General features: G+C 42.9%; 2 protein-coding genes and 1 pseudogene across 2 annotated transcripts; all 3 read right to left on the bottom strand.

Annotated features, from left to right (window-relative positions):
• Nucleotides 1–53,658: 53,658 nt before the first annotated feature.
• Nucleotides 53,659–54,129, bottom strand: SCP2D1 (SCP2 sterol binding domain containing 1). Its single transcript, XM_045810476.1, has one exon. The coding sequence runs from the start codon at nt 54,127–54,129 to the stop codon at nt 53,659–53,661; it is 471 nt and encodes a 156-aa protein (XP_045666432.1).
• A 43,646-nt stretch (nt 54,130–97,775) lies between these two features.
• On the bottom strand, nt 97,776–286,520 carry DTD1 (D-aminoacyl-tRNA deacylase 1). The gene is made up of 6 exons (XM_045809758.2): nt 286,357–286,520; nt 280,350–280,440; nt 278,681–278,916; nt 260,114–260,220; nt 118,282–118,453; nt 97,776–98,416 (listed from the first exon to the last, which is right to left on the bottom strand). The coding sequence occupies exons 1-5, from the start codon at nt 286,397–286,399 to the stop codon at nt 118,301–118,303; spliced, it is 630 nt and encodes a 209-aa protein (XP_045665714.1). The 5' UTR covers nt 286,400–286,520; the 3' UTR covers nt 97,776–98,416; nt 118,282–118,300.
• Nucleotides 226,242–253,898, bottom strand: LOC148108073 (large ribosomal subunit protein uL11 pseudogene; annotated as a pseudogene).
• Nucleotides 286,521–288,358: the final 1,838 nt, after the last annotated feature.

Below are 288,358 nucleotides of genomic sequence, written 5' to 3'. Positions count from 1 at the left end.
CATATCATTGTTATTCATTTCACTTATATAATCATTGGCTGTGAACTTTATAAGTGTTTCTCTGTTTTTCCCCCACCTCTTTACATGGTATAAGATGGCCAACAGAGCCTGGAGTTGGGTATTTTGCTTCCTCTAGGTTGCTTAGGTTCTGATAAAACCCCAATAGATTAAGCTCTGGTAAAATGGCTTCTGCTCAGTACAAACCTTGTTGAGAAGAACAGAATGGTCTTGGGGTTTCAAAATGGCTCCTCCAGTGGGAAGCTTGAGGGGGGTTTTTCTCCATCTTCACTGTGAGAACCTTGTAGAGCTCCTGGAGGTAAAACTTGCAAAAGCATGGGGGTCCCCAAATTCCTGGGTCTCCCTAAAGTTTTTACCTCTCAGACTTGTCCACACCAAGCCACCAGCAAATCATCAGTTATTTTTTTATTTTTTTATTTTTTTGTTTTATTTATTTTTTATAATAATATTTTTTATTATATTATGTTAGTCACCATACATCCAGTACATCCCTGGTTTTTGATGTAAAGTTCAATGATTCATTAGTTGCGTTTAACACCCAGTGCACCATACAATACATACCCTCCTTACTACCCATCACCAGCCTATCCCATTCCCCCACCCCTCTCCCCTCTGAAGCCCTCAGTTTGTTTCTCAGAGTCCACAGTCTCTCATGCTTCATTCCCCCTTTCTTATTACCCCCCCCCCCCTTTCTTTATCCTTTTCTTCTCCTACCCAAGTTTTCCTACCATGGAACTGGTATCCATGGAGGTTTTTGCTTGAGGTTTCTGAACCAGGAAGTTGTGATTCTCTGTATCCACTGGTCCATCTCTCCAATTTGGGGGTTACCAGTATGCCCTTTGACCCCACTTCTCTGACAAACCTAAGAAGAGTTTTGATTTTTCATCTTGCTCAGATTTTTACTGGTTGTTTAGAAGGAGTGAAGACTTCTAAGTTCCTTACATACAGACCAGAAATCAGAAGTCAAAGATAATTTTTTCAAAGGTAAAACTATGATTCTCATGCAGTTATAAAAATGAATACAGATCAAAAATTTACTTACTCAACAATTAATGAGGGAAGCAGTAAGATGCTGTAATCAGCTCAAAAAACACCCACATATATAGATAATCAAAAATGTCAAAATTAATCTATAAACAGATGCAAAACTGGCCAGTACCCACTGGGCAAGAATTAATTGCAAAGACAATTGCATGAATTGCAATTAATTGACATTATTTATATTTCTATGGACAAGAATCATTTTTAATTACTATAGTTTTGCTATAATGTATAGAGCTGTAAGATAGCTCTAAGGCAATGAAAGGCTAAGATAGCCTGGAAGGGTGCCCTAGACAGGAGACCCAGTGATTTTTTTCACCAATTCCAAAGTCTTCCACAAATTCTCCTGGCACAAGTGAGCCAGACAACTGTTGCTATTTTCCTATCACTAGCTTTAATTTCTATTTTAAGTCCCCATTCAGCCTAGATAGCAGAAACTTTATCTGTTAACCTGTGGTTACTTTCCAGGGATGGCATCTTAGTTTTGGGGGAGCTAAGCTTGGTGCCATTACTGGGGAAGGACCATCTGATCTTCAGTGTCATCCCTCCATCCTGAAGAGTCCTAAGGTAGTCATCGGTTCATATACATTGCCATGGAGACATCCCTTGTTCCTATCTGTGGCTCTTTCATGTCTAGAAGTTCTTGATCCTATTTCAGTGCACATTTGGGGTACATAAAAGTTCACTGTCTGGGACTGTGCCATGTTGAAGTGTATGAAACTCCATAAGAGCATCCAAAGCCTTGCCTGCCCAGATAATGGCATTGCCATTTCTACCCTGGGACTTGCCATCTTTCTGAGCCCCACTCTTGCAGTATGGTTCAAGGCCACCCTCTTCATGTAGTCCATACAAACATCAGTGGAGTGGGGGATTGTCTCAGGAAACAGGACCAAGAACCCTCACTTCCTGCGAGCCATCTCTCTTTGTCTTCTATCCTGCAAATCCCTTTCTAGTCTAAGATGGGAAAGACTTGCTCTCCTCATGAAGTGTTCTCCTAAATATTTTACCCATTTGGGGAGTCCTTCCCATTCTCCAAAGTATTAAACTTCCAAAATTCAAAAGCAAAGAAGAGAGGTTCCTTTCTTCTGTGTTTTCCACTGCCCAGTCCTTGCAAGATTGCAAAGACCTGGCTCCAGAAGGGAGGACAAATATACAGGGGGAGAGAAATTGGGTACTATTTCAAACATATTGCCCCATCACCCATGTATGACTCTCAAGAGTACAGGGACCGTATCTAAGGTACTTCTGATCCCCATAGCACCTAGCACAGTGCCTGCGCATAGTAGGGGCCTGATATGGGCCAATGAATGTGGTGTTTAGCACAGTGGCTTTTAACTAATATTAATTTCCCAAGAGGAAAGCAATGGACGTTAAGGTTTAGAGCTAGCTGTGGAGTTAGACAAATGGAGGTTCAAGAATTTCATTTCCTAGTTGTGAGAATGTAAGCAAGTTATATACCCTTGCTAAAACTCAACTTCCTTATCTCAAAATGACGAAAATAGTCCTGAATTAACAGGGATATTATGAAGACTAATAATCCCTGTGATGTTATATGTTATGCACTTAGTACAACACGTGGCATATCGGAGATGCTCAATAAATGCTGGTTACTGTTAGTTATCACCATTACTCAGACTCTAGTTATTTTGCCCTGGACCTACCCTGCTCAGATACTCTGTAATACTGTGTTCCTATGTGAAGCAGTAGGTGCTGCTGTGAAAAGAAGCCTAGGGATGGCATCACTATATTAACTGTCACATTATTCAGATGAGACAAGCCTTTAGTAGGCTCACAGAGGTTAAAAAAAAAGAAAGAAAAAAAAGTACAACAGCTACTGTGGCATGGCAACAATGGAGACAAAGAAGTCTGTACCTCAATCTTGCCATTGGTCACAGACACAAGACAACCTTGCCACCTGTCTGGTCAGAGGTCCCATAAGATAGCAAACTGCAATGGGGGAAGCCACCAAAACCCAGGAAAGGTGCTCCCTGAAGCATCCACCTAGAGAAAGTCAATTCTTGAGACTACAATCGAGGCCCTGCCCAACATGAGTTACAAAGGGGCCTAGATAATGAATTATTCCAATTTGAGGAGGAAAAAATGGGCTTAGCTCTCAGATATTTCTTGCTCATAAAATGTTGGCTAATTGAACATAACAATAAAAATTTAATTAATTAATTAATTTTTAAAAATCCAAGCACTGAGATATGACTACAGTAAAATGAATCATTTCCTTGATCAACTAGGTAGGATAGAAAGCTGATACCAGAGCAATGGTCCTTAAGCTTTAGCATACATACAAATCACTGGGGAGGTTCCTCGAAATACATTTTGCTGAGCCCCACCCCCAGAGTTTTGGATTCCATAGGTCTGGGATGTCGTATTTGCTAACAAAAATACATGACTCCCAGTTATATTTGAATTTCAGTTAAACAGTCCCAAATATTATAAATACTCAATCCCAAATATTGCTTGGAACATACTTACACTAAAAAAAAAATTGTTTTTATCTGAACAAATCATTGTTATTTATCTGACATTCTCATTTAACTGGGCATCCTGTGTTATCTGGCAACCCTACTGGGATGGGGCCTGAACATTTTCATGTCTAAGTTCCAGGTGATACTGTTGTGGTGGTCTGGGAACCACACTTTGAGAATTGCTAGACAACTCAGACAGGCCTCCAGCAATTTCCAATTCAACCCTGAGTGCTAATGGTTGGGGCTTCCCACCCTGGAGGCAAATATATAGATACCTTCAGGTAGTGCCTGAAGGCGAGGTAAAGAAAGTGCCGTAAACAGCTCTTGGTTGTTTTGGTAAATGAGGAGTGGATCTTACAATCTCACCATCTAACCCAAGTGGTTATAATTATTTCAAAAACAGAGCTAATCCTCTTGGGATAGTGGAAGTTTGATTTTTTTCAGCTAAGTTTGTGAAGACTTCAGTGGAAATTGGCGCTGCTGGCTTTGACAGGAGATATTGATTTCCTAATAACACAGAGCTGTTCTTTCGCACTTGGAAATCAATCCTCGCCTTGGCTTCCTATTGCAGCAAATTTCTGATTGCTACATGACTTCCCTGTTCTCCCTTTGCTCAAGACTACAGGTGCAGAGAGATGCACGTGTGCCTTGGTAGGAAATTCTTTATTTCTGTTGGCCAAGAGATTGTTTGCTCTTTATAATCAAGCCCAGGCCTGTGAGTTAGAGTTGCACCTTGCTATGGGGATAGTTCTTGTCATTTATCTTCCAGGTGAGCAACTTTTTTCCCATTGATTATATGTTTTTAATGCACAAACCATACAGAAAGAGTGAAACACTTAATAAAAAGAACCAGGGGCACCTGAGTGGCTCAGTCATTGAGCGTCTGCCTTCGGCTCAGGTCATGATCCCAGGGTCCTGGGATCGAGCCCCATGTCAGGAATCCTGCTCAGTGGGGATCCTGCTTCTCCCTCTCCTGCTTCCCCTGCTTGTGTTCTCTCTCTCGCTGTCTCTCTCCGTCAAATAAATAAATAAATAAAATCTTTAAAAAAAGAACCAAAAAGATTAAATGCAAGTGAAAGCAACAACTATTCATTTAGTAACAGCTATGTATGTAGATAGTGTTGCCTCTTGTGACCGCCCTGTCTTCTCTTCTTGTATTTCTATCAGTGACAATCACTAGCTTTAAGACGACTGTCTCTGGGACCCCCAACCAGAGACGCTAATTTAATTGGTCTGGGTCTGGCTTGACCAAGGGGACTTTTAAAATCTCCTCAGATGATATAATCACTTTAGCAAATTATTGAACAGTATTTATTAAAGTTGAACATACAGTCACTTCTCATTGTTTGTGGCAGTTATATCCTATAATGTCATGATGAATGCTGAGTTCGTAAATACTGAACTGCTGTTCTTGGGGAAAATACAGGTTTAGGTTTCCATGAGCCTCTGCTCATAACATTTTCATCAGCCAATCAATACATAACCTTTTTTTTAATGTGTGTTTCTGTTTAAAGACATCTTATCTTATATATATTGTTGATTCATTAGCATTGAACTCATGGCCAACGGCACTATCAGTCATGCCTGAACGAAACTTATCTAACACATGAATTTTCTCCATAAGGCACATCACAGTCTCTTGATCTTAGGAACATAGACAGTATTTCAACATTTGGCTTGGGGCCATTTTAAACATTGAAGTTACCAACAAAAAGTACAGAAATGAAAAAAAAAAACCATGGCACTAAATATATAGTGAAAATGACAGTTGCTTTCAGAACGAGAGCTGAAACAAGAAGGCAGTTTCCTTGTTTGACCTCAGCTGGAAAGAGCAACTCAAATTTTCTGCCACTTTGCACATGGCCACAAATGACTGCCAAAGTGCATGGGTATCAACTTTTGGGGCTACAAATGTATTTTAGCAAATAGGCAAATTCGCAATACAGAATCTACAAATAATGAAGATTAGCTGTACCTGTGCCCTCAGACCCAGCAAGCCACTTCACTCCTAGAGAAATGAGACCATATGTCCACCAGAACGTAAGTATGGAAGGCTCAGAGCAGCTCTCCTCACAACAGTGCAAGACTGGAAATAGTCCAAACACCCATCAACGGGAAAATGGATAATGCATGATATATTCATGCAATGAAATACTAAGTGGCAACATAACTAAGCTAGCTACCAATGCACTCAACAACATTGCTGAATCTCAAAATCATTCAGATGAGCAAAAGAAACTAGACACAAAGGACTACACACTTTATATAAAATTCAAGATCAGGAGAAATTAATCTGTGGAGAAGAAAACAATAGTGGTTATCCCTGGGGTATTAATGAAAAGGGATAGAAGGTCTCCTTCTGGGTTGCAAGAAATGTTCTGTCTTGATTAGGACAGTGGTTACACAGATATGTATGCATGTAAAAATTCATCAAGCTGCACACCTAAGATGTATGCACTTTACGATATGTATGATAGAACTCTACCTCAATTTTTTAAAAAAGCGGCCAAGATGCTTCTAATGTTCAACCAAACCTGGGAAATGCTGCTTTGAAGAAATTGCTGAGCATCATCAATGCACCGGCCATCCCAAGTTATGCTGCCAGTTCCACCCTTAGGATCATAACAGCTTGCAGGATGCTCTCCTCACAGTCCCGACTTTTTAAAACCAGAGAACAAAGGATAGCTGGAAGGGAATTCAGAAACCATCCACTGCCAGAATGGCTAATTGGTTTCATCCTCAATGCTAACTCAGTTCATTTGTAATGGCTGCTTGGCAGTCTGGATTCAGAGGATTCCGAGCCTGCATCCAAACACGGTGGGCGAAAAGTTGTACAATCAATTAGCAGTGTCTGGCTTGTGCCTGGGTGAGGAGAGATGCATATACTTGCCTTGATTTGCCACCAATCTAGTCCAGCTCTTCCCTTTTTCACATGCAGATACTGAAACCCAGAGAAATGATTTGCCCAACCTCATGCTGGCAGTCAAGAGGCAGAAGCATGATTAAACCTAAGAGTTTTCTGAGCAGCCAGTTAGGATGTAGGTTTAACACTCCATGAGATGCTACAGGATGGATGCTGGGAAGAATGGGCATTAAGAATGAAGAATCACGGGCGCCTGGGTGGCTCAGCTATTAAGTGTCTGTCTTCAGCTCAGGTCATGACCCCAGGGTTCTGGGATCGAGCCCCACATCAGGATCCATGCTCTTCTGGGAGCCTGCTTCTTCCTCTCCCACTCCCCTTGCTTGTGTTCCCTCTCTCACTGGCTGCCTCTCTCTCTCTCTGTGTCAAATAAATAAATAAAATCTTTAAAAAAAAAAAAGAATGAAGAATCAAGGCATGAATTTAACTGGACTAGAGATGCAGGTCATCCACGGGCAAGGATCATGAAATTGCCCTCCTGAATATTCAGGGAGTTTGAAAAGATGCTGGTACAAACATCTAACTTCTGTTTCAAACTTTGTGACCATTCACTTATTCATAAATCCTCAGCGAGCATTTTAATAGAAAGAGGATGGATATGAATGTTCTTTGCAATCCATAAGATGCTTTACAAATGTTGGCCATTTTTTTTTATAAAAATGCTTTTTAACAGTTATAATAAATATCCACCATGTGCCCAGTCTTGTGCTAGAAGTTGTGGAAAATGTGACAGAAGTTGGAGACACAAGTAGTTGAGTAACAAACTGTAGTAGCAGGATCTAGATTAGGACATGACACTATTCAGCAATTAATGCTGTTAAGTGGTTCACCGTCACCCAAGTCTGTTTTTCCAGTTGTTAACTGGGTTTTACATGAGTCCCCCCACCTCACAGGATCATGAGAGGGATTGAATGAATTGTGAAATCACTTTGCACTGTTGAATCTTACTTTTATAGATGGAAGATTCCCGATTCAATCCATCAGGCCAATTCATGTAGGGTCAAAACTGGCTAAAGGCTGATAAATGTTAGTTACTGTTTTTGCAATGTCCTTGCAAAATGTTTTGCAATGCCCTTACGGGGATGTCTCACTTCTCTACCATGCTAGTCCCTTGGTTAACCAGATGGTCCAACTGCAGCTGGACTTGAGGGAGGTCCAAGTCCATGTGGGGCAGATTGTCTCTGAGTCCCCACTGCCTTAAAATTCTGGCTTGGAGAAAAATTTAGTCTAGAGTAGTAATCCTCCATCTGTCATCACTGAAATGGCTTTAGAAAGATTCTTGTCTGGGTTCTACCCAATGTTTTTTTAGTTCCCCAGGTGATAGCCAATGTGCATTCAAGGCTGAGAACAACTGATAAAATGATCTGTAAAAAACATTCTGAGAACAACTGATAAAATGATCTGTGAGGAAGCCTAACAGTATCAATTACACAGATGAAAGGAGGGGTCTGTTCCACCCCAGAGGCAGCAGAATGGCCAAACCAGTTTCAGAGGTAGGGATCTGCAGGGCCCAAGGCCCCACTGTGATCTAGCAGTCACCCATATAGTGAATGAGTTTACACAGGCACAATGCCACAGTAAGCAGCTAGCGAGCGAAATGGTGTCCCAAGGGCCATTTTGGCGCCAAACTTAGGGAGAGTCAGGACTCAGGGGAGGGACAAGGCAGGATTTTCAGTGGTTTCACTGAGGGGCTTTAGAACCAACAATCATTTCCAGCCCCATTGCTATCACACAGCCCAGCCCCTCCTCATGGGTGTTGAGCCTAGACTCGTGTAGAAGAGAGGATGCCAGGGTCTACACATGTTTACCTAGTTTTTCACTGGATAACTGGCTTTCACACACAGTGGCCCACTTCATTCTTCCAATAGCCCAGTGAGGTAGCCAGGAAAGGTATGATTATCCTCAGTTTACAGATGAGGAAATCAAGGCTCAGAGGCTAGGAGTCATGTAAGGTCACAAAGTCAGGAAGAGGTTGAACTAGGATTCAACCCAGATTCCCTAACTCCCAGTGTGGGCTGTTTTTAGTTATCATCATTAGCAATAATAGATAGTATTTATTGGGCATTTACATGTTCCAGATGCATGCTGCATCTATATCAATTATATCATCTTAACTTCATTACTCTAGAAAGTATGTATTAGGATTACCATACAGATTAAGAAAGTGAAATTCAAGAGTTTAAGTGACTTGTCCAAACTCACATGATATTCTGCTATGTGCATTAGAAAACCACAAATACAGAGATATAGCAGCAGGAATGCCTGGTCTGTACTCAAAGAAGCAAAACCTACATGGAGAGGCATATTTCCAATCAGATTTGTGAGCCTGATATGGCTAGACCAGAGCTGGGTGGAACAGAAAGTGCCTGAGGGACATAGCATTACTGTCTCTACCCCATCACCTCATTCCCCACCTACTTCTGAATTCAAGAGGCTGGGGAGGACAGCAGAATTCTTATCCTACACAATTCCTGAGGCCAGAGCTCAGGCCTAGTATGCAGGCATATCCATCACCTTCCATGTGCATAGACCTGCCCTCAAGGTACAAAAAATCTGCATGCTATGCGTGAAAGAATGTCTGAAGGAAATCTGATTCCACCAGGCTATCGCACATGAATCCTCACTCAAAAGAAAAGAGAGGTCCTACTGACTTCCTCTTAAGTTCCTACTCTATAAAACAATCAGTTTTAACAATACCGATTATGGAACTAATGGACATCGTTTCCCTCTTGAGAGGATGCACTGGGAAGGACACACATCATTTCTTGGGTCCCATCAACTGAATCTAATCATGAGGAATATCAGACAAACCCAAATCGAGGGACATTCTACAAAATAACTGGCATAGGCTCTTAAAAAGTTCAGAAAGAAAAAAAGAGATAGAGAGAGAGGGAAAGAAGAAAGAAAGAAAGAAAGAAAGAAAGAAAGAAAGAAAGAAAGAAAGAAGAAAGAAAGGAAGGAAGGAGGGAGGGAGGGAGGAAGGAAGGAAGGAAAATGAAAGAAGCAAGAAAGGAGGGGGGGAGAGAGGGAGGGAGGGAGGTGGGGAGGGAGGAGGGGAGGGAGGAAAGAGAAAGAAAGAAAGAAAGAAAGAAAGAAAGAAAGAAAGAAAGAAAGAAAGAGAGAAAGAAAAGAAGAAGAAGAAAGAAAGAAAGAAAGAAAGAAGAAAGAAAGAAAGAAAAAAGAAGAAGAAGAAAGAAAGAAAGAAAGAAAGAAAGAAAGAAAGAAAGAAAGAAAGAAAAAAGAAAGAGGGAGGAGGAAAAGATGGTGGAGGAGTAGGGGATCCCTTTTTCAGCTGGTCCCCTGAGTCGAGCTGGATATCTACCAGACCATCCTGAAAACCCACGAAATCAGCCTGAGACGCAGGAAGATACATCGGGATCTCTACAAATGAACATCTCCAGTGCTGAGTATTGAGGTAGAAGTGGGAAGCCGTGAATCCTCGCACAGATATCGGAAGATAAACAGAAGGGGGAGGGAGATGCCGAGCTCGGGCACCGGGAAGCAGTAGCCACTTGCACTGGGGAGCGGGTTGGACTTGCGGACTGGCACCCTCGAGAAAGCACACTGACACTGTGAGTCCAGGAATGCGCGTGTGACCAGACTGAAAACGAGAGCTCCAGAGCAGACACTGGAACTGGACTAAAAGAGAGCTTGGGAGCGCGCGCATCCAAACTAAAAACTGGAGCTCCGGAGTGCACCCTCAAAGTAGACTGAAACCGGGAGCTCAGGAGCATGTGAGCAACCAGACTGAAAACCGGAGCACCGGAACGCGTGCAAACCACACTGAAATAGGGAGCTCGGGAGCGCGCAGGAACCAGGGGCTGCTGGCGGTGTTAGAAGCTAAGGACAGAGATGAGATGGCCCTGGAGTGAGGGTGGGTGAGCGCCTGGGGGGCGCACAACCCAGGACGCTGTGGGGCTTTTGGCAGCACCAACAGAAACAGAGTTAAAGTGGCTGAGAGAGCTCAGTGGAGAGCGGATTGCGATCTCTCTGTTCTGAGACAGAGGCTAGGATATGGTCACTGCTGCTCTGACTCTCAGAAGAGTCACAGAAAACCACCAGGGAAAGCTGCCAGAGAACAAAAGCCCGGAAATACTAGCTCACATTGTGCCCATCCCCATCGCCCCTGGCAGGGACAGGGAGACTCTACCCAAACAGGGTTGCCTGAGTATTGGCGTGGCAGACCCCTCCCACAGAAGGCAGTCTGAAAAATCAAGGAGCCCACATCCTTACGGTCCCTATAAAACAAATTCACACTGACTGGATCCTGGTCAATAATTTGGGCTCTCTGCATCCCCGCAACCTCTCCTCATCAGAATGACAGGGGGAGAAATCTTCAGCAAAGAAAGGAGACAGAGACTGTGGCCTCTGCCACAGAAATGATGGATATATATATAACCAAATTGTCAGAAATGGAGATCAGAGTAACAATGGTCAAGATGATCTGTAGGCTTGAAAAATTTTTAACGAAATATTAATGAGAATATAGAATATCTAAGGGCAGAAATGAGAGCGAAGCTGGCAGAAATTAAAAATACTATGAATCAATTGCAGTCTAAACTAGACGCTCTGACAGCCAGGGTAAATGAGGCACAAGAACGAATTAGTGAATTAGATGAAAGAGAAAGTTAAAACAGAAACGTGGCTCAAAAAAACAACCAGTGGAAAAAAGACAGTATCTTCAATAAATGGTGCTGGGAAAATTGGACAGCTACATGCAAAAGAATGAAACTTGACCACTATCTCACACCATACACAAAGATAAACTCCAAATGGATGAAAGACCTCGATGTGAGACAGGAATCCATCAAAATCATAGAGGAGAACATAGGCAACACCCTCTACGACATTGCCAAAGCAACCTTTTTCATGACACATCTCCAAAGGCAAGAGAAACAAAAGAAAAAATGAATGTGTGGGACTTCATCAAGATCAAAAGCTTCTGCACAGCCAAGGAAACAGTCAAAAAAACTAAGAGGCAGCCCACGGAATGGGAGAAGATATTTGCAAATGATGCTACAGATAAAAGACTGGTATCCAAGATCTACAAAGAACTTCTCAACCTCAATACACATGAAACAAATAAACAAATCATCAAAAAATGGGCAGAAGATATGAACAGACACTTTTCCAATGAAGACATACAAATGGCTAACAGACACATGAAAAAATGTTCAAAATCATTAGCCATCAGGGAAATTCAATTCAAACCCACACTGAGATACCACCTTACGACAGTTAGAATGGCAAAAATTGACAAGGCAAGAAACAACAATTGCTGGAGAGGATGTGGAGAAAGGGGATCCCTCTTACACTGTTGGTGGGAATGCAGGTTGGTACAGCCACTTTGGAAAACAGTGTGGAGGTCCCTTAAAAAGTTAAAAATTGAGCTATCCTATGACCCAGCCATTGCACTACTGGGTATTTACCCCAAAGATACAGATGTAGTGAAGAGAAGGGCCATATGCACCCCAATGTTCATAGCAGCATTGTCCACAATAGCTAAATCGTGGAAGGAGCCGAGATGCCCTTCAACAGATGACTGGATTAAGAAGATGCGGTCCAGGGGCGCCTGGGTGGCACAGCAGTTAAGCGTCTGCCTTCGGCTCAGGGCGTGATCCCGGCATTATGGGATCGAGCCCCACATTAGGCTCCTCTGCTATGAGCCTGCTTCTTCCTCTCCCACTCCCCCTGCTTGTGTTCCCTCTCTCGCTGGCTGTCTCTATCTCTGTTGAATAAATAAATTAAAAAAAAAAAAAGAAGATGTGGTCCATATATACAATCGAATATTACTCAGCCATCAGAAAGAACGATTACACAACATTTGCAGCAACACGGACGGGACTGGAGGAGATTATGCTAAGTGAAATAAGTCAAGCAGAGAAAGACAATTATCATATGGTTTCACTCATTTATGGAACATAAGAACTAGGAAGATGGGTAGGAGAAGGAAGGGAAGAATGAAGGGGGGAACAGAAGGGGGAATGAAGCATGAGAGACTGTGGGCTCTGGGAAACAAACTGAGGGCTTCAGACGGGAGGGAGGTGGGGGATTGAGATAGGCTGGTGATGGGTATTAAGGAGGGCACATATTGCATGCTGCACTGGGTGTTATATGCAAGTAATGAATCGTGGAACATTGCATCAAAAACTGGGGATGTACTGTATGGTGACTAATATTACAAAATAAAAAATTATTATAAAAAAGAGAAAGAAAGAAAGGAAAAATGGGGAAGGAAGGAAGGAAGGAAAGGAGGGATGGAGGAAGAAAAAGAAAGAAAGAAAGAAAGAAAGAAAGAAAGAAAGAAAGAAAGAAAGAAAGAAAGAAAGAAAGAAAGAAAGAAGAAAGAGAAGAGAAAAGAAAGAAAGAAAGAAAGAAAGAAAGAAAGAAAGAAAGAAAGAAAGAAAGAAAGAAGAAAGAAAGGAAGAAACGGAAGAAAAAAATATCAAGCTCATCTGTGAAAGCCAAAGAAAGATTGAAGAACTTTCAGATTAAAGGAGACTAAAGAGATACAGCAGTTACACACAATGCATTATCCTGGATGGAACCTAAATCAGAACATGTTTCTTTTTATATAAAGCATACTATTGAAAATTGAGAAATTTGAATAAGATCTGCAGATTATCTAACAGTATTATATCCACATTAATTGCCTGATTTGGAGAATTTTACTGTGGTTATGTAAAAGGATTTTCTTGTTTTTTAGGAAATGTGTACCGATGTATTGGGGCAGAGGGAAAGAGAGAGGAACTCGGAAAGAGAGAATGATAAAGCAAATAAGACAAATGTTAACATTTGGGATAAAAGGATTTTTTTGTACTATTCGTGGGGCATTGGGCCTTTAAGAGTGAACATGGCAGGATCCTCAGTCCTGCTGGGGAACCTCCGAGAGTCTGTGAAGAACATGCCTCAAACTTGTTTCACTGACAGGGAAGAAGCAGGGGTATTAATCCACTAACATTTGCTCTTTGGTTGAGGGTTGCTTCTGGGCATTAACTCCCCAACACTTTCAGTCTGCCCTGTTCATGGACAGACTACACACCTACAGCCAGAAGCCCTAAGGCAGAGAGACACAAGAAGCCACAATATGTATAAGAACTGCCTGCAAGTGGCCTCTGGGATGGGCTGAGAAGATATGGACAAGATACCTACAGTGTCCCATTACAGTAACCCAACATAACTCCCACCCAGCCTTTTATCACCTAAAGGGCTATTAGGCACAGAACCCAAAAAACACACATAAGCATGAGTTCGAGTTGAGAATATGATATCCATGTTCTACTGGAAAACAAAGAAGCAGGTGGTATGGAATGAAGAATCAAAGATCCCTGGATGAATGCAGAGGAAGTGTTTCCAGTGTGGGTTTTCCCAGGCATAGTTTGGGACTTTCCAGCCAGGGTAATTGGAACAAAAGTGTTCAGAGACCAATACCAGGTTCATGGCTTGAAGCCAGGAGCTGGGATGGGGCTTCCAAGCTGACTACCCTAAATAAAATAGTCTATTGCTGCCTGGGATTATGGCTTTTAGGGCTGAAGAAGTTAGAAAAGTTTGAATCCACCTTGATTCCAGGAGTCAAATCAAGTCACTTGCTTTCTTAAAAGCAGACAGTTCACCAAAGAGCCTACACAGGTGAAAGAAAGCACACATTGAAAAGCACATGATGAAAAGATATTCAACATCATTAGCTATCACAGAAACATAAATCAAAACCACAATGAGATATCACTGCAAACCTAACAGAATGACTAAAATAAAAAAAGAGTGACAACATCAAATGTTGGCAATGACATGGAGAAACTGGATCACGTTGCTGTGGGAACGTGAAATGGCACATCCATTCCGGAAAGCAGTTTGATAGCTTCTTATAAAACTAAATATGCAATTACCGATACGATCCAGAAACTGTGCCCTTGGGCATTTATCCCAGAGAAATGAAAATTTATGTTCATAAAAAAATCTGCACATGAATGTTCACAGCAGCTTTATTCATAAGAGCCAAAAGCTGGAAATAGCCCAAATGTCCTTCAACATGAACAGTTAAACTGTGGTACATCCATACCATGGAATGTACCCACAGTGAAGAAGAATGAACTATTGATACACACTTCAACTTGTTTAAGTCTCCAGGAAATTACACCAAGTGAAAAGAGTCTGTCCTAAAGGTTACATACTGTATAATCCCATTATAGAAACAGAGAACAGACTAGTGTTTGCCAGGAGGTAAAGATGGAGGGGTGGGGCCACAGAATGGAAGGAAAATGGGTATTGCTGTAAAAGACAACACGAAGAGTCTTCATGGGGATGGAAATGTTCCATATCATTACAGCAATGGTGAATACACAAACTTACACATGTAAGTAAGTAAGAACTAAATACACACATACAAATAAGTACAAGTAAAACTGGGAAAATCTAAACAAGATGGATGAGTAGGTAGGTTGTATCAATATCAAAATCCTTATTGTAATATTGTACCATAATTTTGTAAGGCATTATCATTGCAGGGAACTGGATAAAGGGCCAGGGCTCCTGGGTGGCTCAGCTGTTAAGCATCTGCCTTCAGCTCAAGTCATGATCCCAGGGTCCTGGGATTGAGCCCCGCATCGGGCTCCCTGCTCGGCGGGAAGCCTGCTTCTCCCCCTCACACTCCCCTTGCTTGTGTTCCCTCTCTCGCTGTCTCTCTCTGTCAAATAGATAAATAAAATCTTAAAAAAAAAAAAAAGGAAACTGGATAAAGGGTACACAAACTTTCTCCATATTATTTCTTACAATGGCATGTGAATCTATAATTATCTCAAAATTTTAATTTTAATTTAAAAAAGATATGAAAAAAGAACAGATGCACATAAAAAGACTGATTCAAAAGCTTGGAAATAAGAAAGATAAGCCCATGGGGAAAAGCATAAAGATGGGATAACCTCAACTGGACAGAGTCAAGGGAATAAGGGACTTTGAACCAGCAGGGACCATGAAGATGACCATGTCGAGGATGTGCAGACTCAGATGTCTGTGGGAGTAGGAAGTCTCATAAATGAGGGAAGTGGAATGACCAAGGGACTATAGAATGAGAGGGGACACAACCTTTCTAAAGAGGCATTCACTACTCTCCTCCAAGACATTTTTGCCAAACAAGGAGGCAAGCCCAGGGTCACCAGATTTTTCCATTTTTCTAGAAAAGGTAAAATCTGAATTTTAATAAGATCTACAAAGAACTTCTCAAACTCAATACATGAGAAACAAATAAACAAATCATAAAATGGGCAGAAGATATGAACAGACACTTTTCCAATGAAGACATACAAATGGCTAACAGACACATGAAAAAATGTTCAAAATCATTAGCCATCAGGGAAATTCAATTCAAAACCACACTGAGATACCACCTTACGACAGTTAGAATGGCAAAAATTGACAAGGCAAGAAACAACAATTGCTGGAGAGGATGTGGAGAAAGGGGATCCCTCCTACATTGTTGGTGGGAATGCAAGTTGGTACAGCCACTCTGGAAAACAGTGTGGAGGTCCCTTAAAAAGTTAAAAATTGAGCTATCCTATGACCCAGCCATTGCACTACTGGGTATTTATCCCAAAGATACAGACGCAGTGAAGAGAAGGGCCGTATGCACCCCAACGTTCATAGCAACAATGTCCACAATAGCCAAATCGTGGAAAGAACCGAGATGCCCTTCAACAGATGACTGGATTAAGAAGCTGTGGTCCATATATACAATGGAATATTACTCAGCTATCAGAAAGAACAAGTTCTCAACATTTGCTGCAACATGGACGGCACTGGAGGAGATAATGCTAAGTGAAATAAGTCAAGCAGAGAAAGACAATTATCATATGATTTCTCTCATCTATGGAACATAAGAACTAGGAAGATCGGTAGGGGAAGAAAGGGATAAAGAAAGGGGAGGGTAATCAGAAGGGGGAATGAAGCATGAGAGGCTATGGACTCTGAGAAACAAACTGAGGGCTTCAGAGGGGAGGGGTGTGGGGGAATGGGATGGACTGGTGACAGGTAGTGAAGAGGGCACGTGTTGCATGGTGCACTGGGTGTTATACGCAACTAATGAAGCATCGAGCTTTACACTGGAAACCAGGGATGCACTGCATGGTGACTAACATAATATAATTAAAATAATAATAATAATAATAATAATAATAATAATAATAATAAATCTTCCCATTTTTTAAATGTTGGCAACAAATTTAAAAATTCCAAACTTCTGTGCAGGTCAAATAAAATATAACTGAACTGTATTCACACTTAAAGCAACCAGTTTTTTATCTTTAGTCCAGCTCCCCTTCCCTCCACTTCATCTAAGTTCTTCTCACTATCCAGGACTAAGTAAAGGCTGTATCTTTTCCTCCGACCTTCTTGAGTCCCATTTAGGACTCACTGCCCCTCTGTATCTATGTAGCCCACCTCCACCTCCTCACCATTTTATTTCCCTCTATCAGAGAACTATCCCACTGTACGGACATGTCTGATGGCCCAAGAGCTCTGTACAGCTAGCTATGGCCACCAACAGGTAACCAATAGGTCAGCTAGGAATGTGCTGATCTGGGCTGAGGGGCTCTGCTGATCCTGGCTTGGCTTGCTTCTGTGTCTATGAATTAACTGACAGTCAGCTGATCAGGTTGGCCTCAGCTGGCATGGCTCTACTCCATGTGTCTCTCATCCTCCTCCTGGAACCAGTGGGCTAGCCTGGGCATGTACTTCTCATGGCAACAGCAGAGGCAAGAAGGAAACACGCCAAGGTCTCTTTAGGCCTAGGCTCAGAATTGGCACACTATTATTTCTACCACATTCTGTGATCTCAAGCAAGTCCCATGATCTAGCCGAAGTCAACAGTTGAGGAAATAGACTCCACCTCTTTAGTGGGAGGGGCTAAAAATCAAATATGAAGGGGATAGATTAGATACAGGGTGGGATGAAGAATTAGGGCATTAATGCAATTTACCCAGGTTCCTGTGGTTAGGAGCCCTACCTTACTCATTTTGTATCCCCACAGCTTATCATGTGCCAGGTACATAGCATGTGCTTAACCATTGTCTTTTTTATTTTATTTTATTTTTATTATGTTATGTTAGTCATCATACAATACATCATTAGTTTTTGATGTAGTGTTCCATTGTCTTTTGAATTCAGGAGAGGAAGAAAGAATGAGTAAATAAATAACCCTTTCTTTTATAGAAGAGGAAACACTTCCAGTGAAGCAGAATGACTTGCCCAAAGTCACACAGTTAATGGCAGATTCACTACAAGAATTCACATCTTCTCTTTCCACTACCACAAGATGCCTGGTGATGAAACCATCATGGCATGGCACTGACCCCTCTGTACACTGGGTCTGCTGAGGGCTGGTGTTTGGGGTGGACACCCACAGGCCAGCTCAGAGCCCGTAAGCATCAGGGTCCTGTCGGTGCAGCTGCCATGATGTGAATCCATCCAAGGTGTGAGTCTGACTAGCTCCTGCTAACCTCTTGCATACAACGGGAAGAAGAGACACTTGCTCCAACAATAGATAGAACACAGAGCCAGATGTCTCCCATGTCACTGTCATCTCCTCCTTACACACTAATCTCCCCAGCAGGGGGTTGGAGGAGGCTGCTATTTCTGGGCAGTTTCCTGCAGTTTGATGCTTGTGTTTCTAATCACTATTCCCACTTGCTGGCATCCCCTTTGGTATATTAACAGTTTATTCCATGTGAATTTCATGTGACCTTGCATCCTGAAGCTGCTTAAAGGGAAAGGTGGTTTTATTTCTCGGAAAACTAAAGCACTTTTCTCCCTTCAGAGGAACTGGAGGCAATGGCTTCATCAGCTGGGGGAGCAGATCTAAAACATAACAAAACTCTCTGTGGGAAAGAAAAGAGCATTCAGTGAAATCTCTCACTGCTTGTATTTGAGGAATAAGGAGGAGTGACCAGGGTACAGGGAGTGACCCAGCTCTGCAGAAGTTTATTTTTCTCTGCTGGTTAGAAAATTAGGTCTAGTAATTGGCTCTTTCATTAGATGGCTGTGTGACCTTAGAGAAGTTACCTGACCTCACTACAGGTGAAGTGTAATCTGTAAAACAAAGGAGGTGGCTAGTTGTATTGTCAAGAACAGGTTTAAATCCCCAGAGTACACCTCAGAGCATCTGGCTGGGAATGTAGCTCCAATACTTTCACTTAAAAAAAAAATACAGATACACCCTGGAGTAGAACTCAAGTTTCCATGAACCTTTAGAATAAACCATGAGACTCACTGGTGCTCGGTGAGCTGGTGCAGGCCTCTCTCCATTTCCAAACTATGACTTTCTCCTCTTCTAACGTTAGAGGGGCTTGATAGAAAAGTATGAGAAACAACAAGATCACCATTTGTTACGACATTGAATCAAGTCTATGAATCAAAAGACAATCAAATAGCCAAATTCTCACTCTGGGAAGGGTAAATAAATACAACCACTTTCAAATACTGTTCAGCAGTTTCTTATAAAGTCAACCATGCATTTGCCTATAACCCACCAATTCCTCTCCTTGTTACCCAAAGGAAATGAAAACATATGCCCACACAAACACTTGTACATGAATGTTTAAATAGCCAAAGCCTAGAAACAACCGAAATGTCCATCAGCAGGAAAATGGATAGGCTACAGTATATCCCAACAATGAATATTCCTCAGCAATAAAAGCATGACACTAATAATGTATGCAACAACTTGAATGCTATGGACTGAATGTTGGTGTCCCCTAAAAGTTCTTATGTTGAAATCCTAGTACCCAATGTGATGGTACTTGGAAATGGGACATGTGAGAGATAACTAGGTCCCGAGGGTGAAGCCCTCACAATAGAATTAGTGCCCTTGCTGGGAGAGACATCAGAAAGAGCATTGCTTCCCCTCTCTCTGCCATATGAGGACACACAGCAAGAAGATGGCCAGCTACAAGGTAGGAAGAGGGCTCTCACCAGAACTCACCATGCTGGCACCTTGATCTCAGGCTTTCAGCTTCCAGAACTGTGAGAAATAAATGTCTGTTGTTTAGGCATCCAGTCTATGGTATTTTTGCATAGCAGCCCAAACTGACTGAGACAATGGGTGAATCTCGGAATCATTATGTTAAGTGAAAGAAACAAAATACAAAAGAGTATCTTTCCATTCATGTGAAATTGCAAAAGGGCCCATACAAAGCTATGGTGATAGAAATCAGAATGGGGTTGCCCGACGTGAAGTTATTGACTGGAAAAGGGGCACGAGTAAACTTTGGGGGGTAAAGGAGATGTTTTCTATCATGACGGGGGTATTGGTTACACAGGCACAAACATTTGTCAAAACTCATTAAACTATGCATTTAAAATCTGTATTTTACTATATATAATTTATACCTCAGTTTAAAAGAAAACAAACTCTTCCCTAGCTACAGAACAGATGTGTCACTGGGAACTGTGCACTGGCCCTCTCCCTGAAATCTTAAGAAGAGCAGTGTTCTAAACATGAGGCTTCTTGAAATTTCCACTAAAAAAAGGCTGTTGAACAGAAAAGTCTGACCCTAGGACAAACCCAATTTGCAAGATGCAACTGAGGGCTTCCCTAGCAGAGAGTTGCTATTAACACAGATGTCACGGATAATGTCACTGTTAAGGGTTGGGTTTCCTTGAAAGCAGACTCTGGAATGAATATTATAGGGAGGGCTCTTGGGGTCAATATTTGTAGAAAGGAAGGGATGCAAGCAGGATGGGGCAGAGGGAAAAGCTGAGCTGTGATACAGTCTCAACACTCAGCCAATCTCATGGGGAGCTCTGGTGCTCAAGTGGCCTCCAGTGCTTACTCCTCAGGGACCAGAGGGCCAGGCCTTCGTACCCCACATTGACCAATCACTGGATGCAGGCCGGCTCTGGCAGGAGGACTGACCTGGAACCAGCCAGTCCCCGCAATGGCTGACAGCTAAGGGCTATCTGCCAGCAGCACTCCCAGAAGCTGGGAGAATTAGGCTTTCAAAAGGTGAATCTGGACAGCTTATCAGAGATCTCACCACAGTATCCAAAATTCACTTATAACAATAATTCCCTCATTTCTTTAGCATGAACCCAGCCCCACTCTCCTTGACCTATATTCTTATATGAATAGTAATATTCACCCTGACATGAACGATCAATGTATACACACACACTGAAAATAAAAAAAACCCAGGGCAATTACCATGGAAATGCAAATTAGAACCATAGCGAGATATTATCTCACACTTTTAGAATGGCTGCCATTAAAAAGACAAGGTAACAAATGTTAGTTAAGGATGTAAAAAAAAAAAGGGAACCCTTGTGCACCATTAGTAGGAATATAAATTGGTGCAGCCACTATGGAAAACAGTATGTAGGTTCCTCAAAAAATTAAAAATAGAACTACTCTATGGCCCCGCAATTCCACTTCTGGGACTATATCCAAAGGAAACAAAGGAAACAAAATCACTATCTTGAAGAGGTATCTGCGTCCTCATGTTCATTTGCAGCGTTTCTACAATAACCAAGACACAGAAATAACCTAAATGTCCATTGATGGATGAATGGATAAAGAAAATGCGGTACACACACACACACACACACACACACACACACACACACACACACTGGCGTATTATTTGGCCGTAAAAAAGAAGGAACTCCTGCTGTTTGTCACAATATGGATGGACCTTGAGGGCATTATGCTAAGTGAAATCAGTCAGACAGAGAAGGACAAATACTGTATGATCTCACTTAAATGTACAATCTTAAAAAAAGGAATTCATAGAAACAAACAACAGATTAGTGTTTGCCAGAGGTGGGGGGTGGACAAAATAGGTGAAGGTAGTCTAAAATTACCAACCTCTACTTATAAGGTAAATAAGTTCTGGGGATGTCATGTAGAGCATGCGACTATAGGTAACACTATGTATTATATATTGTAAAGCTATTAAGAAAGTGGATCTTAAAAGTTCTCATCATGGGGCGGCTGGGTGGCTTAGTCAGTTAAGCATGTCTTCGGCTCAGGTCATGATCCCAGGGTCCTGGGATCGAGTCCCGCATCGGGCTCCTTGCTCAGCGGGGGGCCTGCTTCTGCCTCTACCTGCCGCTCCCCGGCTTGTGTGCGCTCTCTCTCTGACAAATAAATAAATAAAATTTTTTAAAAAAGAGTCTAACACTTGATTTTGGCTCAGGTCACGATCTCAGGGTTGTGGGACGGAATCCCACGTCAAGCTCTGAGCCAGGTGTGGAGCCTGCTTGGGACTCTCTCTCCCTCTCCCTCTGCCCCTCCCCCCTCTTAAAAAAAAGTTCTCATCACAAGAAACAAATTTGTAATCATGTGAGCTGAGGGATGTTAACTAGACATACAGTGCCTTTCTGCAATATACACATATATCAAATCATTATGTGATACACCTAAAACTAATATAATGTTATATGTCAACTGTATTTCAATAAGCTTAAGGGAAAAATTAATCCAGGGTAGCCCTAAATTTAACAACTCTTTGGAAATACCCTCCTTCATTCTGCAAATTACTCAAGATCTTTACTGGAAAAGACCCATTTCGATTTCCATTCTTTAGAGAGAATGTTATTAGTCCATTACAAAGAGGGGATAGTCAATACTTGGCAATAAAGCTTCAATCCAACGTTGTCCCAGGGTCTCAAGGATGACTAGCCATGAGAATGTGGGTCTCTGACTGAGAAGGCAGGTGAGATCCTCACGGTAGCCAAAACAAATGATGGCCTCATTTCTCCCAGCAATGGGTGTCTTCTATTTATTAATCAAAAGTTACTTCTCTTAGTTTCTTCCTCCACGTATTTGAGAAAACATCACTTATTCTGTGAATAACATCAGCTTCTTCCTTCTCTAGCTGTGTTCAGCCAGAGAAACCAATTCCTGAGGGAGTCCTGAATGAGGGCATATATTTTTAGAGCCAGAGACAAGGACTTGGGTGCAAGGAGTTTATCTGGGAGGTGATCTTAGGACACCAAGGTGAAGGAGTAGACAGAGTAGGACATGGAAGAAGGGAAAGCCCATAAAATGCATTTTATTGACTTGAATATTGCTATCGACAACTGCAGCCCAATCTTGCTGGGATCCCTCTGAGGAACCACCCAGAACATACCACAGAAATGTCCCTTCACAGATTGAGGGCTGCCTTTGTAGTGTAATGGGTGGCACCCAGGGACAGGCTGAGTTACCTCTCCTGAGTTTACAGAAAGTCCTGCTCTGCAGCAAAGTGGGGGTGCCCTGCTCTTCAAGGTAGGACATGCTATGCAGGTGCAAGCAGCATGGTCAGCTACAGCCAGAGCTGGCTTCATGGGTGTGTGACCCTTGTAGTTGCACAGGACCCCATAGTTAGAAGGGTTCCACCCTTGGCTTAATGCCATGCTGCCACCATCTTGACATTCTTAGTAGTTTTTTAACAGAGGGCCCCCATTTCATTTTATACTAGGCCCTGCAAATTATATCCCTGGTCCTACTAGCAGCCTCCTGCTTTAACTCCTCGAGGTCCACCTTGACTCTCCAGCCAAACTCACATTCTTCTTGGGAGAGTGCCCAGCCTGACTTAAGGCAGTGAAACAAGGAAGGGTCTAGACATTTTCATCCAATATAGGACTCCTCTGATGGGCAGTCTTGGTTGGTACAGACTGCCAGGTCTGCACTGGGGTCTAATGGCTCCCCTATTCAATCCTGTTTCCTTCCTTTTCCTTCCTCAGCTGTTACTCTGTAGTAAACCTTCCACATTCCTAACTTGGACCCAGTATCTGCTTCCCAGGAAAGGCAAACTGCCGCCCCAGCAGAAGACAAAGGTTGGCTTGGGGTTGTGATGTGAGGCCACAAGAACACTGCATGGGTCACTTCTGCTAATGTGCAGCCCCTGGGAAACTCCTGCCCCACCATCCATCAAGGAGGTGGGCAATTAGCTATGGAACTATGAGCCTGGAATGTGTCCTACTGGGGGAGCCATGCACATTTCAATGTCCACCAACCTTCTTCTAATCTTTACCACACGGCTCGGACCAGACAACTGGGTTTTGCCTCAGCTTCTCTTTTAGTGACTCAGTTCTAACTGAAATAATTACTTTGCCTTGTATACCAGTTCTCTGACCTGGCACCCTGCCTAATTCTTGTTAACTTCCCTCCCTGTGCTAGATAGGGAGAATCAATGAGAACCATTAAGGACACAGCACAGCAGATTTTGACGCTTGGAAAAGCCACAGTCCAACACCTTTCTGCACCAACACCCCAAATAATACACAGATGACACCATTACCTATCATTTCTTGAAAGTATTTCTCTTGTCTAGCTAAGAATTTTCACCTTCTCTCCACCTGCATGACCAACGTTAGCTGATGACTTCTTCTTGAGCTATTTTTCACAAAAAAAAAAAGAAAGAAAAAGAAAAAGAAAATTTATGTCTCTCCACACAAATGACAGCATGGGTGATGAAGCAAAATGATGTTATTACAAAACACGAGACTGGTAAATCCATGGAATGGGTACGTTCTATAAGGATTTCAATAAGCAAGGAACATAAGTATCCTTTCCACATCTAACTAGGCCCTTACCATGAATCTAATGAATATATGTATACACACACTATCTGCACCTCTATTTGCAAATATGTATAATGCCACTGAATTCTCAGTATGTGGGGCAGACTCTATTGCTGTCCCACCCCAGAGCCCCTTAGAAAACCTCTTGAGTTTACCTGCAGCCGTGGTGGAGAGTTCCTGTGTACACTTGCAGCATCCATCTGAAGCACCTGTATTTTGCAAATTCTGTACCTGGGAGCTGGAGAAAGCACCAAGGAACCTCGCTCAGGCCACTCAAAGAGCAAACCAGAGTGGTAAGGGACCCAGATCACCAAGCAACTTCAACCAGTAAGAGCAGAGAGTTGGTGGATGATCACTCCAGCTTCCCCACCCCTCAACCTCTCCATGGGACAGTTCTGTGGCATGTCCTCTCCTGGTGGTTCTCAAGCTTCAGTGTACATCAGAATCACCTGGAAGTCTTCATAACATGGATTGCTGAGTCCTACCACAGGGACTGATCAGTAGGTCTAGGGTGGGTACTTGAGAATTTGCATTTCTAACAAGCTCCCAGGGGATGCCCATGCTGCTGGTCCAGGGCTCACATTGTGAGAAGCAGTTCTTCAGGGGTCTCCAGTGGCATGGAGCCCCTGTCTGACACAGAGTCATCCCTACTGGTTAGCACACATTTTTGTGGCTTTTCTCTCCTTTCAGTCTTATTTTCCCCCACTCTCTTATTTGGACTTCCTTGGACTCACCTCCCATATAAACCCCCAGCACTCAAGTCCTTGTCTTGGAGTGTCTGCTTTTGGTGGGACACAAGCAGGACATGTGGTTTTATATGTCTTTCTATTGAAAAGTGCAGCTACGAGCATGGGATTCCCGAGGAGGTCCTGACACCCAAAAATATCAAAACACTTTGATTTAGATAAAACTTTCATTTCACAGATGGTCTATAAAGGTTTGGGGTCTTTTTTAAAAAAGATTTTATTTATTTGTCAGAGAAAGAGAGAGAGAGCACAAGCAGGGGGAGGGGGAGGCAGAGGCAGAGGGAGAAGCAGTCTCCCTGCTGAGCAAGGAGCCCAATGTAGGACTGGATCCCAAGGCCCTGGGATCATGACCTGAGCCAACGGCAGACGCTTAACGACTGAGCCACCCAAGTGTCCCAAAGGTTTGGAGTCTTAATAAGGAGATTCAGACCAGAAACAGTGTCTCCTAGACCTTCACTCTCTCACACTGCCTACTTAGAAAGTAATATTTTCCTGATGCCACCTGTTGACTCATGGCCATGCGTTCACCTGCATAATCAAAAGGGTTGTGTGTGTGTGCATGTGTGTGATTTTGGTGGGTGCACGGAACAAGACAGAAGGAGATCACCCACTTGGTCAGTTCGCCCAGGATTTTCTTCTTTATGCCCCAAATGGAGGCTTGGGAGCTTCCCTTCCCACCCAAAGCATTTTTTTTAATTGAGATACAATTGACATTCAACATTTTATCAGTTTCAAGTTACAACATAATGATTTGATACATGTATATATTGCAAAATGATCACCACAATAAGTTTTGTTAACATCCATCACCACACAGTTACAAGTTTTTTTTTTCTTGTAATGAGAACTTTTAAGATAAGCTCTCTTAGCAACTTTCAAATACACAGTATGGTACTGTTAACTATAGTCACCATGCTACACATGCTATCCCCAGGCCTTACTTATTTTATAACTGGAAGTTTGTACCTTTGATCACTTTCATCCATTTTGCCCACCCTCCACCTCCCACCTCTGACAACCACTAATCTGTTCTCCATACCTATAAAGGTGTTTTTTTTTTTAAAGATCCCACATCAAAGTGAGATCATACTATTTGTCTTTCTTTGTCTGACTGATTTCACTTATCATAATGTCCTTAAGGTCCATCCACATTGTCATAAATAGCAGGATGTCCTTCTTTTTTATGGCTGGATAATATTCCATTGTATATATACCACATTTGCTTTATACATTCATCCATCAATGGACACTTAGGTTGTTTCCATGTGTTGACTACTGTGAACAATGCTGCAGTGAACACAGGAGTGCAGGTATCTCTTCAAGATAGTGATTTCATTTCCTTTGGATATATCCAGGGGTGGAATTGCATCATATGGTAGCTCTATTTTTCTTATTGATGTGTAGTTGATATACAATGTTACATTAGTTTCAGGGGTCCAACATAGTGATCCAAGTCTATGTGTTACTCTATGCTTACCACAAATGTAGTTACCATCTGTCACCATGCAACACTACTACAATATCATTGCCTGTATTCCCTATGCTAAAACTTTTATCCCCAAGATTTACTCATTCCATGACTGGAAGCCTGTACTTCCCACTCCCCTTCACCCATTGTGCCCATCCGCCACCTCCCCCCCTTCTCACAACCACCAGGTTGTTCTCCATATTTATGGGTCTGTTTCTGCAATAGCTCTATTTTTAATCTTTGAGGAACCTCCATACTGTTTTCCATAGTGGTTGCATTTTCTATTTTTAATCTATCTGGGTAGGCTCTGGGCTTTCTCTGCCCCACCCTGAAACAGCAGGTCCTCCAGGTCTTCCCCATGAAGGAAACAGATGTTCCTTGGTCATCTGCTAAGTCTGTTTCTATGCACATGAAAGCACTGGTAGGATGGAAGGAGCCAGTTTTGCCATCCTTGTCCAGTCTGCTGGCTGTCGACTCAGCATAGACAGCTGTGAAATTCCTTCTGACGTGGCTGATACAAAACCTCCTGCATATTTACATACAGTGGAGCAAGTGGAGAAATACCAAAAAGAAAAACTAATGTTCTAAAGCAGGGAGAGAAAACCAATCAGTCTGGACCTCTGAAAACCCCACCAGCTGTGTTCAGGGAGAAGCAGCAAGTCTCGCCCGGTAGCTCTGACAGCCCCCACCCAGCTGCTCACCTTGGGCTACTCACCATGACACTGTGCCCTGTTTTCCACTGTTCTCTCTGTGACCTGTGACTGATCTGACATTTGGGAACTTGTTTTTCCTTCTGCACATGCTACCCCATGGTGCCATCCATGTGCATGACCTCTACCTCCACCAATATGTCCACTGGCTTTTAAAATGCTCAGCCTTGAGACTATGGACTATGAGAAACAAACTGAGGGCCTCAGAGGGGAGGGGGTGGGGGAATGGGATAGGCCGGTGATGGGTAGTAAGGAGGGCACGTATTGCATGGTGCACTGGGTGTTATACACAACTAATGAATCATCGAGCCTTACATCGGAAACCGGGGATGTACTGTATGATGACTAACATAATATAATAAAAAATCATTATAAAAAATAATAATAAAATAAAATGCTCAGCCTTTTAGGAGCTGCCAAGAGGCATTGTTTTGGGGCCTTGCTGACTCCAATTTCTCCCTCATGAATCAGGAAATGCATTGTCAAACTCAAAGACATCACCACTGTCCTGAGAGAAATGGTCTCCTGGGGACCATTGGCCTTAACGGAATGTAGATTCATTTTCCAGAAGGCTGATCGAGTGACCCTGTGGTCGGCTGAACAATTCCTCCCTAATGTGTCCACATCCTAATCCCTGGAATGCGTGAGTGTCACCTTCCATGACAAAGGGGATTTAGCAAATGTATGAAATGGGGAGACTATCCTAGACTGTCTGCATGGATCCAGATGTAATCACAATGGTCCTTATAAGAGGGAGGCAGGAGGGTCGGGGCCCAAGAAGGTGATATGATGACAAAAGCAGAGACTGGAGTGATTTGTTTTGAAGATGGAAGAGGGAGCTGCAAGCCAAGGAAGACGGGCAGCCCCTAGAAGCTGAAAAGGTGAGGAGGCAGATTCACCCCTCAGAGCCTCCAGAAGGAACCTACTGACACCCTGACGTTAGCCTAGAGAGACTGATTTCAGACTTCTGACCTCCAGAAATATAACAGAATCACTTTGTGCTGTTTTCAGCCACTCTGGTTGTAATGATTTATCACAGCAGCCAGAGAAAACCAACAAGACTCTGTTCTTTGTGGAGCCATTACCTCTTTATATGGCGCTTACTTTCTAATTACACCCTTTGAAGCAATAAGTAAACCCTGAATAGTGTATCATAGGGCAGCAAAGCTAACTTCTATATCCACTTCCACTGCCTGGTCAACTGACTAAAGAACATTGTCCTACTTATTCTGACTCAATCAGAAAAGTATTTTTTAACTCCCCACAATGCAGTGATCGCCTCTCAAAACAGGAAATCCTGAACTCAATGGCTCCTCAGAGTTGTAGGGAAATTCCTTACAAGGCAGTTTCTCATGTGCTGATAGTAGTTTTGAGGTGAGGCCTGGATTCTTGGGGATCTCTGACCAGAGGTGATCATCGAGTTCAGGACTCCCCAAATACAGAAACTTGCCAAAGAGAGAACTCCTCACTATCTGCCCCAATCCCACTTCTTTCTGTGCAACGATGGCTGCAGACTGCCTCATTCTACCCTCTCCCTTCCTCTCGGGGTTGAGTCTGCTCGTTTGCTACTTCACCAACCTCACAGACAACACGGGCACACCAACCTTGCATCCATACTAATGACACTTGTGGACACAGATGGTGGATTTCAAGAGCAGTCAAGTCCTCTGCAGGAAGAAGTGGGGGCCAGTGGGCAATCAGACCTGGTTTGCACGATCCTTTTACTGAGGATCGTGGACCTGGGCTGCCTAGAGCCCAGGGGGACTGATGCCCCTGCAAGCTTACCCAGTCCCGTAGCTGAGAGTCTGGTGCAAGGAAGCCAGTAGCAAGTATTTGATAAACAAAATCAGCTTGGAAGCCTGGAGAACAGGAATCTGTGGGGGATGGACCAGCAAGACTGGGCTTTGGGCACCACCAGGGGGTTCTCATTTCCCTCCATTCATTGCCTGCCATTGTTCCTGATTACAGTTTTTGCTCCCGTCCCTCTCATATCCTTAGCGTTAATCCTCCCAATTTAAGCCAATTTTATCATATTGTGTTTGCTAATTTCCCATTTAGAGCACTATGGAGGCAGGTTCCCACTACTTCCTGGATGGCTCAGAAGCCAGCTGAACAGTCAAGACATGGAAAGTCTTTGCTTCTAGAGTCTGCCTTTTGTACACTAGCTCAGCACTAGCTTTGAAAGGCAGACATACCACAAGCATGGGAGCAGCTGCTTCCGTAGAAAAAGCAACAGAGCAGTCAGGACAGAGGAAGCAGGTGGAATATTCTGCAGCCCCAGAAAAGAAGTGGTGCTAATGCTACACAGCCAAGGAGAAGAGCCTCTACACAAGTCCCTTGGGCAGCTAGCTACATGTCTGCTGTGTGCAGTAGGCCAGTCCCACCTGCTCCCTCCACCTCAACTTTGAGGTCTCACATGGACAGTGGAGCCTGGGATAATGGCTCCTTGGTCAAGCCCATCTGCAGACACCCACTTCCTTACCATCTGTAAGTCACTCAGGTGCACTGGTGGGAGTGGGGCTGCAGGCACACCAGGAGGGAGGTGTGGTCCTTCAAAGGAAACACAAATGGTCTCTTGATAGGAAAGCTAAGGAAATGAAAGTAATTATGCAACACTCTGCTAGGGTGACACTGCCCATAGAAAACCAGAACACGTTCATCTTTTGCCCGATGTGGATATTCAGGAAGCTGCTGCTTCTGGATATTCAGGAAGCTGCTGCTTCTGTCGACCAAATCCTGGCATGACAACTCGCCTCCTGCTGCCTGTCAGCTGTGTTCAGTGCTCATTACAACTTCCCCAATGTGAGCCATGTGTCCCCTGTCTCATCCTGACACACAGCACCAGCAATGAGGGCTGACTTTGAGGGATGGGGAGGACTAATTTAGAATCTGCATTTCACCCCCTTTAGTCTGACCTGGAATAAATGGTTTTCAGCATTTGCCTAACCAGGATGCCCTATGAATCTGACCCTGACCTACTGCTCCACTGCAAATATAATAGCTGGTAAGTACTGAGTGCTAACTATGTGCCCAAGACCTGCTTAAGTTTTTACCTGTCTAACCACATTTAGCTTTCACACCGACTCTGTGTAATGAATACTACCATTATTTTCCTTTTACAGGTAATAAATGGAGGCTCAAAGGGGCTAAGGACTTATCCAAGGTCATACAGCTGGGTTCAAACCCAGGCAGAGCACAAGCTTCTGACTAATAGACTCTACTTCCCATGCAAATGGTAGTCCCAACAGTGTCCTGGGGTATTGCAGGATTCTGAAGTGGTTTATATGTCACTTCATTTGCTTCAGTTACATTTACCTGGAGCTAGTCTATTTTGAAAAGTGATCATTTCTATGTGGTAGTATGGAAAACTTAGCCAGAATTTTTTTCCGGAGGAAAATACTTACTGTTTATCAGAGGAATGTTTGTTATTTATTAACTGGATCACTATCTGTGTAGAATTTAAACATCCACTACATTAATTAAGCATTTATCTCCCTAGCCCTCCACCCCCCACCTGACGTGCTGAGGTAAGAACCTTAGAGTTGTCACCTCGATGAATCCTCATAACACAAGCATAAGGATGATGTTGATGACAATGATGATGATATCCTGAGGATGATATCCAGGCTGAAATAGCCTAATCTAAATCCCAAGGTTATGGTCCCTGCTAGGAGCACCCCAAAGTCTCTTTGGTGGTGATAAAGAACAAGGAACACTTCTTCCTGTTACCTTTCAGGAAAATGCCCATCTGACAATTTGATGAATTCAGACATAGGGATGCTAAGAAGTTCTGATACTTTTTCTAAGCTACAGATAGAATCAGAAATCAGGTTCAAATTAATCTTTAATCATCTAAGCTGATCAAGGTAAAAAATCAACATGTACAACAGATAAGTTGCCCTCCTAGCAAGGAGCTGTGGCTGGAAGTGATATTCAAAGGACTATGCTGGACCACGTCTAACATGCACATTCGTTAAACATTTCATCACCCCTGAAATCAAGGCCACCATCTGGGGCATCTTCAACAATTGTTACTGGCTAGATGGCAACAATGATGTAGTTGCCATTGCCTGGGCCTGTATGATCTTGGTCATGGCTCCCATTGTCATCACTTCAATTGTGCATTGTGGGTTTGATGCCAGCTGGGTATAATTTTCATTTATTTTTTTATTGTTTAGATTTTATTTTTAGGTAATGTCTACACCCTACATGGAGCTTAAACTTACAACCCCAAGATCAAAAGTTGCATGCTCTACTGACTGAGCCAGCCAGGCGCCCCTGGTATAATTTTCATTTAAAATGAACACTAAGGGGCACACAGAAGAGCAACTTAGCCCTATCCTACCTTCATTGGGATCTTTCTCAACTAATCTGCTTTACAGAGCAGGGCCTGTGATGTGTGGTTCAGGAATCTTCTTTTTTTTATATAATAATTTTTTATTATGTTATGTTAGTCATTATCCAGTACATCCTTAGTTTTTGATGTAGTGTTCCATGATTCATTATTTGCATATAACACCCAGTGCTCCATGCAATACGTGCCCTCCTTAATACCCAGCACTGGCCTATCCCAATCCCTTAATCATGAAACACCTACAGGTAACTTCCTTGGACTGTGGCAATGACCGTTTCCAAAGATGAGACCATATTTTGATTTTGTGTGTCTTTACAGATATGTTAAAGGGAAGGCAAAGGGGGATCATCAGAAAGGGCTATTCCAAGGTCATGCTACACTGGGAAGCTCCCATTCTGCAAATTGATGCTATTAAAGTTTATGTTCCTTGTAAGTCTACTGGGCCCTGAGGTTTCAGAGTGAATAAATCAGTCTTAACCTAGAGCCTTTCTAATGATGACAAGGACACCTCCGATATGACTTCCCTCCCTACACTGGATCAACCTTCAGGTCAGTCCTTAAACAAGCCTGGAAAATTGTTTTTAACATTTTGTTCAGAAAAAGTACTAGTAAACTTCTTGGCAGAAGATAAAGATACTCTAGGACACAACAATTCCAACTCCGGGTACATACCCAACAGAAATACATACTTATGTTTACCAAAAGACATGTATTAGAATGTTTGGCTTTTATTAATAGTGCCAAAACTAGAAATAACTCATGCTGGCAACAGCACAATGAATATGTACATTGTATTGTATTCATATAATATTATACTATAAAGCAATAGTAATGAACAATCTACAACTACATACAACAACATGGAAGAATCTCATGTTGAATGTAAGTATTCATACTAGATGATGCCATCTGCATAAATCGTGTTGTAGTTACGCCTTGCTGTGTAACAAATGATACCATAGTTAGTGGCTTTAAACAACATTTGTTTGCTCATGAATCTGAATTTGGGCTGGGCTCCATAAGGCAGCTCATCTCTGCTCCACTCTGAGGCAGAAGGGAACACTGGAAGCTGAAACCTACATCATCTGAGGGCTCCTTGCTCATGTGTGTGGTAGTTGATGCTATCAGCAGGAACCCAACTAGGGCTGTGGTTGGAACATATACACATAGCCTTGTGAGTGGCTGGGTTCCCAGGGTGAGAATCCCAAAAGAATCAGGGAGTAGTCATATTGCCTTTTATAATTTAGCCCCAGAAGCCACATGGTGTCACTTCCACCATAGTTACAAGTCCACACATACTCAAAGGGAGGGAATAGAGACTCTATCTCTCAATAGAGGAAGGTCAGCATCACATTTTCAGAAGAGGTAAGATGGGATACATTAGTACAAACATCTTTGAAAAATACACCTGCCATAAAGTATAAAACAGGCAAAAACTAATCTGTGGTTTTAGAAGAAAAAGTAGCTGTTACCCTTAGGAAGAGGGTAGTGACTAGAAAGGAACATGAGAGGGGGTAATGGGGTGCTCATAACGTTCTATTTCTTGATCCAGTGCTGGTTCACTTTGTGAAAATTCATTAAGCTACACTGATTCGTGCACTTTGTGGATGTATATTATAATTCAGTAAGACATATTTTTAAGAATGTTAGGAATGATGTTTTGACAAAGCTTCATGAATTTAGTGGGTCCAACCCAAAATTTCCTCAACAATAGCCCCAATCACTTCCATTGGGATATACGATCACAAGGTGAATAAAAGCACTGTGGTTGGATGCTGGCCCTGTTATTGCTAACTTTCAACTTGTTGGCATGGCACCAATAGGTTTATTTTCCTCAGGGCCAGAGAAAGATGAAAGCCCACTGTGATGGTTAATTTTCTGTATCACCTTGGCTGGGCCACAGTGCCCAGACATGCGATCAAACATTATTTTGGTTGCTTCTGTGAGAGTGTTGTTGGATAAGATTAACATTTAATCAAACCAACATTTAAAGTGGTGCACTTTGAGTAAAGCAGATTGGTCTCTATGGGTGGACCTCATCCAATCAGTTGAAGGCCTGAAGAGAACAAAAGACTGACATCCCCCAAACAAGAGGGAACATCATGAGCAGAAGGCCTTTGGACATGAACTACAGCATTAGCTCTTCCATGAGTCTCCAGCCTGCTGGCCCACCCTGCAGTTTTGGGACTCACTGGCCTCCATAATCATGTGAGCCAATTCCTTAATACTCTCTCTCTCTCTCTCTCTCTCTCTCTCTCTGTGTCACCATATACACGTCTTGTTCATTTTGTTTGTCAGAAGAACCCTAACTAATACACCCATATTTTTGGTCCTTAGCTTGTGTTCTTTCTTATTTAAACTGGATGTCAGCTGGGTGGTCTATGCCTCTCAGGGAGCTGGTAAAACTTTGCTCAACCCCAATTTCCATGCCCATGTGAGGTTCCAAAGCTCTCCCTAGGGCCTCTCTTCATCTAGAGCTTTCTCCAAAATGTTTCTTTCTCCCTCAATATTGTCATGCAATTCATACATAAGCCCAACCCCCCACTGGTTTCCATTTAAAAAAATAATTTGTCTCAAGCGTGTCATGAGTTTATTGACTTTATTGAAGTTTTGAGAGGACAAAAAACAGATTTCTGTGTTAGTCAGCTATTGACACAACATGCTGTGTAACAAACAATCCCAAAACACAGTGGCATACAACAATAAGAATTTATTCCCTGATCACATATCAGTGGATTGGCTGAGGTATGGCTGATTTAGTGTAGACTTTGGGTGGGCATGACACACATTGTGGATTGGGTCCAGGTCTGTTCCACGTGTTCCTCATTGCCCTTGGTCTTGCAGATATCTGAGGCATGTTTTTACCATGGTGAACAGGAAAAATGCAACAGAGCAAAATTCTCTTAAAAAGAGCATTTTAAGGCTCCATTCATGTCATATCTGCTAACATCTCATCAACCAAATAAAGTTAAGTGGGCAAAACTAAAGTCAAGGGGTAGGGCAAATACTCAGCACCACCCCCACCACCACCACCCCACCCTCCCGCCAATCCATGAGGCAACGGCAAGGGTGTGGCAAGGGTGTGGATACATAATACTAGAGAGGAGAGGAGAACTGAGATCAGTTATTCACACTCCCGCTGTGGGGTCTCCTGCCATCCCCCAGCCTTGCACCACCTCCTTTTCCTTTCCTCTCTTTTCTTCACATCTCTGCAGGGATCCAGGAAAAGCCTTCTCTTCATCTCTGCAGGATGATTTCCCTTTCATTCAGACCAGAAGCATTGTTTTCCTCTCTAAAGCTCAGCATATCTCCTCAATGAAAGTGGACCTCTCCCACACATTTCCAGGAAGCTTGCTAAGAAACTAAATTTACCTAAAATGTACACATAGCATAGGCAGAGCCCTCAATCTGTGGCTGTGATGCTGCCGAGCCATCAACTACGAAACTCTACAAAGAAAAATAAGCCATCACCTTTCCACCCTCCAGCCTCTTTCTCTGGCAAGCTCTGAAGTCAGGGAGATGAATATGAAATTCCCAGGCTCCCAAGCCATTCAAAATAAAGAGTCGAGTTCCCCTGGGGAGCTGCCTCAGTCTGTTCCTGAATGAACCTCTGTCCAAAAAAACAAACAGCACGAACTGTTTTCATAGGAGTCTCATGGGCAACGCTTTAATGGAGCAGCACTGAAGAACAGAACATCCATCTGCCAGTCCTAAAGCATATCACCGGGCAAACTGGGAAAATCAAGCAGAAAATTCAGACTGTGTTCCGGCTCCTCTCCCAGGCTCAGTCCCTCATCAGTGCACACTGCGGCTCACCCTACAAGGAGGGTCAGGGTGTTGAAGACTAGGAGTGGGAAGCAGGAGCAGCACCACCCCTGACCCTCCAGGGGCTGCTCTGATGCTGACTTGTTTCACAACTAGATAATTTACACACCCACAGCCCCCCTGGGTCTGAAGGCTGGCAGTGCCTTTCCATTTTGCTCCAGAAAAATCACCGAGCTGTGTTACTAGGCTTACTTTTGGAAGAGTATAGGGAGTGGAGTGACATAATCTTTCTACAGACAATATTTTCAGAAGATGGAGAAAAGTCAAGTGTGCAGACACAGGCTGTGATGGTGACGAGGCAGCACACTTGTAGGAAGTCTCAGATTTGGGGGCCTGGGAGCCAGCCTGCAGGCAGCCGTGCGGCTATAGTGAAGCACTGATTCTAAGACACACTTGTTTTCCCAACCTAACAGCTCTGAGGTTGGGATAGATTGAGATTCATCTCCAAAGTTTCCTGGAAACCACTTCCTCTAGGAAGTTCATATAGTAACTGTGGTCTGCACATGCTTGAATATCAAAAGCACCAACATCAAAACTGGCAGAGTGGTGGCAGCTGAGAGCAGAGCACTGATTGGGGTGGAGATGGGAAGAAGGTGAAATATGAGTTTAGCAGCCCCTGCAAAGCAGGAACTGAAAGCAGGTTAGCCTTGCATAATGGCAAAACCAGCTTATAAGTCCAAAGCAAAGGGCTTTCAGTTCTTGTATGGATTTTACACCTGGTACTACTACACCAACCTAGCTCTTGAGGACACTGAGGACATTACTGCTAGGCAGTGAGAGGGAACTACAGGAATCAACTTGTAGTCAAAAGCAAATCAGAATAATCGGACTCTAAATGTTGAGAAATCTAGAATATGTTAACCAATTTGTTTTGCTTGTATTTTTTTATGTTCACCCAAGAGGAATAGATGATAAAATCTTGATGTAATTAAATCTGAAAGAACTCTTTCAGTAAGTTAAAGATAAATTCCAAATGATAAGAAAGCAGGATGACACAGTTTTAATTGCAGTGCTTTTTCCTCCTTGGTGAGACAGCAATAAAAGTACACTTTAAGACCAGGTGGGACTAAAGACAGTTTTTGTACTGGGCTTTACCAGATCCCAGATCTAATCTCTCACTTCAATCACAGTGCCCAAAAGTGGGCCAGACACAGGCAGAATCACGAGCCACACTGAGTTTGTAGTCCACAACCTCACCCTCACTTTATGGTACTTTCCCTCTCCCTTCTTTCTTAAATGAAAGACCTCTTCCTTCAGATATCAAGTGCCACTGGATCCCCCATCTGGGTCAACTCTCAGGAAAAGCTCTGTTTCTTTCTTCTCCCCAGGGGACAGATGACACAGAAGGCTCAAGAGAACATGCCTTCTCTATAGCATACTTGCATTTTTGCAGTGGGAAAGGAAAGAGCCTCTAAGAATGGGATTCAGGCACTGGCAGGCAGAAGGGAGGGTTGGGGGGAGTGAAGGAATGAATTCTTACACACCACTCCTTGATATCTGGCCAAGTGAGTGAGCCAATGAAGACACATGGGCAGCGTGGGCAACAGGACAGGATGGATTTGAATTTACAAAAGCACTTTCCTTCTTACCCTCAGGTTCCAAGTAAATGTTGTAGGTTTGGGAAACGTTAAATAATCTGCATGCTGGGGAGATAGGTAGATGGGAAGCAAATCTGGAAACTACCCACTAACAGTAGACTGGATAAACAGATTGCAGTATTATTCATAAAATGAAATATGGTGCCATAAACAGGACGGGGGAGCCAAAGGATGTACAAGAAACTCATGAACTGCGCAGAGCTCATTGAGCCGAAGAATCCAGATACAAAAGCATAAAGAGTACATGATTCTATCTATAAAGAACTTCTCAAACCCAAAAAACAAATAATCAAGTAAAAAATGGACAGAAGACATGAACAGACACTTCTCCAATGAAGACATACAAATGGCTAACGGACACATGAAAAAGTGTTCAACATCATTAGCCATCAGGGAAATTCAAATCAAAACTACATTGAGATACCACCTTACACCAGTTAGAATGGCAAAAATTGACAAGGCAAGAAACAACAAATGTTGGAGAGGATGTGGAGAAAGGGGAATCCTTTTACACTGTTGATGGGAATGCAAGCTGGTACAGCCACTTTGGAAAACAGTATGGAGTTTCCTCAAAAAGTTAAAAATGAAGCTACCCTATGACCCAGCAATTGCACTACTGGGTATTTACCCCAAAGATACAGATGGAGTGAAAAGAAGGGGCACATGCACCCCAATGTTCATAGAAGCAATGTCCACAATCGCCAAACTGTGGAAGGAGCCAAGATGCCCTTCAACAGATGAATGGATAAAGAAGATGTGGTTCATATATACAATGGAATATTACTCAGCCAACAGAAAGGATGAATACCCACCATTTGCATCGACATGGATGGAACTGGAGGAGATTATGCTAAGTGAAATAAGTCAAACAGAGAAAGACAACTATCATATGGTTTCACTTATATGTAGAACATAAGGAATAGCATGGAGGACATTAGGAGAAGGAAGGGAAAAATGAAGGGCGGAAATCAGAGGGGGAGACAAATCATGAAAGACTATGGGCTCTGGTAAACAAACTGAGGGTTTCAGAGGGGAGGGGGATGAGGGGATGGTCTAGCTTGGTGAAAGGTATTAAGGAGGGCATGTTTTGCAAGGAGCACAGGGTGTTATACACAAGTAATGAATCATGGAACTTTACATCAAAAGCTAATGAAGTACTGTATGGTGACTAACATAACATAATTTTTTTAAAAAGAGTGCATGATTCTGTTTATATAAAAAGAAAAAACTAGAGAGAACAAACAATGTTATTTTAAGTTGATATTTTGGTTTCTCTTGGTGGGGAATCAGGTAGGGACTGGGAGGGGGCATAAGCAGGACATGCAGGATGCTGCCCGTAGTCTGTTTCTTGACCTGGATGGATGTGTTCAGTTTATGAAAATTCATTGAGCTATACATTTTGGATGTACGCACCTTCTGCATGCATGTATGTTTAAAGGTGGGGTTTATTTTTAAGTTTTAAATAAAAAAGGTTTTTAAAGGGGAAGATTCCTTTGGTTGCTGAGACCAGAGAGAAACCCAGTCAGGCTGGCTATAGGATCTGGAGAAAGGAGACAACCTTGACTCATTGGCTTCCACTTTCATCAGCCTGCCTGAAACTAAAGCTTCACCCCAAACAAATTATATACTGTATGCCACTACACCTTAATGAAAACAAGCCTTGGCAAAAAAAACAAAAAACAAAAAAACACTCCCTTGACAGCCCGGGGGAAACACATTTCACATGTATCAATCAAGGCTTTGAAAAGCACCAGCCTCCTTACCCCCTATCCCAGTTGTATTGAGCTGTAATTGATATATAACATTGTATTAGTTTCAGGTGTTCGACATGACAATTTGATGTCCGTATATTTTGCAAAACGATTACCACAATATGTTCAGTTAACATCCATCACCAAAAAGCATGGTTACAAAGTTTTTTCTTGTGGTGAGAACTTTTAAGATCTACTCTTTTATTAGCTTCCTTTTTAAAGGAAGACTTGGAAGCATATGCACGCACACATGTGTATACACATAATGCACTCAAAATCTCTGATAGCCACAATTTGCAGCCTAGCCTAAAGCATAGCTCTGTTACAGTCATTCTATTTGTCCATTTTGTGGTCCCCAGTCTCATTCCAGCCAGGTTTTACTGCCCCTCCCTTCCTCCAACACTCTATGAGCCAGATTTAACAGCAAGTGATTATTCGATCAACTTAACTGACACCTGCTATGACAGAGGCCAGTACTAGGTGTTTGATGTAATCTGACAGCAAGCATATGAGGCTGGAAACATGACCATTTTACAGATGGAGAAACTGAGGGCTCATAGGGCTTATCCAAGCATAGACTGGGTGGCAAGTGGTGGAGTTGTGACTCCCCCAGGGTCCCAGTCCTTGTTGGAAATGATAACCATTGGTTATCTAATACTACATAATGAGCCACCACAAAACACCAGCTAAAACAGGAATAATCACTTGTTTTGCTCAGAGTCTGGAGGCTAACTGGCTTGGCCAGACAGTCTTCACTCCTGGTCTCGCATGACCTTACAGACAGATGCAGTGTGACTGCATTCATCTTCCAGGACTCCTCGCTGGGGGCCTAGGGTCCTCAGGCAGGTCTCCTGGTCTCCCCACATAGTATCTCCATTCAGCAACCTACATGGAACGGCAGAACCTCTCACACAGGCTGAGTGTGTGTCCACAAGACACTGGCAAAAGCCTAGGAAGTCATGCAGCATCACTTCTGCTACTTTCTATCCACTGAGGCTGTCACAGGGGCCCTCCCCCAGCCCAGGTTCAAGGGCAGGGACCTAGATTCCACCTCTTAGATGGGAAGAATGTTGAAGAATTTGTAAGCATGTTTTAAAACCACAATCTGTACATTATAACAGTGGATATTGATGACAATTATTGTCCCAATATTTCACTCTCTTCCCCCACTTATAATATGGGAATGCACTTCCCTACCTTCTGATTCTGGGCACGGCCATGCAAATTGCTCTGGCCTGTGCGATGTTAACGCAGTGATGTGCACATGAAATTGGAACAGGCTTGGACAAGCAGGCTTGCTCTCCTTGCCAACACCACGGGAGAGACACACCTGGTGGGACCAGCTCCCAGTCAGAGGACGGAGTAGGGATAAGGACCAAAGGAGCAGAGTCAAGTCACCCCAGCCACACCCAGCCTACATTAGAGGACCCACAGCCAACCTGCAGATTCAGCAAAATAACTCAGCATCTGTCAAGCGACAGAATGTTGAGATATCTTGTAACACAGTTTTTTTGTGGCTATAAGTAAATGGTGCACCACCACGCAAAAACAACACTGGACCCATTTCAGAAAGAATATTTAGGAGATGTGAGAAAGCCTTATGATGAATTGTATATGATAGCACTGCTCAAGATGAAGAAAACATAAATAGAAGATAAATTAATATGTCGGCCAAGCTGGTCAGTGACATTTTAGAATGTTTTCCAAGGTCTTGTGCCCATGAATCCATGGGATGGATTTGTCCAGAGATTCCCATCAAAGCCACTGCCTGAGTCCTGCTCAGAACTGGCTGCCTTGAACCAGCTCACTGATGCCCGCTAATCCGTGATGCCTGAGTCTCACAGGGTGTGGGACACATAGTATGTGCAAATGCATTTTGGGTTCTGCATGCTGAGTATGAAAATGGGACAGCATCTTTGGGTGATTCTTTGTAATGAGGAACAATTAAAACTCATCAGTCACTAGTCCATTGTCTTGAGCTCTGACACTGGCAATTTCTTTAAATAAAAGGATAAAAAGAAAGAAATTTTATTTGATCTTTCCTAAATAAATTTCCCTTAAAAAATGATCACCTCTGCATTACTGATTCACCTACACCACCCCATCACTTATGGGGCCTGCCCCTTCCCACCACCTCAATTTCCTTCCCAAGAGACACAGGAAGGAGCTCAATGAGAAGCAGCTGGAATCAGAGTTAAAGAACACTGAAGTTGGCAGGGAAGTGGGAGACCACCTAATCCAGCTCATCTGATTGCCTGAGAAAGGCAAGACTAGAGCCCAGAGAGGGCAAATTTCCTCCCAATGGTCACACAGTGAGGCTGGGAATCAGCCTTAAATAGAGCTCAGGTCCCCCTTCAGTAGGTTCCCTGGAAGACTGGTAAAGACCCTAGAATTACAACAACCATGGCCCTGCATCCTTCAGTTCTCTGGATTTCAGTTTATTCCATTCTGAAAGGTAAGCTACCTAGACTAAGTGAACTTCAAAGTGCTATCAAGCTCTTTGATTTTTGTTTTTTAAACAAGTCTATTTTTTTAAGATTTTATTTATTTATTTGAGAGAGAGAGAGCAAGCATATGTGAGCATGGGGAGGAGCAGAGGGGGAGGAGTAGAGGGAGAGGGAGGAGGGGGAAAGAATCTCAAGCAGACTCCTTAAGGATGCAGGGCTCAATCTCATGACCCTAAGATCATGACCTGAGTGGAAACCAAGAATCAGAGACTTAACCAACTGAGCCACCCAGGTGCCCCTATATTTTAAACGATTCTATGGGAGGAGGTCAAGAACACTATAAACCTCTCTTGACAAGGCATTTGGAATCAAAGAGCCTTGTTTTCACATCCTGGCCCCATCCTGATCTTGCACCCTTGTACATGCCTCTCGGTTTCTCTTCCCCTAGATGACCCAGTAGGCAGCGTGAGTTCCTAGCATGGCCACATGCAATTCAAAGGCACTCGGGGGTTCTTTTTTTCCCAAAAAATAATTTGCTACATGGCATTTGTATTTATTAGAAAGATGCTTTCTGAAGATCTTGTGTAAATCCCAGCTCACATAAGGCAAGACCCTCACAAAGGACCCATCCTTTGGTGGGTTTTCCCTTTACCAGCTCCAACAGCCCCCTGCCATGGGCAGTATCTTAAACACAGTTCACAAACCATCCTATCTTGACAGATTTCAAATTTTGCAATTCCCAACCAACTTTAATTTTTTACATTTTTTTTTTAATTCAATGAGCAGGGGCGCCTGGGTGGCGCAGTCGTTAAGTGTCTGCCTTCGGCTCAGGGCGTGATCCTGGCGTTATGGGATTGAGCCCCACATCAGGCTCCTCCACTGGGAGCCTGCTTCTTCCTCTCCCACTCCCCCTGCTTGTGTTCCCTCTCTCTCTGGCTGTCTATCTCTGTCAAATAAATAAATAAAATCTTTAAAAAATAAATAAATAAATTCAATTAGCCAATTATACTACATCATTAGTTTTTGATATAATGTTCAATGATTCATTAGTTGCATGTAACACCCAGTGCTCATCATATCATGTGCCCTTTTTAATGCCCATCACCCAGTTACCCCATCCCCCCACCCACCACCCTTTCTGCAACCCTCAGTTTGTTTCCCAGAGTCAAGAGTCTGATGTAGTTTGTCTCCCTCTCTGACTTCTTCCCATTCAGTTTTCACTCCCTTCCCCCATTGTCCTCTGCACGATTCCTTATGTTCCACATATGAATGAAACCATATGATAATTGTCTTTCTCTGTTTGACTTATGTCACTTAACATAATCCCCCCAAGTTCCATCCATGTCGATGCAAATGGTGGGTATTCCTCTTTTCTGATGGCTGAATAATATTCCATTGTATATATTAATCAACTTCAGAATCACATCACTCAAGCTCACATAAAAAAATTAATTAGGGGTGCCTGGGTGGCTCAGTCAGTTAAGTGGCCAACTCTTGATTTCAGCTCAGGTCATGATCTCAGGGTTGTGGGACTGAGCCCCACATCAGGCTCCACACTCAGTGGGGGTCTGCTTGAGGATTCTCTCTCTCCCTCTGCCCTTCACCCTGCTCATGTGCACACTCTCCCTCTTTCCCTCTAAAATAAATACATCAAGTATGGTGACTAACATAATATAATAAAAAATCATTATTAAAAAAAATAATAATAAATAAAAAAAATAAAAAAAATAAATACATCAAAAACTAGTGATGTACTGTATGGTGACTAACATAACATAATAAAAAATTTTTAAATAAATAAAATTAAAAAATAAAATAAAAATAAAAATGTTATTGTAAAAAGAAAATAAATAAAATATTTCTTTAAAAATATAACTAAAATTATATATAATAACATTTCAAAAGACATCAAACTAGTCATGGAGAAAAACCCAGAACCTGGTCAGTCTATCTTGCACTTGATTTATGGTTTAGCACATTTTTTATTTTTAGTCATATGTGTTGGAAGTCGAAGGGAAGCACCATCATGTCTCTGAGGCCTAGACCTTGTCAGGTCTTCACCCTCTGAGTAGAAATGGGAATAATTTCAGGACCTCTCCCAGTGGAGGTGACAAGGAGCTAAGGTGGTACACGTTGAGCACTTAATGCAGTTCCTGGCACCGAGACAAATGTGCCCAAGATGCCACCTCACTCTTATCACTGAGCCGACCTCCCCTTTTCCAGTTAACTTTCAAATGTTGACTCTTTTTTTTTTAAGAACAATAAATATCCAAGGCAAATGGGGATCTGTTGGATTTGTCTCTCCAACTTGAAAAGAAGCCCACTGGAGAAGAAAGGGTGACATCACACATCTGGTTAGCCATAGAACCGGGAATCTTCGGCATTCTCCGAGCCTCCAACATCTTCCCACTGCCCCACATCCACAGCCTGCCCACTGCACACAATTGCCTGGCCACATATTCATATTCCTTTAGACTTAGGAGAAAAGATGGTGCCCTGGGAATACAAGTGGGTGGTCTTCCTTCTTCCCTAGGCTGTTTCTCCTCTTGAATCTATTTACTGACTCATTAGGCTGTAGCCTGGACAGACACTGATACAAAACCCTCCATTTCGTGAGCAGAGTCTTATATTTATGTCTTTGGTTACTTCCCTTCAGTAATGTCACAGAACCACCTCCATCATGAGGGTCACCAACAGAGCCTGGAAGAGTCTGGGGTCACAGATCTTAAGACAGGAGGAGAAACTAAATCCTCCGAAAATCCCAGCTTTATGAGTCTTTGGACTTGATTTGGAGAGTGTCCTTCCCCACCTAAACATACTCTTCCATTAGATAGGGCCAACCAACATGGGTAGGCATTTCTCAGACTCAGATTATGTGAGGAGGACAAGAAAAGTCCTGTCCCCAGACTAGAAGGCCATGCTATGGCTAGCTCCTGTGCCTGACCAGCCTTCTCACAATATCCATCACTGACCACCATGCTCTGGCCCCATGGCCCTGGTCTTCTGTTCCTGGAACTTATCCTGCTCTGCAAGCCACAGGGCATTTGCACATGTTGTTTCCTCTGCCTGGAATGGTCTCATCTCTGTCCCATCTCAAGTTGCCTCCTACTCACTCCTCTGATCTCATTTCTCAGGAATCCTGTCCTGACCCCCATTCAGTCCACAAAAACACCTCAGCTTTTCCTTATGAGCCCTCATCACCATGTGTAGCCAGGGGCTGCACTGAAAGTTCCCTGAGGACAGGAGTTGTCCATGCAGTGCTCACAACTGCATCCTTTACACTCAGTACAAGACCAAGCAGACACATTACATAGTAGATGCTCAGTAATGACCACTGAATGAATGAATGGATGAATGCTTAGGCGCTGGTAATATCAGCAATATCCCTTTTCCTCTTGCAAAGAGCAGGATTCCAAAGGAGGAAGGTGGTCAAAGGGAGACGTGCAATCACTGGACTGTCTTCCTAACTCCAGACTTCTCCTCAAATTCCCCTAAAGGCCCTTCTGAATCCCATGCCCCAAACCAGGTTGTACTTTGAAGGCACTTCTGAAGATACCCACGTTTGAATGGAGTCTCAAGGCTTCAGAGGAGTTTTGAGATTGCTTGCCCATAACAGGTTCCAATTCTGCTTTACAAGCCACCAGGTTCTCAAACAAACTTGAAAAGCTGGGAGTTTCCTTTGTCTGAAAACTTTCTTCAGCCATGTTCTTTCCTTTATCAGTGAGAGGAGAAAGAGAACACACACAGCTCCACCCCCTTATTGGCTAAAATTCTGATTAATATATGTAGTTTCCTGGAAAAAGCATGAACATCTCCAGAAAAACCTACTAGTACCCCACTTAATCTGCTCAAGCTACAAAACAACAACAAAAAAGGTACTTTGGGGGGGTGCCTGGGTGGCACAGCGGTTGAGCGTCTGCTCTCGGCTCAGGGCGTGATCCCGGCGTTGTGGGATCAAGCCCCACATCAGGCTCTTCCGCTATGAGCCTGCTTCTTCCTCTCCCACTCCCCCTGCTTGTGTTCCCGCTCTCACTGGCTGTCTCTATCTCTGTTGAATGAAAGAATAAATAAAATATTTAAAAAAAAAAAAGGTACTTTGGGATGAGGCACTCGCTAATTAGTTCTTTAAGGGAAAACCTTCCTCAGCAGGAAATGTTCCAGAGGCTGCCAGATGGAGACATGGAAATAACCATTATTCAACTGCCCCAGTGAGCCAAGCAGCTCATACCTCCATCGTGGTATTTTCTGTGACTCTTCACCCTGCCCCCATCTCCGGGGCCACTCCAGATTCCTCCCGCACCAAAGCTGTGGGAGCATCCCCAGGGGCCTCCTTCCCAGCCAGTTTCACGGGCCACCTGCAAATCTCGTCCTGGGCTTCAGGAGCTCCCAGCTGTTTTCAAGAGTTGACTAGACATCAACTTAATGATACTACTGGGCTATATAAATATTGTGCTCCACAAAATGGTACAAAGCAGATATTTTTAGGAGGTCACAGATGTTTCTTGTGATTAGCCAAGTCACAGGTCTGGAAGAATTTTTTTTCCCCAAAGAAAAGTAAGAAAGAAGATCTTCAACAGCTGTTTGTGGGTACTTCATGAGATGGGCCAGCATGGACACTGGGCAGAATTCCTTCCAGCCGTTAAGAGTTTCCCTCTGAAATGCAGCAAGTAGGGCCAAAGTCCATGACCATGGAGCTGGTCAGACACAAAGTGAATCACACACCCAACCCCAGAATGGCTGTTTTTGTACCTCTGGACTTGTCCTGCCTCCTGATTCATGCCCCAAACATTCAGGAAGCACCTACTGGGTGCAAGATGCTATGCCATGGTTGTCACTGCAAGCTCAGATACCAAGGGACAGAAATGAACTTCAGGTTACACAGACCTACAAGAAGGCTCAGAGCAGCACTGTTGGAAGTAGCCCCCAAATGGAAAATACCTGAATACAATGAAACATCACTCAATGGTAAAATGAAACCATAACTTCACAGGACAGTATGCATGAGTCTCAGACACAGAACGCTGGGTGGAAGAAGCCATTTATATAAGCACGAAAATAGGCAACACTAAAATTTATGATGTTAGAAGTCAGATGGTAGGTACCCTCAAGGAGGGAGGAGGTGGCATGACAGGGGGTTCCTGGTGCTGGTCATGTCTTATTTCCCAAGCCAGGTGCTGATTACCTATAATCAGTGTTCCATTTGGGAACATTTGTTGAGCTGCACACCTAGGGTTTGTAGGCTTTCCTCCATAAAAAGTGTATTTTAAAAAATAAATGAATAAAAGTAACATGCCCGAGTTCCCACAGTTAGGAAGTGGCTGGGACAAGACCCAGCCTCAGGCAGTCTGGTCCCAGAGTCTGGCCTCTTACCCCCAACAAATCAGAGCCCCCTGGGTGGCCAGACTCAGCTATCACTGTCTACTCCAGCTGACTTCCAACTGCCTGAGAGCTTTCTTGGGTGCCTGGAACTCACTCTGCCTGGGAGCCAACAGCCCCTAGTCCAGGAGCAGCTCTCCACCAAAGGCTGATGGGAGTTGGTTTAAAAATTCCATAGCCTATCTTTGGTGGGATGACTCTAAGGTGTGTTCTACTGCATCTCTCTGAACATCCCCATGGGTTCATTTACAAAGAGGAATCTCCGGCCTTCCTATCTGGTCTCACATCCCCACTCCCTGATAGGTGTTTTCTGGGACTAACTCCCAGGTAAACTGCTGCCACTTGAATCTTTGCCCATGGTCTGCTTCCAAATTATCAAATTCATGCAGCCCCTTCTCAGAGAGAACTTCTCTGGCCACCCAGCTACCCTTGGCCACATTACCCACTTTTCTCCGTTTTGGTTGTATAGTCAACCTTTCAACAACATGGGGGTTGGGGGCACTGACTCCTCCCTCACACAGTCAAAAATCTACATATAACTTTTCACTTTCTCCAAAACTTAACTACCACTAGCCTGCTACTGACCAGAAGCCTTCCCCATAACATAAAGAGTTAATGAACACATATTTTGTAGATTACATATAATATCCTTATTCTTAATGAAATAAGCTAGAGAAAAGAAAATGTTATTAAGAAAATTATAAGTAAAGAAAATACATTCACAGTACTGTGCTGCATTTGTTGAAAAAAATCCATGCATTAGTGGTCCTGTGCAGTTCAAACCTGTATTGATCAAGGGTCAACTGTACTCACTTTCTGAAATCATTTTGCTTGGTTATTTGTTTACTGTTTATTGTTTGTCTCCCCACCACCCACATATGTCCCCCATCTGAAAAATGAAAGCCTGGGAGAAGAGAAACCTCAGCTTGTCACTGTTCCCCCACAGCACCTAGAAGCAGCAGTGATTTTCAGAATGTTTAGTAACAAGCGTGGTAAAGAAGAAACCCATCAGGGCACTTACATGGCGCAGTTGGTTAGGCATCTGACTCTTGGTTTTGGCTCAGGGTCATGAGATAGAGCCCCCCCAGGTGGAACCCCATATTGGGCTCTGTGCTTGGCACAGAATCTGCTTGGGATTCTCTCTCCCTCTCCCTCTGCCCCTCCTGTTCATGCTCTCTCTCTCTCTCTCTCTCTCTCAAATAAATAAATCTTAAAGAAGGAGGAGGCAGAGGAAGAGAAACCCATTGACCAATGGGAATGAATCCTGGTCTCATAAATAACTGGTGTATTACTAGCTTAATATCATTAGTGTCTAAATGCTCAAACAAATATTTATGAGATTAATGAATTAGTCAGTCTATGAACAATGAAACCTGGCAGCTCATTGCTAAAAATCCAAAATCTGCCCTAACTTAAACTCTCCAGAACAGAAACCTCGCCCTCATTGCTGGTGCTCTCCTGGATCTCATGCCTAAACACAGGCAAACAGACCTATCTTTGGGAGCTGAGACTGCCATTTGCCCTCTGGGGAGTGAGGAAATCAGCTGCAAAACAATGGGGGCCCTAACAGTTGCTCCAGGTTCCAGAATCAGTCTGGTCTACACCCCAGCATGGGTAATCAGAGAAACCTCCACAGGGGTCATAAGCCATTTGCCCCATCCCTTCTAGACCTGGTACACCGCCAAGCTTTTTCCAAGCTGAAGAGGTGGCTTCCCCAGGGAACCTCTTTTTTTTCTTTTATGATATGTTAGTCACCATACAGTACATCATTAGCTTTTGATGTAGTGCTACCCTATGACCCAGTAACTGCACTACTGGGTATTTACCCCAAAGATACAGATGTAGTGAAAAGAAGGGCCATATGCACGCCAATGTTCATAGCAGCATTGTCCACAATAGCTAAATTGTGGAAGGAGCCGAGATGCCCTTCAACAGACTAATGGATAAAGAAGATGTGGTTCATATATACAATGGAATATTACTCAGCCTTCAGAAAGGAAGAATACCGGGGAAGCTCTTTTAGCCCAAGCCCTGAACTAACTCCTTACACAAGCCTAGCCTCGGCATATTTTTAGCTTCTCTGAGCCCCAGGTTCCTCCCCTGAGGATTGTTTTCCAATGCGGTGTTGTCTGCTTGGGTCAAGAGGAAGTGCTTCATCCACCATTGTGTCTCAATGCTGAGCATAAAGGCCCCTCATAGCAGACGCACCATAAATGTGTGCTGAATGAATGAGCTGCTCAATCAATGAAATGATAGCATTTCAATACAAGATTATCTTAAGTCACAGCTCACAGGCCTTGCACTCAACACTTCCCCTGTACTACCTGTTGACTCAGAGAGATGCAAATCCCCTGAAGAGTATAAAGCAGGCTATGCCCAGCAGATGAAGAGTCATTTTCTGAGGATGCCCAGTATATGAGCTGACACCCACACCACTGAGCTGTCCCCTGGAAGGAGTTCCTCATTTCAGCTCTAGGTGTCCCATTGTCGTCATTTGGGCCTGGTTTCCCTCCTCCCACCCCTAGGCAGGAAAACAGAAAAACTGGCCAAGTGTGGGGTTTCATTAACACCCACATAAAACTGGGGGTAGAGTTGGGGAGGAGAGGAGAGGCAGTCTCCCAGGAGAGACATTCCTGTGTCTCTAACAGAAATGTGATAAAAGTTCTTCATCAGAATAGGTTCTGTCTCCTTTTGAACTTCAGGCAAATGAATGGAATAGTTCCAGCTACGGGGAAACTCAGGATTCCCATTTGTGGACCTAGGACCGCCTGAGTGCCTCACTCTCTCCTACCCCAATCTCTACCTATTGCAGAAGTACCGGATTCTGTAGCTCTATCTATTGATTCCTACTTTAAAGCTAGGGCTCCCTCTCACAGATCAGACAACCCTTTGGGTCCTAGAAGGAAAAGGTCCAGCAGGGTCTTCAGCATCCCCTATCAGGAGCCCATCACACCTGGCACTCTCTGTGTGCCCTTGAGCAGACAGGAGGCCAGAAGGATGGGAGGATCAGGAGAAGCCATTGGCAAGGGCAGCCTCCAGCCCCATCCACGGATCCTGGGGCACTGAGGAATGGCAGGACTTCTTCAACAATGAGGGTAAATAAATCCACTTCCAATGGACAGGGGTCCATTTTGCAACCTTCACCAGTAAAGCTGCCCATTGTGAGCTTTTTCCTCAAGAACACAGGGAAATGTGTGAAGAGTTTCAGTGGGGTAAGTGAAGTCAAACCTTTAACCCTGCAGGAGGGCACTCTCTGAAAAGGAGATTTATGTGTAACCTTTTAAAATGCAAGGTGGAGAATGGCATTTGTAGTCAGCTACCATTGCTATAAAAACAAAAAAGTGGAAGGTGGAACATGTACATTACAGGGATGTGTACATATATGGGAGATTATCCTGGATTATGGGGGTGGGCCCAAAACAATCCCTCAAGTCCTTTAAAAGGAGGCGGAAGATGAAGGCAGAAGAGTTCAGAGAGGCTTGATGCCTAAAACGGACCGCACGCAACACTGCTGGCTTTGCAGACGGAGGAGCCACGTGAGCAGGAATGTGGGTGACCTTTGGGAGCTGAGAGAGCGTCAACCAACAAGGTTACACGGGCCTCAGTCCTACAACCACACAGGACTGAATAAGGCCACCATCAAATGAACTTGGAGCCAATTCTTCCCCCAAGTCCCCAGGTGAGAGTCCAGCCTGGCCAACACTGTGATTTCAGCCCTTGTGAGATTAAGACCGGAGCAGAGCACCCAGCTGAGCCCACCCAGACCTCAGACCTGCAGAAGCTATGAGATCATAAATGGGTGTTGTTTTAAGCTGCTCAACTGTGGTGATCTCTCACACAGCAACAGAAAACAAACACAGGGTACTTCCGTCAGAGAGAAGAATAAGACCATGTATGGGGGGGGTGGGGTGCAGTCATGAAAGCTAACACCTGCAGGGGCTCCAGCCACGCAGGCACAGCTGGAGAAACAACAGGGCAGGCTCAAGGAGACAGAGCCACCAAGTTCAGCTTGGGAGTCAAGGAGGCAGCATGGAGGGGGGGGGACCCAGACCCATCCGTAGAGTCCACCCCCTTCTCTGTTTCCTGAGCTGTTGCCTAGCAAGAGTACAGGCTTAGTGTGACCAAACCATCCAATTTTTCAAGAGAATCCAGAAATCCAATTTTTATATAAAATAACTTCACTCAAACTCTATAAACACTGTACTGGCCTAACTTGTGCAGACCGAGCAACATGCAGATGTGTGTTTTGAGCCAGATGTGACCTTCTAGGGCATCAACTGAGTGTAAGTGAAAAGGCAGAAAGAAGGTCCCCAGAGCACAGCACAAAAGCCCTAAGTGTGGACTTTCTTGGGAGGCAGTGGGGAGCCAGGGAAAGTCGCCCCCTTCCCCCTCATCCAGAAAAGAAAAGGAACTCACTCATATGTATGGAAAACCCACCTGGGCCAGTGACTACACTGGGCATGACCTACTAGGAGCTACCCAACAACCTGATGTCATAAGGGCCACTGGCTTTATTTCCGGGTGAGGCAGCTGAGAGGCAGAGTTGTTCAGTAATTCCCTGTGCTTATAACCTGGGGCTCAAAACTACATTTCTGATTCCAAAATCTGCGTCCTTCCATCTGTTCCACATGGCATCCCAGCACTGAGCAATTTTGTTCCTTTTCAAAAGGGGTTTGCTGTTGTGTTTCCTAAGGTCTGGAGTCTTCTCTCAGATGTGAACCAGATCCCTCTCCTTTTCGAGGCTTTGGCTCTTCCAACTCCACCTCCTACCAGGGCGTCTGCCCACCCCCCACAGCACCTCCCTCACCCACGCCCCACACGCCACATCCCAGCCTTTCAGGCGGATTCCATTCCCACTGCTCACTTGTAGCTCAGTCTCTCTACCTCCCAGTTCTAAATTCCTGAGAAAGGGTTCTCATTGGCATGGGTTCTGTTTTTGTTCCAAGTCATAACGGGTCATAAGTCACTGGCCAACCTATAGGATGGGCCTCCCTTTGGTCAGATGGCAGCCAGGACGTGACCCTCTGCAACCCCTCCCTGCTTCACAGCCCTCTCTACCTCCAACCCATCTCTGAGCAACCCCCAACTCAAGGCCGGTCCTCAGAGGTAGGGCCAACTCAGGGAATGAGATTGGGCAAGCCATTTCCCTAAACACAGCATCTCAAACACCTGCCTGGTTATGCCTGACACTTGTAAATATGGCTCTAATGGAGGTGCCTGGATCATTTGGTAGGCAAGGTAAGTGATCACAACAGTACTCAAACTCAGTCTGAAGCCTCTGAGATGCCCACCGCTCCACTGGGCAGGGGCATTGGCAGGAGCACCACACATCACCTACCTAATGACTGGGAAAGGAAAGAAACCAGGGAGTGCTCCATGTCCCCGCTCATAAATCCTCAGTAAGGGGCCCTTGGTCCCTGCCCTCGGACTTGAACATGGACTAAACAAAAGGCCTCTTTGTTTCCCACTGAGAGAAGGAGATTTTGTTAGCAACAAGCCCTCACTCTGTCTTTTTCTGACAGGGGAAACTCAGGAAGGCCTCTGCAGAGCCATCTAAATCAGTAACAGCTGGGGCAGGTAGGCACATGATAAGGTCAGAGGACTTGTGCTGAGAGACAGGTAGAGCTTTAAATCCTCTTTATAAAGCCTGCACTTCGGATGAGGGCGGCAGGTTTTCCAGTGTTACTGAGTTTATACTGACACAGAATAAGCTGCCCATGGGCATACAAAGTATACAATGGGATGTTTTTCCTATATATACACCTGTGAAATCATCACCACAATCAAGATAATGAATCTGTCCATCACCCCCAAGCTTCCTCGTAGCCATTAATAATCCCCCTTCCCCACCCTCCCCACCCTTCATCCCTATCTCTTGGCAACCACTGATCTTCTTTCTATCCCCACAGTGTGCATTTCCTAGTATGTTACATAAATAGAACCCCATAGTCTGTACTTGGTTTTCTCTGGTTTCTGCCACTCAGCATAATCTGACATTCGTCCATGCCATTGTATGTACATCAATAATTCATTCCTTTTTATTGACGAGGAGTATTGCAGGGTACGACAGAGCACCATTGGTTATCCACTCACCTATTGATGAACATTTGGCTTATTTACAGTCTGGAACTATCACAAATACAACTGCTGTGAACACTCACAAACACATTTCTGTACTTGTACATATGCTTTCTTCCCTCCTGGGACAATACCCAGAATGGAATAGCTGGATCATTTGGTAGGCATGTGTTTTGAGCATGGCTATTTTAAGGAACCTTCCATGTGCGTTTCAGAGTATAAAGGTATACAAGGTAAAGGTATACACAGATCACATGGGAATAGGTGTCACACACACTCACCCATAGAAGTCACATCGGGCTGCAGCTGGCTTCACTCCCGGTCCTCCCAATGTAGGGACAGGGCTCCCAGAAAGGAAAATCTCCCAGGATGACCTTTGGTTTTGTAAAATGCCCAGTGCACAAACTCCTGACACTTCAGAAATGGCCCATGGGATGGGGGAATTCCACGAGATCCTTTAAGTAATGGTAACATCTCATTTAAATAATGGCAACATTTCATTGGTCTAGAACAGAATAGTTTTGACCAATATTGAAAGCTGCAGCATGAACTAGGGCGGGGGTTCTCCAGGGGTGGTCCCATCAGCATCACCTGGGCACTTGTTAGAAATGCACATTCTCCCCAGCCCAGACCTATGGCATTGAAATTCCGATGTAGGGCCCAGCGATCTGAGCTTTTACCAGTCTTACAGGTGGTGTGATGCATGCTATAGTTTAAGATCCAGGGTCCTAGAAGATCTTCCAAGCCCCTGGATTCTCTTGGAATTAAATCCATCCAAAGTCATAATACACCAAGAGCTCATTCCCTCTATGCCTTGTTCCACCCACAGAGCTGTGGAGCCCACCATTTTAAAGCTCTGCAAACTTAAAATCTCAAAGAACCAAGTTACCATCTAGAATGCAATCTGACACAGTGATGGTTGGCACTTCTTTCCCCAAACCACAAACAAACAAACAAAATTCTCAGGAACTCAATCATGAAAGCATTTAAATCCAAATATCAAAACCACCCATTTCTCTATGTGTGGCTTTCAACCTAAGCATATTATAGCATACATGAATCTAAAAAAAGAAAAAGACAAAGATTTTAGGTGATACACTCCAACACTCTTTACTGCTCTAGGACCCTCACTGAAAATTAACACATCAGCAGGAAAATTAATCAAACTTGAACAGGAAGAATTTGAGTAAAAATATTGGATATTTTTTGTTTTAATCTTCAGTTTAAGCATGATTTCCGCTCAACATTATAACCGGAGAGAAGTTCTGATCATTTCCTTGGTATTTTACATGCTTAAAATTTAGCCCAGTCTTTGAAAACCCTCTCCAGCTTCTGGCCAAGCAGAACTTTGCCGCTCACTTTGAACTTGCCGGCAAGGAAAGCCTTCTGAGGGTTCAATTTGCCCAAAACCAACTCCATAAAGACAGGTTCTGGGATAGTGAAGACGGTGTCTGCTGGGAGCCTAGCAGATCCTGGATACATGTCCCCAGAACCATTCTTCAGATCAATGGTCCACTGCAGAATGGTCTTCCCATCTTTGGTGATGTCCAGCTGAAAGATGGCATTGACTTTCTTTACCAGTTGGGCCCCCACCTCTTTAATGTGATGGCTAATGTCCTCAAACACAGGGAAGCTCTGGAATTCTGACAGCTCTAGAGGGTGTGGCATGGCAGGTTCCCGAGCTGCACCCAGTTCCTTGAACTGGCCTGCCTGAGGTCCATCCACTGCTTTGATCTTGGGTTGATGGTCGATTCTCTTCCACATCTTACTGTGCTGGTCCTCTTGACCTTGTCGTCTGGTTTGTGAGCAACTGTGGCCAGATTAATATCCACAAGCCAGATTGTGACATCAAAGGTAAGGCCCAAGCAGGGAATGAGGCTGGTGCGTGTGCTGCAGTCTTATTGGCCAAACAGATACTAAAAGGTGACATGGGGTGAGGCCTCAGATAGGTAATTATGAGGCAGAGCCACACCACCACCATCCCAAACCAATCAGGGCTGTTGCTCTCACAGGCCCAGAAAGTTCTGGACCCCATGTTGGGAATAAGAGAAAGTGGCCCCAGAAGGTTCTTTGGTGATATAAGCTCTGTCTTTCCAATGCAGTCCTCTCCCAGTAACAATCCTAATTCAGAGCAGTTATTCTGTTTCCTTTGAAGGCATTTAATCCTTAACGCACAGATCCTGATGCTAGATTTGGCATTACCTACCTGCTGGTGGAAGGGGAAATGCTTTTAGAGAAAAATGGCTGGTTGGAGAAAGAATCAGTACCAGGACTTGCATCAGAAAGCTTCAGAGGCACAGTGGGGGTGGGGGGAGGAATATCCCTAAGATCAATAGAAGATGCTGCTGGCCTCACATGGTCAGTGCATATAATGACGTAGCCCTCACTCTGAGCCAAGGCACTGTTGTAGGTATTGCACATGTATTAACACTTTTAATCTTCATTACAACCCTCTGAGATAGGTACTCTTTTATTCCCATTTTACAGATGGGGAAACTGAGGCAAGGAGAAACAAAGTGATTTAGCCAAAGTCACACAGCTAGTAAGTAGGGTAGCCAGGTTTAAACAGAGGTAGAATGACTCTAGAACATATATATGTATAATTCCTTTTATTTTTAAATGTCAGATTTACAAAAAGGTTGTAAAAACAGTAGAGTTCCTATATCACCTGCCCCCTACTTCCCCAAATGTTAATATTTTACATGGCACAGTACAGTGATCTACACCAGGAAAGAAATATGGGTACAATACTATTAACTAATCTACAGACCACACTCAAATTTTGCCAATTGTCCCACTAATGTCCCTTTTCTGGTCCAGAATCCCCCTTCTCGCCCAGAGTCCTGCACTGAATTTAGTTTTTATGTCTCCCTAGTGCCCTCCAGTCTGGGAGTTCTTCAGTCTTTGTCTATCATGACCTTGACACTTGAAGACTGGCTAGTTCCTCTGTAAAATGCCCCTCATTGGGGTGAGTTTGATGATTTTCATGATTAGGCTGAGGTTATGCATTTTGGGCCGAAATACCACAAAGATGATCTTATGCCCTTCTCAGTGCATCATATCAGGGGCTACATGGTATCGATGTGTCCCATTACTGGCAATGTTGACCTTAATCACTTGGTCAAAGTGGTGTCCACCAGCTTTCTCCACTGCAGTTACTATTTCTCCCTCTGTAATTAGTAACTTATAAGGAGATACTGAGACTTTGTCAATATTCTGTTTTATATCATACTTCAGCCCTCCCTTTGCATCCATCAGAGGTCCATCAGTGTGATGTGTGCCAAATGGCCATTTTCCATCCGCATCACTCCCTTTAGGTTTAACTATTGGAATTTGTTGCAAGAAGAGCTGCTCCTTCTCCCCCATTTCTTTATTTGTTCAATTATGTCTTTATCCCAGTAGGGACTTACGGATATTTATTTTATTCTGTGGGTCATAATCTATTACTATCATTAGGTATTTTCTTGCTCAAACTGTCCCAGGTTTGGCCACTGGGGGCTCCATCAAGCGAGTGCCTATGGCCTTTCCTAACCACGCTGCTCTTATACGCAAGCGAAGCTACATTAAATGGAGTTGCTGGTAGCTTTGTTCTCTCAAGGAGGAATGCAGAAAATAAAAAATAAAAGATTTGGCATATTTTCTTTGGTACGTGATGGATAAGCTGGTATGATCAACATGGAGCAGTTAAACAAAACCCAGTGGCTTCCAAACCAAGACTTTACCCTGGGCCACCTGGTACAGACATTTTTCTCCATAGAGAATTTTAAATGAAGAAGTGAACAATCTGCAGTAAGATTGTTGTGAGCCACCAACAGTGAACTGAGCCCCATCACCACCCATCACCCATATCTGCTTTTCCTCAGGGCAGGGTTGATCCTTCTGAATTATTCAGACAGGTCCCCAACTAGGCTGCCACTCCTGCCTCAGCAAGTCAGAGGGGAACACAATTCCAAGCCTATATTTGTCCCTTTCATGAGTTCCTATCTTTTATAAGTATTTCTACCATTAAAGGAATTCCAGTATGCAGAGCCAATATGCACCTGGAAAGGTGCTCAACATCATAAGTCCCCAAGGACATGTAAATTAAAACTATAATGAGATACTTCTTCCCACCCAGTAAAATCACTAATATTGGAAAGACTGACATTGGCAAGTGTTGGCAAGGCTGTGGAGCACCTGTGCAGGGTTGGTGGGAGTACAAAGTGCATGCAAAATGGTGCTGTGGAAGACTGCTTGGAAGTGGTAAAAGTCAAACATACACTGAGCACACAACCCATAGGTTCTCCTCTTGGGTAGTTATGCAAGAGAAATGAAAACATGTCTACAGAAGGACATATAATGACTGTTCCCAGAAGCACTGTCCATTAAAGCAAAACACAGGAGACAATCCAAATCTTTTCTTGTCTTTCATCTTCTGTTCATCAAGAGAAGATCAGATAAGCAAAATGGCATAATTCTATAATGGAATACTGCTTGGCAACAAAAAGGAACGATCCCTTGGCTCACTCCACAACACAGATGAACCTCAGATGCATTATGCTGACAGAAAGAAGTCAGATTCAAAGGATGACATATTATATGATTCTATTCACACAGCATTCTAAAAATGGCAAAACTGCAAAAAGAAAAAAAAAAACGGCCAGTGGATTAGGGGAAGAAAGTAAGTTTGTCTAGAAAGGGACACAAAGAATTTCCTTTTGATGAGGGTGGGGGACAGTGATGAACTTTTCTTGATTGTGGTGGTCGTTACACAATTGTATATATTTGTCAAAATCCAGACCTGTATATTAAAAGGGGTGAATTTAAGTATATGTAAATTATACCTCAATAAACCTGACTTTAAAAACAAAAAGAGGTATGGGCAGATCCGCATTGCCACTGGTATGAGCTTTGTCTAAAGCAGAGGGCACAAGCCAAACCTGGAATACTGGATCCTTATTATTATTATTATTATTATTATTATTATTATTATTATTATTATTATTTCCTATACCTACCAGTTGCTATTATTGCACTATGATGCATAATTTTAACTTTTTAATTAATTCTTCTATCAGTTAACTCTTACTATATTATGTGGCAAAACAAACAACCTCAAAATTTTAGCAGCATTACACGGTTATTTTTCACATGTCTTTTGGGTGGCTGGGGTCTACTGCCCTGGGCTCAGATAGGCTAGGCTGCTCTTCTAGACACATGTGTCTCTCACCTTCTGTCTGCAACCAATAGTCCAGCTACACATGTCCCTCCTATGATAACGGCAGAAGTCCAACGGCAGTGAGTAGAAAGGCCCAGGCTCAGCCCTGGCTCAATGCCCATGGACCAGAAGCAACTCTCAGAGCCAGGAGCAAAGTTGAAGGCCCATGAAGGGGCCATGACAGAGCAAGAGGCAGGGAGAAGAGAAAAACTAGGACCGACAATGCAGTCTGCCACAGCTACTGACATGCAAAAGGAGAGATTTCACATTTTAAGATCCAGATTTGTGGCTTTTCTTATTCATGGAAGGATCCATAACCTTGGACCCACATCTTTACCTGGCAACAATTAGCCAGCATTGAAGAAGGAGAGGCAGCTCACTTCAGGCAGGAAGGGCTCCCCACAACTCACCATCATCATTGTCATCAGGATGACCCCTTTCTAAAAGTCAGGTGTTCTGAGGAAATTTTCCAGAATTTCTGAGATCTTTTCCTCACTAATTTCATCAAAAGTTCTACAAGAATTTAGAGAATGTGAGTATTCAAGGATCCTCAAGTTTGCCATCATATCTATCCCCTCAACATATTTTATGAGCATTGACTGTGGAAAGCCCTGGGCTGGCACTGTTAAGAATACACACAGATGGAAAACGGATGCTGGCAAGGACGTGGACAGATCTGAATCCTTGTGCACTGCTGGCAGGAATGGAGAATGGCGCAGCACTATGGGAAACAGTATGGCGGCTCCTCAGAAAATTAACCACAGAATTACTATATGATCCAACAGTTCCACTTCTGGGTACATACCCAAAATAAGTGAAAGCAGGCACTTGTACAGATATTAGTTCATGTTCATAGCAACATTCTTCACGAGAGTCAAGAGGTGGAAACAACTCAAGTGACCATCGATGTATAAATGGATAAACAAAATATGGTATAAAATGAGCAAAAGAAAAGAGACAGAGACAAATCAAGAAACAGACACTTAACCATACAGAACAAACTGATGGTTACCAGAGGGGAGGTGGTTGGGGAGATGGTGGAAATAGGCGATGGGGACTAAGGAGTGCTCTTGTCATTGTGAGTACTGGGTGATGCACAGACTTGCTGAATTACTATATTGTACACCTGAAACTAATATAACACTGTATGTTAACTATCCTGGAATTAAATTCCTTAAAATAAGAAAAAATAATAAAAAACACATATCTCTTCAAAAATGTGATAGACACTCAATGGAATATTATTTAGTCTTAGAAAGGAATGAAATTCCTACACATGCTCCAACTTGGAAGAAGCTTGAAGACACTAGGCTAAGTGAAATCAGCTAGACAGAAAAGACAAATAATGTGTGATTCCACTTTAATATTAAGTACCTAGAATAGTCAAATCCGAGAAACAGAAAAAAAGAACAGTGGTTGCCAGGGGCTGAAAGGAGGAAAGAAATGGAGAATTCCTGTTTAATGTGCATATAGTTTCAGTATAGGAAGATAAAAAACTTCTCTCTCTCTTTTTTTAAAGATTTATTTATTTATTTATTTATTTATTTATTTATTTATTTATTTATTTTAGAAAGAGGGAGTGTGCAAGAGGGGCAGGGGCAGAGGAAGAGAATCTTCAAGCAGACTCCCCGTTGAGCACAGAGCCCAATGCAGGGTTTGATCCCATGACACATGAGATCACAATCCATGAGATCACAACCTGAGCCAAAACCAAGAGTCGGACGCTTAACTGACTGAGCCACCCACGCACCCCAGAAGATAAAAAGTTCTAAAGATAAATGGTGGTGGTGGTTGCAGAACAATGTGAATGTACTTAATGCCACCTAACTGCACACTTAAAGATGGCTAAAATGGTGAATTTTATGTCATGTATTTTTTACCACAATAAAAAAGAATACACAAAGAAAAATAAATATGTCCAAAAAGCATTTTAGCTTAGGAGAGAAAAACATAAACATAAATATGTAATATATAATGCAAACTATTACAAGTGCCACAAGAAAGAAACATGTGGTGGTCTTACAACATGTTCACATGGTCTAATGGTGTTGTGGCTTCCTATCTGCTCTCCCTGGAACTGCTCACTCTAGGTGAAATCACCTGCCATGTTGTGAGGACACCCTAGTAGCCCTATGGACAGGTCTGCATGCTGAGGAAAATTCCTACACATGCTACAATTTGGAGGCCTCCAGCCCACAGCCACATAAGTGAGCCCTGTAAGCAGGTCCTCCAGACCCACTCAAACCTTCAGATGACTGAACCTTGACCAACATCTCAATTGCAATCTGAAAACAGACTCCAAGATGGAATGGAAGGAGGAGGAATGGTTGAAACCGGCTGAAGCTTCAGAACAGCTGCAAAAGTGGGAATAGAGACAAAAGCCATTAATGAGTGTCACACCTTCCAGGAGCAAAGTGGCAGTGATGATGGCGAAGCAATTTGGCCTTAAGCAGACCCCTCAAAAGGTCTGGCTGGAAAGGCAGGGAGAGAGACAGGAGGGAAGGCTGAGGAGACAGGACAATGGAGAGAAGAGTTTCTTAGGAGAATAGAGATATAAACACATTTATATGCAGAAGGGAAGTAGAAAATAAGCAGAAAATACAAGGGAAATGGGAGGGAGCTATAGGGCAGTTAGGAGCTTCACTCCATCCTGGGTTTTGATCCCGGCAGCAGGACCCTGGGCAAGCTGCCCATCTACGTGGTGTTCCCATTTCTCCACCACAAAGTGAGGATAACAGCATACACAAGTGCAAAAGCTTTTGCTGTAAGGATGAAATGAGATAATCTTCAGAAAGTGTCTGGCACAGATAAATGCTCTGTAAAGTTAGCTCTTCTCATAAGATGGGATACAAAAGGAGGTGGTGGGGAAGAGGAGGGTGGGTCTCAAAGGCGCAGGGAGGATCCCTGTTCCTGTCCAACACAGAGCAAGCAAAGGAAGATGAGCAAAGATGCTGGTGACTTTGAGGTGAAGAGAACTACCACTAGTCGATGATCCCTGTCTATCTCTCCAGACTATCTCTCATCATGTACCTACAGGAGCCCTGCAGACCAGATGGTTTTACACTTCCCTCCTGAACATTGCTTGAACTTCCTGCCTCTAGGTTTGTGCATCCTGCCCTCTGTTTCCATCCAAACTCGTCCTTCCTTCACACTTCAGTTTAAACCACATTGGCCTCTATCAAGCCCCACCCCCTCATGCAGTAAAATCTGCACAAACAACTAGCTGGATATACTTCAGGCTTTGGGGGTCAGACACATGCTAAACTGGAGGCAGGTGCACAGGTGTAGCCCAAATCAAGCATGGGCAGAACACACTTTACCAAGACTATGGGTTAGTGGGAACATCCAATAAACAGCATTACTCTTCCCCACCTATTCTAAAGAAATTGAGAACTAAGATAAGGAATGGCAGATGGAAACCAAAATTTTACCTTTAAGTGATAACTGAGGGAGCGGGGCACCTGGTTGGCTCAGTTGAAAGAGCATCTGATTCGATCTTGGGGTTATGAGTTCGAGCCCAATGTTGGGTGTAGAGATTACTTAAATAAATAAAACTTAAGTGATAACTGAGGGAAGCATAGTTAAAGGAAAGTACTTAATATGAGGCCCTAGTGGACTTGCCAACTACATCCCATAATGCAAAGCAGAGCTATCCAACTACCTATCGGCCCCCATCCTGGGACACCTCTGCCTGTGAAGCTAGTAGTAAGGGGCCCACCAAGGGAAAGTTCTGTACATGGAGGAGCTCAGTTTATACTTCCCAGATCAACCACCCAAAAAAGTCATCACAAACATCATACAAAGTAGGTTAAGAGGGAACATACTTCAGGGGTGCCTGGGTGGCTCAGTCGTTAAGCGTCTGCCTTCGGCTCAGGGCGTGATCCTGGCATTCTGGGATTGAGCCCCACATCAGGCTCCTCCGCTGGGAGCCTGCTTCTTCCTGTCTCCCACTCCCCCTGCTTGTATTCCCTCTCTCGCTGGCTGTCTCTCTCTGTCAAATAAATAAACAAAATCTTAAAAAAAAAAAAAAAAGAGGGAACATACTTCAACATAATAAAGGCCTTACATGAAAAACCCACAGTGAACATCTACTCAATGGGAAAAAACTGAAAGCTTTCTCCCTTTGTTTAAGGTCAGGAACAAGGATGCCGACTCTCACTATTTCTATTTAACATAGTACTAGAAGTCCTAGCCATAGTAGTCAGACAACAAAAAGAAATAAAAGGCAGACAAATCGCTAAGGGAAGAGTAAAACTTTCATTATTTGCAGATGACATGATACTATACAGAGAAAAACCTTAAAGACTCCACCAAAAGCTGCTAGAACTGATCAATGAATTCAGTAGTTGCAGGATACAAAATCAATGTACAGAAATCTATTGCATTTCTATACATTAATACTGAAGCAGCAGAAAGAGAAATTAAGAAAACAATCCCATTTACAATTGCACCAAAAATAATAAAATACCTAGGAATAAAATTAATCAAAGAGATGAAAGACTTGTACTCTGAAAACTATAAAACATCAATGAAATAAATTGAAGATGATACAAAGAAATGGAAAGACATTTCATGCCCATGAATTGGAAGAACAAGTATTGTTAAAATATCTATACTACCCAAAGCAACTACACATTTAATGCAATCGCTGTCAAAAATACCAACAGCATTTTTCACAGAACTAGAACAAACAATCCTAAAATCTGTATGGAGCCACAAAGACCTCAAATAGCCAAAGCAGTCTTTGAAAAGTATTGTGGAGGTATCACAATTCCAAACTTCAAGTTACATTACAAAGATGTAGTAATCAAAACAGTATGGTACCAGCAAAAACAAAGACACATAAATCAATAGAAAAGAATAGAAAACCCAGAAATAAACCCACAATTATATGGTCAATTAATCTTCAATAAAACAGGTAAGAATACTGAATGGGAAAAAGACAGTCTCTTCAACAAATGGTGTTGGGAAAACTGGACAACTACATGCAAAAGAATAAAAACTGGACCACTTTCTTACACCAAACACAAAAATAAACTCAAAATGGTTTAAAGACCTAAATGTGAGACCTGAAACCACAAAAATCCTAGAAGAGAGCATAGGCAGTAATTTCTCTAACATTGGCTGTAATATCATCTTTCTAGATATGTCTCCTAAGGCAAGGGAAATAAAAGCAAAAATAAACTATTGGGACTTTTATCAAAACAAGAAGCTTCTGCATAGCAAAGGAAACAATCAACAAAACTAAAAGGCAACCTACTCAATGGGAGAAGATATTTGCAAATGACATATCTGATAAAGGGTTAGTATCTAAAATATATAAAGAATTGATACAACACCCAAAAAATGAATAATCCAATTAAAAAATGGGCAGAAGACATGAACAGACATTTTTCCACAGAATATATCCAGATGGCCAATAGACACATGAAAAGATGCTCCATATCACTCATCATCAAGGAAATGCAAATCAAAACCACAATGAGACACCACCTCACACCTGTCAAAATGGCTAAAGTCAAAAACACAAGAAACAACGGGATTGGTGAGGATGTGGAAAAAAAGGAACCCTCATGCACTGCTGGTGGGAACGCAAACTGGTACAGCCACTGTGGAAAAAAATATGGAAGTTCCTCAAAAAGTTAAAAATAAAACTACCCTATGATCCAGTAATCCCTCTACTTGGCATTTACTCAAAAAATACAAAAACACTAATTCAAAGGGATTCATGCACCACTATGTTTATAGCAGCATTATTTAAAATAACCAAATTATGGAAGCAGCTCAAATGTCCATCGATTGATGAATGGATAAAGAAGTTGTGGTATACATATACAATGGAATGTTATTCACCCATAAAAAATGAAATCTTGCCATTTTGCAACAACCTGGATGGAGCTAGAGAATATAATGCTAAGTGAAATAAATCAGTCAGAGAAAGACAAATACCATATGGTTTCATCCTTTGTTAAGGAACAAAACAGATGAGCAAAGGAAAGGTAGACAGAGAGACAAACCAAGAAACAGACACTTAACTATAGAGAAAAACAGATGGTTACCATTGGGGATGGGGGGGTAGATGGGTGAAATAAGTGAAGGAGATGAAGAGAACACTTATCATAATGAGCACCAGGTGATGTATGGAAGTGTTGAATCACTATACTGTACAACTAAAACTAATATAACACTGTATGATAGCTACACTGGAATTACAATTTTAAAAAATCTTTTAAAATTATTCAGGAAATTAGAGTACTTGCAAATTTTCTGTAATTGAGATTGTTTCAAAATAAACATAAAATCAAAACAAGTAAAACAAACAAACAAACAAAAAGTCATCCCACCCATGTGAGTAAAGGGATGAGGAAAGGCCAGGAGTGATCTGGGAAGAAGCTGCTCTGGGGGAAAATCTCTCCTTGAGAAAAGCAGAGAATGGAGACAAGCTGTGAGCTCTGTCCTCTAGTAAATGCTAGCTCAGCTGGGGTGGGTGAGGAGAGGACAAGTTCATAGGCCGCTAATCAGTGGAGCACAATTTTGCCCAATAGTTTTTCTTTGTGGTTCATTTTCTTCTCTGTCCCCCTCAAGTTTTGTTGGACAACTCACGTTTACAACTCAAACTGGGGGATTCTCTCAGCTGCCCTCACTCCTCCCCAAGCTTCCCTGCTCTGGCTGCATGGATACTCCCTCTGTCAGTTAGCTTTGTGACCTGTAAACGACGAGAACATTGAATGTTGTAAATGTCAAAACACGCTAGCTTGAGTTTTATTAAATAATCTAGAAAACAATAATTCATTTTTCCCAAAGGTACAGATTGAGGGGCTGTCAGAATCAACTGGTCGGCAGAAACTAGAGGTTTAGACAGAAAAGAAGTTGTAAATAAGAAATGTGAACATAAGCACTGAGTCCAGCACTGCCCAATAAAATTTTCTGAGATAATGAAAATGTTGTGTGTCTGTGCTGTCCAAAGCAGTAGCCGCTAGCGATCTGTGGCCGTGGAACTATTGACTTATGGCCGGCAGGAGTGAAGAACTGGATTGATTTTATTTAGTTACAATGAATTTAGATATTTTTAAAGGTATTACTTATTCATTTATGAGAAAGAGAGAGAGAGAGAGAAGGGGCAGAAGAAAAGGGAGAGAGAATCTCAAGCTGACTCCATGCTGATCACATGGAGCCCACTAGAGGCTCGATCTCACCACCCTGAGCCAAAACCAAGAGTCAGATGCTTAACTGACTGGGCCACCCAGGTGCCCCTACAATGAATTTAAATTTAGATAATCACATATGATTTCGCATCAGCATCCTGGAAAACCACTTCAATATTGTCCTAACCACCATAAGGAAGTTACAAGGGCATCTAGTGGTTGCTGTCCCTGAATTTAATTGCTGAATTACACCAGACTCATATAAAAACCCCCAATAACTCACTCGAGGCTATCATACATGTGGAAAAGAGACTAGCTCCTATTGGTGGGATCTGGTCCATGGGAAGGCACCCCATCTTTGGACAAAACTAAAGGCCTAAAGACACACATATATACTTAAAATGGTACTGCTATATTTACCTTTGAATAGGACATAAGCATGCCCAAGTGAGTGATTATAGGGCAACTTCTGAGTTAAATTCTATCAGGTATGACTGTCTACAAAGCCAACATATTTAGCTCCTTCTTACAGCCCATCTAAACTGTCCCTGATGAATAACAGATGTCTTAGTTATCCATTGCTGCCATAATGCTGTGTAAAAAACCACCCCCAAATTCCCTGAAATAAAGCACTAAGCATTTATTTAGCTCGTGAGTTAATGCACCAGCAATTTGGGCTGGGTTCAGTTGAGTGATTCTTCTGTCTCCTCTGGGCTCCCTCACATCTGGCAGTTTGTCTAGCAACTGGTGTGCTTGTGCCATGTGACACTCACTCTCCAATGGGCTGACCTAGGCACATAGTCATAGGGGAGGCAGAGCATGAACAATCCCAAATATGTGACTACTTTTCCAGCCTCTGCTTGCACCTATTGGCCAAAGAACAACACATGGGCAAACCCAGAGTCATAGTGGGAGGGCACATGCTACCTGGCAAAGGGTGTTGTGATGGACTCAATGTTTGTGTACCCCCAGAATTCATATGGTGAAACTTTACACCCATAATGTGATAGTATTAAGAAGTGGTGGGCGATAATGAGGATTAGATGAGGTCATGAAGGTGGAGCCCTCATAAATGGGATTAGTGCCCTTATAATTAGAGTCACAAGACAGCTTGCTTCCCCTCTCTGCTCTCCACTGTATGAGGCTAAAATGAGAAGCTGGCAGTCTGCAACCCAGAAGAGGGCTCCTACCAGAGCCGGCACCATGCTGCCATCCTGGCCTTGGGACCTCTGGCTTCCAGAACAGTGAAAAATAATTCTTTTATTTGTTAAGTATAAGCCATCCAGGCTGGTATTTTTGTTACAGCAGCCCAAGCTAGGACAGGTGTAGACACAGGAAAGGGTAAAGACCAGTAACACAATTCATCTACCACACCGATAAGAGGATAGTGTCAAGCCCTGGAAGCCTTTCTTTCTGGGGGAAAAAAATCAACTAAATGACACCAAACTTATCTACAAATATATTTGTAGAGTCCCAGGAACTTATTTAAGACTTTTAAACATAAAGAACAGAGATCACCCCCTCCTCCATCCCCCTCCCTCCACAGCCATCACTTTAAGGTACTCCTATTTTAAGAGGAAGCTAAATAAAGGCCCAAGGATATGCAAAGACCTAAAATAGAATATTTATCTTTTAATATATAATATGCATGCCCAAGTGGTAACTTTTTTTTAATTAGGTAAAATGTATTAAGTTATACCTGCCCATAGATTAGTGAAACTGATTTCAAACAAACAAAATTGACACACAGTTTCTGAGATAAGTGACACACTTTTCCAATGATGTTGGCATTACACAGAATATTTGTTAGAGTACCTCTTTTACAACTGCTGTCAGAAACAAGAGGCACATTCTTGTATTGCCTGGGACCATTCAGAATCCTTTCAGCTACACGCACCCAAAACAGTCACAACTCACAGGGCTTAAAAAGTAAAGGGAATTATCATCTCACATTAAAGTCCTGAGGCAGGGCAAGAGGGACCACCCATTGGGCATGCTCAGGACTGAGGGCCTTCCCAGGACACTGGACCTTCAGTGCTTAAAACTCAGAAAGTCCCAGGCAACGAGGGATACGCTGGCTATTCCAGGGCTGGTTCTTTAAGCAGCTCAATGAGCCTTAAGGGGCCAAGGTCCCTCCTTCCATCTTCCTGCAACATGCGGAAGCATTAGTCTTGGGCAACATCTAGTAGAACAACAAAAAGCCATTTCCTCCCATATTTATCTCTTTTTTCAAAGGGCCTATTCTTTAGAAGTCCTTCAGTGACTTCTCCATCTCACGGCCCAGGACTGGGTCCATTACCCTTAGCAGTGCTGACTTAGGTTCATCAAGTCACCCCTGGGTACGGGCTTAGCCAGCTCTCCCTCAATCTCCTAGCTGCGGGGAGGACTGTGAATCTTGGAACCAAACCCGGGTGTTAGGGGGCAAAAGAGAGAAGAACCAGCAGTGAATGCTGCACATCCTCTCTGTGGTGGGAAACCCCCTCAGGATTCAGTCGGAGAACCAGGAGCGTCAAGAATCACATGGAATATGGGATGTGTGATACAACCGTGGGAGGGAGCTGGTTGCACAGCTGTTGCTTCTGTGTCTGGTGTCCAGAGGGTGGGCAGCGCGGCTTGCAGCCTGGCCCAGAAATCAGGGAAGCCGACGGCCGTCCGAGGGAGCTGACGTTGCTGCAGGCCCACTGCCTTGCCCAGCCGTCAGAAGGGCTACAGCCTGCTGCCCCCTGTTCACCGGTGAGCCAAGTGTCGGCGCCAGTCCCAAGACCTGAGATAGCACGTAGGCCCCCAGATTGGCCTTTCAAGGGTGGAAGGACTACAGTGTTGCGTCACTTCCGTCTTCCCAGGCGTGCGAGGTCAGCGGTCCGCGCTAACCCCGGAAGTCTTCAGGGAAGGGAATTCTGGGAAGTGTAGCTCCAGCTTAGCTAAATTGGCACGGAACAAAGCCAGGAGCCAGCCACACTAAGTGTGGCTTTAATTCTTAGTTAAATTAGTGAAATCCTCAAGCTAAAACTAAGGGATAAAGTGGTGGAATAGACTGAGCACTGGCTTTTAGCTACTGTGGAGGAAAATTGTCACTTTATTCTCATATTCTTTCATTATTTTTCCCATTCACTTCTCTGGAACCAGAGTAGAGCAAAGTAAGAAGGACAACTCTCCAAGTCTTTCAATCATTCCCACTAACCCACAGTTTGGACATACTGTTGTGAGTCCTGCGAAGGATAAACTGCTGACGACCCCTTGGGGAAAAGTCAGATGCCAATTAATCCTAAGAGCTCAGTCAGCCCCTACATTTTACTCAACTCAGTAAATCAAAAGCACTGTGCCCATGGGACAAATCTCAATAAATTCCCTCAGCAGTTTTGAAAGATTTATCAACTTTAAAGAGAGGGGGAGGGGGAGGGAGTGAATACCAAAGGACCAGATCTCTGACAGACAGCAGGAGAGATGCCTGTTTCAGAAGGATGTTTGGTTCAAGTGTATTACTTAACAGTGGTTACTATAACTGTATACATGTCACAGAAGCCCCAGACCTTAAGGTAAAGAGAGTCTGCAAATATCTTGTCTAAGTATTCATTTTAAAATGAGGACCCTTATTGATACAACAACATGTGTGAATATCAAAAATATTTTGCCAAATAGAAGCTGGACACAGAAGATTACACGTGCATAATTCCATTTATATACTGACCCAAACAAAACTAATCTATAGTAGGAAAAGAAACAAAATAGTCTTTATCCTGCGGCGTGAGGGTGGGATTAACTGGGAAGGAACATGAAGAAACTTTCGTGTGTGATGGGTACATGCCTTTGTCAAAATTCAGCATCAGGGTGATGTGTACTGATGTCTGCAACTAATTTCAAAATTCATCCAAAAAATAAGATGGACTGATGGATGCAAAGAAGGAGGAATAGACAGGCACGCAATAAAAAAATACAGCAAAATGTTAATTATAGAATCCAGGCAGTGGTTATATGGGTATTCATGGTTCAGCCCAGGATTGAGTCATAAAGAGATGTCAACATACTGACTAGGGAAGAGATGGGAATGAAGCCAGTAGAAAAGGATTCATAAAAGTTACAATTAGGGATTGGGATAGGCCAGTGATGGGTATTAAGGAGGGCCCATATTGCATGGTGCACTGGGTGTTATACGCAAATAATGAATCATGGCACATTACATCAAAAACTAAGGACATACTGTATGGTGACTAACATAACATAATAAAAAATTATTATAAAAAAAAAGTTACAGTTAGGAGGCAGATATCAACAGGCAGGCCAGACATTCAGAACGCATAGTGTGGTTCATTCTATTCTTTTTCAGATAAATGAAATATAATCACTCCACTGAAGTCAGCTCCTCTCACAGTTACAAGATGCTTGCTATATGACGACCCCAAGCTGAGCACTTTTGCAAATTTTGTCACTGAGAATCTCTCTCTACCTTTCAATGGGCCTGCATCAGTCAGCTATAACATAATGTGCTACATAACAAACCACCACAAAATTCCATGGCTCACAACAATAAGCAATGGTGTCTTGCTTACATGTTTCCTGAAAGGCTAGAGATTGGGTGGTCTAGCCTGGGCTCAGTTGGGCTAGGCTCCAGCTTCTCATCCATGTGTCTCATCCTCCTTGACCAGCAGGCTCCCTGAAGCGTGTTTTCTCATGATGATGACTGAAATACAAGAACGCAAGACCTCCTGCACGAGTACATTTTAAGACTTTGCTCACATGATCTCTGTTAAAATTCCATTAAGCTAAGGCAAGTAACACAATTAATCTAAATAATCATAGGCCCCCATACACCCAGATCTGGAAATAAAGGTTCACGTCTATCTCTTTACTTATCACTGCAAGAGATTCCAGGGCTTCTTTGATACCACGGTCTAGTGACATGAGCTAGAACCCTCTTCCTGAAACCTCTCTCTTCTTGGATACCACCACGCAGTAAAAACAAATCTTGAGTGTGTAACCATACTAATTCCCGTGAACTGTTCTATTTTGCCTCTTCAGCTTCCCTCAAGGTAGAATCCCAGGGGAACAATTACAAACATCTGGCCAAGAGAAGGAATACAGGGCGCTTGTTTTTCTGTTTTAAGAGAAGTCAATTAGAGTTTCAATTTCCACTGTTAAATGTCACCTTTTTACAACATCCTGGAGGGAGAGTTGGCAGCCCTGTCGTTAGGGGAATAAAAACTCTTTCAAGGAAAGGCTTATTGTCTAAAAAGACACGGAAGGGTCCAGAGATTAAAGGACCCTCTCAGGCTGTCTGAATTTCCCAGAGCTCTCAGTTTCTATTTTGAGCTGAACATTTGGCTTCCCTTGTAGCCTCGAGTGAGCCTTTTTAGCCTCTCTGCACCACTTTTCTACAGTTTGCAAAAAGGGATAATAAGACTTGCTGCTGGGTAATGCATATAAAGTGCGCTGAGGAGCTCAGAGGGAAGGTAGGCTTCTTGAGGGGGAAGCTGTCAGCCTGTTTTCTCCTGATCTCTGGATATTTTCAGTGTCTGGTACCCCTCATTAGAGCATCTGGTCCTTTCTAAGAGAAGTTAGACGAAAGCCAGAATAAGTGGAGCAGAGAGGATTCCTTCTCTTGCCTCTGCTGCAAAGGAGATATGTCAAGTTGAGTGATGAACGATTACTATTCTTCACTTGCTAACACTTTGTACCCTATTTTCAAATTAAGGAGCACATTGTTGGCACGCCTGAAAGGTTAAACACTCCCACTTCGTTGCTGCAGTCACTAATTGGTGTTTTATCACAATTTCTGTGGAAGGAACATTTTGTCTGCAAACCCTTCCTCCACAGAGCTGGGTGAGACTTTGAGAGCATCTCCACTTTCTAAAGTTAGATTGTAAATCACTCTCCTGCTTGTAGGGTAGTGCTTTGTGCCTAAAAAGACCCCGTCTGTTAATTGTCTGCAACTTGGTTTGAAATGCATCAAAAAATAAGGTGGATTGACACATTTTTTAAAATTCTTTTTAAAAAATTCTTTGTAAAATTCATCCCTTTTCATTCTTCATTTATAGAGGAATTCATTTTCTCCCTCTCCTGGTATTTCACCCTCATCTATAGAACAGGAACTTGTGTGCCTTCCAAAGCATTAAGAGGCAAGGAAGTAGGCAACTGGAACTCTCATAATGCTGCCAGCAGGGTGCCAAACAGTTCCTTTTTGGAAAACAGTTTTAGTATCAAAATCGCTAGGCATTTTTGTTGGATATAACTCTAGAAGTGGAATTACTGGGCCCCAGGGGATATTTCTAGGGATATATCAATCAGAAATAACTGCATATTTTCACAAAAGGCATATATTAGAATGTTTCAAATCAGCCAAATCTGGCAACTACACATATGCCCATCATGGGCATACAATGGAAGTAAATTACACGATATTCACAGAGTAGGATATTACAGCAATGAAAATTAACAATATAAATCTATACACAACACGGTGAACCTTACAGTCATTATTGTGAGCAAAAGAAGCCAGACCAAAAAAGATTCCACAGAGCTTCTAGGGAGCTGGATTTTCTAATTCTTGATCCAGATGCTGATTACATGAATGTTTTCAATTTGTGAAAATGTATTGAGCCACACACTTAAATGATGTGCACTCTTTCTATATGTACATTATGCTTCAAAATGAAGTTTAAGAAATATATGCATAAAGGAAAATTGTAAAAAAGTCAGAATGGAAAGTACTGTGGAAAGCTTCCACCTAATCTTCTGTCCACTCCCTCCTCACTCCTCACTGACTGCTGGTGGGGAGGGAGGAGTCATAGCCACCCTCAGCCTGGGTGGCCGTTCATCCCCTGTTCCCAAGCCCTGCTCTGATCCCTCTGTCTTGACTGCCATGACCTGAAAGTAAGAGGCAACAATTCTCCTTTTGTCTGGCCAGGCCAGTCGACCACTCTGCAGACCCATGGGCAACCCAGGTCTGTCCTGAAGGGAAGAAGCATGAAGCCCTGCCTGGCCATATTCCAAACCACGTTCTCTGGTCTAGGGCTGCCAGTGAAGAGGTGCTCTTTTGACCTCCAATTCCCATGCTTGCATCTATTTCTCAACTGATTCCAAAGATGGAAGGGGAAGAGGCATGATTAATTATCAGCCCTTAAACCTCAACAACCTCTTTCCCAGAAGTTAAGAAATGAAGCCAGGAATAAATGTGTTGCTTTTCTTGTATGGGACACTAAGACCAGAGGCTGTGAGTTCCTGATGCTGGGGTCTGAGGAAACGATAACTGCCCCTTTGGAATAATACCAACTGGGTAATTAGAAAAGAAGAATGAGAGTACCTAATCTCTTTTCCATAATGTTTCCCTGCATAACTGAAGAAACTGCTTTTCTGAGTGCCACCTGGGGTGGGGATTTAGAGTGGTTTAAAGAAATGATTCCTTTGCTGAGTTAGACATCACAGTCACCAACTGCTATGGATGGGAAAATGTGGTCATGATAAGTTTCCTCCTCCCAGCTCCTCCCAGCAAGAAGTGGGGGTCATTTCTCCATCCCTACAATCTGGGACTGGCCATGTGACCTGCTTTAGACAATGGGATGTACCAAACATAAGAAAGCAGAGGCTTCAAAAGTGCTTCACAATTGGACATGCCCTCTCTTGCTGTTAGAACCCTTCCACCACCATGTGAGGAAGGCTGGACTAGCCTGCTGGAGGATGAGAGACCACATGGAGTGAGGTCTCCCACATTTCCAGCCAAGGCCCCAGAAATAAAAGTAAGAACACCCTATTCAGCCCCAGCAGCCCCAGCTGAGTTGCCCATGTGAGAAGAGCCACCTAGACAACCCACAGAATCTCAAGAAATTAAAAACATGTGTCACCACCACACACCTAATACAATGACCAAAATCCCAAATACTGACAATACCAAATGCTGGCAACGATGTGGAGCAACAGGAACTCTCATTCATTAAAGGTGGAAATGCAAAATAGTATAGCTGCTTTGGATGACAGTTTGGCAGTTTCTTTCAAAACTAAAATATTCTTACCACATGATCCAGCAATTGTGCTCCTTGGTATTTACCCAAATGAGCTGAAAACTTACGTCCACACAAAAACCTACATATGGATGTTTATAGCAGCTTTATTCATAATTGTCATAACTTGGAAGCAACCAAGATGTCCTTCAGTGGGTGAGTGGACAAGTGAACTGTGGTGCTAGGCAGTAAAATACTACTCAGGGATAAAAAGAAATGAGCTATCAAGCCATGAAAAGAAATGGAGGAAACTTAAATAAATATTACTAAGTGAAAGAAGCCAAACTGAAAAGGTGAAATACTGTACAATCCCAACTATATGCATTCTGGGAATGGTAAAACTATGGATACAGTGAAAAGAACAGTGGTTGTCAGGGGTTGGGGGTGGGAGGGAGGGATAAATAACTGGAACATGGAATGTTAGGGCAGTGAAACTACTCTGCATGATACTATAATGGCAGACACATGTCATTATACATTTTCCCAAACTCTCAGAATGTACAACACCAAGAGTGAACCCTAAGGTAAACTATGACTTTGGAGGGTAATGATGTCTCAATGTAGGTTTATTAATTGCAACAAATGTACCACTTTGGGGGAGGATATTGACAGTGGGGGAGGTTGTGCATGAGGTAGGGGTACATGGGAAGTCCTTGTACCTTCCATGTAATTTTTCTGTGAACCTAAAACTGCTCTGAAAAATAAAGTCTATTAAAAATAATATGTGTTATTCGATGCCACTAAGTTTTGGGGGTGGTTCGCTATACAGCAAAAGCTAACTGATACACTGGGTCAAATCTTGGGTGGGGAGGGGAATCAAAGGGAAATCAAATCAGTCACCTCAGAATCACATACAAAAATGAAACAATAAACAATAATATGCAGTCATAGAATTCAGGAGTAAGTTATAGAGTTATACCTATAGTTACACCTTATAGTTCGGCACATTAGTTAAAACCAGACAACAGGCTGGGTCTGATATTTCACAACAACAATATACTTATAGGCCCCACTGTGTGCTGTTTACGTTTTTTCCTTATTGTTAAGGGAAGGGATTCCCTGCACTGAGGCCTGATAGCAAAATTCCTATTTCTGGAAGGCTCAAAAGTGGAGCACAAGATAATGAACGCAATTCCTGTATCTACTTATCTTCCCCCCCAACACACACACCAATAAACACAACAAAACATTGGGCCCTCGTCTCTCTATAAAGAGACGCTGATAACCAAGGATTTCTGTGGATGTCAGGGATCATGTGTCATGAACATTGCCTTAAAAGGTGAAATAAGAAAATTTCCTGCAGGCGCAAAACTGAAGTTGGGGTCCTGAGGTCAGATTCTGACCTCAGCAAGACTTAGGTCGTGGCTGGCATGCAAGTGGAAATCTTCACCCAGCTCTGCTACAGACTTTAGGAATCAGGGAGGATGCTTGGAGAAGAGGTCGGGGGAACAGAGCACAGCTTATGAACAGAGGAAGCCGGCAATGGTTTCAACTTAGCACAGCTCCTGAATTGATAAGAATTCCATCAAGCCCATTAATTACCTGCTAACTATAGGCCCCTTGTCTTTGAATGTACCTCCTCATTCAACATAAAGATAACAACCAAATTACAGACGACTGGTCCTGAGACTGAACTTTGGTACGTGAGCCATTTTATTCATAGTCTCCTCCCCTATTCAAAGGACAATTCAGGGTGTGAAGACAACTGTCCTGGGTTGATGAGGAAACAGCTCTGTCCCCAGTCCATTCACCTACCCGGGGAGAAGACAGGAACAATTAGGGAAGCTATGTTTATAAATCTGGAGAGGTGTTTCTAGTTTAAATCAAACAATACCTTGAAGACTTGCCTTAATTTTTCATCTGCGACAACGTAAGTCAATAAAAGAAAGAAGCCATACTCTAAAGACCTAGCCTGTGTTAATAAGAAACATGCATTTTTTTTTACTGCAAGGTAAGGGGGGGTCTCTGTGTGTGCCTCTGTGTGTGTGTTATCTTACCTCCTATTGAGAGACATATTATGATATTGGAACGTTTTTTAAAATTATATTGTTTCTTTTACTAACATCAATCAAGTGCTGACAAAAGCAGGTGCTGGCAAGAAGAAAGAGCAGCTGAGACTCACACTGCTGGTGGGAGTACAAAATGGTTCAGCACTTTTTTTTTAAGGATTTTATTTATTTATTTATTTATTTATTTATTTATTTATTTACTTACTTACTTACTTACTTACTTACTTTAGAGAGAGAATACAAGCAAGGGGAGGGGCAGAGGGAGAGGCAAAGAATTTCAAGCAGACTCTGTACAGAGCCCAACGTGCCAAGGCTTGGTCTCACAACAGTGAGACATGACCTGAGCCACAACCAAGAGTTGGACACTCAACCGATTGAGCCACCAGGCTCCCCAGTTCAGGGCTTCCCCCCCCCCCCCAAAGAGCCTGTTGTTCAATATCTATACTACAGCACTGGTGGAGATAGGGAGTGTTTATATCAGGCAGGGTTCTTAGTTGCAGTCAACAGAATCCACTTTAACAAGCAGGAAAAGGTTTATTCCATTAGGTATTGCACAAAATGTCCAATTCCAAGAACCACACTTGGGTGCTACATGGCCAGGAGCAATGTAGCCAGAAGATATGTACAAACTTCCCCAGAGGAATATTCCAGCAGAAACCCTACTGCTGCCACCACCCACAGCCTGTGACTCTAGAGGACTGGACTGAAGCCGTTCCCATGCTGCCCTTGAAGAACCACATGCCTCTGACACAAGATACGGCACCCACATGGCCATCCATGCGGCTTTCACAGAGCCCCATCACTCACATCACCCACTTCTGCCTCCCACGGCTCATGAGGACAGGCCTGCTTGGTGCAAGTTAATCAATTGGGGCTCCCCAGCGGCACAGGAGTTTGAGAAATGTCATTGTTATCTTTCCAGACTCTACAGTACAGGGGAGACATGCATAAGGGGATTGAAGCAGATGCTGAGCAAGCCATGATGTGGTACCTGCCATAGCATATTTTGGGAGGAAGAGCAGGCTAAGGCCAGTGGATTTGGGTGGAGGATTCCCACAGGAAATTGAAAATGGGCAATAGTGAAGGCTTAGATCAAGGAGTCACCTGCAGGGAGATGGGAACTAAAATGGTTCAGAGAGGATGCTGAGAACAAAGGAGAGTGAATGGTAGAACCTTGGGGAACACTTGCATTTAAGAAGTTAGGTCCAGTGGGACAAAAATTCATCTAAGATTACATTTTGCATGAAGGAGGAAAAAAGGTTTTTTTAACTACTGTTTTCCTTCTTGGGGGCAGGATGGGGAGGGAGGAGCAGAGGCACCGGCATAGAATGATGTCATTCATACAGAAGTCACTGTCAGGCCCAACAGATCCAAATAAGCACCCACAGGGAATGGTCAGGAATCAGCAGATGGCTGACACTTCCGCCTGCCTAGGTCGTCTCGCCCTTTTCACATAGTTCCTCCAAATGACACAAAGACCAGGGGAAAACAATCAGCTGGAATTAAGTTATTCCAGTGGTGGTCCCCGACAAAGGCTGTCCATCAATTCCTGCTTCAGAGGCCCTCCCCCCACCCCACAGAGGTGCTCTCTTCCTATTACTTTTGAGGTCTCATTGTAAAATTCTTCCATTGAGTCGGTGAGGTTACTGATGCCCTCCTACCATATGACTGTTCTGTTTAAGTTAACTAGACCTGTTTCTGTTTGCTACCAACGAATACTAGTTGCTGATATGCAAATACTGTAGTAGAAAGAAGCTTGCTTTTTTCCTATTGGGACATGTTTTGGTTAATTCTCATTCAGCAGATCATGGAGTGTGGTAGATCATTATAATAATGGCCCCCAATTAGTCCGTGCCCCTTTGCAATGGGACACTGCTACCCCTCCATCCCTGGAGTCTATTTCTCTATCTCTCTTGAATTGAGTCTGGTTTTATGACTTATTTTGACCAAGAGAATATGGTGGATGTGAAGTTGTGTGGTTTCATGAGTCTAAGCCTTACAGGGCCTTGCAGCTTCCACCTTCAACTTCTTGGAACCCTGACACCAGCATGCTGTGAGGAAGCCCAGACTAGCCTACTGAAGGATTACAGGCCACTTGGAGGAAAACCAAGGAGTCTTGCCAACATCCAGAGAATGAAGGCATCTTGGGCTTTTCAGGCCTAGCTTAGTCATCAGATGATCTCTGCCACATACATGAGCCCAAGTGAGACCAGCAGAAAAATTGCCTGGACTAATGACCCATAGAAATATGAGACATAATAAATGGTACTGTTTTAAGCCACTAGGGTTTGGAGTCGCTTATAACACAGCAGAGATAACTGTTCAATGGGGAAGGAAAAGGAGCACAGGACTCTGCAGCCTTTGAAACACTCTGACACCTGTAAAAGCAACATCATGTGCAGGGCTCAAAGTGGGTGTATATGCATATAGGGAAGGAAGACCGAAGTTGAGATGGACTCCAGCTACAAGAGGCAGCCAAACATTACTGCTCACATCTGCCTCTGGAAGAGGCCAGCTGACAGTACAACTGAACTCCTGGCCCAGTGTGGGAGGTGGCATGGCAGAGGCCAGAGGCCCTGGCAATACCAGGAGGCATGATACTTGGATTCTAGTTCTGGCCCTGCTGCTGCCTGGCTTGGAGAAGCCACTTAACCTTCCGGTTTCTTCATCCCCCAAATGGGCATGATATTACTTTCCCTGCCTACGCCACAAGCTTATAAGTGTAAATGAAATAATGAATGTAAAAGCCCTAAATAAACTTAAGAGCCAACTTGCTATAGCCAACTAGTCGTGCAATATCCAGAAATCACTGGATCCTAATTTATTCTCAGAATATCAGCGGACATTCAAACAATCACGAACCACATCATTAGCAGGGCTTCTGCCAGTAGGCAGGAGGCCAATTCTATCTCTTGGGGATGCTCCATGACAAAAGTATGACCTCGTTGATATATATTTATAACCAGCTTCCTCCCTTAGAGTACCTGGAAAATGTCTAATGTCCATGCTGGTCACATGGTCAGCCTTGAAATTTCTTCTATTTTGCTTCCCCAAAACCAAGAGCAACACTCTAGCTCCATTGTTCATGGGGATATACTGAGGATCTCTAAATTTCTTCCTCATTTAACTGTTAGCCATGGCCTCCATTAAATTAATTCCTTTCCCTTCCTGCCCCCAAAACCATAGTTTCCCTTTATGACCTCTTGTTAGCTATTGATAGATCTGATTTTCTCTTTCAATCCATTCTAAGTTCTCTTCAGTCTCCTTTGAACGTTGTCTTTTCCTGCTCCTGGCTTCATGGTTTGCTCAGACTGATGGCAGCCCCATCTCCTTTAGGAACCAGCAAATGACCACACCTTATTCAGAACCTTATCCTTAAAAAAAAAAAAGAGAGAGAGAGAACCTTATCCTTCTTCCTCAGCTCTTCCATCTACCCTACCCCAATAGGATGCCATTATATGATCTCCTAAGTTTCTCCTGTCAGGGTTGCATAGACATTTTAACAATATTTGTTCTTCCAATCCATGAGCATGGAAGGTTTTTCCGTTTCTTTGTGTCTTCCTCAATTTCTTTCATAAGCTTTCTTCAGTTTGCAGAGTATAGATATTTACCTCTTTGGTTAGGTTTATTCCTAGGTATCTTACGGTTTTTGGTGCAATTGTGAATGGGATCAATTATTTGATTTCTCTTTCTGCTGCTTCATTGTTGATGTATGGAAATGCAACAGACTTCTGGGCATCGATTTTCTATCCAGCACCTTTGCTGAGTTTCCGTATCAGTTCTAGCAATTTTGTTGGTTGAGTCTTTTGGGTTTTCTACATAGAGTATCATGTCACCTGCAAAGAGTGAAAGTTTGACTTCTTCTTTGTTAATTTGGATGCCTTTTATTTTTTGTTGTTGTTGTCTGATTGCTGAGGCTAGGATTTCCTCTACTATGTTGAACAACAGCGGTAAGAGTGGACATCCCTGTCATGTTCTTGACCTTAGGGAAAAACCTCTCAGTTTTTCCCCATTGAGGATATTAGATGTGGGTCTTTTGTACGTGGTCTTTATGATGTTGAGGTATGTTCCCTCTGCTTTGTTGAGGGTTTTTATCAAGAAAGGATGCTATGTTTTGTCAAATGCTTTTCTACATCTATTGAAAGGATCATATGGTTCTTTTTTTTTTTTTAAAGATTTTATTTATTTATGTGACAGAGAGACAGCCAGCGAGAGAGGGAACACAGCAGGGGGAGAGGGAGAGGAAGAAGCAGGCTCATAGCAGAGGAGCCCGATGTGGGACTCGATCCCGGTACGCCGAGATCACGCCCTGAGCCGAAGGCAGACGCTTTAACGACTGCGCTACCCAGGCGCCCCGGATCATATAGTTCTTATCCTTTCTTTTATTAATGCAACCTACAGTTCTTTAATAACACTCCACCACACCACCACCATCACTGCCATGCATCCATTATTGGGAGTTTAAAGTTCTGGCCTCTGCAGTCCAGTTAAAAATTTCATTCAGCCTGGCCTGTGCATGTATCTGGGTGGGGTTCCCCCAACCTCCAGATGAGATAATGCTACATTTAACTTTATGTCACTTTCTACCAGGCAAATGAAACTGCTCTTCCGTTTGCAAGTGTGGTAGTTTTAAAACATGGCTCTAAAATTCTTTGATACTCCCTTCATGGAGAGTGGGTGGGAGAGTATTTCTTCTTTCTTTGAATCTAAGTGGGCTCGTGACTGCTTAGAGCAATTAAAAAAAAAACAAAACAGAAATGATGCTGTGTGACTTCCAAGACTGGATCGCAAAAAGGCCATGCAGCTTCTACCCTGTTCACTGGAACACGAGCAGTTGGAGCCTGAGCTGCCATGTAAGAAGCTCAACCATGGCAAGCTGCCATGTTGTAAGGAAGCCCAGCCACATGGAGAAGCTGTGGGGAAGGCGCTAATCCTGGACTTCAAGTTCTTCCTCTCAGGCAGTAGACATGAGAGCAACAGAGCCTTTGGATGATTCCAACCCCCAAATGTTGAGTCACCACCAGCACTGAAATCTTCCCAGGTAAGACCTTAGAAATCCCAGAGCAGAGAGAAGTCATCCCTGGCATTCTCTGCCTGAATACTTGACCAACTGAATCCATTAAGTATAATAAAATGGCTGTTTTAAGCAGCTAAGTTTGTGGGTTATTTGTTAAACAGCAATCATAACTGGCATGGCAAGTTACAGTACAAACAAGCATGTATACAGCAGAGTGGTATTTTGAAGTTCCTCTTGTTTTTTTTGTTTTGTTTTGTTTTGTTTTTATAAAATTTTTTTATTATGTTATGTTAGTCACCATACAGTACATCCCAAGTTTTTGATGTAAAGCTCCATGATTCATTACTTGCATATAACATCCAGTCCACCATGCAATACGTGCCCACCTTAATACCCATCACCAGCCTATCCCTATCCCCCACCCCCCTCCCCTCTAAAGCCCTCAGTTTGTTTCCCAGAGTCCATAGTCTCTCATGGTTCATTCCCCCTTCTTTTTACCCCCCTCCTTCCCTTTCTTCTCCTACTGATCTTCCTACTTCTTATGTCCCATAAATGAGTGAAACCATATGATAATTGTCTTTCTCTGCTTGACTTATTTCACTTAGCATTATCTCTTCCAGTCCTGTCCATGTTGTTACAAATGTTGTGAAATCATTCCTTTTGATGGCTGAGTAATATTCCATTGTATATATGGACCACATCTTCTTAATCCAGTCATCTGTTGAAGGGCATCTCAGCTCCTTCCACAATTTGGCTATTGTGGACAATGCTGCTATGAACATTGGGGTGCATATGGCCCTTCTGTTCACTATGTCTGTATCTTTGGGGTAAATACCCAGTAGTGCAATGGCTGGGTCATAGGGTATCTCAATTTTTAACTTTTTAAGGGACCTCCACACTGTTTTCCAAAGTGGCTGTACCAACTTGCATTCCCACCAACAGTGTAAGAGGGATCCTCTTTCTCCACATCCTCTCCAAAATTTGTTGCTTCCTGCCTTGTCAATTTTTGCCATTCTAACTGGCGTAAGGTGGTATCTCAATGTGGTTTTGATTAGAATTTCCCTGATGGCTAATGATTTTGAACATTTTTTCATGTGTCTGTCAGCCATTTGTATGTCTTCATTGGAAAAGTGTCTGTTCATATCTTCTGCCCATTTTTTGATTTGATTATTTGTTTCATGTGTATTGAGTTTGAGAAGTTCTTTGTTGATCTTGGATACTAATCTTTTATCTGTAGTGTCATTTGCGAATATCTTCTCCCATTCCATGGGCTGCCTCCTAGTTTTTTTGACGGTTTCCTTGGCTTTGCAGAAGCTTCTTATCTTGATGAAGTCCCACAAGTTCACATCACGTTGCCAGATTTCAAGCTATACTACAAAGCTGCGATCACAAAGACAGCATGGTACTGGCACAAAAACAGACACATAGACCAATGGAACTGAATAGAGAACCCAGAAATGGACCCTCGGCTCTTTGGGAAACTAATCTTTGACAAAGCAGGAAAAGACATCCAGTGGGAAAAAAGACAGTCTTTTCAATAAATGGTGCTGGAAAAATTGGACAGCTACATGCAAAAGAATGAAACTTGACCACTCTCTCACACCATACACAAAGATAAACTCCAAATGGATGAAAGACCTCGATGTGAGACAGGAATCCATCAAAATCATAAAGGAGAACATAGGCTGCAACCTCTTTGACATCAGCCACAGCAACTTTTTTCATGACACATCTCCAAAGGCTAGAGAAACAAAAGAAAAAATGAATTTCCTCTTGTAATGCAGGCAGAGTCCTTGGGGGCACCTTAGGGGAAGGAATCTATGGTCCCTCTTCTGAAACATCTGAACTGTGGTGGGGGTTGGGCTTGTGATTTAGCACCTAAAAAGGAAGATGGCTGTCCTACTCTAGCATGTACTGCCCGGTAAGACCATTTATACATCCAAAAAAGAATCAGCATGGCAATGTTTTCAAATCACGAGATGAGATCACTTTGAGGGTTTGGCTCTGACCCACTTGGGAAGGCAATGAGAGAAGACCCTGTCTGGTTCTGTTTTTCAAGGCCTCTTTTATTCTGACCCATCAAACAAAATTCAAAAATCTCTAGAGAAGAGACTATTTTGTACTTTGGAGAGAATCTGAACATTCTGAGCCTCTCTTGAGGTGAAAAATGCCACAAGAACTCACAGATTCCCCTTTAATTATAGATAATATTCATGGCTAAAAAAAAATCTGGTAAAAAATGACAACTTTAAAAAATGACAAAATATGGTTTGGGCATTTGTGGTAAGACAGAAAAATCAGCTTATCAATGAAAGTCAAGTAAAGAACAATAATTGTACAGACTAATGAGGACACAAGATACTCTGCACAATTACTCAGATGGTAGACTTACAGTAAAGAGGGATCCCAGAGGCTGCCTCTTCTGGGTAATTGTTCTAGCACCCAATTTCGTTTTGACATAGCTGGCTCAAACTGGCTCTGAATTCTTAAGAGTAGTTTGAACCATAATCATTACTTAATTCTAACGTATCAATGGGATTCAAGGGTACCCAAGGGGCTCTGATAAAACCATTTCCTCCCTCTTCCCCTAGAGGTCTGCAGGAGGCAATGGCTTCCCACTGTCAATGGGTTCTGGGTACCCTGATGTCCTGTGTTTCTCCCTTGACCCTCCCTCACCTCTGTAATAAATCCTTTCATTAAAGTTTAAATCAGTTAAGATGGATTCCAATTCCTGACTGATACTATTGAACTAAACCCTTGGTCAATGTAGAGCTTAGAAAGCCAGATAGTCTTTCTGACAAGATTCTCCAGGAGCTCCCACATCATTAAAGTCACCTAGTTATTCAAGAACAAATGTCCTGTGGACTGGACATGATATAGGTATTATGTTCAGCTGCTGGTAGGCTTAAAGGGCCAAAAAATAGTAAATATTTCAGGCTATGGGACACACAGTCTCTGTCACTACTCATCTCTGTCACTGTAATGTGAAAGCAGCCATAGACAATACATTTTAAAAAAGTACGCGGCTATGTTCCAATAAAACTTTATTTACAGAATCAGGCAACCAGCCCATGGGGTGTAGTTTGCCAACCCTTGGCTTAGACAAATTAGTGGTTTATTTATTTTTTTCATGTAATAAGAAGGCCTGAGCTGTGTGGTTCTGGTGCAGCACGTTACTAGCTGATGCTGCAGTCATCTGAAAGCACAACTGGGAGTGGAAGGATTTATGTCCAAGGTGGTTCATTCACATGCCTGGCAAATTAGTGCTATAATCAGTTCCTATCTTTGTGGGAATCTCCATGGGCTGCTTGAGTATCCGCATAACACGGTGTGGTGTCTTGTTTCCCCTTAAAGCAAGCAATCTAAGAAAATGAGGTTGGAGCTGCAAGGTCTTTTCTGACCTACTCCTACAGCCCCACATCATTAATTTTTTAATGGTTTTTTTTAAAAGATTTTATTTATTTATTTGGCAGAGGGATAGCGAGAGCAAGCACAAGCAGGAGGAGTGGCAGGCAGAGGGGGAAGCAGACTCCACATTGAGCAAAGAGCCCGATATGGAACTCGATCCCAGGACCCGAGGATCATGACCTGAGCCAAAGGCAGATGCTTAACTGACTAAGCCACCCAGGCATCCCCCACATCATTAATTTTGCTGTGTTCTACTGCTCACATAGGTCAACCCTGATTCAATGAAAGAGGGGACTATGTAAGAGGCTGAATACCAGGAGGTGATGATACTGGAGAGCCATCACTGAAGCTCATGACCACACCACTTGAAAAGGCTGCATTGCTACAGTGCATGCCTCACACCTAGACAGCAAACGAAAGGAAAGACAGACGGGGCTCCAAGGGGAGGACCTCCTGTGTGCCAGGCTCCCCTTGAGATACTTTCTAATCACACTTGTGCCCCAAGCCTACAGTCTCTTGACATCTATGATGAAAGCTGGGAAAACCCAGAACTAAGGAAGGGCCCTCTGGTTTGTGGAGTTGACTAAGGTTAAGAGTGCTTTGAAAGCCCAACACTGAAGTGAAGTAACAGCTCTGTGTGGCCTCCAGCCTCTGCCATGAACCAGGCTGACCCTGAAAGGCTTGGCTCCTCATATTTCCCCGACTTTGATGTGCAGATCCACCTTGACTTCTTTTCTGGAACAACTATTAGGCAACTAACAACTATTAGACCTGTGAAACCAGTAGTTCTCAAACCCACTGCCATTCCAAACACCTCGAGAAATTTTAAACATTCTCAGTACAGACCTATCGAGTCAGCATCTCTGGGAGTAGAGCCCAAGCATCTGAAATTTTTAGATGATTCTGATATGTGGTCCAGCTTAAGAGACTCCAGCACAAACACCGCATCCCTTTCAGTGCAGCTAGAGACAGAACCAGATGTTTGGGCAGCTACATCACACTTCCAACTCATTTGTAGCTTGTGGTTTGCTAAACCCCAGATTCATTTTCACAGAAACTCCTTTTCACCTAGGTCCTGCCTAGTCCATATTCTGCAAGTTTTGCTTTACCCAAATATCATTTAATTGTATTGAATTCAAAGTGGACTCTAGATGCTGGTATCACTGCATCACTTAAGTCTCTCTCCTTTCAACTCTGGAATCTGCCACTTGATGAGCTTGACTTCACCCAAGACATTGATAAATGTGCTGTTTGGAGCACAGCCCTGTGGCATTCCCCAGACAAATTCCTGTGGAGAATTTATCTGCCACAAACCTCCCAGCAGCATTCCTATCCTCTGTGAGTTCTCAAACATTAATAAGTTTTCCTAGGGTCATAACTGCATCTGTATTTCTTGCCCCATGATAGCATCTTAGGTCTCCCTTTCTAAACTTTACATATTCCCAGTCTACATAAATTGTTCTAGAAGACTAGTCCTTGTTCTTATGGAGAAGATAGACACAGAACAGGAACTGGGTGGTTCTGCCTCTTCTGGAGCCAGGTTGCCTCATTCAAATCCTGCCTCCTCCCCTCAATACCTGTGCGTCCTTGGGCAAGTTACCTACTGGCTCTGTGGCTCAGAGTCTCATCTGTGAAATGGGGATTCTAATAGTACTTTCCTCTAGGGTTACCATAAGTAATAAATGTGTGAGTACATGAGAACTGCTTAGAAGAGCAGCTGGTACATAAAGGGCACTGTGCCCTATTACCCATCATCAATTGTTGATGTCATTATTACTATTAATAATTAATAATTATATTGTATATATTACTATTAATAATTATAACAATTATTCTAAGCAGTGGAGCTACCTCTATCTAATATCTTTTCATGTGGGGACATGGGATACTAAATATATTTTTAATTTCTTTTCTACTACTTGCCTTAGGTTTTAATTAGTCTTCCTTCTTTACTTTCCTAAGATGGAAGCTTATGTCATTAATTTTAGCTCTTTTATCTGTTCTATTTTATGCATTTAATGCTACAAATTTCCCTCTAAGCACTGCTTTTGCTTCATCCCACAAATATTAATAAGCTGTATATTCATTTTCATTTAATTAAAAATATTTTAAGATTTCTGTTAAGACTCTTTTTGACCAATGAATTCTTTAGAAGTGTGTCGTTTAATCTCCAGATATTTAGGGATTTCCTAAATATTTTTCTGTTACTTCATTCTAGTTTAATGCCATTGTGGTCTGACAAATGATTGTGTATGATTGCTAAACCTTTAAAATTGTAGCGTGTGTTCCATGACCCAGATGTAATGTATCTTGGTGTGTTCGTATAAGCTTGAGAAAAACATGTCCTCTGCTGCTGGTAGATGGAGTGTTCTGTAAATGTCAATTAGATCAAGTTGATTGATAGTGCTGCTCAAGTCAACTCTACCTTTATTGATTTTCTGCCTGCTTGATCTATCAATTACTGACAGGGGGATAGTGAAGTCCCCAACTACAATAGTGGGTTTGTCTAGTTCTCTTTTTAGCTCTATCAATTTTTGCCTGACATATTTTGACAATCTGTTGTTAGGCACATACATTGTTTTGTCTTCCAGGAAAACTGACCCATTTATTATGATGTAGTGCCCCTCTTTATCCTTGTTAGTAATCTTCCTTGTTCTGATGTCTTCTCTGTCTGAAATTAATACAGCTGCCCCAGCTTTCTCTTGATTACTCTTAGAATGGTACATCCTTCTCTATCTCTTTACTTCTAACCTATCAATCTTTATTTTTAAAATAGGTTTCTTATGGCTGAGTAATATTCCATTGTGTATATGGACCACATCGTCTTTATCCATTCATCTGTTGAAAGGCATCTTGGCTCCTTCCACAGTTTGGCTATTGTGGACATTGCTGCTATGGACATTGGGGTGCATGTGCCCCTTCTTTTCACATCAAAAACTAATGATGTACTGTATAGTGACTAACATAACATAATAAAAAATAATAATAATAAAATAAAATAAGGGTCGCCTGGCTGGCTCAGTCGTTAAGCATCTGCCTTTGGCTCAGGGTGTGATCCCAGGGTCCTGGGATTGAGCCCTGCATCGGGCTCCCTGCTCTGCTGGGAGCCTGCTTCTTCCTCTCCCACTCCCCCTGCTTGTGTTCCCTCTCTCACTGGCTGTCTCTCTCTCTGTCAAATAAATAAATAAAATCTTTTAAAAAAATAAAATAAAGTAAGGTTTCTTGTAGTGGTGTGTGAGTGGCTCAGTCAGTTAAGTGTCTGACTCTTGATTTCAGCTCTGGTCATGATCTCGGGGTTGTGAGATCGAGCCCTACATCAGACTCTGCACTGGGCATGAAGGCTGCTTGGGATTCTCTCCCTCTGCCCCTCCCCCACTCATGTTTGTTCTCTCTCTCTCTCTCTCTCAAAAAGAAAAAGAAAAAAAATAGGTTTCTTGTAGAAAACATATAGTAGTTGCCCTAGAGTTTAAAAAATATATTTTAGAGCTTCCTGGTTTGTGAAATTGTGGCAGTGTGGGGGACGGGGGGCATGGAAGCTCTGTCCTTTCTCCATACCTGCCCTATGCATCTCTGCCATTCAGCTGTTCCTAAGTTATATCCTTTTATAACAAACCAACAATCTAGTTAAGTAAACAAGTAAGCAAATAAGTAATAAAATATACATTTTAACGAATCCAAGTCCACCTTCAAAATACACTATTTCACTTCACATGTAGTTCAGGTACATTGTAACAGTATTTTCCCACCCATTCCTCGTGACACTGCTGTTTTTCACTTCACTTATCCATATACATATACTACAATCACCAAATACATTGTTACCATTATTACTTTTAATATTATTTTTGTGATCTTTCAGAGACCAGGACAGAGATTTTAGATTTGTTTCCAGTGTTGTTTTAGAGAGGGAGGGGAGGAAAATCTTCCTCAAATAGAAAGGTAGTCCCAGTCCTTCTGGAAAGCAGGACTTCCATTAAACATCTAAAGGACACCTATCATATAAAGCACTGTGTTCAGCACCCCAGCCCATCAAATAATCACAGAATGCAGATGTCAGCCACTCTGGCCCCCGTATCCTTCAGAAGAGGAAACTATGGCCCACTGTGGGGGAAGTGCTCTGCTTGTGAGCTGCTCTGGAGGAAAAAGAAGCTACAGAAAGGCAGCCTGATTCTAGACTCAATCTATTACTAAAAGACAAAGTGTAGCAACAAAGGACATTATTGGGCCATTCAACAAATTTAGAATAAGGACAATAAATCAGAGAAAAGAGCATTAAACTGAGGAGATATATATCTATATATCTATATCTATATCGATATCGATATAGTGTGTCAATACAAGTGCCTATTCAGAGGCAAATGGTTGCTGGAGTTGGAGGATCACAATTATGCCTGAGGCCTTGCTCTCAAGCAAAGTACAGCTTGGTTTGGCTCTTTCTGGGACTCCCCCACTGGGCAGGGAGGGCCTCCTCTTTCCCTGTCCTTATTTGGAAGCATCCCTTCTTCAGAAAGTAGTGAGAAATACAGAGAGAACATTCTTTGCTGTCAGTTATCCATGTGGAATTTGTTTTCCTGTTGAGCACCAACACTTGCATCAATGTGTGCCAAAAAGTAACCCCAAAACTGAAGTTAGCAGGATGCCCGTGGAGACCCAGCAGGCCTCTCTTATGCCCTCTCATTCCCTGATCTGATCCCAGCCCACAACTTTTAGAACCCAAGTCTGGGGCCCAGGGTTTGCAAGGAAAGCAGGTATAAGGATCAGTCCCCGACTCCCAACCCCATCCTCCCCCTTTGCTGCTGACCCAGCTTTGGCTGAACAGCTGCCATCTCGCCGTACCCGTCTTCAGGTATAAAAGCCTTGAGTCTCACACACAGGAGGCACAGCCAATGTTCACACAAGAAAGAGACTCAGAGGTCAAGCTGGACTCCTAAGAACTTGCATAGGATGAGAAGTCAGGGGCTTCTGGGCAGATGCCATTGCTCTTTCCGTTCTGTTCACTTCAAATGCCAAGCCCTGAGCCACCATTGGCTTTTCCCACCTCCCACTTACAGCCTCCGGAGGTAGGGGGGGCGGTGGAGAGAGCACCCTTCTTTATACCACAAAGAAGGCAGAGCCTGCCTCTGTGCCTGGCTCAGATGACAGACAAGACCCCTGAGACCAAAGCCCATTTCCTCTGAATACCACTCCAAATGGTCCAAAACTTGGGAGTATTGGTGTTGCCCTCAGGATACTACCCATTTTACTGAATAACCTGCCAATGGACAACAAGAAGACTCAGATGGAAAAGACTTGTGGGGTCTTGAATGGGCACTATGCACAGATATTAAATCTTTCTTGAGGTTCCCAGAAATATTCCATGTTCCTCCACGTTTGTTCTTTAGATGCACTGTTATATAAGCTGTCTACTATTGCCTTGGAATCCCCTACATGTTCCAGACCACTGACCAAACTGCCCTGGAAATCCCCCTCCAATGTCATTTCCCAGGATGCTCTGAATACTCGCTCAGCCATTCTGTAAGGGCACCGTTGTTGTGCCCTGTACTGAAGCACTCACCACTGTGCTCTGTCTCCATCTGCCTGTCTGTCTGTCTTCTCAGCAGACTGTGCATGATGGAGTCAGGGCTCAGTTACATTTGTCTGTGTGTGCCCAGCAACTAGCACACTAGTCGACATAGACTGCTGAATGAATGAATGAATGAATGAATGAATGAATGAATGAATGAATGAACGAATGAACAAACTAACTTAATAAGGCCCAAGAGTCATGGGCCTTAGCTTTAAGCTGTGGCCCTGTCACTATTTCTTTGCTCGCAAGCAAGTCAGTTTCCTCTCAGTGACCTCATCTACACAATGGTGATGATTCTTCTCTGGTTATAGCACAGACTTGTTCCAGCACAAGGGTCATATCTGCAGAAACATCAAAGAGATGTGGATCCTACTAACTGCTTCACCCACAGGCCACTAAAGATGCCTCACCTGCAGATCCCCCAAACTGGCCCAGGAGCACCCCAATGCTCTGCACATCTCATTCACGTACCCCCTCCTCCGTGGCCAGCTCCCTGTGTGTGTTACCAAGAGCAAAAAGTGCAGGGCTCTGCAGGCAGCCAGGGATCATGCACAGAAGGCTGGCCAACTCTGTGGGATGGGGAGAAATCACCCAAACTCAGTGTTCAGCACTGCCCTCGGAAAGCAGCTGGGAGGCTCTCAGCACCTGGTCTGGTTATCTAGTTTGTTGGGCTACAATTGTTCATAGATGTCTTTTATCATCCTTTGTATTTCAGTGGTATCAGTTGCAAGGTCTCCTCTTTCATTTCTGATTTTATTTATTTGAGTCTTTTTTTTTAAAGTTTAACTGAAGATTTGTCAATATTGTTTATCTTTCAGAAAAACAGCTCTTAGTTTCATTGATCTTTTCTGTTGTTTTTCTGGTCTCTATTTCATTTATTTCTGTTCTGATCTTTGTTATTTCCTTTTTTTCTGCTAACTTTGGGCTTAGTTTCTTCTTTTTCTACCAAGACTGAATCATGAAGAAATAGAAAATCTGAATAGACCAATTACTTAGTAAGGAGATTGAATCGGTAATCAAAAACCTCCCCAAAAAGAAAGGCCCAGGGCCTCATGGTATTACTGGTGAATTCTACCAAACATTTATTTTTTTTCTCTTTAATCTTATTTTTTTATTATAATAATATTTTTTATTATATTATGTTAGTCACCATACAGTACATCCCTGGTTTTTGATGTAAAGTTCCATGATTCATTAGTTGCATATAACACCCAGTACACCATGCAATACGTGCCCTCCTTACTACCCATCACCAGCCTATCCCATTCCCCCACTCTCCTCCCCTCTGAAGCCCTCAGTTTGTTTCTCAGAGTCCATAGTCTCTCATGCTTCATTCCCCCTTCTGATTACCCCCCTTTCTTTATCCTTTTCTTCTCCTACTGATCTTCCTAGTTTTTATGTTCCATAGATGAGAGAAATCATATGATAATTGTCTTTCTCTGCTTGACTTATTTCACTTAGCATTATCTCCTCCAGTGCCGTCCATGTTGCAGCAAATGTTGAGAAATCGTTCTTTTTGATAGCTGAGTAATATTCCATTGTATATATGGACCACATCTTCTACCAAATATTTAAAGAAGAATTCATAACAATCCTTCTCATACTCTTCCAAAAACTGAAGAGTAGAGAGCTCATACTATGAGGCCAGCATTACCCTGATACCAAAGCCAAACAAGGACACTACAAGAAAAGCAAATTACAGGCCAATGTCCCTGATGAATATAGGGGAACCTAGCTGGCTCAGTCGGTTGGGCGTCCAACTCTTGATTTTGGTTCAGGTCATAATCTCAGGATTGTAGGATTGAGCTCCTCTTTGGGCTTGCTCTGCACTCAGCAAAGAGTCTGCTAGAGATTCTCTCTCTCCCACTCCCTCTGCCCCTCCCCGCCATGCTCCCTCGCTCTCTCTCAAATAAATAAATAAATCTTTAAAAGAAAGAAAGAAAGAAAGAAAGAAAGAAAGAAAGAAAGAAAGAAAGAAAGAAAGAAAGGTGCTAACATCACTAGTCATCAGGGAAATGCAAATCAAAACCACAGTGAGATGTCACCTCACACCTGTTGGTGTGGCTGTTATCAAAAAGACAAGATATAGCAAGTGTTGGTGAGGATGTGGAGGAAAGGGAACCCTTGTGCACTGTTCGCCATTACAGAAAACAGTATTTTTTTCCTCAAAACATTAAAAATAGAACTACCATGTGAGCCACCAGTCGTACTTCTGGATATATAACGAGTATCTTAAGGAGATACCAGCACTCCCATATTCACTGCAGCATAATTCACAATAGCCAAGATATGGAAACTACCTAGGTGTCTGTTGGTGGACAAATGGATAAATAAAATGTGGTATTTTAAATTTATTTAATTTTAATTAATTGAGTCACATGTGATTAGGTGGCTTCTGTACTGGACAGTGTAAGTCTAAAAGTTCTGATATTCTGGATAGAAACCGAGAAACTTGAGGACACATGGCATGTCATCACCACTTCCTTTAAGGTGAGCTTTAGAAGAGGAAGAGGGTCCAGGCCTTCTCTGGCCTGCAGCACCATGACAGTGAGCATTTGAAATGCAGGACCTCACTGGGGACTTCAAAGTAAAAGGGGAGAAGGGTGTGCAGTTTAAACTGTTAAATAACAAAAATGACATAGGAAGGACTAGGAGAGAAAAGGCCCCACGATTTTCCAAAGAAATTAACTCCGAGCTGGCAACAGCCCCCATGACTTCAATCTCAGCACACAGGGGCCATTGAGGGGGCTGCACATTTCACTGAGACGGGTGGCTCAGCCATGGCAGCGGGCCCTGGGGGCTGCCACGGGGGGAGGCTGGAAAACTTAGAAACAACTGTGGAGAAGGCCTCCTGGAGGGGCTGCAGCCTTTGCTTTCGGGGAGGGAAGGAGCTAGGGAACCCACATCCAGCCCTCATTCTCTCAGTCCTCAGAGCACCTGCAGATGCCTCCCCTGCTCCAAACCTGACAAGAAGCCGGAAGCAAGCACACATGGGTCAGCTGTGAGGAAGAGCAGAGAAGGGCAAAGGCGGGGGTCTGGACAAGCTAATGGAAGTCACGCATCAGAGATGGAATGAGTGGTAAGAAAAGGGAGATGACAGCAATCTGAGAGACCCAGTGTGTGAGGAGGGCACCTTTACGTTGTCATGGCAGCAGCAGTCCAGTGGGGCCTGCCAGCCTGGCTCTGAACCCTGACTCCACTACCTGCTGAAAGACTGATCTGGGTTAAGTTCCTGTGGGGTGACAATTCTCAGGGTCTCCAGTGTTTCTGTACATCTTGTGAGCACAGGTGTTGACTGCCTCTGCTTGGGGACTATAGTTCTGAGGATGTTTAAGTAGCAAATAGCCCCGGAAGAGACAGAGTGTGTCTCTCTCCTGAGACATTATAAAAGATTGGGGTTTTCCGGATCCTTTTGTAGCATGACCCGCTGTGTGTGAGGCATCCCCTGGCCCCTGTGTCGTCTGTGCAAGCTGGGGCCCAGGGGCTGGCACAAATGCTGACACCAGCTCCCACTAGTGCTGTGAGCAACAGAGCTTAGCCCGGGCTCAGACGGGTCTCCTGCCTGCTGCTGGCACCCACGAGAATTTGTGTGGCAGGCAAGCTTGGTCACTCTGTAAATGGGGCAAGATCTGAAACTCTTCACAGCTCTTGACAGCTCACTTTTCCGAGTCTCAATTTCCTCAACTGTAAAATGGGAACAACAAAGGGCTGTGGGGATGACGAGCATTGATACACATAAAGGGCTTAGAATAGCTTTCAGCCCTGGATATGTGCTCAAATTAAGATAGTTATTTTAGGGGCGCCTGGGGGGCTCAGTCGGTTAAGTGTCTGCCTTCGGTTCAGGTCATGATCCCAGGGTCCTGGGATCGAGCCCCACATCGGGCTCCCTGCTCGGTGGGGAGCCTACTTCTCCCTCTCCATCTGCCTGCTGCTCCCCCTGCTTGTGCTCTCTCTCTCTCTTTCTTTCTTTCTCTGTCAAATAAATAAAATCTTTTTTAAAAAAAGATAGTTATTTTACCTACTCCTGTAAGGCAAATGTTTCAAACTTCAAAAAAGCAAAAGAAACATCATAAAGGGGACTTGAAGCCCATGGTGGGTGAAGAGACAGACTTACTAGGGTCTCTGAATGAAGTTTCAAAAGTCCTGAAATAACTTACAGATGGGATTATAGAACAGAGTTACTACCCATATCTCCAAAAACTAATCTTCTGAAAAGAGGAGAGAGAAGACCAAAAATGCCAAAAATCCCAGTTTCAAGAGATGTATTCTGGACACAGCAGACAGGCCAGTGAGATGCGGATTCCTGAAAACATTCTAGCCTCGATGATATACAGATGGTCTGTAAGCCTGTGGTAAAGAACACAGCGAACCAGAAGCCTGCACGAGCTCACAAGTATCACGCTGTGCTGTACTAGTAATTTTTTCTGACAGGATTATCGGGTTCATCACCAGAATACCGTGAATATAGTATAGCATGATTTCCACAAGAACGGGTGACGTGGGAGGAACGGGGTTTGAGCGAGAATAGAAAGAAGGCAGCTAGTGACCTGAAAGATTTCTAATGGAGTGCCAACTCTATCCTGTGCATTGGGGTTAGCCCAGACTTGAGCAAAGGTACAGAAAACATGCCTGGAGATGGCACGAAGCTAGGAGGACCAGCCAGCGTCCGTTTGAAGTATTTCCATAGTCCAGAAGCACGGCCGAGCCCAACGGAATCAGAATTCCGCTCTTCGTTTGGGTTCTTCGCAGGCCAGACAGTGGCCATGGGAAGTAAACCTGGGGTTTCAGTTGTCTGGAGGCCTGGGGAGTGCCAGGCCAGGGCTGGGGTGCAGCTCCTGAAAGAAAGCAGCATCGGCCACACCGAGTCACATCCACCCAGGGACGTGGCCCGGCACCCCGAGCAGACACCACCACGAGCCACTGTGCCCAGAGCCTTGTGTCAGCTCCCGTTTCACCCTCACCACCCAGGTGTAGAGACGGAGAACGAAGTTCAGAGAGCTGAAGGAACACACACACTGTGCGGAAATCACGGTGCAACCCCCTCGCACAGCCAGGACGCAACCCCAAGTCTGGGCCACCCCAAGGCCTGTTGAGACCTCCACAGCACTGCCCAGTGGCCTCGGTCACCCCACACCAGCAGAGCTGCACCCGGTCCTCCAGGTCACTCTCAAGGCCAGGTCACGTGAGAAACTGCAGAACTAGAAGAGATCGAGCTGGAGAAGGAGGGAGACGTGATGAAGCCTAAATGCATGATCACACCTAACCAAACTCCTGCAGGCCCGTCCCTGGTCCTCACTTCCCACTTGTGTCATCCATGCTCTTCGCGTGCCCCCCGTCTCCCTGAATCCGGCCCCACCGGCCTGCTGGCAGGTGTCTGAACCCCACTCCGCTCACACCTTGAGGTGCTGCACCTCAAGGCTTGCCCTCTCCATGGCACATCACTGTCCACTGGCCAACTCTGGCTCGTCCTTGGACTGGGGCCTGGGCTGAGCCCACCCCCTGCTGCAGGGTGACTGTCTGCTGAATGTCCTTCAACAGACACCCCAGTACATTTCCTGCTTGACAGAGCCTCTCATGTACCAACCCTCGGGGAAGTTTAAAAAACAAGCAAAGTTATTTTAAGGGCCCCTATGAATATGAATTATCTTATCAAAAATTAACAAATCTAAAATACCATCACTAATAGATACTTTCACGATAGGACTTTAAGGTTTTGGTTTCCAGGCCTCTACAAATTTAATGCACAACTGTCTGTCCCCAGAAGGGAACAAGGCATTAGCAGCAACGGTGAGAGGCAGCCTCATCTCAAAACCCGGATTTCCCACCTTCTTCTCGAATATGATCATTGGGAGGCTCTACCTTTGATATCCATGTCTTTTGAAATGAAGTTAACTCTACTCCTAAAAGATCCAAATCGGTAATGAATTGCAAATTAAGAATTCTGACAGTGCCTGGCTGAAAAGGGGCAGGAAATCCGATAAACCAGTTTGACAGAAAAGATCACCTCTCTGGTTTTGGAGTGACGAAAAGGACAACATGTCAGAGGAAACAGTGTTTTTGTGGAACCATTTGTTCCCCACGATCAAATCAATGAACTACTACTTTATCTGGCGGCGTGCACCCATCCCTTCAGAATGCAGCTTGGTAGAGAAAATGCCTTCCCGAGGACCACCAACCACGACATGATGCTATGCCCAGCCCCAGAAGGTGCCTTTCTTTGGTCTATGTTTTGTGTCTCCCAAGAGCTTGGTCTCCTATAAAGTAAACTACGGGAGGCAAATGAAACAGACCCTGCTACCCAGTGTTAAACATTGCTCTGTTTAAAGTACCGGCCTGCAGTCCGCCAAGCCTTCTCAGAGAAGCCATACATGGGACGATTCTCCTCTCCCATTCCCATTCAATGATGTTTTAATGGATGGTAAAGAGCAAGCTTAAAAATAAGCGGCAAGAAGGAGCTGGAGATGTTAGGAGGGTGTAAAGACTAAGTTTTATACTCTGCATGTAGAACTGCACCTCAAATCTTTTAGCCATGAGTCCCACAGTAAGGGTTAGAAATGACCTTCAGAAAGGGAACAAAGGGGTAGGAGAAGGCAGACTTAACTACTTTTTGGATGCAGCTGTGAATGTTATGGGGTTTCTTCTTGAGCTTTCATTTTTATTTCACAACCTTGCCCTGTGGTTAGATCTGACCCTGTTGAGCCAGTCTTTCGTGTACCTACTGCTTCTTCTGTTTCTAGGAGTTGAAAGTGGCCTTCAGGATGATGGAAAAGCTTCCTTCAATCCAAAAGTACAAAAGTAGCAACCATATTCTGACATTTACCAGGTTTACTGCAAACTGGGTGGGAGGATTTTTAAATTAATTAAATAATTTTTCTGCACATGTAAGTAAGCTCAGAACTTCTGCCCAAACACTAAATACTAACATCACCATCCAGTTTTGAATCACATTGGAAAGCTTTACTTTGTATCAAGCAAGTATCTGTGTTAATGCAACTTATGCCCATGGCTCCTCTTTTGTTCCTGACCCAAGTGTCCTGTCCATATCTTTCAAACATTCAGAGCTCTGTTTCTCCCCTTCAGTCCTTCATGATTTTCAAATCCTTCTGCCACCTGCCCACATGACTCCGCTCATGCCCCAATTTGTCTATGTCCCTTTAAAGTGGGATCCCGGAACTGGATTGTGGGCTACAAGGGTCTTTATCATTTTACCACTATACAGACATCAAGCACATTAGCTCTTCTCTTTATGCCATCCTTGTGACCAATTAGCACAAGGGCAGGCTGCGGCTGTTCAGCATTAATTGGTGGTGATAAAATGTTGTGGCAGAGAGACGTCTGACAAATGTGTTCCTCAAGTCCATGACCCTACAGCCAATATTACAAAACTGTAGTTTAGAGTAACTTTACAATGAATTTTAATTCATCCTGTAAAAGCCTACACAGATAATTCAAACAGGAGAGCCTCTTGGCCCTCACTGTCCATACAGCTGGGGAAGCTGACTGGGGATTTGCACCTGGAATGTAATGATTTCAAATCCAGAGGTTCATGCTGTAATGGATTATCCCAAACCATCTGCATTTGTTCAGAGAAAGCCAGTCTGGCAAACCCCTTTCCAATTCCATATTCCAAGTACTTGAATGTACACTGGAAGTATAATTTGAGCTTCTTCTCCTTGTCTCACATTTTCTGGTTTTCTTTTTTTATTATGAACAGTTAGCCGCTGTACAGTACATCATTAGTTTTTGATGTAGTGTTCAATGATTCATTAGTTACATATGTCACCCAGTGCTCATCACAACACGTGCCCTCCTTAATACCCATCACCCTGTTACCCCCTCCCTCTCCCTCCCCTCTGAAACCCTCAGTTTGTTTCCTGGGGTCCATAGTCTCTCATGGTTCATCTCCATCTCTGATTTCTCCCCCTTTGGATCTCCCTCCCTTCCGCTACGATCCTCCCTGCTATTGCTTATGTTCCACATATGAATGAAACCTCTGATAGTTGTCTTTCTCTGCTTGACTTATGTCGCTTAGCGTAATTCCCTCCAGTTCCATCCATGTCGATGCAAATGGTGGGTATTCATCCTTTCTGATGGCTGAGTAATATTCCATTGTATACATGGACCACATCTTCTTTATCCATTCGTCTGCTGAAGGGCATCTCGGCTCCTTCCACAGTTTGGCTATTGTGGACATTGCTGCTACGAACACTGGGGTGCATGTGCCTCTTCTTTTCACTATATCTGTATCATCTGCACTACCTAGTAGTGCAATTGCTGGATCATAGCATAGCTCTATTTTTAACATCTTGAGGAACCTCCATACTGTTTTCCAGAGTGGCTGTACCAGGTTGCATTCCCACCAACAGTATAAGAGGATTCCCCTTTCTCTACATCCTCTCCAACATTTGTTGTTTCCTGTTTTGTTATTAATTTGAAGTAGACAACTGGGTCAGATGAGATAGACTCAGAAGTTATTATAAAGGTCACAGATAGAGTTTCAGCATTACAAAAATGCCAAATAAAGATGTCTCCTTTACAGTTAGGCAAGAAGCATTTCAAGAGAGAATAACTATTTGCATAAGCATTAAAATATTATAGCTGTTATATAAATATATAATATGTATAGTAACACATATATAACTACTAACATCATATAATGTCTAAAAATGACTATAGTTGTGCCACTAATAGATTAAAATTAACTAAGAAACTCTTTGGCGGAATGTGGTTCCTTCTTCACGTAACTGTGTGGATATTGGTTGGATATATGGACAACCATTCAGCTCCCGGAAAAGGGGCATCTGTATGGTCCAACATGCTGAGACCTTTCTTGACCTCCCAAAGGTGAATAAATCAGAGATGGCAGCCACACTTGGTCTCAGTCATTGGGCCAATCCAAAACTGGATTACCTACCCATGTACACTCCCCCTTCCTGCCACTTCATATCCAACTAAAATGTCATCAGCTACAAATTACCAGTGATAGGCTCTCACGGAATCAGAGATCTGTGTAGGCCACTGAGAGAAGGCCACTTGCAAGACGGTTATTTGAAAAGAAGTATAGATTATACAAAGAGTGGGGTCAGACACATTGTATTTCTACAGACAAAATTATTAAGCAGAAACACAGCAGGATTTGTTTAATAATAAAGTGGTTTGTTGGGGTTTAGGATTTTATTATTTCTTTTTAGAAAAATGAGAAAATTTACAAGATGCAAAGGTCTTACACAATACATTATCACCAATGTTTGTTCTCTTTACACCTAAACCAGGCCCTGGCTTAGCCAGTGTTGGGAAGAACATGGACAGCGTGAATGCAGTTGAGACCCATCATGAACACATGTGAAAGGAGGACCGGTGACAAATGATGTTGGGCCAGCCTGTTTTAAAAGCAAGCCAAGAAATCACAGGAACCAGCAAAGTCTTTGCATGGGGGAAGCATGGGTGTATGCCCTGCTGCCATGTGCATGGGGTGCACACCCCTGCACTGCCAGTACCCACTTTCGCTATTAGACCACAGCAACAACAGAAAATGGTATCATTCCTTTGGTGTTGTTGTTTTGTTTTGTTCTGCTTTGTTTCTGCAGGGCTACTCAGCATCCCAATTTCTTATTTCTGTCTTCCTTTTCATGATTCAGTCCCAAATTCTTAAAGCAGTGTAGGTACTCAACATCTTTCATGAATTTTTCGGGATCCAGTTCCGCCCAATGATAATGCACTAAAAAGAACAAAGATAAGACACATTACAGGAGAAGGTCCCAAAATATGCCTTCAAATCCTATTTAAAAAATATAACCAAGCCTAAAGAAACAGCTGTAGGATACCCTTTCAGTTCATACAATGACAACAGCATGACAGTGTTTCACTATACTATGAACAATCTGCCAGGTTGTCATGTATAATTCCAAACACCTTCTCACCAAAGTTTCCAACTTATTAGAACCTCATTCTTATAGCTCAAAGAGACATTAGATATCTGGGAACTAACTCACTTCTTAATGGCCTTTGGAACAAAAAGAATGAGAAAATATTTTAAAGTATTCACTTTAAATGAAAAGGCAACATATCACCATCTGTGATATGCACCTAAGGCAGTATGTAGAGGGAAATTCATAGCACTCAAAGCTTATATTAGAAAAGAAAAAAGCTATCACAGCAATAATCTGAGTTTCCACATTAAGAAACTAAAAGAATAAAAGCAGAGTAAAACCCAAAGCAAGCAGAAGAAGAAAAATAAAGACTAGAACAGAAACTAATGAAATTTCAAACAAAAACAAAAAATAAATGCAAAGATCAGTAAACTTGATAAACCTCTTGCTAGACATCAAGAAAAAAGAAGACATAAGTTATGAATATGAGGAATCAAAAAGGCAACATGAGTATGTTTTATATACATTAAAAGAATAAAAAAGGATAGGTCACAACTTTATTCCCACAAATTAGACAACACAGATGAAACAGACAAATTCCTTGAAAAAAGATTAAAAAGTCTCATTTCCAAGTCCTTTCAATCATGAGGGAGGCAGAGGGGAACCTAAATAAAGCACAGGAACAGGGAATAAACCAAACACTAGATTTTGAGGTATTTTTAATACTGCTCAAAGGATGGTAGGTTCTTCAGTATAAAGTGTCTCAAGTTTGCCTCTGCAATTCTGAGGCTACCTTGCCAAGATTTGTGAGGCAGGCAACTGACATCCAAGAATTTAAACTAAACCTCAAACATAACACAGAGTTTCTATTCCCTCAGATCTAAATTCTAATCTAATCTAAAAGATTCTGATAATAGTAGGTTGCATAGTGATACCACATCTGTGAATATGCTTTGGGATGCCCCCAGCACAGGTCACATTCTTAGAAAAGGGTTGTATTATCAGCAGATGTCTCAATAGAATTAACAGCCTTCCATTCCTGCACCCAGCTTGATATGGAGGCCCATGGGGCCACACTAGAAAGGCTAATTATAACTACAGCTATGTTCTTCGGTCCTATATGGACCCACACAAGGGACTGAAATTTATCCCAAGGCCTACCCTCATGCTCTAAAACCCACCAGTCACAGTCCTGCACTACTTCCTAAGACAGATCTCAAAGACCACAAGGGGATAGGAATTATACAACATAATTCCTGGGGACCATATTACTTCCATTTTTAAGTCAGGAAAAGCAGCCATACATTCCTGTATTTTAATCAAGATGTTGACCCAAATCTAGGCAATGGGGTGTACTAATGCCTCTTTCCCCATCTGCAATACTAATAACTAAAATCCTGAAATTGGATCTCACATTGACCTTTGGGGAACTTCATTTTCTTGGTGCAGATTAAAACCTTTGTTTTTGAACTTAAAATGAGCTTTGGGATCCTGCTTTAATATATTATTCTTTTACATTTACTTCAAATAAATATTCTACGTGTTTCAAACCTTTGAGATAATAATGCTTCCAATATTTGATTGCATATGGAAATGATAAGGTTTACTGAAGAACAACAAATGATCTGGAAAATGTTCACAATATTCCATTATATGATAGAAGCAGTGACATTATATATACAGTCTGTCTTTATGTAAAACTAGAGAAAGAGATATAAAATTATCTGATTAGAGAAAGTGCTATAAAAGCATTATGTTAATAATGATTATCTTTTTTTTTTTTTAAAGATTTTATTTATTTATTCGACAGAGATAGAGACAGCCAGCGAGAGAGGGAACACAAACAGGGGGAGTGGGAGAGGAAGAAGCAGGCTCATAGCGGAAGAGCCTGATGTGGGGCTCGATCCCGGATCGCCGGGATCACGCCCTGAGCCGAAGGCAGACGCTTAACCGCTGTGCCACCCAGGCGCCCCAATAATGATTATCTTTGATGAAACGGCAGGCAACTTATTTTCTTTGAGCATTCTGGCATTTTAAAAAATTTTCTGTGATGAATGAGCATTAATTCTGTAAAACAAAATGGCTTTCAAAAGAAATTTTATGAGAAAGACAATCCAGAAATTCCAATTCCCTACCAGAGAATCACAGAACTAGAAGGGATCCTGAAAGGTTATATCCCAGGGGTTCTCAAAGTTTACAGTAAACCACTCAGGCCTAGGGACTTCATAAAGCACTTAACCTGAAAGATTTAAACTAAGAATTCCTTCAGAATTAACTGTTCTAATACTGGGATACCCAACAGGGACACCTCATCATAATATCAACAGTAATAACATCAGTGATGAGCTCCCAAACCACATGCAAGAGCCTTCTGGCCAACAGTAGCCACTGTTGCACCTGAAAGCCACTGCCTGACCACATGGATTGGTCAAATAGATGCTGCTTTTTATTTCCAATCTCACTTTTAAACAATGTTCCTTCTCATTTTCTTTTTTTTTTTTTTGTAACAATTTTTTATTATGTTAGTCACCATACAGTGTATCATTAGTTTTTGATTTAATGTTCCATGATTCATTATTTGCATATAACACCCAGTGCACCATGCAATACGTGCCCTCCTTAATACCCATCACCGGCCTATCCCAGTCCCCCACCCCTCTCCCCTCTGAAGCCCTCAGTTTGTTTCCCAGAGTCCATAGTCTCTCATGCTTCATTCCCCCTTCTGTTTACCCACCCTTCATTCTTCCCTTCCTTCTCCTACCCATCTTCTTAGTTCTTATGTTCCATAAATGAGTGAAACCATATGATAATTGTCTTTCTCTGCTTGACTTATTTCACTTAGCATAATCTCCTCCAGTCCCGTCCATGTTGCTGCAAATGTTGTGTAATCGTTCTTTCTGATGGCTGAGTAATATTCCATCGTATATATGGACCACATCTTCTTAATCCAGTCATCTGTTGAAGGGCATCTCGGCTCCTTCCAGAATTTAGCTATTGTGGACAATGCTGCTATGAACATTGGGGTGCATATGGCCCTTCTCTTCACTATGTCTGTATCTTTGAGGTAGATACCCAGTAGTGCAATTGCTGGATCACAGGGTAGCTCGATTTTTAACTTTTTAAGGGACCTCCACACTGTTTTCCAAAGTGGCTGTACCAACTTGCATTCCCACCAACAATGTAAGAGGGATTCCCCTTCTCCACATCCTCTCCAACATTTGTTGTTTCTTGCCTTGTCAATTTTTGCCATTCTAACTGGCGTAAGGTGATATCTCAAAGTGGCTTTGATTTGAATTTCCCTGATGGCTAATAATAATCAGTTGCATTTCTATACATGAACGAGACTGAAGAAATAGAAATTAGGGAATCCGTTCCATTTACAATAGCACGAAAAATCATACATTATCTCGGAATTAACTTAACCAGAGACGTAAAGGATCTATATTCTAGAAACTACGAATCACTCTTTTTTTTTTTTTTTAAAGATTTTATTTATTTATTTGACAGAGATAGAGACAGCCAGCGAGAGAGGGAACACAAGCAGGGGAAGTGGGAAAGGAAGAAGCAGGCTCATAGAGGAGGAGCCTGATGTGGGGCTCGATCCCAGAACACCGGGATCACGCCCTGAGCCGAAGGCAGACGCTTAACCGCTGTGCCACCCAGGCGCCCCCTACGAATCACTCTTGAAAGACACTGAAGAAGACACAAAAAGATGGAAAAATATTCCATGCTCATGGATCAGAAGAATAAACATAGTTAAAATGTCTATGCTACCCAGAGCAATCTACACTTTCAATGCCATCCCAATCAAAATACCAATGACATTTTTCAAAAAAAACTGGAACAAATAGCACTTAAATTTGTGTGAAACCAGAAAAGGCCCCAAATCACCAAGGAATTGTTGAAAAGGAAAAACAAAGCTGGGGGCATCACGTTGCTAGATTTCAAGCTATACTACAAAGCTGCAATCACAAAGACTGCATGGTACTGGCACAAAAACAGACACGGAGACTAATGGAACAGAATAGAGAACCCAGAAATGGACCCTCGGCTCTTTGGGAAACTAATCTTTGACAAAGCAGGAAAAAACATCCAGTGGAAAAAGGACAGTCTCTTCAATAAATGGTTCTGGGAATATTGGACAGCTACATGCAAAAGAATGAAACTTGACCACTATCTCACACCATACACAAAGATAAACTCCAAATGGATGAAAGACCTCGATGTGAGACAGGAATCCATCAAAATCCTAGAGGAGAACATAGGCAGCAACCTCTTTGACATCGGCCACAGCAATTTTTTTCATGACACATCTCCAAAGGCAAGAGAAACAAAAGAAAAAATGAACTTGTGGGACTTCATCAAGATCAAAAGCTTTTGCACAGCCAAGGAAACAGTCAAAAAAACTAAGAGGCAGCCCAGGGAATGGGAGAAGATATTTGCAAATGATGCTACAGATAAAGGACTGGTATCCAAGATCTACAAAGAACTTCTCAAACTCAATACACAAGAAACAAATAATCAAATCAAAAAATGGGCAGAAGATATGAACAGACACTTTTCCAGTGAAGACATACAAATGGCTAACAGACACATGAAAAAATGTTCCTTCTCATTTTCTTGAACATAACCATGGAAAAACCTAGGGGCCAGGGTGCTGGCTGTTAGGTGGGTGTGGCTGGAAGCATGAAAGGCAAGGGGGGAGGGAACTATCTGTGGGGTCCACCTGCCAGATCATAAGCACTGAGCAGAACTTATGTGCAAGCTGACAAACACATGATTCTGCACAAAAGGCTGTCAATATTTAGAAACCCTGGAGGAAGGGTACTGTGCCTCCCTGTGAGAGCCATTGGCATCTACTTCCAAGTGTATTTTTCCAAAGTCCCTGAGAGTCAGATGAGCTATCTGGCGGCAGACATGACCAGCAGGCTGGAGGTACCTGACAGGCAGCAGTAAGTGCCTGAGATAACGGAGCATCACAATTTTAGAGCCTTATGGAAAGAAGCTTCTGGAGTGGTTCTCTTTTATTGCCTGCAAACATCACGGGCAGTAGGGAATAGTCCAGCACCTGAAGAAAGGAATTCCTCAATAGCCTGTTTGAGTCTCTCAAAGACGCTGATTTCCAGCTGATCTGCTTCTGGCTTCAGGCCATTCGAGCAACCACAAGATGTAAGTGCTCGAGTTAAGATACACAGACCACAGACCTGCTCTCCAAACCACTGTCAAAAGAACCCAGCTTTTACGTATTTATTTCAGGCCACAGCTAGGAATCTAATCTGAATTCACTTACATAGAAAAGAAAGCCTGTTCTATGAGAAAACATGAGTCTCTGAGAAGTCCACATATTAGAGAAGGATTCACTCTGACTTAGCATTTGTAGAGATTCCAGTGAGCCCTCCACTGAACCGTCAAACTGAAGAATCTCTGCTTTTACACGAGGGCTGATGGTCCTGACTTGGTGATGAGAACATGGGGACAGTGATTCAATTTCCTGATTAAGACAAAAATCTTAGGCACCTGGGTGGCTCAGTTGGTTAAGCAACGAAATCTTGATTTCAGCTCAGGTCTCGATCTTAGGACTGTGAGTTCAAGCCCTACACTGGGCTCCATGCTGGGTGTGGAGCCTACTTAAAAAGAGAAGAGAAGATGAGAGGAGAGAAAAGAGGAAGGGAGGGAGGAAGGAGGGAAAAGACAGAAGGAAGGAAAGAAAAGAAGGTAGAAAAGGGAAGGGAGGGCAGAGGGAGGGGAGGGGGGAGAAGAGGGGAAAGAAAAATAAGACAGGAAAGCTTGGTGTGGTGTACTAAAGGAAGAAATTTCGACAGCAATTAGTTTTTATTTTGCCTTAACTTCTATGCTATCTATTGCTCACGTATATTTGTACATATTTAATCAAGCCAGTCTTACAGAACTGACAGTGGTTCATAATCTTCACTTGTCCAACTGAACTTTCTGCAATGACAGGCTTGTTGGTCTTTTTCTTTCTTTCTTTTTCTTCCTTCCTTCCTTTCTCTTTTCTTTCATTTTTCTTTCTCTTTCCTTTTATTCTTTCTTTCTTTTTCTTCTTTCCTTCCTTCCCTCCCTCCTTACTCTTTTTTTCTTTCTTTCTCTTTCTTTCTTTCTTTCTTTCTTTCTTTCTTTCTTTCTTTCTTTCTATCTTTCTGTCTGTCTGTCTGTCTGTCTGTCTGTCTTTTGGTGCAAAACGGTGGTTTATTAAAGCACAGGGGACAGGACCCATGGGCAGAAAGAGCTGCTGCCCCGGGGTTATGAGAGGTGGCTGATTATATACTCGGGAGTTGGAGAAGTAAAGAAAAGAGAGGTTTCAAAAGAACTTTCATATGCACTGGAGAAGATGGGGAATTTCCCTGAAATGAACGGAGTTTCGGCAGCTGCTTGGGAATATTCCTTTTAGTCCCCATCCTGAGGTAGACTAACCATAGAAGACTCCAGTTATAGCCATTAACCCAGGAAATGAGTGAGGGAGAAGTCACCACATCTATTAGGAAGAACAGTGAGAGAGAGAGAGAAAGTGTGTGTCTCAAGAGTCCCCTTTGTCTGGGATAGCCTGTGTTTCCTCCAGCAACCCAGGTTTACTCGAAGGAGGCCTATTTAGATAATTATCATCCAATGTCAGGAGGGAGTTTACTACCTGACACATTCAGGCAAAAGGGCCTTAGGCTGGGGTCCTGGTGTTGAGCAATGAAGGCCTAGGTATGAGCAGTGAAGGTACCCTAGGTCCATTTGCCCTATTTCCTACAGAGGAGATCTGACAGATACAACTGCATCCATGCAGTGTGACAGGAGATCAGTCCTTTCCTAAATTTTGCAATCCGAATTGTTTCCAGTGGGTCAAAAGGCATCCCAAGGGAGAGCCCTCGTGGAGTCAAAAAGCTTACTGAGGCCATGCTAGTAGAGAAGGTCCATTACCAAAGAAAATCCCTCCTGACTCCCAGATGCCGTGCCATGCACAGGATATGTCAGAGGTTCCTGGTGTCAAAGTGACCCAAGGCGTCCCACGAACAACATTGCTATGATCATCACTGCCATCAAAGGCCCCTGTAGGATGGAGGCCTGCCCTCCTCCTGCTTCCCCATTGCATCCTAGGCTACAGATGGGTGCCTGGCATATGGACCAAAATACCATGCCTTGAAGGACCTGCCATTTTTAATGCATGGAGAACACTAGAAAAGTTTTACAAGGGAAATTACCCAATTTTGTAACTTAAGTAGTGATAGAGGACATTGACAGAAAACATTAAAGATGGAAATCCATCATGGCCTAAGTGACATTCCAACACATGTAGTTCTTACAGCCAACTCCCCTAGGAAACGGTCCCCAGTTGGGTTTTAATTCCATCGGGTCGTGGTTTTGGCCAACTCCCAGGGGAGGTCCTGTGGCCAGAAGCAGCTAGACCAGGGATATGGAGGGGATCACATTAGATCAATCAGGAGGAAACCTCACACGGGAGTCTTAAGATTGCCAGCTGTCCTGGTGACTTAGGTCGCTATCCTGTACCCAAGATAGACAACGTTGTATAAGGACAGGACTAAAGAGACGGCATCAGGTTTCTGGGTCTTATTACCATCCCAGCCGGGGTACTAACTTCCAGCCAAAAGGCAGGCTTTCTCCTCCCTGTAGAGTAGCCACAGCTAGAGGATTACTATGTCAGCATCATCCAATATGGCAATCATTAGCCAAATGTGGCTACTGTGACTAAGGAAATGAATTTTAAATTTTGTTTAATTTTAATTTATTTATGCTTAAATATACACACACAGGTAGCACCTACTATATTAAATGGCACACTTCTAGGTTATCTGTAAGCTTAGCTCAATACTTCAGGAACAGACAGAATTACTAACTATGACAAGCTTCTTGCCAATTTATTTCTAATAAATGAAACAGAGGTGGAAGCCTAGGTGCAGAGAAAATCCAGCCCTACTGCTGGCAAAGTAACATAATGTACCTCCTCTGTAGCAGCGAGGAAGCAGTTCAGCCCCCTTTATAATAAAAAAGCCCAGAACAACATTAAGGTCTGGGAACAGTAACCTCCTCTAGGTTAGAAGAGAGAGAATGGGACAGAATAAATTGAAGAAATACCGCTTAAAATTTCCCAAATGTATTCAAAGACAAACATTTACAGGTTCAAGAAGCTCAGAAAACCCAAAGCAGTCATCAGAGTGAAACTGAAGATGTGATACAGATGTTGGAATGATCAGACAAGGGAAAATAACTGTGATTAATATGTTAAGGGCTCTAATGGGTAAAGTAGACAATACATAAGAACAGATGGGTAACGCAGCAGAGAGACGGAAACTCCAAGAAAGAATCAAAAGGAAATGCTAGAAAGAAAAAACACCATAACAGAAAGAAAGAATACCTCTGATGGGCCCATCAGTAGACTGGACACAGCCAAAGAATCAGCGGGCTTGAAAACTGGTTAGTGCAGACCTCCAAACGGAAATGCAAAGAGAGAAAAGAATGGGGAGAAAAGGAATGTGGGGCAACTGCAGAAGGTATAACATACGCATAATGGGATACCAGGGAGAGAGAGAACAGAGCAGAAGTATTTGAGGTAATAACAGCCAAGAACGTTCTAAACTGAAAAAAAAAAAAAAAAAAAAAAAAAGAAGATTTTGAAAGAAGCTGAAGGGGAGGGGAGGACAAGAGGAAGGGGTAAGAATGGGAGATGGCTGTGAACCCGCCTTACCCACAGAGGAGCAAGGATGAAAACTGCAAAGGGCTTCTCAGAAGAAACTATGCAAGCAAGAAGAGAGTGCAATAAAATTGTTAAACTATGGAAAGAAAAAACCACCAATCTAAAATTCTGTACCACCAAAATTATCCTCCAAAAGTGAGGGAAATAGACTTCCTTAGATCTGCATTGAAAGAAATGTTACAAGTTCTTCAGGCAGAAGAAACATGATATAGGTCAGAAACTTGGATTTGCAGGGTGCCTGGGTGGCTCAGTCAGTTAAGCATCTGACTCTTGATCTCAGCTCAGGTCTTCATCTGAGGGTCATGAGTTCAAGTCCCATGTTGGGCTCTGTGCTCAGCAGGGAGTCTGCTTGAGGATTCTCTCTCTCCCTCTCCCTCTGCCCCTCCTCCCACTTGCTGGCAAGCTCTTTCAAATAAATAAATATTTTTTTAAATGTGTACTGCAACATCTAGGGCAATCACTAAAAAAATGTTTAAGTTAAAAAAAATAAAAACAGCACCTAAGAAGCGCAGTTTTATACAAGAAGCACTAGCACCTGAACTGGGAATGAATGTTGACACAGGGAAGCAAAATGAAAGCTGTGGAAATGAAAGAGATTCTACTTTCTACAGGGGGGAAAAACCAATGAAAACACGACTATCCTTGAATACACATAACACAACTGCTCTAGCTCATTAGGAAGAAATGTGCTCAGCCAGATACGTCTTATTATTCAGACAAAGGTCAAGTTGAAAAAGCAAACAGATGGCAGCTTCCAAAACACTCTCCTTGCTTGGTTTCAAGTGTGTTGACATTTGAGGACAGAAATGTGGGGTGCTGCTCAGGAATATGCTCCTCTCACACCCTAATGATGGCAGCGAAGTAAATAATCAAATGAGGCAATACCTGACCTTGCAGTCAAAGGCAGAGAGGACCTCATGCACCTTTGGCTGTGGCCAGAAAGCGGGGGGGGGAGGGGAGTTGCAGCCTCAGAGGAAACCTTGAACCCTCCCAGCAAGGTGAGTGTGCCTGAAGGAATGAGACAGAGGACAAAAACAGAAATGCATTTTAGCACTTCCATGTCCGTTTGATAAAATAAGAAACACTGCAACGTGATAGAGAAATGTCAGCACCCTGGGAGTGTCCTCTGAAGGTTTCTGACTCCCTTTCAAAGAAAACTATTGCCCGAGCTCATGCAGTTTCTCACTCCATTTTCTTTTGCCTTTCCTTTCTCTCTCATGCCTTGGAAACTCAAAGCTGTCCCCTTAGGTCCTGTGAGGCTCCCTAGGGCTCTTTCTGTTTGTAAAGAAAAGCAAATGAAAACTGCAGCTCCCCTCACTGAGGCAGAGGTGAGGCTGCTGTTTTTCTCTGCAGCACAGTCAATGCCAAGGTCACCTTCTGTCGCTACTTAATTCAGTTCTTAGAGATATCTGAATATTTGGGGGTGATTTTGTGGGTCTACTGGGATGACAGATTTCAGCAGATGGGGCAACAAAAGCCTGTGGGCAATAAAAAACCCAAATACATAATTGGAGGACCAGCTGTCACTTATTCCTGGCCTCCTTTAGGGTCTTCAAATCTGAGAACACATCTATAATCCCAGAGGTAGGGGTACCTCAGCTCCTCCCTGGCCCTTGGCTGGCCGCGGGAGTGGGGTCTCCAAGGACCCCTCACGTCTGTCTATGCCTGGATGTCAGCACCAGCCAATGGGCCTCCGCTGCCATCTCTGGTTTGAATTCCAACTGGACACCCACCTTAAAATAAGCAAATGGTTTTCCTCATGCACTCAGTCAAAAAGCCAGACAGTGCTCCATAAATATGCAAAGAAAATGTGGCTTCTGCATTTTCATGTGCCCATCCAAACATCCTCACAAGCCTCCATCCCTCTGAGTCGCTGCAGGGGCAATCTTGAACCCACAGTAATTCTGCTCTCCTGGGTGTTAGAACAGCTGAGTCCTCAAATGACCTCTATACCTGGGTGGCTGGTGTGGCTCCGCACCTGGTGCTGAGCCCCGGGGACACCACTGAGCAGCAATTGATAGCTCAGGGGCCAGAGCCCTGACCCCTGTCTGACCTGAGCTCATTTTTGCCCTCACTAGCACTACAGACCCCTCAGGCCCCACGCTGGGAGCCACATGGAGATGGTGGTTGAGACCTGTAGGGTCCCATAGCAGCAGTGCTATGAGGTCATGACCCTCCTGGCTTCTGAGATGCAATGGCCTCTCTTAGCCTCTGGGGCAGGCTCACCTCACTCCTTCCACCAGGACCCATGGTCAGCCCAATTGACCCCCCACACCTCTCTTCGACACCCCTCACGGGGCAGGGGAGACCCTCTACTGACTCCTGCTGCATCTTGTTGCCTACCCACATCTTGCTGCCCCTTCTACTCAGCTGCAGCAGCCTCGCAGACACCTACAGCCATCCCACACAGCAGTCTCCTGCCAGGACTCCCACCAGGGAGCACAGCACAGGCCCCCAGGTCTCCAGCTTTCCTATCAACCTACCCACCAGCCGAGGACTCTAGCCTGGAGCCACACCACCAGGTGTGGCCTTGGGCTCCTCCTCCCTCTGTCCCTCCTCTTTCTCCCACTGCCTCTCCTAACCTGAAGCTTTTCTTCAGCTTCCCTCCTGTCAGACAGGGGCTCCCCTCTACAGCATTCCTGCTCTTTCACCTTCTCCCCACCTCCTCCCCAGGGCCATAATGATGACAGGGCTGCAGTGCCTTTGATTTACAGGGAAAAGGAAAACACATCTACTGTTTTCAAAACACTGTGCCCTTGAACTTGCTTCCACCACTACTGTGTCCCTTCTCTGGCTAGTTTTTGTTGGGTTTTTTTGTTGTTGGTTTTTTTGTTTTTGTTTTTGTTTTTTTTTTTTGACTCTTGACTAACATGAAGGTTAGGGACACCGACCCCTACACAGTTGAAAATCCACAGAACTTCTGACTACCCGAAAACTTAACTACTAATAGCTTACGACTAACCAAAGCCTTACTGATGAACTAAACAACACATTTTCTATATGCCATACATATTATGCACTGTGTTCTTACAGTAAAGTAAATGAGAGAAAAGACAGTGTTAAGAAAATCATGAGGAGGAAATACATTCACAGTCCCATCCTGTATCTATCAACACCAGAAGCTTTCATCTGTTCCCAAGATGAATTGTCTATCAGTACCTACGTCGTCATCCTATAGGACACAAAACACTGTATGCATTATCCATATAACTAACCCCCGACACCAAAAATGAAAAGATGTGAAGAAGAAATTCATATTTATTTACAGGTGTAATGCTAAGTGCATTGATAACAAAGAGGCAGCAATAGGATTGCTTTACAGTATAGCCTAGCCTATAGGCTAATGAATGAATCATTACACAGTTTTTCTGGCATATGGTATCACAGTCGTACTCTTAACACAGTACTGTAAACACTGTTAACATTGTTTTAAGCACCACTTACCTGTGATGATAGGCCAATATGCACTTTGTCCAGTTATAAGACAGAGAGGTATACTGAATAGTAATTCTTTGAAACCAAGGTTATAAAACAGCAAAAGAACAAACACATCATCAACTTTATGAACTTGTGGGACTACATCAAGATCAAAAGCTTCTGCACAGCAAAGGTAACAGTCAAAAAAACTAAGAGGCAGCCCACGGAATGGGAGAAGATATTTGCAAATAACACTACAGATAAAAGATTAGTATCCAAGATCTACAAAGAACTTCTCAAATTCAATACACATGAAACAAATAATCAAATCAAAAAATGGACAGAAGATATGAACAGACACTTTTCCAATGAAGACATACAAATGGCTAACAGACACATGAAAAAATGTTCAAAATCATTAGCCATCAGGGAAATTCAAATCAAAACCACATTGAGATACCACCTTACACCAGTTAGAACGGCAAAAATTGACAAGGCAGGAAGCAACAAATGTTGGAGAGGATGTGGAGAAAGGGAATCCCTCTTACATTGTTGGTGGGAATGCAAGTTGGTACAGCCACTTTGGAAAACAGTGTGGAGGTCCCTTAAAAAGTTAAAAATCGAGCTACCCTATGATCCAGCTATTGCACTACTAGGTATCTACCCCAAAGATACAGACGTAGTGAAGAGAAGGGCCACCCCAATGTTCATAGCAGCATTGTCCACAATAGCTAAATTGTGGAAGGAGCCGAGATGCCCTTCAACAGATGACTGGATTAAGAAGATGTGGTCCATATATACAATGGAATATTACTCAGCCATCAGAAAGAACGATTACACAACATTTGCAGCAACATGGACGGGACTGGAGGAGATTATACTAAGTGAAATAAGTCAAGCAGAGAAAGACAATTATCATATGGTTTCACTCATTTATGGAACATAAGAAATAGGAAGATGGGTAGGAGAAGGAAGGGAAGAATGAAGGGCGGGTAAACAGTAGAGGGAATGAAGCATGAGAGATTGTGAACTCTGGGAAACAAACTGAGGGCTTCAGAGGGGAGGGGGGTGGGGGACTGGGATAGGCCGGTGATGGGTATTAAGGAGGGCACGTATTGCATGGAGCACTGGGTGTTATAAGTGAATAATGAATCATGGGACACTACATCAAAAACTTGGGATGTACTGTATGGTGACTAACATAATAAAAAATTATTATAAAAATAATAATAATAATAATATCACTCACCTTCCGCCTGTCTAAGGATAGGCTCTCCGCTTCCACATGTGTCTTGCCATGATGAATACGTGGACAATGATGACAATGACACAAAATGTCAGTCCTTTCTGTACAGCTGCTAGGTTTTCACACGAGGACACACACATACACAACCCATCAGTTTACTAACTGTACAGCACAGTGATTATTTACTATTCAGGAAGTAGAAGTGGATCATCATAAAGGTCTCCATCCTCGCTGTCATCAGGATGAGCAGGCGGGGCAGGAAGGGGAGAGGCTGGTCTTGCTGTCCCAGGGCGGTGGAGCAGAGGACATGCAGGAGGGGGAAGGGGAAGCAGGAGAGGCAGGCACACTCCGTGTCACTTTATGGAAACACCAAATCTCATCATTTATGACATTTTTGCTTTTTCTTTTCTCTAAAAATGTTTCTATATGGCACCAATCCTTCCTCTACCTCTGCTTTAGTTTCAGCGTCCATGTCATAAAAGCAGCCAAAAGCAGTCAGGAATACCTGGAACACTTTTGCCAGACTAACAGTTTGTTTTCTGCCACCGCTGCTTCTAGGTCTTCCTCCATCACCTGACATTCGTTTGGAAGCACTCGTCTCCCTCAAGTCGTCTTTTTTTTTTATAAAAATTTTTTTATAATGTTATGTTAATCACCATACAGTACATCCCAAGTTTATGATGTAAAGTTCCATGATTCATTACTTGCGTATAACACCCAGTACACCATGCGATATGTGCCCTCCTTACTACCCATCACTGGCCTATCCCAATCCCCATCCCCCTCCCCTCTGAAGCCCTCAGTTTGTTTCCCAGAGTCCATAGTCTCTCATGAAGTCGTCTTCTGTTAATTCCTCTGTGGTGTCTATTAGCTCTTAAATTTCTCCAAGATCCATATCATGAAACCCTTCACCCCCTCAACTCACTTTTTTTTTTTTAAACCATATCCACAATCTCTTTCATGATTTCCGTGACTGGCTCTGTTTTATACACTGTGAAGTCATGCACAACATCTGGACACAGTTTTCTCCAGCAGGGATTTATTGTCTCAGGCCTGATGGCTTTCATAGCATTTTCTATACTAACAGTGGCATCTTCAATGGGGTAATCCTTCCAGAGCTTCTTGATGTTCTATCGGGGTTCTCTTCTAGAGCACAGACAATGCTTTCCGTACAGTCCCGTGTGTGATGAGCCTTCAGGGTCCTCATGATCCCCTGATCTACAGCCTGGATTAGAGACCAGGTGTTTGGAGACCACAGACCACTTTGACACCTTCAGTGTTGAACTCACCGGGTTCTGTAGCCAGGGGCATTGTCCAATATCAAAAGAACTTTAAAAGGCAGTCCCTTCCTGGCAAGGTACTCCCGGACTTCAGGAACAAAGCATCAATGGAACCAATCCAGCAAAAGGGTTCTCACTGTCCAGGCCTTCTTGTTATGCAACCAAAAAGCAGCTGGTGTTTATCTTTTCCCTTCAAGGCTCGGGGGTTAGCAGCTTTGTAGATAAGGGCAGTCCTGATCATAAACCCAATTGCATTTGCTCAAAACAGCAGTTAGCCTCTCCCTTCCTGCCTTAAATCCTGACACTTGCTTCTCTTCCTTACTAATAAATGTCCTCTGGGACATTTTCTTCCAGAATAGGGCATTTTGTCTGCATTAAAAATCTGTTCAGTCAGATATCCTTTCTCCTCAATGATCTCAATGGTGTCTGGGAACTCATCTGCTGCCTCTTGGTCAGCAAAAGCTGCTTCTCCTGTTACCTTGATATTTGTGAAGCCAAACTTCTTTCTAAAATTATCAAACCATCCTTTACTGGCATGCAATTCAACAGTTTTAGATCCTTCACCTTCCTTTTGCTTAAGTTGTCACATAATGACTTCACCTTTTCTTTTCTTGAGTAATCTTTGAGTCCACAGGTATGCTTTTCTTCTAGCAATCTTGCACCCACATGAAAGCTGCATTTCTAATGAGATTAAAGGGTATTTTGCAAAAAGTGCAAGGTTTCTGTGCCTACTGGCATAGTTGCAGCAAAGGCTTCATGAATTTCCTTTCCCTTTCCCTTTCCTTCTTTCCTTCTTTCCTTCTTCTTTCCTTCTTTCCTTCTTTCCTTCTTTCCTTCTTTCCTTCTTTCCTTCTTTCTTTCTTTCTTTCTTTCTTTCTTAACAGTGTTCCTTACGCTGGATTCATTTATCCTGAGATGGTGGGCATTGCAAGCTTCAGACCTTAATCTATGGTACACATCAAGCAATCCAACTTTTTTGTGGCATCATGACTTTTCTCTGCTTCTTGTGAGCACTTCCAGCATCACTACGGGCACTCCGGATGGGTCCCACGATGTTACTCAAGGTTTAGGATATTGCATTAAACATGATGAAAAATATGTAAGAACTGCGAGAGATCACTTTTTACTACGATCCGCAATTTACTGCAGAGACAAACTGCTCACGCAGAGATGATTAGCGTCACACATTTTAAGCAGATACTCACAACACCTGCGCTCACTGCAATAGCAACAGGAGGTGGCTAGGAAATTACTATGGTCGTGTACAGCCTGTGCTATAGTTAATTTTATGCAGCTACCATTTAATACTGCATCTTCACACTTATTTACATTTTTCTCCACTGTAAATGGTACCACATATGGTCTGTTAAGTACTTCTGTGTATACGTTTGGATAAATTTTAACTTTTTATAATAGATTTATGTATATTTTATGGTAGTAACTGATAAAATAGATTGGTACCTACATATATTTTACGCATTCATGACATGCTAACTTTTTTTTCTTTCTTTTTTTTTTTTTTTGTATTTCTAGGTTACAGAGTTTGAGGACTTTCTCAAGTTGTTGCAAATCTTCAAAAAATCTTCCAATATATTTACTGAAAAAATCCATAATAAGGGGATCCATAGAGTTCAAACCCATGTTGTTCAACAGTCAACCACAGCATGATTTACCCCAAGTTCTATACTATCCAATCTGCAATACCTTGAGAATAAATATGATTATAGGTTTTTAACTTTTCCACCAATTTTAGAAAAGCAAAAAATAAATATCTACACATCTATGAGAAATTTTGTCTCTTAAACCTTGGGAGATGTTGGAAAGAAACACCCACCTTCACCTCTTCCCCGTTTTACTGTGTGCTGTTTTCTACTGTGAACATGTCCTCCAGAATGTTCTGTGATACAGTTACTGTCTCTTCCTCTATGCATGGGGCTTTCCGGTGTTTTTCTTGCCCACAGAAATAACAAAATCACTCCCAAACTGCCCACTGGCCACAGGATACTAATGCCCAGGATACCTTTCTACTGGAATTATTCTAACTAACTAAACTAACTAATCTACTGGAATTACTCTGAGGCCAAAATCTAACACAAATAGAAAGTTATGTTTTGCACTGATATAAAAAGTAGAATCCATACCCGTCAATAAATAAAACAAAGATTCAGAGTATTGAACAGAAACAGTTACATCAAAAATCAGAACTTAAGTTTATAAAATAGATGAGCAGGTAGTTAATATAATCAAGAAGGAAATCAACTAGGTGGCATAAGAATTTTTTAAAGCCATTTTGAAAATACAAGGTCCAAGACACGTTTGAATGTGTGTGTTTGTGTGTTTATGTTGTTAAGCTGGGTTTGGTTACTGGGAGATGAGTGATTATATATTTATTCCTTATCTATTCATTGAGTTCATCATAGGAGTCTGAAAATTCAATTTTTTAAAATTTATTGTAAAGTCCCAACACTCACTGGGGAAGAAGCTATTATTTATATAATCTTAAAACTGAAGGAAAAACACAGGGTGCTGTGTCAGAGTAGGGCCAAGAGAGCAAAACACCGTGCAGGCTGGGCAACTGCCCTTGGTCCAAGGAGGAGAAATAGAAAATGTCGAGTCTGGATTTTGCTTCTGAACCAAGGAACCACCCGCTATAATGAATGTCATTCCCTGGCCATCAGATTGGCCAGTCCTTCATCCTTCGTCCAGGGGGCAGGAGTGGGTACCAGGGCGTTCTCTCCAACACGATTCCTAGGGGGTAGGGGAGGCTTAAGAAGAAGCACCACAGAAACATGGGGGGAGCCCCCTTTGACCTTCCCCTCTCACCCCAGCCTGCTAGGACGGTCACCTGGCATTATGGCTCTACCTACCTGCCTTTCACAACATCACTGGTAAAGGGGGATGAGTTCTACTCTTTTAGTTGATGAAGAAAAAGCAAGGAAGCAAAAATGACACAACTTATTGCCACACAGAAATTGGCAGGATGGAAATAAGAACTCAGTGAGTTTCTGAGTTATTGCTGGACCGGCATAATGAGCATACTTGTAAAAGGAACTTCAAGAGCCACTTCCTGCTTTACTCTGCAGATTAACGGTTTCTGTTCAGGCTGCAAGTCAGAAGCAGTAGCAATATTTGTGATGACAAAACTGACCACTGATATGAGCAAATCATCACAAAGTTTTGAAGGGGTGGGAATGGAAGTTTTATGTGACGTAAATGCCACAAATTACACATGTAAATGTTACTGTGAGTTCATGAACATTTAACATTATTTAGACACCACGTAGCACTTTTCAGAAGTCTCTCCCTGACACCAACTGTTTCAGTTCATGAATAAAAACCCATATCTTAAGGTCCAGACCAAGAAAAGGGGATGGGGGGAGGCTTGTGACTGTGACAAATGAGGCTGAGTGTGAAAAAACCTCCCTCTGATTCCTGCTTCACTTTCACGTGAGCGTGAGAAAAATCAGCCAAGACCAGTGACCATGGCTCTGTCATCACCCAAAGAACAGGGAAGGAAACAGAGTCATTAGGGGAAAAGCCAAGGGGACATTACAGGATTTATTAACCAGTGCCTCCCTCCCCTTAAAACTATCAGTGAGTCAACAATGCAACCTTTCTGAGTGCTCTGTTCTGTTCCTTTGGTCTGTCCGTGTTTGTAAACCGGTTCCACCTATGCCCAATTATCACTGCGGACTCTGTAATATAGCTCAGTGTCTGGTAGTGTGCATCCTAAATTAAAGGTCATTTCACAGAGGGACTTCCCTTTTGGAAGGGAAAGAGAAGACAGAAACCACCTTATGAATGTTCTCCTCTCTCATCATCGTTCAACACCTCCACAATGAACCTGTATGCTGACTTGGTCTGAACCACAGACTATATAAAAGCTGAAGGCTCCGAAACGTATGACAAGACCTTGTTCCTCTCTTGATTTCTGCTACTCCCTCCTAACTTACCTATTGGTTCCAGCCTCACTCTCCTTGGCTGCTAGCATTAGCTCCTTAAACTCTGGACCTGATTATGTCACTTGTACATTCAAACCATTTGAGGTTTCTCACCATCCCAGAATGAAACCCAAATTTCCCAGTTGCACACCAGACCCTTATGACCCAGAACCTTCCTACTTCTCTAATTTTACAGAGGCTCCCCAGACAACCCCACTCCGAAATATACCCAGTGCTTCAGCCATTCTTTTCCACCTCGGTTCCAAAACTCTGTCCTTGTCCCACACCCAACAGTGTTTGCATCTGCTCTTCTCCTGACTTAGGCAGCTCCCATCCTCACCCCTCATCTGCCCATTTCCATATGTCCTCTGAGGTCTGGTTCTGGGGTCCTCCCCTCTGCGGAGTCTCCCCGACTTCCCTCTCCACCCCCTTACATTCCCACCACCTCCACAACAAACCACACTGCTGTCTATTTCTATGCCTCTCCCTAAACTTGTGAGCTCTAACAAGTAAGAGGCTCTCAAAAACGTGCTCACTGGGGGATGAACTTGAGCAAAGGCCATCAGATGCCTGGATCAAGTTTTAGACGCCTCCAACCTTCAGGCAGGGAGGTGGACTGAAGATGCATTCCTGGGTATGGAAGTGATGAGAATGAAGTCCGATTTTAGGAAAGGGAAACTGGGAGTGCAGTCGGTGCCAGGCAGGACAAATTGAAGTATGGAAGAACATGAGGCGGGCAGCTACGAGAGGCGCAGGCTGCAGGTGACCGTGGTCCCTGCTGGAGCTGCTGAAAGCAGGAATGGAGAGGAGGGAGCAGTGGTGAGGAAGGGCTCGGGTGAGGCTCCCAGTCTGGATCACACATCTGCGAACACTCTGGATATACAGTAGCAGCAGTTGTCTGCCAACACAGGCAAGTGAGGAAGGAGAACACCCCACGCCCATGGGCTCCCCACCCACACCTACACTTTTCTCTCCATCCGGGAAGGAGACAGATTCCAGGAAGCTATGGATGAATGCCCATAAAATGAATTCTGCCTCAAAAGCCATTCTGCTCTCCATTTGTTACCATTTGCCCAAAATGTGAGAAGACAGAGCAGGGAGGGGAGGCTCCTACCTGAGTTCCATCCCTAAGTCTACGGCTCCCGCTCAGAAGACACGTCGCCCTCCGCCCCACTGCTGGCACTGCGGTCTTCTTTTCGGGGGGCATTTCTTTCTTTGCTTGATTCAGAAGGCCCCTTGGCTCTGGTCTTTTCTTTCCTCTGCTGCTGTTTTTCAAGCTTTGACAGCTGATTATAAAAAAAAGACTTGTTTTACAAATGTAAACATGTGCCCATATATCCAAAACACTGATTACTTCACACACAGCAACCACTGAACATGCTTCTGTCTGATAACCCAGTGTGCCACAGTGTTTCACATGTGCCAAATGGTCTGCAAAATGTTCGTCAGGCACCTGAATTGTTAACACAGATTAGTCACACATGTGATCTCACTGGACTTTTCCCTACCCATAACTCATCTTGCCATGTGTTCTTTGAAAATGGTCAACAAACAGGCTTCATTGACAGGCTGAAAAGAGCCCCGTAAGTGAAAAAGGTTTTATTCTGTTTTAGTTTTTTTTTTTCCGCTGATTTCTCTGTAACTTTTTCTAACCAAGTTGTCTTCCCACTTACTGTTTTCTAAAGAGTGATCAACACACTCCTCTATTTGCTGAAGGTAAGAGAGAAGGCTCTGAATAAAGGACATTAAGCAATTTTAGATCGTCTCAGTTCTGTTTGTTCTTTGAGACTGAACTTACCCACAGCCAAAACCCTAAATGCTCCTGGTAGGCCGCATGGTGGCTACACAGGGATGCTGGCCCCAGGAGCCCTATCAGACCTCCTCTGGGCCAGATGGAGGACATGCCTCTGGCATCCGACTCCAGAGGAACCTGGGTCCGCTTCTCCCCTGGATAATCTCCCCAACTTGTTCAAGGAAACCACAGACTAGACAGTCGAAAGAAACAGATCATCTGACACTCTGAGCAACAGCAAGGACACTCCAGAAAGGCCTGCTGAGAAACTTGTCAGAGCACATTGGCCGAGTTTGGGCCCAGACGATTTTCTTAGACCAAAAAAGCCATCTGTAACGAGAGACAGCAACACCCAGTTTCATCTGCCTCCCAGACCAGGACTACAAACATTTTATGGTTCACATGGAAAGACAGAAACTTAATGAAGAGCTGGCTTCTCCCTGCCAATCACTGTCCCATTTCCAAGCACACAAAGAAAACACTATAACCAACCTGCTATGTCATCTCTTGATTATAGACAGACTTTGAACTGAATCTTTAGATAGATCAACAATCAGCAGCTCTCAATTTGGTCCAGAAAACCACATTTATTAACGGTTGACTTACAACATTATCTTTCCCACTCCCCATTTACCTGAAAAGTTGTAGTAAACAATGAGGTTGGTTAACACGCTAATTAGACTTTGTGAATGAAGACATCACTTCATCTTTGACCCATCAACTCTCCTCTCAAATAACTCCCCTGGAGAAATTCCCATTTATGTGCATAGGAAGGGCTCACAGGGATGAGTACAAACTGCACTATTGTTTCTATCAGCAAAAACCCAGAAACAACCTAAATATCCACTGACAGAAGGACAGATAAATGTAATGTGGTATATAGTCAAATAAAGCAATACTGCCAAGCAGATCTACATATATCAAAATGGATGTTATGTGAGCCAAATTAAGTTTCAAAATGCTATACGCGGCAGGATTCCACTTACACAAAACAGCACTATACGTTGCTCACGGGCTTATGCCGATATGGTATGACTAGAAGAACACAAACCAACTTCAGTAGAGTAGTTAAGTTTGAGATGACAGAGAAGAAAATGGGATCATGGTGGAATCAATATATACAGGCTTCTACCATAACTGCCAACATTTACTTTTATAAAAACACAACCATGTATAGAACAGGTCTGCTGACCAGTGCCAGTATGTGAACTGCTTGCTACTGGCACTTGGACCACTAACAATAAAATGCTTGCACCAGGATGTAAACCAACACATAGCTTCCTTCATCAACAAAGTCTTGTGAAAGTATCAGCTACTGAACTGTGTACTTGGTGCATTTTTCTCTGTACTATTCTGCCACAGATAAGAGGAATTTCTTGCATCTAAGACAAAAGCCTTCCATCCTCATTCCCCTTTTGGTGTTAAAATGCTCCTTTTTTTATGAAATGAGGAGGATAGTATATGGGGGTCCTTCTGTCTTGCTCTTTCCCCCCGCAAAAACGATCTTGGATTGCACAACGTGAATATACTTAACATTACTGAACTGCACACTTAAAAATGCTTAGGATGGTAAATTTCATGTGTATTTTAGTACAATTTTTAAAAACTTCATTGAGCTATATATAATAATCATATATTATAGGAGTTTCAGGTCTACACATGATGATTTGATATTTGTATATATTGCAAACTGATCACCATGATAAGTTTAGCTAACAGCCATCACTAAAGAAATTTGTTAATGATCTTAGAAAACACAGAGTTGGCACTCCATGCTGGACACCCCCCTCAATTACTTTTTTATTTTTTTATATTCCTAGTTCATGAATCCAAACATCTGGAAATCAGTGTTCTGCAGTGAACTGTGCTAAGTTGCATTCTGCTGCCAGCAGCTTACATTTACATCAGTGTCTGTGTATGTGTTTATACATATATGTATAATAAATATGTGTGTATCTATAGACAAATTATACACACACACACATAAAATCATGAACATGTTCCAAGTTAGGCACTAAGAAAGCATGATTTTTATTTTAAAAAGAACCCTCTCTGTTTTGTGTCCTCTCTTAAGAGGTAAATGTAGAAAATGTGAGTATCACCAGTGACTTAGCCTAACTAAGCCTCTCCTTCCTGCTAAAATTCAATCTCATGCAAAGGCCTGTTTGTCAACAACCTGTTCTTTACTTTCTACTCTTAAATGCTGGTGAGAAGCCAGACCCTGGGAGGGTGACAGGGAATAATTCCCAATGAAAGCAGGCTTCTCAGAGGTTCCTCCGGTGCCCACAGTGCCCATCTGATTCTGCACTGACTCGGAGATGCCATCAACAGAGTGTGAAACTGTGGAAACATCGATTTGACCTTTCACTCCAATCCTGTCCCCTCCCACCATGGACCACACTTGTAAATCATGTGTGATAATTATTGAAGCAACAGGCATAGCCTGAGTTTCCATGAACGATGTAATGCTGATTCTCTTACATTATTTATCTTAATACAACCCCAACCACATATGGTTCCATGCCTCGAAGTTCTCTGTGAGAACATTGTGAACTAACCTAATAAATTTAAGCCTTTTCTCAGAAAACTTGGAATCCAAGGCAGCCAAAACTTGGAATTTACATCTCAAGGCAAGAAAGCAGTTGGATTTTTTTTTTTTAAGGAAACAAATGACAAAGAAAGAAAAAGAAGAAAAGAAATTGGTAATGCATATGGAATCATGTAGGATGTCAACAGCTTTCAAATTAACAGGGAGATGCATGTCAAGGATAATGTAAACCACTACAGGTCCTGTGAACACATGATCTACAAACACTGAAATGGAGTACTTTTGGTTTTTTCTCTGTTTGTGAATTAACTGACGAGGGTGTCCATAATACAAAGGAAACACTGTCCAATCCATATAGGTTCTAGTGTCATAGGGAGACATCCAACCTTCCAAAGGCAACTCTGGGCGCACAGACGCTGCCAGGGCTGAATAACTAGTCTATGGCCAGCCTGTACCTCTCGTGGTGGATCTTGGAAAGTTCTGAGGGGGCTAAGATGGGGGGGATGGGAATATCTAGACCCCAAACTCCCCAACTCACAAGTAAATCCAGAGCAAATAAAGAATTTTCTTGTCATGAAGAGGTCCGTGCTCAAACTGCATAATGTTAGAATAAACTAGTCGCACATGCATACTACTGCAGGGCTTGCAAACCTGAACACCTTGAAGGACCGGGTGGGTAGCAAAATGAGAGAAGTAACAAAGTACCAGACAACAGGGCATGCTAGAGACTGCAGCCACACCGGAGAGGACAAGCCCCACCTAAGGACACTCACATTTCTTCTTAAACATCTGGACAGACGTCATGTCAATGGGACAGATATGGGCCCTCTGTTAGGAACCCCCACTTTGCACTCCCCCCTCTCCCCCGTGTGATCCCGTTTGCTCTGAACAAGCCAGTGACAGCTGTATTATCATCAGTGTCCCACAGAGGAACCACTGTCGGCTGCCGGCACCACAGGTACAGTCATCTTCCAGGCTTCTTCCTCCCTCCCTGCTGACCCGAGCCACTTGCTACTTCAGAAGTGGACATGTCTGGCCCTGCTATCACACGGGCATGCAATGGAAATCACAGCCAACAGGACCTGAGGGGGTGCAGGGGGCTACAGAGCAAGGTTTATCAGCCAGCCTTGTTCCCAGCTAATTAATGTTGAGTTATTGTTGTGTTTGACCCTTCTGACTTCCTCAACCATCAAGACAGAAATGTACAGGCAGCTTGCTGCTAAACCAAGGAGCTGGACCCGTGTCAGAACCAGTTTCTCTTTAATCTGGCAAACAGAGATGGCCTCGAGGTCCCCGCATATCTTCTAGCAATGAAGACAAGGGCAAAGAAGGATCACAGCCTGGCCTGCTGTATACTACAGGCAGAGTGGCAGGGGTTGCCAGTACCCCCAGCTTCCTCTGCTTTAAAATGGAGATTACAGGGGCACCTGAGTGGCTCAGTTGTTAAGCGTCTGACTCTTACTCTTGGCTCAGGTCACGATTTCAGGGTCATGAGATCGAGCCCTACGTCGGGATCTGCACTGAGCATGGAGCCTGATTAAGATTCTCTCTCCCTTTCCCTCTGCCCCTTCCCCCCCACTATTTACACTCCTCTCACTCTCTTAAAAAAAAGGGGGGGGACTATAATATTACCCTTCATACAACCCAAGTGCTTAGAACAGGGCCTGACTTGTAGTAAATGGAGATCATCAACTATATACCTGGTAGAGAGCCCCAGGAAGTCAAGGGGTCTGCTTGGCTTGCCTCTGTGTCCCTGGCACCTAGAACAGGTCATGACTTACAGCTGGCGCTCAATACACATATTTTTTTTTAAATTTTTTTTATTATATTATGTTAGTCACCATACAGTACATCCCTGGTTTTTTGATGTAAAGTTCGATGATTCATTAGTTGCGTATAACACCCAGTCAATATACATCTTAAATGAAGTTCATCAATTAAGAAAAAAGAGCATGTGGCTCCCTGAAAACAATGTGAAGTTTGGTGTCTACTGGCCTAGAGTTTGGTCCCATCTCAGCCACTTGCATGCTGTGAAACCATATACAAGTTACATAAAATACTTAACAGCTATGTTCTCATTTAGTTCAGTGGGTATTTTATGAGATATTTTGCTCTCAGCTGCAAGAGCTATAAACCTACCTGAGTATGGCTTAAACAGGAAGGAGCTGGAGGACCTCTCCTACAGGACAGTGGATTCCTTCAGCTCAGCCCTGCCACAGCTCATCTCTATGTAACTCTAGACATCCCCTCCTCATTCTGAGAGCTGCCACCATTCTAAATCTCCCCAAAGCAACAAGGGCCTAGAGTTAGCTCTCTAATGTCCCTGGCACTTGTCCTCAGAAAAGGACCCTGTGTGGCCTGTCAACAGCAGTCGGAAAGGCAGACAGGGGTGAGAGAGATGAGTCTGGCCCCAGGCCCATCCACTGACACAAGGCAGACACAGAGCAGGAAACAGTCCAACTGCCAGCATCAAGAGAATGCAAACAGGACGGGGACTCTCAAGGCCCAGCCATGGAGCAGGGAGGACCAAAGCAAGCAGTCAGTACCAGGGCATCACAGCAAGGAACACAGAGTGGCCAGGGTGTGGCAGGTCTCAAGAGGGGGCAAGCCCCAAGTTCAGGGAGGAACTGGCAGAGGTAGGTCAGGGAGAACCAATGAAAAGCCAGGGTTGAGAGTGGGGTGGGAGTCAATGTCCTCTAGGAGGGCTGAGAAGGCATGCGAATTACAGAGACCAGCATCATCCTGTATATTCATTCTTCGTGGCCAGACACATGGAGGTAGAGAGCATAGGCAGTTCAGACCACCTAAGCAGAAAACGACGGGCAGACGACAGAAGCCAAGGACATGCTACAGAGCAAGAGGCCAAGGTGAAGGCAGGAACAACCCAGGAAAATATGGAAAAGAGCGAGGGGTGAATGAGGTGAGGGTGCACCACTAGCAGGAACTGAAGTGTCACCACCAGGGAATGGCAGGTGATGCACTATGGGTGGTAACTACAGCCAGAGACTTGGGGGACAGACCAGATGTGGCAAAACAGCACAGCAGACTGGGGTGCTGGTGGTGTGGGGGAGCCCTGGGAACACATTTTCCCCAAGCTCCCCATTAACTCAGACAACCACGTGACCTGCACGGGGTGGCACACACTAAACACGGCATGAGTAAGTGCAGAGATGAATGAGCGGGACCTGTTCTGTTTGAAGAGTGACAGCCTCAGAGGGAAGGAAGACTTGAACTGTTGTCACGTCAGCTGTGTGGCTGCACAGCTCTGTACCAGCTCTTGGGGGAAGGAAACTACATGGGACCCTCCCAGCCATGTGATGCCGAGTATCAGCACTACAGGTGAGTCCTGGCTTCCGGGGTGGGTACAGCAGTCTCGTATGCAGACAGCAGCTCCTGGGCAGGCCATTCAATCCTTCACACATCTGTCTGCTCTTCTGTAAATGCTACACCATCCCCCGCCCAGTCTGCCAGCCCAGGGCCCGAGTGGGGACAGCATGTGGCACAGGCATGGCCGCTAGCACGTGGAGAGCACCAAACAAACAGGGAATCGTTCTTACCTGCCCTGTGCTTTCACCCACAATACAGCACTTTAGAGGGATCCTCAAAGGCTGATCATTGCACACTGTGGAATGCTCCAGTGTGATGATGACAGAAAACACAACATGAGTCACTTAAGCCTTTGGTGGACACTAATGAGCTGCCAGGAACATCCCAACGAGAAAGCCTGAGCGCTCAGCACTGTGTGTGCAATCAGACTCCAGGCTCCCCTGACTCCGCCCACTCCAAGAGAAGCTCAGGTGAGGTTTGCTGCCCTATAACTGAGAACACCCACGTGGGTGGAAGGGTGGAAGCAGAGGTGGCAGAGCTGACCCATGTCTGCTGTTGCGGTCCGTTCCGCCTACCTCTCTGGGGAACACTGGAGCCCGCCAGGCCGCTAGGTGCTGAGTGCAGGTTTGAAGGGGCCCTAGAAAACCAACTTCTTTGCAAGTCATTTTAGAACAAAACAGGTGCCCAGGAATTCCTGATGGAAGGATCACTCTTAAAGTGAGATAGTGTCTTAAACTTGCTTCCAATGTGGTCTGGGGGAATAAGGGCAAAAAACTACAGCTTCTTGTCGATGTCCTCATAAATTCCCATACGTCCCATGAAAACCATGTAAAGGTCTTCCTCCTTTTTTTTTTTTTTTAAGATTATTTACTTATTTATTTGAGAAAGAAAGAGAGCACGAGCAAAGGGGAGGAGCAGAAGGAGAGGGAGAAGCAGACTCCCCACTGAGCTGGGAGCCTGACACAGGGCTCGATTCCAGGAACCCAAGATCATGACCCAAGCTGAAGGCAGACCCTTAACCAACTGAGCCACCCAGGTGCCCCCCTCTTTCTCCTTTTGGAGCCTACAGTTGACAGAAGAGAGTACCTCCTTCCTCAAAGGAACCACAGACATAACCTGAAATTTTAACTTCAGTTCTTTAAAGTCTTTCTTCACACTCAGGAAATAAATGACCCCTTAGACTATGATAACCAGTTTGCCACCTTTAGCATTCCAAGAAGTCAAGGGCAGATATTATAATTCCCAAATTGCTTTTGAGAACTACGGAGGTGAAGTCAGTTGAGAGAGAGCACACCCAAGACCACATCTAGGCACCAGTCAGGCTGGGAAGAGCACCAGGTCTCCCAGACTCCCAGCCAAGACTCCAGTTGACCTGCCTCCTTTTGAAGCAAAAGCTCCTGGGGTGAGCCATAGGTCCAGGACAGCAAACTTGGTCTCTATTCTTGCTAGGGCAATGTTGGGCCCACCCCCTCAGCCCCATCTTTGAGTTATTTTAATGCTGGTTATTTCCTGCCAGCCTGTTCTGTCCTGCATATGAGCAAAATCTAATTAGAGAGTGAAGAAAATAACAAAAGAAAAACTCAAGCCCCATGAAGTCAGTTACTATGATTTTTATAGACCATAGTGGAGATGGAAAAGTTCTGTTCCAACCAACCCCTTGCAAAGATTCCAAGAAAGTCTTATGGTACAAGTCATAAAGATCAAATGTCTCTTCTGCAATTACTTTTTAAAATACCACAAGGTATTATTACTCTGAGGGTGCTGGCCCACACCTGTGGCCCTGCTGGTGTCAGGAGGCACAACTGGGCAATCACAGGAGATTGCAAAGGAAGGACATGCCCAGCCAGGCTCCCTTAGAAGTAAGGACATGAGTTAAAGGACAAAATGTCCCAAACAGATCAGCCCCGTCAACTCATTTCAATAGCTTTAGAACTTTCCACAATGGTCACTGTCTTTCCTTAGTGTCCAGCAACTCCCACCACCAGTAAAAATGCCCTGACTCTGTCGTTTAAACTGCCCCGTGCAGTCCTTCGCTCACTCTGCAGGTAAACAAAACAAGCTGACGTTAGATATATGCTTTGTTGAATAGCTCATAATTTCAAGGTAATGTATGAGTGAAGCGCTGAGGAATACAGAAATATTCAATCAGCAATGAACCTCCTCAGGGTTAGGCTGAATTACAGCACTTCCCTGTGCCTCAGTGTGCTCTCCTAGACCACATACACCAGGTGGCAAGCCGGCATTACTACCGTGAAGATGCAGTAGAGCCCAAGGGGGCCGGCATGGTGACTGGAACAGCCCGCTATCCTTCCATAATGGACCGAGACACTTTCAGAAGTGGATTCTTCAAAGGATGGGAGAGACCTACGCTCAAACTCTGGATGGGGATACTTCCACCTGCTGGTCCAATGCACAGCAACTTGCTACAGACTGGCTTTGCCTTCAGAATCACGGCATCTCCTGAGCTATTGGACACCCCTGGGTCTACGACCTTTTGCTTCTCAGTTTCTTCCTGCTACCTACAGGCCAGAGTGGCAGAAGGTGGGAAGGGGAAAGAAGAGAAGGCAAATTCCAACCAGCAAATGATTTATGGGCAAAAATCACAGAAGTGTGAATCTACCATGGAATTTTAAACAATCTGTAGAAACCTACTTCTATAGATTATCTCTAATTGACCAGGCCATTTTTTTAAAAGCAACTGAAATTTGTATCTGGGCAATTTGTCTTATCAAACTGTAATTTGATATAATCTCATATTATGTGATAATTCTGAAAGCTTTTTTTAAAAAATTCCTTGTGTAATGGAAAACCTGACAGAACATTTGAAGAGGATGTTTCCATATACACTGCCGCGTCTGTCATTATGTCAACTGTCGTGTTATTTTTAAATCAACGGGCTGCTTAATAAAAACATTACGAAGCAAAGTGCACACACGGTACCTAATTTTCATACATTATTAACTCTGCTTGAGGTTTTTGTGGGAATTAAAAAAAAAAAAAGCAAGCAGGCAGGCATCTGTTCCCATCTGAAATCGTGCAAGCTAATTTTATTTTCTAATTCCCCATTGTTTACAAAAACCCTCTTAAGCATGCAAAAATGATGGGGGGGCGGTGAGGATGGGGGTGTTCAGTTGTCTTTCCTATTATTCTTACTTCACTAAGTCCCATCAGTGTACTCCCTCACCACACAGACACAAACAGTGGGGCTTGTTTTAGGCCATGGTGGGATGCACCAAGGGGTTCAAGATCAGCCCAGGCATGTGTTTCTCTATCAATGCAGCTGCCCTCAGATCTCCAAGTTGGCCCACTACAGCAGATGCTACCAGCGCCCACTGTGTCCCCTAGCCTAGAGGTCACTGCAGTGTCAGCAGACAACTGCCTGTAAACCCAGAACTTTTGACCTGTACCTCTCTGTCTGAGGACACCACCTGGCCAGGGGCAGGGGCTAGCCCCAGGTCAACACCTCTAAGAGTAAGTTCAGTCACCAAGAGATGAGAGTTGAAGGGTTCAAAACCCAGCTTCCTTACCCATCATTGTGCCAACTCTGAAAAAGTTCTATATAGTCCCCCAGAGGGTCCCCAGGGATCATCAATGTGGCCTTAGTAGGCTTTTCTCTGCCCTGTCTCCCTGTGCTTCCTGGAAGACCTCTCTATATCTGAATCCTTTTACTCTGGGAGGACCCAAACCAGAAACATTTTAAACTCGTCGAAATGAGTCATGTGATTAATGTGACTAATGTGATTAATTCACTCTGTGTAACTTGTTACCTGGCCCTCCGTTAACCAGCATCCTACACTGGTTTACACACCTGGACAATGGAGGGCAGTGGCAATGCTTGGGATCACACTCCCAGTCACAGCCCTAAAGGATGCAGCAACGTGAAGGGACGCCTGAGCAAGTCTGGAGTGTAATCCCACAACAGTTTATTACATATGCTGACGCTCTGAACACTAATCACCCATCCTCATGAAACACTACATATTCTAGTAGCCGGGATTTTTATGATGTTGCCCTCCACTCCCTAACTCTATTGGAGAACAAGGTATCACTGCCCTTCTAACACTTCTCAACTCTTCATTCTATCAGTGGCCTGGGCTTTTGCTTTGATGGGGACTAATTTTAAAATTTCAAGAGTTATAGGAAAGGAATAACCATTTCCCCTCCACTGAAAGAGAAGCAACAACCCACAGCATTTGGGAGGCCAGAGGCTGGCCTTCCTCCACTCCACACACCAAGTGAATGGATTCTTCTCTCCTCCTCTGTGCCTATGTGCATTGATTGCTTTCTAGGCCATAAGCTATTTGAAGGCAGAAATATCAGGCAACTCTTTGGTCAACATCTACTTTAGACTGAAGTCAACATCTATCACACTGTTGGCACATGTCTGGTTCATAATCATGAACTGTAGCAAAGTTTAAGGAGACACTAAAGCAATTTCAGTTCTGCTATTCCAGTGCATAATTGGTAACAGAAAACTGTTCGCGAGCATTTCAAACTAATACTGTTCTTTAAATGATTCAAAATGTTTCTTCAATTTGCAAGTCTTTAAGAAAGGGGGAGTGGGACGTTTTCTCTGCCCCACTTGGTCTATATATTGTACAAATGCCAATGGAGCAGATTTGGAACAATGAAGAATTATCGTACAAAATAACAATAATCCAAAAAAGAGGAAGACATGGGACCCAGAGAAACAGTGGACATTCTCTGGGAGAGAAATCATGGCCAGGCTCAGGCAAGATGAGGGCTTGGCAGCCCGGTGAGCAACCCATCCACAGGGAGCACAGTGAGGGTTCCAGAACTGGGTTCTCAAAGAAGGGGCCTCTAGAGGGGATGTGTGGCAAACAGCAGTTTGGAGCAGCAGGAGTAAATACAGTACTTTCAGTAAAATTTCAAGAGAAAGACAAGTACATAATCCTAGAAAAGCAAAAGGCTGAATAAGACCAAAAAAATCCTAAGATACGGTCTGATTCTGTGGTAACTAACAGTTCCAGAATCATGACAACGCAAACACTATTTATTAATTCAATTAAAAATAATGAATCAAAAAATAAATAATTAATTATATCATAATACTAGAAAGACAGAAGGGGTAGGAAGTGAACAGTACTAAGTAGCATGAAGTAATGCCAGAATGTAATATATCAAGAAATAATAGTTTCAATGAAATAGTTTCAAGTATGATAAAGGTGGGGCACCTGGGTAGCTCAGTCGGTTATGTATCTGCCTTCAACTCAGGTCATGATCCCAGGGTCCTGGGATCAAGCCCCTCATCGGGCTCCCTGCTCAGAAGGGGAATCTGCTCCCTCTCCCTCTGCCCCTGCTTGTACGCACGCACTCCCTCTCTCAAATAAATAAATAAAATCTTTTTTAAAAATATGTTAAAGGTGCTCATTTGTGTGGAACAGGACTGGGAGAAGGAAAAACAGGCAAAGGCATTTATTTTTCATTATAAGCCTTTAGGTATTACCTGATCTTTAATTATGCACATAATTACTTTAATAAATAATTTGAAATCTGTTTAAGAAAGAAAAGTCAAGCAGCAGATATAGTTAGCAACAGATTCAATACCATAAAAAAAGTTAATGATTCAGAAAAATCAGTTCATGTAATCCTTCCAATATCAAGAGGGCAAGACTATAAGCAAAAGGAGCAGAAACTTATAAGTCAGCCGCAGGACAGAAACTGCAAAAGAAGAGATCAGAGCAAATACAGAAAAAGCAATAAGCAAAGACATCACTGGAGAACAACCTCCCAGCTATGGAAAGGCTCAAGTATGTCCTAGAAGGACCAACATCAGGGAAATTTAAAAGAAATCCACAGAGGGCACCTGCCTTCTCTTCCATGCCACTAAATGCCACCAGAGAGCCAAGACACAGAAAACACTAACAAACCATGTGTTGGAGGAATAAAAGAATGACTGCGTGATGACAGACAGATGGGTGGACAAAAGGAAGGAAGAAAGCCAACCAAGCATCAGGATGATGCCTGCAAGGTCTGAGAGTAAAGGATGGCGACCCAAATATTCAATATTGACCAGGATGTTTACAAACTTGCAAGTATTGAGAAGGTATTACAGCCATTCCCATCCTTAAAAAAAAAAAAAAAAAAGCATAAATAAATTACTCATAGAACTAGAGCCTCTTTTTTTTTTTTTAAGATTTTATTTATTTATGTGACAGAGAGACAGCCAGCGAGAGAGGGAACACAGCAGGGGAGTGGGAGAGGAAGAAGCAAGCTCCCAGCAGAGGAGCCCGATGTGGGACTCGATCCCGGAACGCCGGGATCATGCCCTGAGCCGAAGGCAGATGCTTAACAACTGCGCTACCCAGGCGCCCCAGAACTAGAGCCCCTTAAGAGAGTAATAAAGGAAATTGTGTTAAGTAATATGACCAATAAAATGAGTTATACAAGTTCCATAACTAGCTGGTGGATACAAAGAAGAAAATGCAAATGAGAAATTAATCAAACTTATCAGGACCCAAAAATTCAGATCCACAAGTAATTTTTTAAAATGTGAAGAAATGTAGGGGCGCCTGGGTGGCTCAGTCGTTAAGCGTCTGCCTTCGGCTCAGGGCGTGATCCCAGCATTCTGGGATCGAGTCCCACATCAGGCTCCTCCGCTAGGAGCCTGCTTCTTCCTCTCCCACTCCCCCTGCTTGTGTTCCCTCTCTCGCTGGCTGTCTCTCTCTGTCAAATAAATAAATAAAATCCTAAATAAATAAATAAATAAATAAATAAATAAATAAAATGTGCAGAAATGTAGGGGTGCCTGGGTGGCCAGTCAGTTAAATGTCCAAGTCTTGATTTTGGCTCAGGTCATGATCTTAGGGTCGTGAGATAGCCCAGCACCAGGCTCTGTGCTCAGCATGGAGATGGTCTGGGATTCTCTCTCTTCCTCGCGCTCTGCCCCTTCCCCAGTTTGCTCTCTCAAAAAAAATAAAAATAAAAATAAATAAAAGAAATGAAGAAATGCAAACACCTAATAAGCTTATGAAAAGAGTTCAACTTCACTAGCAACTAAATTGATGCAAATAAAAACAATAAGATACAATATATGATTATTCATCAAGTTGCCAAGGATTAAACAATGATAATAATCAGCCTTTGCAAGGGTCTGAGGAAAGGAACATTATATATTATTGGTGGAGAGTGTAAATTTGGGCCTTAGGGGTACAACTTGGCAATGCTCATTTCAAAGCACTAAGAGTATGAACCAGCAATTCCACCTTTTTGGATTTATCTTGTAGAAAACAAGTGGCTTAGTACACAAAGATACATGCTAAAGGATGTTCACTGCACTCATTTTTACAATAGTAAAAACTGTGGAGGAACCTAAAAGTCCACAAGAAAAGGAATTAATTAAATTAATTAAATAAATTAGGGGACATTCTGTACAAATTGATTCGCCTGATTTGAGGTGTTCCTATGAAAATCCTGTGACTGCAGTAATCAAAAACTAGAACTCCCATCTCTTTTTTTTTTCCCCCTTAAGATCAGGAACTTGACAAGGATGCCCACTCTTGCCACTATTATTCAACATAGTACTAGAAGTCCTTGCAACAGCAATCAGACGACAAAAAGGGATCAAAGGTATTCAAATCGGCAAAGAAGAAGTCAAAAATGTCTCTCTTCGCAGATGACATGATACTCTATATGGAAAACCCAAAAGAAGCCACTCCCAAACTATTAGAAGTTATAGAGCAATTCAGTAACGTGGCAGGATACAAAATCAATGCTCAGAAATCAGTAGCATTTCTTTTTTTTTTTTTTTAACTTTTTTTTTTTTTAAGATTTTATTTATTTATTTGACAGAGACAGCCAGCGAGAGAGGGAACACGAGCAGGGGGAGTGGGAGAGGAAGAAGCAGGCTCCCAGCGGAGGGGCCTGATGTGGGACTTGATCCCAGAATGCTGGGATCACGCCCTGAGCCGAAGGCAGACGCTTAACGACTGAGCCACCCAGGCGCCCCTCAGTTGCATTTCTATACACGAATAACGAGACCGAAGAAAGAGAAATTAGGGAATCCATCCCATTTACAATAGCACCAAAAACCATACGTTACCTTGGAATTAACTTAACCAGAGACGTAAAGGACCTATATTCTAGAAACTACAAATCACTCTTGAAAGACATTGAGGAAGACACAAAAAGATGGAAAGATATTCCATGCTCATGGATCGGAAGAATTAACATAGTTAAAATGTCCATGCTACCCAGAGCAATCTACGCTTTCAATGCTATCCCGATCAAAATACCGAGGACATTTTTCAAAGAACTGGAACAAATAGTCCTTAAATTTGTATGGAACCAGAAAAGGCCCCGAATCTCCAAGGAACTGTTGAAAAGGAAAAACAAAGCTGGGGGCATCACAATGCCGGATTTCGAGCTGTACCACAAAGCTGTGATCACAAAGACAGCATGGTACTGGCACAAAAACAGACACATAGACCAATGGAACAGAATAGAGAACCCAGAAATGGACCCTCGGCTCTTTGGGCAACTAATATTTGATAAAGCAGGAAAAAACATCCGGTGGGAAAAAGACAGTCTCTTCAATAAATGGTGCTGGGAAAATTGGACAGCTACATGCAAAAGAATGAAACTTGACCACTATCTCACACCATACACAAAAATAAACTCCAAATGGATGAAAGACCTCGATGTGAGACAGGAATCCATCAAAATTCTAGAGGAGAACATAGGCAGCAACCTCTACAACATCGGCCAAAGCAACCTTTTTCATGATACATCCCCAAAGGCAAGAGAAACAAAAGATAAAATGAATTTATGGGACTTCATCAAGATTAAAAGTTTCTGCACAGCCAAGGAAACAGTCAGAAAAACTAAGAGGCAGCCCACAGAATGGGAGAATATATTTGCAAATGACACTACAGGTAAAGGACTGGTATCCAAGATCTACAAAGAACTTCTCAAACTCAATACGTGAGAAACAAATAAACAAATCAAAAAATGGGCAGAAGACGTGAACAGACACTTTTCCAATGAAGACATACAAATGGCTAACAGACACATGAAAAAATGTTCAAAAGCATTAGCCATCAAGGAAATTCAAATCAAAACCACACTGAGATACCACCTTACGCCAGTTAGAATGGCAAAAATAGACAAGGCAAGAAACAACAATTGTTGGAGAGGATGTGGAGAAAGGGGATCCCTCCTACATTGTTGGTGGGAATGCAAGTTGGTACAGCCACTCTGGAAAACAGTGTGGAGGTCCCTTAAAAAGTTAAAAATTGAGCTACCCTATGATCCAGCCATTGCACTACTGGGTGTTTACCCCAAAGATACAAATGTAGTAAAGAGAAGGGCCATATGCACCCCAATGTTCATAGCAGCAATGTCCACAATAGCTAAATCGTGGAAGGAGCCGAGATGCCCTTCAACAGATGACTGGATTAAGAAGTTGTGGTCCATATATACAATGGAATATTACTCAGCTATCAGAAAGAACGAGTTCTCAACATTTGCAGCAACATGGACGGCACTGGAGGAGATAATGCTAAGTGAAATAAGTCAAGCAGAGAAAGACAACTATCATATGATTTCTCTCATCTATGGAACATAAGAACTAGGATGATCAGTAGGGGAAGAAAGGGATAAAGAAAGGGGGGGTAATCAGAAGGGGGAATGAAACATGAGAGACTATGGACTATGAGAAACAAACTGAAGGCCTCGGGGGGGGGGGGGGATGGGATAGACCGGTGATGGGTAGTAAGGAGGGCATGTACTGCATGGTGCATTGGGTGTTATACGCAACTAATGAATCATCGAGCCTTACATCGGAAACCGGGGATGTACTGTGTGGTAACTAACATAATATAATAAAAACTCATTAAAAAAAAAAAAAGATTTTATTTATTCAACAGAGATAGAGACAGCCAGAGAGAGAGGGAACACAAGCAGGGAGAGTGGGAGAGGAAGAAGCAGGCTCATAGTGGAGGAGCCTGATGTGGGGCTTGATCCCATAACGCCGGGATCACGCCCTGAGCCGAAGGCAGACGCCTAACCACTGTGCCACCCAGGCGCCCCCCATGTCTTCATCATTAAGCAAGAAAGCCAGAGGCACCTGGGTGGCTCAGTTGGTTAAGTGTCCAACTCTTGACCTCAGCTCCGGCCTTGATCTCAGGGTGCTGGGTGTGGAGCCTACTTTAAAAAGTTAAAAAAAAAGAAAAAAAAGAAAAGAAAGCCAGACAGACAGACACCGCTGCTTAGGGACACGCATGTGCTTGAAGTCATTCTGAGAGACAGGAACCAGGCTGACCGACACAGGACACAGCATAGTAGTCTTCGCTGGGCATTTGGGGGGGGGGGGGGTGGGCAGGAAGGCCGCTGGGTATGGCACATGCTCTACTCTTAAGCTTAGGAGGGAGATCCTTGGGTGTTCACCTTAACGTTATGCTCTTTACATGCATGTGTGTTATATACGTTCTCTCCCAGCTATCAAATATTGTCATAAATTTTTTTAAGCACAAGAGTGACGACACTTCATCTTTAGTCATTGCTTTGTCCAAACAGCTCCAACACTGACTCGCCTCCAAAAAGAATATCTAAAGAGGTAAGAACTCTTGATCACAAACACAATTCTCAAGTGCGCAGCCTGTCAGAGAAAAGGAAATGCTCTTCAATAGTACTATTCCAACACTCCCAAGATTCGACTGAAACCTCAGCTCTGAATGCCCCTGCAACGTGGCTAGGCCTGCTCAGTCTCAGGGTCCACAGGCAGATACCCCACTAGGGGCCAGAACTGTAGCACTCAAACTTTCTTTGAAATCTGAGGTCTGCTATCATTACCGTCTACTTCTGAAAGGAAATGTTAGCCAACCCCCACAAAACTCTCATGAATGCAATTTGTGTGGGAGAAAACGTATTTGTAAAAGCATCAGCTATCAGCTGCTCCACCCCGCCCCAAGATAAATTTGTAATTAGGCAGGACTCATTTTTCAGGATGCTATCAGGAGTATCACCTCCTGAGAGGAAATTTGCTAACAATGAAGTCAGAGAATAGAAGCACTGCTCATACAGCCATCCTACTGTTTGGATTCTCCTGACTCAAAACACACATATTACTAGACAGACCCAGGAAAGAGTACAGGTGCTTCTCCTAACCCATCAGCCCCACTCCGCGCTATAAAGAAGACCAATCCTCAACGGATGTTGTTGTCAAGTGCCTTGTGCCAATAAGGTCCTAAAAAGACTCGACAACTTTGGTTACTCTACTTCGCTCTACTTTCCCAATTCCCACAATCAGACACCAAGAGAGGGTGACGAGCAGCAACCTGTGTGGAACTGGGGCTGGCCCCCGCTGTTCCAAGATGCTCCAAGCATTTCCTGGGAGCTAGCTGAAAGACAGACTCTCTGATCCCACCCAGACCTGGAGATCAGAGTCTGTGGGGACCAGACCCCCAGGGGGTTCATGTGCACCTTAACTTTGAGACACACTGGGCTAAAGGACTTATCCTAAACTGAGGATGCAGAGGGAACACCGTCTTCAATTAGATTGCAGCGAACCGCTCTGAAGAGGGGCTCATGGAGGTTGTGGAGGGAGGAAGTAACGCCCAGCCCCCAGTCATGCTTTGCTGCTGCCTCTGACCAAAAGCCAGCCCACCGTGACTGCCTTCCATCTTCCCACACCCCAGGAGAAGCTTTTAGCCAGCTTATCCCCCCAGCTTTGTAGCTAAGGGGTTGCTACCGTCCAGCAAGTGGTCTATGCCAGACAGGGAAGCCGGGAGGCCAGGAGGGACTTATCAGACTCTGAGTCGATGGAGGGGCCAAATCCAAACCCCTCCAGACCTCTTTCCCTCCACCCCCTCTACACACACAAACACACACTCTCCCAGGTCCTGGCCTCTGGCTCCTGGCCTCCTCCTCCTCCAGCTGGCCACACTGCCCATGGGAAACCCCTCTTTGACCACTATAACCAACTTTTGTAACTTCTCAAAATGCACGCCCCCATCAGCTTCATGGAAGGGGGATACTTAAGGCAAGGCATTCTAGGCCTCCACACCACTGTCAAGGGTAGCTTCCTTTAATCTGTTTTATACACTCCAGTTCTGCATGGAATTTTAACTAAAACCCAAGATTACATACCTAAAGAAGTATGAAAAGGACTTACAGAGACTTCTGTAACTACCTAACAATGCTCCCTGACTCATCTTGTCCCCTTCAAATCTATCCTGTACTCAGCCAGAGATGCAGTCAAAATGCCAAGTCGATGGCCTCCCTAGCAGCATTATTTGTAATACCCAACAAGTGAGGCAACACAAATGTCCATCACATGACGAATGGATAGATAAAATGTAGTTTAGCCACACGAGGAAGTATTATTTGGAAATAAAAGGACTGAACTCATGTTATATCTTACAATGTGGATGAACACTGAAAACATTATGCTAAGTGAAAAAAAAGCCAGGCACCAAAGGCCATATAATGCCCGATTCCATTTATATGAAATGTCCAGGGCAGACAAATCTGTAGACGCAGAAAATAAACACTGTTTACCTGGGGCTGGGCTTTTCTGTGGTGATGGCTATTATGGGGATGGCTGCACAACTCTGAACATAGTAAAAGTCACTGAACTGTACACTTTAAGTAGGTGAACTGTATGCGAATAATATCTCAGTAAAATTGTTGAAAAAATAAAGTCACTCCCCACTTAGAACCCTTCCAGGGTGGCGCTCCATTTCCAAAGGACCAAGTCAATGCTCCTCAGTGCGTTACAGTTCTCCATGAACTGGCCTCAAAGTGCTTCATTTCCCACTTCTCCTCCCCTTGCTTTTCATGCTCTAGGATATCTAAACTCTCCCAACCCCACCCCATCACCCTGTTTCCTGACCAGGCCTACATGCATGCCTAGACTCCCATGTCACCCCACTCCTAATCATCTTCAGAGCCTCAGCTTCAGCATCCTGGTCTTCTCTGGGAACTGGATTGAGGGCCCCCTCCGGGTCCCCAGAGTAGTCCTGGCCCCTGCACCCCAGAAGCTCAGGAAGCATCCAGTCTGGCCTGCAGCTCTTGAGTTCACAGTTAGCTCTGAACAGGCTTACACGCATGCTGCCAAGCACTGGGCCCGATACCAGCACCTTGCCACAGCCCATCTAGGAAGGTGCACGCCATCCTTCCATCAACTCCCCAATGCCACGGGCCCAGCAACAGAAGCCCACACACCATCCTCACTGGCTCTCAGCTGACAAGGCCAATGGGCTCCTGGAATACAAAGACAGTAATTCTCCAAACTTAGTCTTCAAGTTTTCCTTTCTCTGGGAAAGATAAAGCCACTCCTAAGACCCTTCTCCCCACCCTTCCACTGGCAATTAACATCTTAAGAAAATACTGTGTCCCCATCTCCTCAGTCGATTGGGAGCAAAACTACAACAAATGACAGCAAATCATCCCAAAGCCCTGGGACTAAATCTGGATCTTCCTCAGCAGGCAAAGGAGCGACACTCTCTACTGAGACCACCTTCCTGACAAGAGGAGTAGAATTCCCAATCATCCAATAGAATGTCCCTCAGAAACATCTCCAAGATGTCACTCCCTTCATGTCTATGCACAAAGTACCTAAATTTTGGTGCCAGCAGCTGACATTTACACTGATGATTAACTGGGCTGAATTATGTCAGTACTCTGTAAGAAAAAAACCTGGATTGACAACCCCCCCCCCAACATTGCTGTATTTGTGGTGCAAGATCACTTATACGGTGCAATTTCATGATGAGAATTAATATAAATATGGGCTCACAGGCGGACAAATAAATCGCACAACTTTCAATTATGACATCAAGATCAGGAACATTTCTGGACAAACAGATGAAGAATGATTTTGACGAAGCAGGAAAGAAAATGCCTCTGCTGTCATTAGGAAGGTCAGGCTGGCAAGATAAATGTCTAAATTTCAGGTTCAATCAGTCATTCACAGACCAGCTATGCCAGAGGCCTTCCCATGCCACACCCATAAATTCAGAAATACCCCTGAACCTGTGAGGACCCCGAACAATTAAACTTGAGGACAATCTAATGTTGTGGCACCAAGCGACCTCCTCCACTAAGACAAAACCATCTAGATGGTGGGAGCAGCATACAAAGATTCCAGTTCTGTAGAACCGACCACAGCACCCATCTGCCTGGAAAGAGCCCAAGAGTAGAGCAGAGGGAGGGAGGCTTCCAGCACTCCTCGACATCTGCCTCTGACCGCCCAGGAAGCCCTGTCTGAATTCCAAGGGATAAACACCACACCAGACACAGACCGAGATGCAGGAAGGAGAGAAAGTGCTGACCACGCCTTAGAGGTTTCTGGCTAGACATCCACTGAAGCACAGTTGTAACTGGGAGGCTGAGTCTGAGAAAATGCCAATGTAGTACGATGATGACACTGACCACTGTCATGGAGAGAGAGATGTGAGTCAACTGAAAACAGACTGTGACTGGGAGTCGAGGTCTAAGGGTGAGCCAAACTGGAAGCATCTCGGAGACTTCAAGGTGAGACTGTCATGGCATCTTACTCAAGATGACCACAGCTTCTTACAGAAAATATCATCAAAAAGTAGCTCCTGGGGGCGCCTGTCAGTTAAGCGTCCAATTCTTGGTTTAGGCTCAGGTCAGGATCTCACGGGTCATGAGAATGTGCCCTATATTGGGATCCAGACTCAGTGGGGAGTCTGCTTGGGATTCTCTCTCTCCTTCTGCCCTTCCCCCTACTTGTGCGCTCCCTCGTGCACTCTCTAAAATAAATAAATAAATCTTAAAAAAAACAAAACAAAACAAAAAAACAGTGGCTACTTCCAAGGCACAACGTACTCATCAGATCAGAGAACTAGATCCAACAGAACTAGGCCCAACAGAACCAGACCCGACAGAAACAAATTATGTCAAACTTCTGACTTCACCACAGAGGCTAAGGAATAGCTTCTTGACTATTTTCTCATAAAAATATAAATCCATTTAGGGACACCTGGGTGGCTCAGTCAGGCATCCAACTCTTGGTTTCAGCTCAGGTCGTGAACTCAGGGTTATGAGATAAAGCCCCGTGGTGGGCTCCGCATCAGCGGGGAGTCTGCTTCTCTTCCTCTCCATCTGCTCCCCACCGCCACTTGCACTTTCACACATGCCCTCTCTAAAAATAAATAATATCCTTTAAAAAAATTTTTTTTAAATAAATCCATTTAACAACCATTCCACTACCGGAAAAAAAAAATGAGGGAGTGTGCTAGTCCAATTTCTATTATTTAAGGACTAGCTTGTTCTGGGACAGCCTACGATAGGTCACTGACAGCCGACAGATTTCCTTCCTTAGAAGTCTTACACAAAAATGAAATAGACTCCCATCATCTGAAACTAAAATAATATTTGCAAATACTTTAAATCTTGCCAGAGGAAGGGAGGGCTCTTCTTTTTAGGACAATCTGAAGAAAAATGAAAAAATATATACAATTTAGTGCCCATTATAGATCCCAAATCATGTTCTAGGTTAGAAACATAATACATAAACTATGACTGAGTTGTAGGGCAATATTCACATTACTCTTTGTTTTGATAATAATAAAATATTTACCAATGGAATTTTGAAATCTAGTATCACTTAGTATGAGCCAATTTTATTAAAAACAATCAGCACTTATGGTAGAAGAACTGAGGTTCGCAATAAGGCCACGGAGTTCGCAAATAAGGCTGAGGACAAATTGTAGACAAAACACAAAAGCTCAGGGAATACAAGCCTTGGACCACCACACCACCTCTGTCTCCTAGCTTTTTCTTTTCTGAGCACTTGCAAGCCTACGTACCCACTCCTTTTAGGTATGTGATTTTTACTACAGATTCCTGAACACCGTGAGGCTTCCTGGACTGAAACATGGTTTGCTACCTGGTGCCTGAATTTTATCTTCCTAAATGCGGACCAGTGTTTTCACATGTCCCCAGCAGGTACGGACCTAAAGCTGGCAACAGGCAGTAAGAGTCAGGTGAATGAGGGGACCATCTCATTCCAAGCACTGATCATTTTTTAAAATTTGCATGGCATTTCCCCACAAATTTTCCAGCATGAGGGTCTCTTGGAGAAAAGAAAGGAGGCTTTTTCCCCAAATGCTCCAGGTTCCACATCCCTAAACTAGAACCATCTGGATGAATTCAACATGCCTGAAGCTAGACCGTCCCTTACATGTCCCTTGCTTGGGCTAAAAGTGTCCAGAAAGAAGGGAAGAATGTACCCACCTGCCTACCTCTCTCTCCTTCTCTTTCCCTTGCTTCTCCCTAAGAGGAAAGACTCTGAACCAAATTCCAGGCTATTTTTGAGGACCAACTTGCTAGCAAGAAGGGTCACTTGGGTGTTAAAAAGTCATACACATGGGGCCTCTGTCTCTCTTTTCCACTTCCTTCCTCTATACAGTTTGGATGGGTGCTCAAGGCTGGTCTTCCCCATGACAACATAAGCCACTCATCAACCCAAGTCAACATGTGAAGACTCTGAACTTCAAAGCCTGATGCCAGCCTTCAGGTAGTAATTGTTCTAACCTGTGCTAACATAGGATATTCTTAACTTCCCATGAACATCTACAACCACTGTCTTAATCACTTCCCTGCTTTGCTACTCACTGCTGCCATCCTGTCCTTGTTTATGGGATTCTCCATGCTGTACCTAAATTTGGCATTTATACTCTGATGTAACTTTAATGTTTATAATCAAGAGCTCATACAAAAACAGAAAAATAAGTAAGCTCTGTTTATTAAGGCAAGAAAGAACATCCCCCTTCTGTAGAACAGGAACCCCACACACCTACTATATTTCTTGAACTAGGACATTGTGCTCAGAGGCACCACTCTTGACATACCTTGGCAGGAGGAGCTCTCCTTTCCTGCCCACCCACTCTGACCCCATTCTTCCCTGCTGACAGAGCTCCTACTGAGTGCACCCTTGACCAGGCAGATCCCGCAGGGGCCACACTTTAAGCCATCATGGCCTACGCACCCCATATATCTTGCCAGGTATTGGATGAGACAAAAATATGCAACAGAATTCCGGCCAACAAACATGAGGGGAAGTTTGCTAGAAGCTTCAGGGAAGGCCTTAAAAAGGGACATGAGATAGAGATGGTCCTTCTGCCTCTGGGCACAACTGTCTGTCTGCACGCAACACCTGGAAATATGCTTAGAAAGGTGAATAAAGGCAATGCACTTAGATAGATGAGTGGAAAATGGAAGGAACCTGGACCTGAAGGACATTACTTGTGCCACTATATTAATGAAGGCTGACCTCTAAACACTTTGTTATGTGATATAATAAATGTCTCTATCATTTACGTCACGTTAAAATTTTTTTAAACCTATTGCCAAAATATACAAACTCATAGAACCATTATGTGTAGGAAGCAATAGGTTAAATGTTTTTACTCCACAAAAGAACTGACACAAACATGCATGTGACACATGTGAATTCACCTGTAATAATCTCGTGTTAATAAATAATTCACCATCTTTATTATACATTGCACCTTACTGTGCTCATTACACATTTACACCTGCATATTACCATGTAGAAGTATATACACAAAACCAATATACTGCAATGTGAAACCCAAACCATGTGCTGAATAACAGAGCTTACTGCAGAAAATAATGTTTGGAATATGATGACCATCTCTTCTTATGATCAGCCTGGCAACAAGATCTACTCCACAAACTAAAATTTTGGAAACACTGAATCCTTTGGAACATGACTGCTTTGGTGAATGCCTTACATAGGCAGTGTAGATGAAGCTGGCTAAGTTTTCCAAGATGAAACTATTATTATCACTAGTCTGTGTCTCACTATATAGCAAAGTAGCACTCCTCCTGCCCCCTCTAAGATTCCCCACATCCAGGGACACCTGTCAGAGTCTGACACATTTTTGCTGGTCACAGCTGGGTGGAGGAACTACTGGCATCTAGTAGGCAGAGGCCAGGGACGCTGCTAAACATCCTGCAATGCACAGGACAGCCCCCCACAATGAAGATTATCTGGCCTAAAATGGCAATGGTGTCAAGACTGAGAAGCCCCAGTCTAAAGCGATGTGACTCCTTCCACAAACCAGACACACAAAAAATTGATTTCATTAACTTAAGAATTAAGTGAATGAGTCAATAAAAAATACATTTCATCTAAGCCAGATGAACCCAAAATTAAAACTATAAATCTCTAGGGGCGCCTGGGTGGCACAGCGGTTAGGCGTCTGCCTTCGGCTCAGGGCGTGATCCCAGCGTTATGGGATCGAGCCCCACATCAGGCTCCTCCGCTATGAGCCTGCTTCTTCCTCTCCCACTCCCCCTGCTTATGTTCCCTCTCTCGCTGGCTGCCTCTATCTCTGTCGAATAAATAAATAAAATCTTTTAAAAAAAAAACTATAAATCTCTAATCAGGCATACACTCAAGAAAAGTTATCTAATATGGTGGATATCTTTTTTTTTTTTTTTTTTTTTTTTTTTTTTTTTTTTTTTTTTTAAAGATTTTATTTATTTCTGTGACAGAGAGACAGCCAGAGAGAGAGGGAACACAGCAGGGGGAGTGGGAGAGGAAGAAGCAGGCTCACAGCGGAGGAGCCTGATGTGGGACTCGATCCCGGTATGCTGGGATCACGCCCTGAGCCGAAGGCAGACGCTTTAACGACTGCGCTACCCAGGCGCCCAATATGGTGGATATCTTAAATTCACATGTCAAATCTTTCCCATCCCACCTACATGACCATCCTAGTCACCTCTGCTTAAAATGCATGTGCCAAATTCCATAAGCCATGCTGTACCTGACTGTGCCATCTCTGTGCCTTTCCACCACTGGATTCTAACCCAATGTCCCAGGTATGTTAGGATTCCAAGAGATGCAGAGTTACCAGGACTGAGCAGGGTGGTCAGGGCCTACCTCCAGGGGACCTCATTCTCAGAGACTATGGTGTCAATGCATCACTAGAACTGTAAGAACACATGACTACACCAAAGGAAAGGGCAGATGGAGACAAGAGAGGCGTTAGAATGAGGTGTGTGGCAGACAACATGTGCATTTAAGAAGGGTGGCCAGAGCAGACTTGTCTTCTAGAACCTGGCTAACAGATGTGGGTCAGAGGAAAACAACGCCAAGACCCTCACAGAACCCAGGAGGGCTCCAACTCAATTCTACAGTGCTACCTGAAGAGAACAGTGTCTCCTCATCTCCCATGATGCACAGATGCTGATGTGAGCCCCTGTCCCTCTTTTAGGACAGAGCTCAGGGCTGGAGCTAAAGAAGAACCATCACTGCCTGCCTGGCCCCGGCAGCTTCCCATCTGTCTCTACCATCACCCCAAATGACCTTCACAGTCTACAGAATGTTTTTAAACTCAAAAGGAACTAAGAACGGCTTTGAAAGTGGGAGCAAAAAACACTTCTCACAAAAAACCACCAGGCCCAGATGGTTTTACAGACACATTCTACCAATATTTAAGGAAGAGATCATTCTAATCAAATACATACTTCCAAAGTAAGAGAGAAGAGAGAAAGAGAAAGAACACACCCAACTCATTCATCCTAAGAAGATAATATTAGCTCGATTATAAACCAGATAATAACAGAGTAAAAAAAAAAGGGAAATAATAAGCCAAGCTCACTCATAAACATAGATAGAGAAGCCCTACACAGGGGCGCCTGGGTGGCTCACTTGGTTAAGTGTCCAACTCTTGATCTCAGCTTAGGTCTTGATCTCAGGGTTGTGAGTTGAAGCTCTGAGTTGGACTCCACGCTAGGCCTGGAGCCTACTTAAAAAAATAAACAATTAAAGCCAGATAAAAATAAAAGAAAGAAGAGCCTTAAGCAAAATATTAACAAACCAAATCTAGCAAAATAATGACCATAGCTGGCTTTTGTCAGGAAATGAAAGGATACGTTAACACTAGAAAATTAGTCTGCATTAACAGGTTCAAAGGGGGAGGAACCATGTGGCTGCCTCAGACTGATGAACATTGCTTAATAAAATTCAAGGTTCACACATGTTAAGAAAGTGGGAGGAGAAAAGGACTTCCTTAAACCTGATAAAGAGTATTTATTAAAACACAACAACCTAACCCTATAGCAATCACTACCTCAATGGCAAGACAAGAGAAGCATTCCCTTTAAAATTAGGAAAAGACAAAGGAGTTTGCTCTCATCACCTCTGCTCAACATCCTACTGAAATACTAAGTAATGCAGTAAGATAAGAAAAGGAAATAAGGGGGAAGTTAAAATGGCAGAGGAGTAGGGGACCCCTTTTTCAGCTGGTCCCCTGAGTCGAGTTGGATAGGTACCAGACCAGCCTGAACATCCACGGAATCAGCCTGAGATGCAGGAAGATACATCTGGATCTCTACAAATGAACATCTCCAGCGCTGAGTATTGAGGTAGGAAGCGGGGAGCCGTGAAACCGCGCACAGATATCGGAAGATAAACGGAAGGGGGAGGGTGCCGCCACGTCTGAGCGTCGGGAAGCGGTAGCCACCTGCATGGGGAGCGGGCAGACTCGCGGACCGGCACCCGTGAGAGAGCAGACTGAGACCGTGAACTGGGGAACGCGCGCCACCAGACTGAAACGGAGCTCCGGTGTGCTCACTGGAACCAGACTGAAACCCGAAGCTCCGGGAGCGCGCGAGGGCGGCTGGCAGCATTAGAAACACAAAGGACAGAGACGTGCTGGCCCTGGAAGTGAGGGCTGGGACGCCGGGCGTGGGGCGCACATCCCGGGACGCTGCAGGGTTGAGCAGCACAACAGAAACAGAGTTAAAGTGGCCAGAACATCAGCGGAGAATGGTCCGCGATCCCTCTGTTCTGAGACAGAGGCTGAGATTCGGCACTGCTGCTCTGACTCTCAGAGGAGGCACAGCAAACTGCCAGGGAAAGCCACCAGAGAACAAAAGCCTGGAAACACCGGCTAACAGTGTGCCCATCCCCATCCCCCCTCGCAGGGGACACAGAGACTCTACCCAAACAGGGTTGTCTGAGTATCGGCACGGCAGGCCCCTCCCCCACAAGGCAGGCTGAAAAATCAAGAAGCCCACATCCCTAAGATCCCTATAAAACAAGGGCGCACGGCCTGGGTCCCGGTCAATAATTTGGGCTCTGGACAACCCCGCAACCTCTCCTCATCAGAATGACGAGAAGGAAAAATCCCCCCCAGCAAAGAAAAGACAATGAGTCTGTGGCCTCTGCCACAGAACTAATGGATATGGATATAACCAAATTATCAGAAATGGAATTCAGAGTAACAATGTCAAGATGATGTGTAGACTTGAAAAAAGTATTAACGAAAATGTTAATGAGAATATAGAATCTCTAAGGGCGGAAATGAGAGCGAATCTGGCAGAAATTAAAAATTCTATGAGCCAAATGCAATCAAAACTAGAGGCTCTGATGGCCAGGGTGAATGAGGCAGAAGAACTTATCAGCGAATTGGAGGATGGGTTAGTAGAAGAGAAAGCTAAAACAGAATCTGGACTCAAAAAAATCCACGCTCAAGAATGTAGGTTACGGAAGATTACTGACTCAATGAAACGTTCCAATGTCAGAATCATCGGCATCCCCGAGGGGGTGGAGAAAAACAGAGGTCTAGAAGAGATATTTGAACAAATTGTGGCTGAAAACTTCCCTAATCTAGCAAGGGAAACAAACATCCGTGTCCAAGAGGCAGAGAGGACCCCTCCCAAGCTCAACCATGACAAACCTACGCCACATCACGTCATAGTGCATTTCGCAAATATTAGATCCAAGGATACAGTATTGAAAGCAGCCAGGGCAAAGAAATTTCTCACATACCAAGGCAAAGGCATCAGAATTACATCAGACCTGTCTACACAGACCTGGAAAGAGAGAAAGGGTGGGGGGGCATTTTTAAAGCTCTTTCAGAGAAAAAACATGCAGCCAAGGATCCTTTATCCAGCAAGGCTGTCATTCAGAAATGATGGAGAAATAAAGACATTGCAGAATCGCCAGTCATTGACCAATTTCGTAACCACGAAACCAGCCCTACAGGAGATATTAAGGGGGGTTCTACAAAGGTAAAAAGGACCCAAGAGTGATACAGAACAGAAAGTCACAATCGATAGAAACACAGACTTTACTGGCAATATGGCATCATTAAAATCATATCTCACAATAATCAGTCTCAATGTAAATGGCCTAAATGCTCCCATACAATGCCACAGGGTTGCAGATTGGATAAAAAGACATGACCCATCCATTTGCTGTCTATAAGAGACTCATTTTAAACCTAAAGATACATTCAGACTGAAAGTAAAGGGATGGAATACCATCTTTCATGCCAATGGACCTCAAAAGAAAGCTGGGGTAGTAATTCTCATATCAGACAGATTGGATTTTAAACTACAGACTATAGTTAGAGACACAGAAGGGCACTATATTATTCTTAAAGGATGTATCAAAAAAGTGGATATGACAATTATAAATATCTATGCCCCCAACAGGGGAGCAGCAAGATTTACAAGCCAACTCTTAACCACAATAAAGTGACATATAGATAAAAATACGTTAATAGTAGGGGACCTCAACACTCCACTATCAGAAATAGACAGAACACCCATGCAGAAAATTAACAAAGAATCAAGGGCTTTGAATGCCATACGTGACGAATTGGACCTCATAGATATATACAGAACACTACACCCCAGAACCAAATACTCATTCTATTCTAATGCCCATGGAACATTCTCAAGAATAGACCATGTTCTGAGTCACAAAACAGGTCTCAACCGATACCAAAAGACTGAAATTATTCCCTGCATATTCTCAGACCACAATGCTTTGAAACTGGAACTCAACCACAAGGAAAAATTTGGAAGAAACTCAAACACATTGGAGACTAAGAACCATCCTGCTCAGGAATGATTTGATAAACCAGGAAATCAAAAATCAATTTAAACAATTCATGGAGAACAACGAGAATGAAAACACAATGGTCCAAAACCTATGGGATACTGCAAACGCAGTCCTAAGGGGGAAATACATAGCCATCCAAGCCTCACTCAAAAGAATAGAAAAATCTAAAATGCAGTTTTTATATTCTCACCTCAAGAAGCTGGAACAGCAACAGAGGGACAGACCTAATCCACACACGAGGAAGCAGCTGACCAAGATTAGAGCAGAAATCAATGAATTAGAAACCAGGAGTACAGTAGAGCAGATCAACAGAACTAGAAGCTGGTTCTTTGAGAGAATCAATAAAATTGACAGACTGCTGGCAAGACTTATCCAAAAGAATAGAGAAAGGACCCAAATTAATAAAATTATGAATGAAAAAGGAGAGGTCACAACCAACACCAATGAAATTGGAAGGATTATTAGAAACTTTTATCATCAGCTTTATGCCAATAAATTAAGCAATCTGGAAGAGGTGGAGGCCTTCCTGGAAACCTATAAACTACCAAGACTGAAACAGGAAGAAATTGATTTTTTAAACAGGCCAATTAATTATGAAGAGATTGAGTCAGTGATAAACAACCTTCCAAATAACAAAACTCCAGGCCCGGATGGTTTTCCTGGGGAATTCTACCAAACATTCAAAGAAGAAATAATACCTATTCTCCTAAAGCTATTTCAAAAAATAGAAACAGAAGGAAAGCTACCAAACTCATTCTATGAGGCCAATATTACCTTGATCCCCAAACCAGGCCAAGACCCCATCAAAAAGGAGAATTACAAACCGATTTCACTAATGAATATGGACGCCAAAATCCTCAACAAGATCCTGGCTAATAGAATCCAACAGGATGACCAAGTGGGATTCACCCCTGGGATGCAAGGGTGGTTCAACATTCGCAAATCTATCAGTGTCTTAGATTTTATCCAGAAAGAAAAATTCAAAAATCATATGATTCTCTCAATAGATGCAGAAAAAGCATTTGACAAAATACAGCATCCTTTCCTGATTAAAACCCTTCAGAGTGTAGGGATAGAGGGTACATTCCTCAATCTCATAAAAACCATCTATGAAAAGCCTACAGCAAATATCATTCTCAATGGGGAAAAGCTGGAAGCCTTTCCCTTAAGATCAGGAACACGACAAGGATGCCCACTCTCCCCACTATTATTCAACATAGTACTAGAGTCCTTGCAACAGCAATCAGACAACGAAAAGGGATAAAAGGTATCCAAATCGGCAAAGAAGAAGTCAAAATGTCTCTCTTCGCAGATGACATGATACTCTATATGGAAAACCCAAAAGAATCTACTCCCAAGCTACTAGAAGTTATATAGCAATTCAGTAATGTGGCGGGATACAAAATCAATGCTCAGAAATCAGTTGCATTTCTATACACGAATAATGAGACTGAAGAAAGAGAAATTAGGGAATCCATCCCATTTACAATAGCACCAAAAACCATACGTTACCTTGGAATTAACTTAACCAGAGACGTGAAGGATCCATATTCTAGAAACTATAAATCACTCTTGAAGGACATTGAAGAAGACACAAAAAGATGGAAAAATATTCCATGCTCATGGATCGGAAGAATTAACATAGTTAAAATGTCCATGCTACCCAGAGCAATCTACGCTTTCAATGCTATCCCGATCAAAATACCGAGGACATTTTTCAAAGAACTGGAACAAATAGTCCTTAAATTTGTATGGAACCAGAAAAGGCCCCGAATCTCCAAGGAACTGTTGAAAAGGAAAAACAAAGCTGGGGGCATCACAATGCCAGATTTCGAGCTGTACTACAAAGCTGTGATCACAAAGACAGCATGGTACTGCCACAAAAACAGACACATTGACCAATGGAACAGAATAGAGAACCCAGAAATGGACCCTCGGCTCTTTGGGCAACTAATATTTGATAAAGCAGGAAAAAACATCCGGTGGAAAAAAGACAGTCTCTTCAATAAATGGTGCTGGGAAAATTGGACAGCTACATGCAAAAGAATGAAACTTGACCACTCTCTCACACCATACACAGGGATAAACTCCAAATGGATGAAAGACCTCGATGTGAGACAGGAATCCATCAAAATCCTAGAGGAGAACATAGGCAGCACCCTCTACGACATCGGCCAAAGCAACCTTTTTCATGACACATCTCCAAAGGCAAGAGAAACAAAAGATAAAATGAACTTGTGGGACTTCATCAAGATAAAAAGCTTCTGCACAGCCAAGGAAACAGGCAAAAAAAAACTAAGAGGCAGCCCACGGAATCGGAGAATACATTTGCAAATGACTCTACAGATAAAAGACTGGTATCCAAGATCTACAAAGAACTTCTCAAACTCAATACGTGAGAAACAAATAAACAAATCAAAAAATGGGCAGAAGACGTGAACAGACACTTTTCCAATGAAGACATACAAATGGCTAACAGACACATGAAAAAATGTTCAAAAGCATTAGCCATCAGGGAAATTCAAATCAAAACCACACTAAGATACCACCTTATGCCAGTTATAATGGCAAAAATTGACAAGGCAAAAAACAACAATTGTTGGAGAGGATGTGGAGAAAGGGGATCCCTCCTACATTGTTGGTAGGAATACCAGTTGGTACAGCCACTCTGGAAAACAGTGTGGAGGTCCCTTAAAAAGTTAAAAATTGAGCTACCCTACCTCCCAGCCATTGCACTACTGGGTATTTACCCCAAAGATACAGACGTAGTGAAGAGAAGGGCCATATGCACCCCAATGTTCATAGCAGCATTGTCCACAATAGCTAAATCATGGAAGGAGCCGAGGTGCCCTTCAACAGATGACTGGATTAAGAAGTTGTGGTCCATATATACAATGGAATATTACTCAGCTATCAGAAAGAACGAGTTCTCAACATTTGCTGCAATATGGACGGCACTGGAGGAGATAATGCTAAGTGAAATAAGTCAAGCAGAGAAAGACAATTATCATATGATTTCTCTCATCTATGGAACATAAGAACTAGGAAGATCAGTAGGGGAAGAAAGGGATAAAGAAAGGGGGGTAATCAGAAGGGGGAATGAAGCATGAGAGACTATGGACTATGAGAAACAAACTGAGGGCTTCAGAGGGGAGGGGGGTGGGGGAATGGGATAGACCGGTGATGGGTATTAAGGAGGGCACGTATTGCATGGTGCACTGGGTGTTATACACAACTAATGAATCATCGAACTTTACATCAAAAACCAGGGATGTACTGTATGGTGACTAACAATATAATAAAAAAACATTAAAATAGAAAAAAAGAAGAAAAGGAAATAAAAGGCAGATGGATTATAATGCTAGAAGTAAAAACTGTCATTATTCTCAGCTAGTATCACTAGCTACATGGAAACCCAAAAGAATCTACAGTCTAGACTATTAGGTTTGTTTAACAAGGTTGTTGGATATAATATCTAAATTAATATATGTGTCCTTAGAAACAAAATCCAGCCCAGGAAATAGCTAAATTACACTTAACATGTAAATAAACTTTAAAAAATAACCAGTTAGGAGTAAAAATGAGAATCTGCTAATAAAACAACTAAAAATACAATAAGGATGAAGAGAAAAGATTAAAACAGAATAAATTAAACACATATTTCCTGAAAATCTTATTAGAAAGGTAATTCAGGGGGAAAGGGTGATGTTTATCTTACGTTTCGAAGGAAAGAGGCCTACTTACTTAAGAGATTTTCTGGGGCGCCTGGGTGGCTCAGTCGGTTAAGTGTCTGTCTTGGGCTTGGGTCATGATCCCAGAGTCCTGGGATCGAGCCACACATCAGGCTCCCTGCTCAGTGGAGAGCCTGCTTCCCCCTTTCATTCTGGCTTGTGCTCTCTCTCGCTATCTCTGTCTCTCTCTCTTAAATAAATGAATAAAATCTTAAAAAAAAAAAAAGATTTTCTGCAGGTAGATGCAGATGAGGTGACCTGATTTAAGAATGTTTTATGTCTGATCTGCATTTGTGTTGTTAAGAAATGTTCTTAACAGCCAATGGCAAAAAACCTATTGGTCATTTTTCTCCCTGCTAAGCCAGACAGAAATGAGCACTGGTACGACCTGAGTTTCCTACGTGATCTACTGGATCTAACCCTTTACAAACCAGACAGGGTCTCCACCCAAATCAGAAAAGACTATGTTAATTACACTTTGATGTTATTACACTTTGAGGTCCAAGCTCTAAGAGGAAATCATCACCTGTTTGTTCCACATGAAATCTTTAAAAAGCTGCACTCCGTGCCATCTCAGCTTTTGAATGGAGTAAGTGTGGCTCTATTCTGATCAACAGTGATAAGACCAGACTCCTCAAGAATTGGAATTCTGGAACGTCAAGAGACTGGGACTTCAAAAATGTCCCACTCTCTGATAAAACAAGTTATTCTGACAAAATGATTTTAAATTTTGCTACATTTTTACACAAAAGTAAGTGTCTTCTACGGATAAAAGACAGGTATCCAAGATCTACAAAGAACTTCTCAAACTCAATACACGAGAAACAAACAAATCAAGAAATGGGCAGAAGATATGAACAGACACTTTTCCAATGAAGACATACAAATGGCTAACAGACACATGAAAAACTGTTCAAAAGCATTAGCCATCAGGGAAATTCAATTCAAAACCACACTGAGATACCACCTTACGACAGTTAGAATGGCAAAAATAGACAAGGCAAGAAACAACAATTGCTGGAGAGGATGTGGAGAAAGGGGATCCCTCCTACATTGTTGGTGGGAATGCCAGTTGGTACAGCCACTCTGGAAAACAGTGTGGAGGTCCCTTAAAAAGTTAAAAATTGAGCTACCCTATATTCCAGCCATTGCACTACTGGGTATTTACCCCAAAGATACAGACGTAGTGAAGAGAAGGGCCATATGCACCCCAATGTTCATAGCAGCATTGTCCACAATAGCCAAAGCGTGGAAGGAACTGAGATGCCCTTCAACAGATGACTGGATTAAGAAGTTGTGGTCCATATATACAATGGAATATTACTCAGCTATCAGAAAGAACAAATTCTCAACATTTGCTGCAACATGGACGGCACTGGAGGAGATAATGCTAAGTGAAATAAGTCAAGCAGAGAAAGACAATTATCACATGATTTCTCTCATCTATGGAACGTAAGAACTAGGAAGATCAGTAGGGGAAGAAAGGGATAAAGAAAGGGGGGTAATCAGAAGGGGGAATGAAGCATGAGAGACTATGGACTATGAGAAACAAACTGAGGGCCTCAGAGGGGAGGGGGGTAGGGGAATGGGATAGACCGGTGATGGGTAGTAAGGAGGGCACGTATTGCATGGTGCACTGGGTGTTATACGCAACTAATGAATCATCAAACTTTACATCCGAAACCAGGGATGTACTGTATGGTGACTAACATAATATAATAAAAAAACATAAAAAAAAAAAAAAAAGTAAGTGTCTTAAGTCATAGCAAGTACCAGGGGTTGGAATGCCGGCACCTCTGTTAATGACAGGAGGGATATTTTCAGCAGGGAAATGGCAGTTTTCCCTGTCCCTCACATGTGCCCCTCGGAGGCTTGAGTCCTGGTACACAGCTCAGTCTCTGGCAGCTTGTTTTGGAAAAACAACTGAATCCATAAGATGCTATGCTCTGGTAAACACAAAACAACATGTGTTTTCACAACTCCCATCCCAATAATTATTAGATACGTCATAATGTGACATTCTATGACACCCATTTCATGTAAGTTTTCTAGCCACTGTAACTGACAGGAGATTTTTAACAGCAAATCCCTCAGAAGCCACGTTTTAAAGAATCATCTGCAAAACTGGTCTAGGATGTGTCTTTAGATGTGCATAAATAAGAGGCACTCTGCCTGGGGAGCTGTTAGAAACTAGGTTAGGGCAGAGAGACAGAGAAATACACAGATACTGAAAATATTCATATATGCAAAAAGTCACACAAAAACACAAAATAGGAGCCATGCTCCCCAAGGAAGGACAAAGGCCTGTAGCCCTCTGCTCATGGCAGAGAGAGAGGCAAGTCATGCATCTAGTCTGGCCGCCAGCTAAGGTGAAGAAGACAGAGCCCCCACCACCATCCTGCCTAACTCGGGGTTCTTATGTGGGCCAAAGGGAACATGCAAGAAGTTTTCCTTAACTTGGAGAGGTCTAGTTAACAAGCTGGTATCTTTCCTCTTCAACATCTTTTTGAAAATTTTCTGAATTTACATATGGTATTATTTTAGATTGAGTCATATAAAATTGCAATGGTGATAATAAAATATGGTCAAAGAGCAACAAGTTCATATGGTTCAACCTAATATACTCTACGTAGCATATATTATTATATATTGTACATTATCAAAATTTTCTATTAGAGGGGTGCCTGGGTGGCTCAGTCGTTAAGCGTCTGCCTTCGGCTCAGGGCGTGATCCTGGTGTTCTGGGATCGAACCCCACATCAGGCTCCTCTGCTGGGAGCCCGCTTCTTCCTCTCCCACTCCCCCCTGCTTGTGTTCCCTCTCTCTCTGGCTGTCTCTCTCTCTCTGTGTCCAATAAATAAAATCTTTAAAAAAATTTTTTTCTATTAGAGAATATATAAACATAATATTGCATCAATTATTGATATCCTGAAGGGAGCTCTTTGTTCCATATTTCTAATTTTGAAAAATGTAAGCTTCATTCCACTAACTGATAAGCATGGATTTCCACCTTTTCATCCAAAATAAATCTCTTCATTAAACTAATGTTACCTGAACCTTCAAAGCTCATTGAATATTTTTAAAGAAATAAACAAAAGCTCTAGTCGGAGAAACTGATAAAGACTGGCTAAGAAAACCTAACTCTAATCTTAAACTGAACCCCTTGTTGCTTCTTTCCATTTGGTTTTCTTTAACTGTTTTCTTGAGAGGCTTATAAACAAGTTTCCTAGAAACCAGACAGATCTTTTCTTTCTTCTATATTCTCCTAGTTCTTTTCACCTTCTAAATCTTTAAAACTGGCCTATGAAGTGCCATATTTTTTTTCCAGTTTAAAGGAGAATGGCACACTAATTTCTCCCCTTCCACTAGCACCCCTCTGTAAAGGAAGTTTTGAATAAACACAAAGTAGCTAGTTAAGTAAAAGGCCTAGCTGATTACATTCAGCTTAAGCTCTAAATTTTCTAAGGGGATAGTCAGAAAGATTAAAGTAACAGGAACTCTTGTAATCACAAACCCAAAAGGAGATAAACTGGTTTCATTACCAAAAAAATGAACTACTCTTTCACCTAAATCAAAACTTATAAAATCATAGGTCGGTCTTCTAGGTTATTTTTAAAAGACTGCAAAATCTCCTTTCAGAATAAAGCAAGCCCCAAAGGTCTCAGACAGGTTAGGTCTACTCCTTCTAGGAGTCAGAAAGCAGACCCTGGATGAGTCTGTGGGCCTCTTCCTGAGACTCAGGGCTGGCCAGGCAGATGTCTGAGAAGTATGTGTGTCACAGTGAGAGTCTGGCCTCTGAGTGGAGGACCCAGGACAAGGTGACACTGCTGCCCAACGAGTCAGACCCTACATGCCACAAACCAGGATCTGGAAACATTTTAGAGCTCAGGTTCCCTCTCAGTCTTAAAACATTGTTTCTCCTTTATGGAAAGTAGGGAAATGTTATAGCCTTTTTTTTTTTTTTTTTTTTTAAGAGAGGAATCTAAATGCTTCTGGGATATCAAAGGGTTTAGATCCTGAAACAACATTTAGATGAACTGAGTGAAAAGAATCACATGGATTACATTTGCTGGAAAAAACACAACACTTTGAAAACGGATGGAGAAGGTACCATTGAAATGTGCTGGGTTTTGTTAAAATGCCAAATGCCCGAAAAATAGTTTGAAACATCCAGTAAACCAAGAGCATGGCAGGGTTGGCCTTTCCTTAGCAGAATCTCTTAAAATATATTAGTAGGTCCAACTTCAAATGACTCAATTTGCGTTTCAAACATGACAGAAACTAGGTCAGACAAGAGTCAGCACCAATGACAGATTCCACATATACCTGGAGTATCCATACACCAGAGATGCAACACCAAAATCCTCCCAAGAAAAAAGCAGTGAGGAAAATGAACCCCCACTGTCCGCAGAGAACATAAAGCCTGTGAATTAGAACCTGATATACTAATAACCTTTAGAAATTTGGGGAAATTTTCAAAGAGTCCAAAGAATTTGTAATGAAGGAAGAAAGCAAAAACAGCTTTGCCAACTTTTGATTAGTTTTCATTTTATAGATTATATCCACAGAAAATCCCAGAGTCTCCTTTTAAACAACGGTTTCAACCCCTTCCCCCACCCAAACAGAAGTTCCAAAATGTCTGTTTGATTTGGTGACTTGGTTTAGTTTGGTGTCCTCTGCCTACTGATGCTGTAGCCCAGCCTAGGGCCAGGCACAGCCGTAGGAATACTGAGGACAAGTGGCGTGGAAAGAGACACACCCTGAGATGAAGCAGATGCGCAGATGAGCTCCCCAACTTTGGGGACAGGTGAGAAGACCAGCTTGGCATGCTGCACACTGTGGAGAAGCAGGGCTCAGGTAAAGGGAGTAGCCTAGCAGGACAGGCATTCTTCCACAAGGAGGTCCTCTGAGGTTTGGCCTCAGGGACAGGGTTTGCTATTCTCAGGCTCCAGAGAGAATGGGGCAGGGGAAAGAAAAGTGTGTGGCAGGACTCAGGTAAGTACCCAGGGCACAGGGCTGACGACACCCACCATCAGAGCTGGACCAATGGCAGATGTGGAGAAGGCAAAGTCCCAATTCATGCACCCCTGGGGTCCGGGGTCAGGACTGGTCTTCAGACTGAGCATAGAACTGGGGACTGGAAGATCCTTGGAGCCTGGGATCCAGGATGGGCCTGGGCACTGGAACCACAGACTTAAAAGCCCTACACAGCAGACATTGGTTCGTATCATGCACAGGGGTTTGGCTGAAGGGGCAGGAATGTCAGCAGTCCAGTCTCCCTTTGAGGTGCTGAACATACAGCCTATTTTGACAAAACTTCTAGTTGAAATAAGTTTTCCTCTGAGGGAAAAATTTTAAAACTTCTCCAGGACTCAGAAGATAAATCACATCTAATACTCTTAACTGCTCCTAGCCGAGCAGGACACCAAGCAAAGGGGGCTGAGCCCTCCTACAGGACGGCCTCACTGGGCCCAACCTAGAGGATGACCAGTGACCAGGCTGGCCTCCACGTGGGTCAGGGGCAGCATTGAAGGAAGCAGAACCAATCAAACCCATCACCCAGCATCTGTGTTTAATCAACCTATGTATGTAAAGAATCACTGAATTGAACCAAGGGGGAAAACCCTGCTTCTCCTAATTAGTCTACTATGAATAGCAGGGGCAAGGAGAAGTTCTAAAGCTAATTACAAGCAGAAAAGAACTCGAGGTGAAAATAATTATCCCTACGGCAAGAAGTCATCCACACAGAATAAAGGGATTCGTGTGGGCAAAACCAGCTTCAATACAACTCATATGGTGATGTGGCAGCACATGAAGCCTAATGACATGGTGCTCGGATCAAAGTAAATACATAAACCTATAGGTAGTTACGAAATGGGAAAATCACAAAGGTAATTCAGTTCAAAATTATGTATCTTCTGATTTCACCGGTCAGGAAAGTGGGGCCTAAGAGGTTAAGTGACTTGGCATAAGAACCCTCTATGCTCACCCGAGAGCCCCCCACCTTACCTTTTCTTTTGAGCCTCACCATGATCTAGGGCCTACGGAGGCCTCACAGTCATACCCATTTGATGGGGTGAACTGAAGGTCAGAGAGCTCCGGGCCTCCCCAGGTTCACATTTCCAGAGAACGAGAGAGTAGAAGCCTAAGGTCAGGCTCCCCTAGTCTGAACCAGGGCTCACCTGCATCAGGATAATGAAAACATCTAGTAATGACCCACTCTAACCACAGTCGTGCCAGGTCCAGAAAGGGATGCAAAGCCAGGAAAACAGACCTTACACTTGGGGAGAGAAAACCGTGTGCTGCTGAAGACAAGAACTCCATGGTCTCATGCGGGGGTCCCTCAAGAATGGGTAGAGCCCAGATGAGCAGGGAGAATTCTCAGCCCAGAGGCAAAACATGAAGGAGCAGAGAGAAATAAACATGAAAGAATGGCCAGGAATGAGCAATGCAAAAGACTCAGCCTCAGGCTCCAACTAAGGAGTGAATGAGCAATGTGGTCAGATAAAGATGGGGACATGAACCCAGTCCAAGGATCCTCCAACTCCTTAGTGTTGCACTAAGGACCAATTCAGAAACACTAGGGATCTCAACCAGTCACACTCATCCCACTGTGATCCTGTCAGGCCCTTGCCCCAGCTCTGAAGCAGAACTCAGATCTGTAGAAGAAGCCAACTGGAGAGACAAGTCCTGAACCGCTCCCAGGGACCCTGGGAAGATTTTAACAAGAGGACATTTCTGAAAGAGCAAAAAGGTTTAGGGAAGAAAATAGGTGTTTAAAATTAAAGCTTTTTCAATTGTCTTTAGGTACACACTTACAAAGCCAGCCAATACATGAAACAGCTAAAATGCCAAGGGGACACACACCAGGAAGAACAAGCAGTTGGAAGAGGTGCAAAAAGAGGCATCTTTCAAAGAGTGACCTCTGCAAAGGATGCCCCGTGGGCCAGCCTCGGCAGGAGACCACGGAGGGGCAGCAGAGGCTGCAGCAAGCCCTGAGAGCAGCTCACCAGCAGCCTCTTCCGGCCAAGGCACGAGGACCAGAGGGAGCACTGGGGAAATGGAAATGCCCAGGCAGCAGAGGGAAAGAGAACACATTAAAACATAATCCCATTACAGGGCGATCCAGTGACAGTCAAACCTTCAGAGCTGCGCCAGATCCCTCTGCTGGAATTGGTACCTTATGTGGGGTGGCAAGGAGGGAGGTCTGCACACGAAAGGCTTTGCGTGGACTGAAAAAAGAAGACTCCAGTGGTGGCACAGCTATTGGTAAAATAGGTTCCATGTGAGTCAGTGTAAGATCGTGACTACTTTACGCGAAATACAGCCACAGTAGACAAATACCCAGGATGCTGCCAGATCTCTCATGTGTGCATTTGGGGGCTTTATTTCCACTGGGGACCTCCGCAGATGCAGGGAGCCCACTGCTGCTTTATTAAAAAGTCTGGGAGAGGGGAATGACCTAATTTTATCATGTTTGTCTCAATTGTTAAGGTTTGGTTTTCATATGGTCACTCAGGTGAAGTTCCATGCTGACTTGAGATCTAACAATCTCATGGTAAATAAAAGGCCACCTGAGACAGACTGAGAGAGACTGGTACAGCAGTAAGGAGAGCCGTGTTGACATCTGACTGTGGTGAGGAGCCATTACTTCACCTTTACTCCGTCCCAAAACGCACACACAGAGTATTTCTCAAAATGACCTCTCCTGTGCAACCTTTAGCCACAAAGCTGAGTGTTCCTATGAATGAGTATCTGCTGAGGCTTTATGGGCTTATTCCTGCACTCATCAATACAAGGGGCATATAAACAAAAACCCCAGGCTCAAAAAGTCTGAAAAGGCAAGATTTAATAACTGTAAGACACAGATGAAGCACGGAGGGATGGCATACCACTGGCTACTAAAATCTCTAAGTGCTCTAAGAAAGGGAAGCCAAGCAAACTGGAGCCAGTGAAGAAAGATTTGTGGGAGATTTGTGGGAGGAAGCTGGACTTGGGCTTGTCCTTACACAAGGTCTAGACCTAGATAAAAAAAAAAACATAGAGAAGGATGGACTTCAAGGCAACCCAGATACCACCTTGACCTAAAGAAAGGGCTATGAGCCAGAACAGCTCATAAAGGGGGGGGGGGGGGGATCAAGATTTAAAAAAAAAAAAAACCATCCTGAGACTTCTGCTCCTTTCAAAAACAGAGCAACAGGAACCAGACTTAACCTTTCACCTGAACCCCAAAAAACGGGGAAGAAAGAAAGGAAAGAAAGAAAAGAAATAGAGAAAGAGAAGAAAAGAAAAGAAAAGAAAAAAGAAAAGAAAAGAAAAGAAAAGAGGAGAGGAGAGGAGAGGAGAGGAGAGGAGAGGAGAGGAGAGGAGAGGAGAGGAGAGGAGAGGAGAGGAAGGCAGGAAGGCAGGAAGGCAGGAAGGCAGGAAGGCAGGAAGGCAGGAAGGCAGGAAGGCAGGAAGGAAGGACTGACAAACATAGGAAACAACTATTTTCAAGACACTGGGTCTAAGGCAGCAAAGGCCAGTGACCCTGACACAGGAAACAAACAAGGTGAGTCCTGCAGCAGGGCCAGCCAACCACCTTGAGACTTTCCAGGCCACAGTACAGAGAGGGGAACTGGGGCAGAGCCTGAAGACTTCCTAAGTAGAGTAGATGGAATTAAGAGTCCTGGAGGCCAAAGCCACTAAAAGCGCTTTGGGACAGAGCACTGGAGAGGATCGAGCTACACAGAGAGCCTTGGGGGTCAGCAGGCAGAGACTGAACATTCAACAGAGTACCGGGCAGCATCTGTGGGTAATGCGACTACTTGAAGCCAGGAAAGAACCACTCAAAAGCATTAGAGGTTACAGTACTTAGTGCTCACAGAGGGCTGGGAACAGTGCCTGTTCCTACCCACCAGACGGAAGAAGCTCCTAATCCACGGGGTAGTGGGTAGGGTGTTCGACACGGTCTTGCATCAGTAGTGGGGAACAACTGGCCCTAGATAATGAGCAATGCTCTGGACTCAATAAATCATAAAAGCAAGACTCAAAAGAATCAAACTGATTCCAAGTAACTTCACTAAAAGCTCAAGAATATTTATAGGAATACAAAAATATCCAGTATCCATCTTAAAAAAAAAAAAAACACCTATCTGAAAACTATCCAACCTACAAACCAAAGGAGGGAATACAGAGAAAACATAAGCCATTACTCTCAATGCACGGAGCCCCTTCCTGACTCTGCACAAGGAGGCACATGGCTTCAGCGGTACTGTCATCTAGGTTTAGAAAGCGCATCAACGTGCAATCCCATCAGTGACACTTGTCACTGTCGGCCACCTTCATTTAAGGGCTGTTGCTTGAGAAGCAGTGCAGTGAATCTTTTCCTACAGCTTTCTAAGGTAAGGCAAGTCTTTTTTTTTTATTTTAATAAGGCAAGTCTTAATTATTCAGTTGTTTCTAAGGCTGAAACAATTTAAAATAATTGTGGCGCTAATTTTTCCTTTTACATTTTGTAAAGCTTATTTAATGCACAAAATTCTATGTCATGTATCTCATGAAATGACCATCTTGTAAAAATAAACTGATTATTAAAGATTTGAGTGATATCTTTGAATCTTCGAGATAATTTTAAACAAGTAGCTTGTTTTATATGTGAATCCTTGACAAGATGAACGCTGTCCCTATTTACCTTCAAACACTGTCCATAAAAAAATTTCTCGAAATATTTTAATAAGATTCTGAAAATATAATGCATTTTTTGTCAAAAATTCTATTTTATGAGAGATGACCTTGGTATAGATTTGTTTCATAAGACAATTTAGTTAGTTTTTAATAAAAATTTCTCTATTATATTATTTCTATAATACGTATTCTATAATTATTATTTCTATTATATTATTAGTTTCTATTATAGAAAGAATATGAGACATGGTACCTAATCTGAGTTCTATCAAAATTGTTCTCAACTAAAAAAAATATATATATTCATTTTAAGATGACTAATTCAAACTGATCTTCATAATCAGGGTAACCACACATTGTGGTTTGCCCAGAACAATCAGACCTACTGTCCTCTTCAGTCTCAGAAGTGTCCCAAGTTTAGACAATATATTATAGGGTAGCCCATTCATAATGGAAGTGAGCACACTGTACTTTCCAAAGTGACCTAATCCTCAAATACAACCACAAGAAGTGATTTAGACTAATGTATCCTAGAGTTAAAAATGAAATTAGAATACAGGCCCAAAGTTTCCAGATTGTCTATTTTCTATATGGTTTTCTAGGCATTTAAAAAGAAGGGGGGAAAGAACACTCACAAATGAAAATGCCCCACCCCTCCCCAGCCGCTAACTTCTGGGTGTAAGGTGCCTTATTAAGTCCTTACCAGATGCTTTCATTCCCTTTGTTTGATTGTAGGATTTCCCAGGGAAACTTTTAACATTTTTATGCCAAGTCTATACCAGCATTATCAATTACATGACAGGTACATCTCATTTATAAGAATTCAACTATCTGGCACTCAGAAAAAAAGAAATGAAGATTCCCATTGGCTAGGACATTCTGCCCACCATCACCTTTGGTGAGAATCTGCCTACAGCAATGGCAACAAGGGGCTGCCGAACCAATGGGATGACCTGTGGATAGAACTTGCACATCTCAGGCAGAGAAACGACCTTTAGGGGCCAGGCAGATGAGTGGTAAGGCTCCTTAACACCTTCCAGGAAGAAACGAGAAGGAATGGAAAGTCACGGAGAAACAATGACCATGGGAGAGTGAGGAAATGAGTAACCATGTTTATCCAAATGATGATGATGGCGAAGAGGAATGGCAGCCCATTGGGATCGCCATCAGTGACACCCTTATGGATGTCATCATGCCCAGCCAAAAGGGCATACCAAACAGATTTATATGTAAATATGCACCATACTGTGCAGGGCCATCTATACAAAACCATGGGCTGTGCAAGGGATTTTTCAGGGATTATATCCAATTTCCACCTTATAGGATGATTCTGGAAACTGACCCATGCTCAGACGAGAGTTCACTACCAATCTGCATCCCCAAACTTATCAGCAAAGACATGTGAAATCAGGGGAACCAAAACTAATGCCTCAGGGAAATGAGGAAGGTACAGCCATACATCAAGAGGGCAAGTGTGAGAAGACCAAGGGCCTCCTGCAGAAGAGGCAGCAGTGACTCTGGGCAAACACCCACTGCCATCAGGATATCCACGTCAGCCAGACTCTTGGACTGGGGGAGAAGAGCTGAACATCTCCACTTTTTATAACAATGGCAACCAGTTTTCTTTAGAGGTAAAAACACACATGTGTGGACTCCCGGTTTGCAGGAGTGAGTCTCTAATATTCAGGTCACTACGCTTATTTTATTAATTATGTTTATACTGCCCATGGTCCGTAAGTACATGGTCTGGGCATTCACCCTGCCTGATCAAATCTCCCAAATAAAACTACAACCAGTCTTCAAAATACGGCCTTAAAACAGGATCTCATCTACACAACAGACCTCTGGTAAACGACAGCTAGGTGCACAATGGGCACTGCTCAAAATGGAGAGAGCTGTGGGGGTAAAAATATAAGCTATGCCCAGACCTCCACAGACCCAGTGGAGTCACAACATACACTAGTCCATTTCCAAGGAGACGTGTGCTCTTCCCTTATCGGAGAAAATAGCCAAAGGGCAACGGGAAGACCACGCTCCACCATCAAATAAGAATAACCAGTGCTATCCGAGAATGTAGGTAGACACCCATTTGGTGAACAATTGTTCTAAACTGGGCAGAGAGAATCCGTCATGATCTCCATGACAATACTTCCTGGTTCCATCAAGTCTGCAGGGGAAAAGGCCCACTATCCAGGAGAACAACCTGCCCACCCCGAAGACCTGAGAAGGCATCAAATGCCAAGAGAAGAGCCAGTCACATCACTTACAGAAGCTCCCTGAACATGAGGCTAAAGAAATGGAGATTGGCAAGGAAGGAAAATGTCTTTCCAAACTTATAGGATAGCAGGGGGTTTCTTTGATGTACTGTTTAAGTAACTTTTAAATAGAAGTCCATTTGTATATAATGAATGAGGAAAGTTTGATGATGCCCTTTAAAAGGAAAGCTAGCCTCTTCCAAAAGACCAGAAATATCCTTGAGCAAATGGGGTTTTATTTATGATGTACATGTCTTTCCCAAGTGTCTTGTTCTGTGGAAGGGAGTCTAGGAAATAGCATGCTCTCTACATTCCTCAGTCTTTCTTGCAAAGCCTGTGAAGACTCAGAGTCTGAGCCAGTGGTCTAACAGAAAGCACATTTTTCCTAGAGGCAGCAGGCAGGAATGGCTCCAGAATTTCTATTTAGAAGGGGCTTGGCTATGCCAGTTTAGTGGAGGGAAGGCAAGGGGCTCGTCCTGAAGCTATCTGTGCACCACAAACCCTTCACTCTGACGTCACACACATACTCTGACCAGCTGGCAGGACTAACAGAGACCCAGGAGGCGGAGGGCTACAGATCCCATAGCCACTCGTAGGCCCACAACTGTTGTAGGTGACAGAGAACTACATCTCTGTCCTGACCATAGTGCTACAAAAGACTGTCCTCTAGGGGCGCCTGGGTGGCACAGCGGTTAAGCATCTGCCTTCGGCTCAGGGCGTGATCCCGGTGTTATGGGATCGAGCCCCACATCAGTCTCCTCCGCTATGAGCCTGCTTCTTCCTCTCCCACTCCCACTGCTTGTGTTCCCTCTCTCGCTGGCTGTCTCTATCTCTGTCGAATAAATAAATAAAATCTTTAAAAAAAAAAAAAAAAAGACTGCCCTCCAAAACAATGCTACTCAAAGGGTGGGCAACAGACCACTGCCTGCCCCAAACTGTTTGCGCAGATCTGTAAGGACGTAAGTATAGACAGCGAGAGTGTTCAGAAATTTCTCCAGCAATTTGATGTTGTTGTGCATTTTTATTGTATTGGTCCCCAATATCAAACATTAAAAACAAACAAACGGGCACCTGGGTGGCTTAGTCGGGTAAGCATCTGCCTTTGGCTCAGGTCATGGTTCCAGGGTCCTGGGATCGAGCCCCACATCAGGCTCCCTGATCGGTGGGGGGCCTGCTTCTCCCTCTCCCTCTGACCTCCTCCCCCCCCCGACTTGTGCTCTCTCTCTGTCTCTCTCAAATAAATAAAATCTTAAAAAAAAAAAAAAAGCAAAATAAATAAATAAATAAATAAATAAATAACAAACAAACCAAAAAACTAACAAAAGTACCACTCTAACTAAGCAAGCTATCCCTCCACTTAACTCTCCTCAGGCATTCAGGCCCAGGCGGTAAGATCAGACTGTAAGCTGGTCTGTCATGAGTGGGGACATGGGACAGGGAAGAGGACAGGGAGGATGGGAAAGTGTAACTGTGGCCTCATGTGATCCTAAAATATCACTAAGCCCCCTTGGAGTTTACAAGAGTAGGAAAGGTCCCAGTGAATCGTGAATACCGGAAAAGATCAAATAAGCCCATTCTACTGGAAAATAGAAAAAAATGAGCCAGAACCAAAAGATAACTGGGCTCTCCTTCAACATTGTTGTGGAGCATGGTTTGGCAAGACCAACCTCACTCTCAGGACATGTAGCTTTGTGTGACTTACTCTTCACTACTGATTAGGGCCCAGACCCTGTGAAGTTCCATATGAGAAAACTGAGAACCTGCAAATGAATGACTTCTGTAGAGACAAAGAGATATTCCCAAGGTTGTGGCTGATGGCCATTAACCAATCTGTAGTTACCTTAGTGCCCTTACTCTAACATTCCATACAGGTGGGAATGTCTCCTGTTGCCTCCCCAGATCCCACTGCCATCCAGCTGTTTCCCTCATTTATGAGTTAAATAATCCTTGATACCTACTCACTATACATTTGCAGGAGAATTAGGTGTGAACTTTTTAAAAACTGTAATTTGACCATTAATATGAAAAACTCTGTTTTTCCCTCTGGCCTTTCTCCCTCTAGGTAGCAATGGATACATCCTATTTTCCTGAATAACAGCACAAAATTATCATGTGGAACAAGGAGGGGGACACAAAGAATCATTTCAAATGAACAAATAATTTCATTTGAGAAAAAATCTTAAATTACATTCCTCTCTTTAAAATGAATAACCAATAAGCCAGTGATCAGTAAAATCACCTCCCTGTATATAAAAACATTTTTATTCATACAAACTTTACTTCAACAGTAAATGCACTTTCTTGCTCTCTTGAGATCAAAGTATTTTACCACACAATTAATTCTCATACGGTTTTCCCACAATATACCCTAATGAGATGTGGCGAAAAAACTGCAGAGAGAAGAAAGTTCACAGTTTACATTTAAGATTTTAGTTATTTTATTCTCCAAGTCCTAGGCAATTTACATGCATCCATGAATGAATGTATCTACATGCGGGCACACATACATACATTCTTTGCTTTTATTGTAACTTTCTCATTAAGAGTCCCTAAAGAAAACCCCTTTTCGTTAAAGACCAGAGGCCAGCATATATACAACTGTTGTGTCGAGATGTTCACCAGACTGTCCTTGATAGCAATTAAAGCTTCCAGGCTTTAAATCCGTGCAGTCCAACAGAAATGGAACACAAGCCACAAACAAGAGGCACCAATAAATTTTAAATTTTCCAGTAGGCACGTTAAGAAAGTAAAAGCAAAAGGTGAAATTAATAATACATTATATTATGTAATCAACATAAAAATTATTAATGAGATATTATACCTTCTTTTTTTACTAACTCCTTGAAATCCAGTGTGTACTTTATATCTACAGCACATTTCATTTGGGACTAGCCACATTTCAAGAGACAGAGAGAATGCCCAATCTTCTCCAAGCTCCTGACCACCGTCTGTGTGCATGGCCCACAATCCCCCAAGCCCTGCCCACTCACGGTTAAGAGTTGGCTACACAGCTAGGTCTGTAAAGGTGTCCCCTGCACCACAAATATCACGCAGACACACTCACAAGACCCCTGCCCTAGGATGCCTATGGGCCAGTGGCCAGGTATTACAGGCTGGTGTCTAGGTCCTATAGGAAAGTTCTGTCCTGCCTCTGGCTGGGTTGGATGCCAGGTTCCTAAGGACCAGCAGGTCACAGGGAGGGCCAAGGGAAGGAGCTCTAAGAAGCTGTAGACCTTTGGTACTCTTCTCCTGGCTACAAAGGAGGCAGCATTAAGATATGCACATGCATGCACGCACACATTTGTGTTATCATGCATTTTAAGATTTCCTGTGGCAGGGCGCCTTGGTGGCATAGTTGGTTAAGTGTCCAACTCTTGGTTTCAGCTGGGGTCGTGATCTCAGGGTTGTGAGAACAAGCCCCGTGTTGGGCTCCACACTCAGCTCAGAATCTCTCTCTTCCTCTCCCTCTGCCCCTCCCCACAACATGTGTGTGTTATCTCTCTCTCTCTCTCTCTCTCAAATAAATAAATCTTAAAAAAAAAAAAAAAAAGATTTTCTGTGGCAAAGTCTATCTGTCCAGAGAGAAAAGAATCAGCTCTAAGATCCACCCTCAGCAGTGGATCAGTCTCCAACAGGACTAACATATGATGCCTTGAGGAGGCCTTCTTGTGAACAGAGAGCCACCAGTTCACCTTGAAGGGAGCCATTACCCTTTCAGGCAACCAGGGCTCCGTTTTGAATCCGGGGGCCATTAGAGACACAGTACTGTTTGGCCTAAAGAGTTGGCATGTCCCCCAGACACTGACCACTACAGCTTGTATTTGGTAAGACCAGATGCATATACGAGAGAGCAAGAAGCAAGATTAGTCCCAGACATGGAATACTCACGAAATCATCTATTCCAATGCATTTCAAGGTGTTTTACTTAGACAACAACTGCGTATGATTTTGAACACTGAAGAGGTTGTTTAAACTGAAGAACCTGAGCTGAGACCAAGCAGGTCTCTGGTTTCCCATAATTAATCACCATGTGCTTTACCCAAGAAATCTCTTTCTGAACATAAACTGAAATCCTGATAATATCCAAGGGAGCCAAGAAGACTGGAATTATCAGGATTCTGCTTCTGTCTCATGAAGATACTAACTGCTTAAAGGAGATGAAGACTGGGTGAAAAATGGCAAACCACAGAAGAAAAACAAAAGTGAGGGAGTCCATCTAAGAGCAGGCACTTTCTCGGGCCTGGGCTCACACTGCTGTTTAGCCCCCTTGGGCACGCTGCTCTCTACAGGGCACACCTGATGGGTCCGATGGCAATGCTCAAAAATGCTTCACCTGAGGAATGCTGAAACATTCAATTAAAATATGTAAATGTACCACTAAAGCGATTAAAAAGAACTCGATTACAAAGGCAGTGCTTCCTTTCAGAAGCTTAAACACCAGGACAGGGCTAATTACAGAGCACTGAGTCACACTGCTTCCTTGGGTATAATTCACACAAAATGTTGTTCTGCCTACAAATGCACTCCACTTGATCTGCCTCAGAGAACAGAACTGAAAGGTCATTTTCTGTGTTATTTTTTCAAAAGATTAACTATTAATCTAGCTCCTTGGAGGCAACTTCCCACATCATTGTCAAAGCTTCAAGTCTCATTTTTTAAAGGTAGTGGATCCTCCACCAGTAAAGAAGTCCTAATATTCCTTTTCCTTTTCCAAAGTCAACCATGACACCCTGAACTGCCCAAACCCAAGAGCAATCCCGCCCACTTGACAAGTTACCTGTTTGGAAATCAAAGGAAGAAGATTCTAGTCCAGAAAACATCACCACAAGGAGATAATCTAAAGCAGTAGCGAAGAGATTTTATCTTTTAATTTTTTTCCACTTGCAATTGCAGTGGTGCTCTTCATGAAGAGACCTTTCCAGGTACTAAAGAAAAGCAATGCCCCCAAATAAACCTCTCTGCAGGAAGGCAAATCTACTCCTATGAACACAGGGTATGGCCAACATAGCTGATACTATAAGCACAATTGCCTTGGCCTTGCCACTGACAAAGGGAAAGAGTTCAGAACTCTCTGGCTGGTCAACAACTGTCAAAACTCTAGCATCAAACCACAACTGCTGATAACAGCTCACTTAACCTTTATCCTCTTTATCCAAATCTAAGACAAAAGAGAAAGCTGAAGAAAACTATGTGCGTTAAGCCAGGCCCCTTTCCCAGTACAGTCTTAGCTCCAGGTTTGATCAGTCATGGCTCCACCAGCACAGACAGTAAAGGAGAAAACAAGGTACACAAGAAGGATTCAAATGACTGTGCCTTCAGAAGGACACTGGCTCAAACACCAGCAAACACACTGAGAATACACAGGTCTACAAGAGCAAACTCTTCCATTTTAGAATATATTTAAGATTCCAATATTGCTTCTGTCCTTTGTCATTTTGTCTCTAACATATCCACACTCAATTCTTACCAGTTCTTTTAAAGTCTATAAAGGAGCCCAGTGTCACTGCCCTCTCCCAGAAGAGAAAATACACCTCTGGCAGATAAATGTCTCTACACAGGTGAAGGGAAGTGGGAGCTCATCAAGTCCCCTTGTCTTTGATTTAGTCATTCTCACACAAAGCAGATCTCCTAACTCATGGCAACTACCATGACCGAACTAAATCACTTCCATCCTCCTCCTCCTTTCTACTAAGACATCTGTGTTTGAGCTCATTATCATGTTATGAAAGTACTCTGATTCTTCAGCATCTTTTGGGAAGATATTGGCACTCTCACCCTCCACTATAACCTATCACTGTCCTGACTCCTTCTCGTGTGTATCCCCCAGTGAAGCAGCACTTGCAAAATAAATGTATTATTTCCAGTGAATGTTAATTTCCTCCACTATCACTAATTAGTTACTGGCAGTAACAAACTGCACTCCTCCTAGTCTTCAAATTCCTTAAAACATCACCAGTACTATCTAGACCAGCTCTGTCAAAGAGAATTATCCATGATGATGGGAATGTTCTATCTCTGTACTGTCTAATGCAATAGCCACAAGAGGCTGTTGAGCACTAGAAATGTGGTTAATGCAACTCAATTAAATTTTTTATTTTAGTTCATTCTAAATAGCCACTTGTGGCTAGTAACACTGCACTGGACAGTGTCTAGACAATCTTTCTTACCAATTCTCTGGGATGGAAACATTAACTTACGCAAGTCTCTCCCGTTGGCAGAGTGGACAAGCAAAACAGAAACTGACATATATGAGACATGCTTCCTGACATCCTTCAACCTGCCCTACACTCTCCTTGATGCTCTTGCTCTGTGGTAGCATTTCTCAGCCTCAGCACTACTATATTTGGAGCCAGATAATTCTTTGTTGTGAGGGCTGTCCTGTGGATCCTGGGTTGTTTGGTAGCATCCCTGGCCTCCACTCGCTGGAAGCAACTAGCCCACCCCCTTCCCCAGCTGTGACAGCCAAAAATGTTTCCCGACAATGCCCAATGTCTTTGGGGTACAAAACAACTAAGAACCATTGCAGCAGAAATAACTTTAAAAACAACAACATTGTTCTTAGAATTCCTGTAAGTCTCCATTTATTTTCTAAGACTAGGCTACTGTCCCACACTTGCCCTTGATTAGGTGCCCTTTATCACCCCTTCCACATTCCCCTTCAAAACCTGAGGCAATGAGAGAGCACCTGCACTGTTTTTCTGAGGTTTCTGCCCACACATCTGCACACAGGCTGAGCACCCAGCTATCCTCCTGTTTAGGGAAGAGGCCAATAAGACCAATCTGACCTACCTGTGAAACTAACTATTCACCAACTACCTCTATTAATCTACTTCAGTCAGCATTCTTAAGCATGGACACACAAAACAGCCAGATATTTGAGGGAGCATCCATTCCTCAAAAGATAAGAAGAAAGTAAAATAAACAGAACAACTGGCTCCAAGCAAACAGATATAATTCAGCAAACAGAAACGAATATTTTAAATTTCCAATTTGAATCCTTCCAATTGAACGATTCAGTCGCCAAGGAAATCATCTTCAGAGAGGATCAGGAAGACATAATATCCCTAGAAACAAAACAAGCAAACAAAACAAAACAAAAAAACCTGGCTGCTATGAAAAAGCAGCCATTAGAACAATAAAAAAAAGTTCCTGGATACTTGACATATGACTGCCAAATTAAAAATTCAGGGGTGCCTGGCTGGCTCAGTCAGAAGAGCGTGCAACTCCTGATCTCAGGGTCATGAGTTAAAGTAGGGTGTAGAGATTACTAGAAAAATAAATAAATAAACTTTAAAAATAAATAAATACAAATAAAAATTCAGTAGAAGGACTGGAAGATAAAGTTCAATAACTGTCCCAGGGAGAAAAAAAGAAATAGAAGACACAGAAAATACTGAGAAAATTTAAGACAGCAGGCCAATCTAGGAAGACAACTGATTTCCAGGGTTTCCAGAGAAAGAAAGTAGAAAAGTAAATGGAGAGGATAAAACAGTAACAGTGATGATAATACCAATAAGAAGAACAAGGAGGAGGAGAAGGAAGAAACAACTTCCCCAAGCTAAAGAAAGGCAAGAATATTCATATTTAAACAGGATGAAAACTGAACAATCTTCATAAAATTTCAGGACACCAAAGAACAAAAACAGGATCCCAGAAAGAAAAAAAAAAAAAAAAGAAAGAAAGAAAGAAAGAAAAGAAAAGGCTACCAACCAACCAAGCAAGGATAACGTGGTGGTCACTACCAGAGGCAGAATCATATGCTTCAGAATTCTGAAGAAAACGATTTTGAACCTAGAATCCTATATCCATCCAAACAAACAATCAAGTGTAAGGAACGACAGAGACCTTTCAGATTTCTTTTTTTTTTATAATAATATTTTTTTATTATATTATGTTAGTCACCATACAGTACATCCCTAGTTTTTCATGTAAAGTTCCATGATTCATTACTTGTGTATAACACCCAGTGCACCGTGCAATACGTGCCCTCCTTACTACCCATCACCAGACTATCCCATTCCCGCCCCCCTCCCCTCTGAAACCCTCAGTTTGTTTCCCAGAGTCCACAGTCTGTCACGGGTAAAAAAAAAAAAAAAAAGACCTTTCAGATTTCTAAAAAAAAAAAAAAAAGTCAGGAAGTTCACTTTCCAAACATTCTTCCTAGAAAAAATTACTTGAAGATGGACTTCAGCACAAACAAAAAAGTAACTCAAGAATAGTAAAGAAGGGAGGGGGGGACCCAGGGTGCAGGGACGGGGGTCTGGGACTCACTGGGCAGCAGGGGGCCCAGGGGGCCCAAGGGCCACTCGGGCTGGGGCCTGGTCATGGTGCTCAGGGAGGAAAATTGGTCCCACGGGATAGAAACTGAGGCTGACAGGGAGGAATGTGGCAAAGGTGTGAGCTTAAAAGGACATTAGTTTGCCAATTCTTTTTTAAAAATGTGTATAAACAATTCCCTTTCTTGTCTACTCCAGACGCGATTTTTCCTGCAACAGAAGCAGCGATAGTTTTGTGCTATGATCTCCATCCTTCATGACAGCCCCGCTCGGGGTACCCCACCTCAAGTACTGATACAGAGACATCTGAGGCTGTCCACTTCTGGTCACCAGTGCCAGCAGACCGCTGCAGCTGATCACCCTCCGGGACCTCCAGTGCTTACCCCAGTGTGGCTCCTCTGGTCTGCCTTGGACTCGGATCCTTATTCTACACCACTTGCTAAATCCACCAACTTCCCCAATTCATGCTGGACTCAACACTTGCCCAGGCTGGGAAGTGAGAAAAGGAATTTAAAGCAGGGAGGTAGCTAATGGCACCCAAAAGGAGGGTTCAAGTGCCAAGGAAATTAAAACTAAGGAAGGAGAATCTGTTACAGACAGGGAGGGAAGGAAGAGGGAGGGGGTGTAGGGTGCAGAGACTTAGAGGCTTTGGGATGGAAACCAAAACCTTTCTTCGAAAAGATTATCAGCCCTTCCCTTTGTCTTGGTTCAAGGGACCAATGAAGAGGCTCTCCTTTTACCACTTTTGTTTTACCTTTTAAAAAAGGACATACAAATAGATGCTTATCTAAAAACCCATGACATGGAAGTGAGTAAGAGGCTCCCTAAACGTTTATTATGTAACAGATTAAAGTGACTAGAGATAAATTTCTCCTATCAACAATAATAAGGTTACATAACAGGACCTTAAAATGGACCTCGGGCATTGCACTACATTAGCTCTATGCAAAATAAGAAACTCTAAATAATACTCTAAATCAACCAGAAATGAGTTCTGTTCCTATTCAGAATCACCAATTTACTTTCTGCATTTTATCTGATAGATGTACAAATCGGCAGTCAGAAAGACTTAACAAATTATTCTTTTAAAGCAGAAGCCAAAGCAAGCACATAGAACACCACTCTCTCAGTAAATATTTACTGAAAGCCAACCTACTACGTCTCAAGCACTGGGGCAAAGCAAATGCTATTTCCTAAGTGACCCGTGTGGTTTGATCCTGACTATGCCCCCGGATACTCCAAGGCCAGAGGGATTCCTTGAATGCATTCAGCTCACGCAGGGCAGTGGAACCAAAAGCCCTGGAGATGTGTCCCCTGATCTACTGCTCCAACCTGTCTGCAGATTGTACATGATAAAGGAAAGGTATAAAGTCTTTTTTTTTTTTAATGATTTTTTATTATATTATGTTAGTCACCATACAGTAGGAAAGGTATAAAGTCTTAAGGGCAAAAACTCAATTATTGAAAAGGCCTAAAAAGTTCAAAGAATACTGCCAGGGTCTAGCAAATGACATAATGAATTATTAGGAACTAACCTATTTAAAGAAGACCATTTGTAATGTTTTTAAAGACATTTGCTATATGCTCCCTTTACCAGGGTACCTGTTGGTACATCTCATTTATCAGGAATTCATCCAGCCAAGTTTGTTAGCGGACACATTCTGTCTCTGGCCCAGGGTGCCCACATGTAGAAAAGGCTGTGTTCTTGTACAAGGCACCAGGCGGGGGACGGAACCTCCACCAGCACTCCCCACAACAGCAACTCTGTGGGGCTCATAATCCCTGATGAGAAAACCCAGCACCCGTGAGTCATTTTGTAATGAATAAAAAAGCCAATCAACTTGTGCTTTACTGATGTACTGAACTTAGTTAGGAATGTTCCAGGAAACACTATAGGAAAACAGAAGTAGCTTTTTTACCTTATAACATTTGGCATTACTCTAGTGCCACCTCTCATTTGTACAGCGCTTTGTACGAGAAGTAATTTTACAGCCAGTCTCCACAAGATCTGTCCTGTGAAAGCCTCCTTCCTTCCTGGGTCCCTCTTTGCTCCAAGTCTCCTCTTCTCCAACAGCCTTCCCAGAGCCTCAATTCACATACCAGGCCCCTCCAACCCTGACTCCTACCCTCACCACTCTATTGAAACTGGGTCAAAAAAGGTCAGCACTGTGTATACAGGAAAATGTTTCTGGAGAAATACACAATGAGGAGAATTTTCCTTTTTTAAGTTTTGTACTGGTTTGACTTTTCTAACCAAGTGCATATTAACTTTTTTTTTTTTTAATATATCAACAGATGGGCACCTGGGGAGGCTCAGTCAGTTAAGTATCCAACTCTTGATCTCAGCTCAGGTCTTGATCTCAGAGTCATGAATTTGAGCCCTGCATTGGGCTCCACACTGGGCATGTAGCCTACTTTACAAAAAATATATATATATGTGTGTGTGTGTGTGTGTGTGTGTGTGTGTGTGTACACATATATATGTTAGGGATGATCAAAAGACTCATTTTTAAAAGCATTTGTGTTTTAAAAAAATATGAAATATGCTTTTCAAAAATAAAGGAAGTGACTCTACAGTAGAGAAACCTAGAAGATACCACCTTGACCAAGTGACTGATCAGAGTCAACATCACCAGTAATAAGATACACGGACCCCTCCTGACCCCCCAGTGTCCCTTGATGTGATACACAAAAAGGACCCATCAATTCTGTGGTGCTCCTGCCAAAACACATAAGCTGAATCATGACAAAATACCAAATAAGCCTTGAATTGAGGGACATTCACACAATAACGGGCCCATGCTCTTCAGAAGTGTTCAGATCGTGAAAGGCAAGGACTGAGGAACTATCCCAGATCAGAGGAGATGAAGGAAACACAATCCCTGAGTACAGTGTGGGATCCTGCAGTGGCTCCTGGACCAGAATAAGGACATAAGAGGGACAACGAGCAACCAATGAAGGTCGGTAGATTAGTTAATGGTATTAGGTAACTTGATGGTTTTGATCACTACTACAGAGAAGTGAGATGTTAACATTTGGGGAGGCTGGACAAAGGGTATATCAGAAATTGTTCTATTTGTTCAACTTTCAGCCTGAAATTATTCAAATATAAAGTCGTCTCACAATATGCTATGCATATATGAAATCATTATGTTCTACACCTTAAGTTGCTACGTGTTATATGCAAACTATATCTCAATAAAGCTGATGGAGGGGAGAAGGGCTGGAATGATGACATGAGCCTTCAGTAACAAATCAGGCCTCCGATCTTGGTAATCCACGTATGGCAGGTTGTTCACCCAGATCACCCTCCCATCCAACCTGAGACAATGCCTTTTGCTCTGTCACCCAAAATTGTTTCAACTTATTAGAAATTCACTCAAAAGAGAGGCACCTGGGAGGCTCAGCCAGTTAAGCTTCTGACTCTTGATTTCGTCTCAGGTCATGATCTCAGGGTTGTGAGGTCGAGCCCTGTACTGGGATTCACACTGGGCATGGAGCCTGCTTAAGATTCTCTCTCTCCCTTGGCAAGGATGTGGAGAAAGGGAAACCCTCTTGCACTGTTGGTGGGAACGCAAATTGGTGCAGCCACTCTGGAAAACAACATGGAGCTTCCTCAAAAAGTTAAAAATAGAACTACCCTATAATCTAGCAATTACACTGCTAGGTATTTACCTAAAGAATACAAAAATACAGATTTAAAGGGATACATGCACCCGATGTTTACGGCAGCATTATCAACAATAGCCAAACTATGGAGAGAGCCCAAATGCCCACTGACTGATGAATGGATAAAGAAGATGTGGTATGTATATGTGTGTGTGTGTATAATGGAATATTACTCAGCCATCAAAAAAAATGAAATCTTGCCATTTGCAATGATGTGGATGGAGCTAGAGTGTATCAGGCTAAGTGAAATAAGTCAATCAGAGAAAGACAAATACCATATGACCTCACTCATATGTGGAATTTGAGAAAGAAACCAGAGGAACATATGAGAAGGAGGGAAAGAAAAAAGAGAGATGGAAACAAGCCATAGCGGGCTCTTAACAATAGAGAATAAACTGAGGGTTGATGGAGGGAGGTGAGTAGGGGAGGGGCTAGATGGGTGATGGGTATTACAGAGGGAACTTATGATGAACACTGGGCATTGTACTTAAGTGATGAATCACTTATTCTACTCCAGAAATCAATATTGCACTGTAGGTTAACAATAAATAAATAAATAAATAAATAAATAAATAAATAAATAAATAAAGTTTAAAAAGATTATCTCTCCCTCTCCCTCTGCCCCCCCCGCCCTCTCCCCCTCTCTCTTCCTCTTTTTTTTTTTTTTTAAGATTTTATTTATTTATTTGACAGAGACAGAGACAGCCAGCGAGAGAGGGAACACAAGCAGGGGGAGTGGGAGAGGAAAAAGCAGGCTCATAGCGGAGGAGCCTGATGTGGGACTCGATCCCAGATCGCCGGGATCACGCCCTGAGCCGAAGGCAGACGCTTAACCGCTGTGCCACCCAGGCGCCCCTCTCTTCCTCTTTTTAAAAAAAAAAGACAAATTTATTCAAAAGAGTCTGAATCAAAATGAGAGAGGCCACCACCATATATGTCTCTCAGTCAACTTCTTCCTGAGGCTTCTAGGAACCAGAAAAAAGAGTGTCATGCATATTTGGTATTAAACTGTATTTTCTCAATTGGAGCTTGGGAAGATGGCAGAGTAGGAGGACTGTGAGCTCACCCTGTCCCACATTTACAACTATATATCATCTACATCTAAGTCAGTAAACCAAAAAGTGACCAAAGACTGGCAGAACAAACTCCACAACTAAATACAGAGAAGAAGCTGCATCTAAAAGGTCAGGAAAGTCAGAAAGGCAGGAGGAGTCTCTCCGGAGGCCCAGAGAGAGCAGAGAAACTGGCCCTGGACACCAGGGAGCTCACACAGGGAAAACTAATTCCGATAACATTTGGCTTTAAAAACCAGAGGGGCCGGGGCGCCTGGGTGGCACAGCAGTTGAGCGTCTGCCTTCGGCTCAGGGCGTGATCCGGGAGTTCTGGGATCGAGCCCCAATCAGGCTCCTCCGCTATGAGCCTGCTTCTTCCTCTCCCACTCCCCCTGCTTGTGTTCCCTCTCTCACTGGCTGTCTCTATCTCTGTCAAATAAATAAATAAAATCTTTAAAAAAATAAAAAATAAAAAAATAAAAACCAGAGGGGCTGGCGCACCTGGGTGGCTCAGCCGTTAAGTGTTGGCCTTTGGCTCAGGTCATGATCCCAGGGTCCTGGGATCGAGCCCCGCATTGGGCTCCCTGCTTGGCGGGAAGCCTGCTTCTCCCTCTCACACTCCCCTTGCTTGTGTTCCCTCTCTCGCTGTCTCTCTCTGTCAAATAAATAAATAAAATCTTAAAAAAATAATAAAAATAAAAATAAATTAAAAAAATAATAAAAACCAGAGGGGCTGATGGGATGCCTGGGTGGCTCAGTCAGCCAAGCATCTGCGTTCAGCTCCGGTCATGATCCCAGAGTCCTGGGACTGAGTCCCGCATCGGGTTCCTTTCTTGGCAGGGAACCTGCTTCTCCCTCTGCCTCTGCCTGCCGCTCCCCCTGCTTGTGCTTTCTTTCTCTCTCTCTCTCTCTGACAAATAAATGAAATCTTAAAAAAAAAAAACAACAGAGCAGCTGAATTCCATGAGTTTGTAAAACTACTGGGACTTGGAGCCTGAGGCTGAGGGAGGAGAGTGATAGCTGGGTTGCCACCCTTAAAGAAACAGCAGCCGACGTGGAGAAGCCACATAAAAACAGCAGGTTATGGGGTGCCTGGGTTGCTCAGTCAGTTAAGCATCCAACTTTTGATTTTGGCTCAGGTCATGATCCCAGGGTTGTGAGAGCTAGCCCCGCATCGGGCTCCACATTGGGCATGGAACCTGCTTAAGTTTGGAACCATAAAAGACTCTGAATATGCAAAGCGATCTTGAAAAAGAAAAACAAAGCTGAAGGCATCACAATTCCAGACTTCAAGTTATATTACAAAGCTGTAGTAATCAAAACAGTATGATACTGGCACAAAAACAGACACAGAGATCAACAGAACAGAACAGAAAATCAGAAACAAACCCACAACTGTATGGTCAATTAATCTTTGACAACGCAGGAAAAAATATCCAATGGGAGAAGGACAATCTCCTCAACAAATGGTATTGGGAAAATTGGACAGCAACATGCAAAAGGAAGAAACTGGACCACTTTCTTATATCATACATAAAAACAAATTCAAATGCATTAAAGACTTAAATGTGAGACCTAAAACCACAAAAATTCCAGAAGAGAACACAGGCAGTAACCTCTTTGACACCAGCCATAGCAACTTTTTTCTAGATATGCCTCCTAAGGCAAGGGAAACAAAAGCAAAAATTAACTATTGAAACTATATCAAATTCATGAAGGAAACAATCAAAAAACTAGAAGGCAACCTAGAGAATGGGAGAAGATATTTGCAAATGACATATCCAAAATATATAAAGAATTCATACAACTCAACACCAAAAAACAATCCAATTTTAAAAATGGGCAGAAGACATGAATAGACAAATGTGAGATGGCCAACAGACACATGAAAAGATGCTCACCATCACTTACCATTGGGAAAATGCAAATCAAAACTAAAATGAGACCACATCACACCTGTCAGAACAGCTAAAATCAAAAACACAGGAAACAACAGGTGTTGGCGAGAATGTGGAGAAAGAGAAACCCTCATGCACTGTTGGTGGGAACGTAAACTGGTGTAACCACTGTAGAAAACAGCACAGAGGTTCCTCAAAAACTACCCTGTGATCCAGCAATTGCACTACTGAGTATTTACCCTAAGAATACAAAAACCCTAATCCAAAGGGATACATGCACCCTGATGTTTACAGAAGCATTATTTACAATAGCCAAGACATGGAAGCAGCCCAAGTGTCCATCGATTGATGAACAGATAAGGAAGATGTGAGATATACAGATATATAGTGGAATATTATTCAGCCATTAAAAAGAATGAAATCCTGCCATTTACAACGACATGGATGGATCCAGAGAGTACAATGCTAAGCAAAATAAATTAGTCAGAGAAAGACAAATACCAATGATTTCACTCACATGTGGAATTTAAGAAATAAAACAAATAAGCAAAGGGAACAAAAGAGAGAAGGAGACAAACAAAGAAACAGACTCTCAATTATAAAGAACAAGCTGATGGTTACCACAGGGGAAGTTGGTGGGGGGATGAGGGAAATAGATGATGGGGATTAAGGAGTGTACTTGTTGTGGTGAGCACTGGATGATGCGTGGAACTGTTGAGTTGCTGTATTATACACCTGTAACTCATATAACACTGTATGCTAATTAACTGGAAGTAAAGTAAGAACTTAAAAATAAACAATATTTTTTCTAGTTTTTAATTTTTTTAGGGAAAAGCAATAAAAAAGTATAGTTCACCTAAGAGTACAGTAACTTTTGCAGACTGCTGAAACGTGTTATTCACTCCCATAAATTTCCTCACTAATTAATGCATATTTCAATTACCCCTACAAGAGCCCCAAATCTAAGGTGGGCACCTGGAGTCGGCATGACCTGAAGGGGCAGGGGGAGACCAAACAAAACCTGAGGAGAAACACATGGAAACCGTAGGTGTCATCTTTCCTCATCTTGACAAGCCCCTGTCATCCCCACTTTCACTCAAAATGAGACTGCCCTAGACAAGTGACCTGACTTGCTCAAAGGCATGCAGTTCTGACCAGCGGGAAAATGCACTGGGGCCAGAAGTACTGCCCACATTTCTGGAGAACTCTAAGAAAGATTCATGAGTGGAGATGTGCTCTTTACATGGAGCACAATGGAGCCTGGGTATAAATATCAAAACAACATCCATAAAAACATGGTGAGAACAGGAGTCTGCAAAGTGTCCCACTTCCAATAGGGATTTCACTAGGGAGTGTCCTCACTGGGCTGTGCAGTCATTTCTCACAAACAGTCGGGGGCCCTTCTATCTGACCGCACTGCTCCTGTTCTGAGAAAAGGCCTCCCTTCCTCCTGCCTCGCTGAAGTTGCTTTTTAAGCTTCTAAACCATTTTTATGGTAGAAAAGGCTGGAGTAATAATAGCTTCAATTTATTTAATGCTGAGTACTGAGCACTACGTTTTACAAATATCTTTTTTTCTTTTAACCTTCACCACTGCTCCATAAGACAAGTGCTAAAAACCCCACTATTTAAATGGAAGAAAATGAGACTCAGAGAGGGTAAGGGACTAACAACAAGGCACGCATGGGGCTGGATTTCTTTGTGCTAATCATTCTCCTCTAGGGTAAAAACACTGCTTAGTTATCTTTCTTCCCTGCTGAGGAGAGAGAGGGACACTCTCCCCAGCAAAATCCCTGTGTCCCCAGGGAGCAGTGGGCACAGAGGTACTAACATTTATTACCTGGTGCTTAATGCGCCTTGCTCCTCACCAAGACAGTGATCCACAGGCACCAGACTTTGCCTTTCCTGTTCCTCACAGTGTCTCTGGGCTCAGAACAGGGCTTGACAAGGATAAGATACTCAGCACTACCTGTTGACTGGATAAATAAAATCCATTCCAAAAAATGGCTACCACAGCACTATGCAATAGAACTTTCTCTGTGATGGAAATGTCCTACATCTGAGCTGTCTGGTAGCCACTCGACACATGTGGCTACTGAGTGCTTGAAATGTGGCTAGTGGACTAAAGAGGATTTTTTTTTTTTTTCATGACTTTCAATTTCCATGGCTACATGAGGCTGGTGACTATGTTGGTGGACACAGGTCTAGCCTCTCCTGATTTCTAATACAACACCAACATTTGCTGGCGATGCTTCTTGTCTCTGCTCCAAGCTTCACTCCTGCTCAACTCCGCATCTGTGTGAACACCACACTGACACTGCATCCATGGTGGGTGTTAAGGCTGCTACTTTCAAGGTGCTTAGTGAAGGAACAACAGGAGAAACTAAATGAATCAAATAAACATGACTCATGATGAAGACACAATTTTGGGATTACAACAAAAGCTGGTGGGAAACGACGTTATTCACTGATCACTTTCTCTTCATTGATATCAGTGAGTCATGAGAACAAATGTCACCTCCCTTCCTACCTGTCACCAACCACCACAAGAAAGAGTAAGAAAAGGTCAAGAAGAAAGCAAACAACAATTTTGTTACCAAATATACCAGTTGTGAAGAAATTTGAGTCATGGTTACTCAGGTGCCAATTAAAAGCAGAAAAGATGAATCAATATCCATGTCATGTTTCCAGAAAATGTTCAAATGTACAAGTAGCCTATATCAAATCAAAAGAATTCAAGGTATGGGATATTTCAAGAAGGAAGAGTATTGGTTAATTCACATACAGCTCTATCCTGTGTGGTAATCAGGGGTGATTTTATAAAAGTAAACATAACTTCCAGGCCTATGGTGTCACCTGCCAAGAGCCCAGGCTCGGAGCCACGCTGCTCCCTTCCAGGCATGTTGGCAGGGCTCCTCCTGACTCCAACCTGACTGACCCTGCCTCCAGCACTTTGAGCTAATGACCTCAGAGAGGACCAGATCTTGGCTAGCTGAGCATCTGCACTCTCCCCTACACGATCCTATCCACCAGTGGGGCAATGTTCTAGCCCTGGTGAAACCAGCTGACTTTGTGATAAAGGCAGAGGAGATGACTTCTCTTCTTCTTCTTCCACTAGCCTGCCGCAAATGCCCTGACTGAAAGGCACCCCCTCTGGGAAATGGACAAAGGAAGCAAAGATACGGAGAGCTTACAGCTGATAAAAATATCAACATCTGTACACCAAAGACTCTCCTTTAAGTCAGAGACCATTTCATTATCTCCATCACTGACAAAGCATCCAATCGGCAAACATCAAGCTCCTTGTCCTAGGGATCATGTTAATATTTCATTACACACGAAAGAGGGAAATCTCCATTCAGTTCTTGCACTGCAGAGTGTACACTACCTAAGAATAAACTATGGAAGAGAAGACAGTTTGGGTATGGCTCACACACCTTTGGTGTATACGGTAGATACGCAATAAAAGTACGCTCTTTTATACATCCATCACTGCACCTTAAGTGGCAAGCAAGGTGGTAATTGTTATATGGGCACAACCTCTTCTGTCTTCTGCCTCTATTCATGGCACTGACACCATGGCAATGGTGGGTGGATGGCAGCCTGCAAGCTGGCTTGATGTTTCACCAGGTGTAAGATTCTCCAAACAGCAGGGGCCAAGGTAGGATGGGAGTAATCAGTCCAGGTGCAGGCAACAGGTGGGACACTGCCTAGCCCTGCACTGTCCAATATGGTAACGAATGGCCACATGTGGCTATTTAAAGTTAATAAAACTAAAGTTCCACAATCACACTAGCCACACTCATAGTGCTCATCAATCACAAGTGGCTGATGGCTAACATACTGAACAATGCAAACACAGAATACCTCAAAACATCACAGAAAATTCTATTGGACAACGCTGGTCTAGATAGTTTTGAAACAATAATAAAAATGACTAAAAGTCATTCTGGTTTGTACTGTCAACATGCACTGGCAATTTTAAATAAAATTAGTGATAAAATACCCCTCTCTGGCCCCTTGACCTTCCCCATATGCCACTGTCCAAATAAATCTGCCTAGAGACTAGAATTTCAGCAGCATCCCTGCTCAAATGAATGTAAAAGTGAAGAGAAAAAAAAAGATTAATGTGTATTCCACTCCATTTCTCTGTCCCTAACAGAGCTTCCCTAAAGAAAGTCTACAGCTGCGTTTATGAAAATCTGGAGAGAAAAAAGTGGTAAAAGAATTTATAGGATCGCCTGGTTGGCTCAGTCAGTTAAGTGTCTGACTCTTGATTTCGGCTCAGGTCATGATCTCAGGGATGTGAGATCGAGCCCCACGTCAGGCTCCTTGCTCAAGGTGGAGCCTACTTAAGATTCTCTCTCTCCCTTTCCCTCTGCCCCTCCCAACCCCCCTCTCTCCCTCTCTCAAACAAATAAATAAATAAGAATTTATAATTACCAAAATGTGTACAACCCCTGAAAATTGCACGTAACATATATACAAAGGGGGCAAGGGGCAGATAACCCAAAGCAAACCATTTCTTCTATCAATATACCTAGTCGTGTAGGAGAGAAAAAGCCACTCAGACCTCAGGGCCCTCATTCCATGGCAGGATCCAGTTCTCAAATACAGGCCTAAAATAGAAGCCAACTTCTTTTTTCTGGACAAGTCTGGAACAAATGGGGCCATGGAGAGCTGTTCAGCTCTCTATTACGGGCCATGCATTAAACATTAATATGGCTAAGGTCTCTTTCCTAGCAGAATATTAAAAATGCACACAATGTTTCTAATTTCAATTCCCATAATGGTCTGTAATGCTTTCAAAGGGTTCTGAATTTTTTATTTCTCATTCGGTCATCCCTCCTGGTCACTGCTGGCTCCAACCGCTACCATGTTCTATCTCCCTCCCCACCCCTCCATCAATGGTAAATGGGGCCAAGACTTCCAAGCTCTCCTACACAGTGCTTTGCTGGCGTTTCCCCCAGGTACATGTGTTACCCAATTAAACACCACTTCCCTAAGAAGAACCTCTTTGCTCAGGTAATTTCTGGGAATGTGTCAAAGCTAAAATACCAAACACTAGAAAATAAAATGAGACCAGATGACAAAAATAACATTCAGCTATCTATTATAGTAAAGTAAATTGTTCCAGATAAGAAACCTTCCAGATGCTCAAAGGGGAAGTGTTTATGCCCCCAAAGTGTATTTAGCTAGGTCTAAAGACTATGACATATTTCCCTGCTATTATATAAGAATAACCCAGAGTTACCCTGTGGTCTTTTCTCAGGGCCTTTGCACATACTGCCCCTGCTGCCTGGAATGCTCTTCCCATCCCACTTCTCCTCACTAATGCCCCTCTGTCTTTAGCTCAACTTTACTTCCCCAGAGATGCTTTCCTGACACCCCAGATGAATATAGGTTCGCCAGATCTACACCCTCAATACCTTGTATTTATACTTCATGGCACTCATCACAGTTTATAATTACATATTTATCTACATGATTATTTAGAGAATAATATAATTATTATATAGAGAATGCCTACCTCATGCCCCGCAAGTCTGAACAATCAGTGAGGAGTGGCGCTGTGTTAGTTCTGTTCATCATTACATCCCCAATGGCCAGTACCATGCATAGTATAGCAGATAATCAATAAATATTTAAAAGATGAACAAATGGATTAGTGAATGAATAAATATCTTTCAAGAATCAGGGAAATATCTTCTTGAACTAGGATGTAACTTTACTTTCAAACAGAAATGTGGGGAAAGCGACACCTTGAAACATGGAGGGACAGACACATCAAAAGAGATGGCTAAGGTCTGCCTCCCTGGAACAGAAGCCCCTGGAGCCATAAACTGGTAAGTACACTTAAATAGTAATGTTGGTGAACTGCTGAAGGCTGAATGTACACTAGTGTGGGGGAGAAACTCCAGGGTCCACAGTATCAGGGGGGTTCCCACATTTGTGTGCCTTAACACCAGGAATTGAATCAGAGTCTCACAGTGAACGATGCTTCCAGAACCAAGGCTTACTCTCCAGGAAAATTAGTTAATTATTTAAGAATTTGTAATTACCCTTTGCAAACCTTTGCCGATCCTTAGCTCCCACTCTAGCCCCTCCAGGTTCCCTGTCTAAGTGGGGGAAAAAAATAGTCAAAAGGTGAGGGCTTCAAGGAAACAGATCAGGAATGCTGCACACAAGAAAGGGAGCAAGGGAAAGAGAAAACCATCTCACAGCCCCAGACACAAGCTCCCTACAGGACGAAAATTTAATGGGAAGATTACAGAATGCTCCTCCCCTAATCTTTAACACCATACCAAAAGCGCTCCAGTGTAGGAACAGTGGTTTCTAGCTCAAAGAGCTAAAGACACAGACTTCCTCTGAGAGGGGTACTTAGAGAAGCCCAAAGTGACAAAGACAAAAATAAGGACAGTAGGGAAATTTGAAGCCTCTGGCATCTCTTGCTAGAACAACTGTTAAAGAAAGCCAACTCCAATCATACTAATGTAAATCCTCACATTAAAGATCTATTTACCTCAGCTCCTAAACCCTAACCAACATGTGTGGCTGTCAACAAAGGGTTAACTCCACAGGCCTGGGCTGCTCAAACCCAGCACATGCCCAAGAAATGCCCATTTTCCTGACTAGCCCTCGGTACCCTCCTGGGAACTGAGCCCTCAAAATCTTCTGTATTGTAAGACTGTTTTTGTCTGCCCAAGGCCTCACATCAAACTGTAAGCTTGTCTGGATAGTTTATACTGAAAATGTCATTTGTGGGGACAGCTGCTTTCCCTCTGGGGGCATGGTGCTTCAGTACCTGAGGTCAGCCACAAAGGTTCTGGATGTCTACATAACTGACCTCCAGGAAAAAGCCTGGACACTGAGTAGGGCAACAACTCTGGCTGGCAGCACTTTGCACATATTGTCACACATGGCTGCTGGGGCAATGAGGTATTTGGGGGATGCTTGGAAGCTTGTACCTGGTTTTGTCCAGACTTCACCTCATGCACTTTTTTCCCTTCCTGATTTAACTCTATACCTGTTCACTGTAATAAACCATAACCACGAGTGCAACCACCTCTCAGTCCTGTGAGTCCTTCTTGAAAATCAAGCCTGAGGGTGGACCTGAAGACCCAACACAGGAGTGAGAGGTGTCAGAAGTGAGGTTCACTAAAATGACTCTGACTCACTGGGTTATGGGTTATGGTTCCTAAGTACTGCTTAGGAAAAAGATGAAGGAGCAGGGACCTTTGATGTCTGATGGCCACTGAGTCATCCACACTACAGAGAGCAAATGCACTCTGATCATTGCTGGGGTAGGCTTCCCATGGAATTTAGAAATGATGACTCTAGAAGTATTCAACAAGTGGATATGACAATTATAAATATATATGCCCCCAACAGGGGAGCAGCAAGATACACAAGCCAACTCTTAACCAGAATAAAGAGACATATAAATAAAAATACATTAATAGTAGGGGACCTCAACACTCCACTCTCAGAAATAGACAGAACACCCTGGCAAAAACTAAGCAAAGAATCAAAGGCTTTGAACGCCATACTCGACGAATTGGACCTCATAGATATATATAGAACACTACACCCCAGAACCAAAGAATACTCATTCTATTCTAATGCCCATGGAACATTCTCAAGAATAGACCATGTTCTGGGACACAAAACAGGTCTCAGCCGATACCAAAAGATTGAAATTATCCCCTGCATATTCTCAGACCACAACACTCTGAAATTGGAACTCAACCACAAGGAAAAATTTGGAAGAAACTCAAACACTTGGAGACTAAGAACCATCCTGCTCAGGAATGACTCAATAAACCAGGAAATCAAAAATCAATTTAAACAATTTATGGAGACCAATGAGAATGAAAATACAACAGTCCAAAACCTATGGGATACTGCAAAGGCAGTCCTAAGGGGGAAATACATAGCCATCCAAGCCTCACTCAAAAGAATAGCAAAATCTAAAATGCAGTTTTTATAGTCTCACCTCAAGAAGCTGGAACAGCAACAGAGGGACAGGCCTAATCCACGCACGAGGAAGCAGTTGACCAAAATTAGAGCTGAAATCAATCAAGCAGAAACCAGAAGTACAGTAGAGCAGATCAACAGGACTAGAAGCTGGTTCTTGGAGAGAATCAATAAAATTGACAGACCACTGGCAAGACTTATCCAAAAGAAAAGAGAAAGGACCCAGATTATTAAAATTATGAATGAAAAAGGAGAGGTCACGACAAACACCATTGAAATTGGAAGGATTATTAGAAATTTTTATCAACAGCTATATGCCAATAAACTAAGCAATCTGGAAGAGATGGAATCCTTCCTGGAAACCTATAAACTACCAAGATTGAAACAGGAAGAAATTGATTTCTTAAACAGGCCAATTAATTATGAAGAAATTGAGTCAGTGATAAACAACCTTCCAAATAACAAAACTCCAGGCCCGGACAGTTTTCCTGGGGAATTCTACCAAACATTCAAAGAAGAAATAATACCTATTCTCCTAAAGCTATTTCAAAATATAGAAACAGAAGGAAAGCTACCAAACTCATTCTATGAGGCCAATATTACCTTGATCCCCAAACCAGGCAAAGACCCCCTCAAAAAGGAGAATTACAGACCGATTTCTCTAATGAATATGGACGCCAAAATCCTCAACAAGATACTTGCTAATAGAATCCAACAGTTCATTAAAAGGATTATCCACCACGATCAAGTGGGATTCATACCTGGGATGCAAGCGTGGTTCAATATTCGCAAATCAATCAGCGTGATACATCATATCAACAAGAAAAGACTCAGGAACCATATGATCCTCTCAATCGATGCCAAAAAAGCATTTGACAAAATACAGCATCCTTTCCTGATTAAAACCCTTCAGAGTGTAGGAATAGAAGGTACATTTCTCAATCTCATAAAAGCCATCTATGAAAAGCCTACTGCAAATATTATTCTCAATGGGGAAAAGCTGGAAGCCTTTCCCTTAAGATCAGGAACACGACAAGGATGCCCACTCTCACCACTATTATTCAACATAGTACTGGAAGTCCTTGCAACAGCAATCAGACAACAAAAAGGGATCAAAGGTATTCAAATCGGCAAAGAAGAAGTCAAAATGTCTCTCTTCGCAGATGACATGATACTCTATATGGAAAACCCAAAAGAAGCCACTCCCAAACTATTAGAAGTTATAGAGCAATTCAGTAACGTGGCGGGATACAAAATAAATGCTCAGAAATCAGTTGCATTTCTGTACACGAATAACGAGACCAAAGAAAGAGAAATTAGGGAATCCATCCCATTTACAATAGCACCAAAAACCATACGTTACCTTGGAATTAACTTAACCAGAGACGTAAAGGACCCTTATTCCAGAAACTATAAATCACTCTTAAAAGACATTGAGGAAGACATAAAAAGATGGAAAGATATTCCATGCTCATGGATCGGAAGAATTAACATAGTTAAAATGTCCATGCTACCCAGAGCAATCTACACTTTCAATGCTATCCCGATCAAAATACCGAGGACATTTATCAAAGAACTGGAACAAATAGTCCTTAAATTTGTATGGAACCAGAAAAGACCCCGAATCTCCAAGGAACTGTTGAAAAGGAAAAACAAAGCTGGGGGCATCACAATGCCGGATTTCGAGCTGTACTACAAAGCTGTGATCACAAAGACAGCATGGTACTGGCACAAAAACAGACACATAGACCAATGGAACAGAATAGAGAGCCCAGAAATGGACCCTCGGCTCTTTGGGCAACTAATATTTGATAAAGCAGGAAAAAACATCCGGTGGGAAAAAGACAGTCTCTTCAATAAATGGTGCTGGGAAAATTGGACAGCTACATGCAAAAGAATGAAACTTGACCACTCTCTCACACCATACACAAAAATAAACTCCAAATGGATGAAAGACCTCGATGTGAGACAGGAATCCATCAAAATTCTAGAGGAGAATATAGGCAGCAACCTCTACGACATCGGCCAAAGCAACCTTTTTCATGACACATCCCCAAAGGCAAGAGAAACAAAAGATAAAATGAATTTATGGGACTTCATCAAGATTAAAAGTTTCTGCACAGCCAAGGAAACAGTCAGAAAAACTAAGAGGCAGCCCACAGAATGGGAGAATATATTTGCAAATGACACTACAGATAAAGGACTGGTATCCAAGATCTACAAAGAACTTCTCAAACTCAATACACGAGAAACAAATAAACAAATCAAAAAATGGGCAGATGATATGAAAAGACACTTTTCCAATGAAGACATACAAATGGTTAACAGACACATGAAAAAATGTTCAAAATCATTAGCCATCAAGGAAATTCAAATCAAAACCACACTGAGATACCACCTTACGCCAGTTAGAATGGCAAAAATAGACAAGGCAAGAAACAACAATTGTTGGAGAGGATGTGGAGAAAGGGGATCCCTCCTACATTGTTGGTGGGAATGCAAGTTGGTACAGCCACTCTGGAAAACCGTGTGGAGGTCCCTTAAAAAGTTAAAAATTGAGCTACCCTATGATCCAGCCATTGCACTACTGGGTGTTTACCCCAAAGATACAGACGTAGTAAAGAGAAGGGCCATATGCACCCCAATGTTCATAGCAGCAATGTCCACAATAGCTAAATCGTGGAAGGAGCCGAGATGCCCTTCAACAGATGACTGGATTAAGAAGTTGTGGTCCATATATACAATGGAATATTACTCAGCTATCAGAAAGAACGAGTTCTCAACATTTGCAGCAACATGGACGGCACTGGAGGAGATAATGCTAAGTGAAATAAGTCAAGCAGAGAAAGACAACTATCATATGATTTCTCTCATCTATGGAACATAAGAACTAGAATGATCAGTAGGGGAAGAAAGGGATAAAGAAAGGGGGGGTAATCAGAAGGGAGAATGAAACATGAGAGACTATGGACTATGAGAAACAAACTGAGGGCTACAGAGGGGAGGGGGGTGGGGGAATGGGATAGACCGGTGATGGGTAGTAAGGAGGGCACGTATTGCATGGTGCACTGGGTGTTATACGCAGCTAATGAATCATCGAGCCTTACATCGGAAACCAGGGATGTACTGTATGGTGACTAACATAATATAATAAAAAATCATTATTAAAAAAATAATAAAAAAAAAGAAAAGAAAAAAAAAAGAAAAGAAATGATGACTCTAACTCATGAGGAGTTGGCTGACTACCCCTCCTTTAAATGCCAAATAGTGAGCCGTTCCGGATTGGTTTTATGGCTGGGATGTTCACTCACTTAAATTACTCCTTGCCAAGGTCATTAAAAACACTGGGATTAAGGAGCCCCTTTACACAGGCCCCATGTAACCTCACTGATGCAGAATCAGGGAACACTTTGAGAAGCTATATGAAATTTATTATCTCAGCTTCTCCTATGGGTATTAAGAATGCTTAAAAAAAAAATAATTAGAGTGATTCACAAGAGAATACGGAAAGATAAAGAAGATGCCCAACAGGCTCTCCCAACAAAGTGGAGTCGTTAAACTGTTATGAAGGAATGAATAAACTGAATAAATTGGACACTGATGGGGTCAACACAAAGGTCTCAATATAACATTACTGAAGGCTGGGGCAACTGATGGAAGCCCTTGCTGGTCCTCCAACATTAAAGGGACCTAAATAAATTTGCTCTACTTACTACCATTTGAAGGAATGTTAAAAGCCAGAAAGCAAAGATGACAATGAGAAGCCTAACCTCCCAATCACTGGGGGTGACATTATGACCGATTAATCAGGATGAGAAGTGACAAAGGAGACACAGTCTCTTGGCCTGACTCCTGGCTGGGGGACCCAAGGCCATATGCACATATGTGGGTAAAATGATCAGGAGTGAAGAAGAAACTTTTCAGTTTCTTCTTCCTGACATGGAAGTCCAATTCTCTGTGATTCAAAAACCTGCTGGTGAGGTCCTGAAAGAGCTACAATTAGACTGGGAGGAAATGGGGATGCAAGGGTTGATGCAATTAACATAAAAGTTTAGATGAGAACTGGAGTGTTTGGACAGACTTGATGTGAACTGGCTGTGTCTCCCTTACATGAATGTACCATTGGGATGAATATTATGTCTGAGGAACACACCCCCACCTAGAATTGTTAATTTGAAACAACACAAAATACCTGGTAGATGAAAAGAAATTCTCGCCTTAATTAATGTTATTTTAGAAGTACCAGCAAATGTTCTGTATGATAGTTCTGTGTGGCCTTTTTCTGTGAAAAAGGCAGACGGCTCATGGACACAAACAGTAGGTTACTGAGGCCTGAACAAAGCAGTACTGCCTATAGCACCAGCAGCTCCTGAGATGGTTCCGACAGTGCAAAAACTACCAACTAGAGGAGACTGGTCTGCAGTGATTGATCCTGCAATACCCACCTCAGTCAACTGCAATTTGCCTGCACACGGAACAGATCCCTGTTCAGATCCCCAGAACATCTACTGTGTTGCCACAGAGTTATTTGAATTCACCAGCTTACTGTTATGATCTGGTTAGGAAGGATTTGTCCTCACTGCAGGCCTGAGTGGGATGGTACTCCACACTGATATCACAGTAGAAACTGAGGAACAAGCTAGAACTGAATTAAATGCAGTGGCAACACACCCATGACTAACAGAGGCTGGCTAAAAAGCCCAGCAGATATTTAAGGGCCCAACCACGTAGTAAAATTCTTAGAAATAACTTGGGCAGGAGCCACCTGTGATATTCTACAGGCAGCTTAAAGCGCTGTGGTGGCACCTGGGTGGCTCAGTTGGTTAAGTGTCAGACTCTTGATAGCAGCTCAGGTCTGGATAGATCTCAGAGTTCTGAGTTCAAGACCCGCCTTGGGCTACACACTGGGCGTGGAGCCTACTTTAAAAAAAAAAAGAAAAGAAAAGGCTGTCCTTGCCTACCCTTGGAACTCAGCAAGCAACACAGGGCCTGGTCAGGCTGCTCAGATGTGGAGGACAAGTATCCCACTTCTGGGAATACTGTCAGCTCCTAAACATAAAACTACCCAAAAGAGGGTCATATTTTATTTGAATGGAAGCCTAAACAATATCAGGCTATGTCAGAATTGCAAAAAGCGGTAGCTGTCAATGCCTTTGGGCCCCAGGATCCACATTTAGATTTTGCACTTAGACAGATTATAGCAAAGGCTTAGAGCTTATGGCAAAGGCCCATGAGTGCCACTAAGAACTTATCACTGGAACTTAGGAGCAGAAAATTTCTAGATATGATGGTATGGTATATGCCATCTGAGAGACAATTACTGGTTTGCTACTGGGTATTAATGAAAATTGTCCCTATGACTGAAGGGTATAAAATAATCCTGAAATCTGAAACACCCAGAATATCTTAGGTAAAGTCAAAGAAACACTCTAATAAGGAAAGGGGTTACCAGAAGAGTGCCATACTAAAGGGAAATGCTTTATACAAGAATAGGCTACCAGAGAAATGCAGAGTTATTGCCTTCATGAGCAGGTGGGCTGTTTTTCCCTAGCAATAACTTTGGAACCAACTAAAGAGCTGCCAGAGCCTATGAGTACATGGGCAATGCCCTATAAAACCTCCCAGTTGACCAAGAGCTGCTCGGTTTACAGTTGGTATTCCAAGATGGATGGAGAGTATTCTGTTTACAAAGTTGTCACACTACAACTAATTAATGGGAAAAGTCTGATTAAAGAAGGTTAAGGATAAATCAGCTCAGTGGCCTAATTGCATACTGTTTTCCTTCCAATAATGGAAGAATAAGACAACAATAACAGCACTGAAGTTTGGGTGAATACAGACTCACAGGCAGTAGTCAATGGCTTGCCACATGATCAAACAGATGAGCAAGGGAACTGGGCCATTAAAGTGAGGTTCATGAGGTTCATACGGGGCACGGGCTATGAAAGCCACAATGGAAATTAAGGGGCTTAATGGACATGTTCATGCCCATAAGAAGAACCCTCTTTCAGGATCAGAAGGTGATTGAAACCAACAAGTGAGTAGAGTACTCACTTGGGATAGCCACCTAGCTCCATGAAATAAATGGATACAGGGGAGCTACAGCCATGCAGAGATGGGCTGATGTCAACACATTCCTCTTGCATCCTCTGAGGCACAACATGCCAACAAAGACTGTCCTATTAACAGGAAAGATAGGGCACCTGAGTGGTTCAGTCAGCTGGGTGTCTAACTCTTGGTTTCGGCTCAGGTCCTGATCTCATGGGTTGTGAGACCTAGCCCCACATCAGGCACTCAGCAGGAGTCTGCTGGGATCTTCTCTCCCTCTGCCCCTCCCTGGCTCACGCCTGCACTCTCTCTCTCTAAAATAAATAAATAAATCTTAAAAAAGGAAAGAAAGAAAGAAAGAAAAGAAAGGAAAAGAAAAGAAAAGGAAAGGAAAGGAAAGGAAAGAAAAGAAAAGAAAAGAAAAGAAAAGAAAAGAAAAGAAAAGAAAAGAAAAGGAAAAAGAAAAGAAGAAACTTGGGCAGCTCTTGGGCAGATTCCTGAAAGGAAGGTCCTGCATACAGCTGGCAAAGGGACAACACGATCACTGCCTGTAAATCCAGGAGGTTATAAATAGGTCCTGACATGCACAGACACCTTCTGAACTGGTCTTTGCAGACCGGGTGGCAGATGCTATGGCTCAAAACAGTACTGAAGGACTGAAACAAAAGATACTGTACCCATTTGGGCCACCAGATTACATTTCTTCAAACCAAGGAACATACTTTACAATACATAGTGTCACACAATGGGCAAGAACTATCACACCAAATGTGACACACCACACATCACCTATCACCCTCAGGGTTGTAGTCTGACCAAGAATTGGATCAGGGAATTGAAGTATTTATTGTCTAAAACAGGAAGGGGGCACCTGCGTGGCTCAGTTTATTAAGCGTCTGCCTTAGGCTCAGGTCATGGGATCGAGCCCCACATCGGGCTCCCTGCTCAGTGGAGAGCCTGCTTCTCCCTCTTCCTCTGCCATTCCCCCTGCTTGTGCTCTCTCACTCGCTCACTCTCTCACTTGCTCTCAGTCTATCTCAAATAAATAAATAAAAATTTTAAAAATCTTAAAAAAAATAAAATAGGAAGAGATAGACACATGTCTTCACAAATGTGTGGTCACTCTCTCAATGGATCAATTAATTATATTTCTCCTTAAAACTTTTAGTGATTGCCCAAGAGCTTACAATATGCATTTTTAACTAATCTAAGTCACCTTCAAATTAACACTACAGTGTTAACTCATCTAGTGCAGGTCCCATAGAGCAGAATTCCTAATTCCTCTCTCCCATCCCTTATGACACTGCTGTCATTCATTTCATTTGTCCATATGCTATCATTACTGGTATTGGTTTGAACAGACAGTTAACTTTTGGATCCACTGAGAATAAGATAAAAAAAAAATTCCTTCACCATAATTTATTCCTTGCCTGATACTCTTCTTTTCTTTATGGAGACCCAAGTGTCTGACCTACATCATTTTCCTTCTGCCTAAAGAACTTCTTTTACCATTTCTTACAAGACAGGTCTGCTGACAATGAGTTCTCTCAGTTTTTTGTGTGAGAAAGTTTTGATTTCTCCTTCACTTTTGAAGGGTAACTTCACAGAATGCAGAATTCTAAATTGGTGGGTTTTTCTTTCAACACTTGAAATATTTTCCTCTACCCTCTTCTGGCTTGCATAGTTTCTGACAAGAAGCCTGCTCTAATTCCTATCCCCGTTCCTCTGTAGGTAATGATGTTTCATTTCCATATTGAAAACCTTCCAGCAAAACACCTTGCTCCAAAAACAGAAACGCTCTTAATCGATCCCGTCAAATTCCCAATGAGGTAAACCTGAACACTATGTGCAATCCAGGCAAATTAATGTGGTAATGTGGGTCAAGCAGAAGACATCTTGTCATGAGGTGTCTGTGAAGCGCCTCACCTAATTTTCACATCGTAATGCATAAAATAATTCCACACCTTGCCCGCAAACCAGCCTGTAAATGAATCTGTTTAAAATGTCCCAAATTGACAGACAGCTCAGCACGCCCAGCTGTTGTATGACTCAGAGATAACCAACTCCCATTCCCATCAGGAGGCTCTGGCACAAGGGTGTGAGGCTCAGTACTCAAGGCCACTTGAAAAAAAAAATTTATTTATTGGAGAGAGAGAGAGAGGTTAGGAGGGGCAGAGGGAGAAGCAGGCTACCCACTGAGCAGAGAGCCCAACTCTGCTCAATCCCAGGACACTGGGATCATGACCTGAGCCAAGGGCAGACGCTTAACCCACTGAACCACCCAGGCACCTCTAAGTACTCAGGACCACTTATATAACTACTAGTCACTTGCCAGGCCTTAAAAAAAAAAAAAATCACTGAGATAAAGAATAGATAATGCTTACTTCGTGCAGCTGGTTACTTGTCTTTATGGAAAGACTGGTTAAAAACTATTTTAAGCCAAGTAAACTATCGATATGCATTTAAAAGAGAATGTCTATGGAGCTATGTATGGTGGCTTTAGGAATAAGGAACTAACTGGAAGACTTCTATAAGTGTAGAAAACTGTCCTTGTGATAGAGATAAACTTGCTTATTCAGGGAACCATCTTAACATTGCCAAAGTTGAACGCATCATCAACTCCAAACTGGATTCATTTTGTACTTTGGCCTCCTGAAGTATGAGCTCTCTCACTTGCTCAAGGTCACCTTATGAAACGCAGCTGCCTCCAAGTGCCATAAAAAGTAGGTGCAATGGTTGCGTTGCTGCCTCCCTTCAGCAAAGACACTGAGGCCTTGGCCACATGGCCTGCCAGGAACCGACACGGCAGGAGTGGACAGCCTGTGTTCTAATCAGGGCCCACATTCCAGAGACCACAAAGCCAGGGGCTTCATTATCCACACACTGGCAGGTGGCTGTGCTAGGAGAAAATGAAGGTCGGAAGTGGGCGTTCAGTAGCAAATTAATGATTGGTTAATCTGCATAGCAGGCATTAGAAATGGGTTCTCACGAGTGAAAGTTAACAGTATTGATGAAATGTGGAATGGCTACAATATTTGAGGCAAACTCCCCAGACCCTGCACAAACAGGGTATGAGAATCTACCCAGGTGTGTAGCCTCTATGCCTGAGAAAGGGGCCCTAGTCTTAATTCCTGAGCAGTGCTATGTACACTGATCCTAGATCAGGATCCTAACGTAGATCCAGGGGCCTAATGTAGACCATGCAGGTAATAGTTCCTGCCGCTAAGTCTAGAAGATAGAGCACCCTCTTAAGCACTGGTGCTCTAGCAAGCTAACAGAACAGGCTCAGGAACTGTTTTGTACCAGCCTATTAATGCATGTTTCTTTAATAAATCCTATAGAGCAGAATTTGGTCTGATACTTGCTTCCATCACACCTGGAAGGGAGATTGGTGGAAGGAATAACTAACCCTCACCCACCTCACACATTCTGGTGGTGATTATTACCTACCAAAAAGAATCTAAGAGTTGGCATGGCCAGGTTGATTAGGTCAGTTTTCAAAGGCGGTTTATTCATTCTTCCTCCTTGTCAATCAGACAGCTCAGTATTACATGTAAAGCATATCAGGGATGGAAATTATTTAAAATCTCACTTTTAATATCTGTTCTTCAAGAAAAGTACCCCAAGTTCCAGACTCCTTAGAAAATTAAGGCCAGCAGTGGCAAATTACAACCACCGCAATTGGGATGGATGTCATGTAGGCTTCCAGACTATAATCAGATAGAGAACAAGGTTAGGGTGAGTCACTTTCAAGTGCTTTAGAACAGAACCTCATTCCACACCCTGAATAAATAGGCACCTGGTGCTCTCAATAATGGTGACTGCCCCACAGCACTAACCACAAGTATCATCCCCATAGCAACTGTTGTCAGGCCAACAGGCCTTTTCAGATGGAATCAAAGAAAATGTAAATCAAGAAATGCTTTCGCAACTCAAAAGTATGGTCTCAGGAAAACCAGAAAGAAGGCCCTGGCTCAGGGCCTTGGAGACTTGGAGAAGGACAGGGCTCATTGGGGGTTTTACACTGCTAGCAAATTTGACATTTCTTTGGTATTCAAAGAGAATCCATGACATGAAGCCTGAGGTCTAGCCAGCTTTTCCTTCCACTCCTCAGAAGCCATCCTAGGGATGGTAAGGTCAAACGTGGAGAAAAGAGCTCTCCTAGAAAGCCAAGGGACAGGACAGGAGGAGACCTCTGTCTGGAAGAGTTTACTTACTGATTCCAAGCCCAAAATTTACTAAAAAGAAAGGAAATCAATTCTCAATGGGAACCTGGGGTGAACAGGGGAAAGATGGGGTGATGCAGGTGGAGGGGATGAGGTAGTGACAGAAATAGGGAGATCGAGACAAAAAATAACTATGGGATCAAAAAAGTAAAATGTTATCTTCCTGGAGGGTAAATAGTTCACCTGAAAAACTTCATCTCAACATCAAGCATTTACATAAACTTTTAGGATTTAAAATGTATATTATTTGACATATTTTTCAGATCTCTTCTTTCAGAAAAGATCAGTTACAATATGGCCTCACCTGTAATCAAGTTTCAAAACATCAGTTGCTTGAAATGGATTATGATGAGCTTCCAGAAAACAGCAAGTGTCAGAACATAAGACATACACGTCTCCAGGGAGATGTGAGGAAAGTAGGCAGTGGGTTAATGCAGAAAGACTTACGTTCCAAAGAAAGAACATTTCCAGACAGTAAAGTTGAATTACCAGTAGAGGTGTTAACAGCTCATCCCTCACCTACAACCCTCTTAAAATCAGCTCTACATCCTCCCATCCGGTGGCTGGCGCGGTATGCCTGCAGACAGCCAGTCCAGAGGTGGCTCCGGGCCTCTGGAGAGCCCTTTAACCAGAGGCTGTCCACATCAGAATCCCCAACCCATATGCCGGTTTTAACTTTCTTCTTGCTTTTGTTGTCCTACTGCCATTTACAGCACCTCTTGGTCTCAAATTCTTTTCTACATCTTTCTTTTATATTTCCACTCATAAGGCTCTCATATCATCTCAAAAACCTCAGAAAAACCTGCATTTATAATTTATTCCACAAGAGACCAGAGCATCAAGGAGTGCAGTGTTTTAGAAATGAGCCTTTACCTTCCTCTCGCCAACTGTATTTAAGATCACACTCGTGTGTCCAGTAAGAAGAGCTGAGGTTTAATTTTTTAAAAGCAGCAACTACATTTCTCAAATTACTGTTTAAGACTCTGGTAGAGTGGATGCTCCTGACTTTTGCCTTTTTTGTAGATGTATTTAAAGGTTTGATAAAGTCAAGGAAAGAGAAGAAAAGAAAAGGGAGTTTGGGGTCTAGTTCTCATCTGACTCAGTCTCCCCATTTTTCTGCCCGCCCCATCAGTAAAATAAAAGTAGGCCTCCTTTGAGATGTGGGGAGAATTTAACAAAACAGTATCTGTGAAGGGTTCTGAATGCTCTGGGAAAGTAAAATGTCTTCGTTAAGCAGTATTTGCTAAACATCTAAGGCACAAGGCACAGAGCTAAACATGTGCCTTCTGGAAAGCATTCCCTGGGGGCGGATTTCCACCATGAGAGACATCAGAGCCACACTGGGTGGACACTCAAGGCATGTTAGCCAGTCTCAACCACCCTCCCCTAATCCCCTGTGGCCAGTATTCTTAAATTATAGAAAACAGCTCCAAAAAAAAAAAAAAAAGAGTAAGAAGAAAAGAAAACAGCTCCAAGAGGAAAAACAAAACAAAACAGTAAAATACAGCGGACTTGTCTCAATGCAGGTTTGAACTGCGTGGGTGCACTTATATAGAGATTTTTTTTGGATAAACACAGTACTATAAATATATTTTATCTTCCTTACAATTTTCTTAATAACACTGTCTTTTCTCTAGCTTACTTTATTGTAAGGATACAGTATGTAATACATATACAAAACATTTGTTAATTGACTATATTATGGGTAAGGCTTCTGTCAACAGTAGACTATGAAGTTAAGTTTAGGGGGAGTCAAAAGTTATACACAGACTGTTACCTGCGGGGGGTTGTTGGCACCCCAAAACCCTGTTTTGTTCAAGGGTCAACTGTAAACTAGGAAATGAAATTTCACTGAAATGTTCCCTAAGTCGCTCAGAGCTGCATAGAGACAACATAGGTTCTTAAGCTAGCAGTTCAAAAGTCAGGGCTCTAGCTCACCAAAAAAAGATTTGGCATATCATCTCCTTAATGGAAGAAGTTGCATGTGTTTTCTTTACATTTACAGAAACAGCAAACTGAAACCTCAAACCATTTAAATGCACGTGGGTTGTTAAGGGTTATAAAACTCTTGAATCAGGCAGAGAAAACAAAGGCCCCAAATAAGAAAATATTTACTTGCTCATAAAGTTCATGTGCAAGAAAAATTTTTAAGTTGTACGTTATTTATGACCATGATTAACTACTTTGTCACCTGAGTAAAATAATGTATACAAAATGCTTGTTTCTTTTCCTTTTCTGGAAGGGGGAAGGGAAGTTAGTAAAAACAAAAACAAAAGAAATGCCTGGCAAGGAGGAGCTAGGAGTTGAATAAATGGTAATTCCCTTCTCCTTCCCATTCCTGCCCTTTTTGGGGGGGCCTGAGATGGAAGTATCAAAGGGCCAACAAGTATGGGTCTGTCCAGTACACACAAGCGTGAGACATAGGGTGGGAGCTCAAGGTCTGTCCGTCACCAAGCTCTACGTTAACCAGCCGCAAATACCAAGAACAGACAGGACCAAAATGCCATCCTAATAACCAGGGGCAGTCAGCAAAGGCACACAGGACATGGTTACCTTCGATGCTCTGAAAACAGACCAATCGCCCTGGGGATAAGCTCCCCCGGGCTTTCGCTCTCTGCTCTCGCCTGCTCTGCGGCTCGGCAGAACCATCAGATTCAGAGCGGGTAGAGAGAAATGAAGGATGAAACATAAAACAGTCAATTTTCCAATTTATTGGCTTCCGCGCAGGTGGAGAAAACAGCTGCTTGCAGAGGAGGCTGCCTGGGTTTCTGCTTGAATTGCTTGGCAGATCATTGCACATGGCCAGGTTATTCCCCACCTCCTCCCTACTACCTCTACGCAATTTCTTTGGCCAAAGAGAAATTAACCGACTTTTTTTTAAGTCAGGCATACTCTGATAAAATTTCTATTGTTTTCCATTTTTTAATCTATCAAATTGGCAAAGATTCATATCGATATGCTGAGCCCAATACTTGGGAAGGGCCACCTGTAAACTCCACCAGCTAAAGGTTAACTCTAAAGATATCACGGAGGGGGTCACCTGGCTGGCTCAGCTGATAGAGCATGCGACTCTTGATGTCAGCGTTGTGAGTTCGAACCCCATGTTGGGTGTGGAGCCTACTTAAAATAAATAAGTAGATAAAAATAAAGACACCATGCTCCTGATCAAAAGCATTAAAACCTTGAGCGTGACTGTGTTGTCTGCCCCAGCAGTTACAGGTCTGGGAATTCATGCCAAGAATCAACCCTGGCTACACAGCAAGATTTAGGACACAATACAGTTTGCCACAGCACCGCTCCTAAGATGGAAAGCTAGGACGAAATTTAAATGTCCAACAATAGCGAGTTAGGTAATAGACTACCTCTTTATGACACAGTGGTAGGCTCCCATTAAAAGTGAGCTTGAAAAAGATTATTTGAAGATATGCAAAAATGTCCATATTAGTAGAAAAATTAGGTTATAAAACAGTACAGTGTGATCCCATTTTGTAAATATACATGTAGATCTAGAGAAGTAAGCACCAAAACACAGGCACAGAAAAAAAGGACTACATGGGAAAAAACTAAAAGCATTTGGGTACTGTGGAGGGTAGAATTAAGGTGTTCTTTGTTAAAGGAGATTAGTGTCATCACTGATTTTATTTTATTTATTTATTTTTTTTTAATAATGATTTTTTATTATATTATGTTAGTCACCATACAGTACATCCCCGGTTTTCGATGTAAGGCTCGATGATTCATTAGTTGTGTATAACACCCAGTGCACCATGCAATATGTGCCCTCCTTACTACCCATCACCGGTCTATCCCATTCCCCCACCCCCCTCCCCTCTGTAGCCCTCAGTTTGTTTCTCATAGTCCATAGTCTCTCATGTTTCATTCCCCCTTCTGATTACCCCCCCTTTCTTTATCCCTTTCTTCCCCTACTGATCATTCTAGTTCTTATGTTCCATAGATGAGAGAAATCATATGATAGCTGTCTTTCTCTGCTTGACTTATTTCACTAAGCATTATCTCCTCCAGTGCCGTCCATGTTGCAGCAAATGTTGAGAAATCGTTCTTTCTGATAGCTGAGTAATATTCCATTGTATATATGGACCACAACTTCTTAATCCAGTCATCTGTTGAAGGGCATCTCGGCTCCTTCCACGATTTAGCTATTGTGGACAATGCTGCTGTGAACATTGGGGTGCATATGGCCCTTCTCTTCACTACGTCTGTATCTTTGGGGTAAACACCCAGTAGTCATCACTGATTTTAAAAGGATGTTTAAAGAAACCGCTCCCACCATGCATTCAGCAAGGATGCCGCTTTTCTCTATGATGTCTAGGCAGCCACCTCTGCAAGCCTCCCAGGACATGACTCATTACAGAACGCCTGTACTGAGCAAGCGTTTCATTCACCTTCCTGATGGGACAACAGGATGGATTCTACCAAAAGGAAGGTATGTTTGGGATGGTGTGGCGGCCAGCCTTCGAGATCCCCAGTGATTTGGGCCTCCTGGTATGTGTGACCTTCTGCAGTCACAATGAGCAGGGCTCACATGGATAACCAACAGGATACTGCAGGAATGACAGCGTGTGACTTTGGAGGCTAGGTCTCTGGGGGACACTAAGTTGTCACATTGTGAGGACATCTGGGCAGCCCAGCCTGCCAGCCCCCTGGGGGCCACACAGGAAGTAGGCCCTCCTGTCTGTCCTGCTGACACCATGACTATAACTGCACGAAAGACCCCTGACCAGAACCACCCAGCTAAACAATTCCTAATCGCAGAAACTGAAAAATATTTATTGTCATGTTGAGCTGCTGAGTTTGGGGTAATTTGCTACACAACACTAGATAACTAACACAGATGGTCTGACTTAAAGTATGACCCATGTGACCCACCCAGAATTCACTTTGTATGGACTGAGGCCAGGAAGCTTTACCAGCATGCCTAAGACTCCTCCAGTGACCCCTGGGAGGCCAGCTAACTTTCAATATGGCTTGGTGAATACTCTAACTGAGGAAGTAGAGGAGGGACACTACCTCCCCAGAGATCACACCACCTTGTCAACAGAGAGGCACTCCCAATCAATCCAGGTCTCACAAGATCACCCATGTGGCCCCAGATTGCAGGCAAACCCACAGAATGGACAACCTTCCACAAAAGAACACTTGAAATGGTGTGTGCTGTCCAGTAATTCCTTGATGCACTTTTTTTTTATTATATTATGTTAGTCACCATACAGTACATCCCTAGTTTTCGATGTAAAGTTCCATGATTCATTACTTGCGTATAACACCCACTGCACCATGCAATATGTGCCCTCCTTAATACCCATCACCAGCCTATCCCATTCCCCCACCCCCCTCCCCTCTGAAGCCCGCAGTTTGTTTCCCAGCTCATTTGGACTTTATGATATTCACTCTTGAGGTCCTCTCCATGTAAAATTATTTTTAATTCTCCATATTATGACCGTATTTTAAGGGACTTGGGTGAACTGCCCTCTCTATGTGATGCCACAAGCAGTTTGTAATATAAATTGCATTTTTTCCACTCCCCACCCTACCCACCCCCCTTTTTTCTTGGTGATGATCCCAGGGTTGTCAGTTACTTTAAACACTGCAAGCAACCACTGGAAATCAAGACAACACAGGCTTCCAAGTCAATAAAATTATTACTGTTCAGAACATGTCAATAGCAACGGTTTCCGTGTATATGTGTATCATCAAATCAAGTTAGCAAACTGAAAAATAAAAAAAATCACCAAAGTACAAGTGAAGTACCTCTGATATAAATCTACCTGGAAAAAAAACAGAAAAATAGCAATGCAAATACAAGAAAAAATGTAAACCCTGAAACACTTAATTTGGTAATTTAAGAAGAGAAACTAGGTATCTCCTCCCCTTTATTACTAATGATTTTGAAAAGGTGATTCTGAAATGGTTTGTATAATTTAGAATAAATGAAATGAAAGTTTTAAATTGTTAATTCTACACAGAAAAGTATCTCAATGTACGATTTTATTTCATTTTGGACACATATTTTATGGAGAAAACAATCAGATAAATGCTGTCAGAGGGGATGGGCAGTACACTTGGCTAAAAAATATGCGAGTCCCACTCAGCCATAAATTGAGAGAAAGACTTCTGTGCTTGCTTCCCCAGGCATAAACTTCTCTTATCCTGTAAGAGACTTTTAGTGCCAATTTACATGTGACATGGGTTTAAAGAGTTAAAGCTCTTTTGAAAACAGTAAGTGACAGTATCTCAAAGAAACTACCCTTTTTTTTTCCTAATCAATTGAGACAGATGTTATGTAAAGGTCAAGAATCCTAAACTTGACAGGAATAATTTTCATCACTCTAGACCTTTCCTGTTATGTTATGTAAGAGTAGCAACCTGCTAAGAATGAAGTCCCTCCCAGCCTCTCCCCGAGTAACATGTAAAAATGAATTAACAATCACAAAAGAAAATATGATTCATACATGTGCTCTACCATGTGCTTTGATTTGTAGCATTTTTCAACCTAGAAACGGTTTAACATTTCATTAACTCTAAAATGCTTAGGTGGGTACAAAAATACCAAAAAAGAAAAAAAAAAAGATTGATCCACTGATGTCTTTTTTTTTTTTTTTTTTTAGGATTTTATTTGTCAGAGACAGAGAGAGAGAGAGAGAGAGCACAAGCAGGGGAAGTGGCAGACAGGGAGAAGCAGGCTCCCCACTGAGCAAGGAGCCTGATATGGGACTCAATCCCAGGACCCTGGGAACATGACCCAAGCTGAAGGCAGACACTTAATCAACTGGGCCACCCGGCGTCCCCGATCCATTGATCTCAAATGGTTTAAGATACCCCATAATAACAAAAAGTCCTACTACCAACCAAGAAAACCTCAGAATTTCAACTCAGTGCTTAAATAGACTAGACGGATTAAGCAGCCTGACAATCAGTTAACACTCACAGATAGATCGTAACACCGTGGAAAGCAGGTGGCACCCCAGCAAAAAGCTACACCCCAGATACAAATGACATCCGGTCACTTGCTAAGTCTCTTGGCAACTCATTAATTGGGCAAACAGTTACCAAATGCTTATTATGCACTGAACAAGTCCCGTGCAATGGGGAAAAGAATAAGGCAGAACGCAGCTAGACGAAAGAACAGGTTCACTTTCTGGCTCGGAACCAAGAGACTTCTACATCTAGGAAGCTCTGATTACTAGTTGAACAGCATCTGTCTGGCTAGCTTACCGTAACATTTTCTGTACAATCATAATGGTATAGCCCCAAATTAGCTAATGTATCAATTAACTATAGAAGGAAATTTGCTAGACCACAGGATTAGTCGTGACCACTTCCACTGATGATGTTTTGTTGACTTATAAAGTGTCTGCTTTAGGATAAACCAATGGAGTTTCCCCATCTATTCAAATTTATAAAAGGGCAGAGGAGTCAAACAGTATAAAGAGCAAAGAACCCTCAAAATAAAACTTTCATCCTTAAGAGACTTTTCCTGAATCTAAAATTCTTCAAAATACTGAACTACTTTATTAATTATTTTTGCAACCCTTGTTATGAAATAGCAATTTAGAAAGTACATTTTGAACCAAGCGTGGAAACAAAATCTTTTTTGAAAGCTAGTATTGACAAGCTTTTCTATGAATGCCCAAATTCAAAGAACCAAAAATAATCACTGAATTCGTTAGCTACAGCCTAGGAACCAAGCTCATGTCCAAGTCGAAGTCACTTCAATGCTTTTGCAAAGGTATCAGAGTTGTGAAGGCTTTAATTGGTTCATAAGCTCTCTCTAAACAGGTGGACAATTTTCTTTTTAAATTTTGCTTACCTTAAAACACTAGTAACTTCACTTTTGCGTTTCTTAAAAGCCATCTTTCAAGGTGGTTTGACATTTGGATTGCTATTGAAAGTTCTACCAACTGTACATGGAGAGGTTTCTGCACGTTGGCCCTAGGTTTTCAAGTTTATGGTTCCTTCCCTCAAGACTCTTCTGAGCAAAGCTCACCCTGGCATCCTCACTACCTCTCCCTAGGACCAGGTCTGGAAAGGGCCAATGGGGTTGCTCTGCTCCCATGGCCCAGGGCTCTTTTTTTAAAAAATGTAAATATAAATGTCCTGCAAGTCATCAGAAATTAAATAAGCAAATACAGTCCTGCCAAAATATTCCTTTCAAAACATCTGTTCTAACAACAACCAATTAAAGTGATGACAGAGCCTAGAAAAAGTAAAACAAAGGACTGTGTTGGTGCTGTTTTTACTGCCTCATGCAATAAATAGCACAGGAGTATGCTATCCAGCTTACTCTGGCTTCAGCCTCTCAGTTATGTAGTCAAAGCTTTAAAAGTAGCATAACTCAGAGTGCAATGGGCCAAGAACATTAAGCTGTTCCACGCTGATCGAGATGGGATAAAGGTCTTGAGAAATAATGAAAAGGAGGCCTTTGGCCAGGGAGTTACAGTCATTCGTTCATCATAAGGATCAATTAAGGCCTCTGCATGACCCCAGATTCTTTACAACTGCAACGTTTTAAACATTTTTTCATTGAAATGGTCTCAATTAAATAAGCTGCAAAAGTAAGAGAACAAGATTTAAACTGTAATGAGACCAAGGTCTCAAATTAAAATAAATACAGAATGAGAAGGAGCCCCTCAATCTAAGAATGTCATGTGAAGGGGCAGCCTCTCCCTTTCCTCCTTTCTTTATTCTAGAAGGCAACAGAGGCCCGTATACTCTGCAAATTCAAGTGCATTTACACAGTGGAGACTGTTTTGGGACACTACTAAGGAAGGACAAAGCCACTCTCAGTTCCCCTTTTCATGAGGCTGTTAACTGCAGTTACACCAAGAATCTGCAGAGTTGGTCTGCATCATAAACATTAGAATAAATGATGCAAAATAATTAATTATGAATGCCACCAGAACTCCAGACTTACATTTTTTCTATTAATAGAGAATACTGATGATGATTCCAGTGTTCTCACTGTCCCAATGTACAGAAACCTTAGGAAGTGTCACCACTGGCTACTTGTTCTTTGCTTAGGTGAGCCTCTCATGGAGAACATTCATGAAGAACAAGACTAGAGAAACAGGATTACCATGTTCACATGCAGTGACACAAGGCTTCATCCTGAGGAATGATTTTCTTTAGGATTCTAGTAGAAAGCGAATATTTGTCAACTGCCTGCTCTGTGCACTGCCATGGGGACTTTGGGGAGAGTTTTAAATTCTGGTTCTCTTATAGAAAAGAGTTCCTAATTTAATTGCAGAACAAGGAATGAGCTCTTGAGAAGTCAAATGTAAATGACCTCATCACATTTCCAGGCAATGAAAGTGCTAACAAATGGCTGTGAACACCAGCACCATACAGAGACAAGACAGGCTTGCCATTCCAATGCAGGAAAGGGACAGCAGGAAGAAGGTGCACTAATTTGCAGCCACAGAGGGGAAAGAGTTTGAGCATGGTCTTAGGGACAAGAAAAGAAGTGTGTGTTCTTATAAGAAATAGCAGGGAGACTGGTAGGAGAAGGAAGGGAAGAATGAAGGGAGGGTAAACAGAAGGGAGAATGAACCATGAGAGACTATGGACTCTGGGACACAAACTGAGGGCTTCAGAGGGGAGCAGGGCGGGGGATTGGGCTAGGCCAGTGATGGGTATTAAAAAGGGCACATATTGCATGGAGCACCGGGTGCTATACACAAACAATGAATCATGGAACACTACATCAAAAACTAAAGATGTACTGTATGGTGACTAACATAACATAATAAAAAATTAAAAACAGATAAATAAAACAAAAAAAAAAAAAAAAGAAGAAGTGTGTGTTCTTGTTGACAATCCCTATAGGGAAGCAATGAGACCAGACCTAGAGACATAGACCTGTGCTGGGCTCAAGTTTGATCTTTACCTAAAGGAAACGGAGCCAGCAAGACTTTTGGAGGGGACTGCTGAGATCAAAGTGGTAGAGAGATAGTCATCAAACCCTGCTATTCAAGACACAGTACAGAAAGAAACCCTTGGCATGCAGATTCATCAGGAGCAGTTAGCAAATTCCAGTGTGAGGCAAGAAGTGAACACCGGTTCAGCAGTGATACAAGAAATGGAAGCTATGGGTCATCAGCACCTCCCATGAAAAGGCTGGGGTGAGGGGTGAGTATGATAACATAGTGAAGCACTCAACTGCGGAGCACTACGACCGCTCCATCAACGCCGGCCACTAATGCTGTTTTAATTATGATCAAGACATTGACGAACAGGCCCTGGGTACAGATGAGAAACAGGAGGCCAGGGAGGAGGGGCAGGTGCCAAGAGCCCAAGCCAGTGACAGATCATGAATATGATGGAAAAGAGGAACACAGCAGAGGAAATGCTGAAACTGACTTCCCAGCAAAACTATCAGGCCTCCAGTAAAAAGCAGGTCCAGAGCTCAGAGGGCTGCTGTCCGAAAAGAAGCGGGCAGCACCAAGGACAGACCCTCAAGCTCATGAGATGACCCTGCCCACAAATGCCTGACTCCAGAGCTGTGGCTTCTGGGCTATGTGACCAAGTGCTCCCCAGAAGTGGCCTCAGAGACATCCCTTCCCACCGCCTCCTGCAGAAACAGCTCAACACTCTCTGTCATCTCTCTATCCCAGTCCCCACATCACACAGCAACTCATTTTGGTGTTTTATTGCTGTTCGGTACATAATTACATGTCTACAAAGGGGGCCCCTACTAATAAAGTTTGAAAACAAGTGCTCTATGGAGTATCCTCGCCTAACTGCTAATGAGGATGAAGCTGAGCCACCCCAGGTGAGCTATACCTCTCAAAGACACTCGTATTCTAGAGGGGGAGACTCCGTGCCTCCAAGACGCTCATTACCCAGAACTCAGGGAAACAAATATCTGAAAACAAGGAGCCACAGCTGCAAAAATGTTCAGTTCGATAACATTAAAGCTGAAAAGAAAACCTTCTGGTGACCTCATATGCAGCTATAAAAAGAGGCAGCAGAAAATCTGGAAAAGGGCAAGTAAAGCTGTTTAGGTTTCTTCATAAAAGAACAGGGAGCAGTTCAGAAGAGACTGTGGTCTGTGTAAAAACTAGATGCTGTAGCTCATTTCACTCAGCAATTCCACTGTGGCTCCAGACACAGAGGGGCACCGACCCAGAGTCACACCTCATAATAATTATTGGAGTGCTCTATTCCTACCCACTGGCCACTGACAGGTGGAGTTGTGGCTGCCATCAGGTGTTGGGCCAGCCCCAGGATGGGGCTTTGCTGACAGGTGTGGGTCAGGTGAACTTTACCCGACAATGGGTAATCAGAAATGGTGTCATTGTCCCACTGCCCAGCTCCTGGCTTCCTCATCTCTAAACAGTGCAGAATCTGCTGTCCTTCTTCAGGACTTAGCCTTTCCTTCCAAAATCCTCACTGAAAATATAACTGCCTGCTCTTCTTTAGAGCTGTTAGAAACTGACCCGACTGTTTACAATTCGTGTACTGCACATGCTGGCATCCCATAATCAGAAATTCAAGAAAATTCAAAAGTCAGAAGAGCTTGCCAAAACATAACCCTATGATCAGGTAGCACTCAGTGCTCATTTCTATAACAATATCCCAAAATGTGTTTTTAAGTTTCAAAACAAAATTCGAAAACAGATAATAAAAACTTGTACTACAGACATCTGGTATCTTAAAAAATATAAACACATGGACAGACATATGTTGTTCTATTCAAGAAGATTACAAGAACCTGGGGCGCCTGGGTAGCACAGTCGTTAAGCGTCTGCCTTCGGCTCAGGGCGTGATCCCGGCAATCTGGGATCAAGCCCCACATCAGGCTCTTCCGCTGGGAGCCTGCTTCCTCCTCTCCCACTCCCCCTGCTTGTGTTCCCTCTCTCGCTGGCTGTCTGTCAAATAAATAAATAAAATCTTAAAAAAAAAAAAAAAAAGATTACAAGAACCAAACAGACATTTGTAATACCTTCAGGAAGCTATGTTAAAAGTGATGCTTCTTGTTTCCTTATGAAAAAAGAATTGGCAGCCTCAGACTAAAGCCATTAACTGTACACAGGTGCAGATATTTTAATAAGTTGCCCTGGGGGCACCTGGGTGGCTCAGTGGGTTAAGCATCTGACTTCGAATCAGGTCATGATCCTGGGGTCCTGGGATCAAGCCCTGCATTGGACTTCACCCTTAGCGGGAAGTCAGCTTGTCCCTTTGCCCCTCCCCCTGCTCATGCTCACTCTTGCTCTCTCTCAAATAAATAAATAAAATCTAAAAAAAAAAAAAAAAAGTTGCTCCGGACACCTTTGCACCTGTAAGCATTTCTTATTTGGGACATACAAATCATTTCAGCCTAAGGTAGGAATTTATTCACTCCTCACACATCCGACAAGAGCTTTCTGCAGGCTGAGGACTGTGCCAGGTGCCAGAGACAAGATTGCATAAAAGACCCCTCGAAAGGCAGAGACATCGGCAGCCCCATCCTGGTGGGGAAAAAGGAGAAGATACTTGGATCAAAAGGCATCAGACCTCCAGGAGTGCTGGAGACTTTCTGTGGAGACTTGACAGGAATGAGACCCTATAGTCAGGAAAACTCATTTAGGTGAAGCAATGACAAGTGATGGGCATTGTTAACGAGGGAGACAGGTTTAGGTAGTTAGTTGAGATAAGTAGACAGATCCATGTCACAACTGCTGCCACATCTGAACACGCATCAGGGCAAAGAATGAGGGCACTCATTTGATGGACAAACATGTAATAACACAGTGTGCCAGGCAGGATCCCACCTTCAAGTGACATGAACCCTCTCAAGAGCCACCATTTCAAATGAACCGGTAAGAAGGCAACTATCAGCAGGGCCCAGCCACATTCAGTTCCCCAAGCTCGGAAACTTCCCCTCTGCCTGGCCATTCAGCTCCAGGAAGGCTTGTCAAGGCCCTTGGGCCAGGTGCAGCCTCTCGTCCAGAAGGAGCCGAGCCACCCTTCGACTCCAAAGCCCCTTGCCGCTTGCTGCAACACCTGATGCTGCAGAGAAGCAGGCCCTGGTGTGATGGGAGCCAGCTGCTGAGAACACACACACACATACACACACACCCGCCCCCGGTGGAAAGCGGAAAGCATGCTGCAGAACTGCCTCTTTGCTGAAAGGCAACACCTCTGATGGGCTAGGCGCACTGCATGCAGGAAACAAGCGGTCTGGTTTTCTTTTGAAAGGAAAACCACGAATCCCCTCAGCATCGCCACCACCCCAGTGTACCTTCATTTCCACATCTTCTTAGCATTCCCCCACCCTGGCCAGAAATCGGGAATCGTAAGCAATCACAAGTGCCTCACACTGCCAGGGGTGCAGCCAGAATCCAAGCGCTCTTGCTGCTTTCGCCCCCTGGGGCCACTCAAGGAACAGCAGCGTCTCTTTTCCCTGCACCTCCCATGATCCACACTTGGAAATTCAGTACAAATCTCTTGTTTCCTTCACCTCTGGGTTTGATTTATAGGGGGATGGAAACTAATGTGCTTTTTGGCTCGTGTAATGAGAAAAATCCTTTGATTAAACACACACACACTAATTCATTTTTTGAGCAAAACTCAATTATTTGCCACACTGTTTTAAAAGAAAATTAAGTAGACAAAGTGCAATCACTAAAACATATCAAACTCTGCTGACGGACGACAGAAAGTGGGAAGACAACCACACCAAAAAGATGGCGGAACCAAACTAAAAACTACATGTAGAGGTGGAAGAGACTAATTTTTCTTACAGAAGAATTCCAAATAATTAGGGTTGCCAGATTTAACAAAATAAAGGGCGCCCAGTTAAATTTGAAGTTCAGATACTGCAAGGGACATACTTACACCAAAAAGTTATTCATTGTTAATCTTAAAATCAAAGTCATCTGGGTGTCCTGCAAACCTACAAATAATACGTGTAATACTTCCACCTCCAGGAAGTGGGGCTTCATCCTCCCAGAACCCTTCAAGGTGGCCTGTGCTTCAGGGTTCACTTCCAAGAATTGAGGAGGGAAAGGGGAAAAATAGTAACACCGCAGTGGAGCCACCTGGCCAACACGACATCAACCAGGTGATCAAGGTTTCCATCACCGCAGATGTCACATGGGTGTCACATATCCCCTGATATGATGAGATGAGAAGGAAACTTCACTCCTGGGCAGCTCTTCCCAAAACCCATACCCCCAGTCTAATCACAAAACACATGAGACAAACCCAGATTTGAGGCCATTCTATGGGGTGCCTGACCAGTACCCCTCAAAGTCAGAAACTGTCAAAGATGACAACGAAAGAAAGAAAGAAAGAAAGAAAGAAAGAAAGAAAGAAAGAAAGAAAGAAAGAAAGAAAGAAAGAAAGAAAGAGAGGAGTTAAGATGGCGGAGGAGTAGGAGACACCGTTTTCAGCCGGTCCTCCGAGTCGAGCTGGATAGGTACCAGACCAGCCTAAACAACCACGGAACCTGCCTGAGACGCAGGAAGACGCATCTGGATCTCTACAAATGAACACCTCCAGCGCTGAGTATTGAGGTACGAAGCGGGGAGCCATGAAACTGTGCACAGATATCGGAAGATAAACGGAAGGGGGAGGGAGCCGCCGCGTTCGGGCGCCGGGAAGCGGTAGCCACTTGCACGGGAGAGCGGGCGGGGCTCGCGGACGGCACCCGCAAAACAGCAGACTGAGACCATGAGCCGGGTGCGCGCGCCACCAGGCATCTCGCGGAACACCGGAATCCCGGTGCGCTCACTGGATCCAGACTGAGACCGGGAGATCCGGGAGCGCGCGCAGGGCGGCTGGCGGCTGGCGGCATTAGAAACACAAAGGACAGAGACGCGCGGGCCCTGGAAGTGAGGGCTGGGACGCCGGGTGTGGGGCGCACATCCCGGACGCTGCAGGGTTGAGCAGCACCAACAGTGACAGAGTTAAAGTGGCCAGAACATTAGTAGAGAACGGGCCGCAATCCCTCTGTTCTGTGACAGAGGCTGAAATTTGGCCACTGCTGCTCTGACTCTCAGAAGAGGCACAGCAAACCGCCAGGGAAAGCCGCCAGAGAACAAAAGCCTGGAAATACCGGCTCAGGAAGTGCCCATCCCCATCCCCCCTCGCAGGGGACGCGGAGACTCTACCCAAACAGGGCTGCCTGAGTATCGGCGCGGCAGGCCCCTCCCCCAGAACACAGAAGGCAGGCTGAAAAATCAAGAAGCCCACAACCCGGGCGCCTGGGTGGCGCAGTCATTGAGCGCCTGCCTTCGGCTTAGGGCGTGATCCCGGCGTCCCGGAAAGGAGTCCGTCATCGGGCTCCTCCGCTGGGAGCCTGCTTCTTCCTCTCCCACTCCCCTGCTTCTGTTCCCTCTCTCGCTGGTTGGCTGCCACATAAATAAATAAATAAAATCTTTAAAGAAGAAGCCCACATCCCTAAGATCCCTATAAAACAAGGGGCACGGCCTGGGATCCAGTCAATAATTTGGGCTCTGGAAACCCCGCAACCTCTCTTCATCAGAATGACAAGAAGGAGAATTCCCCCCCAGCAAAGAAAAGACAGTGATTCTGTGGCCTCTGCCACAGAAATAATGGATATGGATGTAACCAAATTATCAGAAATGGAATTCAGAGTAACGATGGTCAAAATGATGAGTAGAATTGAAAAAACTATTAACGAAAAGGTTACTGAGAATATAGAATCCCTAAGGACAGAAATGAGAGCGAATCTGACAGAAATTAAAAATTCTATGAGCCAAATACAGGCAAAACTAGAGGCTCTGACGGCCAGGGTCGCAGAAGCAGAGGAACGGGTTAGTGAATTGGAGGATGGGTTAATAGAGGAAAAAATGAAAATAGAAGATGGTCTTAAAAAAATCCACGCCCACGAATGTAGGTTACGGGAGATTAATGACTCAATGAAACGATCCAATGTTAGAATCATCGGCATCCCCGAGGGGGTGGAGAAAAACAGAGGTCTAGAAGAGATATTTGAACAAATTGTAGCTGAAAACTTCCCTAATCTAGCAAGGGAAACAAACATTCGTGTCCAAGAGGCAGAGAGGACCCCTCCCAAGCTCAACCATGACAAACCTACGCCACGTCACGTCATAGTGCAATTCGCAAATATTAGATGCAAGGATACAGTATTGAAAGCGGCCAGGGCAAAGAAATTTCTCACGTACCAAGGCAAAAGCATCAGAATTATGTCAGACCTGTCTACACAGACCTGGAATGAGAGAAAGGGTTGGGGGAGCATATTTAAAGCTCTTTCAGAGAAAAACATGCAGCCAAGGATCCTTTATCCAGCAAGGCTGTCATTCAGAATTGATGGAGAAATAAAGACATTTCAGAATCGCCAGTCACTAACCAATTTTGTAACCACGAAACCAGCCCTACAGGAGATATTACGGGGGGTTCTATAAAAGTAAAAAGGCCCCAAGAGTGATACAGAACAGAAAGTCACAGCCAATACAAACAAAGACTTTACTGGCAACATGGCAACATTAAAATCATATCTCTCAGTAATCAGTCTTAATGTAAATGGTTTGAACCATCCCATAAAACGCCACAGGGTTGCAGATTGGATAAAAAGAAATGACCCATCCATTTGCTGTCTACAAGAGACCCATTTCAAACCCAAAGATGCATTCAGACTGACAGTAAGGGGATGGAGTACCATCTTTCACGCAAATGGACCTCAAAAGAAAGCTGGGGTAGCAATTCTCATATCAGATAAATTGGATTTTAAACTACAGACTATAGTTAGAGATGCAGAAGGGCACCATATTATTCTTAAGGGAAGTATTCAACAAGTGGATATGACAATTATAAATATATATGCCCCCAACAGGGGAGCAGCAAGATATACAAGCCAACTCTTAACCAGAATAAAGAGACATATAAATAAAAATACATTAATAGTAGGGGACCTCAACACTCCACTATCAGAAATAGACAGAACACCCTGGCAAAAACTAAGCAAAGAATCAAAGGCTTTGAATGCCATACTCGACGAGTTGGACCTCTTAGATATATATAGAACACTACACCCCAGAACCAAAGAATACTCATTCTATTCTAATGCCCATGGAACATTCTCAAGAATAGACCATGTTCTGGGACACAAAACAGGTCTCAACCGATACCAAAAGATTGAAATTATCCCCTGCATATTCTCAGACCACAACGCTCTGAAATTGGAACTCAACCACAAGGAAAAATTTGGAAGAAACTCAAACACTTGGAGACTAAGAACCATCCTGCTCAGGAATGACTCGATAAACCAGGAAATCAAAAATCAAATTAAACAATTTATGGAGACCAATGAGAATGAAAATACAACAGTCCAAAACCTATGGGATACTGCAAAGGCAGTCCTAAGGGGGAAATACATAGCCATCCAAGCCTCACTCAAAAGAAAAGAAAAATCTAAAATGCAGTTTTTATATTCTCACCTCAAGAAGCTGGAACAGCAACAGAGGGACAGGCCTAATCCACGCACGAGGAAGCAGTTGACCAAAATTAGAGCTGAAATCAATCAAGCAGAAACCAGAAGTACAGTAGAGCAGATCAACAGGACTAGAAGCTGGTTCTTGGAGAGAATCAATAAAATTGACAGACCACTGGCAAGACTTATCCAAAAGAAAAGAGAAAGGACCCAGATTATTAAAATTATGAATGAAAAAGGAGAGGTCACGACGAACACCATTGAAATTGGAAGGATTATTAGAAATTTTTATCAACAGCTATATGCCAATAAACTAAGCAATCTGGAAGAGATGGAATCCTTCCTGGAAACCTATAAACTACCAAGATTGAAAAAGGAAGAAATTGATTTCTTAAACAGGCCAATTAATTATGAAGAAATTGAGTCAGTGATAAACAACCTTCCAAATAACAAAACTCCAGGCCCGGACGGTTTTCCTGGGGAATTCTACCAAACATTCAAAGAAGAAATAATACCTATTCTCCTAAAGCTATTTCAAAAAATAGACAGAAGGAAAGCTACCAAACTCATTCTATGAGGCCAATATTACCTTGATCCCCAAACCAGGCAAAGACCCCCTCAAAAAGGAGAATTACAGACCGATTTCCCTAATGAATATGGACGCCAAAATCCTCAACAAGATACTTGCTAATAGAATCCAACAGTTCATTAAAAGGATTATCCACCACGATCAAGTGGGATTCATACCTGGGATGCAAGCGTGGTTCAATATTCGCAAATCAATCAGCGTGATACATCATATCAACAAGAAAAGACTCAGGAACCATATGATCCTCTCAATCGATGCCGAAAAAGCATTTGACAAAATACAGCATCCTTTCCTGATTAAAACCCTTCAGAGTGTAGGAATAGAAGGTACATTTCTCAATCTCATAAAAGCCATCTATGAAAAGCCTACTGCAAATATTATTCTCAATGGGGAAAAGCTGGAAGCCTTTCCCTTAAGATCAGGAACACGACAAGGATGCCCACTCTCGCCACTATTATTCAACATAGTACTAGAAGTCCTTGCAACAGCAATCAGACGACAAAAAGGGATCAAAGGTATTCAAATTGGCAAAGAAGAAGTCAAAATGTCTCTCTTTGCAGATGACATGATACTCTATATGGAAAACCCAAAAGAAGCCACTCCCAAACTATTAGAAGTTATAGAGCAATTCAGTAACGTGGCAGGATACAAAATAAATGCTCAGAAATCAGTTGCATTTCTATACACGAATAACAAGACCGAAGAAAGAGAAATTAGGGAATCCATCCCATTTACAATAGCACCAAAAACCATACGTTACCTTGGAATTAACTTAACCAGAGACGAAAAGGACCTATATTCTAGAAACTATAAATCACTCTTAAAAGACATTGAGGAAGACATAAAAAGATGGAAAGATATTCCATGCTCATGGATCGGAAGAATTAACATAGTTAAAATGTCCATGCTACCCAGAGCAATCTACACTTTCAATGCTATCCCGATCAAAATACCAAGGACATTTTTCAAAGAACTGGAACAAACAGTCCTTAAATTTGTATGGAAACAGAAAAGGCCCCGAATCGCCAAGGAACTGTTGAAAAGGAAAAACAAAGCTGGGGGCATCACAATGCCAGATTTCGAGCTGTACTACAAAGCTGTGATCACAAAGACAGCATGGTACTGGCACAAAAACAGACACATAGACCAATGGAACAGAATAGAGAACCCAGAAATGGACCCTCGGCTCTTTGGGCAACTAATATTTGATAAAGCAGGAAAAAACATCCGGTGGGAAAAAGACAGTCTCTTCAATAAATGGTGCTGGGAAAATTGGACAGCTACATGCAAAAGAATGAAACTTGACCACTATCTCACACCATACACAAAAATAAACTCCAAATGGATGAAAGACCTCGATGTGAGACAGGAATCCATCAAAATTCTAGAGGAGAACATAGGCAACAACCTCTACGACATCGGCCAAAGCAACCTTTTTCATGACACATCCCCAAAGGCAAGAGAAACAAAAGATAAAATGAATTTATGGGACTTCATCAAGATTAAAAGTTTCTGCACATCCAAGGAAACAGTCAGAAAAACTAAGAGGCAGCCCACGGAATGGGAGAAGATATTTGCAAATGACACTACAGATAAAGGACTGGTATCCAAGATCTACAAAGAACTTCTCAAACTCAATACACGAGAAACAAATAAACAAATCAAAAAATGGGCAGAAGATATGAACAGACACTTTTCCAATGAAGACATACAAATGGCTAACAGACACATGAAAAAATGTTCAAAATCATTAGCCATCAAGGAAATTCAAATCAAAACCACACTGAGATACCACCTTACGCCAGTTAGAATGGCAAAAATAGACAAGGCAAGAAACAACAATTGTTGGAGAGGATGTGGAGAAAGGGGATCCCTCCTACATTGTTGGTGGGAATGCAAGTTGGTACAGCCACTCTGGAAAACAGTGTGGAGGTCCCTTAAAAAGTTAAAAATTGAGCTACCCTATGATCCAGCCATTGCACTACTGGGTATTTACCCCAAAGATACAGACGTAGTGAAGAGAAGGGCCATATGCACCCCAATGTTCATAGCAGCAATGTCCACAATAGCTAAATCGTGGAAGGAGCTGAGATGCCCTTCAACAGATGACTGGATTAAGAAGTTGTGGTCCATATATACAATGGAATATTATTCAGCTTTCAAAAAGAACGAGTTCTCAACATTTGCTACAACATGGACAGCACTGGAGGAGATAATGCTAAGTGAAATAAGTCAAGCAGAGAAAGACAACTATCATATGATTTCTCTCATCTATGGAACATAAGAACTAGGATGATCGGTAGGGGAAGAAAGGGATAAAGAAAGGGGGGGTAATCAGAAGGGGGAATGAAACATGAGAGACTATGGACTATGAGAAACAAACTGAGGACTTCAGAGGGGAGGGGGGTGGGGGAATGGGATAGACCAGTGATGGGTAGTAAGGAGGGCACGTATTGCATGGTGCACTGGGTGTTATACACAACTAATGAATCATCGAGCCTTACATCGGAAACCGGGGATGTACTGTATGGTGACTAACATAATATAATAAAAAATCAAAAAAAAAAAAAAAAAAAAAAAAGAAAGAAAGAAAGGAAGAAAGAGATAAAGAAAGAAAGAAAATATGGAAAAACTGATGAAATCAAATAAAATCTGAAGTTTAGTTAATAGTAATGTACCAATGTCAATGTCTTTTGTCTTTTAAGATTTTATTTATTTATTTGACAGAGAGCACAAGGAGGGGGAGTGATAGGCAGAGGGAGAGAAAGAGGCAGGTTCCCCGCAGAGCAAGGAGCCCCATGACACAGGGCCTGATCCCAGGACCCTGGGATCGTGACCTGAGCTGAAGGCAGATGCTTAACCAACTGAGCCACCCAGGCGTCCCAGCAATGTCAATTTCTTAATTTTGACAAATGTGCCATGGAAAGGTAAGACAATAACAATGGGATATGCTGGATGTGGGGTATTCAGATCTCTATACTCTCAGCAACATTTCTGTATATCTAAGATTACCCCAAAATAAAAGTTTATTTTTATGAAATCGAATGTAAAGAAATGACAGGATATCAGGGAAATGTTTCAAAACTCTTCAGCAAAACAGAGAGAGGGAATTAGTAAAATAAGAATAATAAAGTGTTGGTAATCACAATACGAAAACTTTTTAAATAAGAATTTTTTTTAAAAGGGACAGAGCAAATGGCAGAAGACTATGACTAGAAACTTGCCACTGGGAATCTTGTAGGTATCACCAATCCCCATCATCCTCTGTCCCAAGTAGGTCCTTTATAGGACAACCAACCATCTCACTTTGCCTGAGACTATCCCAGTTTCCCACATCCCAGAGAACTCTCTCAGTCCTGGGAACACCTAGACTTCTCAGTCTCTGTCTCCCTATGGGTATGTGTGTATGTATAGGTCTGTCTCATGTGTACATGCATGCACGTGTGCACACACACACACTCTGGGATTCTTGAGTTAAATACCCAAAAAGTTGGGCACAACTCCAGAATCCGGGTAACTAATTCACTTTTACAGAAAATTCTAGAATAAAACAATACCCCACCCGCTGCCATCTACCACAACTATATATGTATACCCAGTATCAGGCCTAGAAAGAAAGGAATTCTTTGTCATAGTCTGTAAACATCAAGTGCCACCTTCGCATATGTCTTTCCACAGCCCCAGATACACTTCTAGAGAACCCCGAAAGTCTTGGGAAAGGCACCTTATAAGCAGTCAGGCTCCCCCAAGAAAGCGCAGTTTATCATGAACAAACCTGAGCAGTGAGAACTGGGCTCTCTCAGGCTTGGTATGGATTCATAGGTGCACAACACATCTGTAATAGAGAACACCACACCAGCCCCTGCTACTGCACCATATCTCCCAAGACTGAAAACAGACGCTCGCAGCACATAGTCTGAGGCACTTTCCTATCTCACACCTGCACTGGAAAACCTGGATCTGAGTAAATTAGAAAGTATTTTACCCACAGGTGCCACATAAGGAGTCCCTAAAGAACACCGGTGGCATTCCAATGACTATACCTCATTTATCATCAAAACAACAGCAGCTACCATTCACTGAGCAATGTGCCAGGCATGTAACTGGCTGTGACCCAGCAGAAGAAGCCAGGTCAGAGCTGGGGGCAACAGGGACTTGGAGAAAAAAACAAAATTATGTTCAAAGGATTTCTACAAAGTCAGATTTACATATTTTCAAAAATATAACATGGAGACCGAGGCACCATCCCAGGATGGAAGAGACCAAAGAGACATGACAAACCCCAGTGTGGCATCCTGGATGGTATCCTGGATGGGATCCTGGAACACAAAAGAGAACACACTAGTGGGAAAATCAGGGAAATTCAAGTAACAGTTGAAGATTACTTAATGGTGGTGTACCAATGTTCATTTCTTGCTTTTGATAACCGTGCTAGGCTCATGTAAGATGTTAACATTAGGGGAAGCCAGATGAATATACAGAAACTCATTACTATTTTGCAGCTTTTCCACAAATCTAAAATTATTTCAAAATAAAAGGTTAAAAAGATACATTTTGCAAATAACATGCAAGGGATTACAAAAATATGCCGTGTAGATGCATTCTTTGGTAAAGATACTTCAAAGTTACTGAAAAGACTGTAAGAATTGACTTTTTTTTTTTTAATTTCAGACTACAAAGTAAGCCTTGCACTCAAAGCTGCAAAGGATGGATACACTTCATCAAACACTAAAAACTGCTGCTCCTCAGGAACAGAGGTCCCAATTGCTAAGGACATTTCACTTTGTTTTCAAAGCTACTTCTCATGTTTTTTAACTCAGGAGCACCATTCAAACAGAATATGTGTAACCAAGTTGAGTAAACCAGGATCTTCCTGGAACTCAATGTGTCTTTGAGGCTACAGGGCCTAAAGGAGGGGGTCGTGGTAACCCCCTGGAGTCCTGACCTGGGACATTGTCAGGAAGGAATCTTCAGCCCATACTAACCTACTGTGCATAATGTGGGGTGTGGGAAGGCAGAAGAATATTACATGCTAGGCACTGCATGAGGCCCTTCCACCAAAGCACCCTGCAGAGGAGGACCACCCTTGTTTTACAAACCAACAGGGGTCCTCAGAGAAACTGAATGACCTGCCAGGGCAGAGCCACCAACACTTCTGAGCCTGATGTAAATGCAAGTATGATTCTGAGGCCAGAGAATGCCTGAGAATGGCTTCCCTAAAGTGACCCGGGTCACAAGGGGTGATCGCTAGGGGCTTGCAGGGCAAGCCAGCTACCACCAAATGGCTAAGTGGGCACTATGCCAGCACAGGTCTCCTGGGGATGGTGCTGAGGTATGCCAGGGCCTCTATGAAAGCACCCAGAGAGGAAGACACTGAGCACAACTGCCAACCCTGTCCTGCACCCCAGGACCAGCCTCCCTCTTAGTGGTGGTCTTGAAACTCAGTGATCATCTACCCTGTTGGTAAAAGATGTGGGGCACATACCCCAATGACACACATCCACTAACTTATAAGTTATATACATCTTGCTGTGGTACTCACATACTAAGGACATCATAAAATAGTACTAAAAATAGACATTTTTAAAAATGAGATACAGATAAACAAAAGTGGTAATACTTACTTTACATACTCCAAATGACTTTTTCTTTCCCACAGCCCACTCTGGAGGCCACTGGTTTATTAAGTCTGTAGCCCAAGACTCACTTACAAAGGAGGAGGTAGGGAGAGGTGGGATTTGCAACAACTGGGGATTCTCACCCAGCTCCAGATGCTCCAGGGAAGGTGAGGACTACAGAACCTCTATAAACAGGGGCGCCTGGGTGGCTCAGTCGGTTAAGCATCTGCCTTGGGCTCAGGTCATGATCCCAGGTTCCTGGGACTGAGCCCCGCATCAGGCTCCCTGCTCAGCGGGGAGTCTGCTTCTCCCTCTGCCACTGGTGCTCTCTCTCTCTCTCTCTCTCAAATAAATAAATAAATAAAATCTTAAAAAAAAAAAAAAAAGAACCTCTAAACAGACCACTACCAGCAGCCCTTGGGTCACACATCTGCCTCCCAATCCAACACACTGCACACCTCTACCACAGCTATAGTCTGAAAAGCACACTGAGTGTGTCATTTGCCTGCTTAAAATCCTTCCAGGACTCCCCCAGGGTTTTGAAGATAAAACAGAAAGTCAGGGGGTGTTTTATAAAAGTTTTTAAAAATTAAAAAAAAAAAAGTAATTAAAGCAGTGTCCAGAGTCTGCATTGGGATTCCCAGCCCAATCAGCTCCCCAGACTCACAGCGGACCCCCTCCCCCGGCCTACAGACCAGCTTGCAGATTCAGGACCATGCTATGGCAGCAGCCTCCAAGAAGGGCCCCATAATCCTTGCCTCCTGGTATGCATGCCCTTACATAGTCCCTTACATAGCATGGGGCTGCCACTGCATGACACCGTGAAATGACCAGCAAGGCTAGGTCACAGAAGACGTTACAGCTTCTACCCTGGCTCTCTCTTGGATTCACTTGCTCTGGGGAAGCTGGCAACTCGCTGTGAGGACAGTCAGGTAGTTCTAGGAAGAGACATCAGGAAAGGAACTGAGATTCTTACCAACAGCCAGTATCAACTTGCCAGCCATGTGAGTGAGCTCCTCCGGAAGCAGACCCTCCAGCCCATCAAGCCTGCAGATGACAGTAGCCCTGACCTGACATCTTAACTGCAACCCCACCACAGCTCTGAGCCAGAACCACCCAGCTAAACTGTTCCTGAATTCCTGATACTCAGAAACAATGTAAGATAATAAATGCTATAAGCCACTAAGTTTTGAGGTATTTTGTTACCCAGCAGTAAGTAAATATGCTTATGCTTTCTCTCCTTGCATCTTTGCAAAAACCTGTCCCTTACCTTGAACTGTCCTATGTCCTTCTCACTTACCCATACATATATCCTCCCTCCTTCCCTCTCCCCATTATCTCTCTCTCACACAAACACTAACACACATATAATAGTGTATGTCATAGCACCCTGGACATTCCTTTCTTAAAGAAACTCTTTAAATAGGCTAGGAATTACCTGTTTCTCTCTCCTGGGACACTGGGAACAACTTGTGGGCAGAGGTGATCTGCAAAGGACACTTTGGCCAGACCAGGGTGCTGGAGAAACACATGCTCACCCACCACCCCTAGCTCTCAAAGAAGGCTGACCTACAATGCATCCACTGCCCTGAGGTCTTCATTGATGAGAATACACCCACAAAACCCACACCAACCCTAAACATAAGTGCTCCATGTGGCCTGAGCAGTTTTCCTCATTGAAGGGCCACCTGGACAGCCACCAGAAGCATGACTCCAACAACCACAGTGTCAGTCTTAACCCCGTGCTGGGCAGCGTGGCCTACATGAGCAGTACCATACCGGACTCCCATCACCTCTGCAGAGCATGGCTCCACCCTGGACCCCACACTGAAACCACTGTAGGACCAGAAGACAATGCAGAATAATGATGAGAGGCTGGTCCGAGGTGGTCTACAGCTGCCCTTCTCACTCTAAGCAGGACTTAAACAGCTTGGCCATGCCAAGCACAGAGCCTTAACACAGTAGATACTTAAAGAATACTAAATCAATGAAGGGATGCCAGGATGGATGGATGGATGGATGGATGGATGGAAGGAAGGAAGGAAGGAAGGAAGGAAGGAAGAAAAGAAGGAAGGAAGAGATGGACAGACAGAGAGACGATGGAAGGAAAGGCAGGGAAGTAGGTGGGGGAAAGGTACCAGATTTGGATTCCTTCACAGCAAAGGGTAACAGCCTCACTGGCTCGAGGGTGCCATTATTGCAACAGCTTTGGCAAGAGCAGGGGCAACAGCTTCCTATAAACCTTATCTTAAATATGAAATTTCATCTACAAAGAAATCACAAGAAGCCATTTCCTGAGTCTGATCCCCCAGCCCAGTCTCTTTTCCAGCAATGCATCACTATGGAATCTGGGCCCTGCTACAGAAGGGCCGCTACAGAGGGGCGCCTGGGTGGCGCAGACGTTAAGCGTCTGCCTTCGGCTCAGGGCGTGATCCCAGTGTTATGGGATTGAGCCCCACATCAGGCTCCTCCGCTATGAGCCTGCTTCTTCCTCTCCCACTCCTCCTGCTTGTGTTCCCTCTCTCGCTGGCTGTCTCTATCTCTGTCAAATAAATAAATAAAATCTTTAAAAAAAAAAAAAAAGAAGAAGAAGGGCCGCTACAACAGCATGGAGCTGAGACCCAGAGACACCAATGTTAATAAGAAAGCACTAGCACAACGGGCAATAAAATGGCCAGCCCTCCCCTCACTAGAACATCTTCAAGAACCCACTTTCTTTCTTAGGCTGGGAGGTGGATATACTGTCTTCATTGTTTTATTCCTTCTTATTTGTTTTAAAAAATCACAATAAAATATTTTTAATTGGAAAAGAACATACAGAAATGAGCTCTGGTCACAGAAGTTTTCTGAAGGTTTTTCAAACAAAATAAATATCACAAAATAAATAAATCACAAAGTAAATATTGTGATTTATTAAATGTAATGATCAATTCATTTTGATAGGCACATAGATCAAGGCATTTACTCAACTGTTGTATGGATATCTTTTATGAAAATCTTCTCCCAACTGCATCATGAAAACAAGACTTCTTCAGATGCCAGCCCTACTAAGACCTTGTCAAAGAAAGGGCCATTCCTCAGAGAGGTTAGCAATGCCCTTCAGATCTGAGTAGGATTACAAAGGGCCAGGGCACTGCGAGGACAACAGCACTTAACATAGCCAGAGACATATCATTCTTGCCTGCGGCATGGCCCCATCCCCGCGGCCCTGAACATTTACTCCCCATTTTGGTACACAATGAAAGCAATAAAAATAACTTCAAGATAAGAGCCATAAAAACAAAGTTAATTTATCAGTAATTTAGACTCCCTGAGCCACAACGTAATTATCTGAAGCATCTGTATCAGTTCAACAATGTGACAGGAAAGTCAGAATTAAGCAGATGGCCAGTTCCTATCTGTTTAAAAGCAAAGTAGTACTAAAAATGGAAGGAGGTATAATTTGACTTCTTTCCTATTCTTACCTAATTTGAATATCAGTACAAATAGGTCAGCCTCATTCTTCTTAAATGGTGCACAGTATTCTAACTACAAATGAGATATGATTTGTCTAACCTTTCCTCTACTGATGAGCATTTTGGTTGTTTCCATAATGCCGTATTGAGCCCCATCGTACCAATACCTTCATGCACATGTGCACAGACTTCTGAAAGAGAGGTTCGAAGAAGTGAAATTGCTCAGTCCACTTATGTCTGGTTCTAGTTTTTTATCTTTGCTTTAAAGATTTTATTTATGTATTTATTTATTTGTCAGAGAGAGCACAAGCAGGGGGAGCAGCAGGCAGAGGGAGAAGCAGGCTCCCCGCTGAGCAAGAAGCCCGATGCAGGACTCGATCCCAGGACCCTGGGATCACGACCTGAGCCGAAGGCAGATGTTTAATGGGCTGAGCCACCCAGGTGCCCCTGTCTGGTTCTAATTTTGATCAACATTGCTAAATGCCTTCTGAAAAGTCTTCACCAGGTGACACAACGGATAAAAAAGCAAGACCCACTTACATGTTGCCTACAAGAGACTCATTTCAGACCTAAAGATCCATGCAGATCGAAAGTGAAGAAGAGAAAAGCATTTATCGTGCAAATGGAAGTGAAAAAAAGCTGGGTTGCAATACTTATATGAGACAAAACAGGCTTTAGAAGAAACTGTAAAACACACACACACATGCACGAAGACTGCAATAAGAGATGAAGAAGGACACTACATAATCATAAAAGGAACAATCCAAGACGAAGATTTAAACAGTTGTAAATATTTATGCACCCAACACGGGAGCACCCAAATACATAAAACAGTTAATAATAAACATAAAGGAACCGATCAATAGTAATGCAACAATAATAGGGGACTTCAATACCCCTTACATCAATAGATAGATCACCCAAACAGAAAAACAACAAGGAAACAGTGGCATTGAATGACACATTGGACCAGGTGGATCTAACAGATATATTCAGAACATTCCATCCTAAAACAGGAGAATAGGCGTTATTTTCAAGTATTCACAAGAATATTCACAGAACATTCTCCAGAAGAGATGATACATTAGGCCACAAAACAAGTCTCAACAAATTAAAAAGACTGAAGTCATACCATGCATCTTTCCTGACCACAACGCTATGAAACTCGAAATCAACCACAAGAAAAAATCTGGAAAGACCACGAATATGTCGGGGTTAAATAACATGGTACTAAACAATGAATGGGTCAACCAATAAATCAAAGAGGAAATCAAAAAATTCATGGAGACAAATGAAAAGGGAAACACAATGGTCCAAAATCCATGGGATGTAGCAAAAGCTGTTCTAAGAGGGAAGCTTATAGCAAAACAGGCCTACTTCAAGAAGCAAGACAAATCTCAAATTAACAACCTAACCTTACACCTAAAGGAGCTAGAAATACAAGAACAAACACAACACCAGTAGAAGGAAGGAAATAAAGATTAGAGCAAAAATAAATAAAATAGAAACTAAGAAAACAACAGATCAATGAAATCAGGAGCTGTTTCTTTACAAAAATCAACAAAAGTGATAAACCTTTAGCCAGACTCATTAAAAAAAGGAAAAAAAGAAAAAGAAAAAAAAAAGAGAAAGAACTCAAACAATATCAGAAATGAAAGAGGAGAAATAACCACCAATTCCACAGAAACACAAAGAATTATGAGAACAACTGAAATATTCTGAAGTATATCTGAAATTATGGCAACAAATTCGACAACCTAGAAGAAATGGATAAATTCCTAGAAACATATTACCTCCCAAAACTGAACCAAGAAGAAATAAAAAATTTGAACAGACCAATTACCAGCAATGAAATTGAATCAGTAATCAAACAACCCCAACAAACAGAAGTCCAGGACCAGACAGCATCACAGGAGAATTCTACAAACATTTAAAGGAGAGTTAATATCTATCCTTCTCAAACTATTCCAAAAAAATCAAAAAGGAAAGAAAACTTCCAAATTCATTCTATGAGGCCAGCATTACCCTGGTACCAGAACCAGATAGACACCACAAAAAAAAGAGGATTACAGGCCAACATCAATGATGAACATAGATGCAAAAATGCTCCACAAAATACTAGCAAACCAAATCCAACAATATATTTTTAAAAACCAGGGGCACCTGGCTAGCTCAGTCAGTAGAGCACAAAACTCCTGATCTTGGGATTGTGAGTTCAAGTCCCATGATGGGGGTAGAGTTTACTTAAAGAATATGCATGAATAAAAAAACTAATTCACAATGATCAAATGGGATTTATTCCTGGGATGCAAGGGTGGTTCAATATTCACAAATCAATCAACATGATACATCACGTCAACGAAAGAAAGGATAAAAACCATATGATCACTTCAACAGATGCAGAAAAATCACCTGACAAAGTACAACATCCATTCATGATTAAAACCTTCAACAAAGTAGATTTAGAAGGAACATACCTCAACATAATAAAGGGCATATATTAAAAAAAAAAAAACCCACAGCTAACATCATACTCAGTGGTAAAATACTAAAAGATTTTCCCCTAAAATCAGAAATAAGACAAGGATAACCACTCTCACCACTTCTATTCAACACAGTACTGAAGTTCTAGCCTCAGCAATCAGACAGCAAAAAAAATAAAGCACCCAAATTGTAAGTAAAACTTTCAATATCTGCAGATGACATGATACTATATAGAGAAAACCGTAAAGACTCCATCAACAAGCTACTACACGTGATGAATGAATTCACTTAAGTCGAAGGATACAAAATCAATGTACAGAAATCTGTTGCATTTCTATACACTAATAACGAAGCAACAGAAAGAGAAATTAAGAGAACAATCCCATTTACAATTGCACCCAAAATAGGAGTACCTGGGTGGCGCAATCACTTGGATGTCCAACTCTAGGTTTCGGCTCAGGTTGTGGTTTCAAGGTTGTGAGATCGAGCCCTGCATCAGGCTCCGCACTCAGTGCAGAGTCCGCTGAAGATTCTCTCTCCCTCTCCCTCTGCCCCTTCCACCTGTGTGCATGCATGCACACGCTCTCTCTCTCAAATAAATATATCTTTTTAAAAATTGTACCCAAAATAATAAGATACTTAGGAATAAACTTAACCAAAGAGATGAAAGACATATACTGTGAAAACACTGATGAAAGAAACTGAAGACACAAAGAAACAGAAAGACATTCCATGCTCATGGACTGAAAGGACACATACTGTTAAAATGTCCATACTATCCAAAGCAATTTACACATTTAATGCAATGTGTAAATCAAAATACCAACAGCATTTTTCACAGAACTAGAACAAATACTCCTAAAATTTGTATGGAACCGCAAAAAGACCTAAAATAGCCAGAGTAATCTTGAAAAAGAAGAATGAAACTGGAGGTATCACAATTCCAGACTTCAAGATATAGTACAAAGCCATAGTAATAAAAACAGAATGGTCCTGGCAAAAAACACACAGATCAACAGAACAGAAACCCCAGAAATAAACCCACACTTATATGGTCAATTAATATTCAATAAAGGAGGTAACAATATACAATGGGAGATAGTCTCTTCAACAAATGATGTTGGAAAAACTGCACAACTACATGCAAAAGAATGAAACTGGACCACTTTATTACATCATACACAAAAATAAGCTCAAAATGAATTACAGACCTAAATATGAGATCTGAAACCATAAAAATCCTAGAAGAGAGCACAGGTAGTAATTTCTCTGACATCAGCTGTTTTTGTTGAAAAATCAGCATTTTTCTAGATATGTCTACGGCAAGGGAAACAAAAGCAAAAATTAACTATTGGGACTACATCAAAATATGCCCATTTTCTTATACTCTTCTCAATTGGTAATATTATCCCATTTTATTTTTACCAATCTAATCATATACAATGGGATCTTGTAATTTGCATTTCCTAGAACACCAGTAAGATTGAGCATCTTTTCAAATCTCAGATGCCATTTGTATTTCATGTGAGAATTGCCTGAAAATAGCCTTTTCCTAGTTTCCTATAGAATTCTGGCCTTTTTTTGTTGTTGTTGTTGTTGTTATTGATTTGTAGAAGCTCACTATGGGTTCCAAGTACTAGTTCTTTGTTCGTAAAAAGGAAATATTTCATAAATGGATAGACAAACCATATTTCTGCATTAGAAGACTCAACATAGTAAGAAAGTTAATTCATTGCAAATTGATGTACAGGTTTAATGCAATTCCTATCAAAATCCCAGCTTAGTTTTTTTGTAGACAACTTTATTCTAAAATTTATTTGAGAAAGCACAGGCCATAGAATAACTAGAACAAGTCTGTAAAGGAGAATAAAATGGAAAGAATCACTATGCCCAATACTAAGGCTTACTATACAACTACAGTAGTCAAGACAGTGTGGTAGTGGTGGAGTGATATCAATGGAACAAGATAAGAGAACCCAATAATGGATCTACACAAGCAAGTCCAGCTGGTTTTTGACAAAAGGGTAAAAATGGAGGAAATGACAGCCTTTCAACAAATGGTGCTGGATCAATTGGATATCCATAGGCAAAAAAAGGAAATCACTCACCCTAAAGATAGGTGGACTGAATCAATGTCCTGGTTGTATATTATACCATACTTTTACAAGATACTGCCATAAGGGAAACTGGGTGATGGGTACACAATATCTCACTGTATTTATTTCTTCCAGTTGCATAAGAACCTATAATTACCTCAATTAAAAATTCAATTAAAAAATGTTGAAAATAGGGGCACCTGGGTAGCCTGGTCAGTTAAGCGTCCAATTCTTGATTTTGACTCAGGTCATGATCTCGGGGTTGTGGGATCAAGCCCCGAGTTCAGCTCCATGCTCATCAGGGAGTCTGCTTTTCTCCCACTCCCTTTGCCCCTCCCCCTGCTCATGCATGCTCTCGCTCTCTAAGATAAATAAATCTATTTTTTTAAATGTTGAAAAAAAAATTTTTGAAATGTTGAAAACGGGAGACATGGTTTGGACTCTACTCCCATGATATCCTTGTCTGTACAAATAAAGTGACATTGTGAGGCAAAAAAAAGTTGAAAATATTTTCTCCTGATTTTTTTTTTTTTTTGGTTGTCAAACGATCCTTTATCAAATATTTTCCTTTGTAGTTCTTAACTAGCCAGGCATTCCACTGCACCACTGTTGATGTCACCTACGATATCATGAGGATGGCAGCCATTAACATTGCAGCCCACAGACTGGGCAGTCCCCAAGAGCTCTCTATTGTTTCAGAGAGCTCTCTAGCTACAGGTTGCTGCCACATCTGTCGGGCAATGTTGACAGTCTCATCAAAAGTGATAGTTCCACTGTGCTTAATGTTTTTCTGCTTCTTTCTGTCTCTTGGCAGTTCCTTGAGGGCTTTGATAATCAGAGCAGAGGCAGAAGATACCACTTCAACTTGGGCCTGTCTGTTCTGAATGGTCAGTTTCACTGTAATCCTCAGACCCTTCCAATCGCTGGCTGCCTTGGTGATGTCGTCACCAAACATTTTTGGACACAGATCCCGGGGGCCGATCTTGGGGGCCAGGGCAGATATGGCAACAACTCCCCAACCAGTGTACCTCAGGTACATGACTTCAGTCTCACTGGTGTTGAACTTAGGCAGCTGGTGTTGGACGAACCAGGATTTGGGACAACCATAGAAAGGTGCACCTTGGCCTCTTCCAAGCTGAAAGCCAAAAGACTCTCCCTAAGTTTTATCTTCTGAATTTCCTTATGGTATAAGAAGGGTTTTTTTTTTTTAAAGATTTTATTTATTTATTTGACAGAGATAGAGACAGCCAGCGAGAGAGGGAACACAAGCAGTGGGAGTGGGAGAGGAAGAAGCAGGCTCATAGCGGAGGAGCCTGATGTGGGGCTCGATCCCAGAACGCGGGGATCACGCCCTGAGCCGAAGGCAGACGCTTAACCGCTGTGCCACCCAGGCGCCCCAAGAAGGGTTAATTTTTATCTAATCAAATTTACTTCTCTCTTTATGTCTCCTGGATTTATCTAATTTTTTAATGCTTTCCAATTTTCTTGAAGTTGTTAAAAGAGCATCGATTTTAAAGTCTTTTATGCTAGGGGTATCTGGTGGCTCACCGGTTGAGCATCCAACTCTTGGTTTTGGCTCAGGTCATGATCTCAGGGTCATGAGATCAAGCGCTGCATTGGGCTCTGTGCTCATCAGGGAGTCTGCTTGAGATTCTCCCTCTCCCTCTCTCTCTGCCCTTCCCCCCACTCACACACACTCATTCTCTCTCTCTCTTTCAAATGAATAAATAAATCCTTAAAAATAAAAAAAAAATAAAAATCCTTTATGCTAAATAAATCTTTAAAAGTACTGTTTTAATTAGTCATAAGAAACCCTACAAAACAAGAAAATTAAAGAAACCTAGGCATGACCTTTAAAGAATGATGTTTAAGTGATCTCAGTTTCAGGCTTAGTTGATATGACAAGAACAGAGAAATTAAATGTCATGAATGGCAAAAGCACATGTACATGTAGTTGCTCCTGAAGGAGAGAGGAAAGATTCTATAAAGCCAGGTAAATCTTCGAGCACCCCCACCGCTCCCCCCAACCCATGTCAGCCCAAGCAGTCACAGTGGGGGCAAAAGGGCCAAAAGTGCAAACCAACACCAGATGCTGCTTTTGGTCAAGTTATTCAGCACCTGACTCAGGATCTGACATATCACACTATATCCCAGAAAGATGTCTGTTACATTTTTTTTGTGGGGTATACAAAAAGACCTTACTTTGTTGTTTTTTGTTTATTTTTATTTTTTTATTATGTTCAGTTAGCCAACATATCATTATTTTTCGATGTAGTGTTCAACGATTCATTACTTGTGTATAACACCCAGTGCTCATCACAACATGTGCCTTGAAATTTTAAAATCTTAAGAAAGCTGCCATGCACATTTGAGTTATCCGTACTTACAGATTTTTTTTTTTTTAAGAGAGAGAGAGCTGGGGAGGGAGGAGCAAAGGGAGAAGGGAGAGAATCTTAAGCAGGCTCCACGTGCACTGTGGAGCCCAATGCAGGGTCAATCTCATAACCCTGAGATCATGACCTGAACCAAAATCAAGAGTCGGATGCTTAGCCAACTGAGCCACCCAGGTGCCCCAATTTTCTTTTCTTTTTTTTTTAACATTTTATTTATTTATTTGAGAGAGAGAGAGCACAGGCATGCACAAGTGGGGTGGGGGCAGAGGAAGAGGAAGAAGCCGACTCCCCAGTGAGCAGGAAGCCTGACGCAGGGCTTCATCCCAGAACTCTGAGATTATGACCTGAGCCAAAGGCAAACACTTAACCAACTGAGCCACCCAGGTGCCCCATCAATTTTTTTTTTTAACAAAAGTATTCATCCAGACATCCCAGACATCTTAAACAGAATTATAAAGTTCTGTGTTCAGTGCCAAAAATGTGCCAGAGATGCCAGTCCAGGCGCTTCACCTACTTGCTACACAGAAAGGTAAGTAACCTGTCCAAAGCCACACAGCAAGCCAGTGCTGAACCAGATCCATGCCTTCTCAAAGCGCAGGCTCATGGTCTACCACACAGTCACGTATTCAACTGCTAACCAGTGTCCCAGCTTTAAATAAGTGGGTCAGCTGGCTCTACCAAAAATTCTTCCTTTGATGCTAACATGGGCTGTATTCATAATTAATATTACCTCAGAGAAACAGAAGCATAAGTATTTTAAGTTAATCATGTTTAACCAATGCGATAAGAAAAGCAAACAGTATCAACAAAAGAAAAGACAACCAAAGGAATGAGAGAAAATATTGGCAAGCCATATATAAGGGGTTAACATCCAAAATACGTAAAACTCATACAACCCAACAGCAAAAAACCTCCAATAATTCCATTTTTTAAATGGCAGAAGACCTTGAACAGACATTTTTCCAAAGAAGACATAAAATGGCCAACAGGTATGTAAAAAGATGTTCAACATGACTAATCATCAGGGAAATGCAAATGAAAACCACAGTAAGATGTCACCTCACACCTGCTAGAATGGCTAGCTAGCATCAAAAAGACAGAGATAACAAATGCTGGTGAGGATGTGGAGAAAAGGGAACCCTTGGTGGTGGCAATGGAAACTGGTGCAGCCATGATAGAAAACAATATGGAGATTTTTCAAAAAGTTAAAAATAGAACTACCATATGATCCCATAATTCTACTTCTGGGTGTATATCCAAAAGAAATGAAATCACTATCTCGAAGAAATATCTGCACTCCCATGTTCATTACAGCATAATTTATAGTAGCCAAAACACAGAAATAACTTAAGTGTCCACTGACAGATAAATGGATAAAGAAAGTCCGATATATCTATCTCTATCTACCTACCTACCTATCTATATAATGGAGTACTATTCAGTCATAAAAAAGAAAGATCCTGCCATCTGCAACAACATGGATGGACCCTGAGGACATTATGTTAAGTGAAATAAGTTAGAGAAAGATAAATACTGTATAATCTTACTTATATGTGGAATCTAAAAAAAAATCAAATTCACATAAAGAAGGCAGAATGGTGGTTGCCAAGGGCTGGGAGTGGGAGAAATGGGGAGATGTTGGTCAAAGAGTATAAAGTGTCCACTATAAGATTGGTTAAGTTCTGAGGATATAATGTACAGCACAGTGACTATATTAACAATACTGTGTTATAGGGGCACCTGGGCATCATTAAGTGTCTGCCTTTGGCTCAGGTCATGATCCCGGCGTTCTGGGATCGAGCCCTGCATCGGGCTCCCTGCTCAGCGGGAAGCCTGCTTCTTCCTCTCACACTCCCCCTGCTTGTGTTCCCTCTCTCACTGCCTCTCTCTGTCAAATAAAAATAAAAAATCTTAAAAAAAAATACTGTTTTATAGACCTGAAAGTTGTTAAGAGAATAATCTTAAATGTTCCTGCCACAAAAGAAAACTTGTAATTCTATGAGGTGATGGAGGTGTTAACCTCAATGTGGTAATCATTTCACAATATATGCGTGTATTAAATCACGTCATTGTGCACCTTAAAGTTACACAATGTTATGTCAATTACATCTCAATAAAGCTGGCAGGAAAAAGAAAAACAAAGTATCATGATCCTCCTCTTCTAACACTCCTACTAACCAAATTATCTGTGTTTTTCTGGGGTTGAGCCCAAACTACAAATCATTAGTGGCCATTGAGAAATGAAACTAGATGGCACAATTCCTTCCTTTCAGAAAAGACAGTTAAATTTCATCAACACTTGCATGTATTAATATCTACTGCAAAGACATAAAGCATCACAAGCACTTAATTATTAGAAATTAAGTATAAATAAAAGAGACTGGTGACAGTTTGATATTTAGGCCTACAGTTAAATCTTTAATACATACACATACCAGGCCTTTAAGCTCTCACCCTGGAATGCTCCTCCCTCAGATACCCATGGAAAGGGGCTGAATAAATAATAACTTTGTGTGGAAAGGCTAACACTAATGAGCAAACTTTATAGCAAACACTGGGCACCAAATATTTATGACAATTCAAGCTTCTCCCACCTATAACATGGATTTTCAGAAATCTTTGCCTGACCTTAAGTTCACTTTCTAGTCATTTCTCCAAGATCTATCCCTCAGATCTCAGGGATTATAGCCCACCCATTCAGCCACAGACCCCATAAACCACCAGTAGGCTGAGGCTCCTGAGTGAATTCTTGTCTCCCCATGATGAAAGAGCCAGAAGAAAATCCCTAGATTTGAAACACTGATCTATGAAAAGAAGTCAGAGGCAAACATTCAGGACAGGCCAAATGGCAACGGCAAACAGGGCAAAGGCCCAATCCTGGATGGAAAGGCTCTGAAGAAAACTCCAAATGGACCTGTCCCTGGATTTAAACTTCCTTACAGAACTATGAAGGTTCCCCCACCACCCACCCCCTGGCTTTGACCTTACAGCTCCTCATAATAAAGGTACTTGTAGTCACTGGTATTTTTATCCAGCACAAAAAATAAAATAAAATAAATAAAATAAAATAAAATAAAATAGCTCAATCCTAAAATATTTGGTCTGAAAAACATACTCAGTTGCTTCCAGGTTTAAGTATTGAACAAATCTCACTGCATTTTTAAAATCTCCCTCATTATCATAATTAATATTCCCATAACACACTGCATAATTCATGTATCCCCTCACACTCGAGTTCATTCTTCAAAACAGCCCATGAGGCCAACGAGGCAGGGATCATCATCTTCTTTGTTCTCCATGGCAACCTTGTAGGCAGCAGAGATCAGTACTGGAATTCAAGCCTTCTGACTCAAAATCTCTACTTCTGTCCACCAAACTTTGACATTGATGAGGCCCATTCTCTTTTGATGGTTCTTGGTTTTGATTTGTTTTTCATTAAAATCCAAGGTACTACAATGACCATGAGAATCAAATCTCTAGTATTATATAATTGTAATTAATCCTATTTTTTCAATAAATGACAAATTCAGTGTCACAGAGCCTTATCACTTCTCTATCTCCCACTGTGGTAGCCAGCCTCCAAGATGGCCCCCAAGGATCCTCACTTTCCGGTTTTCAGGCTTTATGTTCTCCTTCCCACAGTGAATAGGGCTGACCTGTGTAACTAACAGAATATTGTAGAAACGATGGTGTGTGACTGGTGATCTGCCTTGCTCCCTCTTGAACTGGTCACCCTAGAGGAAGCCAGCTGCCATGTGATAAGCCATGTCAAACAGGCCTAGAGGGAGGTCCATGTGTAGAGGAACCGAGGCCTCCTGCTAGCAGCCAAGCCTAAACTGCCAGTCCCGTGTACCATCCTGAAAGCCCCAGACCATCCACCAGCCCCAGCCGAGCCTTCAGACGACTGCAGGGCCAGCTGATAACTACAACCCCACAAGAGACCCTAAGCCAGAACCACCCAGCTAAGCTATTCCTGAATTCCCGACTCACAGAAAGTATACGAGATAATACATATGTACTGATATTTTAAGCCACTACACTTTGGGTAATTTGTTCCACAGCAATAGAGGACTAATATACCCATATCCCTTTATAAGATTCCAGGAACTCAGTAGACCTGAATTAAGGTAGCAGTGAGAATGATTTTCTGCTGATTGATCCAGACTCCCTCAATCTGACCCTTCTGTGTCTAAGCCCATATTTGGAAAACCCTATTAATTAAGGTTAGAGGTGCTATCTGTGGCCACAGAGGTGGTTATGGAAAAGTGAAGATTAAAGCTGTTTTAGGTCTTTTTTTTTTTTTTAAGATTTTATTTATTTATCATTATTTATTTATTTATGCCAGGGAGAGAGGGAACACAAGCAGCGGGAGTGGGAGAGGAAGAAGCAGGCTCATAGCGGAGGAGCCTGATGTGGGGCTCGATCCCAGAACGCCGGGATCACGCCCTGAGCCAAAGGCAGACGCTTAACCACTGTGCCACCCAGGCGCCCCTGTTTTAGGTCTTATCTATCTTAAAAGTCCCTAAGACTACTGGAGGTTCTTTGTCTATTGTCTAATAAATAAGAAAGTCTTTCCCTCCCCTGGTTTGTTCTGGCATATTGTCAACAGAGTAATAATGCATGAACTACATGAGGCCCAGTGCTGGGTTACACTCAGTAGTGTGGGGCCTAGCCTGGGGTACTTGGGGGAGTCTCAGTTCACCATGCTCATTTGTAAAGTAAGAGATACCTGTGAGCAAAGAGAGCCCACCTACGGATGATGGGGATGTGCCAACAGGAAGCTGAGAACAACTCTGGCTACAATTGTAAGACAACTCCCTTTGACAAAATTCAAATAAGATCTGTAGATTAGTATCATATCCATGCTAATTTCCTGGTTTCAGCCATTATACTATGATTATGAAAGATGTTAATATTAGGGGAAGCTGGGTAAGGGCATACAAGTACCCTGTGTGCTATTTTCACAACTTTTTATACTGTAGTCCTCCCTCATCCTAGGTTTCGTTTTCCACGGTTTCAGTTACCCATGGTCAAATGTGGTCAGGAAGCAGATGATCCTCCTTCTGACCTATCATCAGAAGGTCAATAGTGGCCTAATGCTACGTCACAGTGCCTAAGTCATTCACCTCACTTCATCTCATCACGTAGGCATTTTATCATCTCACATGATCACAAGAAGGATGAGTATAGTACAATAAGGTATTTTGAGAGAGATCACATTCACATAACTTTTATTACAGTACACTGTTATAATTGTTCTATTCTATCATCAGTTACGGCTATTAATCTCTTACTGTGCCCAGCTTATCAATTAAACTTTCATAAATACGTATGTATAGGACAAAACATAGTATATATAGGGTTCAATACTATAAAACATAGTATATATAGGTTTCAGGCATCTACTGGGGTTTTTGGAATGTATCACCCACAGATGTCACAAACTATTTCAAAATAAAAAAGTTTAAAAAATAGGGGCGCCTGAGTGGCACAGCGGTTAAGCGTCTGCCTTCGGCTCAGGGCGTGATCCCGGCGTTATGGGATCGAGCCCCACATCAGGCTCCTCCGCTGTGAGCCTGCTTCTTCCTCTCCCACTCCCCCTGCTTGTGTTCCCTCTCTCGCTGGCTGTCTCTATCTCTGTTAAATAAATAAATAAAATCTTTAAAAAAAAAAAAGTTTAAAAAATAAAATACATTTAAAGCAACAACAAAAAAAGAATATTGCCACTAAAATGTAAATGACACTAAATCCATTCCTTGAAAGGCTCTGATGCAGGTTTTCCAGAATGTACTTGGAAAGGCTGTTCCAACACAGTCATGAGAGGAGTCTAGCTTGATTTCAAACCTCCTGTTCCCTGGTAGGCAGACTTCAAGTGCTTGGAAATGCATTACACCTTATGTTCATAGCCTATCGTGAAGTGAGTGATTCAGATGAGCATATGAGCAGAGGTGATGCATAAGAGCTGATGAGGTGACTCTATCCCTCTTTTCCCCTGCCCGGGAGGCCAGTGTTATAAGCTGGAAGGAGCCTGGACCCCCGAGTCAGCAAACGGAGTAGATGCCCTCCAACCCATATCATATTTTGGTGAGATTAACTTTGTGTGAAGCCACAGAGATTCTGAGTTTGTGTGCTGCAGCAGCTAGCATTTAAGATAATCCCAATAAAGATATTTCCATTCAGAAAATAACCGAGGACTTCTAAGAAAAAAAGCAAAATTGCTAAAATTGATCAGGTTACAATATCTTCAGAAGGGAAAATGAAAATATCTAATCCTCCTTTGTATTTAGATGTTCCTTCCATTATCCTATAGAAATACACAAGCAGGCACAAGCATGTTTACTGCCACACTGCCTGTCTGTGTCAGGAAAAAAAAGAAAACAAACTAAATCAAATATGGAAGAATACAGCAAATAGGGAAAGAATACAGCCATTCAGTGAAAAATTCTCTATGGTCTCCACAACAGTCCCCCTCATGTGTGGTGGGCTCTGCCTACACTTCCCTCCAGCTGAACTCAACCAGCAGGGCCCACAGCCCTGCCATGCACATGGGAACACCCAACAAATGTGAACTTTCTGTGATGGATGATAGTCACTGATATGGGATGATGTGGATATGGCAATTTGTTGCGCTATCCTCTCTATGTGAGTTTGAAGTATACTATAATACAAAGTTTTAAAAATGTGTGTTCCAGAAAAATTGTCATAATTAAAACTGACTAACCCTTGTAATAAATAGAAATTATGATGCTCACTAAAAGGGGCAGAAAAAACTAACCCAGGCAAATAAAGCAATTAGTCTAGTACATCAATGGTTAGAATGGGCTGCTAGCTGATTAACTCATTAGTCTACTATAATCACTCACATAAATTCAGTGGTAATCGAAGCTACTTGTATCTAGATTAACTTAAGAGAGTTCCTGAGCTTGTCTGGAAAACAAAGGTATTGAATAGGAAGTATTCCCAATGGACCCTCATTTCCTACACCGCATTGTAAGCCCTAAAATTCAGGGTTCTTGTCTTGGTATTACCGAAATTAAATTTAAATGTGATTATCATAACATAGCTAACCATCTTAATAACCAAAAACACTCTTTGAAATAACTTTATAATTTAAATTACAGATTAAAGTAAAATACAGACACATGAATACACATGTATTCATTTTCCCAGCCATGATTATTTTTTAAAATAAAAATAATGGGGTGCCTGGGTGGCTCAGTTGGTTAAGCGTCTGCTTTTGGCTCAGGTCATGATCCCAGGGTCCTAGGATAGAGCCCCACATCAGGCTCACTGCTCTACAGGGAGTCTGCTTCTCCCTCTTATTCTCCCTCTGTACACTCTCTCTCTCTCTCAAATAAATAAATAAAATCTTTTAAAAACAAAATAAAATAAAAATAATAATAATAATAATAAAATCTTAACCAAAGAACACTGTTAATATTGAGTAATGTTCAAAAAAGGAGGTTCTTTTAACAATGTAGGATACTTTGATTTGCATATGTATAAAACCGAAGCTTCTTACTCAACAAAATTTTTTCCAGCCTGTCAAACTCAGACAATGCCTCAGACTGTGAGATACACAGGTTCTGGAGACGAGTCAGGGATTCCCAGAGCTTTGGCCTGGAAAAATACCACAGAATGAGGAAGTGCCGAAGAACAGCTTTGCAAGCAGGTACTAAGGGACTCTGGTCAATACCATCCAACCTTTGGGGAGAAATGGAACACACAAACCTGTATACCTCGGGGCAACTACACAGCCAACAGAAGGTGCGCTTCCAAGGTCAAATGGCAAGGACGTAGACACATTTCTAGAACAGCTGACTCCTGGAGGACTAAGAGGCACCTACTGGTCTGAGAAATCCTGAGGCTTTATTTGTTTAAACAGACCACATAATAAATCAGAAAGACGGTAGTTAAGGAAATTCAGTCAGAAATCGGAGGCAGTGCGGTCTGAAAGACTGTCTTCTGTTGGAACCCAGCTCTCCCACCTAATGGCCATGTTTCGTGACCTTGAACCAGTCGTTTAAGGTGAGGACTGAGCTGCTCCCCTCCCTTGGTGCTTGTGAGGGTCACATGTATAGATGTGGAACTTAGAAACTGTCAGTTCTCAAATCTGTTTTTATTAATGATGATAGTCTGCTATTTATTACAATCCTCCTTCATGTATAACAACTTCATTTTTGAAGAGCAAAGTTCACTTTTAGAGTTATATATTTCAAAAAAGAAACCGTTTCACAATATTTCATTTAAAAAAGAAAAAAAACTTTTGGAAAGGACACCAGAGCTACTCGGGGCGCCTGGCTGGCTCAGTCGATATAGCATGTGACTCTTGATCTCAGGGTTTCAAGTTCAAGCTGCACGTTGGGTATAGAGATTACTTCTAGGGTTGCTTGGGTGGTAAGCTGGTTAAGCACCCAACTCCTGGTTTTGGTTCTGGTCGTGATCTTAGGGTTGTGAGATGGAGCCCCCCGTCGGGCTCCGCGCTCAGTGTAGAGTCTAAGCTTTCTCTTCCCTTCCCCCCTACCCCTCCACCCTGTGCTCCCATGCTCTCTCTCTTGCTCTCGCTCGCTCTCTCTCTCTCTAAATAAATAAATCTTTCTAAAAAATGAAATAAAATAAAATAAAAAAGAACACCACGGCTACTACCCAAAGTTAGAAGGCAGATGAGAAGTTTATGAACTAGTATCTAACTTTCAAACAAGCAGGCTAACTGCTTCACTTCTCACATTAATTATAAGCCATTGAGAAGTAAAATTACTCAGTTTTATAAGCTTCTTTAATTTTTAGAGTATTTTTATATCATACTCAAAAATGAACTGAGCTACTGTTTTCATATATTTCCACACTTTAGATCAATATTTAAGTTCAAACAAAGACAATTTATGGAATCTGGCCACTGTTCTTAATTAATATTCGGTAACACAGTATTGGGCCACAACACACTCATTAAAAGCCACATCCACAGCTGAAATGAGCCCTTTTTGCTTCAGGAAGCTTCAGCCACACTGGCGAAAATCAGATTTCTGGGGCACCTGGCTGGCTCAGTCGGAAAATCATGGGACTCTCAATCTCACAGTCATGAGTTCAAGCCCCATGCTGGGTGTAGAGACTACTTAAATAAATAAAACTTTTCTAAAAAATTAGATTTCTAAGGCAAATCAGCCAGCCTGCTCCCGAGCATCTCCCCCACCCCAATCCCCAGCGCCATCTCATCCCTCACACCTGAGGCATGCCACACCGACGGTGGGAGTGCTATTTCAGAAGTGAGACCCAAGTGCCCGAGGGGGCTGGAAATACTGAACCTGGCAAGGCCCTTGTCATGGGCGTCCCTGACACCCTGTCCAGGAACACACTTCACAAAACTAGAACCAGAAGGGTCACCTCGTACATCCCTGGAAGAGTGTTTGCCCTTGCTCCTCACCACCTTCTAAGGCCTCCAGGCTACACGTGACTTGGTCAAAAACTTGGATGGGCCCATCCAGGCTCAGCCTGCCAGTTACCAAAAAGAAGCCAAGCAAGAACCAGAAAGGAAAAGCATTGCCGAGGACCCCACTGACTTCTAATCTTCCCAGGAGCTACTCTACCAGACTAAACATATAAAACAGAAATGGGACTTTTCTCTCACTGCTGTAAAGAATACTTTACTCTTACAACTATTATGTTCCTGGTGATATTTATTGACAATCCACAAAATGCCTAGAAGTGCATTTAATTTTAAGGATGGGGTGCATGAGGATATACAAAAACTTAAATGCAGACCCTTTTGAGTGCTGTCCCCTTGACCCACCTCTGACGTCAGCCCTGGCTGCCGCAGAGAGTTCCATGCAAGCTCCAGCTCAGTTGAGAGCAGGACTCCCGAAGCAAGCACTGAGGGTCTTTGTGCCTCAGAGCCTTCTTGGAAACCACGCAATCCTGCTTACTTGTTTGGACAGCCAACGGGGATAGGACCCAGGCTAAAGGCCCCACCTCCCATCTTCTGGACAGATGACCCCAGAAAACATTCTGCACTCTTTAGTAAATGAGCTGGTTAAAAACACAGCAGTTACGCCCCCATCCCTATATAACTACAAGAATCTGGTGAGCCCTATGCCCTAATCCTTTGGAGCAGCGCCCCTGGCCTACATCTTGTGTTATACCTCAAAAGAAGGAATTCTTACCAGATCCAATTAGAACAGTGGTTCTTAGCATTAGCTGCATGTTGGAATCCCCTGGGGACCTTTGTAAAGTCTTGATATTCAGACTGCTTTCCAGAAAAATAACACTGAGCTGTCTTAGGGTGGGGCAGTCTACCTAGGGCTCATCCTTGTACCAGGACCCATGTGTTCTAACACTGGCCAGGAGTGTAGTCAGCTCAGCTCTACAGAGACAGCCAAAAGATGCAGTGAGGCCGCTCTCAAGGGGCCCAGTACTGAGAGTTTCAGACAGATCCTCTCTTTATCAGAATGGACTAGAGACAAAGGATCCATGAAAGTGGGAGGCAGATAAATGGATTATATACCAACAGTCTCTGCTTTTCTATAACTGGAATCACACTACAAGTATTCTTTGGAGAAATGCTTATTTCATACAATAACATAGCCACTATGTTTTCTCACCCAAGTCCATATACCTGCATTCAATTTTTAAAACTAGCCAGCTGTAACACCTTTGTTGAAAATCCACCTCTCGCCCAATGATCTGAAATGCTGCCTTTACTATATACCAAACTTCTCCTAACTAATTCTTTCAGGTCTGTCATCTAGTTTGCTAATAGTTTCTCTCTTGCTCTTCCAGCACCATCTGTTTTCATTAATGTAGTGTCCTAATACATTCTGATAAGGCCACGATGTTCTGTGAGATTTTTTTAAATTACGTTTATCTCTTTAATTCCATCAGAATTTATTTTAAGGTATAGTATTAAGTAAGGATCCAAAATGATTAATTTTCCATTATTGCCAACTAGTTGCCCAATTCCTGCTTACTGAGAAATCCTTCCATCTATTAATTTGTAATGCCTACTTGATAACATAGTATATTCTGACATAGTAAATAGCACAAACTCGATCACTGCCTATTGCCTTCCTTTACCTGGTCTAAGATCCCTGCCCCTGGGGAACTTACATTCTAGCAGGGGAAACAGACAATAAGCTTTTCAAAATAAATAGCCAATAGATATAGTTACAATATTTTAGAAGGTGATAAGCCTTGCAAAGAAGTAAGAGGTGGAGAGGGTAGGGGGCACTAGGAGTACAGAGCAAGGAAGGGAGCTGGGGCGGGAACAGGCCGCAGTCTGAAGTAAAGTGATGGGGGGGGGCAGGAGTACAAGTAGGGAGGGCAGGCTTTGTTATGAAGAAGGATGGCGAGGATAGGGAGCCACAGCAATTTAAGGTATAGAGGAGACCTTTTAAAAACACTGCTCCTGATGTGGGCCCTCTCTAAGTTGATGATGCCACCATCCCCTAGTCGCTTCCACCAGAAACCAAAACCACCCATCCTCCATGATCAAGCAGTCCCCTCTTTTCTGGCTCATTGTTCCCCCTGCCCATCGGAATCACAATCGGATCCTGTCTAGCCTGGCCCAATGGAGTGCTCATCTCTCAATCCCCACCTCTCCTGTCTTGCCCAGTCCAGTCTAAGAGGGTCACAGCTAAAGAGCAAACATGACCTTCCCATCCTGCTGAACTACCCATCGTGGCTGTGTACTGCCAAACCACCAAGCCCCAAGCTCCCTACCGGGATTCTGAATACCATCGTCAACTTTCCATCCCCTCTGTCTGCCTCTCCAAGCTCATCCCACTCCTCCCCATATGCAGCCTTCCTGTCACGAGATTCAAACTGCTTGTTATCCCACCGAGCAGGTTCAAGCCTCCCTCCCCTTGTTCATGCTTTTTCAGGAATGTGCCAGCTCCTGCCCAACCTTTCAGCCCCAGCCACCTCTTCTTCACCCTTCAAGACTCAACTCAAATATTTGATATCTGCTCACAGACACCTGTTGTGATGACCATTCCCCCACCCAAAGCTCTGTGTATTCCACTCCCTCTCTCAGCTCCACGAAAATGATGTCCTCTCAGAACTGTCCCAATGTGATTTCCATCACATTCTTCTTTTTTTTTAATAACAATTTTTTATTATGTTATGTTAGTCACCATACAGTACATCCCTAGTTTTTGATGTAATGTTCCATGATTCATTACTTGCGTATAACACCCAGTGCACCATGCAATACGTGCCCTCCTTAATACCCATCACCATCACGTTCTTCTTAAAAAAAGAAACCTTGCCTGATTTCTCTTTCTAGTACCCATGACTCACCCAGAAATCAGGTACATGAAGAGTAGTCAACAAATACTTTTGAAATGGAGGGGAAAAAAAAAAAAAAGAAGAGGTAACTGGCCCAATTTCTACATACACAGGTATGGATCAAGTATAGAAATCAGCCTCCTCCTACTCAAAGCAAATGGAAACACCACTATATTTTGGAAGATATATATTCATAATGCAAATGTTATTTGCATCTGTTATTTCTGCAATACTTGGCCTTTGAGACTTCCAGATTGGTTGATTAAAGGAGCAGAGAAAGCTGGAAATCCTTTTCCCCACTGTCAGGGCTTTACTTCATTCTGCTGACCTGAAGTTAAATCCAAATATAAGTGGGTCTCTCAGGTCAGGGCCGAGGAACCCTAAATGCGATCGGCCCCTGTGGCTTATTAACATGCGCACCCTCCTCTGCTGGCATCTGATCTCCATCAAGATGCACAGAGACCAACACCTGCACAGTGCCTAACACTCTCCAGTGGGGACTGCAAAACCATCTGGGGTTGTGGGTTTCTTTTGGAGAATAAAGGCCTAAGGAAAAATATGTCAGCAAGAGAGACAATGAGGGCAGATAAGGAAGGATGTCGTATAAATGGCCAACTATCAACATTACAGAATCTCAGATTCTGGAGCTAAAAAGGTCCCCAAGGATCCACCTGGCCCAACCCTCTAACCTGAAACACAAAGACACCAAACCTGTATCCCTAGAAAGGAGGCAGGAAAAAACCCTCAGAATTACTATCTACTAAACCAAGGACTGAAACAAGTTATGTCCGCTCTGCTGAAGGCTGAAATACCAATATTTCATTTTTACAGCTTTAACATATACGGTATTCAAATACTGTGGACAAAAAATCCACAAAAACCCCAAACCGGCTAGCTCCCGGTTGTGGTTACTGTTGTTACTGTTGTCTTTAAGGCTGGAGGCCACAGGCCTTTTCTCCAGGAATCACAACATAAAAAGTGAAAGCCACATTTCCACCAAACACTGTTTCAGCCAGGAATGAGATCCCAACACAGTGTAAATGTTAAGATATCTCTGTGGTTCCTTTGTATTCCACTGTTAGTCAACAAGCCAAGAGGAATTTTCCCAAGGATGTTATTTAGCAACAAAACCCTTGAAACACCCACTAAGAGTAACATGGAGACTTCATTTCTAGGTATTGAGACCACCTCTCCAAAGCTCACAGGAGCTGGTGTTTAAGTGGACTGCATCTTAGGCTCTGGTCAAAGGCTGCAAGAGATCCAAGAGTCCTGAATTTATGTATTTATTTATCTTTAGAGAATTCCATATCCTGTGACTTCGTAAAGTAAGATGGGCTCTGACCTAATTCCTTCCCTTCTTCCCTTGATTGGCCTAATGTCATGCATGCATATAGAACTGATTTATCGCCAATCTATCCTGGGTACTGAAATAGGCTTGGAATGAATTCCTGGACACGCTTCTCACCTCACCCAACACCAGAGCCAAGGAAGGGATCCAGAAGGAGAAATGAGCAAGTCTTTCGGGTCTATTATTCTTAAGCTTTCGTGATTCCTCCTCCTGTTTCATTTCATTAAATTCTATTAAGACAGACATGAAAGAAGCCTAAAAGAAAAGTTGGCCGAGCCTACCCAGCATTTTATTCACAGTTCACATCTGGGTGGAAGGCCTACATTTTCAGCTTCTTAAATCTGATGGTATCTCCCAAAATATCTCTCTGCCGAATAAAGCTACATACTTTTGAGGCAATTTGTCATTAATAATAATTCTCACTCAGTGAGATGCTAACTTTGTGCAAATCCCAGTAAAACTCCCACACACTGAATGGTATGACGACTTTACCAGTGTAAAGATTCAGAGCCAATATTAACATTTGCTAAAGTTGGGTGCTGCTGTATTATTCTCTATACTTTTGGCATGTTTGAAATATTTCAAATTTTAAAAATAATAAAAATCTATTGCCTAGAAAATCTACATCCACAAAAAGAAATGTAAACAAGGATGACTTCTGCATAATTGTTAGTAACAGCAAAAAACTGCCAATAACCCCATAAGTCCATCAAAAGGAGAAAAGCTAAACAAAATACAGTATATTCATACGACAGAATTCTATCTTGCAGTTAAAATGAATGAACTAATTGTAGATGTAACAAAATGAATGATATTGCTGGGTAGGAGAAGCATGTCTCAGAACAGTATATGCACTACAGTACCATTTAGGTCAAGGACACATGTGCAAACACGCATGCACGTACACACATACATGTATACACACACACACACACACACACACACACACATGCTGAATCTAGTCCTAAAAAACCCAAACTGAGGGACATTTTTCAAAATAACTAGCCTGCACTCTTCCAAAGAGCCAAAGTCAGGAAATACTGAGCAACCGCTCCAGAAAGAAGGAAACTAAAGACATATGACAATTAAATGCAACACGTGGTTCTGAACCACTATAAAAGGCCAGTTATCGGGATAACCGCTCAAAGGTGAACAGAGTCTGAGGATTGGATGGTACTGAAATGGCAGGGGTAATTTTCTGCTTTTAATGGATGTTTTGGGGTTTTGTAAGAGATGTCTTTGTTTGCAGGAAATATACACTCATGTTTTCGGGAGTGATAGGACTTCAGGTCAGCAAATTATTCCCAAATGGTTTATGAAAAATGTCCAGTCTCCCAACTTGTCTACAAGTAAAACCTTACGACATTTACGTCACATCATATGCAAAAATTAAGTCAAAATAAACATTAAGGGCTAAAATTATAAAACTCTTACAAGAAAACACAGGGGAAAGCCTTCAAACCTTTCTTATGTATTTGGATATGACACCAACAGAACTGCCAACAAAAAAGAAAAAACAGAGAAAATGGAATTCATCAAAATGTGAAACTTGTAGGGGCGCCTGGGTGGCTGTCAGTTAAATGTCTGACTCTAGATCTCAGCTCAGGTCTTAATCTCAGGGTTGTGAATCCAAGCCCCGCATTGGGCTCCGTGCTGGGCATGGAGCCTACTTAAAAACAAAAAAATCAAAAACAAAAAACCCAAAAATGTAAAACTTTATGCATCAAAGGACACCATCAACAGAGTGAAAAGGCAATATACAAAATGGGAGAAAATATTTGCAAATCATGCATCTGATAAAGGGTGAATATCCAGAATAAAGAACTCCTACAACTCAACAACAAAATGATTCAAAAATGAATGAAGCACTTGAATAGATATTTCCCCAAAGAAGATGCACAAATAGCCAAACAGCACATGAACAGATGCTCAACATCACAAAGCAAAAGGGAAATGCAAATCAGAACAAGATCCCACCTCATACCTATCGGGGATGGCTATTATAAAAAAAAACAGAAAATAAGTGCTGGCAAGGATATGAAGAAATTGGAACCTTGCACATTGCAAGTGGGACTATAAAATGGTGCCACCATTGAGGAAAATGATAGGGCATGTCTTCAAAAAATCAAACAAAGGGGGCACCTGGGTGGCACAGCGGTTAAGCATCTGCCTTCGGCTCAGGGCGTGATCCCAGCGTTATGGGATCGAGCCCCACATCAGGCTCCTCCTCTATGAGCCTGCTTCTTCCTCTCCCACTCCCCCTGCTTGTGTTCCCTCTCTCGCTGGCTGTCTCTATCTCTGTCGAATTAATAAATAAAATCTTAAAAAAAAAAAAAGAATTATGAATATGATCCAGCAATTCCACTTCTATGTATACATTCAAAAGAACTGAAAGCAGGAAATCGAACAGATATCTGTACACCCGTGTTCAGAGCAGCATTACTCTCCACAGCCAAAAAGTGGAAACAACCCAAATATCCATCAACAGATGAACAGCTAAACGAAATGTTACTCAGCCTTAAAAAGAATGAAATTCTGACACATGCTACAACATGGATGAACTCTGAAGACATTATGCTAAGTAAAATAAGCCAGACACAAAAGGACAAACACTGTATGATTCTTATGTGAGGGACTTAGAACAATCAAATTCAGAGACAGAAAGCAGAATACTGGTTACCAGGGGCTGGGACGCATGGAGGGGAATGGGGAATTAAGAGTTTAATGGGTAGAGTACCAGTTTAGGAAGATGAAAAAGTTCTGGAGATGGATGGTGGTGATGGCTGTACAACCAACACGAATGTCCTCAATACCATTGAATTGTACGCTCAAAAATGGTAAAATGGTTAAAATGGTATGTTTCATATTTTACCACAATTTTTAAAAAGTCTTATGATATACACGCTCTCAGAGATACCACGAATTTTCTATGAGTATGTGGTTAATGTGGGTAAACAAATTTTTATTAAGTCTGGAAGAAAAGGCATAGAACTTACCAACGGTGTTACCTCTGGAAATGAAAGATTATAGTCAAAATCCTCTTTAGTATATCTTAAACTTTTAATTTTTTTAAAGGATACTGATTTTACATATCATATGCAACAAAAACTGATATAAAAATGGTATATTATGAGCACACGAGAAAAATAAAAGGAAGAGAACCTCTTCTATAAAAATACCTTTCTGCCCAGGAATACTATAAAAACTCACTAATAAAAAAATAACATTTCCAAACTGGTACTTTACAGTTAATACACTGCTTGCACAAAATTTAAAAAACAATAATGGGAGATTCTTCCCAGGAGAAAATGAAGGGGGCACCCGGACAACATGAAACGGGGGGGGGGGGGGGGCATGGGGAAGAATCCACAGAGCCTAAGGCCAGATCTAGTCTGGATTTTGAATGAAATTTTATAGGACTTGTACTTATCCCCTCAAGGTTTCATGACCCAACAATGACACCACCAACAGTTAATAACAGCCTCTGCCCTCCCTGCAGTCAAACCGCGCTGTGATTCCTGATCAGGCGATTTGGGGGGATTCTGTGGGCATCGTGCTCCTGCCTGAGCAGGAGGAGTGGAAAATGGAAACAAGGCCACAAACTTAGATCTTTCCATTACACAGAAAGTGAGGCTTCCGGGCTCCACTTTCATGCTTAAAAATAGAAAAAGAAATTGACTTCACATTTTATGGAGAGTAGTCAAAGGAATACATTTAATGTGCAGAATCTTCACAGAAGTGCTGTTCTTTTTTGTTTCGTATTGACAAAAATAACTAAGATGGTAGAACAAAGCAGGTAGAAAGTGACGATTATGAAACTCTTGACCTGATACCAGCAGGCAGTCCACCAGCATCGGTTGGACACGACAGCCTCCTCCAGCCCCAGATTTCCACTCTGCCTCTGGAGCCGCTACCACCCTTCTGACAATTACCTCCCATAATTTCCAAGATCAATGAACACCAGGAAACATACTTCTCCAAAAATAAATCCTTTTCTTCCTCTGACAAGTTTCGAACACTTAGATTTAGAAACTGCCCTAACGACACAAGTTAAAATGGCATATATAAATCAAATTCAACATGTTTCTTGGGCTCTTTACGATTTCTTTTTATAAAATGTTTTCTATTTGGGAGAAAGCTGGCTGATAGTGAAACACGTGGCTTCATGCTGACTTGAAGAAGGGGACCTAAATCCCTGAAACTTGCTTCTTTGTTGTTTGACATCATCAAACAGAGGTTCTGGCTTTATGTCCAAACTGTGCCCAAGGATCTTGCAGAACCAAGGGTGAGCATCACACCCCTTGATGTCTACATGTCTGATCTCATCCTAGAAACTCAAAGAAACTCATGACATGGAATCCCCTCACTATCCTGCACTGGAGGCAGGAATGGGGTCTTCCTAGTAGTGAACTGTAGGAGGTTAGACTTTCCAGTACGTCCCACTGCTCAAATCCTGGTATAAAAGAATTCAAACGAGTCATTTATAGAAATGCCTTACTGTGGGAGGCAGAACACCAGAGTGGACAAGAGCCTCCAAAGTACATCCAGACTCTCTCCATGTCTCTCATCTACCTGTTGCAAGAGCTCCTAACTGCACTCCCTGCTGCCCCTTCCCCAGGCTACCCTACAGTCCAGCTCAGCCACCTCTGCAAACACACACAGATGCTCTCAAGTTCCAACAATCATCCAGGTTACTACCCTAGCCGCAAGGCCTCGCATCATTAGGCCTGGGTCACAGTTCTGCCCTCATTGTCCTACCCTCTCCCTGATACCGTCCGAGCTCCGGCCACACTGGCCTTTCTTCCACTGACCAACCTAGGGCTCTGCACTTGCTGATTCCCATCAAGCACATTCCTCCCCCAGGCTTCATGGGCCTGGCTCCCTCTCAGCTCCACGTCCTTCCCCAGCCCTCATACGTAAGGTAGTCCCCACTCCACCAGCATTCTCTATATCTCACCCTGTTCTGATTTCTTTATGCAATCACAACTTTAAATGATGCTTGTTTTTGTATGTGTCTCACTACAGCGCAAGCTCCGTAAGGGCACGTTGGCTCAGTGCTGTACTTACATGCAAAGCCAGCACAAAGCAGGCACCCTGTCGGTATCTGTTACACACACAGATGAGAGGGTGGTGGGTAGGTGAGTGGATGCCTGGATGGGCAGATGGATGGATGGAAACATGGCAGATGCAGAGGTGGATAAATAAACAAGCAAACAAACTAACAAAAAATGAGGATGGGCCGTTAATAAAAGCATCAACCACTACGCAACCAGTGCCACACCATGCAATGAGGATTCAAAGGCAGGAAGAGCCTGTGTGGATGGGCCTGGAGGTAAGCATCACGAATGAAGTGCTATCTGAAATGGATCTTAAAAAATGGAGGGGGGCAGGACAGAGAAGGAGTTCATCTCAAGTGGATGACCACGAACACAAGGAAAAAAAAAAAATAACACTTAATCAAAAACCAGTAAACAACTGCGAGAAACTAGTCCTACAATTTAATGTGAAAAGCTTTTACCATGAACTTAACAAGTAATACATCATAAAATATGAACCCCTAACAATGTCCTCTGTGTCTAAAAGGAAATGATTAGCCAACTGCCCACAAAGCCTCAACATTCATGCATTCCGTTAAATTGCAATTCTCCCAGCCAAGGCTTGGGTGATGATCACCCTGGGTTTTTATTCAAATCCCATGAATAAATCAACCACTGAATAAGGCATGTCTGGTACCCAAAAAACCAAGAGAACTATGCACTGCTTTTCAAACCAAAAATCTCAAGAGAGTATGCCACCGCAATCTCACCCCACCACTGGGCAATCCACACATTGGGTTCATCTCTCTTAAGAAACAAATTATTCCAGGACAGCTGCGTGGCTCAGTCGGTTGAGCATCCAAGCTCTTGATTTTGGTTCAGGTCATGATCTCTGGGTCCTGAGATTGAGCCCCAAGTCAGGATCCGCACTCGGTACAGAGTCTGCTTGAGATTCTCTTTCTCCCTCTGCCCCACTCCCCACTCACATACTCTCTCTCCCCCCTCTCTAAAATAAATAAATAAATAAAATCTTTATTCAAAAAAAAAAGGAAACAAGTTATTCCACTGGCACATGCCTCAATGTCACTGAACAGAGGGGCCCATCATCAGTCACTCATGTACTAAGCTGTTGTTCTATCGGCTTTTCCCTGACACATCTGTAATTGTGTCAAAAAACCACCAGGCTCTGGGAATATTTTCATCACTGCGGTGTGTATGGGGGTGGGGGGTGAGGAACTGAGGGGGCACTGATGAATAAGAACAGCCTCATATGTGACCTCAATAATCAAGCCCAGCCATCTTGCTTCCTGGCAGCTGCAGTAACACAGGTTGTAAAGTATTTGCAGACATCTCAGCTGGGAGAGTAGGGAGGGGGAGGGCAGTGTGGTCCAGAGAGACCAATGCCTGGAGCAGATAAAAATGGCAATGTTCAATCTTCTCTGGTCCAGTAGTTCTCAAATGTCAGTGTATAAAGCACACACAAAGAACTAGTTAAAAACGTAAATCTGCTACTCTTCTGCCTTCCACATCCAGACATGCCAGGAACTCTGGTTCAGAAAACCAGGGGTGGGGGTGAAGCGCCAAGACTCTGCATTTTAATATGCACTCTCTGTGGCTTAAACCTGTGGTCTCTGACAGCCCTCAGAGGAACACAAATACCAGTCCAAGTGACTCTGGGGCAAACAGGGTATGGAATTCCTGCACACAACAGCCCCCACTCCTGCAGTATCTTCATTTCTTTGGGGCCTTCTGAGAATCTGATGAAAGCCCATTTTTTATTTCTATCACTTCCACATCATTCTTTTCTCTCCATTAGTAATACAAATGTTTGAACAAGGCTTTCTACAAAACACCACTGATTTGCCAAACATCTTTCTACAATTACCCGGAACTATGAAGCTCCTAATAAATTAGCTAAAAAGCTAAAAATTCCCAATTAAAATCTTGAGTCTGTATAATTAAAGCATTGCTGTGCTCAAACTATAAATCCATGGAAGGATAAACTTCGCCTCCCTCCCTTGGGAATAAAAGATGCTTAGGGACGCCTGGGTGGCTCAGGAGGTTAAGCGTTCAACCCTTGACTTTGGCTCAGGTCATGATCTCAGGGTCGTGAGATCAACCTCCATGTTGGGCTCCATGCTGAGGGTGGAGCCTGCTTAAGATTCTCTCTCTCTCTTCCCCTCTGCCCCTCCCCCCTCAAAGAAAGATGCTAGTTAATCCTTGGCAGGTCAAATCAGTAAGGTGAAGAGTTTGTGGGTTTTGGTTTTTTTTTTTTAAGATTTTATTTATTTGAGACAGAGTGAGAGAGAGCATGTGCATGTGGGGGGGAGGCGTGCAGCGGAAAGGGACAAGCAGACTCCTTGCTGAGCAGAGAGCCTGACACGGGGCTCGATCCCATGATCCCAAGATCATGACCTGAGCCAAATGCAGACACTTAACTGAATGAGCCACCCAGGCACCCCCAGGAGTTTGTGTTTTTAACACAACCACAAATAAGATTAGAAGGTTAAAATAACTAAGAATCTGCCCAATATACATACACAGGAACAAACTAAGCCCTTAAAACTTTACATGCACAACCCATTAGTGCCCAAAGAGGTGTTTAATCTAGTTGAAGATTACAAATGTTTTATGTGTCAAAGGTAGAGAGGATCACAGCTTTTAATTTACAACCATATTTCAATAGAGAGAACCAAACTCTTCCATTTCTTCAATTTCAGTAACACATGTTAACAGATTTAAGAAGGTAAGATGAAGGTCGGTTGATCAATCAATCAATGGATCCCCAAACAGAGATACAGTCATGTATCTCTTGGAAAGGCCTCTTTTTAATTCTACAGTATACCAACTTAGGACAATCGTCTATATGGACACAAATTAAAATGTTAAGGCAAGAGCAATTCCTTGCAGCTCCCCCAAGTAGGAAGAAGCCAACCTGCTTGGAAACAACCAGTCAGGTCTGCATGCCCCGGCAGGGCGCCCCCCCATACACAATGATGGGACTCAGTAGAGACTGTGGCTTCTGGAGAGCAGAAGGCAGGGCTGTGGGAGGTCAGCCTCCATATCCAACCCTCTCCCCAGAGGGTTATGCAGCTTTCCTAACTCAGGAAAGTGAGTGTTCACATTGAAAGAAAAACAAGGGTGATTTCTGTAGCCCAAGAGGTCCAGCCAGGTACCAGTCCTGTCCTCTTGGGAAGCCTTCTGTGTGGCAGGCAGTCCCAGGACTCAGGGTCACCAGCACTCCTACCACAATACCATGACAAAGATGAACAACAGCAACAACAAAAACAATGTAATGAAGAAGCTCTTGCTAAGTTTCTGCTTTTGTTTTAGTAACACTCAGTATGAACAAAACAGGACCTCAGTCAACATTCGTTTGATAAATCAATGTGACAAAATGAACTAATGACTGGAATAAAGGAGAGGATCTGGGCACCATTTTGGCAACCAGACTTTGAAGCACATTCTTGTTGCAAGTCAACAACACTGAGCCTAGCTCAGGTCATGCAAAAACCAAGACAAAACCAACAGAGACAGGGAACTCGCACGTGGAGTTTGAGCCTTAAAAAAAAAGAATAAAAAAGGAAAGACCTATACTAAATAAATGTACTTCTATGAAAAAGGCAACTTATGGGCATCAACATAATTCTTCCTTATATTGAGAATAACACTCATTAGATTTGAACCTCAAACTGGAAAGTTCAGGAATGAAGAGCCCACCTTTGTGCACCTGCGACGGGCTGTCACCTGTGTCCTAGTCTATCCTCCATTTCACCTTCCAGATTCCATAGCACATATTAGTAAAAAGGCTAGCCTGTCCCTGAAAGTACCAATGAATAAAACCAAATGGAGCTCTTTCCCCACCCACATCTCTACCCTACATATTTCTTCTGATCCTACAGAAGCCTTAAATGTCTCAATCCAGGCATTCCAAGGTTTCCAGGCATAGGGAGGGATCCTTGCTGATAAGACAAGTCTATGCAGAAAGTTATAGGTGAAGTGATGATGATATTCAGACAAGCATAAAATTAAAAGTTCTGGCACCATTTTTCACTGGTCAACTTACCCCAGCAATGTGTCAATAAACACGTGAGCTAGTTCAAAAACGTGTATTTGAAAGTTCATTTTTCAGCTCCTTCTAGCATTTCAATTAAGTGAGGGTTTCAATCACACTAAATAAATGAGAATATAAATAATTAATGGCAACACTATGAACTAGGTGGGCTCTGGGCCTGAGGAAAGAGCCCCTCAATTACAAAATGCCCCTCCCCATCTGCTCACACACACATGCAACCCCCTCTATGTGAGACCCAGGCAAACACCCCCTACTGAAAGAGGAAGGGCATTTAAATTAAAACAAGAGCAGGAAAAAGCTTCTACCATCAAGAATGCCTAAGGAGGGTGCTGAAAACTCCCGATATCTAGCCAGCCACAGAAGAACTCACGCACTAGCAATCTTTTCTACGTAACCATCAGAATGTCCTACCAGAATCATGTTCTTGTGCAAGAACACAACAGGGAAAAGAGCTTCTGTCTGGTGGTTCTGCTTCTGCTTCCGCGCCCTGCTCCCTTTGGAAATATCTTTCAGAGCAAGCACATCACGTTCTTGTTCCAACTTCTTCTCACTGTCAGAACACATCATGGGGCCCACACAGCAGGCTGTAAATGCATGGGGCATGCTGTTGGTGCAGCCACAGGAAAGCATGAAGGGCTGCGGGGCCAGTTCCAAGAACACGCAGAGATCCGGTTAAGACAGGCAAACCACCAGTCACCTTTCCCAGCCCAGGCTTCACGGGCAGGAAGTAGCTGCATCACCCATAAACAGAGCTCTGGGACTCGCGAAAATAAGAATCTACCCCTAACCGAAGTGTAAGTTTGGGAACAACAACCCAGAATGCCTCCTCCCTTCTGCATCCTTGAAGATCAGTGAAAACCTCCAATCCCCTGGGAAGCCTGCCTGGCTTGACCACACCAGCAGTGGCATCGGCCTTCTCGGAACCCAGGACATTCACAGACAGCACAGCTCACCAGCCCATAACATAGGAGTCCAAAACAAACTACACATTCCAGGCTCACCTTCCGGGACATGGCAGTGAACAAGACCAAGGGAGTTTGAGTTCTAGGAGTGGGGTGGACAGAGGAAGAACAAGAAAACAAGCAGATAATAACAGACGGCCAAGTGCTGTCAATTCATCATCAGAGTATGGTAACAGAGTAGCTGGCAGGGGCTCACTCGGGACTGATGGGGTCAGAGGATACCTTTTGAGGAGGAGACATGGACACTGAGACAAGAGCCAGTGGTAGGAAAGGGCTCAGTCTGTTCTCAGAACAGAGAGGAGGCAAGAGCAGGTAAAGTGTAGGGACCGAGGGGCAGATGACTGCAGAGCAGGGTGGACAGAGCCACAGAAGCCTGAAAACTTAGCACGGTAAGTGACAGAAGGGAACTTAGATTGTAATCTAAAAGCATCTGGAAGGCACTGAAGGGCCTTAAGGAGGAGCAGGACATGATGGTCTTGTGACCCGTCCTATGCTGTCACACACTACTCTTTACCTCCCTCGCTGTTCTTACCCTTCCAGGTTTACATTGCCCCAGATCTACCCCTGGGAGCAGGGACTGGGTTGCAGCACTTCTTTTTCTCCCTCAGGTGTTTAGTATACTGTCATGTACTAAAAAGACACCTGATGCATAAATACACACACACACACACACACACACACACACACACAGCGCATTTGTCCAGATGGTTTAAAGAACCTGTATTTTTTTAAGATTTTTTTAAAATTTATTTATTTGAGAGAGAGAGGGGGAGAGTGGAGAGGGAGAAGCAGACTCCCTGCTGACAGAGAGCCTGACATGGGGCTTGATCCCAGGACCCTGAGATCATGACCTGAGCCGAAGATGCCCCTAAAGAACCTGTATTTTAAAACTTCCCAAAATAACCATTTCTCTACAATGTACATAGTTTTCACTACTAGTTGGATTATACTGAGAAAATAAAATATTTGGAATTAAAAGCTCACTTGACAGGGGCGCCTGGGTGGCACAGCGGTTAAGCGTCTGCCTTCGGCTCAGGGCGTGATCCTGGCGTTATGGGATCGAGCCCCACATCAGGCTCCTCCGCTATGAGCCTGCTTCTTCCTCTCCCACTCCCCCTGCTTGTGTTCCCTCTCTCGCTGGCTGTCTCTATCTCTGTCAAATAAATAAATAAAATCTTTAAAAAAAAAAAAAAAAAGCTCACTTGACAGAAAGGCATGCTTATCTATCGGTGAAAACAATTTGGCTGCAGTCTTACCAACAAAAAAGCAAGCAAATTAGCTATTTGCCCAAAGAGGAACCCCCTTCTTTTTTTTTTTTTATTATGTTCAGTTAGCCAGCATATAGTACATCATTAGTTTTTGATGTAGTGTTCAATGATTCATTAGTTGCGTATAACACCCAGTCTCGCTGAGAATGGAAGGCAGAAAAGACAGACCACCGGCAAAGAGGCTGGCCACCACCATCACCAGGGCCCTCTGCGCCTACTTGTCGCCACCTACTGGAGAGCAAGAGGACACAGATCTGTGCATTTGATGCAGGGTCTGAGACCCCTGAGCCAGTTAACTAGTAAATGAAATCAATACAGCGTAATTCATGCATTTGAAGAGAAAGCTCCTAAAGGAAAGACTCAGAAATAACTAAAATAAAAGCGCCTGGCTGGCTGGCTCAGTCGGTGGAGCATGCAACTCTTGATCTTGGGGTTGTGAGTTTGAGCCCTATGCGTGTAGAGATTACTTTAAAATAGCAAAAAAGAAAAAAAAAAGACTTTTTTACTCTAAGTTAGCATATCTCATTGGATGTTTAAAAAAAATCATGCTTGTATGTCTTTATGTTATAAAGAGGAGGTACTAATTGAAATAAGGTTGAGGATCCTAAAGATACAATACATTATTACTCTATCACATCTTAGAGATTTAGAATGAAAACAAAAACTTGACTAAAACTTTCCTCCAAATAGAGTTAAAGCAGAATAATGAATCAGAACTACAAAACAGCAACCACACCAAATCAGAGAGAATAGCCAGAGGCAAGAGGAAAACTAGGAGAGAACGGTATCCCAGAAAACAAGATTCAAGACCATGTCCAGGGGCAAGCGGGCAACAGTGGCAAGAACTGCTCAGTGGTCAGATCATCAGGGCCCGCAAGCCACAGAATCAGGCAACACGGAGCTCAGGGGGCCTCGGCGGGAGTACCTGCGGATTACAGTACACTGAGCAGGCGGCAAGCAGACAGGAAATGGAGGCGTTTCTCAACTGAAAATGCTCCGGCATATTTAAAAGCCACAGGAATTAGATGGATGAGTTAGAGAAACAGACTGACTGGACAAGAGGATGAAGGGCTTAATGGAGGCTGCCAGGAAGGTACAGGGGAGGCCGGGGAGGGCGCCACAGCCCAGGCTAGTTTGGCTCCACCCAGCACAGGCTCACAGCACCTTGCTTGTAGAAGGGCCCACCCTTGGCTTAATGCTCTGTTGTCACCATCCTGAAATTCTTTATTATAATTTTTTAACAAGGGGCTCCTCGTTTTCATTTGGCACTGGGCCCCACAAATTATAGTGCCAGTCCTGGCCCAGGGGAGGCGCTGGCCTCAGCACAGAGAAGGGTAGCTCTGCTACCTATGTAGAAAGAGGGGGGAGGAGAAGCATGGTCAATGCCATCAGATGGCTTCTTTGTGAAGCAGAAAGACAGCCATCTGTTATGAACAAGCAATACTCCACGTACGGTGGAGAAATTTGGTCGACTTCATTTTAACCAAGGGATGGAGGTTAACATCACCTGTAATAAGACAGATCAGCCAATGATGCACTTGAGAAAGGCACATCACTTTTGTGCTATTTGCTATTCCTGTCAAAACCTGTAACCTCAGTGTAATCAGAGCCCAAACTGAGGAATCTTCAACAGAACAGCCCACCAGTACTCCTGAAAATCGTCAAGGTCATGAAAGACATGGAAAGGCTGAGGAGCTGTCACAGATTAGAGAAGAGAAATAACAATTAAATGCAATGCGGGATTACCCGGAAATAGAAAAAGGACATTAGAAAAAAAAAAAAAACTAGTGAAATTTAAATAGGGTTTGTAGTATAGTTAATAATGTGGGAAACAAAGGCAAAAGAAAAGTTAAATTTCCTTACTATTTACAGCCCCCTGACAAGTCTTGAAACAGGCAGAGTGACATTGCTCTAAGAAACTCAGCTCCCTCAATGTTAATACTTTGCTAAGGGCAAAAGGCAATCTTAGCTAACATTATCCCAACCTCCTGGATCCTTTAACACATAAAATTCCTTTGGAAACTTCCTTTATCTCTACCCCCCAAGATACATGTTAGCAATCATCCTCCAAGCATATGGCCCACTGATATACATCTGAAGGGTCTCATGACTAGGGTTTTACTAGTAATAAATGACCTTTTCCTAATAATACTTAGCCTCCTCAGGGTCCTGGAAACCTTGCTTCCAAAATTCCTTACAGACTTACTAACCCCCTTCCAACTTGAAAGTATATAATCAGTTGCTCCTCACAACCCCAGGGCAGCTCTTTCTGCCCACAGGTCCTGACCCAGTGCTTTAATAAAACCACCTTTTTGCACCAAAGACATCTCAAGAATCCTTTCTTGGCTGTTGGCTCTGAACCCCAACATTCCCTCCGTCAATTAACAGTATTATATCAATATTAATCTCAGTGTTCCATCAGTGTACTATGATTATGTAAGGCAGTAAAGTTAGTGGGAGCTGGGTTAAGCATCCAGGGGAACTGTGACTCCAACTTTTCTTTAAGTCTCCAATTATTTCAAAATAAAACATTTAAATTTTCATGTGGATTTTTCATTTGTGATTTTCTTTAATGTTATCAGTAACTCCAGGAACTTCAATTATCACCTTTGAAGTCCAGCACTACTATGTCAGACATATTCCTGCTTTTCTATCAACCCAGAGAATCAGCAATAAGTAAGAAAGGTTATGTTCCCCTTAAAAATAATAACTTGGAACTAAGAAGAAAAAAGAAACAGTTAAACTTAAAAAAAAAGGAAAAGAAAATCATCCACGAGCAAACTGCTTATTTTTTTAGTTTCAATAAATTGAATAAAAATTTAAAAAATAAAAATAAACCATGGCCCCCAATGTGCAGGAACCACAGACATTTTTCTCCAAAAAAGGCTGAGAGGTGGCAAGCATTCAGAGACAATTAGATTTCTCTTCAAAAACAACGTCAGTGACCTCTGATTTTAAGCAGTAATTTTTCGCTTCCTGATTTTGAAAACTGGGTTTGCATCCTGGTTCTGCCTCTTAACAACTATGTGACCTTAAGTTACTGCTTAAGCGTGGTGCCTCCATTTCCTCATCATACCCCATGATAAAGATTAAATTACTTACTACATTTTTTAAAAAGAAACCTTAGAGCAGTATCAGCATATAGGAAATTGTATTGGGAGAGGCAGGGATGAAAGTAGGATGACACCAGATTTGGGCCTGGCTGACAAGGTAAATGGTAGTCCCATGAATTTAGGAAAAAAGAAAACAGAAGGAATGTGTGGAGGTGGAGCGGCAGGAGTTTCATTTTAGCTTTCTGCACTGGAGAGGACCACCAACTGCAGGCTGTGAACTGACCTAAATCAATCTGATTTTGTGTAACTATTAGGTTTTTCTTGGTTGATAATAGTAAGGACCCAAAGTGGAGAAGAGTCTGCTATCCTCCTCTGGACGGTATCAGGTTATACTGATGGCAAGTCTTAGATCAACTTCAGCCATACACACAGACCTTGATGTTTAAGATGTGAATTTATAAGCAAGTAGACACAAAATAACTCACATCAACTGTTTTGTAAGGCGGATAGAGCCTTAGTACTCTGTCCCACTGGCTGTCACAATGACATCTTCATAAGAGGTTCCCCAGTGGCAGATGCAGGAGGCAACCAGAGTCCTCAGTCCCCATGCTGGACAAGGGACTATTTAGATGTCAGGCATTGTCCATAAAGATTCAGACTATGGGCTCTGCTATCTTCTCCTACTCTATTCTTGTGAAAAGAGTTACCTCAAAAGTATTTTATCCAATAAATATCAATGAATGAAACATTATAACTTTGAACACGTCATACACCTTTGTATTTATCTAATACTTCCCCCACCTACTGCATCATTCCACTTTACAGCATCCTAGGGGAGGGAGGGAGAGGAAGAAGAAAGAACAGAAATGTCCCTTCCATTTTCACTCTTCTGCCTGCTCCCATGTATCTTGAAGGCTATTAAATGGACACATTAATTAAAGCCTCAAGAAGTGTTAAGCATCTATAAGAACCATACAGGTTGCAAGGACTATCATAGATTCCCTTTTTCTATTTTAATTAAAATTTTTCCTCAAAGCTTAGAGAGCTGGCAGCAAATCCAGGTCAGACAGTGCTTTAGAAAAATAAGGATTTACGAAGAACCTCAGGTGGCACACGTACCCACACCTGGGACAAAACCCACTCCCGGTAACCAGTCCTAACCCGTACAGAGGCCAGGCCAGGGCTTAGTGGCATTGTGCCGCTACTCTGCTGCCACCCAGTGGCATGTGGGCATCAAGACACCTCGTCGGGGTGGGCGGGGGGGGGGGGGGGGGGGGGAAGCCCAGAGGAAGAGGTGGGCTCTTGCAAAGGACGTTTTCTCTGTAATCCAAAGTCAGGAGGAGGTAAGGGAGAAGTGCTGTCCAGCCTGTCACAGCACCAAGGAGATGCAGGGTGAACAGATGCATTCTTGGGAAAGGATGTATTAAAATAGATATTAGGTTGCTAGAATGAAGTCTTTTCTCCACCTCAGACTGAGAACTGCTTGAGGGACTCAAAAAAGCCAGGAGACAGACCCCAACAGAGTCCAGGCTTACCTGCTTTGGGTCAGAGGTAGCAGCGCCAGGAACCGGGGACTCCAATTCTATGGTCACAGGTCCATCATTCTGAATGTGGACTTGCATGTAGGCACCAAACTTGCCATCTGAAAGAGCAACACAAACAGTTATGAGAGACGGAGACCCCAGGTTACTCTGTCTAAAAAGTCACCTAAATCAATGTAATCAAAAACATGAAGAGCAGGAATAGCCAGGAAACAGGGGGAAAGGTGGCCAACCCCGTAAGTAGAGAGGGAAATGCAAAATTAAACCGCAGAGGTACCACAGTAAGCCCTACAGACTTGGCAAGAATGAAAAGATCTGAGAACACCAGGGTGGGTAAATGTGGGCTTACGGAACTATAAAAATGGCGGGAAGGTAAACTGGTTTAACCACTTTGGAGGGCATGGTGGTGCTTGAACAAACTCTAAAACTCTGGAATTCCACCTTGGGCAGTCTACTCAGAAATTCTTACACAAAAGGAATGTTCAAGGGTGTTCATTCTGGCAGTCTTTAAAACAGAAAAAGTGGTCACAGTCTGTCCCTCACTGGGGGGATGAATGCACAAACTCCACTTTAATTCCTCAGTGGAATACTATGTGGCAGCCACATGCACCAATAGGGCAAATCTCAAACACATGATGTGATCTTTAAAAAGCGACTTGCTGAGGTGCCTGGGTGGCTCAGTTGGTTAAGGGTCCCACTCTTGATTTCAGCTCAGATCATGATCTCAGGGTCGTGGGATCAAGCCCATGTTGGGCTCCACGCTCTGCAGAGAGTTTGCTGGAGATGCCCTCTCTACCTCTCCCTCTACCCCTCCCCCCACTTGCATGTGTGTGCACACACTCTTTCTCTCGCTCTCTAAATAAAATCTTTTTTTTAAAAAAGTAACTTACAACAAGGACATATCCGTATAATACCATTTACCCATTTATATGATACTTCTAAATACCCAAAACAAGTTATATTATTTATGGAGATATATACATACACACATATATATATATGAAAAAAAACATGAATAGGAAGGGGGAAAGCCAAACACAGGACAAGAACCACATCCATACTGAAGAGCAGGCAGGGGATGGTAAGATTTGAGAGAGACAGACCTCAGGCAAATGTGACTAACTGGGTAGTGAATACACTAGTAGCTATTTTCTGTATGTTTCATAATTAAATTTTTTTTAAGATTTTATTTATTTATTTGACAGAGAGAGAGACAGCCAGTGAGAGAGGGAACACAAGCAGGGAGAGTGGGAGAGGAAGAAGCAGGCTCCCAGCGGAGGAGCCCAATGTGGGGTTCGATCCCAGGACCCTAGGATCAGGCCCTGAGCTGAAGGCAGACGCTTAACGACTGAGCCACCCAGGCGCCCCCATAATTAAAATTTTCAAACAAACTAAATATAAAAGGAAAAGGATAAGGTGGGAAGGGAGGTCCAGCTCCCTCACTGTGAGAACCATCCTGCTCCCTAGGATTCATTTCAAAATGGCCACGGGCTGCCCCAGAAAAGAGTGCCTCTCTGTGTCCTATTCCAAACCTTCTGTTTTAACACCCAAACCCACTCAGTCGTGTCTGATCAATCCCCAAATGAGGAATTACACTTATAAAGAAAGCCAAGAATATGCCTTGAGAGATGATGCTGTGGAATATCAGAATGTCGACTCCATCCATCCAAGTACCTCTATTAAACCTGGGCCTAAACACTGCCAATGACACATGCAGACACTTACTCAAGGGAACACACTGGTCTTGACAACTTATCAGTTAAATTTACTTAATTTAAATTTATCAATTTAAACCCAAAGTAAAAAAAAAAATGGGTCCAGAATTAAAACAGTATGAGTCCTCAGAAACAGAACCATCAGGAACTCTTCTGCTGCCACCTATACCATTAAGAAACAAAGAAAGCATAGGAGATCCAGTTCACATGTGAAAACAACTCACTGCTTTTCACTCATAGCAACTATGTGCCGGGCATGGGGCTAGAGATCAAAGACTCAGCTCCCAGGCACTGACAACCCTGGGGCTCATGAGCCCTGTGGTCCAGTATGGGGACAGCTGGGCACATCGTGGTTACAATGCAGTATGCCTTAATGGATTCTGGCTCTGGAGACCAGAGAAGGGTCTGAGTCTTCCGTGGGGATGGGGAGGGAATCAGAAAGTCTTCTTGGATGAGGCTACACAGGGTTCAGGACTTGAAGGACAACAGCACCCAGGCTGAAAGAGAAGGACAGGCCCAGCCCTCACAAGCTCTGAGGTTTTGGGCAACTTTTTTTTTTTTTTAATGATTTTTTATTATATTATGTTAGTCACCATACAGTACATCCCCGGTTTCTGATGTAAAGTTCGATGATTCATTAGTTGCATATAACACCCAGTGCACCATGCAATACATGCCCTCCTTACTACCCATCACCGGTCTATCCCATTTCCCCACCCCTCTCCCCTCTGAGGCCCTCAGTTTGTTTCTCATAGTCCATAGTCTCTCATGTTTCATTCCCCCTTCTGATTACCCCCCTTTCTTTATCCCTTTCTTCCCCTACCGATCATCCTAATTCTTATGTTCCATAGATGAGAGAAATCATATGATAATTGTCTTTCTCTGCTTGACTTATTTCACTTAGCATTATCTCCTCCAGTGCCGTCCATGTTGCTGCAAATGTTGAGAACTCGTTCTTTCTGATAGCTGAGTAATATTCCATTGTATATATGGACCACAACTTCTTAATCCAGTCATCTGTTGAAGGGCATCTCGGCTCCTTCCACGATTTAGCTATTGTGGACAATGCTGCTGTGAACGTTGGGGTGCATATGGCCCTTCTCTTCACTACGTCTGTATCTTTGGGGTAAACACCCAGTAGTGCAATGGCTGGATCATAGGGTAGCTCAATTTTTAACTTTTTAAGGGACCTCCACACTGTTTTCCAGAGTGTCTGTACCAACTTGCATTCCCACCAACAATGTAGGAGGGATCCCCTTTCTCCACATCCTCTCCAACAATTGTTGTTTCTTGCCTTGTCTATTTTTGCCATTCTAACTGGCGTAAGGTGGTATCTCAGTGTGGTTTTGATTTGAATTTCCCTGATGGCTAATGATTTTGAACATTTTTTCATGTGTCTGTTAGCCATTTGTATGTCTTCATTGGAAAAGTGTCTGTTCATATCTTCTGCCCATTTTTTGATTTGTTTATTTGTTTCTCATGTATTGAGTTTGAGAAGTTCTTTGTAGATCTTGGATACCAGTCTTTTATCTGTAGTGTCATTTGCAAATATATTCTCCCATTCCGTGGGCTGCCTCTTAGTTTTTTCATAACCTCCCAATGGCTCAGTTTCTTGCCTGTATCACAGGAATGCTAACAAGAAGACCTAAAACATGCAGAAAATTTAATGAGACACTGCATGCAAGTGTTTGGGACTGTGTGGCTTCCACACGGTATGTGCAAAATCAGCACTTGCTCTTATTGTTATAAAAAGTCATGTTCAAGACTTGTTCGTGTTCATTGTTATAAAAAGTTATGTTCAAGAGGCTCCATACAACCAGAACCATGCTTCCCAAACTGTGCCCTGCCAGGTATTCCTGGAAAAAAGAATGCCACAGTCACATACTTTTGGAAAACCACATTTGTTTGAACTCTCCTTCAGAGAACCATCAAGCACAGCAGCACGTAACAGACTCTCAAGATGTCCTTGAGGAGAGAAACCTATCTAGTTTCTTTACCCTGGTAGTTCCCAAACTCCCCTGAGCAAGGAGCCCTAATTTCACACAAAACATCCTTTACAGAGCAGATGACCCTCTGTGAGAGGCCAAGGAAAAGAAAAGCACCAAATGGACACATTAGCCCAGGGCAGGCCAGCCTAGGGCCTCTCTGGCTCCCTCCCTGGACAGCGGCTCTGCTCTCTGGTCCTGGGCTTCCTCGAACACCAGACCCACTACCACATGAGGTGACCTCCATGCACCTCTGCTCCTGCCACCACAACCACACAACTTCCATCTTGGACTCCTCCCCCTGGGATCATTCCCTCCAGTGATCCTTCACCTCATGGAGGGTCTTAGCAAAATGGGCATACCCATGGCTGGTCCCCTTCAATGCTCAGACAGCAGTATTAGAAACTATGTCTGAAGCACCCAAGCTGTTCACCATTTTTACAGGCAAGATGAACCTCTTCCCTACCATGTAGCCAAACGTACTCAAACAATGGTCACTTTTCTTCAACTCCTATCAAATTAAAGTGGCCATTCAAATCTACAGAGCTTTTGTTTTATCCATGTCAGACTAGCTAAAAAGACATCAGCTGGGAAGGAAATCATGTGTTTAATTGCATGCTAAAATTATGGCTACAATTAGTAGCAAATTTCAGCCGCTGCACTCCTCAGGGAAGCTGAAGTCAGACTCAGGAGGAAAGGAATTATTTCCGACCTTGAATTTCTGTTGCCAGGATATACAGCATATGCTTCACCGTGTTTATCACTTCAAGTAGCGAGAAATTTATTTTCTTTTCCTGTTTTTCTTCAGTTATGAACAGAACTAATATCTGAATTTCCATTTGTACAGACAATAAATCCAAAGACATGTTTTAAGAGGTCTTAAAATGGGAACATTTTTTCCAGTTCAGATCAAAGAGTAAAGCCCCATGAAAAATTATATTGGCCAGAGGAAATAAAAACATTTTTAAAAATAATCTTAAAAGACAGAAACATATCTGCAGAACTACAGCTGGCTCCAATGGTGATATAATCAAGTCGTCCTTAACTCTAAGTCCCAGGGTTCTGTCCAGAGCTGGAGGAGAAGCACGTGTCAGGCACGTTTGTGCCACATATTTGCAGCTGGAAGACTCCCAGCTGGAGCCCCAAACCTGCTGTGACCTGGTTTCCAGCAGCCACTGTCCAAGGCCTCTACGAGCTCCACACCACTGTGCCCCATCAACCTGCAAAGGCTGACATCCCACCCCTTTGAACAATACTTGACTGATAGTCACCACTCCCCAAGAAGCCCTGCCCCGCCTCTCCATGCCCCCGCTGGCTCAAGGACGATAGCAGGACAGTCACCACGAGGAGGATGCATGTTAGTACAGGCATGGCACTGTACATGACAGCCCGGCAGTCATTGTGCAGGAAATCTGGGTCCCGGTGACTGCTGTCACTCTCACCGCTGTCCATGAGAATATGGGCAAATGGCAGGGGGAGGGGAAGGGTAAGAAAACCACACCAAAAGAACATGCTATCAAAAAGAAATGGAGAACAAAAGGCGTGACGGTTTCTTGGCCTGGCTAGGAGCAAGCCCATACACTTTCCACAGCTGGCCTGCACGGCCATGAGCAGATTAGGAGTTGGCCTACCTCTGGGGACCGGTCCTGAGCTCGGGCCAGCCCACCTGAGCATATCCCCAAAGGCAGCTCCCCGTCACTAAGGCAAAGTCCTCACTACCCAGGCTTCCTCTTCGTTCTACTTTAAAGCTGTTCAGACCCTGGGCAGGCAGGGAAGAAGGTTATTGATGGAGGCCCCAACATCAGGTGCACAGGCTGGGAACCAAGAAATCAAGCAAACATGTGGAACTGGGGGACTCAAAATAAGCACGTGACAAGGCAAGGACCACCGCAACTAAAAGAGTTTGGTCTAGACCCACAAGCTTGCATCACACCTGGAGCCCGGGGAAGCATACCCTGGTGGGCCACAGGCACTATGGCAGCTCTGTCCACCAGCACGGAACTGCTTCTCTGAGGGTAGAGTGCCCCCGCCTCACCTCCCCAGAGGGCTCAGCCAATTCGGGGCACCACCAGTAAGGCACAGATTCCCCTGCAGGCTGATCTGGCTCAAGGGAGCCTATGAAGCAGAGGCAAGGGCTCTGCGAGCCATCAGTAAAGATCAGCAGCTCCAGCAATGGCATTTCCTAAATGACTTGGCTGGGGAAAGGATTCAGTTGTTGGAAAAGAGGCATATGACAGGCCCTGTCAGCAGCATTAGGCCTCGGTCAGCAGCATTAGAACCACTGGCAGATTCTATTCCACACCCAGGGCCATGGAGGGAACTGGAAAGGCAATTCCCGGTATCTCGTGGTTTCTCCTCAGGCTCAAGTCCCCCTTATCAGTGGTCTCTGTTTGTCTCTGCTGTGGTTCAATCCACTCAAGAGAAATACCTCCTCCAGACAGCAGACATCTCAGGCCTGGGACTCCGTGGCCAGAGGAACTGGGGAACAGGCCCTGTGGCCCAGGACAGAAAGTGCCTATTCCCAGGTGAGGGCACCTGCCACCAACGGGGGCTACCCTCAATTCCAAACCAAAGAGCTGGAAACAGGAGCTGCCAGGGGAATTAGCCCAAAATTCACCTCTCACTGGGAGGTTAAATTCTCATCTGAGCTAAAGTTCTGAAGTCAGATTCAAGGCAACTGGCATAGCCCTCCTCACATAACAGGGAGGCTGAAGGCAAGGTTTCCTCTGGCCATCAGGCTTTGCTCGGACATATCTGGTCTCTGCTGGGGTCCTGGGTATCATTCTGCTTGGGATAACTGCATGGAAGGCCTCCTCATCTCCTCGTTGAGGCACCAAGGAGCCTTCATGGGGACAATGCATGTCTAAGGCCCCAGATGACCTACACGGAGCTTTGTGCAGTGCTAGTGCAGATGTGCTGAAAGAGCCTGGACCCCACCAAGCAAGGACACCCTTCCACTGACAGCAGCAAAGTAAGAAACCAGGGAAGACGGCTTCTGAGCTCGTCAGACCATGGGGTTTGATTTTAGACTTTAATTCTTTTATACTTGAATATGATACAGAATTTAAACTTGACCTGTAAGTTTTCCCTGGACCATAATAATAGAAGAAGGTTTAATTCAAGTGCAGTGCATCTCCATGTTGCTGGCATTTTATTATGAGTTGCCCATGTATTATATTAAAGGAGCGTAATAATATAATCACTCAGCCTCACTGTAGAACCTCTGGTGTGCTGGATTGGGTGATGTGGCTGGACATGGTTTGGGACACAGGCTAGGGAATAAATCTTCACTTTGGGAAGAGAATGGCCTTGCAATGGCTTCACAGCAGGGTTCTAACCCAGTTCAGAGCCTTTGGGAGAAAAGACATATGGCAGAAGTAGCCTCAGAAAGGCTCAAAGGTACACTGGAAGGACTGCGTCTGTAAACTCTGACCCTCCCCTGAGCAGGGAGCCCCCATGGCCACTAAACAGTCAAAGGAGGTAAGGGAATAGGCTAGAGGGTGATTATCATCATGTACCACGGAATTCATGAATTTAGATATGGAGTGTGATCCAAATAAAAATAACACAGATTATTTTCTGGAACTAGACAAGCTGATTTAAAAATTCATACAGAAAAACAATTAAGAATAGGCAGGAAAACTCCAAAGAGCAATGTGGGTGAGACTCACCTTACCCAATATGAAAGCATAGCAAAACCGTCAATAACTGAAAGTGTGTCTTCATCATATAAATAGACAAAAAGAAAAAAACAGAATAGAAACACAACAGTTCATAAACACACATAGGAATTTAATATGGGATAAAGTCAGAATCTCAGATTAGTAGAGGTAAAGATGATTTTTTAAATAAATGTTTTGGGAAACTATTTCATAACCACCTGAGAAAGATAAATTTTGGATCTATGTTTTACGTTGTATACAAGATAACTCCAAATAGATCTAGGATTTCAAAATAAAAAATGAAAGCATAAAAACATGAGGGGGGGAAACAGCCAGATTTCTTAGTAATGCTGGAGCAGGAAATGTCATAGAAATCCTAAGAAACTATGATTCAAAATCCAGCAGATATTTCAAAAAATTAATATCAGAAATGTCTGTCCTTGGGGCACCTGAGTGGTTCAGTCAGTTAAGCGTCTGACCCTTGATCTCAGCTCAGGTCTTGATCTTAGGGTCGTGAGTTCAAGCCCTGTGTTGGGCTCCATGCTGGGCATGGAGCCTACTTAAATAAAAAAAAATAAAAAAAAACAGGGGCGCCTGGGTAGCTCAGTTGGTTGAGCATCTGACTCTTAGTTGCAGTTCAGGTCATGATCTCAGGGTCATGGCTCTGTGCTCTGCAAAGAGTCTGCTTGGGATTCCCTCTCTCTCCCTCTCTCCCTCTAAAATAAATAAATAAAATCTTAGGAAGGAAGGAAGGATGGAAGGATAGAAGGGAGGAAGGGAGGGAGGAAGGGAGAGGGGCACCTGGGTGGTCTAGCCGGTTAAGCATCTGCTCTCATCTCAGGTCATGCATGATCTCAGGGTCCTGGGATCAAGCCCCACATCCGACTCCCTGCTCAGCGGGGAATCTGCTTATCCCTCTCCCCCTCCCCCTTCCCCCCGCTCATGCTCTCTCTCACTCACACTCTCTTCTCTCTCTCAAATAAATAAAATATTTTAAAATAAATAAATAAAATTTTAAAAAGAAAGAAAGAAATATCCAGCAAACAACTCTTAAAGCAAGGTCAAAGGACAAATGACAAAATGGATGAAAAATAACTGCAACTCACAAAATATATTAAAAGCTCACAGAAATAAAGAACCTGATCAAAGCACATGAACAGTTCACAGGAAAGGAAATACAAATCATGCAAAGATCTGAAAAATGTTCAACCATATCCTGCACATTAAAACTAAAAGGAGATGCCATTTTCACCTGTAAGAAAGACAAAATTCTAGATAAAATACTCTGTTAACAAAACTGTGAAGAACATGGCAGTCTCACACACTGAAAAAAGGTCAACAACTACAGAGGGCCATCTAGCAATTCCACTTCCGAGAATTTATGCCCAGGTATACCTGAACATGAAATGGCCTATATACAAATTTATTCATTGCATCACTGTTGTTCTGTTGTTTTCAAGAGCCAAATATCAGAAACAACCCAAGAGTCCAACAATACAGATTAAATGAGATTTAAAATAGATTAAATAAGCTAGGCTCTGTTCCCACCACAGAACACTGCACAGCTGTTACAAAAAGTGTGAGGAAGTTCTCTATGAACTAATATGGAAAGAATCTCTAGAACACACTGTGAAACCCTTTTTAAAATTATTTGTTAAAGATGCTACCTTTGTATAAAAAAGATATATGTATATTCATATTTGCTCATATGTGCATGAAGAAACATAAGAAAGATAGAAAAAATTAATTAAAAGTGACTGCCTACAGAGAGTAAAGGAAACAGAGTAGATGACACATGAGTAAGAGCATGGCTTCCCAAGGCAGACCTTTTCATATCATTTTGATGTACGAACTACCTGATCATATTACCTACTCAAAAATTAATTACAACAAAACTGGAAGACTAACACTTTTCAATTTCAAAACCTACTACACAAAGCTACAGTGATCAAAACAGTATAAGCACTGGCATAAGGACAGGCATACAGAACAATGAAACAGAACTGAGAGTACATTTAAAAAACCCATACATATATAGTCGACAAGAGTACAAAGACCATTTAATGGGGACGAATAGTCTTTTCAACAAATGGTGATGGAACAGCTGGATATTCACATGCAAAAGAATGAGCTCAGATCCTTACCTCACACCATATACAAAAATTAACTCAAAATGGATCAAAGACCTAACTGTATGGGTTAAAACTGTAAAACTCTGAGAAGAAACCATAAGGTTAACCTTCATGACAATGGACTTTGGTAATGGTTTCTTAGATATAAAACCAAAAACACAAAAGAAAAAAAGATAAACTTGGACTTCATCAAAATTAAAAACTTTTAGGGGTGGGGGATGGGTGAAATAGGTGAAGGTGAAGGTACAAACTGTCAGTTATAAAATGAATAAGGCACAGGGATATAAAGTAAAGCACAGAGATTACAGTCAATAATATTGTTATAACTTTGTATTCTGAAGATGGTAACAGCACTTATCATGGTGAGCATTTGTAATGTCTATAAATATCAAATCACTATGTTGCACACTTGAAACTAATATAATATTGTATGTCAACTACACTTCCAATTAAAAAAAAGTTTAGGGGCGCCTGGCTGGCTCAGTCGGTGGAGATGAGACTCTTGATCTCTGGGTCATGATTTTAAGCCCTACGTTGAGCCAAAAAAAAAGACAGAAAGAAAGAAAAGAAATTTTTAAACTTTTGTGCATCAAAGGACACTATCAAGAAAGTAAAAGGACAACCCACAGAATAGGAGAAAATATTTGCAAATCACATAACTAATAAGGGTCTGGTATCTGGAATTTATAAATTACTTACAATTCAATAACAAAAAGACACACAATTCAATTTATATTGTGAGTCCCAACTCAAGGCTTGAACTCACAACTCTGAGATCAAGACCTGAGCTGAGATCAACAGACAGATGCTTAACTGACAAAGCCACCCAGTGCCCCTCAATTCTCAAATAAGTGAAGATGGAATGCCTTGGTGGCTCAGTCGGTTAAGTGTCTGCCTTTGGCTCAGGTCATGATCCCAGGGTCCTGGGACTGAGTCCCGAATCTGGCTCCTTGCTCAGCGAGGAGACTGCTTCTCCCTCTGCCTGCCACTCCCCCTGCTTGTGCGCTCTCTCTCTCTCTGTCTCTCTGACAAATAAATAAAATCTTTTTTAAAAATTAAAAATAAAAATAAAATGAGTGAAGAATTTGAATAGCTATTTTTCTGAAGAAGATACACAAATGGCCAACAAGCACATGAAACAATGCTTAATATCATTACCCATTAGAAAAATGCAAATCAAAACCATCATGATGTACCAATTCACACCCAATAGGATGGCCATAATCAAAAAATAAATAAAAATTTTAAAGGAAATAACAAGTGTTGGCAAGGATGCAGAGATATCGGAATCCTCACTGCTGACGGAAACGTAAAAAGTCATTGGAGAAAACAATTTGGCAGTGCCTCAGTAAGTTACACAGAATTATCATATGATCCAGCAATTCTACTCCTTAGTATATAACCAAAAGAACTGAAAACAGGTGCTCAAAAGAAAACTTGTCCACACATGTTTATAGCAGCCCTATTCACAATAGCTAAAAGGTTGGGAACAAGTCAAATGTCCATCAATGAATGCATGGATAAACAAAATGTGATATATTATGCAATGGAATATTCTTTGTATAATGGAATGAAGTACTGATAATATGCTAGCATGTATGTATGTATGTATGCACAATGTACATTCAAAAGATGAGCCTTGAATACATTATGCTAAGTCAAAGAAGCTAGACACAAGAGGCTGCACATTGATTGTATGGTTCCATTTATATGAAATATCCAGATGAGGCAAATCCATAGCGATCAAAGGCAGATTGCTGGTTGCCAGGGCTAGAGGTGGGAGAGAACGGGGAGTGGCTACTTAATGGGCATAGGGCATCCTTTCGGGGTAATGAAAATGTTTTGAAACTAGACAGTGATAATGGTTACACAATACTGTGAGTACACGATCACTAAATCCACACTTTAAAATGGTTTATTTTATGTTACATGTATTTTACCACAATAAAAAATAAGTTAATTTTAGAAAGAACAAATAAATACCGAGAATAAAAAATAAGTGACTGACTTAAAACTCAAATGACAGGCTAAACTCCAGACTGGACATGGTCAAAGAAAAAACTGGTAAACTGGAGGATTTGTGCACCTCAGGGCACAGCAAAGAAAGAAAAAGCAACTGACACACAATACTATGTACACTATTATTTGTTTAATACACCCTTTCTTTGAAGAAAATACAGAAAGCCAACTAATATTTCTGAATCTGTAGACCCCAAAACAATATGGTTTTAAATCTGTCCTACTTCTGCTGAGAGATTCAGACTCTTCCTTTCATCCTGGGTTATTTCATGCCCTCGGATTACGACAACAGTGAGTTTCTTCGCACCTATGCCTATATCTTCTTTTCTTTTTTTTTTTTTTTTTTTTTTTTAAGATTTCATCCATTCATTTGACAGAGAGAGAGAGAGCACAAGCAGGGAGAGCAGCAGGCAGAGGGAGAGGGAGAAGCAGGCCCGCCACAGAGCAGGGAGCTCGATGTGGGGCTCGATCCCAAGACCCCAGGACCATGACACCAGCCAAAGGCAGACACTTAACCAACTGAGCCACCCAGGCACCGCTGTATCTTCTTTTTTAAAAATGGCCTTTATGTCTTCAAATTGAGCCGCAGTAACAGACTCCACCAGGCAAGGAAAGAGATGACCAGATAATTCACAACTGGAAGTACAGAGGGACTCAGATAATGAGATAAAAGGGGCGAAGGAGAATAAAGACAGGAGGAAGAAGGAGCCCAGGGAAGAAGCAAATGGATGGAACAGCAGAGCCACAAAAATGAGCCTGTCCTCATCTCCATGGGCCCAGCGGCGCTCGTCACACAAAATAACTGAGCACCACATGGTGTGATGCGTAAGTCACTCTGCCTAATGTTACCACAGGACACTGAACCACCACATCTATGACACAGTTTATAATGTGGCTGTAGACAGTGAGGTGCAGAAAGGAGAAGTGGGAAAAAGTAGGCTGTAGTTCACCTTGGAAAATCAACTAAGCAAATCAAGGAATCACGAAAAGCTAGGATCTAAAAACAAGAGTGGATCAGGGAGCCTGGCTGGCTCAGTCGGTGGGGCATGCGACTCTTGATCTTGGGGATATAGGTTTGAGCCCCACGGTGGGTGCAGAGATTACTTAAAAATAAAATATTTTAAAAGAAACAAAACTAAAAATGGATATAGTTTGCCATCTGGGCAAAGGGAAGATAAACTAGTCACGGAGAGGACATAGTTAGTATAAGTCTAAGACCTAAAAGAGACAGGCAGAAATAAGTAAAGCAAACTGGTAAGCAAATCACTGACGAGAATGAATGAAAAGGAAGGAGTGAAAGAAAACTGATTTGGCCAAAATCAGTCACACATCTGCATCAGACTTCATGAGAGCCATCGGCTTATACCACAGTCCACCAGCCTTGCCATTTATCAACAAGGAAGATGTGCTCTTACATTGTGATTTCCTAAACTTACATTAACAATAATGCCCCTGGCATCACAGTCCTTGCTGAAGTATACAAAAGGCTTCCACTGAAAGCTCACTCAGGCTGCTAACATGCTTTATGTAGTAAAAAGAGTAGGAAATTAAACAAATCCATAAAAATTAAACACTAACCACGAAGCAAACACTAGATGTGGGCTTCCTCCTCCTAGCGCCTTCTCTTTGTGAACGAACCTGTAGGAGCCCTGGACATAATGGATGTCCCATGGAGTGAACAGAGCTGAGGCAATCAGAGAGCTGCTGCTCTCCTGAAATGTCTTTCCACGTTGATCTAGCTCTTTCTTTGCTACCCACGAGAGATCAGACCCCACAAAGAATACACAAGTAGCTCTTTCTAATATCATGGCAGCTTCTGATTTGCTCAACAAAGCCAACAGGTGATTGCTTCCCTGGACCCATTACAAATGGCTCAGTGTTGGAACAAGAAGCTTGAGAGCAGAGAGCGCTCTTTCAACTATTCCATTTTGGTATAACATTTATTTTTTTCCTAACTATAAAAGCAATGCATGTTTAATACTCAACTTTGACAACATGTAACGCCTCCCACTGAACACTACTTTCAGTGCTCTTTCTGAAGGATGGAGATTCCCAATGGGCTGCCAAGGGTCACATCTGGACCCAGTTTCCTGGGCCCACTCAGTCAGTCTGGGTGTCCAATAAAGCACCCTTATCTCTGGCTCATTCTGCAGTAGAGGGCAAAAACTGATGAATGTATGCACTGGGTTTTTTCCCCCTAAATCAATCATTGGAAGAAGAGCCAGAGAACAGGAAAAACCCTTTGAGAGCACCAGAGTTATGAGCTATGCAGGATTAAAGATGGCCACAAACTCTGACATTCCTTCCACTGCAAGGTGGGTCTACATCCCTCCCCTGCAAGCTGGGTGGGCTGTGAGACTGCTTTATCCAATAGCATATGGCAGAAGTGATGCTGTACCCCTTTCCAGGCCTGGCCTCAAGGGGTTGGCACTCTCATTTCTTGTCTCTAGAAACGTCTGGTCTTGGAGTGCTCGCTGTGGGAGAAATCAGCCAAACATTAGAAATCAAGCTACCCTGGGACCACCAGGCTGTGAGAAGCTCAAGCGATGGGGGGAGACCCTAGAGAATAAGATGAGGCAGGAAAGACGGGAGGAGCAAGATGCACACGGGCCATCTTAGAAGTAGATCCCCCAGGCCCAGCCAACACCACGTGAATCAGAGACGAGAGCCCAGCCAAGCCCCTGTCTTAGATTCGTGACCCACAAAACTGTGAGGAAGACAGAATGGTTATTTTTAAGCCACTGAGTTTTGGAGTAGTATGTTATGCAGCAATAGCAAATAGGAGCATAAGGCAAGGTAGGCAAGTTCTTGAGAAGAGGAGACGCCCTCACAAAGACAAAGAGAACTGGCCCAGAGTGGGGAGGGGTGCCACGCCAGAAGCAAAGCAAAGAGTTCTAAACAGACTACACCCAAACAGGTCATGGGTGTTGAGAATTCTAATCATGTGGGTGTAGTGCATCAGCTCGGTCTCAAGTACCAACTCAAGGCGAATGGGGGCAGAACAGGCCTCAAAGAGCCATTTAGGGGAATTATACTACTTGCTCCTCCCTCCCAAGTGCCCAGAAAAGGGATAACCTCATTAATTGCACACATATCAATGACAGTCCCCTCTCCATCCCCATTGCCAGAAAGGCAATTCTGCTAGGACCACCCACTCCCCTTGACCACACCCCTTCTATTAATCCCACTTCCCAGCAGCCTCCAACAAAGCCAGTCAAGGACACACAAGTGGCACTTTCAGGTAGCCCCTCCTCAAGCATTTCTCCCATCACCCTTTCCAACAGCCCCAGACTTCCACTGTGGCTCCAGGTGGTCCCCAGGAGGTCAACTCCATACTCTATGAAACACATGACCTAAACCGAGTCATGCAGTCCATCCCATATTGGTTCATGGATAGACATGTGACCTAAGCTGGCCCAATCAAAGTGTCCTTCAGGACTTCTGCTTGAAATGCAAAGACAAAGACTTGCTCTCCTTCTTGGGATGGTGAACTGTGAAGACTGCAAACATCGTGGCCATCCTGCAGAAGGCCTGCCTGAGGACAAGGCTGACATGCACGTAGACAAGCAGGCTCAAAGAATCCCAGAGAAATAATCATAGCAGTGATGACAGAGGGAATCTAGCCCAAGCTGAACCTGAGCTCATCATACCTCCACATTCTTCAATCATAAAGCCATAAGCCCTGTTTCACTGAAGACAGCTGAGCTGGGCTGGGCCTACGGGAAGAGATGCAGCTAGTAAGGAAGATCCTGAAAGGCGGGGCAGGGAGGGAACAGAGACAGGGAATAAAGGGACAATCTTCCCTCTATTAGATCCTTAACAACAAGTTAAAAGAAATAAACTAAATATAAATTTAAAATAAAGTTCCAGTCATTAAAGAGGAAAGGAGTGAAAATAAAAGCTAAATCTAATTAAGTCAATAGGCAAGACATGGAAGCAACCTAGATGTCCACTGATAGATGAATGCATAAAGAAGAGATGGTATATAGACACAAGAGAATACTATTCAGCCATTAAAAAGAAAAAAGAAGAAGGAAAGCCTGCCATTTGCAAGAACATGGATGAAACTTGAGGACTTTGAGTTAGACAGAGAAAGACAAATACTATATAATTTCACATACACGCAGAATCTAAAAAGCCCATCTCACAGACTCAGAGCACACACTGGTGGTTGCCAGAGCGAGGGGGTGGAGAGTGGGTGAAATGGGTGAAGGTGGCCAAAAGGTTCAAACCTCCAGTTGTAAGATAAATAAATTCTGGGATATAAGGTATGGCATAGTGACCAAAGTTAACAATACTGCAGCACATGTTTGAAAGTTACTAGGAGAGCAGATCTTAAAAGCACTCATCACAAGAAAAGTAAAACTGTAACTATGTGAGGTGATAAACTAACTGAACTTAACATTGGTAATCATTTTACAATATACCCATATATCAAACCATCATGTTGTATAACTAAAACTAATAGGGTATTACATGTTAATTGTATTAGAAAACTAGAAAAAACATTTTAAATATTTTCAAAAAGGAAATTAAACTACTTTAAGTCTTAAAATTGCTGAAGTGGCCCTGAGAATCTTAAAATAAAGAAAATGTATTTATTAGCAGTTGGTTTCTGTTCCATCATCCTTTCAGCTCTCAGAGGGCTCTCCATACTGGAGCCGGAAACCAAAAACTCAAAATTAAGCAAAACACAGCAAGCTTGTAAAACATGCTCTCTGCATCGTGTTCCACCAAAGACCATAAAAGAGGTAAAGAGCTGAAGGAGCAAGAGAGGCACTGCTGTTTCACTGAAGTGAAAGTGTTTCTGAAAGTTCAAAGGATTTGGAAATAAATTTTGATTAAAACTCTTCATATAAATCACATCAATTTTTATCAAAAACGATCAGATGGATCATATCTCCACAAACTTAAATTGTGGCCCATTATAAAATTTTAGTGTTTATAGTACATTATTTCAGGCACTTCAGAGAATTATCTGTATAAAATACAGATCATTTCAAAAAGTAAAAGAACACAAAACATCTAACAATACACAAAACACTCTTCTTTAAGTACTCAGATGAAAGCTGTTTTGTTTTCACTTGAGCATTCCTTAACAACCACTAGTGTTTTCCCATTTAAAGTGCCTTCATTTATGCTTTTATCATATTCCTGTGCTCATCCTTTCAAGGGGCTTCAGTACATTCTAAAATATGTCTGAGATTACTCAGAAATGGGATGATTCTACAAATATCAAGCAGAGAAGACAATGACGACAGCATTTAATCCTCAGCTCAGCAAAGAAAAATAATTATTCAGAGGACCTGACTTAATTACTAATTTTGGGAAGAAACATGTTTGCAGCAAGGCCATGCCGAAGGATCCCAGCGGACACAGGGTGGGAAAAAATACTGGAGACCACCACGACCAGAATTGTGAATGGTGCTCTAAATCTGGATTATTTCCAGAAGACCCAAATACATTCTACTCTACCAGGACCCAAGTAGAGAGTGGGATTTGATTTAAGGCAGGGGTATCTTGATCACGGCAAACGGACACTTCACACAGGTAAGAAGAGAATTAAGAAGAAATGCTGGAGAGAGACAGGAGTATCACTCTTCTAAACCTAAGTGAATCTGATGAATTGACAATCCTCAATGTGGGGCTTTGCTACAGAGCTTCAAAATCAGGCAGTAACTTCTATTCCTTTAGGCTGAAAACAGGTCCAGTAAATACAGGATCAAGCTTTATTTCTTCCAGAGAAAGTCAAAGTATAGGAGATACTACAGAGGTAACTATCCAGAACTCTTAGACGTCTACAAAAGGGTATGATGGCAGCAAAAGAAACTGCAGTTAGATACTGAGACATTCTACTAAGGAAAGTCTCACACTAAGACGTATTACCAAAGGAAGCTAAACACTCTAATAGCTGTGAAGAAAAAGGCAAAACGTGATGGTTTTAAAAGCAATCTGCCCCCAGAAACATGAAAACAGATTAGAAATGAATGCCCCTTTAAACAGACTCATAATTTCAGATTCATAATTCTCCCATAAACCAGGACCACTATTCCAAGGCACTTTCGAGACTAAACAGTCAAACTAAGTTGGCATTCCCGCCAATAAGTAGTTAAGCAAAGACGGATACCTTCACTGCCCAATATGACAACCATTAAGCACACATGGGTATTGGGTATTTGAAATGTGCCGGGTCCAAATTGAGATAGGCTATATGTATAAACTACACACCAAGATTTAGAAGACTTTAGCACCAAAAAAGAATGAAAAGTATCTCAATCAACTTTTTATATTGATTGTGAGGTGAAATCATACTATTTTGGGGTGCCTGGGTGGCTCAGTGGGATAAGCGTCTGCCTTCAGCTCAGGTCATGATCCCAGCGTCCTGGGATAGAGCCCCGCATTGGGCTTCCTGCTCAGCAGAGGCTCTGCTTCTCCCTCTCCCTCTGCTCCTCCCCCCTGCTTATGCTCTCTCACACACGCTCTGTCAAATAAACAAAAAAAACTCGAGAGAGAGAGAGAGAGAGAGAAAGAAAGAAAGAGAAAGAAAGAAAGAAAGAAAGAAAGAAAGAAAGAAAGAAAGAAAGAAAGAAAGAAAGAAAGAAAGAAAGAAATCCATACTATTTTGGATATATTTGGGTTAAATAAAATATACTTTTAAAACTAATTTCACTTGTTTCTTTTTACTTTTTTTAATATGGCTACTAGAAACTGATGGCGACACGTGGCTCACATTTGCGGCTTGCATTGTATGTCTCTGTCGGACATGATAAGCAAGCAAAACAAAACAGCACTGTATCAAACACACTTCTGGCTTGCTAAACGTTTCACATGTGAACAGAAGAATGAAGAAGGGTAAACAGTATTGGGGCATTCAGAGGACTCCTACCACAGCAGGAGAACATACCACAAGTATGTTGTTTTAAGGAAATAATAAGCACAAACAACAAAGTTTCTGGAAAAGGAGATGCTATAATTGCAGATTCTCTTTTCCCCCTTCTGGAAGTATCCCAGAGACCCTCCTCTTGGGGCGGCTCGCCCTCCTGCCTACCTTTGATGAGCTCCGGCCTGTATGTCTTCCGCAGCTGCTCCAGGAAGCTGTTGTAGAAGCTCTCTGCCTGCTCTGTGGGCATGGCCAAGTGGAAGTCGGGCTTGTTGCCCTTGAGGACGCACTGGAGGGTGAACTGGCTGATGCACAGCACCTCGTACTGTTTGTCCATCACACTCTTTGCCCAGTGTTTCCCGCTCTCATCCTCAAACACACGCAGGTTTAAAATCTTTCTGACCCTGTGAGGAAAACAGTGGTGAGAGCTACCTGAAGAATCATAAGCCCCCCAACACACTCCATACCTCCAAAGTGTCACCAGCATCCTGTCAAATAAGGACAGAATGTTGACATAATAGTATATGTATTACATATATATAAGGACATAAGGAGCAAGGTATTTGGGTCTTGGGCAAGTTATTTATCCACTCTAGGCCTCAATTTCCTCATCTGTAATGTGAGATAGTAACAGACCTACCTCGCAGGGCTGTTTGGGATTCCTTTTTTTTTTTTTTTTGGCCCGTCCCCCCAGCAGCTACCCACGGGAACCAGAGCTAAGAACAACCACTCACTAACTGCTCCTTCACATTGGTGGACGTGTCAAGACATGGGTCCAATTCTAATTGTTTTTATAGAAGAATTCAATCTTTACACTGGAATAATGATACCCCATTTTTACATCCTTTTTTGGAGCTACTGAAGATGAACCACTGGGCAAACACCCTGGAGAAAACTCACGGTTACTGCAAATATGCAAAAAGACCTGGTGAAAGCCTCCCTGACAACTGTGTCACGTGCCTCTTGAGCCCCAGGAGGGCTTCCTTATAAATGTGGATGACAAAGAGCAGCCGCTTTGGTAAGGAAGAGGACCAGGGAACATTTATTCCTTAGTGGGAATTAAGTTCCAAGTCTGATTTCAACCTAATACAAAGGGATATTTGGGTAGATTTACACCCAGGTATGGGCACCAACAGGCAGAATAAAAAGACCCACACACATCTGAAGCAAATGTGCCAAGTAGCCCTGGGGGGATGGGGGGCAAACATGGGGATGGGGGAGGCGGCCTGTACTTAGCCAGTCAGGAAACAGCAAGGACAAACTCCTCACTTTAGCAAAAATAACACCAACTTCCAAGTCAGAGAGCCTGGATTCTAACTTGAATTCAGGTTTTCTGCTACATACATGTTCATGATCTTAGGCAAGTAATTTAACTGTCTGAGCTCCAGATCCTATGCATACAATGAACAACTGAGCATTTTTTAAATGCATAAATGGTGCCCAGTTCATACTGCTCAAACTGGAAAGAGAAATCATTCATAAGAAAAGAAGTTCGGTTTTGCATTAAGAGAACAGTTCGTGGAAAAAGGAGCAAAGAGGGACCAAGGCCTTGGGTTCCAGCTCTGCTACTGACTTAGTGGGCGTCACCTGACAAATTACTCTTCCTTGGTCTCCTCATCTGAAACACGGGAGATAACCATATTACATCAAATGGGACACAAATAAAAGTAACAGGGGTTCACTTCATAGGAACAAAATACTATCGAAGTTCCCAGTGTATGTATATATATAATTTAGATAGGTCAGTAGGTAGGTAGGTAGATAGAGATATATAGATAGAGATATAACCACTACATATCCCATTCAAATAGCAATGACTTAGAAATCTGCCTCTTACATGTGCTCCAGTTCCTTCTGTGTATCTTCCAGAGAAATACCAAGCAACACACAGATGCCCCGTCCAATAGCACTTATCTGCTCTCCTCCAACTAGAAAGGAAATAGTAAGGAAAAAAGACTCAGAACCAAACAGGTAACATGCCACACTTTTAAGTAACCAGAGGAATGTTTAAACATCACACATACTTCTTGTAACTTCTCTGACAAAATCAGTAGGTATTCAAAAATGAGTTTTATAGGGGCACCTGGGTGGCTCAGTTGATTAAGCATCTGCCTTCAGCTCAGGTCATGATTCCCAGAATCCCGGGATCAAGCCCCACATCAGACTCCCTGCTCAGTGGGGTGTCTGCTTCTCCCTCTGCCCCTCATCCACCCCACTCATGCTCTCACTCTCTCTCTCAAATAAACAAAATCTTTAAAAAAAAAAAATGAGTTTCAAAAATGCAGTAAGACTATCAAGATTTATGTCCATTCTGACCTTTTATCTGGAATGAATGAGTTCTTAAATGAACAACCATTAAGCCAAATTTTAGGGCCATATTTTCATCTGTTACCTTGGGTAAAGCACCTCAAACTTTCCATGACAGACTTTGCCCATTTGTAAAAACAGAACAGAGTTTTCCTCCCCAGAGAATCCAGCTCAGCTGTATGTATTCTCTGAAAGGAGATGCCTGCTTTTCTTGGGAATCAGCAAATATGGTAACACAATATAGAGATAGCACAAAATAATAAACACTTATGTCAGAAAAGCAAAGAAATAATTTTTCTACTAAGAAAAGAAATATATTATACATAAAAACCACAGTTTAAAGGGTAAGCTTCAGGGTGCCTGAGGGATACAGTCAGTTGACATCCGGCTCAGGATTGTGGGATCAAGCCCTGTGTCAGGTTCCAGAGCTCGAGATTCTCTCTCCCTCTTCCTCGGCCCCTCCCCCTTCTCTAAAATAAACAAATAAATCTTTTTAAATAAAAAAATAATTAAATAAATACAAGTTAAGCTTCAACTCAGCAAACTTCTATCATTTCCCATTTCGGTACCAAACTTTGTAAGCCAATGACCTCCAAATCCCTTTCAATCATTCACCTCATACACAAAAAAACAAATCTCTGAATAAAAATGTCAAAAGTTTGTGTATGTTTTTACAGCCAAATATAGGCTTTACTACCATGAGGCAGTATCTCAGTCCTGGCACAGTTCTTAGGCCAAGATCCATCATTATCATGGTGAACCTAAATCCATATTTCAAATGTTAAATCTTCATAACACAAAATTTTTGGCCAACTTTTTGCCAAATCTCATTAGATTACTGACATCTTGTTATTTTACCATCTATTAACCTAATGCTCCAATCAGGAGAAGGGTAGACGCTGCCATTTTCCTGTTTGCTTCTGCTGGATAATAGTATCTATAAACATACCTGACAAGACATCATAAACTGGAACGTGTTGTCATATCCTGCAAGCTGAGGAAAGAATGAACCCCCCCCCCTTCCTTCACCTGACAAGGGACCACCTGACCTGCAGACCCTATGGGAGTATCAGCATCAAAACATTCCAACCCAAATATCAGTAAAGCTTAATTTCTCTTCTTGTTATACTAAAAAGTATTTTCTTCTGTGCTGCTTTGCTTATAATGGACTATGAGTGATTTACTGTTCTTTGAGCCAATGACTCAGAAGCTAAAACAGAAATAATCTATCCTGAAATAAGCAATAAACAATTAGGGTGTTTGCCTTGTTTGTGTTGCTTTAGAAAAAGCTTCTGGCTTTATTTGTTCTTTAAAGAAGTTACTATTATTTTCTTATAGTATCAATATATTTTTTTAAATTTTCCCCATAGTATGTTTTAAAAGCTTAAATATAATGGCTATTGAGTTATAGCCACCATTAAATTAATGCATAAGCATTATAGAAAATTTGGAAAATATAAGAAACAGGAAGGAAGAAAAGAATACCCAAAGACAAACACTTCAATATTTCAATGATTTCCTTTTGATATTTTCTCCATCCACAGGTTTTACTTTATATTTTCAACCACTGTAATAATATTGTATATAAATTTTTGTGTCCCATCTTTTCTCTTAACAGTGCATAAGGATTTTGTCATGTTATAAGCTTTTCCTAAACATCTTTTAACAGTTACATCCCATCAAGTGGAATAGCTGCATTCCATCCAATGGACTGACTAACCATCCCGTTTGGCTGGATGTAGAATTTGTTTCAAAATTCTCACTTCAATAAATAACACTGTAGGGAAAATTTTTGTATACTAGACTTTAGACTTTACATTTTAGAGCAGTTTTAAGTTCACAGCAAAACTGAGCAAAGATACGGAGATTCAGGGTGCCTGGGTGGCTTAGTCAGTTAAGTATCTGACTCTTGATTTGGGCTCAGGTCAAGATCTTGGGGTCGTGAGATCGAGCCCTACATCAGGCTCTGTGCTGAGCATGGAACCTGCTTAAGATTCTCTCTCTCCCTCTGCCCCACAACACCTCTTAAAAAAAAGAAAAAGGTACTATACTCACTGCCCCCATACATGCATAGCTTCCCCATTGTCAACATCCCCCACCACAGGGGTACATTTGTTACAACTGATGAACCTGCACCAACATTTCATTATCACTCAAAGTCCATAGTTTATTAGGGTTCACTCTTTGTCTTGTACATTCTATAGGTTTGGACAAATATACAATAACATGTATCCACCATTACGGTATCATACAGAGTAGTTTCACTGCCCTAAGAATCCTCCCTGCTCTGCCTATTCATCCCTCTATTTTCTTGTAATTAGTATTCTCTTCTTAGAATAGATTCTGAAAAGTAGAATCACTATTCAAAATGATTCAAATCACTACCTTCAGAGTTTTATGCTTCCCCCTCTCCCTCAGCCACTCTCGTGCTCTCTCTCTCTCAAATAAATAAATAAAATCTTCAAAAAAATATTTTTTTAAAGGGGGGGCGCCAGGGTGGCTCAGTCAGTTAAGCATCTGCCTTCGGCTCAGGTCACGGTCCCAGAGGGGCTCCTTGCTCAGCGGGAAGCCTGCTTCTCCCTCTGCCGCTCTTTCATACTCCCTCTCTCGCAAAAAAATAAAATCTTTTAAAAAGTTTTTTGAAGAGTTTCAACATTTTTATAATGTATCTTAATAAGAAACAAATTATGACCCAAAGCCTATATATAACATAGTCTGCTCTCTTATTTTGGAGTAGTTTTGCTCCCCCCTCCAGGGATAAGTAGAAACTAGGAGTTCCAAAGCATTCTTTTATTATAGACAAATGGATTTCCAAGAGAAAAAACTTGAGAATCACCATTTTAGACAACAGATCACAGGGCCAGAAAAGACCTGAGATATTTGGTCAATCTCCCATGTATACTGGCACCACCTCTTCTTCAAGAATTCACAACTGGGGGGGCACCTGGGTGGCACAGCGGTTAAGCGTCTGCCTTCGGCTCAGGGCGTGATCCCGGCATCATGGGATCGAGCCCCACATCAGGCTCCTCCGCTATGAGCCTGCTTCTTCCTCTCCCACTCCCCCTGCTTGTGTTCCCTCTCTCGCTGGCTGTCTCTCTCTGTCAAATAAATAAATAAAATCTTTAAAAAAAAAAAAAAAAGAATTCACAACTGGGGCACCTGGGTGGCTCAGTCGGTTAAGTGTCTGCCCTTGGCTCAGGTCATGATCCCAGGGTCCTGGGATCGAACCCCTCATCGGGCTCCCTGCTCAGCAGGGAGTCTGCTTCTCCTCCCTCTCCCTCCTCCTCTCTACTCATGCTCTGTCCCTCTCTCTCCCTCCCCCAAATAAATAAATAAAATATTTAAGGAAAAAAAAAGAATTCACAACCTCTCAAATCAACTCATTCATGCCCATTTTAGATCCTCTTCCCAACGTTCTACGATTCTATTCAGATTTGAGCTGCTGAAGCTGACTGATGGGACATGGGAGTTATCACACTTTGCCGCCTGTGTAACCAAATGAGTATGTCTGAAATGTTCCATAATAAAGCTTTTAAAATTAGATTATTACAATAACCATGCTAAGGCATCAAAATGTGCTTGACCAATCTCATTAAGTGAGTCTGCCACATAATAAGATATGACTCCTAATATTGTACTCGGACCCAACCATAAAATCGGAAGTGACATCTTAGAACCCCCGTAATAAAGTGCCATTCGTGTACAGCCATGTTTCACTGAAGCCAGTCACATTCTTAAGGAATCAGAAAATCTTTCCATTACAGTTCAACCAGAAGTCCTGGCTAACCTGAAGGTCCCTCCAGCACTGACAGAGAATTCCATTTTATTTAACAATTTCCCACAATTAATACCCTTCTCTTTTTTTAAATACCCTAATCTTTTTTTTTTTTTAAAGATTTTATTTATTTATTTGACAGGGACAGCCAGCAGAGAGGGAACACAAGCAGGGGGAATGAAGCAGGCTCATAGCGGAGGAGCCCGATGTGGGACTCGATCCCAGAACGCCGGGATCACGCCCTGAGCCGAAGGCAGAAGCTTAACGACTGCGCTACCCAGGCGCCCCTACCCTAATCTTTTTTAATATGCAGGTCTGTTTGTTGGTTTTTAACTAAGAGCACCCAATTTAAATAGTAAACTAAAATCACTCAAACTATTCAGCAAATCTCACAAAATACATGTCCCCAATATTCCAGATCAGCAGAATGAAGAGTGCAAGAGAAGATTAGAACTTAAATTCCTCAAAGTTCACTCACTGTTGGTGATGACCACATAGAGCAGAATAAAAAGCAAAAAAAATCTTTTCATCTCTGAATTTCCCCAGTTTTAGTTCATTTAAATATTAACTGAAAGGACAAAAAAACCTTTGTCTTAAAGCCCATAAATCCCAAAGCTGTTCTGTTCCGTATTACTCCAAGACCATATCCAAAATCAGTTAACAGAACAGCTTAGAAATCATTAGGCAGCATTGAAAAGTACACTCTCAGATGTAAATATATGGTTTTGCTGGGTTTGGTTGTTTCTTTAGGGGATTTTGTTGCTTTGTTTTTAAATTTATACTTTTGTGGGCACAAGAACACACACTTGGTGCAGACTGGCTGAAGAAAAGGATATCTGGAATTACTTGGACTGAAACAATACTATTAAGTCTGGGAAAAAAACAGAAGGCTAGAAGGCAATCTAAAATTAGTCATTAAAATTTTTTTTAACATCTTTTTATCTCGGTTTGACTTTTTAAAACGACTACCTTATATACAATAATCATCTGGATCTCTGACGTTCGAACTAGGCTATAGTGATCCAGCAATGACTAATGGCTGGGTGCCTTGGTCCACAAGAAACTGGTGGCAAAGAGAAATATCTCATCCAGAATTCTTTAGACTCCATCCCTGCAGGGTTAGAGAAGTGAGAAAGAAAGGTGTCCTGGGGGCGGGGATCATTCTGTATCTAGTCTGGGCGCTGGTCACGTGGGTGTGCATAACTGTCAGAACTCATCCATATGAACAACTCTTCATATCTGTGCATTTTATTGGCAGTCAAGCTCCATAAAAACTGGGACATGTAGACAATGGGCAAAAATGGGAAATTTAAAACAGAACGTTGTAAGGGGGGGAGGAGGGGTCCCTGCTCCGGAAATGCTGCCTACGTGTTGTTTGTGCAACATTCCACCGAAGAATGGGCCATGGGGATGCTCGGAGGTTCTACCACCCGGTACTCGGGACCAAAAAAAAACAAACAAAACAAACAAAAAAGACGATAATAAGGCGCGTTTATCGTGAACCCAAAGCAGAACCCTGCAGCGAGGGCCGCGCTGGGGCCCGCGGGGCACGTGGACTGCTGCTCTGAGGCCGCGGCGACGCCCAGAGCCAACCGGGGGACTCCGGGCTGCAGGGGCCGAGCTCGCCAGGGCCCGCAGCGGCCGTAGCCGCCCCGGGGACGGCCCAAGGGAACCCTCGCGGGGGCGGCCGGGGAGTGCCGGGCGCGGGGTCAGGGGTGGTTCCTCCCGGGCCCGGCCCCGGCCCCGGCCCCGCCCGACTGACCTGTGACGCTGGCCCGGGTGACGCGCTGCACCACGGCTTTCATGGCGGCGGCTGGGGCGAGTGGGGCGGCGCCGCGCTCCTTCCGGCCTCGCGACTCTGCGGGCGCCTCGGCGGCCGGCGCCCTCTGCGGGTGACACCAGGAAGCGCGCCGAACGGCCCGGTCGGACCCGGTTGGCAGTGACACGCCCACGTCGGACACGCCCACCCACAGGTCGGCCCCGCCCGTCGGTCACGCCCACTTGGTGGTAGGTCCCGCCCCTTCCTCGGTCCCGTCCCAGCCACAGGTGGGCCCAACCCCCACCAGATCCAGAAACTCCCCCACCCCTCCACCCCCGCCCCCTACGCAGACTCAACTCATGCCCAAACCAGAGTTTCTGCACCTGATGTTTCTCACATCCCCGACCTAAAATCCAATAGTCCCTAAATCCCAGCTTTGTCCTGAATCCTAATCCTACGTTCCTCGTTCCACCCTTCCACCCCTTTGTCCCGACGCTCCGAAATTCCTTTTCCCTTGTCTTCCTGCCTCAGTGGCTTCTCAGAAACTAGACAGAACAGAATCTGCTGCCTAAAATAGCCATTTAACTACGGGATGTATTTATATGACTTAGCCATGCCATGGCAGAGCGGAGTAATGAGCCTGTAATTCTGATTCCTCTAATACTAATATTTAGCAGCTCCCCCCACCCAGGATTGTTAGAAGATTTAAATAAAATAGGCAGTGTAAAAATCACTCGAATGCGGCAAAGGACTGTACCGGTATTACCCTAACAAATTATTATCACTGATAAAAATAAGCCCCTTTCATGGGTGCCTGGGTGGCTCAGTGGGTTAAGTGTCTGCCTTCTGCTAAGGTCATGATCTCAAGGTCCTGGGATCAAGCCCCAAGTCAGCAGGGAGTCTGCTACTCCCTCTCCCTCTGCCTCTCCCCTCCTCTCTCCTCATGCTCTTTCTCGGTCTCAAATAAATCTTAAGATAAATAAATAAATAAAATTAAAAAATAAGCCCCTTTCAGTGTGCCTTCTTCTCAAAACCCTCTAATAGTATTAGAGGGTGTAGAATGATGACATTCAGAACACTCTATCCCAAAATATGGCAACTCGGCATATTGAATACTGTAAACTAACGGAGCGTGAGTAAACAGCAGGATCAGGAAAGTCACTCTGAACTTCCCCCCACCCTTCTCCCCTGAAACAAGTCATAAATCCTTGTGTGAGAGGTACCCTCCCAACACCTTGATCTGCAAAAACAAAGGGATAGTAAGAACAAACAGGCCTTGCTAAATTTCCGCCAGTTTACTGTGCTTACCTCATACTCCTTGACCTATTATATTCCTCCATGATGTTCACTCTTCATTAAAAATAGCATAAGAATACACAAGTCTGTTTCTTTGAGTCTTCATTTTCTTGTGCACCCCTGTCCTGTAAAACTTAATTAGGTTTGTGTACTTTTCTCCTGTTAATCTGTCTTTGTCAGCTTAATTGTCAGACCCAACCAGAGACCCTAAGAGTGAGAAAAACTTAAAATTTGACATTTTTTACATTAAATCAGCATAGCTCAAACATTTTGATGTCAAGATCCCTTTACATTCTTAAAAATTATTGAACACCCCAAATAGCTTTTGTTTATCTAGGTTATATCTAAAGAGATTTACTGTATTAGAAATTACAACTAAGAGGGGCGCCTGGGTGGCTCAGTCGTTAAGCGTCTGCCTTCGGCTCAGGGCGTGATCCCAGCGTCCTGGGATCGAGCACCACATCGGGCTCCTCCACTGGGAGCCTACTTCTTCCTCTCCCACTCCCCCTGCTTGTGTTCCCTCTCTCGCTGGCTGTCTGTCTCTGTCAAATTAAAAAAAAAAAATCTAAAACAAGGTACAACAAAGAAAAATCGTTAAACATTGATTTATAATACATTTAAAAACAACAATAATAAATTCATCATATGTTAACATTAGAACAATGAGGTCATTACACACCATGGAACCTCTGGAGACCCCCATCGTATA

The sequence above is a fragment of the Ursus americanus genome, chromosome 22 (assembly GCF_024610735.1).
Source record: "Ursus americanus isolate L20-20 chromosome 22, mUrsAme1.1.p, whole genome shotgun sequence".
Classification (NCBI taxonomy): domain Eukaryota; kingdom Metazoa; phylum Chordata; class Mammalia; order Carnivora; family Ursidae; genus Ursus; species Ursus americanus.
The sequence above is the reverse complement of the archived record's forward strand: the minus strand, read 5'-3'. Positions and strand labels throughout refer to the sequence as shown.

Excerpts from the sequence above, each read along its gene's own strand:
- SCP2D1 (XM_045810476.1), bottom strand. The coding sequence starts at position 54,129 with ATGTGGAAGAGAATCGACCATCAACCCAAGATCAAAGCAGTGGATGGA.
- DTD1 (XM_045809758.2), bottom strand. The coding sequence starts at position 286,399 with ATGAAAGCCGTGGTGCAGCGCGTCACCCGGGCCAGCGTCACAG. Across the intron at positions 260,221-278,680 it reads CAGGCCGGAGCTCATCAAAG|ATGGCAAGTTTGGTGCCTAC; the intron begins GTAGGCAGGAGG and ends TTGCTCTTTCAG. Across the intron at positions 118,454-260,113 it reads CTACCTCTGACCCAAAGCAG|CTGTCAAAGCTTGAAAAACA; the intron begins GTAAGCCTGGAC and ends TTTTATAATCAG.